This window comes from Crassostrea angulata, chromosome 4 (genome assembly GCF_025612915.1).
Source record: "Crassostrea angulata isolate pt1a10 chromosome 4, ASM2561291v2, whole genome shotgun sequence".
In the NCBI taxonomy this organism is placed as follows: domain Eukaryota; kingdom Metazoa; phylum Mollusca; class Bivalvia; order Ostreida; family Ostreidae; genus Magallana; species Magallana angulata.
Window position 1 is genome coordinate 33,081,467 of NC_069114.1, and position 264,414 is coordinate 33,345,880.

General features: G+C 33.7%; 18 protein-coding genes, 2 long non-coding RNA genes and 2 pseudogenes across 63 annotated transcripts; 13 read left to right on the forward strand and 9 right to left on the reverse strand.

Moving 5' to 3' along the window:
• Positions 1-9,742: 9,742 nt before the first annotated feature.
• On the forward strand, positions 9,743-13,048 carry LOC128180853 (uncharacterized; annotated as a pseudogene).
• A 434-nt stretch (positions 13,049-13,482) lies between these two features.
• LOC128180848 (uncharacterized) lies at positions 13,483-16,750 on the reverse strand. Its single transcript, XM_052849007.1, has 7 exons — positions 16,694-16,750; positions 16,397-16,504; positions 15,797-15,934; positions 15,365-15,447; positions 15,070-15,168; positions 14,676-14,788; positions 13,483-14,361 (listed from the first exon to the last, which is right to left on the reverse strand). The coding sequence occupies exons 2-7, from the start codon at positions 16,477-16,479 to the stop codon at positions 13,483-13,485; spliced, it is 1,395 nt and encodes a 464-aa protein (XP_052704967.1). The 5' UTR covers positions 16,480-16,504; positions 16,694-16,750.
• Positions 16,751-16,831: 81 nt separating this feature from the next.
• Positions 16,832-20,066, forward strand: LOC128180849 (uncharacterized). 2 transcript variants are annotated; one of them, XM_052849008.1, is made up of 5 exons: positions 16,832-16,979; positions 17,254-17,342; positions 17,905-17,991; positions 18,443-18,886; positions 19,381-20,066. In XM_052849008.1, the coding sequence occupies exons 1-5, from the start codon at positions 16,963-16,965 to the stop codon at positions 20,064-20,066; spliced, it is 1,323 nt and encodes a 440-aa protein (XP_052704968.1). In that variant the 5' UTR covers positions 16,832-16,962. The 2 variants fall into 2 exon arrangements, with proteins under 2 accessions (XP_052704968.1, XP_052704969.1); XM_052849009.1 differs by having other exon boundaries at positions 18,443-18,874.
• Positions 20,067-20,522: 456 nt separating this feature from the next.
• Positions 20,523-22,142, reverse strand: LOC128180852 (uncharacterized). Its single transcript, XM_052849015.1, has 2 exons — positions 21,937-22,142; positions 20,523-21,542 (listed from the first exon to the last, which is right to left on the reverse strand). Exons 1-2 carry the CDS (start codon positions 22,053-22,055, stop codon positions 20,528-20,530), a joined length of 1,134 nt encoding a protein of 377 aa, XP_052704975.1. The 5' UTR covers positions 22,056-22,142; the 3' UTR covers positions 20,523-20,527.
• A 341-nt stretch (positions 22,143-22,483) lies between these two features.
• LOC128180850 (uncharacterized) lies at positions 22,484-25,051 on the forward strand. Of its 3 annotated transcripts, none has more exons than XM_052849010.1 (4): positions 22,497-23,076; positions 23,296-23,548; positions 23,820-24,012; positions 24,178-25,051. In XM_052849010.1, the coding sequence occupies exons 1-4, from the start codon at positions 22,875-22,877 to the stop codon at positions 24,805-24,807; spliced, it is 1,278 nt and encodes a 425-aa protein (XP_052704970.1). In that variant the 5' UTR covers positions 22,497-22,874; the 3' UTR covers positions 24,808-25,051. The 3 variants fall into 3 exon arrangements, with proteins under 3 accessions (XP_052704972.1, XP_052704970.1, XP_052704971.1); XM_052849011.1 differs by having other exon boundaries at positions 22,500-23,076; positions 23,292-23,548; XM_052849012.1 differs by having other exon boundaries at positions 22,484-23,076; positions 23,820-24,307.
• Positions 25,052-25,168: 117 nt separating this feature from the next.
• Positions 25,169-29,243, reverse strand: LOC128180851 (uncharacterized; annotated as a pseudogene).
• A 196-nt stretch (positions 29,244-29,439) lies between these two features.
• On the forward strand, positions 29,440-42,646 carry LOC128181519 (uncharacterized). The gene is made up of 7 exons (XM_052849945.1): positions 29,440-30,174; positions 31,106-31,162; positions 31,584-31,816; positions 39,788-40,403; positions 40,589-40,711; positions 41,007-42,385; positions 42,523-42,646. Exons 1-6 carry the CDS (start codon positions 29,836-29,838, stop codon positions 42,354-42,356), a joined length of 2,718 nt encoding a protein of 905 aa, XP_052705905.1. The 5' UTR covers positions 29,440-29,835; the 3' UTR covers positions 42,357-42,385; positions 42,523-42,646.
• On the forward strand, positions 35,155-39,769 carry LOC128181518 (serine/threonine-protein kinase PRP4 homolog). Its single transcript, XM_052849944.1, has 9 exons — positions 35,155-35,270; positions 35,527-35,722; positions 35,881-35,997; positions 36,096-36,149; positions 36,262-37,239; positions 37,361-37,530; positions 38,404-38,468; positions 38,597-38,691; positions 39,186-39,769. Exons 2-9 carry the CDS (start codon positions 35,527-35,529, stop codon positions 39,302-39,304), a joined length of 1,794 nt encoding a protein of 597 aa, XP_052705904.1. The 5' UTR covers positions 35,155-35,270; the 3' UTR covers positions 39,305-39,769.
• Positions 42,647-60,142: 17,496 nt separating the features above from the next.
• Positions 60,143-61,193, forward strand: LOC128180019 (uncharacterized). Its single transcript, XM_052847791.1, has one exon. The coding sequence runs from the start codon at positions 60,168-60,170 to the stop codon at positions 61,191-61,193; it is 1,026 nt and encodes a 341-aa protein (XP_052703751.1). The 5' UTR covers positions 60,143-60,167.
• Positions 61,194-61,258: 65 nt separating this feature from the next.
• Positions 61,259-64,744, forward strand: LOC128180018 (uncharacterized). Its single transcript, XM_052847790.1, has 2 exons — positions 61,259-62,585; positions 63,026-64,744. The coding sequence occupies exons 1-2, from the start codon at positions 61,616-61,618 to the stop codon at positions 64,036-64,038; spliced, it is 1,983 nt and encodes a 660-aa protein (XP_052703750.1). The 5' UTR covers positions 61,259-61,615; the 3' UTR covers positions 64,039-64,744.
• Positions 64,745-68,005: 3,261 nt separating this feature from the next.
• On the reverse strand, positions 68,006-90,358 carry LOC128180012 (centrosomal protein of 295 kDa-like). Of its 21 annotated transcripts, none has more exons than XM_052847760.1 (26): positions 89,577-90,178; positions 87,275-87,384; positions 86,718-86,813; positions 86,001-86,105; positions 85,622-85,761; positions 85,392-85,489; positions 85,136-85,233; positions 84,731-84,871; positions 84,344-84,427; positions 84,120-84,219; positions 83,463-83,663; positions 83,116-83,253; positions 82,799-82,953; positions 82,523-82,605; positions 82,144-82,182; positions 80,130-81,571; positions 79,899-80,035; positions 79,462-79,798; positions 77,704-79,298; positions 77,273-77,498; positions 75,782-76,378; positions 75,435-75,549; positions 72,421-72,523; positions 72,154-72,174; positions 70,487-70,512; positions 68,006-69,108 (listed from the first exon to the last, which is right to left on the reverse strand). In XM_052847760.1, the coding sequence occupies exons 1-26, from the start codon at positions 89,662-89,664 to the stop codon at positions 69,090-69,092; spliced, it is 6,294 nt and encodes a 2,097-aa protein (XP_052703720.1). In that variant the 5' UTR covers positions 89,665-90,178; the 3' UTR covers positions 68,006-69,089. The 21 variants fall into 21 exon arrangements, with proteins under 21 accessions (XP_052703720.1, XP_052703728.1, XP_052703729.1 ...); XM_052847768.1 differs by lacking the exon at positions 72,154-72,174 and adding an exon at positions 71,209-71,222 and having other exon boundaries at positions 72,421-72,547; XM_052847769.1 differs by lacking the exon at positions 72,154-72,174 and adding an exon at positions 71,202-71,222 and having other exon boundaries at positions 72,421-72,547.
• A 353-nt stretch (positions 90,359-90,711) lies between these two features.
• Positions 90,712-92,702, forward strand: LOC128180021 (uncharacterized). The gene is made up of 3 exons (XR_008243173.1): positions 90,712-90,851; positions 90,964-91,033; positions 91,338-92,702. It is a non-coding gene; the product is annotated as an uncharacterized LOC128180021 (long non-coding RNA).
• Positions 92,703-93,001: 299 nt separating this feature from the next.
• On the reverse strand, positions 93,002-96,866 carry LOC128180020 (COMM domain-containing protein 2-like). Its single transcript, XM_052847792.1, has 5 exons — positions 96,732-96,866; positions 95,521-95,598; positions 94,707-94,789; positions 93,843-94,016; positions 93,002-93,487 (listed from the first exon to the last, which is right to left on the reverse strand). The coding sequence occupies exons 1-5, from the start codon at positions 96,796-96,798 to the stop codon at positions 93,290-93,292; spliced, it is 600 nt and encodes a 199-aa protein (XP_052703752.1). The 5' UTR covers positions 96,799-96,866; the 3' UTR covers positions 93,002-93,289.
• On the forward strand, positions 96,849-113,413 carry LOC128180013 (centrosomal protein of 63 kDa-like). 7 transcript variants are annotated; one of them, XM_052847780.1, is made up of 18 exons: positions 96,849-96,961; positions 100,815-100,932; positions 103,616-103,805; positions 104,480-104,497; positions 105,536-105,631; positions 105,760-105,903; positions 106,726-106,839; positions 107,402-107,536; positions 108,092-108,211; positions 108,378-108,523; positions 108,646-108,732; positions 108,860-108,971; positions 109,136-109,396; positions 109,967-110,122; positions 110,988-111,130; positions 111,414-111,574; positions 111,877-112,058; positions 112,274-113,413. In XM_052847780.1, exons 2-18 carry the CDS (start codon positions 100,886-100,888, stop codon positions 112,421-112,423), a joined length of 2,262 nt encoding a protein of 753 aa, XP_052703740.1. In that variant the 5' UTR covers positions 96,849-96,961; positions 100,815-100,885; the 3' UTR covers positions 112,424-113,413. The 7 variants fall into 7 exon arrangements, with proteins under 7 accessions (XP_052703740.1, XP_052703734.1, XP_052703735.1 ...); XM_052847774.1 differs by lacking the exon at positions 96,849-96,961 and adding an exon at positions 99,732-100,476; XM_052847777.1 differs by lacking the exon at positions 96,849-96,961 and adding an exon at positions 99,735-100,362.
• On the reverse strand, positions 113,104-127,409 carry LOC128180016 (glutamate-rich protein 6-like). Of its 9 annotated transcripts, none has more exons than XM_052847782.1 (18): positions 127,354-127,409; positions 126,892-127,099; positions 126,391-126,523; positions 125,892-126,046; positions 124,706-124,753; positions 124,230-124,354; positions 123,556-123,642; positions 122,051-122,412; positions 121,565-121,638; positions 120,450-120,509; positions 119,040-119,075; positions 117,933-118,118; positions 117,160-117,317; positions 116,836-116,912; positions 116,417-116,569; positions 115,742-115,970; positions 115,313-115,392; positions 113,104-115,212 (listed from the first exon to the last, which is right to left on the reverse strand). In XM_052847782.1, the coding sequence occupies exons 2-18, from the start codon at positions 127,067-127,069 to the stop codon at positions 115,023-115,025; spliced, it is 2,331 nt and encodes a 776-aa protein (XP_052703742.1). In that variant the 5' UTR covers positions 127,070-127,099; positions 127,354-127,409; the 3' UTR covers positions 113,104-115,022. The 9 variants fall into 9 exon arrangements, with proteins under 9 accessions (XP_052703742.1, XP_052703741.1, XP_052703743.1 ...); XM_052847781.1 differs by lacking the exon at positions 124,706-124,753 and adding an exon at positions 125,255-125,314; XM_052847783.1 differs by lacking the exon at positions 124,706-124,753.
• A 2,060-nt stretch (positions 127,410-129,469) lies between these two features.
• On the reverse strand, positions 129,470-170,950 carry LOC128180010 (fibrillin-1-like). Of its 4 annotated transcripts, none has more exons than XM_052847748.1 (94): positions 170,927-170,950; positions 168,787-168,899; positions 168,192-168,259; positions 167,887-167,934; positions 166,227-166,441; positions 165,816-165,931; positions 165,582-165,649; positions 165,186-165,439; positions 164,784-164,902; positions 164,580-164,647; positions 163,977-164,347; positions 163,623-163,735; positions 163,458-163,525; positions 163,026-163,300; positions 162,661-162,773; positions 162,474-162,541; positions 162,082-162,350; positions 161,696-161,812; positions 161,330-161,443; positions 161,115-161,231; positions 160,873-160,989; positions 160,641-160,754; positions 160,319-160,438; positions 160,060-160,173; positions 159,424-159,660; positions 159,104-159,217; positions 158,301-158,417; positions 157,818-157,934; positions 157,617-157,730; positions 157,293-157,406; positions 157,011-157,124; positions 156,480-156,593; positions 156,111-156,230; positions 155,653-155,769; positions 155,129-155,242; positions 154,162-154,278; positions 153,817-153,936; positions 153,582-153,701; positions 152,979-153,209; positions 152,568-152,684; positions 152,236-152,355; positions 151,758-151,874; positions 151,316-151,429; positions 150,946-151,062; positions 150,644-150,757; positions 150,348-150,461; positions 149,902-150,015; positions 149,615-149,734; positions 149,296-149,412; positions 148,741-148,854; positions 148,422-148,535; positions 148,057-148,173; positions 147,571-147,690; positions 147,265-147,375; positions 147,008-147,127; positions 146,743-146,862; positions 146,512-146,625; positions 146,250-146,363; positions 145,921-146,034; positions 145,723-145,836; positions 145,508-145,624; positions 145,055-145,168; positions 144,759-144,872; positions 144,531-144,644; positions 144,286-144,399; positions 144,030-144,149; positions 143,621-143,848; positions 143,262-143,375; positions 143,038-143,151; positions 142,821-142,934; positions 142,561-142,677; positions 142,101-142,334; positions 141,874-141,990; positions 141,627-141,743; positions 141,293-141,406; positions 140,859-140,972; positions 140,509-140,625; positions 140,285-140,401; positions 139,763-139,876; positions 139,398-139,513; positions 139,194-139,264; positions 138,800-139,079; positions 138,546-138,616; positions 137,966-138,248; positions 137,542-137,612; positions 137,269-137,453; positions 136,718-136,830; positions 136,426-136,493; positions 136,087-136,322; positions 135,327-135,439; positions 134,977-135,047; positions 134,532-134,791; positions 131,782-131,829; positions 129,470-129,953 (listed from the first exon to the last, which is right to left on the reverse strand). In XM_052847748.1, the coding sequence occupies exons 2-94, from the start codon at positions 168,880-168,882 to the stop codon at positions 129,691-129,693; spliced, it is 12,231 nt and encodes a 4,076-aa protein (XP_052703708.1). In that variant the 5' UTR covers positions 168,883-168,899; positions 170,927-170,950; the 3' UTR covers positions 129,470-129,690. The 4 variants fall into 4 exon arrangements, with proteins under 4 accessions (XP_052703708.1, XP_052703707.1, XP_052703709.1 ...); XM_052847747.1 differs by lacking the exon at positions 170,927-170,950 and adding an exon at positions 170,749-170,858; XM_052847749.1 differs by lacking the exons at positions 131,782-131,829; positions 170,927-170,950 and adding an exon at positions 170,749-170,858.
• Positions 170,951-179,450: 8,500 nt separating this feature from the next.
• LOC128182441 (uncharacterized) lies at positions 179,451-181,733 on the reverse strand. 2 transcript variants are annotated; one of them, XR_008243420.1, is made up of 5 exons: positions 181,568-181,733; positions 180,662-180,856; positions 180,262-180,436; positions 179,940-180,155; positions 179,451-179,526 (listed from the first exon to the last, which is right to left on the reverse strand). It is a non-coding gene; the product is annotated as an uncharacterized LOC128182441 (long non-coding RNA). The 2 variants fall into 2 exon arrangements; XR_008243419.1 differs by having other exon boundaries at positions 179,460-179,565.
• Positions 181,734-184,138: 2,405 nt separating this feature from the next.
• LOC128179334 (uncharacterized) lies at positions 184,139-186,590 on the forward strand. Its single transcript, XM_052846732.1, has 7 exons — positions 184,139-184,283; positions 184,442-184,654; positions 184,736-184,906; positions 184,995-185,180; positions 185,269-185,443; positions 185,743-185,954; positions 186,078-186,590. Exons 1-7 carry the CDS (start codon positions 184,238-184,240, stop codon positions 186,416-186,418), a joined length of 1,344 nt encoding a protein of 447 aa, XP_052702692.1. The 5' UTR covers positions 184,139-184,237; the 3' UTR covers positions 186,419-186,590.
• A 7,766-nt stretch (positions 186,591-194,356) lies between these two features.
• LOC128179333 (uncharacterized) lies at positions 194,357-196,591 on the forward strand. The gene is made up of 7 exons (XM_052846731.1): positions 194,357-194,461; positions 194,627-194,830; positions 194,912-195,082; positions 195,168-195,353; positions 195,441-195,624; positions 195,710-195,921; positions 196,038-196,591. The coding sequence occupies exons 1-7, from the start codon at positions 194,416-194,418 to the stop codon at positions 196,481-196,483; spliced, it is 1,449 nt and encodes a 482-aa protein (XP_052702691.1). The 5' UTR covers positions 194,357-194,415; the 3' UTR covers positions 196,484-196,591.
• Positions 196,592-200,224: 3,633 nt separating this feature from the next.
• Positions 200,225-228,287, forward strand: LOC128181276 (protein mono-ADP-ribosyltransferase PARP14-like). Of its 2 annotated transcripts, XM_052849616.1 has the most exons (24): positions 200,225-200,543; positions 202,962-203,107; positions 206,120-206,201; positions 207,299-208,588; positions 208,714-208,893; positions 209,247-209,441; positions 210,677-210,919; positions 211,567-211,803; positions 212,571-214,316; positions 214,515-214,958; positions 215,159-215,286; positions 216,426-216,659; positions 217,020-217,241; positions 217,469-217,553; positions 217,672-217,800; positions 217,918-217,983; positions 219,339-219,518; positions 219,682-219,879; positions 220,581-220,810; positions 221,211-221,589; positions 222,564-222,715; positions 225,436-225,498; positions 226,513-226,684; positions 227,455-228,287. In XM_052849616.1, exons 1-24 carry the CDS (start codon positions 200,366-200,368, stop codon positions 227,733-227,735), a joined length of 7,260 nt encoding a protein of 2,419 aa, XP_052705576.1. In that variant the 5' UTR covers positions 200,225-200,365; the 3' UTR covers positions 227,736-228,287. The 2 variants fall into 2 exon arrangements, with proteins under 2 accessions (XP_052705576.1, XP_052705577.1); XM_052849617.1 differs by lacking the exon at positions 225,436-225,498 and having other exon boundaries at positions 227,455-228,286.
• A 7,501-nt stretch (positions 228,288-235,788) lies between these two features.
• Positions 235,789-242,269, reverse strand: LOC128181277 (relaxin receptor 1-like). Its single transcript, XM_052849618.1, has 8 exons — positions 242,092-242,269; positions 241,553-241,872; positions 241,338-241,419; positions 240,608-240,727; positions 236,845-238,812; positions 236,459-236,595; positions 236,255-236,320; positions 235,789-236,056 (listed from the first exon to the last, which is right to left on the reverse strand). Exons 1-8 carry the CDS (start codon positions 242,267-242,269, stop codon positions 235,997-235,999), a joined length of 2,931 nt encoding a protein of 976 aa, XP_052705578.1. The 3' UTR covers positions 235,789-235,996.
• Positions 242,270-246,155: 3,886 nt separating this feature from the next.
• On the forward strand, positions 246,156-257,281 carry LOC128181279 (protein mono-ADP-ribosyltransferase PARP14-like). Of its 2 annotated transcripts, none has more exons than XM_052849627.1 (11): positions 246,156-246,401; positions 247,898-248,128; positions 248,465-248,722; positions 249,534-249,758; positions 250,385-250,621; positions 251,643-253,382; positions 253,769-254,209; positions 254,389-254,516; positions 254,788-255,021; positions 255,611-255,832; positions 256,094-257,281. In XM_052849627.1, the coding sequence occupies exons 1-11, from the start codon at positions 246,272-246,274 to the stop codon at positions 256,133-256,135; spliced, it is 3,888 nt and encodes a 1,295-aa protein (XP_052705587.1). In that variant the 5' UTR covers positions 246,156-246,271; the 3' UTR covers positions 256,136-257,281. The 2 variants fall into 2 exon arrangements, with proteins under 2 accessions (XP_052705587.1, XP_052705588.1); XM_052849628.1 differs by having other exon boundaries at positions 246,157-246,401; positions 248,477-248,722; positions 256,094-257,280.
• Positions 257,282-264,414: the final 7,133 nt, after the last annotated feature.

Here is a 264,414-nt window from a genome sequence, read left to right on the forward strand (position 1 = left end):
AATGGCGTTTTTGGAATTGTATATATATAAACGATGATTTTTTTTCACACTAGTTTCTTTCTACATTAGGCTTTAATAAAGAAAAAGTAAAATTAATAAGTGTTATTCTTTTCTTTCAGTAATGTTTATTTTCATACACATTTCATATATTAGGTTGTTGGACATGAAAAAAGATAAAGATTGTAGAACATGAAAACAGATAAATATATTGGTCTGGTTTATCAACTTCTAATGTACACGCTTTTTTAAAACTTGAGCCACTTTATGTTTGTTTTAGTCACTGTTTTTTTTCTTTGGAGGTTGATAGTTAGGAGGCGCTCCGTTTGTTTGTTTTTTAACTACATATCCACTGCCGCTCTGTTCTTCGGAACGTTTCATCATTTCCTTATTGTGGATGAAAGATGTTGGAGTTTGAATGTCCTTCAATGCTTGATAAAATTGTCGATATCCGGTAGGAGTTCCTTTTGAATAAGGGGTCAGCGCATGTTTCAGCAAATCGGTGATATGCGAGCCTTCGATGGCGCTGTCTTTGTAAATCAAATTTCCATTGTCTTTCCAAGACAATATGTCACCGCCGTACTGAGTTAAGAATTTAAGCAATCCTTTGGCTTTATTCTGAAATTTAATTGGAATAACGTGTTCCAAGATTTCGAGAACGAGCATCTGAGTGGGAATATCTTTGTCAGTAGGTGCGTCCTTCTCCGTCTCCAAGATTGTCTCCATACTCTTCGGGGGATGATCCTTCCATTGAATCAGTTTTGGGTATTTTTCTTTTGGAACGAGTACTAGTTCTTGAGCCATTTTGAAAAAGATGTAGTGCAGGTTTGATCAGACGAGGTATGATGCTCTGATGCTTTAACAAAAACTTTTTACTTTGAGACTTGTTCACTGTTCTGCTCACAAGGGTACTTATGACATTTTTGTATGGATACAGAGTTTTTATGTACTGCTTAGAGACCGGAATAATCCCCTTGTAAACATTTAACATCACCTCGCACAAAGTCGGCATTTGAGATGGTGTCATGGTCGATAACAGTGCTCGTCGCTGTTTCGTGCTCGTAGTGTATAATAGATCCAGAAAGGACAGAGGCGTTTTAACTACACTACAAATTTATCTTTTCTTCGTCAACTCAAAATGAATACAACAAATATCTTTCCTCACTTAAAATCGCCTTTAATTAAAACTTCTGGTATTATAAACTATTTCAACCCATTTCTAATAATCAATAAACAGGACGACATGAAGGGTGTTTTCTGTTTAAATGTTAACTGCAAGAGGATTTTTTTTTTCATAATCAACATTGATATTATGTAATTAGTATATTTTTTTTCTCATTCTATATTCTAATTAGCAAAAACTATGTAAATAAGGCTCCAAACAAGCAAGTGAGGATGCTTTTCAATAACCTTTTTTATTATGCTTAAACTGTGACTTTTTTTATTATTTTGATGTATACATATATTTAAGGGATAAATCAAAAAAGGTAACAACTTTAAATAAAAAAAGGGGAGGGTTTGTTTTAGCAGCAATAAAATTATATCACTTACTAGGGACACTACAAATTTATCTTTTCTTTTCTTCGTCAACTCAAAATGAATCCAACAAATATCTTTCCTCACTAAAATCGCCTTTAATTAAAACTTCTGGTATTATAAACTATTTCCGCCAAACTCTAATAATTAATAAACAGGACGACATGAAGGGTGTTTTTATATTCAAATATTAACTGCAAGAGGATTTTATTTATTATCAACAGTGTATATTAGTATATATCTGTTTTTTAGCCTATATACTTCAATATTACAGAAAATATGTAGATAGGGCTCCCCACAAGCAAATGAGGATGATATTTAGGACATTTTTTTTTAATTGCTCAAACTGTGACTTTTTTGGTTATTTTGATGCATACATATATTTAAGAGATGAATCAAAAAAGGTAACACTTTAAATAAAAAAAGGGAAGGGTTTGTTTTAGCAGTATATTAGTATAGGACATTTTTTTTAATTGCTCAAACTGTGACTTTTTTGGTTATTTTGCTGCATACATATATTTAAGAGATGAATCAAAAAAGGTAACACTTTAAATAAAAAAAGGGAAGGGTTTGTTTTAGCAGCAATAAAATTATATCACTTACTAGGGACACTACAAATTTATCTTTTCTTTTCTTCGTCAACTCAAAATGAATCCAACAAATATCTTTCCTCACTAAAATCGCCTTTAATTAAAACTTCTGGTATTATAAACTATTTCCGCCAAACTCTAATAATTAATAAACAGGACGACATGAAGGGTGTTTTAATGAGGATGATATTTAGGACATTTTTTTTTAATTGCTCAAACTGTGACTTTTTTGGTTATTTTGATGCATACATATATTTAAGAGATGAATCAAAAAAGGTAACACTTTAAATAAAAAAAGGGAAGGGTTTGTTTTAGCAGTATATTAGTATAGGACATTTTTTGTAATTGCTCAAACTGTGACTTTTTTGGTTATTTTGCTGCATACATATATTTAAGAGATGAATCAAAAAAGGTAACACTTTAAATAAAAAAAGGGAAGGGTTTGTTTTAGCAGCAATAAAATTATATCACTTACTAGGGACACTACAAATTTATCTTTTCTTTTCTTCGTCAACTCAAAATGAATCCAACAAATATCTTTCCTCACTAAAATCGCCTTTAATTAAAACTTCTGGTATTATAAACTATTTCCGCCAAACTCTAATAATTAATAAACAGGACGACATGAAGGGTGTTTTTATATTCAAATATTAACTGCAAGAGGATTTTATTTATTATCAACAGTGTATATTAGTATATATCTGTTTTTTAGCCTATATACTTCAATATTACAGAAAATATGTAGATAGGGCTCCCCACAAGCAAATGAGGATGATATTTAGGACATTTTTTTTAATTGCTCAAACTGTGACTTTTTTGGTTATTTTGATGCATACATATATTTAAGAGATGAATCAAAAAAGGTAACACTTTATTTAGGACATTTTTTTTAATTGCTCAAACTGTGACTTTTTTGGTTATTTTGATGCATACATATATTTAAGAGATGAATCAAAAAAGGTAACACTTTAAATAAAAAAAAGGGAAGGGTTTGTTTTAGCATACATATATTTAAGAGATGAATCAAAAAAGGTAACACTTTAAATAAAAAAAAGGGAAGGGTTTGTTTTAGCAGTATATTAGTATAGGACATTTTTTTTAATTGCTCATTATCAACAGTGTATATTAGTATATATCTGTTTTTTAGCCTATATACTTCAATATTACAGAAAATATGTAGATAGGGCTCCCCACAAGCAAATGAGGATGATATTTAGGACATTTTTTTTAATTGCTCAAACTGTGACTTTTTTGGTTATTTTGATGCATACATAGGTTTGTTTTAGCAGTATATTAGTATAGGACATTTTTTTTAATTGCTCAAACTGTGACTTTTTTGGTTATTTTGCTGCATACATATATATATCTGTTTTTTAGCCTATATACTTCAATATTACAGAAAATATGTAGATAGGGCTCCCCACAAGCAAATGAGGATGATATTTAGGACATTTTTTTTAATTGCTCAAACTGTGACTTTTTTGGTTATTTTGATGCATACATATATTTAAGAGATGAATCAAAAAAGGTAACACTTTAAATAAAAAAAAGGGAAGGGTTTGTTTTAGCAGTATATTAGTATAGGACATTTTTTTTAATTGCTCAAACTGTGACTTTTTTGGTTATTTTGCTGCATACATATTCAAATATTAACTGCAAGAGGATTTTATTTATTATCAACAGTGTATATTAGTATATATCTGTTTTTTAGCCTATATACTTCAATATTACAGAAAATATGTAGATAGGGCTCCCCACAAGCAAATGAGGATGATATTTAGGACATTTTTTTTAATTGCTCAAACTGTGACTTTTTTGGTTATTTTGATGCATACATATATTTAAGAGATGAATCAAAAAAGGTAACGGACATTTTTTTTTAATTGCTCAAACTGTGACTTTTTTGGTTATTTTGATGCATACATATATTTAAGAGATGAATCAAAAAAGGTAACACTTTAAATAAAAAAAAGGGAAGGGTTTGTTTTAGCAGTATATTAGTATAGGACATTTTTTTTAATTGCTCAAACTGTGACTTTTTTGGTTATTTTGCTGCATACATATATTTAAGAGATGAATCAAAAAAGGTAACACTTTAAATAAAAAAAGGGAAGGGTTTGTTTTAGCAGTATATTAGTATATTTCTGTTTTTTAGCCTATATACTTCAATATTACAGAAAATATGTAGATAGGGCATACATATATTTAAGAGATGAATCAAAAAAGGTAACACTTTAAATAAAAAAAAGGGAAGGGTTTGTTTTAGCAGTATATTAGTATAGGACATTTTTTTTAATTGCTCAAACTGTGACTTTTTTGGTTATTTTGCTGCATACATATATTTAAGAGATGAATCAAAAAAGGTAACACTTTAAATAAAAAAAGGGAAGGGTTTGTTTTAGCAGTATATTAGTATATTAGTATAGGACATTTTTTTTAATTGCTCAAACTGTGACTTTTTTGGTTATTTTGCTGCATACATATATTTAAGAGATGAATCAAAAAAGGTAACACTTTAAATAAAAAAAGGGAAGGGTTTGTTTTAGCAGTATATTAGTATATTTCTGTTTTTTAGCCTATATACTTCAATATTACAGAAAATATGTAGATAGGGCTCCCCACAAGCAAATGAGGATGATATTTAGGACATTTTTTTTAATTGCTCAAACTGTGACTTTTTTGGTTATTTTGATGCATTGCTCAAACTGTGACTTTTTTGGTTATTTTGATGCATACATATATTTAAGAGATGAATCAAAAAAGGTAACAGTATATTAGTATATTTCTGTTTTTTAGCCTATATACTTCAATATTACAGAAAATATGTAGATAGGGCTCCCCACAAGCAAATGAGGATGATATTTAGGACATTTTTTTTAATTGCTCAAACTGTGAATCAAAAAAGGTAACACTTTAAATAAAAAAAGGGAAGGGTTTGTTTTAGCAGCAATAAAATTATATCTCTTACTAGAGACACTACAAATTCATCTTTTCTTCGGCAACTCAAAATGAATCCAACAAATATCTTTCCTTACTTAAAATCGCCTTTAATTAAAACTTCTGGTATTAAAAAACTATTTCCGCCCAATTCTAATAATCAATAAATAGGACGATATGAAGGGTGTTTTCTGTTCAAATGTTAACTACAGGAGGATTCTTTTAATTTTCAACAGTGTATAATAGTCTATTTTTTTAAAAGCTTAAATACTTTAATATTACAAAAAATATGTAGATAAGGCTCCCCACAAGCAGAGAGAGATATGCGAGTGAGAAGGGAGAGATTATGAGATTATAGACCTATTTTTGTCAAAAAATAAAAATGATAAAAATATATACCTATACCCGGTACATGTATATGCCACTGATTAAAAAGGTTGTCAGTTACTAGATTCTTTTTGTATTTCTTGTTCTTTCTTCATACTATTGAACAACGGCAGAAAATAACTTTTACCGAGTCCAACATTGAAGTTTGGGAGTTTTTGAAGGAATTCTCTCACCCCTCATTTATGTTAAATAAAGAACACGAGCAAGCTCATGCGTCCACATTACTTGACCATGCTACATATGGGTCATTTTTAAAAAAGTGGATTTTCTCAAGCACCACTTGTTAAAAAACAAAGTACTTAAAGTACTTAAAACCAAATTGGATTTATCATATATTGTATTATGCATATCATGTTGTCAGGACATAACAAAAATCTTCCGGACAAGTAATAAATAACACAAAAGACACATTTTAAATGTTGAGACATCTTATTTACTGAATTCAGCCTACTCAGTCTCAATTTCATAGACAATTGATTTTAATTAGTTATTTTGTACAAAAGATTGTTCCAATTCTTCTTTTTTCGGTGTTTTCAAGTTTTTACAAAACATTTTGTACATTGTATACAAAACATGAATTGTTTTCGTTGTCATCACTCAACCACTTTCGTTCTCATCCCTTTTTTTGGCTCAACAATGCCGGTAATCACATATTGGTCTTCGGCAATAGCGTCGTGTTCCAGTTTTAGGCCCGTTAACTTTTCCTCTTCTTCAAATACATCCTTACATTGAGGAATGCATTCGAGACGATTTTTAAATCCTAATCTGTAAAAAAGATTGGGTCTTCTAAGTTTTCCCCATATTTCCGTCTTTTTATCAGGTTGCTTGGCATGCTTTATTTGTTCTTTAGAATTGCGGATGGTCCTCTTAATGTTGGTTAAACTTAAACAAAAGTCTTTGTTCACCGTACTTTTTGGGAACGCTTTTTCTGTTATCCATTTGATGGTCAAATACTCGAATTCAACATAGGAGAGTAGGGACAAATTGTTGGTAAACATTTTTTTGTTATACATCATTGCCAAGTACGGGGTGTTTGTAAAAGGGTGATAAAATTTATTTTTTCTAATTGTGTTTCCTCTTGATACCGTGTCTAGCGTTAGAAATATTTGGTTTGAAATGGGATGACGTACTCTTCCAATCATCTGTAACATTTCTCCGATGGGAGGGGTGACCCATTCTGCATTTTTGTTCACATTAGAAATCACTCCATAGACGCAATAAAAATGATTGCGAATGTCGATGGAGTGTCCTGCTGATATGGCCGATGTGTAAACGACCACGTCGTACTTTAAGAAATCAGGGATGTTGGAGTTAAAGGTCGAATTGCTCTGAATAGCGAGAACTCTTTTGTTGCTAAACAATTTTACAATGGTGTCGACCCACACCCTTGTAGGAACGGCAACGGCAATTTTTTTCCCCTGATCATGCACGTGGTGCATCATGTTTAATAAAAATGCGTTACCATAGTTCAAGGGGGTCCTTGTATTGTCGTCCGTGACTTCTATGTACTTTCCAAATGTGTATTTATCGTTAAATAGCGGTACGATGACTTTGGATTGGACAGGACCGGCAACTAATTGCAAAGCATTTATGGATTTTTTTTCACCCACTCTTTGAAATTGTTGTAAACTTTCGGGAGAAGACAATCGGACTGGAAAATTACATTCTTCCCCATGTTTCAACATTTCGCACATGCCTCTTGTAAGAATGAGTGTAGAAGTACTAAACATGGCATCCATAATCAAGACTTTAGACCTTAAGCTAGAAACAAATTCCCCAAGAAGGTCTAGAGTTTCAAATGGATCCACGTCCTCCATTTCTAAATTTCCCATAGTGGTCTCGGCTTCGTCAATCACCACGAGGTCGTAATCGTTATCTTTGACCTTGCCAAGTGAATTGATTACGACCACGTGAACGGTTGTTCCTTCTTCATTAAAATAGGTCGTGGGCGAGGTTACTATTTCTACATTATCCTTAACGGATAACCCCTCTTTAATTCTCTTCCTCAGTTCTTCAGCCAGTTTTCTTCTTCCTATCACGTACAATACCTTTGATCCCGATTGTAGTTTTTTTATCAATTGTATTGCATGGTGGGTTTTTCCGGAGCCCATTATACCCGAAATTAATTCAACGACGCTTTTGTTGTTTAGGTCTAAACGCGAAAAGTCTGTGACCTCGTTGAACGTTGGCATTGGTTTGCACAGCATTTCTGGAATGCCTTTTTTCCAAACGGGTTCATACATGTACTCATTGTATACTTCGGTTGGAAAAGAAGACACATCGATGTTCAAACCGATCCTTTTTAAAAACGCCATGTGTTTTGACCGACATATAAGATCAATTTTAGAAACAATGAAATTGTAGTTTCTCTCAGCCTTGTCAGACAGTGAATGGTTCATCCATTGAATGACGCGTTCTTTGGGCGGATCGTAGATGGCTATCACGGCATTTAAGAATCGAAAATACCAATTGAAATTTCGGCGACGTAGCATTTTTCCATCTATTTCGAACCATTGATTTACTTTAAGATTCTCAAAATATTCCATGGTTTCAACGTCTTTTAAACACCGAGCATCGTCTCTGCTCGGTAGCACCGTGTCGATGTAATGCTGTTTTTGCCTTGGCGTAAAAGGGTCCTCCATGTGAATTAATCTTTGAAATTCTTCATCTTTGGGAAGTGTTACCATTACGCATTTACCATTTGTAGCAAATCGACCACAAATAAAAATGGGATCCAGCAAACACTCGTACCCCTCTAATTCCTCTACTATCTCAAACGGAGAACAATCTGCCTCCGGTTTCGTCTGCCCTGGAAGTCTCATCAACCTGTTTTTAGTATAAACAGCGCCGTCATAGGCAAAATTATACATTCTTTTGGACAAAATTTTGTAATCCGATATTTCCTCTATTTTCTCTCCGTCTTCATGCTCTGAAACCCAACTCTTAAATGCTTTCATAAAAGAAGCATGCTCTTCTTTATTTTTAAAAAGAAGAGTTTCGTAAATAACATGGTATGAATGTTTGTATTTAACTTCTTCTAACCCGGTATCATGGTTATTTATTTTCTTTACTCTGGATCCCTTTGTTACGAAAAGATTGGATTTTACATTATAGTGCCAACGTTTAAGAAAGCGGTCAAACAAGTCTAATACGATATAGAGTTTGTCATTATTGTTTGATTCCTTTGGATCGCTCATCCATTCTACGTCAAAATAATGGCGTCTTTTTTCATCTCGCACCACCTCGTAAAAATTTTTATTATCCTTGACTATCATTTCCATCAACTCGTGTTCGTTACATACATGATCTCGCGATCGATGAAAAGAACCACATTGAGCAAATCTATACTGCTTATAAGGTGATGAACTGGAAACGTCCTGTGCAATTCTAACTTGCCCGATATTACATTGATAAGGCCCCATTTTCTTACCTTTGGATAACATTTCAATAAATTTATCCATTTGCCTTTGACAGTCTTCTTCTTTTTTGAAAGGTTTTTCGCTGTTGTATCCATGCATAGACCACTTGCAGATATCTTTAATGTCTTTCATGTCCTTGTTTTTTACTCTCTGAAGGTCGACATTAAACTTTTTTTTCATCCGCTGTTCAAAACTTTGAATCGTTATTACTTTGTGTGTATTGTTGGTCAATGTTAAATATTTACTATCCACGGTAATGTTGACTCGTGTTTTTGTTTTTATCCATTGAATCATTTTATCAAATTGCGATTTAAGTATAAAAACCGCCAAAAACATAACACTTCTTTCACTGTTAATTTTAATTCGCATATTTTTTTAAAATTATATAGGTCAGGCTCTCTACAAGCAAGTGAGGATGATTTTAATTAGTTTTTTCTTTGGTCTAAAACTGTTACTTTTTTATTTGTAAGATTTTAAATTAAAAAAGGGTTTGTTTTAGCAGCAATAAAATTATATCACTTACTAGGGACAGTACAAATTTATCCTTCCTTTTCAACTTGAAATGAATCCAACAAAAATATTTCCTTACTGAAAATCGCCTTTTATTAAATCTTCCGGTAAAATAACCTACTTCCGCCCAACTCTAACAATCAAAAAACAGAATGACATGAAGTGTGTTTTCTGTTCAAATGTTAACAGCAAGAGGATAAAACAACGTTTCTCCCCGTCTTTTATAAACTTTTAGCAATCCTGCTCATGCGCAATAAACCAGCCAATCAGATTATCCAACATTCTATATTTAGAGGTCACGTCATCAAGCTAAGGGTCGGAAAGTCTCGTCATGTGACCCGCGAGATATAACGAGAAAACGTACTTCCGGGCAGTTGCTGCAATAATGGCGCTATCAATAATATACTGGGCTCGATATGTAGATGGTCATACAAAGCTTACTAGGAAGAGCGAGAAAGCCGTGGATAGCGACAGGGTGTTAAAGTTCGTTTTAGACAAAGAATGTCACGTGATATCGGCGGTGGTTCAAGCTTCAATGCGAGACACTTCATACAAAGTTCAGGTATGTACAAAATATTTAGCCGTCTTCATCCCTACATTTAATCAACCAGGGTAAAACTATGCATCGAATTTTTTCTTTAAGTTAACAGTATCGCTTTCTGCGATCAAGAAATGTGCTACATTGTATATTTTTAACCTTAAGTTCGTCATTGTTGCCGTTGTAAATAACCCCTACCCCCACTTTTAGTCTTTAATAGATATATTTGTTTTTAATAATATATATAAGTATTTCCCACTATAAATACAATATGTCAATATATTCATACACGCAAAGTTGCTTCACAGACATTTCATTAATTTTTTACAAAGATATTTCTGGAAAATGAAGATGATGATGCAGGAACAATTATATCATCAACCTGTGAATGCCCTATGGGTCAGTTTCGCTGCCACCATGTAGCTGCTGCACTTCTGTTTGGGTAATCATTACTAATCTATTATCATACACATGTAAATCAGCATTCTTGTGTTAATCATGGTTGTAATAAGTGTTAAATGTATATTGTCAGCTGATTTTTTGCATTCCAGTGTGTATTAAGTTCAGTTTAAAGAATAAATCTATATGATAGCTTATCTAAACATTGGGATTAATGATGATATTTAAGATATAAAAGAGCAAGTAAGACAGATGTGAAGTGCAGCTGGATCAAGCATCCAAAATCGGCACCTCCCAAATCCACAACAACCATGGCGGAAATGTATCCACCCAGGCAACAAGATTATAGGTAAATCACCAGGACACTTATGCAATATATTTTGTTAAAATGTCAGTGCTGGGCAAAATCAGATTTTTATAAACCATAATGATACCATTTCTATAAAATGTGAATTCAGAGCATTAAAAAGAGAGATGACAGATGCCGACAGATCATATTTGTATGATCAGCTAGGTCTTTTGGGTAGATTTACAGGTTTGATCAATAATTATCATTTTATCCCTGTTTGAGGGAAAACTGTTTCCTCTAATTGAGGCCCTTTTATTTTTACGTAAATATTGTATTAATGTTGTGCATGGATATGAATTTATTTTCAAAAAAGCCTTTGTTTCTTTCAGTTTGCATGTGCATGTAACAAAAATTATTGAACTTTTCAAGCTGAACACCTTTTTGTAAATATGAATTAATTGTCCGCCATATTTCTCTTTTACCACTGTTATCCCTACATCCCCTTTAAAAGCTGCAGCTCTCATATCAGTTAAAAGTATATCGCTGAAGAGGTCTCACCCGTGAGGATGTAAATCTTGCTTCGCAATGCTATTTACAAATAGAATTTGCACATATAATATTTAAAGAAATAAATGCATAAAATCCAAAGACCATGAAAGGAACACTAAATGTCGGCCACAAGTTAAAATCAAAGGGTTTATATACCTGTAGATATATACTTGTGTGACTGTGCTTATTTACAGGTGGTGTTCAGCTTTAAGAAACATTCATTAAATGAATATTTCAACAACTGATATGTAAAGAAAATTATCTATGCAGGAAAAATGATCTCGCAACATAATTCATCTTTCTGTTAAATATGGTAAACCTAATGACATATATTCCAATTGACACAAGCATTGTCGAGAAATTTTTTTATCAAGGCAATATCATTTTTTTTTTATATACATAATTGTCACACTTACACCTATATTGATTACACATGTTCATATGAAAACTATGACATCCTTTTGTTGGCCATATGATTTCTTTATTTAATCTTTGCAGCTATGCATTGGATTTTGTCTAAAGAACCTGAATGTGAGGAAATGCCAGCATTACTTATTGAGGACCAGCTTACAAGTGAAGAGTACATGAATGCCCAGTGCAAGTCTTCATATCTGAGGTACTTTTGAAATTATAATAATGGTACTGCTCTCTTTCTCTCTCTCTCTCTCTCTCATCTCTCAATCTATAAATATGTAATAATAAATTTTTTTTCTGGTTCATTGCAATAGGGATAAGCTTGTTATTTCTTCGGAAAATGTCATTAAGACTGCATGGATGACTACAGGTCAACGAGAGAATTCGTTATGGGCAGCTGTTCGCAAGTTACGAATAACTGCATCAAATTTTGGGCAAGTTATCGGAGCTATCAGGAGAAATCGGTAATTCATTGATTTCAACATATATTGATTTCTTAAATAACTATAATCTTTAATCTAAATCTTTTTTATTATAATAAGAAATAATTTAGAATCTTAATTTTATTTTTAGGCTAACTTTATCCTTGAAGAAAAGGTTACTCAGTGCTTACAATCTTGAGAAGAGACCTTCTATTCAGTGGGGACTTACACATGAAAAGGTTGCAATAGATAGCTATTGTAAGCTTTCAGAGGTGTCTGTATTGCAGACAGGTAAACATTTATACTGTCAAACTCAAATCTTGGCATAAAACCTGTTCATCTTCAATGTTCATTTGAATCATTATTATTGATTGAATCATTTTTTTTAATTATGTGATATGAAACTAATTTATGATACAGTTTTTGAAACATTTTATTTTACTTTCAATTAAAGGTATTTGGCTCCATGAATCAGGAGTTCTTGGAGCTTCTCCTGATGGATTTGTCCAGGGTGATCCTAAAACGTGTAATATGAATGTCCACCTTCAAAGTAAACTGACAGCATCACCAGCAATTTTAGAGGTGAAATGTCCGTTTTCAGCAAGAGCGATGTCCATAAAGGATGCTTGTGCAAACTTGAAAGATTTTTTTCTAGGTAGGTTCAGAGATTGATTAGAAAGATTTGCATACAAAACATTATGTTGAGGTTAAAATTAAATACTGTATGTTACCAATAACCCATCCTTAGGTTTGATTGCGTTAATGAAACCTAGTAAATTTTAGCTCTTGTGAGTTTTTCTTTAATAATTTTTCTTAATATTTTAGAGTGCGACTCTGAGGGCACTTTGCGTCTCAAGAGAGCCATGACTATTGGCATCAAGTTCAAGGCCAACTTTATCTAACAGGAACTTCATGTTGTGATTTCGTGGTTTGGACACCAGTCAGTATTGAAGTTATTCGCATTCTTAAAGATGACTCATGGGAATGCCACTTGAAAAACATGATTGAATTTTATTTCAATGTTTTTTTACCCTCTCTTAATTAAAAACTTGGCAGACTGTAATTCAGAAATTTTCTATTTACTGTTTATTTTCCTATTGATACATTAAATTACTCTAGACAAAACAATTCATTTTGTTTAACTGTTTAATTCTGATCAAAGCAAACATCAGCATGTGTCAGTTCACAGTGTGTAAAAGTGGTTAATAACGAAATGACCTTAACTACACATCATCATTCATGTAGTAGTGTACAGCTAAAGTTTAACAAGTGCTACATATATCTACACTCTGCCCCAGATTATTATTTCCAACGCCTGTGTTCATCATTTGACAAGATGGAAGAGGTGTTTCAAAATATTTACATTATAAAATATTTTGAACTTTGAGGCATTAATAAATAAAAAAAATTAAATTTACTATAGGCCTAAGCAAAATGTCAAAGCAAAGATATCTTTGGACATGGTATAAGACATGGTCTGAAGCTCAGAATTACACTAATTAGGAATTTCATATTTATCGGCTATTTCCTTCAGTAGGGGAGATTGCAAATTTACAAGTGCCACACATAATTGAAAAATCTTTGTGGACAAATGTCTGTATTGTGAAGGTATATGGTTTAGAATACAGTAGTTCTTGATTCTTTCAATTGCACGCTCCACGTGAATTCGACTTCTCCCAATCTTGTAACATAACTGTGCTTCTTCCTTTGTAAAATGAGATTTTGATGAAAGGAAAGGTGGTATGTTTAATGTTACACCTGATGGAAGTTTGTCGAAAATGTTAAACCCCTTATCTGCAAGGATCATGTCACCTGGCTTTAACATATCCAAAACTCCACAATGATCGACTATGGCAGCATCAGAGGTGGAACCAGGATAGAGTTCGGAACAATACACAAGTGCCCCGTTTGGTGCTACACAAGTAACAGCCTTTGCTGTATGGCGACTTTTATAGTTGCTATAAGATAAGGACTGGCTGTTCATATTTGAGGGTACATCCTGGGTAATCTCTGTGGCATCCATAGCGATTCTTGCCGAGGAGAACTCCTCGAATGATTTTGGCATTGATCCTTTGCACTTTAACTGGGAAGGTATTCCTACAGTTTTCATCACTCCTTCGAATAGAATTTCATGAAGCGCTGCAACATATGTATTGAAGATATTGGATACTGTAGATTTGCTGGTGTTGAATCTTTCCGCCAAATCTAGATCCCTGAGATTCAGACGCAATTTCATAAGGGTCATAAGGAGTTGGTCACTGGTACTAAATCCTTGTACTGTCCATCCACTGAAATAGTTAAATGGACCCATCCTCTCCAAAACATTGACCAACACATTGAATACCTCGGTGGGAAATGATGTATATAATAGCATCTGTAAATTAAAACATGCATGTCAAATAATTTTATTCATACTATCACTATATTACATGTGATATACTTTTAGTTAGGAATTTTAACCATCTTTTTCAGGTAGAACTAAAAGCTCTATCAGTACATGCAGTATGAAAATGTTATGTTCTACCTGTGAAATCATAGTTATATAGAACAAATTTATCTTTAAGAACTACAATGTATATATATGATTTACAAAATCAACAACTTGATACATTATCTTTTTTCTTTAAAAAAAAACAACATGTATAGAACAGTCAATTTGAATCTGTGGAATACACTCGTGTAACAAACCTTGTCTGGGTCTTGTATTATGTTTCTTATGGTAAAAGGTTGTTTTCTTAATCTTAGAGATTCTAATTCTCTTTGGAGGTCTTTGACTTTTTCTTCCAAATCATTTACACTTTCTGTAATGTTAACAAAAGCTATAAGCAATTTTTTCTTTAAATCTTACTTATGTTGAGAAATGTTTAATAGAGAATATAAGCCTTTGTCTGCAGGCATATAATAGAATAGGTTAATATGCCCATTTCCTCCAAATATAGACATACAGAAAATTGTTATAGAAACTTCATTTTTACTGTAATGTCATATTTTGAGTAATGAAATTTGAAGTTTGCTCATATTTTTCTTTCCCTAATGATTCAAATTATAATTAAGTAATTAATTTATCTAAGAACATGTGTACCCTCTGATGTCTCCGGTAAAGAAACAGCATAGCAGTGATCATGATCAGTGTTGCTGCCTTGCACATCTTTGGACAATGTTTCCACAGGACCTGTTCTATCTGCAAACCAAACAAATTAATTTTATGGTTTTTTTTGTTGTCATTAATGGTTTCATTGTGAAAATGTTTATACTCCATTCTTTATTCACATATATTATTAATTAAGAATATCTCATTTAAAACTTTCGCAAGCAAGACCAAGTATTCTGATGTTTCTGTATGGGAGTAAAGTGTAAGAATATGAAAAACGTATAACCTTCAAAGGAATCTGGAGCATCATTACAGTGTTCATGGTTTGATTTTGCTTTCTCTTCTATTTCTCCTTCAACAAGTCTAAGTCTGTAAAATTGAATGACATACTGTTGCATTTTTTTTTTTTGAAAAATAAAAAAACATTTGCTTCATGTGATTTAAATTGTACCAGTACTTGGAATCGTAAATTATTGTTGATATACATTATTGTGTACAACTTCCTCCCTTTAAGGAGAGAAGGGATATTATTACATGTATAAGTTCATAAGTAAAAATTAAAATTCTCTATCCTACAGCTCAGTGAAATTGTCAAATAAGTAAACACAGAGAGAGATGATTGAGTCAAAAAGTACAAGTCAAGAAGAGTGCTTCCACTGTGTAAAGTAGTACATAAACTTAAACTATACATGGTCAATGTAGAGTTCTAAACATTTACCTTTTTGGCTTAGAATGGTCTGGAAAGCAACCAAGATTTTTGCTATAAGCAAAAATTGTTGGTCCATTTTCCTTTACACCATCCTTAAAATGACAGCTACACAGCCTGTCGTTGGCGGTATAGGCTCTATCTGCTCTCCTGTAAAGACAAGATTAACCATGTTATAACAGAGGATTTTAACATAGGTATAATACAAACTGGACCGCCATCTTTACAAATATTTGGTGGTGGTTTTTTATATTTCTTAACTTTCCTTTTTTTAAAGATTTACTATTTGTTATTTCCTTAAAATTTAAAACAATTCAAAATGCCTATTGCGCCAATCACCCTCATCAACCTAGCTATTCTTCTCTCGCGCACAAACACATCACATGCATCCAACTATATTTAATATTATCACAAAAGAATTATGCTGCAAATTTAACTCAGACTTGGCGATGTAAAGTACAGTTTGAAAGATCTCGTTACAAAACTAAATCCATTAACTTTTCACGTGGAAATGACAGTACAGTGGACTTTAGCATAAACACTGCACCGTGACCTTGAATTACGCTTTTCTTATCTACTTTCAAAATAAAACAGGTGAAATTGCATATTTACCTGCACCTCTGTATCCACTTATTCCTTTCCTTCGGATTTGTTGGAAATCTAAACAAGCTGCACGTCCTTTTCGCCCCTGTCATTAGCTGCAGGACTGTAGCTCCCGGTCTGAAAAAATTCGGATGGACGACCTGGGAGCTACAGTTCCTCCCATAGTAAAAAACTGCAATTTACGGCGCACAAAAAATTGCGCTAGTTTTGGACTTATTAACCTTATTTTCATACAAATTCTGTACAAATCTTTGATCCCAAAAAATTCCTCGGACATTTTTCTACAGATATCGTCACTTCACTTACTTCTGATAGTCTTTTAAACACCATCACCAGCCCTGTAAATTAAAGAGGTGCAAGTTTGTTTACATTTAAAAATGACGACTCTCGATCTCGACGTAAATTAGCATCCTTCTTTTTCCGAGGTCGGTTATCATGAGGCCGGTTCGATTTGCTCTTCTAAATACCGAAGAAGAGTCTTCCGCTTTAAGAAAACGTGTTCGTTTTATCTAAAACTACTTCCGGTAGATCTTCTGCCTCTTCCATCCCGCGAGCAGAAGAGACTGGAAAACAATATGGCGGATGATGGCGGGTAAGTAAAATTATGGAAAGATTTTCAAAAATGTTTATTATTAGTAGTAGTTAATCGGATAAAATTATCAACAATATGTATAAAATATGCATTTGTAATGTCAAAAAGATAATTAACAGATTAATAAAGTATTTTAAGGTAGCAGTTAACCAGTTAACGTGGTTTATAAAAAGGGTTTCAAGTTATGGCATGAGTGGAAAGTACAGCGAATGCGTGTATCGTTTAAATTATTGCTATGTTAATGCATTTGATTTAATGATTTTATTTTTTATAGATTCACGAATGTCAACGTTACTTTGGGGAACGGAAAACTTGTATCTGTCCAAGTATCGCCAGAGTTGTTTGGGCACTTTACCTCATCAGGTTTTTATTCTTTAGCATACAATTAACGTGAACACATTTTTAAACATTACACATGCATGTTTATTATAATACCTTATACCTATAATACTTGTATCTACAGGCACGTAGCATCGTTTTTGAAAGTGGGGGGGGGGGGGGGGCAGACTCATCCAAAAAATCATGACAAGCAAAAAAAAAAAAAAGGGAATTTTTTAAGTTCCCCAAAATCTTCAAATTCCAAATCGGGGGGGGGGGGGGGGGGGGGGGGGGGCTGGTGTAGTATAGCCTTTAACTTCAATTTCACTACTCATTTCCTTATTTTCAAATCAATTTTTTACATACTCCCAAAAAAGTGGGGGTGGGGGGGGGGGGGCCAAAAATTGTTCCTGCGAGAAAAAGTGGGGGGGGGGGGCCTGGCCCCCCCCCCCCCCCCCCCCTGATGCTACGTGCCTGATCTATTATAGATGTAACGTTAATAAACAATTCTCACACTTAGAACTAATTCTACAAATTAAATAGTAATTTAATATTTATTTTTTTATTAAGTTAATTTGCATTCGTAGAATATATATTTTTATAACAGATCCTGATTTAAAACAGTTGGCTAAACAACTCATCATACAAGCAGCTATGGAGAAAGATAGTGAAGCAGAATGTGAAGAATTGCCAGGTATTTTTTCAGACATTATTTCTCCTTAAGTTTATAAAAAGGCATACTATCCTAAAGTCTGTCTCAAGATATTTTGGCCACACATTTTCTAAAATTATTCTATATCAAAATTCTTTAATTTTAATTTTATTTAATATTTTATTTATAAATACCTCTGGATTCAAATGATGTTCATTCAATAGCATGAAAAATCCAAAGATTTTCCCTTTAAATGCCCCCTCTACCTTGTCAGATTTCAATACACAGCTACATGTACAAATTAAAGGTCTACAGGGATTTTGAATTGCAAAAGAGATAAAAATACCCTGATCGTATATCATTGAAAAATTGTGCAAGGTAGTCCGAGTTAAACTTCCAAATGGAGAAAAGGTGTCAACATTTCCCATTATAAATCTCTGTAACAAATCTGTTTTCAGTTTTTTAACTGATTTTTCTCTTGTCATTTTTGTAGACATTCCAACTGTTCCACAGACCCCAGAGAATTCACCGAAGCCTACACCATCAGGCATTTTTACATACGAACAAACTATCTTTTTAATTTCTGCCTACAAGGAGAGAAAAGAAAAGTTCTTATCACCCACTCACAAGAAAAAAGCACTGTGGCTAGAAATCACAGAAGAGTTAAACAAATGTTTTAAAACTGAGTTCACTGTGGCCCAAGTTGAAGGCAGATGGAAAACACAACTTAGTGCGTACAAGAGGCATCAAACCGACCAGGCTAAGTCAGGGAATGAAAGGAAAGAATTTCTGTATGAAGAGGAATTCCAGGATATCTTCAGTGATCGACATGATATAAATCCAAAGTTTGTGGTTTCATCTTTATCCTCAAGCTCAGATAGTGGAAGTTTCACTCAAGATGAGCCCTGCACAAGCTCAAGTTCTGGTGAGCCAGCAGGTATCACAGATCCCCAGCCCAAAAAGAAAAGGAAAATTTCTTCCAGATCTAATTCTTCTCAAGTTATCCATTTTTTGGAAGATTATGTTGAAAATCAAAATAAAAAAAATGAAGAAAATATGAAAAAAATTGAGAAAATGCATGAGGAGAAAATGAAAATATTTAGTGGTTTCCTCTCAGTTTTTAAGAGTATGAAAGATTAAAATATTCATGTCTTCAAATCTCTGTTAAGCATTGAAATGTAGGTCTATGAATTCTGATGTAATGTTTTGATTTGTTTCTGCTTTATATGGTCTTTTTCCATCATGCTGTTTTCAAATATGGTATTTCATATTGTATTGTATCGTATTTCCAAACTTGTTGTATTTTTTAATTGATATTTAGTTATTCACCAGTAACTGACTTTCCATTTCAAGATTTGAAAATTATCTGTAATTTATAGAACTGCTACGTTGGGTGCAACAATTTGATGTGTTTACTATTTTCTTTTACAGGATATGCATATTTATGCCACTTGCCTCCAGAAATAATATGCAAAATATTGACATACATTCCAATTCCAGAGTTGTACCATTCTGTATCTAAAGTTTGCAGTTCCATGAATTGTCTTTTTAAGAGTGGCCTTGTATGGAATTCAATAACTGACTTGAATTTTTTCAATGAAGGAATGAAAGATATATTCACTGTAGAATTTTTGAAACTTTTTGAAAATTGTGTTAACCTTACCATTGATGCAACACTTCTGCAAGATTGTGATTTTTTGGGTAGTTTCAAAAATTTGAAATGTTTGGATATCAGGGGTTCCAAAAACGAAAATATTTGCAATGAAAACATTGTTAAAAATTTATCTAAGTGCAGATCTATGGAGAAACTCTTCATTAGCAGTTTGCCAAACTTGAGTGATGATGGTCTGTTGTCATTATCTAAGGAGATGGGGGGAACACTGAAGTATTTACAAATTCGTAACTCTGCAGAGATCAGGCCAGAAACTTTTCAGGTTTTGATGAAAAATCTAAAGTGTATTAAGGCCATCAGTGTGACTCCTTCTGGAGATTATGAAAAGTGGGCAAAAGTTCTAAATGAAAATGCTGTAAGGTGCAGTTTTGGGCATGAAATTCTTGATTTTGTTCCAAAGCGATATCTTGTATATGACAGAATGTTTTACTCTCTGTTGCCCTAAATGATTGTTAAAAATTCTCTGTGGAAGTTGAAGTGTGATTTAACATGCCCTTTAGTGGGCTTTTTCAGTCGCTGTATGTGAATATGTATGCGAGATTCAAGCGATATTCTTTATTTTTTAAATGCTAATTAAGCCAATATGTGATTTGTTTTCCATAATATTGATCTCAGGTGGTTTTTAAAAAATATATTTATGTTTATAAGCATCAAGAAGATGATTGTTTTGAATAATACATTTATTATATGTTTTTTATATAATAAAACAGTTTTTTACAAGAATAAGATATGCATTGCTTTATTTTAAAAGATGAATACACTTCGGTTTGTTCCATTAATTAATCCAATGTGTGAAAATGATTCAGAAAAAATTTCCAACACAACGTTTCTATACCAAATTTTCATTGCCAAACTGATTTCTTTGACATATATATGGTTAATTTTAAGTACCGGTACATGCAGATTTTAGGTGATAGCCAACTGTCGTGTAAGTAATTGTCTCTTTAACTGTCCTTCTGCATCATTTTCAAACATTGGAATAATTAAAGGAACCTGCTGGGGGTCATTGTCAAAATGCTCATCAAGTTCGTCTTGGTTCAGGATACAAATGTTATGTAGGATGCAAGCTGTTATAATAGCCTTGACAACATAAGAAATGTCATTCATTTCAACAAATTGGAGACGCCGAAATCTGCCTTTCAATATGCCGAATGAATTTTCGATGATTACTCTGGTACTTGATAAAATCTGGTTGAACTTAATTTGATCCCTAGTAAGGTTTCCTCTATTTCTGTATGGAGTAATCAGCCACCGCTTGCACGGATATGCCCCATCACCTAACAAATGGCACTGACCACAAAGAATTGGGCCTCTTTGCCTCAATGGAGAATTTTGAAAAACACGAGCATCATGCACTCGTCCTGGCCATCCACAGAAAATGTCTGTAAATCTTTTATCTCCTCTGCACACTGCTTGAAGAATGACAGAGTGAAATTTTTTCCTATTGAAATAATCATTTGAATGTCCACTAGGGGGTTTTATGCGTATATGTGTAGAGTCGATTGCTCCAATCACACCAGGGAAGTTCTTCTTTATCTCAAATTCATTGTTTACAGTCTGCACATCATTTGGCCAAATCACAAATTTTTGAAGAAAGTATTTTTGGAAAACATCTAACAACCTTCTGTTGTGGGAATGGAATGTCGATTCAGATACATGAAATCGATCTGCAATTGACCGAATTGTTTCTTGTGATCCTATGTACCACAGCATCATCAGTAAATCTTTTTCATGTGAAATTTGAGGTCGTCCAGCAGCTGGTTCTCTTAGTAGTAGTTCTGGAATATGCTGAATATTTTCCAATATAGCTTCGAATGTAGTTTTTGAAACACGAAAGAAGGTCTTGAATGTGTCTAAGGAATATCTTGAAACAACATCTTGCACAAAGCGTTCCACTTTATATCGTTTTCTTTGCTCCTGTCTGAAAACAAAGTTATTAATTAATTAAATTTTAATAAATTCTTGCATATTGATAGATTGTTGAATACCTTCAAATAAATTTTGTAGGAATTAGCAGAAATGTAATTTAACATTAGGTGCTATGATGACAGGCCTTAATAAATTTATGACATAGAAGTACAGGCATGTAGCATCAGGGGAAATCAGTGAAATTTAAGATATAGGTAAACTTGACCCCCCCCCCCCCCCCCCCCTCGGATTAGGATTTTAAGATTTTTGGATGACGATGCCCCCCCCCCCCCCCCCGACTTTCAAAAAATTCAAATCAGATAAAGATAAGGTGATTCATAATATTGTGTATGTTATCTTATTCCTTGTATTTTTTAAATGTAGACTAAAATTACTAAGTCCCTTACATATCACTGCAAGCTGCAAATAGTGTAACAAATGAAAATTCTTCATCTGGCAAGTCAAAGTCTTCATCCTCAGTCATTATAATTACTGCAGCGCTAACTAAACATCGTTTCGACGCCATATTGAATCAGAAGATCACTGTTCGATTTAGCAAGAGAAACCGGAAGTTGAAAGATGACATTTTCCTCTTCTAGGAGGTGCAAATCGAACCGGCCTCATGTTTAAGAGAAGATCTGAGGCAAGTGTAGTGACGATATCAGTAGTAAATTTGCTGAAGAATTTAATGGTACTTATTATTTTTACAGAATTTATATGAAAATAAGGTTAATAAGTCCAAAACTAGCGCAATTTTTTGTGCGCCGTAAATTGCAGTTTTTTACTATGGGAGGCACTGTAGCTCCCAGGTCGTCCATCCGAATTTTTTCCGACCGGGAGCTACAGTCCTGCAGCTACCCTGTCATATGATTGCATCCGAATGCAAAACATAGCGGCATCTCGTCTGCTGCCCGGAAGTTGTAAATCGAAAGTGAAAGTAAACGAGACTTTCCGACCCTGGAGCGTAGTGATTGCATCAAATCGATGCAATTATTCGCCGGAAGCGCGCATTTGCCAGGGGTGAAGCAACTAAAGTTGAATCCGTTAAAATTTATCATTAAATTTATTATTTAATGCATCAAATCGCCTTAAGTTGAATGAAAAGTTGTTTTTTATTGTAATATATTTTTAATTTTTAAGTAATCTTAAGTGTGTATGCGATCGTAAAAAATAGTTCAAATAGATTTGTTTACATTCAGGGTTACTGCTTACTTACGCGCAGACGACAGTGTCACGACAGAGAACATGACCTCTTTTGAAGACTGTGTTGTATTTGCTTCCAAAGCGTTGGGCTTGGACTTTTCTTTGAAAGACAAGCAACTTGAAACACTTCGTGCATTATATAATGGACATGATTGTGTCAGTTATGCCAACTGGATATGGCAAAAGTGTGATTTTCCAGTGTCTTCCATGGCTGTTTCAGTGCAAACGAGGTCTACAATACCCATTAATTACCCTTGTTGTGAGTCCTTTGACGTCATTAATGCAAGACCAAGTGATGACTCTATGTGAAAAAGGAATTAAAGCCTGTTTTTTGAATTGTGAAGGTATGTGATATTGATTGACATTTGTACAGTGTATTAACATTTATTCTGCTAAAAAACATTGTACGACTGAAAGAGTGTTGATTTGTATTTCCTTTCTCTGCAATACAAAGTTAAAACCAGCCAACCCACTGTAGGATTTCCTATTTTAATAAGCAAATTTTGTCTCCAAATTGCTGATTCTGATGTCCAATGAATAAAATTTATAAATCTGTCAGTTAGGTACCCATGGAAGCACTTACAAATTAAGAGGCGAAGAAGAAAACGATTCAGATGATGACCAAGATAAAACGGATGTCCATGCATCATGTTCCACATCCCTAATAGATTTGCAGAGAGGAGCGTACAACATAATCTACGCTCACCCTGAAACTCTGCTTAACAACAAGAATATCTCATCAATGCTGAGATCCAAACTGTACAAGCAGAGAGTCTGTGCTGTTGTGATTGATGAAGTTCATATGATGTCAGAATGGTGTGCATTTATTCATTAAAAAATATTACCTAGCGTTAAGTGCTTGTCTATTGAAATAAATTAATAAAATTTAGATTATATATAATTATTTACAATAATTGTCCATTACATTCTTGCTGGATAAACCGGAAGTAGATTACATATATGACATTAATAAATAATAACAATTATTATCAAGTTTTTAAAGGAATTGACATTTTAAACATTACAATTTATAGGTATGTCATGCAAAGAAAATTTAATTTTCATGTTTACCACAATTTTTTTTTAGGGGAATGTCATTTCGCAAGGCATTCAAGAAGTTGTCCGAGTTGGTATGTATTTTCCCCCTACCAGACACTGTGCATCTTGCTATGACAACAACAGCAACACCAACAGCAATCAAAGAACTTGTAGATGACCTACAGTTCACAGACACTACAACCATCACTGTAAATCCAGACCGTCCTAATATTAAACTTGAGGTACACAATGTGATTATCCTATGTGAGAAAAATTGAAAATATAGACTTTTGTTATTTGAACATTCTGTTATTAAATCTGTCAACAGTACCAATATTCTACATGCAAAGATATACTGTATACAGGGTTGTTTTCTTCCAATGTAATTTTTGTTTTAAATCAAACAGATACAGACACGCCTTCCAAACATCAGAAAATATGAAAAACTGGATGAATTGCTGCACCCCCTAGCCCAGGAGTTGCGCGACTTGCTTACTTGTTTTCCTTTAACTATAGTGTATATTAATCAATTAGAAGCTTTGGGTTATTGTTATCAATACATTGAAGATTTTTTAGGTGAATTTTCATATTTTCCAGTCCATGACCCTATCCCTGAAAACAGGTTATTTGCTCAATTTCATAAAGACTATACAAGTAAAATGAAAGCTCATATAGTTTGTCAATTACGTAAAGAAAATCCTACATTAAGATTAATATTTGCCACTGTTCCTCTTGGAATGGGTTTAAATGCACCTGGCATATCTCGTGTCATTCACTTTCAGCCTCCAACAACCCTTGAGAAATATTTACAAGAGATTGGTAGAGCAGGTCGTAATGGTCAACAAGCCACAGCTATTTTGTATTATAATATGAGTGACATTGCACCGAACAGAAAAGGTCTCTCGGAAGAAATCAGAAAATTTTGCTTAAATAAATGTACATGTTTAAGAAAACATCTGTTGCAATATTTTGGGTTTTCAAATGTTCTTTATTGTGGTTCACCAGAAAATTGTTGCTCTAATTGTCAGAAGAAGTGAATTTGTGTATGCTTTTTTGTTGCTTCCTACTTGTATGAAGTATGGTTCATTTGTATTTAAAAATCTTAATTACTGTATTAAAGCAAATATGACAATATAAAAACTGTATTGCAAATGCAGATATATCCTTTCAATTGGACATTGCCTTTGGGTAGTTGTGTTAAACAGAAAGCAATAAAATGTAGACAGTCTTATTACTGCATGCACTACAGTGTGTGTGAATAAATATGCAATATTATCAAAATTTGTTTTAATTGTTATTGAACCATATACTGCATTCCTGTAAAGAAAAACTCATGTGTGTAGTAAACACAGGTAATTGTAAATATTCAATATTTACATCTGCAATTAGATATATAAATCAAAACAAATCCATTTATTCATCATCATCATCACTTTCTCTGTCGTCAGTGGTAGGAACACCTCGTTTAAGTCTGTCAACAGTGTTCATAACACACATTTCAAAATTTTGTTGATTAAAACTATATGGACTTTTGGACCAGGAGTGTTTTGCCAAGGATTGTTGTTCTTTAAAATGTCTAAGATCTGTTGAACATCTTGGTCACATGGTCGGGCTTTGTGAGTTGTGTGAAAATTCTGTGTCGATGTCATTGCACAAAGGTTGTCGGAAATGCTGTGAATAACTGGTGCCACTTTGGAAATTTTCACAATTCCATTTTCTGTTTTATTTGCACCTAGACCCCGAATCAAATCCTTTAACATTTTAACCTGATTTTCTTTTTCAATATCAGCAGCTTTGTTGTGTCCCGGCCTTCCAGTTGGGTTTATGAAAGATGCTGCCCTAACTTTCAGTGCCATTTTTGGTGTCAATAGAGTTTCAGTTTTCAGAACATAGTCTATGCACTCAGTCATGTACTTGGACAAAGAAGAATGGGAGTAGAAGAGTGGCATCATATATTTCAGGGTATGTTGGTTAGGTATATGTTACCTTCCGAAATTGCATCTTGCAGGGTACAAGAAGCAAAAAACCAGTTGAGAAAGTTTATGGTATAGTTGTGCAGTTCATCAGAAGGTGGTTTAACTTCTTTCTCTGTAACTGGTATTTGTCTGTCTGATAAGTTGAAAGTACATCCATTACGTACTTGATCAGTACTTGCCTTAAGATGGTACAATTCTTCACCGATTGATATTTTGATGGTAATTTGGTTTTCATTTACAGGTGATTCTATCTGACATGGGTTCATATTTCCTGCGCAAACTTGCACTACTAAACTTCTAGGCTGACCATTCTCCTATTAAAATTGAATTTACAATATTAATTAGGTATATAAATACCGGTACCTATTTGTTTTTAAGTGTTATTCATACTACTTAATTTTCATATATACCATACCTCTGTGTCTTGCTGCAATGGTGGAATGAAGGTTTTCCTCAATACACGGTCCATAACAGTATTGAAAATGTCACCTCTTCTCTCCAGATGAAGCATCTTCACATTATCTGGGATGCTATCATGGATTGGCGAATCATGCAGATTCTGCATTCCAAAGAGTTCTATTACCAGGGATAGTAGATAAGCAGTCCCAGCACAATCCACAAATTGCTCATGTGCCTGTTGAATTTTACAAAAATGAAATGCAGTGTGTTTGAACTAGATACTTTTGGTGGGGTAATTAAATATAGAGATTATGTTTATACCTTGAAATGAACTTTAACCTTTCCATTGACATTGCTCCTCTGGATGACCATTTTCAGGTGTGCTAGTGTAGCTTTATCCGTAGCCTTGTTTAGCTTTAAAAACTTTTTGCATAATTTCTATGGAAAAAAATTCCAATAATATATGTAATATATTTTGTATAATTATAATCGTATGTTCAGTACCATGATACAACAACATTTTTAGCTAGAGAGCAAATCAAAGTAATATATCAATCATATTACTTCTAAAAAATCTTGCAGGGTGTGAAATAATTCAATGATGAAGGGATTTAACTGATCAAATCTTTCAACAGCAGTATGTGCACCTTTCCTTAGTGCCCCTCAAGTCGTACCCTGGTAAGCTGATCGCCACCCACTGGGACTTGTAACTTATCAAGTTCACCTCCTATGAAATAAAATAAATGAGTGCTTAAATAATTTTAAAGAACACCTTTAACACTATTGTCTAAATATTTATGATAATATTGCTAGTGTTTAACATTAAACAAAAATTACCTCTACCAGCTTTAGCATAGATTCTGTTAATGTCCTCAACATAACTATCTAGTATGTGAAGACAATCAGAGTAGCATGCCTCGTTTTTTAAAAGAACTGGAAGTATAAATATTTGGGATGCTGTTGACATCTCCTGTTGCAGATTGTGTGGAATATGATCTGGAATAACTTTGTCCATCCACTTAAACTCTGGCATGTGGTACACAATTTTTCTTCCAAGTAGGACTTTAAGGTAATTCTTGAATTGAATATTCTCTGCTGGTGTTGGGATGAAGTTCATATATGATAACTGATTACTGTCGCCCACTGGGGATCTGTCATTCAGGTCTTCTAGTTTAGCTGATACTCGATCTGCAACCCAGTCTGATGCAAAGAAATGGTAGTCCTTGGCCTTGTTGTTCATTCTCACATCATTGGTGTCTACGCGAAGGTCCAAGTTGTCACCATTCAATTTTCCATCAATGCCTAACAAGAAGAAGGAATTTATTTTGTAAGAGCATATAGGCAATACCTGGTAGCTATATGAGGAACTTTTTTTAACCATGCAAAGCAATTGCATTTATAAAGTTTACCTGAGGATATTGTTTGGATTAAGTTTTCTTCAGAATGAGTGGCAAATGAGTCCAGAAGCTGTTGCTTGGAATTGTCAGACAGTGTTATGTGAACTTTATTAAGAACACCAAGAAGCTATAAAAAATTCACCATTATTCTTCAATATAAAAAGTCTCGCACAAACTATATTTATATTAAGTTAATTAAAATTTATTATTATACAAAGGCTGCAAATTAGAGTACCTTGCAGATATAAATAAAAAACTCAGGAGTTTATACCGTTATCAACAACATTAAATAAAAACTCACCTTTTCAAGGAATGTATGTTAATATTGGGATGCATGGTCAATTAAATTCATGCAATGAATTCATGCAAACATTGTCTCGTGCAGTTGCAGAACTGTGTGTTAAAAATTAGTAGTGCTAAAATGATATAGTCAGTCACACAGAGTTATTTTTTTTTCAATACAAATGAAATTCCACACAATAATGATGACAATGAATTATACAGAATATAGATGAGTGGACAACCACCAGTTGAAAATATGATATTGGATTAGATGACAAAACATTACAATATCGAGAACCTGTTATGTAAATAAGTATATTGTATGGCCTTTTTCTCTGTGAACTGCTTACAGAACTGGAGTACAGTATGCTTTGTATCCCATGATCTGATGAATATATCATTTCAGTAGTAAATTGCAAATACAAAAGGTTTCATTTTCACCATTTTGCTTTTTGCAATACAACTGAAATTTAAGAATAAAAATTCTTCAACAAACTAGCTACAATAGAAAATAAGCAAAGTTAACTCTGAAAATAGAAAATGCATTTAACAATCAAATATTTTAGAGATATACATATAACAAGTATATTCTCTTAGAATTGAATATGCATTATTATATACCAGTAGTTTCCACTTTCCAGTCATTTTTTGTAATAATTAAAATTGTATAAAATTTAAATTTTGTGGCTGCATATTCAAATCATAAAATCAATCTAAATTAAAACATGCATATATGCAACTACAGAATTAGGAACAAGATATTTGATAATTTAAATATAAAACTTTTAAATAGTAAGCGAACAAGACAAACTTTAAATACCTATAAGCAACAACTGTTAAATACCTTGTTATCAGCATGATATCTGATAGCTGCTGATGTGAACAGTCGCTGTACAGCTGATATTTTGTTGTTGTTATTGTGCATAAACATCCCATACACTGTAGCAATGGTTGCGATTTTAGATGTTTCTGAAATTTTGTCACCTAATGCTGCATTAAGAATATCGTACAGAAATTCAGTTTGATATCATTTCCTGGACAGCTTCAGTGAAAAGACAGGGGTTAGCGAGGTCCTGGGGTGTGTTTTGACTTAAAACACTTACTCCAGGAATCTTCATTTTCTGCAGAAAATTTTTTACGTGAAGAACATAATGCGAGTAAGTTTCATTGGGAGCCTTTTCAAATATTTTCTTTATTTCCTCTGGGTTTTTCTTTTTATCTTGACTTTCTGTTTTTCTTTTTAATGTATATGCTAGATGATCATGATCAAATTTTGTTATATCTTCTTCTTCATGATCACATGTAAACAGAGATTTTCTTGATTTTGTCTGACCATGTTCATTTCTTAGCCGCAGTTTCTCCACAGATGACACTAACTGTTCCACCACAGACTGGCGCTTTGGTGTACTCACTTGTTTGATCTAGTTTAATACAAAATATGAGTGTCAATTGTTATTCTATATAATTACAACTTAATTAATTTGCACCGGAAACCCCACCAAAAATCTGAGGAATTTAATCGAGTTGTGTTAATTTAGAGTGAAAGATTGTACGTGTCATTTGACAGCATTATACATGAAGAAAAGTTAGATTAGACATATATAAACCACAGGCACCTGACGTCATATATTTTTCTCATAATAAAAATAATACACCGCTTACCTAATAATACACAAGGTACCCATCCCCGCCATCTTGGATTTTTTTAAAACTGTCACATCGCCGTGAATTTTCGCTTATAACTCAGCGGTAACATTTTTCTGCGATCATCTCCGCCGTCCGATCGGTCACTCGATTTATTAGCTTACTGCTGATTCAACCAAAACGGCCCATAACATCGTTTATTAATAAAAATATCTTCTCATTCTGCATCTACTGCTGCTGATTTGCGACAAAAGGCTAAAGGGTGGACGGAAGTTGACATCTGTATGTAAATGGGGATTCCCTTCTTAAATCTGATTGGTTAACAGATACACTTGCGTGACGTTGAAGTATTGCGGGAAAAACAGCCATGTTGAACTACGAACAATCACAGGCCTTAGAATTTATCAAAAGTGGACACAGTTGTGTCGTTTTGGGGCAAGCAGGGACTGGGAAATCATATCTTATAAAAGAAACGCTCAAGAAACTTAATAACAAAAACGTTTCTGTTACTGCAAGCACGGGACTTGCAGCCCGACAGTTCACGGGAGCCACAACTATTCACCATTGGGCTGGACTAATGGATGGGAGATTTGAAAACCAGCATCTTTTGCGTATTATAAGTGAAGAAACTCGAAACAGAATTAAAACGTGTAACGTTTTGATTATCGATGAAATCAGCATGATCAGTCGGAAAGTTTTTGAGCAGGTGCGTGTGATTTTCTTAAAGCTATATACAGATGTTGCAAAAATTCATAAGTGCATTCTGTTAGCGGATGTTAGTATATATCATGCATGGTGTAACTAGAGAATGAATATATCAACCAAACAGCATATATAAGAAACAACATATATTATATTTTTATATAGATATTTAGTTATATATTAAGTTTTATATGTTTATCATGGTTTATTGTTGTTCACTAATTTAATCAAGGGCCCAACCCTCTATTGCATAATGTAAACAAATTATTTATCATTTTCAAAATGCACATAATAGAAAACCACAGGCAACTGACGTTTTATAATTTTCTCATAATAAAAATAAATACCATGTTTCTAATAATACACTGTATCACAGGCACCTGACGTTACACATTTTTCTCATAATAAAAATAAATACCCTATATCTAATAATACACGTGTATTACATGTATTAGATATAGGGTATTTATTTTTATTATGAGAAAAATGTATAACGTCAGGTGCCTGTGCACTGTATGTATGTATTATTAGATACAGGGTATTTTTTTATTATGAGAAAAATATTTAACGTCGGGTACGTGCCTGTGCTTGAACGGGATAGTCTAGGTTCCTTTTGATTTTAATTTTACACAGCCTCATTTCCGGTAATATCAATAATTGTTATAATTTCTGAAATCATGTGAATAAACAAAACATGATTGACTAATTGATACCTAAGGAAAGCCCAGTTACAGTACTTAACTGTTTCACATCAAAATACGGTTTGTGTTTAGATTACTTGAGGCAAGATTCTAATACTGATATTTTGAGCTCAAGCCCACCAAACTATTTTGTTAATATGGTTTATTTTGTTGTATCTTTTATTATTTAGTGCATTTTTCAAGCTACCAAAAAAAAAAAAAATACCTATAAGATTATGCATCTTTTTTTTTCAGCTTGAGTTTATCTGTAGATCAGTTAAAGATCCCAGTCTTTATTTTGGTGGATTGCAGGTTAGTATGGAAATCTTTTAAACATGCAGGCCTACGGGAGCTGGGAGGGCACATTTGTCCAAAAAATATTAGACTGTAGAATTCTTATATCCTAATTTCAATTACACCTCGATAGCATTTTAGCTCATCTTAATTTTGAGTTAAAAATCTTAAACAGCTTCCCAAAGGCCTGAAATTTAATAAGGTTGTAAAAACATTTACATGTACCACATATTACTGGCCTAAGACCAATTCTCACAAAGTTCCATTTCTCACCACAATGTAATTTCATGTGCTGATTAATGCAGTTTCAATGCACTGGCGAGAAATGCTACTATAGATGAGAATTACTCCTGGGTCAGTAGAATTTTTCACTATTTCTTCCCATTGGAGACACAACATTTGAAGCTTCACAATTGAATGAATTTTTTAACTATAATAGGTTGTCTGTGTTGGTGATTTTTTCCAATTACCACCAGTTCCAAATGACATCTACAGGGATCCGGGAGATCACGCATTTGCTTCAGATACATGGAGAAAGACTGTTCCACACATTATTACACTCAAAACTGTTATTCGCCAGAGTGACAAAGACCTGATCTTAGCCATCAATGAATTAGAACGGGGGGTTCCAAGTCATCAAACTAACCAGCTGATGCTTGCACTAGAGAGACCCTTCCCAGCAGGCATACGACGTTGTACCAACGTTGAAAATACGTTGATCATGGTTGACGACGTTGATCAACCAAAATACAACGTTGTGCGACGTTGAAGAAAAAGACGTTATCAACATGACAAATTTTCAACGTTAGTTAGACGTCAGATATTCTGACCAATATCGACCAAATTTCTCATACATATATTTATAAAATTGTATTTTTCATAATTTCGTGTAATTATTGAATTCTGTAATTTGTGGGCATAAAAAGTGAAAAAACATCATCAGTGATGGCAAAAAATCGCACATGTAAAGAATTTACATGTATGCGGAAAGCGCGCGATAGGCATTGATCTTGTAACCCCCCCCCCCCCCCCCCCCAAATATCTACACAGCTTGAAATGATTTAAGTTACTTTATGAATCATTTATATATATAGTGTTAATGAATAAAACTGTTGATAGTGAAATAAATTTAGTTATGGCGAAAGTTAGCGCATGTAAACAAATTATGCGGCAAGGTGCGCGATAGCCATTGATCTATTGCACATCCTCCATATCTGCTCAGCTTGAAAGCGCATGCTGGCCAGACAAGTATTAATTACTGGCGCGAACAAATTACCGCGCCAACTGAAACAAAGAACCAGTGTCCAGCTGGGGATAAGATATCCTAGCTGGGAAGCCATTTTGAACGCCATTCCAAACTTGAGACCGTGAGGAGCAGCATTTATAAATTCTACATCGACCTTTAATACAAGGACATTTTGGATTTCATCCTCTAAAATAGTAAAGTAAGTGTTTCTTTCAATTATATAATGCATGTTGTATGATGTTTTTATTTTTTTCCAAGCTAGAAAAAAATGCTTAACCGCATGGCGCGTGTTTTTGAATTCACCACTAACGAACAGAGAATGCATGTAAAAATTGATCGATCTCTAACTTACATTAGTCTAATAATATCAAAGTATTGTTAGCCTTGAAAATGTCTTTAAGTTTTTGGTGTTTTTTGTGGTGTTTTTATTTTTATTTTTCACCACTAACGTTAGTAATGTTATGTACGATAGTTCACACGTATCACGAATGACTCTTTGGACGAGTTAACTAAGAGAATTTCCGATTTACGTACAAGTTAACAGAAGAGTGAAACTATAAATAGAATTGGGATTTTATTGTTGTCGTTGATCTTTGGTCTCCAACATAACGATGCAAGTTTTAATACTCAATAAGTGTACCCAGGCAACTGATCGAAGCCGTTTTGTAATACAGTATATAGAAAGTAATAATCTTATCTTTTACCTTCGATGGTCTTTAAAGGAAAACAATAAATCCTTTAACACTAACAGTCCATATTCAATTCACAGTATTGAAGACAGTACTTTAGGCCTAGTATATAAGTATTTATATTTGTAATGATTATGATGTTAATATTAACTCAAAGTGATGATATTATTTATAATGGTTAATCAATACAAACAATAGAAACAAAAACTAGCTGCACGTGCATGTATTTTTTTGTTCTATTTAAGACATGGCCTATCTCAGAAACTGGAGACGGTACAATACATTTGTTCATGCGCTTGCACAATCAAGCAGCAGTGAAAATGATGTTGAAAATCAACTGCAGGCAGTTGGGGGCCAGCAGACAACTCCTGAAAGGTACACCTCCTCTGTGCAGTCAGATTCTGGGGAAGATCAGCAACAGCAGCACATTAATGAACCAGCAGATTATGACAGTGATTCTTCCATGTCCGTTGTTTTAACAAGTGATGAAGATAATGAAAATGAGCCTGAGGAATGTTTACCATCACAAATTGCAGAATGGGCTACAAAGTTTAAATGCACTAGATCATGCATTAATCATATACTTGAAATTTTTAGAAAGCAAGGCCACAGAGTACCAAAAGATGCACGTACTTTACTTCAGACACCTCAAAGTATTGATATCATTAGAAAATGTGGTGGCAATTATTATTATTTTGGGCTGCTATCAGGACTTACGAAAACTGTGTCATTACATCCAAATCATTTTGAAGATGAAAACTCAATTAAACTTTCATTTAACATCGATGGAGTACCATTATTTAAGTCTTCCTCGGTACAATTTTGGCCAATCCTATGCAGTGTCAATAGTTTTGAACCATTTATTGTTGCTTTGTTCTGTGGAACAAAGAAACCAGACTCAGTTGAGGAGTATTTGCTGGACTTTGTTGAAGAACTTTGTAATGTTGAAAATACTGGGTTTCAATTGAATGATAAACATTTTGCTGTGATCATTGACTCATTTATTTGTGATGCTCCTGCAAGGTCATTTTTGAAATGTACTAAAGGACACAATGCATACTTTGGATGCGATAGATGCACAATTAAAGGTGTATGGCGTGGACGTGTTGTTTTTGAACAACCAGACGACATGAATATGCCGGAAAAGAGAACTAAAGAAGATTTCAATGAATTGCAGTATACTGATTATCAATTAAAGAGGTCACCTTTAGTTGATATTGGTATCGATTGTATCAAATCGTTTCCGCTTGATTATATGCATCTTGTGTGTCTTGGTGTGATGAAAAGAATTTTGATGTTTTTAAAATCAGGACCACGAGAGTGCAAGCTATCCCATCTGCAAATAGAATTACTTTCGGACAAACTTGTTGCTCTGAATGGGAAAATGCCTCGAGAATTCACAAGACAGCCACGTTCGCTTGAGGTTCTCGATCGATGGAAGGCAACAGAGTACAGGCAATGCATTCTATACACTGGCCCACTTATTTTCCGCAACATAATGCATGACCAAATGTATCAACATTTCCTAGCTCTAACGGTTGCCATGTCAATATTACTTGACTCCAGAGATGCTTCTAGGAATCACTACCTGAATTATGCAAAAGAATTGCTTGAATACTTTGTCAAGAAAGCACCCCAGATATACGGAGAGACATTTACTACCTACAACATTCACTCTCTTGTACACATAAGTGATGATGTTAAAAATTATGGTGTTTCACTAAATGAACTAAGTGCCTTTAGATTTGAAAACTATCTTCAAAAGTTAAAGAAATTTGTGAAGAAAGCACAAAATCCTATTGCTCAAGTTGCTAAACGGTTGTTTGAACTGGAAAGAACTACTGTCAAACCATGGATGAATGTTTCAACAACCTATCTTTCCACAAAAAGAAAAGACAGTTGTTTACTTTTAAAAGATCAGTCGTTTGCATTTTTGCAAGAAAAAAGAGAAAATGGAGAATTGATATGCAAAGTTGTTTCACAACAGAGACTGGAAAATTTATTTATTAATCCATGTGAATCGAAATTAATAAATGTTGCCGTTGTGAAAAACACAACATTGCAGAGGCATGGATGGGAAAAAATAATCAGAAAGCATGACATAGATAGAAAAGTTGCATGTTTGCCTTATGATGGGAAATATGTGCTGTTTCCTTTGCTGCATGGAATTGAAAGGCAATATTAGGATAAGGTTGGTTTTTAGCACTATCAAGTATTGTAAAGAGAGATATATATTGCTAAATTAGTTCTACCGGTAATTGTAATTTCTTTAATACTGAATTGGTGACTTTATAATAAAATATATGTCAGATAATAATTTTTTTTTAAACATTACAACTCAAAGAACTCTTTTCTTGTGACATTGATGACAAAAAACAAACTATGTTATTTATTGAAAAACATAATATGTTTAAGCATTTTGCTTAATTTTGATTTTTTAAATTAAGATGGACAAGAAGTGGGTAAGAGCTGTGTGGAGAGAGGATGAAAAAGAGATGGAGCTTGCCATACCCAGTGTATGGGTTGAAGGAAATCGCATAAGATGGCCAAATACATCAAATGCAAAATCTGCACTCAAAGAATGCAAGAAACCTGCTGACAAATGGCTTTCATTTGATCTGATAAAGATCAAGTTTTCATCAGGTAACTTCTTAATTTATTGATAAGAAACCGAGTAATTTATGTTTGAAGATGTAAAAAATGTAGGGAAGTCAACAAAGTTAACAAAGAATTTTTTGTATACATTTCTCATCAAGTCAATTGTACCTTCTCTTCATGCATTGTTTTTCTTTTAAATAAAGACGACTATCGAGAATGTGAGGACTATGATGAGACGACAGCGGTGGAATCTGAGTGTGACTCAGAACCAGTAATGAAAAGGAAACCAAAAAAGAAGGTCATGAGTGACTTTATTATGGGTGAGCTTGCAATTTATCTACAAACTTGAAGATTCTTTTATTTGTTATTTACTTTGATATTTTGATTAATGAAATATATATAAATTTTGTTTAATTAGATTCTGCTGAAGACAATTCATCAATAAAAACGCAGAAGAAGTTACCTGTAGCAGGTTAGATATTGTTATGCAAATATATATCCAGATATAAAAGAGGACAATTTATTATGGTAATTCCTTATTTTTTTTGGAGCATTTTCCAACAATTTGATATATTATACTTCAGCACCAGTTATGCCGCCAAAACCACCCCAAAAAATCTCTTCTAAAAAAAACCAAGACCAGTCATCACTTCAGTCGTCCAGGTCTCGATCACCTTCATCTTCTACTAGAGATGAAATGGAAACCAGACGTAGCAGGTCTATTACACCAAGCAAGTCCTGGGCTAGTTCAAACAGTCGGGAGAGCTCGATGAATAGGTCGATGTCACCAAGAAGTCCCATTCGCTCAACACAAAGGTCCAGAATTTCAACATCCAGAAGTCCAATTCGCTCAACACAGAGGTCCAGAATTTCAACATCCAGAAGTCCAATTCGCTCAACACAAAGGTCCAGAATTTCAACATCCAGAAGTCCAATTCGCTCAACACAAAGGCCCAGAATTTCAACATCCAGAAGTCCAATTCGCTCAACACAAAGGCCCAGAATTTCAACATCCAGAAGTCCAATTCGCTCAACACAAAGGCCCAGAATTTCAACATCCAGAAGTCCAATTCGCTCAACACAAAGGTCCAGAATTTCAACATCCAGAAGTCCAATTCGCTCAACACAAAGGCCCAGAATTTCAACATCCAGAAGTCCAATTCGCTCAACACAAAGGCCCAGAATTTCAACACCCAGAAGTCCAATTCGCTCAACACAAAGGCCAAGAATTTCAACATCCAGAAGTCCAATTCGCTCAACACAAAGGTCACGAATCTCAAGGTCCAGGAGTCCTGTTCACTCTTTGAACAGCTCAAGATTTTCAAGATCAAAAAGCAGAGACAGGCATCACAATAGGTCAAGGCACTCTATGTCACAAAGCAGTGAAAGGTCAACCCTGAGAAGAGAAAGCCCAAAAAGACTTAACAAAGGATCTGAACATTCCAGGAGCTATGATAGGCCTTGTAGCAGGTTAAGTGTAGAGAGCACCCCAACACTTCCATCTCTTTCTAAGCGAAAGCAGCATCAGTCCTCAACAGACTCCTTTCCCATGACCGAAGAAAGTGAGTACAGTTAGATGCGTTACAAATTTTCAATTCAAGGGACCTTTTATGAGACTAGAATTTTTGCTTATGATGCCTTGGGTGTTAAATGTTTAATACTTAGTTATATTCTGTTTCACAGGATTTCAGAGAAGAGTCCTCTACCTTCTTGTTGAAATAAGAGACCGTCTTAAGAGTCCAGTAACAACAGCTTCAAATACAGAAGACGTTGATCTTGTTACCATAGACTCAGAAGAAGGATTTGAAGCCTTAGACAGAAGACTTGAAAACAAAGACTTTAAAGCCAGCTTTGTAAGTAATTGAAAATAGATGTAAATTGTCATGTTTCGTGTAGAATTATGTTGTATTTTTATATACATACTATACATAATGGGCCTGCCTTATGTGCCACCGGGCAAGAAGAGGTTAGGTGAGGTGAGGTGAATATACATAAACTCTAAATTCTTGATCAAATGAGGGGAATTATTCTTCAAGTTAAATCACAAGAAGTAACCCTCAAAGATTTTCTCTAACAGTCAGGAATTATTACAAAAAAAATTAAACCTTTGGTGCTGGACTCAGGTTTTTTATTCTCTTGATATGACACAAAATGACTGAAATGCAGAATTAAAATTAGAAATTGTGTATAGAATGAATATAATGTTCTCCTTTATTATACATTTGAGCATTGAATCATTATTTTATGAAAGATATTGTATCATAACAATAGCGGTGTGTGCATACAAATTTTCATAAATAACTAATGCGCATTATAAAATTTGTATGCACACACCGCTGCAGTTATGAGACTATATCTTTCAAAAAATAATGATTTAAAGCTTATATTTACATTTTTCTAACTTCTTGCTTTGTCTGCAAATGTGATTTATATGTCAAAATTTCTATTTTATTCTAAGGATAAATTCAAATTAATGGAATGGCCATTGTAACAGCCACAAGCGTGAACTTTGATTCTCGCTTGTGACGTTGCATTTTACAGCGTTCAAAGTTTGTTATGTCACGGTTAAACTCGTCATTTTAACCTTTGAGTTCCGTTTGTGTGTTACGGTCTTATTACTTCAGTATCTTTTCACACACTTTACATGCAAAAAATATTTGGAATGTAAATTTATATATTGCAGTAACACTACAAAGTATGAATGAAAATGAACAATTGCATTTCAGAAATTCTTGCTTCAAAAGATTGGAGGTACAGATGGTACTGACCACATGAAGAAAGCAATGTTAAGGTAAATAAAGAATGATGTTACTGAATAATTAAAGATCATTTATTGAAAAAATCAATGTATGACATTGTATTCAGAGTGATATGAAATACTAAGTATTTGAAGTATGACATATTTCAATTTATTTTCAGAACTATGACAAACTCGTACATGGCTGGTCTAAACATGAAGGGAAAACGGGGAAAGAAAGCTTTTGGTTCCTCCCAACTCTACCTCCTTATAAAAGGTAAAATGTTTTCTGATTTTTACTACTGTCAAATTTCTCATTTGTAGTACATGTAGATTGAAACAATTAAAACATAATTTGATTAGTTGGTGCAGACGCAGAGTACTGTAGATTCCTCATTTTTCATGATTACTTCATTTTGCGATTCAATTATTTAATGCATCAAATTGCTAGAACACATAATTTTTATCATATATATTCATTTACACCTGCCAAAAATTAATAGGGAGATCATAAAATCCGCGAGATGTGCTTTTGGCAATTTTACATGGATATTAATTCCTTGTGTTTAATTAGGAATCTACAGTATACATCTATTTAAAAATGGTGTGTTATCTTTATGGCAATCTTATTGAAATTAGATCCCGTGATCTGCAAGGAAAAAGCCACTGGAGCAGATCAAAGGATCCAATTTTGGTTGAATTGTCTTTATGTAAAGAAAAAAATATATACAGAGGAACATATATTATAAAGCACCTTTATGTCTGTTTCAGAAACTGTATTGACATCTCATACACAGTATACAGAATCAAAATTCAATGAAGATTTGGCTAAATTCCTAAAATATGCCCCGGAGCGTGTGGGAGGAGGTGGAAGAAGGAGAAGAGATTGACTGTTTTTCACGTTCACTTGACCAGAACTAATGATTTTACTCTTTTTCATCTTCTTAAACTAATGTTTATGTGAAAAGCTGGCTACAGATGTGAGCTAGGTTATCCATCAGTGATTTTAAGTGATACTTTCAATTTATTTAACTGTTTCTCTCTTGAATAAATTGATTAATGATATTTGTTCTGGTGTCATGTTGTTCATAAAATAATTTGAGGCAAAATGATTCACTGCAATTAGCGAAAAAAAATCAGTGTTCAAGGTCAAACAGTTGTAGCATTTCAACCAAATATCAACTAAATTTAAACGTTGTAACAACGTCAGAAGACGTTAAATCAACGTTGAAACAACGTCAGATATCAACGTTGAATCAACGTCAAAATTTCAACGTCCATTCAACTTTCATATTCAACCAAAATTCAACGTCATTTCAACGTTGAGGCATGACGTTGTTTCAACGTTGAATCAACGTTGAAATGCCTGCTGGGTTGTCAAGAAACAATCCATGTGTTCTCTTTGGAACAAATTTTGAAGTGGATTGCTTTAACATGACAGAACTACACAAAATGCAAGGAGAATCAACAAGCTACGTTGCCGAAGAAGAAGGCGAACAAAAATATCTCCGCAAGATGAATGCAAATAAGGTTCTTCTTCTTAAAGAAGGTGCTCCAGTAATGCTGATTAGGAACCTTTCTGACACTTTAGTCAATGGTTTACTTGGCACTGTTTTCAAGTTGGAAGATGATGGGCCCACTGTGAAGTTTGAAGACAAAATAATAAAATTAAGAAAAGTGACATTTAGTGTGTATGACCCTTCTCAATGTATTACAGTAGCTGAAAGAAAACAATATCCAATATGTTTGGCTTTTGCCATGACTGTCCATAAATCTCAGGGATTAACTTTGCCCTGTGTTATTGTTGACTGTAAAAACATATTCCAGGCAGGTCAGATAGGTGTTGCTGTTGGACGTTCAACAGACCGTGAAGGACTCTGCATCAAGAACTACGATCCCAAATGCAGCAAGCAGCACCCTCAGGCTGTGAATGATTACTGTGCATCGTCAGGAGCTCCTGCTTTAGAAGATTTATCTTGCTGCCGAAAAGTATGTGCATATCTGTTTAATTATTACATAATTATGTTATCATTCTTTTTTTAGGATGTTTCATGCTTTAATAAACATTAAATGATAGATCGTGAGATTTTTTTTAAAGTATTGAATTGATGTGTCTATAAAGAAATAATGTCAAATTTATAATATGTCTTATTTAATTTTTATTATTTTTACAGGTGTTTGAAGATGACATATTTGAAGAGGAATTCTTTCCTACCTGTGATATATATGTAGCTGAAAATTCTGATGAGTCTGACTTTGATGAAGATGACATTAAAATGATGGAAGAGCTAGAAAGGGTTAGCACAATGCTTTTAATTTTGATTACTTTTCAAATCATGAAATCATTTTAGAATCTGCAATATCAATTTTATACATGAATCATTAATGCTAATATTTTGAACATTTTTTGAATCAATAGACACTAACAATAATTAACAGATATATATGAATGTGAATGGGATTGAAAGAAACTTGTTGCAACTTAAAATTACCACTGCATGATACAGGACATTTTAAATACCATATCCCCCCCCCCCCCCCCCAAGGAAAAATAATTTAGTCAGGCATTTGCATTCCATATATACATTTCAGGTTGAGAGCACAAGCACAAATACAAGTGATGGTCAAGGTCATCAACAGGATACAAGACGTTTGCTCAATGAAATGAGGGCTCCATACCCTTTATCAGACAAACAGAAGGGACTGAATGCTGACATAGATTATATTGAGGGGAAATTCCATCTATTTGTGGATTTTGTGAAAATTTTGTCCCAAAAGATAGAATTAATGAAGAATGAGCATTGTAGTACTTCTCAAACAGTGAAAAATTGGAATTCATTTTATTCGAGCTATCATACCTTTATGCAGTCTCCGGAATACAATGCGTTATGCAAATCTCTTTTTCAAAGTCGAAATGTTAATTACTTACTCTGTGGAAGTATTGCTACAGCTGTTCGAAAGAACATCATTACATCACAGACACCTAAAGAGTCAGACCAGCTCAAAACATCTTGTGATATATGTATATCTGACTTTGCACATGGCAAAATACGTTATGTTGGGGGTCGTGCTGTGGCAAAAGTGAAGTATCATAATACTAACTTGGTGCGAAATGACTTGAGAAATTTTGGGCAAATCTACAACCAACAAGCAAAAGTTAAAGTTTCATTGCTTCAAACCACTATTGTTTCTCAAGCTGATGTTGAATGCTCTAAGTATTCTCGCAGTATAATTGATGTCAAAAGAAAACAAAATTTGTCATGTGGCCTTACAAACATATCAGACAATACATTTGAATTTTTCTTGGAATTAGAGAAAATTCGAATTCCTTTATATAGTGAAGATCAACTTAGGATTCATGGACAGAACATGCTGCAGCATATTCACTCGACAGTACTTAAGAACGAAAAATTGTTCAGTTTATGGACTAGTTTATTTTCTAAACTGCAGACCAGTATGTTTACTTTAGATTCAGATTCAGATGATTGTTCTTTGATAGTGTCTGACATGATAGATGGAGCTTCAGCAATAGTCTGTTTATTTGAAGACATTGTGCAATCCTACTTGAGAGTCACAGACTCCGAATACCGGAAAAAACTTTTAGAAGATATCGGACAAAAGAAATCTATGGAGCTTAGAAAAAAGGTTTTAACAAAAGGAAAAGCTCGAACCTCCACAACAAATACGGACATTTCCATTGATGCTTTGCTTAAAACTACATGTTCAAACAGAGAAGCGTATCATTTAAAACTTAAGGCCGCTTTACTTGAAAATTCAGGAATACTAAATACATTTAAGAAGAAAGAACTGTTAATTTTGGGAAAGTTTTACAACACTAAGCTAAAGCAATCTGACAAGAAGGAAGTTCAGTGTGATATTTTAAGGAATGCTATTTTGAAATCTGAGAAGATGCCAAATCCAGATGTTGAGTTGAGTCTCTGAGGTCCTCAGTTATTGTCAATCTTAGTAAGGTAAACTATGTAATATTCAATTTTACCAAAGCTTCAAATAAGAATAATTAAGATAAATAATGCAACAAATTAATTTATGTATTTAATGAATTTTATCAGTTTTGTTAAGATTTTTATTGGTTTTGTTTTATGTTCAGATTATTGCACAGCTGTTTGAACGGAAGGACTGATCCTCCATGGGTGTTTGATTTCCTTCTTGCAGCATTTGATTTTTTGGAAACTAAATTCTGGCAAAGGGTAATGCTATTTGTTGCAGTACAGTATTGCTGATAATTTGGATTGCTCCCAGCACCGTGATGGAGCCCCCTTTGCTGAGAAAATATATTTTCCACAATATCGCTGTTGATGAATCCAGGGGTAAGTATGTAATTTATATCATTCACAACAATTGTACATAATTTTTGAAATCCATACAGAAGAACCTTTAAGTCTTCTCGTGTTTCATGTGACATCAAGTTTTTTACATCTGAAGTATCTTTTTCCCACTGAAGAAAGAAGAGAAGGGCACTTGAAAGATGTTCAAGGCGTTCATCCTTCAGGTCTGCAATGGGACGTCGATCATGAAATATGGCAATCAAACGACTAGTCTGCTCCAGTAATTTGATGGGCCCATCACAGAGGGAAGCTGCGGAGGAATTTTCACACAAACTTTCCTTGAACTGTTTCATGAGATGCAGCATATCTGAATTGAGACATTCCTCAGCAAGGTGATTTCTCATCTTCTCAGCCTGGTTTGGATGAAGATGTTGAGAGGTAAGTTTTTGATGGATAGAGAGACCATGCTTTTTATCCCAGTCATAGGCATCAATAAATGTTTTCCATGTTGTTACACACCCATCAATCTTTAGAAGTCTTGTGTGCCATTTACATGTACCACTGCTCAGAATATTGTTCCTGATTTTTTTAAACAGGTGTGATGGGTCTGCAATGAAGACTACTGGATGGGCATCACAGAATGGATTAAAGCCAGCCATGTCAGATGATGGTGATGGAAAATGCATATTTATGAAAGATCTGTTGTTAGATGCGCCATCTAAAGAGGTATAAATCACATGGAACCCCCATTGTTCAAGTGCCTGGACTACATCCCAAAACATTGTATATATTTGTGGCGCATTGGCTTGAGTGGTGGGATAGTGGGCAACAAGAAAGCGGAAACCTGTCAGGCCATGAAACATGAATTGAATGACATGGTTTGCCATTTGGTATTTAGAGGACTGCAATTGGTTACCCTCATCTCCCAAATCAGGCATTCCTACAAATTTGCTAGATCCCCCATGACGTTTTATCTGTATGTCTTCTTGTATGGCCATTTCATCCAAAATTAGGCCTCCATAGTAACCTTCATGTGGAATGTTATCATTTTTTGCCTGCATAAACATCCACTGAAGCATGGTGTCATTCACCCCAGGAGTTTGGTAAACAGAGTTTTTATATTTAGATAATGTGTTTACACATGGTAGAATTAACTTTTTACTGAAACATAGTTGTTCATAAGCCCTGGGACTTCTTGTCCAAATAGATAATGCTAACTGCATAATGTCAAAATCCCATTTCCTAGATTTCACACTGCTGACACTTGAATTCATTAGTTGGGATTTTATTAGTGCAAGTTGTCCCTCTACTAAATATGGTGCCACCTGTTTAAGATAGTTCACTATTTCAGTTGGGGTGTTCAGAATACTGTTGATGGCTGAAGATGGTGGAGGAAGAGACGGAGGAGGAGGAGGTGGAAATGGTGGTTTTTCTATGGGCAGTTCTGGTTCATCAGAATCCTTGTGTCGCATACTTTTACAGTGATGACATGTGATGGTTTCCCTTTTAGAATTCAATGGCAACACTTTGATGCACTGTGGAGAGTATGCAGTACAGTTATGGTGAGCATTTGTTTGTAGAATGATGTTCTCTTTATTTTCTTTGGAAGTCAGTTTTGCGTCTACTCCCTCACAGAAGCGAAAAGATTTAAGCAAGCAAAAAAATGAATTGACTTTAAGGGAATTCAGATCAATCTTGTCAAGGTCTTTCAATGTTTTTATTTTATTTCCAACAGATATCTGAATAGACCCATCCTCATGGATCATCACCTCCATCAAGACTTTGAAACCATTGCAAATCAGCGAGGTGTCTCTTCCATAGACAGCTGAGGTGGATGAACTCCGTATTAGGAAAAAATCCTCCGGAATGTACTTTGAAATGCTCTGCAAGTTTGCAGGAATAAGAACACAAGAACGGGTAGCCATTCCCTTGTAAACGTGCAGTCTTTGTGACCAGTTGCCCTTTTGACGTATTCTTTCTTTTTTTACCCCCTTAAATGTACTTGAAACAAGTCGACCAATCAGTATGGCAACATCTTTTTGTTGGCCAAAATGTTTGCGGAAAGTTTCTACTACATCTTCTACTGGTACAAATGAATCTTTATCTTCAATGTAATGCTGATGCAACCTGCATGTTAAAAATTAATGAGGTTACTTATTTTTGTAAAATAGTTTGAAAATAATTGTACTTGTGTCAAAAACTAGTTGTATAGTTGTATATGGAAAAATTAAAGGTGTTCACGCATTGTTACTCTGTACAGCCTTATAATGTCAACAACAAATTAGGAAATTCCATACAGTATCTTTATAATTAAGTACATGTAGTGAAGTGTCAACTAAAACAGAAGGAAATCTTGAAAGAAATTTTTTTTATTTTTCAAAATACCAATCAGCATACGGTAATTGATTTAAAATTTGGGGTATATTGTAGATTTCAAAGAACTATGTTGTACATGTAATATGATCAAAGCTAACATGGCAATATTGATTTGAAATTAAAATTGTGTAATTTTGAATCTTTAACACTTTATTTCATCTAAACAGCAGGCTAATGCTACATGCATATTTATTTAAATCAAATTATTTTGGGAATAGAAATGTACATGCACGTTGTTCAATATACATTTACATTGTTCAATGTACATGTTGTTCAATGTACATTGTTCAGTGTACATGTACATTGTTTAATGTACATTGTTTGGGAAGAAATATTTTGTATCACAGTGACCTTCCAGTATGTTCATGTCGTTTATTGAAAGTTATTAATGGTAACAGCCTGCCATAACACCTAGACAAATTCCCTTATGGTCTCGGTCTCACTTTTTCACACTACCGGCCCCAGGGCCATAAAACTTAGACGAGCTCACTTGATCTGTCTCACTTCTCAACAATATGTTCTTTTTGTAAAAGGTGAGACTTGGATCAGAAGTGAACTCGTCTAAGTTTTATGGCCCAGGAGCCTGGTATATGCTTTTTGTAAAGTTAGACTAGGATCAAAATTGACTTCGACAAAGTTTGTGGCCCAAAAGTTAGGTCCCGGGGCCATAAAACTTAGATGAGCTCACTTTTGATCTTAGTCTTAATTTTCCACTTTAATTACTTGCTTGCTATATAGTCTTTAATGTAAAATGAGCTCTTCAAAGTTTTATGGCCCCCAGGTATATATGCACACTTTCAAAATGTTATAAATGTAATTATTAATAGATCGTATTTATTTTAAAAGATTGTTTTATAGTAAAATCAATGTATGAAATAAAAGTTCATTGGATTAATTAGCTTATATGTGCCAGTTGAATGATATGTGATAAAATGCAGGAATTTATGTGTTGAACAACTCAGCAGGAATTTATGTGTTGAACAACTCAGCAGAAGCCCAAAAATGTTCACCTGGCTTTTCTAATGGTACTTGCATGACTTAACAGGAGTGGGGGGGGGGGGGGTCACAGGCACCTGACGTCATATTTTTTCTCACAATAAAAAAAATCACCGATAACGTCAGGTGCCTGTTGGGTGTGTCTCTAGGTTCTCCACATTTTTGCAATGGGTATTTATATATATATATATATATATATATATATATATATATATATATATATATATATATATATATATATATATATATATATATATATACAATTGCGTTGTTTAGACCCCCCCCCCCAATACCTGGAAAGAAAAAAAGCTAGATCTACTTGAATGCTTATGCTTTTAAATATTTTTGTCCTTAAAATTACAGTCCCTCTCACCCCATTAAACAAGCTTCTACCTAATAAATCATCAAGTGTCCGAGTTGCAACCATTAATACGTAGATTTTGTATGTTTGTGTGTATATGTACGGGCACCTGTCAATTATAAATTATAATTCTCTTATATTACGAGAAAAATAATATCGTCAGACGCCCGTGTGTACTTTGTGTATATAATTACATACAGGAACATGTTATTATAACTCATAATTACCAGTAAAAGTGATCCACTTCCATCGTTTCTTATTTGCACGCAATACAGAATTCAAAAATGACCGCCATTTGAATATGCATAATAGTATTTTATTAGGGAAAAAATGCACCAATCAGAAAAGGGATATCCCAAAAGATGACGCAAAGATGTCAACTTCCGTCCACCCTTTAGCCTTTTGTCGCAAATCAGCAGCAGTAGATGCAGAATGAGGAGATATTTTTATTAATAAACGATGTTATGGGCCGTTTTGGTTGAATCAGCAGTAAGCTAATAAATCGAGTGACCGATCGGACGGCGGAGATGATCGCAGAAAAATGTTACCGCTGAGTTATAAGCGAAAATTCACGGCGATGTGACAGTTTTAAAAAAATCCAAGATGGCGGGGATGGGTACCTTGTGTATTATTAGGTAAGCGGTGTATTATTTTTATTATGAGAAAAATATATGACGTCAGGTGCCTGTGATATAAACATGATAAACAGTAACTTACCTTTTTACTGATGTCAAGATTTGATCAGCTACCTTGTATCTTTTTAAAGATTTTTCTGGCGTTGTTGTTGAAAGCCTTTTTGAACGCTGTAACTTAATTACTTTAATAGCCTGACTTCGTGCCTCTGTCTGAAATGCATCAAATGTTAAGATCTTCTTGTAACAAGGATCACACATAAACACGCTGCGGTGACGGAAATGGCCGAGTAGTTACGATTGTAACACTGATGTGAGGATCACGTGACCTGGTGTAGGTTGCACTACAGTATTAAATTCTACGATATATTCTTACCAAAATTGCACAACTTTACATACAGATTAAATATTCAAAACGAACTTCTGGAAAAAATCCTCTCGACATCTTTTTAAACAACGCTTCATTTGCAATTTTCTAGCAAAATACACACGTGCATCCAGCAGGGCGTGAGACTTTGTTTACCTCGAAGTTACACATGTGCTTGAAAATCAAGCCCGGGCCTTTTCACCCCCCTCCGGAAACAACATGCATCAAAAATTCAAATGACCTCGCATTATTACAAAAAATGGGATAGTTAGACCTTTTACACATTGTTTTTCAGCTCATAAAAAAACCCAGCTCCTGTCGCGTGCGGAAACGCCCCGAATTCAAAGGGAAATTCGGGAATTATTTTGGCTCAGCCATGTTTGAACCTTCAGTGAAATACTGTTATGACATCTGCACACATTATCTATAGTCTGTCCCAAGTAATTGCTTCCATCGCTTTTTGATGATTTTTAATAAAATTACACATACCTGTGAAAGAAATACAGTTGAAATCGTTAAAAGGGAATATATCTAAGATATCTTCATTGAACAATTATCCCTTTCCACTCAGAAAAATTCACAGGAACGAAAACAGATTCCTTACGGAGATTTATAATGGGGAATGTTTACATCTTCTCTCCATTCGGAATACACTCGGAATACATCGCGCAATTTTTTAACGTTATCATCCGGGCTTAATTATGGCTGTTGCAATGCAAAATCTCCGTAGACTTTCAATTTCGGGATGTGTATTGAAACCTGAGACGGTATAGGGGGCGTTTCAAAACAAATAATCTGGACATTTTTTATATTATTGGATGAACGTTGTTTGAGCACAAAGGTATTTACTATTATTGAAATATCAAGCAAAAAGTGGTGGAAGCAAAAACTCGGGACAGAGTATAGCTTATTGCTAGCGCTCTCGAGCGCTAGCAACTACGTTAGTCTTTTTCACTGGAATACGCATGCTCGACTCCATAGTAGGGGATTCTGGGAATACTGTACTACTGTAGATAAACTGTACCATTAGAATTTCGTTTTATCATTTTCACATGAATTTTTGTTTTATTGTGCATGTCAAAAAGTAAAAGTAGCTTACGTCTTATTTTGCAAAGTTATTTTCAATATTATAATAAATAGCTAGCTTTATCTTAAATTTCTTCAAGCTCGGAAAACAACTTCGGATATGTTTTCCGAGCTTGACGGAAAGGCCCGAGAAGATACGATTGCTACAAAACAGTACCAATGGTTCTTGAAAATTTTCACTTCGATATTGAAATTACAATAGATACATAATGATTAAGGCACAGTCAATGAGCTATGCCTCTAGATTCACAGTTCTAAATTGAGACCCCACTCCAGTACAATTCCAGTACACCACTATGCCTTCCTTTTTAATTAATCGATTCAGAAATATAAACCAATGTTTTATAAATCTGCTTCTGTGTTTTATGATGGCTACAGCGCTAGCTCACCAATCTTTTTAAAAGATAAGCTTGTAGACATACTACCCATAGTCCTATGAATGTCAGACATGTCGGCCCAACGACACCTCGGCCCAACGACACTTCGGCCCCAGGACACCTCGGCCCAGACGGGTCGGCCCAAAATTTGAGACACCTCGGCTCACGTAAAAGACATCTCGGTTCAAGCAAAATTGAAATAAAAATATTTGATTTAAATGTTTTTATTTTATTAACATATATATTTTATCAAAATATTACATATCAAAGACGTGTAAAAGAAATTGAATTACTAAAAAAAAAAAATGAGACCATTTAGTTCTAATTGTTAAGCAAACAAGAAAGTAAAATTAAGAAAAAGACGACAATTTCGACAACGACAATGACACTAATATTTAAACAAACAAGAGGATGCAGCACTTTCCTTTGGAGTCGCAAACGCGTGTCACGGGTGACAATGAAGATTTTTAAATTACGAGCAGTTAATTATAAGACGATAAACACCGAAGTCCATATATATCCTTTCAATGATTACCACCCCATATCAGATTTACAAAATCGTCAGAGAAACAACACATCATGACATTTCATTTCATTATTATGTAAAATATTTTTATTGTGTCCACTTACTGGTCAATCTTTGTAGATTTAATAAAATGAAAATATCTAAATACTGCAATCTTTAAATCCTAGATTTAACACTAATATATATTTTAAGTGTGTCATCAATTCCTGAAATTTCCGATCTACAAAATTCACATATTGTATTATTATTGTAGTGTAAAAAGTTAAGTAATAAGATTTCGACAACCTTAAAGTCATCAACTTTCTATTGGCTGTTGACAAAAAAAAAATGAGACGCGTGACCATCCAATGAAACAAATTCACAGAGTTTGATTGACAGGTTTAGTCATACATGTATGCAAGTGTGACCCGATGTCCGAAGTTATGCGCGCTTATTAATGTACATATCGATGTAAATTTAAAAACAATAGAAATTAAATATAATGATCATGTGCGCGTCTTGTACGAACATTTTGATGCTAAATACCATCTGACAATTTTATCACATTTAGCACCAATTCAATATTTCATGTCGTTGGTCATTATCTTCAAAAAAGAGATAGAAAGAAGAAATCAATGAATATATAAAGTAATTATCTGCCCCTATTTTTTTTATATTTATTTTTAGTAGAACCTAAAGTTTCATTGGGCCGAGGTGTCTTTTACACGGGCCGACGTGTCAATAAATTTGGGCCGACCCGTCTGGGCCGAGGTGTCAAACGCCCTTGGCCGAGGTGTCGTTGGGCCGAGATGTCCGTCTACCAGTCCTATGCGTCTCCGCACACAGGTACAAACGAACTCTGGCGGAAGTTTGAGCTTTCTCTCTCTGCAAGACTGGCACTGCCTGTAATATAGAATTTTTATATTATTTTCATATTTGATTGTATATTTATAGCATTCATTGATTTTAAAGGGCTTATTTTTGCTATTTTATTTTTGGGGCGTTCACTTTGTACCCTTATATTACAAATTGTAGCATATCGGCAATAAAACAAGAGTGTCAGTGATAGTATCATGTTTATGTAAAGCACTTTTAATTAATACTCTTTCATTCTAAAGGCTAAAAATCATATTTCACAGTTAATGTCTGTCAATGCAATTTACATGTATGTATGTAAAGAGAACTCGAGAAACGGATAAACCGTCCATGACACTGCACTCGGTGATCTGTTTTGGGTCCCCCGAGACATTTGAATTATGCGTCAGTGGTAATTTTTATCAGCCAATGAGCGTGACCACAAGAGGACCCTTTACGGTGTGACTACTAAATTAAATATGTAAAAAAATTCAATTCACTGCGGGATTCGAACTCGGGATGTATGGATCACAAGCCCGACTCTTTATATACTCGGCTATGGAGTAAGTTACACATTACCGTCGATAAAAACGAATATCGTTTCGATCAGAGGTCATCCATGTTGTGATGAATGTGTTATTCCATTCCAAAGAACAACATTTAACATAGTTGTTTCAGTTCAATTTTTTATCCAATTCATGCTATAATTACGGGCCGCCGGAAGGCGGTCCGTTATTTGATACACATTTAAATATTGTTACTGCGTTTCTGCGGGATAGTTCTTTTTAATAGAATTAATACTATGCATATTTTTTATGAATTAAAAGTAAATTTGCATATAGAAATATGTGATGTACCTTTTAAAAAATATCACAAATTTTTTGTTTTACTCGTAATTGAAAAATACTAGTAGGTCATACTTAATAGATTGTCGTGTTTGGCGCGTTTTTATCGAGACTATAATCTATTCGGAAAACTTCGGAGTTTTTACATTCTTTTCAAAACAATGCATCGGGATCGGTATGCGGTACATACTAAAGACCTAAAATACTAAAGACCTGAATGTCATTAAATTTTTTATAAATGATATATTTGAATTTCTGTGTGCCGTGTCAAATAAAATGACTTTGTGTGTGTATTTATTATACTTCCATGTAAAATGTGGTAGAAAATATCATGAAATGACATCAATTTCAATTATTTACGCAAAAATATGACAGAAATGAAAATTTGAATTGACTGGAAAATTTAAACTAATCAATTTCTATTTTATCATGTGGTCTCTTAAATTCATATAAACTAATGCATTAAGTTTTCATTCAATACGATGCAACAAAAAAAAAAACAAATTGGTTTGAAATACATAATCTCCAAGAGAAAAATGATGAGTTGAACTTTGAATTGTACAAATCAATGTGTTTTCCATTACTTCATACTATGGCAATGATCAAACAATTACCGTTAGAAATGTTTACAGTAACGAACTCGATTCTTTGTGATAATAGTAAAAAGTTAAACTTCAAAACAAGTTGCTGAAATTATATTAAAATTTACCATAAAAATTAGTACAACCAAATTTTATTTTCTATTTTGTGGTGTGTTTTAATGTAAACAACCAATGACTCATACAACAATTATATTTTTTGCGGCCCATTTGACGCTTGCGTCAAGATGATTTCTTGTTTGTAATATGAGAGAAGATTGTACATTCCAAAATAGATATAAGCATTGTGTGAAATGTAGAAAATGTTGAGAGTATCAAGGTAACTATCTTGTCAAGTCGAGATTAATAGAATCATTCATTAATACGAGTGTGGGATAGTGAAATTCCACCGAGGGGACAAGATTCACTGTCTAGAACGAGGCTTTGCCGAGTCCTAGACCGTGAATCTTGGCCCCGAGGTGGAATTTCACTATCCCACACGAGTTTATAATGAATGATTATTTTTCTCGCATTATATTAGCTTAAAAAATGATGTTTGACAACTTTCTGTTATGACGTTCAAAAGATTACTTTCGGTTTATCCCTCCGCGTGCTTCAAATAGTGCAAGTTAAATGAAAGCATACGACAGTTTTTTCAATTAAAATATGAAAAATTGTAATTAATTATGCAACACAATTACTTAATGGATAATATCAATGCACTATTTTGCATTTCCCTACAGCAGACAACGTTTGTTTACGTTTTAAAACGGCGTAGTAATACACAGTGTAAGACAGAAAAATCTCACACTGCTGTCTCACACCGGACAAACCGATCTCACACCGGTGATAATGCGAGAAAACTTAATTTCTAGTTTTTCAATCGAAACCGACTTTTTGTCGGGATAGGTATCTCGATAATTTATCTTGTATATTGACATGTATTCGGGGCATTTGCAATTACTGCCATTCACAAGACAAGTTAGGATAAGTAATTTGGAACTTATTACCAAGGACTCTTTTGATCTACATCGAGGATCATTTATTGAAAATTATAAGGTCGTCCTCAAAATATCTAAATATGCTGATTTTTATTTTTATTTTCCCAATTAATACACTGTATTTTTCGTCATTTCTTCATATTTAGGCCTATAAAGTTGCACTGTCTTAAATACTTTAAACTTCATGGAATTAAAAGTATTGTTTAAGAATTTAAATAATCATCTTTTTACCTTTTGTTCTATTTTGGTGAATTCTACTTTATCTTAAAAAATTTGTTTGTTTTTATAACCAATCAAAACATAATAAAGTTTCCTAGATGTTGTTTTTAAAAGTATTATTTCAATCTGTAATCGTATGATTTAATTTAATTGACATGTAGTATAATATATCAACCTTGCTTCATCAAGGTGTCTAAAGCTCTACAAGTCAGCATATTTATAATTCATGTTAATTGCAGATTCAGATATGAAATTGCAACTGAAGATCAAATATTAAAAAATAATTAACCAGACACTAATTGATGGGCAATTTGGTATATTTCATTTATATGTTCATATATACATTGTTTCACTAGGGCCTTTCTATAAACGACAGGAATTGAATAATGAGTTTCGAAATTGTTATTATACATGTATTATCACGTTTTGTGGAAGGCAGCATTTGCAAATCCAACAAATTTTAGTCAAGATACAAGTTAGTCCATATCGACAATAAAACAAGAGTGTCAGTGACAGTATTATGATTATGTAAAGCAATTTACTCTTTCATTTTAAACGCTAAGAAAATAACTTTCACAGGTAATTTTTGTCAATGGCGTATATTCTATATATTAGGCTAAAAGGCTGCAACCTACACGTCATTTTATCAAGATGTATAAATATATGATTTTCGGCAAAGAAAAGGGTAAAGGCTTTATCTTCGTGTCATAATGGGCCAAGAACTACTTAGTTATCTTGCTATAATTCATGTGCACATATACATTGTGTTTGATTTTGATAATACTATTACGGAGTTTATCTCTAAAAAAAAAAAACAAAGGTTCCTATTGCTAGAATAAAAAGTGATTACTGGACAAAATATTTTGGTTATAATAAAAGTAGTAAACCTTTAATATGGCATATCTTAACTGAAAAGGAATAATACGAAATTGAATGTAGATACACATGATATAAGCAGCATGTAGGCCCTTATAGAGGTGAGGTTTTAGGTGATGACGTAATTATTAGGGTCTCCTATTTTTTAGAAAAGTAAATTTATAGAGGTCGTGTTCTCATTGGTGGACTGGATATAGAGGTGATGACGTAGTTACTATTGAGGTCTTATGGAGGGGGATTATTAAAACAGTAAATTTATAGAGGTCGTGTTCTCAATGGAGGATTGAATATAGAGGTGATGATATAGCTATTTATAGAAAAGGGTCTGTACAGAGCTTGTTTGTTATCGTTATATTTAGAAAGGTATTGTTATAGAGTTCGCATAGAAACATATTCATTATAGAGTTGATTACTATACCAGATAATTAGCATGCGCAAAAAAAAAAAGATTTTTAGTTTATTCATTTCTGTAAAAACAATGATGTGGAAAATTGAATCAAAGTCGTTTGTTTGACAAGTCTGTAAAGGAGATTTTAGAGAAGTGACCCGAAACGGTTACGATTTTGCCGACAGCTGGGGAACTGAAGAAATTTTATTAAAACGTACAGTTATGGCTCAGTGAGCGCCTGATATGAAACACGATGAATGCAAGGCAGAGAGAGTTATCAATGGAAAAAAAGTTCATATTGACAATAATGTTCACACTCTGTTAGTTCCATACGAAGATAGGAAAGGTGAATGGATGAATTATGCCATTGATAGAGCCCATTTAGGAAAAGAGTTCAACAGACAAATAATTTTTTACCGATATTAAATAAAGTTATTAAAGGTCAACTGAACTTAGATAAAATAAAATGTTTATTTTAGTGAAACTTTTCGACTGTAAAATCTGACGCGTATTGATTTGAAATATAAAGTTTACTTTGACTCTTTTTCGAAAAGATGTTTTTCTGTTACATCTATATGAAAGTGTAACCTTTTACTTTGATTTATTTAACGACATACATTTTGCTAAAAAATTATTTTTAAGAAAGTTTTTTGAGGGTTTACAATGATGTGACGGTATAATAGTTGCATATATATTTTTTGGTAAAGAATAGTATATTTGTTGTTGTTTTTGGGAGTTGATTTTATTCAACTCTCCTATGCAGTTACTCTGGCAAACACTTTTTGAAATATTTCGAATACCTTTACATAGTTTGATGAAATCAATTCTATTTTTAAATATTACACTACATGATTCATAAGAGGTTTTCTCGAAATTCTTGTCGGAAAAGTCCGAGAATCCATATTATCAAAATGTGCGTAATTCAAGCCAAGCAATATAACATATCGTCGATAAATATAGTAATCGATAAAATCAACTCCCGTCAGTACTTCAGTACTTTAATTTTTAAATACAAAATCATCTTTCTTTATTACTTTTTAAAGGTTTCATATAAATACTTTGCTTGAAATATCATTAAATAATTTAATTATGGTTGTAACGCGGCATTTGATTGGATAGAAAAATTTAGTTAAATTTGTATAACCTGGTTTGCACGTCACAAGACACGTCACAATGCACCAACGTACTAATTCACTTGACGTTACGTTTGAATTTTGAACAGATTTATATCGTTTTTAAAAGTAAAACGGACTCAATTTGTACAGCAAATTCCAGAAAATTAAATTATAAGGAATGAACTCAATATCTACCCAAGTTATACTCGTATAACCTGGGTTGGAGCAATTTACGCTTTTTTATAATCCGCTTCGCGGATTATAAAGCGTAAATTGCCCCAACCCAGGTTATACGAGTATAACTTGGGTAGACATTGAGTTCATTTCTTAATGACATAAAAATACTTTTAAGTAATTAAAAAGATCAAAATAAGTCTCTACATTATGGAAAATTTTCTATGAACAAACAAATTTTTTTTTTGATAAAAACATTCAACAAATTATAATTGAAAGATTTTTAAAATAAACTTTCGCGGCTATGTTAAGGCTGCCCGATTAATTTCACAGCGATATGTAGAAAGTCACTTGTCTGTACTTCATAAGATATGACGTCATAGTTAACTTTGACGTCACGATCTGCATTCCTTTCGATCGTTCTTAGGGAATGTATCGTAACATAATAAGTGATATTCATAGTGCATAATATAAAACCGCTTCATTCCTTTACATAGACACTGTTATAAATACTAGTGATACTAAATTCAATATCACCGATATGGAGTATTTAAAAAATCAACAGTTTTAAAGCTTCGTAATAGGTAAATAACTATTCATAAACTAATGGTTTTAAGACTCCCCCTGCTACGTGTAATCTAATGAATGGTGATATGTTTAAGAAATGAACTCAATGTCTACCCAAGTTATACTCGTATAACCTGGGTTGGGGCAATTTACGCTTTATAATCCGCGAAGCGGATTATAAAAAAGCGTAAATTGCTCCAACCCAGGTTATACGAGTATAACTTGGGTAGATATTGAGTTCATTCCTTATAATTTAATTTTCTGGAATTTGCTGTACAAATTGAGTCCGTTTTATTTTAAAAATGATATAAATCTGTTCAAAATTCAAACGTAACGTCAAGTGAATTAGTACGTTGGTGCATTGTGACGTGTCTTGTGACGTGCAGACCAGGTTATACAAATTTAACTAAATTTTTCTATCCAATCAAATGCCGCGTTACAACCAGAATTAAATTATATATGCATATAAAAACTTACTTGGCACAAATGAAAGATAAAAACAATCTTAGTAAATTTTAAGTGAAATCGGGAGAGAAAATAAGTACCAATGTGAATCTTGCTGGGGGAAACCTACCGATTGACCCGATTTTGTGTAAATCGAGCCTAAAAGGTAAAAATGTGCTTAATTTCGATGGCGGTGCGAAATGTTTTGACAATATTTCAAATAAACGAAATATTTATATGAAGCCCCAGCAAGAACTGCAAAATACATTACTTATCGAAGGATTTTTCATAAAAATATTTTTGATTTAATGACATTATTCACTTGTGCCGATGCGATTTTTATAGATTATTTACCGTGTTAGAATACACCCGTCACGTGCTTAAGAAAAATATATGACGTCACAAAAATACATAAAATATAGTGTTGGATGTCACTGTTAATTTATGTAATAAAAGTTTAAAGAAACTCGCTCGGTTAAAGTATTTTTCGATAATTAAAATAGTATCATTTTTCGATATATATTTAGCTTCGGACAGCCTTAACATAGCCGCGTTTTTTAATGCCTTTAGTTTTTTTATTCAAGTGTATTGAAAAAATAAAGCGTATGCATATATATGGTAAGTACAACGGTTAGATGCAGTCCATTTGTTGAGATATAGTTCGATACACAAAAACATCAGGATCATCCTGCATTTTAAGAATATGTACAATGTCATTCATTGTATGATTTTAACATTTCATCAATAAATAAAATAGTACATGATAACCACATGTCAAGGCATTTTTTTCTGAATTGGAATTTCATTACAAATCATTTTTTCCGAATTATGATTTAAAATTTTTTTGATTCGTACATCGTAATGGTCAGGCAGTCGACCAAAACTGTCAAAAAATTCCGCTTTTCGAAAGCCATATATCCAGATAACAATCCAGTGGGTCCCCGGGAGATGTGAAGGATCCGTATTACAAACGTAGGCCGAAGGGTAAACGTGGACTCTTTGTGGTAAGGTATCTGGTGAAAATACGCCTCTGACAAAGTTCCTAAGCAGTTTATGTCCCTTAACAATGCATAGGATGTCGGATGAATTCAAACTTAAATTTAGTGTATTTGATGTCCCGTGATTGGTCCACTTCCAAGAGGACCGGAAATTCTGCGTAGGCCAGACAGTTCAAGGTTTCCGTTGTATTGGCAGCAAATTTGACTTCGAGTCGAACGTTTCCTTGTCTCACCAGGTTTATATACTCTTCACCTAGGTCACTAGGGGCCAGGCTAAAAGTGTATATGGCATATCCTTTGCCAAACTGACTTCTTGTTATTTCCAATCCTGCATCTTTGTTCCATTTTTCTGCCGCTTCAAATAAATTGACAAAGATTGTGACGTAATTTTGATTGGTTCCTACGTCGATTTTCATGGGGCGGGTAGGCATGCTTTCCCCGTTCACGTAAAGTGCAATCTCTTCCATAAGGTTCGGGAAGTTGAATGGGTTCTTCTCGTAATGACCATTGACAGCTTTATGAGATATGAAACAGAATGCGGCTTTGGTCGGTAAGGTGTAAGACCAAACGTTCTGCCAGATAAACGATCTAGAACCTTGAGTACAGATGCTCATTTTTACTTCGGTTCTAGTCAGGAGGTATTTAGCCGTGTTGTCTTTCAAGATTTCAGCATGGTTGATCAAAATTCCAATGTCCACCTTAATCATGCATGCTTTAAAGGACACGTCTAGTACGTAACTGCAACTTGTAGCTAAGGGAGACTTCTTTGCTCATCAAGACAAATGCAGCGGGGTTTCTAAACAGTTTCAAGTGTAAATCCACCCCATTGACCAAGTATTTATCAATTCTAAATATATCTTCGTACAATGGACCTTCTAAATCGAATATTTGGCTGTTTTGAGTAAATGCATAGCTGTTGTTAAGGCCCCCATTGGTGCCTCCATATGCGTCCGGATTGTCCATGTCGTCGTCGTCTGGATAGTAAGCTAGGACTGTAACTGGGATTGAAAGACATCACTACCGCTCGTAAGGAGAAGTTTTAGGTAGGCTTTCCAAGCATAGTAGCTAGTATTGAGGGACACAAGTTTTCCGTTCATATAAGTGTTTATCTGAGACCACATGGTTTACAGTGGCAGATTAATGGTCCCCGTTTTCTCCTGTGATGCCAAGGCTGTACCGTCGGTTTTAACAATCTTACATTTTACGTATAAGCGGCTTCTTCTTAAGTCTATGTACTCGTTACCCTGCCCAGGCACCGATATCTCGATCGGAGCGTCCTCCATATCGAAGGAACTTACAGGTCTGCATTCACTAAAATAAATTTTATCCACAGCTAATTGATTGGGTGGAACGGTAAATAGAGCCAATTCTGCTGGAAGTCCAATGTCTGTAATTTTATCGCTTAAAAAAGCCATTCTTATTGATGTTTGACTTTTTTCTCGTCTCGGTTAAAAATACTGTCTCCTGTGTCTCGTTTTCTCTTCAGTCCTTTTTGTGGTGTTTTCTTTTTGAGTGTTGGTTTGGATTTGACGGTACGTTGTCTTATCTGTGTTTTTATAGTCTTCTCTGGTACGTGAGGAATATTTTCTTTGATGGCTTCTTTTATTTCCGCTTTGGCTCTCTCTTTTCTTCGGCCGCCATAGGTGTCACTTGTTTCCCCACTACTTGATCTGTACACTCCTTAGAGGACATGTGTGAGTTGACCGAAATCATGTAAAGTTTTTTGGAAAACATACCTCCTAATCCATCTCCTGTCTGTTTGCCTCTGTATTTACCAGGTCGAAAATGTCAATCAAGCATCTTTTGATAAAATGTTTTCCACACACGTGGGTCTGATACGTAGGTTGAACCCATCATTATATTTCAAACAAGCGTTTTTTCAAGAGTATGGTAACAGTAGCTGTACCTTTCAAATATGAAGCGGGTTGATTATTGACGTCTCTTATATACACTCTCACGTCTTGCAATTCACCCAATCGCAAAGGTACCTCATATGGGTAATTATAAATGATGTTTCCCGATTTTTTTAAGTTCACTATCTCAAGAGAGGTAATTCTCTGTCCCCCACTATAGAATCCTGACATAAATTACTAAAAACGTACAATTCTGGTTGAGTGGATGTTGTGGACAAATTGAATTGTAGTAAAACATGTATGATTAAAATAACAATACCATCATGAAATGTTTTTTTTTTCACAATCTAAAGACATTTGGATTGCAACGTGGACATTGCAAAAAAAACATCTGATTCTGGTGACTTTCATAACACAATGTAATATAACATTTTTTCTGTTGTTAAAAATTATATCATATACTAAATTTAGCCCCTTACATACTTTTTTGCAAAATCATTTTTTTATATATTCTTTCACCATTGTTGTGCAATATCTACTTTCACCATGTTGAACAATATTTTGTTTTCAACATGTTGTGCAATATCAGCGCTTTAAACTTTTTACTTAAAAAACCTCTACCTTTGCAATTTTTTCACCTGGGCTATGCTTGGTTACACTTCAATAACTTAATTTTCTTATTCAATATAGGCAACACAATCCTCTCTGTCTGTTGAATTCTTCTCCTAAAATGGGCTCTATCAATTAATATTTTCCGCGGTACGGAGATTAGCGGAAAATAATTGTCTTGTTGATTCGAGTAGAAAATTGTATCCAATGAAATTCATAGTTACGAGTAACGTGGTGACGAGTGTATGATTGGTGTTCGAATAGCACGAGAAATCAGTTCTAGCCCGTCTTCTTACAAAGACGCATCAATCATGGACGAATACGGGGATGCCGGTATAAGTTCCGAGGTTCAGCAAATAATTAGCTCCGAAGTTAAAAAAGCAGTGGAATCGTCCCAAAATCAAATTTTAAGCAGCATGAAGACTCTGATAGACAGCAATTTCAAGAATTTTCAATCGTCTATGGAAACAACACAGAAGGAACTCTCGTCATCGCAGTTAGCGAAAATAGAGGAGAACATTTTTGGCAGTTATAAGTTTAAACGTCATGGAAACGAAGCGCAGTACCGGGGAAACGCACAGGTCATCACTAAGCTGAGGGAAGCAGACGCCAGTTTGGACAGCGCCAACCTTGGCGTTGAAAACATAAACACCGCCCGGACAAAGATTGGTGAAGGTATTGAACTTTTGAATGAGAGACAGAAATTGATAAAAATAGCTGATTCTAGTCCTTTAGGGTGGAAGGTAGTAGCTGAATACCAAGCTAATCCCATCGCTGACGATTCTGACGATGAAAAAAGAATAAACAAGGCGCAAAATAAAGCAGAGAAAAAGGACAAACAACAAAAGGCACAGCGGAAACCAACAAACGACTATTCAAGGCCACACCCATACAAGAAAGACAACTCTAGGTCACCTACGGTCAAGCCAGGGACGTGCTATCGATGCGGGTTTAAAGGTCACTGGGCGAGAGACTGTAGAAGGAAGCTCAACGATTCGGCAGAGATAAGTATTGTTACATGTAATACATTCAGAAATTCAGATAACAATTCAGTTTCAGAACAAAACTATTCGAATTCACGCCTGTCGACGTCGGTCACGGACGAGTGCACTACTAACAAGGTAAGCCCTGTCGGGCATTTAAATAGCTGTTTATCAAGGTGGGTTGAAACAGGTGTGGACAATTACATTAGAGATATAATTTCTCATGGATATAAAATTCCTTTTAAAACAATTCCAGAAAGTGTCGAAAGTCGAATTAAAAAACAATAGATCCTCATTAGAAAATGTAGAATTTGTTTCGTCAGAAATCGAGTCTTTGTTGGCAAAAAATTTCAGAGGTGAGTACTAAGCCAAGTGTGGTCAATCCGCTTACTGTTGCATATAACAGATCAGGTAAGCCTAGGTTAGTCCTAGACTGTAGACATGTGAATTTTCATTTGCATAAATATAGGTATAGATATGAGGACGCTGAAGTAGCGAGAGACGTGTTTGATATCGGTGATTTTGTTTTCACATTTGATCTTAAGTCAGCATACCATCATATTTCTATATTTGCAGAACACAGGCAGTATCTGGGCTTTAGCTGGAATATCAATGGTCGGCAAAAGTACTATGTATTCAATGTTCTGCCTTTTGGTTTATCTACAGCTGGTTACATTTTTTCAAAAGTTACTAGGCATTTTGTTAAGTACATGAGGTTCAATAATGTCAAAATTGTCATGTATTTGGATGACGGTTTGGGAGGCAGTTCTTCACAGTCGGACGCTTTTAGAGTCAGTTGTTTTGTCAGGGATGAGTTACAAAAGTTTGGATTTTTGTTAGCTCATGAAAAATGTCAGTGGTTTCCGTCTCAAAACGTGAATTGGTTAGGTTTAGAATGGGATTTTCAGAATGGTTTTGTCAGGGTGTCTCGGGAGAGGATAAGTAGGACAATGTCTTTAGTAAATGATATTTTGATCAAATCAAAGCGTTCAAATATGTTTTGTGTTAGACTTATTGCATGTCTGACGGGTCAGATCATAAGTATGAAAGCTGTTTTTGGAAATGTAGTCCGGATTATGACTAGATTTTTATATTTTTGTGTAGAGACGAGGGCTAGTTGGAATAGCAAAGTATTGTTGTCAGAAAATGCAATTCAGGAAGTTTTGTTTTGGTCAGAAAGCATAAAGTCATTGAACTGTAGCGGTGCATTGTTTAGAAACATTGATTTATCAGAAACGAGAGATTTTGAATTATTCAGTGACGCATCAGATGTAGGTTATGGGGGTTATATTAACCCAACAGTTCAGCGTTCAGACAAGAGTTCCTCACAGCAGGGTGGGGATATAGTCCTACAGAAAGACAGAGTTACTGTGTCTGGTTCTTGGAGCCAGAAGGAATGCAATAAGAGTTCTACTTGGCGAAAATTAGAATCAGTTCATAGAATAATAAACACGCATTCAGATGACTTAAAAGGTTTGTCTCTGGTTGTTTACAGTGACAACAAAAATGTGTCTCATATTTTAGAGGTTGGCAGTAAGAAAGAGAATTTGCAATTAATTGCTTCTGATATTTTTCAGTCATGTAGTTACAACAAAATTACATTGATTCCAAAATGGATCCCGAGATCGGAAAATCAAGAAGCTGATTTGATCAGTAGGCAGACTGATAGAGATGATTGGGGTATTAGAATTTCAGTGTACAATTATTTGTGTGAAAAGTATGGTCAGCATGACATTGACGCGTTTGCAACGCATTACAATACAAAGTGTTCAGTATTTTACTCAAAATCTTGGTGTCCTGGTACTAGCGGCATTGACGCATTTAATTTTTCATGGACGGGATCAAATATGTGGCTTGTCCCTCCACCAGTGTTTATTTCAAAAACAATCAAAAAATGTTTGTCAGAAAAAGTGGTAGGGACACTAGTTGTTCCTAGGTGGATTTCAGCTCCTTTTTGGCCTTTGTTACAAAACTGTTCAAGTATTTCAGATTCGTTAGTTTTGCAAAGAACTCATATAATAGAGAAGGGAAGATATAAAAAGGGGGTATTTTGTAATGATCCCCTTCAGTTTGACATGGTCGTTTTCAGATTTAATCATTAGATTATTTTATTTTGACAGACATCGGGATACGACAAAAAATAATTGATGACGTAGCCAGAAGCGGAGCCGGAAATAACGACATTTTGAACGATTTGGCATACAAGATGTCCGACTATATTCTTCAGGGGAAGAGTTTTAACACAACGAAATCTTACCATAGTAGTTTTAAAAGATGGAAAAATTTCATTCAAAAAGAAGGATTTGAGTGTTTACCCGCACAACCTGTTCACGTCGCATTGTATATTACACAATTATTGGATCAAGGTTCATCTTCTCATGTGGTCAATCACGCAATCTATTCTTTAAAGTGGGCTCACGAATTACATGGATTTGCCGATCCTACCAGCAATTCTTATGTCAAGTGTCTACAAGAGGCGGCCAAGCGCATCGCAACTCCCAAAATAACCAGAAAGGACCCTGTCTCATCTGATATATTGATTCGTTTGTGCAATTTATATATCGAATCTACGGATGTGCTGATCGTAAGAGACTTGGCCATGATTTTGTTGAGTTTTGCCGCTTTTTTGCGTTATGACGAATTAAGTAGCCTAAAATGTTGTGACGTAAAATTTGTTGATGATTATTTATGTGTGTACATTAATAAAAGTAAAACTGACCAATACCGGCAAGGAAACGAGGTGTTGGTCGCAAATGGTTCCACAAGTGCTTGTCCTGTGAAAATGTTGCAAAAATATGTTATGTTGGCAGATATTAATTTGTTATCTTCAGAATTTTTATTGAAGCCAGTTTTCAGATCACATGGTATTGCAAAGTTGATATATAAAAACAAAAAGATTAGTTACACTACTGCAAGGGAAAACATTATTTCCAGGCTCAAAGAGGTCAGTTCTGGTTTAAATTTAGGTTTACATTCGCTTCGATCAGGCGGAGCTACAGCTGCAGTCGGTTCAAATGTAAACGAAAGGTGTATTAAAAGACACGGGCGCTGGAAGTGCGATTCTAGTAAGGACATGTATGTTGTAGATCAGTTAGAAAACCGATTGGCAGTTTCCAGAAAATTGGGGTTATGATTATCATAAAGTTTTTCACATTTTGGTTTTGAATTTATTATCAAATGTATGTTATATTTTGTTTTTTCCCTGATTCATTTCGTCGCCTCACCCTAACTTTGGTGTTTTTCTATGCATTCTGGGCTAGTCGGCAAATATATATTTGCTTGTCATTTTTGTAAGAATAGATAAGACTTAATATTTTCCGCGGTACGGAGATTAGCGGAAAATAATTGTCTTGTTGATTCGAGTAGAAAATTGTATCCAATGAAATTCATAGTTACGAGTCACGTGGTGACGAGTGTATGATTGGTGTTCGAATAGCACGAGAAATCAGTTCTAGCCCGTCTTCTTACAAAGACGCATCAAATTTACATCAATAAAAAATTGTTATTTTTTATTTTTTATTATACTATAATTTAGAAGCTTAAAAATTTTCATATTTTTGTTGTAAAGTCCCTGCACTACCCTTGAGACGGCGCGCATTTGCGACTTTGACATGGTTTGGGACACAGGTTTCCAGAGATTTTTCTATTTAATAGTTTTTTATTTCTGTTTTTTTCTGGCCGGTCACGTCGTCGATGAAAGGTTCAAATATTTGTTTAAAAAAGGGTGAGGCAGTGATTTTTTATATTACAGTATATGTACATGATACAATTTTGTATTGTTCAGCTTAAAATAAACTTCCGGCTCCCCCGTATGCATTCTGGGCTAGTCGGCAAATATATATTTGCTTGTCATTTTTGTAAGAATAGATAAGACTGGCATAATTCATCCATTCACCTTTCCTATCTTCGTATGGAACTAACAGAGTGTGAACGTTATCGCTAAACTGAACTTTTTTCATTGATAATTGTGTCTGTCTTGCATTCATCGTGTTTCATATCAGGCGCTCACTGAGGCATAACTCTACGTTTTAATAAAATTTCTTTAGTTTCCCAGCTGTCAGCAAAACATATATCAGCAGCATGTAGGCCCTTATAGGTGTCATAACAGTATTTCACTGAAGGTTCACGTCAAAACATGGCTGAGCCAAAATAATTCCCGAATTTTCCTTTGAATTCGGGGCGGTTCCGCTCGAGACAGGAGCTGATTTTTTCATGAGATGAAAAACAATGTGCAAGAGGTCTAACTATCCCAGTTTTGTAATAATGCGAGGTCATTTGAATTTTTGATGCGCGTTGTTTCTGGAGGGGGGTGAAAAGTCCCAGGCTTGATTTTCAAGCACATGTGTAACTTCGATGTAAACAAAGTCGCACGCCTTGCTGGATGCACGTGTGTATTTTGCTAGAAACTTGTAAATGAAGCGTTGTTTAAAAAGATGTCAAGAGGATTTTTTCCAGAAGTTCGTTTTGAATTTTTAATCTGTATGTAAAGTTGTGCAATTTTGGTAAGAATATATAGTAGAATTTAATACTGTAGTGCAACCTGCATAGAGGTGAGGTTTTAGGTGATGACGTAATTGATAGGGTCTCCTAGAGGGTATTTTAAGAACAGTGCATTTATAGAGGTCGTTTCTGATTGGTTGTTTTAGAGAGGTTGTATTATAGAGGTGATTTTTCATCACTATTTTTAGAAAATTAAAATTTTCAACGGTTTTTAACTCGCATAACCTCACGTTCATTTTGTTAAATTTACTTATAAGTTTGTTATTCAAATCTCGATTATTTTTGAAAGTCGGCCATTGTTAAATAAATTTTTGATATCTTTGATTTCAACGCGATTGATTAAAGTTTACAGAAAAAGTCCTATCTTCATATAAAGTAATGAAACAAATGGCAGATGTTTTTAATTTTGGATATATGAACTCATCAACAATACGCCATATATACCTTTAAATAAATAATTATTTGAATCCGAAATGAATTTTCAGAAGCGAGGCATTAAAAACGTATTACATATATATCAATTTGGAATGATTTTTCAGGAAGAAAGTTTCCATACTGATTTACTAGGTACTATAAAGTTCAAATGCACGCTGTTAAAATTTGTTAATTTTGCCATAAGGTCGACAATTTTAATTTCTGAATCATTGAAACCTAAAATATGTTATCATTAATTTTATCATAATCACATGGCAAATTACAATGTGGCTGTCTTAAAATTCGCAAAATAAAACAAAATTTCTATAAGATGATTTTTTTCTTTTGTGAAACTATGACAAAAATTCAAATAGACTCATTTTTTAAATTTTCAATTTTTCTCGGTGGTGGCCCACCGACCCCCCCCCCCCTTCCCCTCCAACAGGCGACCCCATCCTCCATACCTACCCCCTTTTGCGCTTCGCGTCTCATGTGAATTTCCGATGTACATTAGCCTACACATGTACGCCACTGAATGTATGTATGCAAAGAGAATAAACCGTCTATGATACGTACTGCACTCGGTGATCTGTTTTGCGTTCCCCGAGACATTTGAATTCTGCGTCAGCGATAATCCTTATCAGCCAATGAGCGCGGCCACAAGACCTTTACATTACTGATCACCTGTCTGTTTGTGTTTACAAATTTTTTAAAGGAATTTTCACACCTCTCATTTATGTTAAATAGAGAACACGAGCAAGCTCACGCGCCCACATAATGAATTGCAGGGTACGCATTTTAAAAACACACAAAATAATTTAAGGGGCATAACTCGCAGAAAATAATCACAAAAAATGTCAGCAAATGTATGCACATCTAAACTTTGGTCTATATAAAGTACAAAGTTTGATTAAATTCTAGTTAGTGATTTATATATATACAATAAAGGTTTCTTTGGTGACCCATGCTGGATATGAAGGTAGCGACAATGCAGAAAAATACATATATAACCCGCATTAGCGGGTTTTGTAATTTCACAGGGGCTCGTCGCGAAGTTTTTCAACCTTTTATATCTACCACCTCTATACAATATAACATATTAATAAATAAAATAAGTATATCGTGTATTTTATTGTATAGAGGAGGTAGATATAAAAGGTTGAAAAACTTCGTGACGAGCCGCTGTGCAATGACCGCAATGAATTATCATGAATTGTTACATGAATTATTTAGGAAAGCATTTTATTGTTTATATTTCGTCTTTCTTATAAAAAATTAATGTACTGATCTGATCATCATAAAGTGTAAGTAAAAGTAACTACATGTAGTCCTGTCAGTTTCAATAGATCAATTTCCGTAAGAAATAGAGGGAATCATACTTTGTGGATGTAATAATAAAGAGTTGCATTGAAAAACTGTACCAAGAGTATATTCGATACAAGCTAAGCTAGACTTCTAATTATAAAAAGGGGCAAAATTCCAGGAAAAATATGCACATCTACAAATCATTTCCTAATCAACAACAAATGTTCATAAAATTCTACAAAACTGATTAGAGGAGTTGTGCTGAAGATAAATTCCAATAATATTTCAATTTTAGCCAATATTCTGGATTCAATAAGGGAAAAATCCCTTGAAAAATATTGAAGCAGTTTTAGAGGGGTTGAGCTGAAAAACTAGCTGTTTCCGTACAGTAACTATATCTTTTATGGTTAAAATTCCAAGTTCAAAAGGGGGAAAATTCCTGGAAAAGGATTGGAATAAGATATTCCTGCTAGTATGCATACATACACATCGTGTCTTTATTGCCACAATGTTTCTTGAAATTCTGTGCAGCCATAAAAGAGTTGTGCTGACAAAAAAAACCCCAAAAACTGGACTGACAAACTGATGGAGGATCAAAAACATTATATCTCCCGCACCTTGTTGCATGGGGTATAACAATGGCATTTCAAAAGTCCGTCGCTGAACATTTCAGCTTAATGTAATAAGGTTTGATTGTTCAAGTTGTTTAGATAAATGTATAGTGTGGTAGGAAAGGTAAATTTAACTTCAAATTGATTTATCTTTTTTTTTAAAGTATCAATATTGATTACTGCAATTATTAGTAATGTTTCTTTAAAAAACCCATAACTTAAATTGTTCTTTAATTCTTTCAGAGTATAAAAAATAAAAATAAAAATCAATTGAATATTCAAATTTTAATATTGTCATTACTAATAATTCATATACATATCACAGATAACCACAAACTTCAATACAAATAAAGGATACAGGTAGGTAATATCAAACAAAGGAAACCTGCTGCGTAATTATTCAGTGACAAACTGTCCCCCATCTCTACTACAGAAACTAAAAAATCAATCTAACTCGCCCATATAATCTGGGGGAAGTACTATATGTGCTTCGTACTGTAACTGATTTTTTTTCTTCAACCACAATTTGTTTGGAAAGTGTAATTTTTGATGTACAAATAAGTGTATATACCATTGTAGTCAAAAATGATTGTCCTAAACTGGCAACTAAAAATGCTGTCTGAATTACACTATAAATTTTAATAAATATTTGAAATCTGAGATGATGAATGCCTGATAAATACAAGAAAATTTAATTATTAACTGTTTATACATTTTACCACAAAAATAAATTGTAGACAATGCACATCTACATGTATCTTATTGGTCTTTAAAAATGTATTCCATGCATTGTATTATTACTTCTATCTTTTTTATAACAGGCATTTAATTGTCAACAGATATATAACAATATTTAAACAGTATTTGATAATTAATAAAAAAAAAAGTTACAAAAGAATATATTACAACCAACTTAATAAAATAATTCGTTTAGAACAATTATGCTTATCGATCATACTTTTTTGAATGGTAACATTTTTTCTATTTTTCATTGTTTCTCTATCTTGTGTGCATTAACATGTAAAATCAGAATCTGTTGTTTTCTAAATTAAAATTGAGGTCAAATAATTTTAGTGTAATAAATATAGCTCTAACAATGGTCCTTTAATTTCTAATAAGATGGTTTCAGTACATACATGTGATATGGCATAAACAGGCCATCCAAGCACCTAGCATGTACAAATAAATATTAATTACATTATTTACAATGCTACTGTCATTTGTACATATTTAAAAATAGTAAAACTATGAACAAAATAATCTTTGATCATCTCCGGGCTTTGCACCACTTTCCTTTAAGGATTATGGGATCCTTCTTATTTAGATTGGTGCTTCTTCATCAGTTGCTTTTTCATCATGTTTTCTTGTAGTTTCTGTAAAATTTAATTGACATTTATTACAAACAACTATACTAATAAAATATCAAGCTTTTAAACTTTTGAATTGATTGATATCCTCTTAGTCAGTATTACTAAGCAAATGAAGACCACATGTATATTCCAATGTTAGCATTATGAGACAGCTAAATATATGAAAATATAAAGGTTCCAGAATTTTAAGTACTTGGTAATGACACCAAATATTTTCTATCACCAGTATTCTAACAATTGGCCCAAGGCCACATTGCTCACCTTAGTAACACTTTTTATATCATATAAACTATGAATCCCTGTTGTGTTCAAAACTACACGAGACAATGTAAATTCAAGGCAAGCTTAAAGCAATATGAGCTGCAATTTTCATGTTGAATTTTTTTTTTAAAGAAAATGTGTTTTTCTTCTAAAATGACCAAAAAAATCATGGTTTTAAATATCTGTAAGCTGTATTTTTGAGGGAAAGGCCATTAAGAAGCCTTTATTGGAGCAAAATTGAACTATTGTCGCCCTGTACAAAAATTGATTTGCTATATATTCCTTATAAGAGAAATCTTTCTTCTGACAAAAATTAATGAATTTTTCAAACTTCATTTACCATAAAAGTTTAAGTTACATGCAGACTTATCATACTAGCAGCAGACTTATCATTTCTGCAGCAAAATAAAATTCTAAAAAATACAGCTCATATTGCTTTAATTTAAATGCTTCTTTAGATTCTAAATATCCATAATTTTCTTTTTGCTCTTGATTTTTTTCACCCTCAAATAGCTTTATGACATTGGTCTTGCTTTGGGGACTTCATCATTTGAGGAAGCTTTACTTTGCATTCATGAGTTTAAATTCCAGGCTAGATAAATACAATTTGCCTCTTGAGATCATGATTAATCATATTTTTCTTCTCATACTTGACCTTGTTATCTTCAAATAGCTGTATGACATCGGTATTGGGAAATATTTGCTTTTACTCCATATATCTCTCTTGAAAGTTAAACATGACTATTCAAATGAATAAAAAGCTCCTTGCACAAAGACACTTTGGTTTAGTACTTAAAATTTTTTTTTACATACAACACAGACAACAGACAAATCTTTATCAGAAATCCCACCTGAGCCTTTAGCTCAGGTGAGCTAAAAAGTCACCTTAAACCAACTACTGATAATATGCTCACTGGACACATTTAAAGAATACATGTGTGTATACCAGTTTTTAAAAAAAACCCTTCCGATTATAATTTTTTTGTAATTATAAATAAAGCTTCCTTGAAATTTATGTGTTAATTAGAGTTCAAAAGACTAATTCCCCTCTTAAAATAACCGTTTTTTTCTAGGTTTCCAAACAAAATCGCCACATATTATTTATAAATTCAAAAATCACCTGATGAGCATAGGCAATTTACTGGGCTGAAATGAAAGCTACAATATTAAAATCACATCACCATGCATGCTGGTACATGTACACACATCATGCTTACACAGCATGCATGCTAACCAATGATAACATTTATTACATGAATTGTGAAATGTTGTTCAAAAAAGCTTTATACCATCATGCTTTTCATTCAGATGCCAAAGGTAAAGTTATAAAGTTATATGATTCAATTAGTTAATAATTAAAGCTTACTTTTATATGACTGTATTAATTTTTTCTTTTCTTTTTATCTTAGATACAATAACATAACCTTGAACAGAACCACCAACTTTGAACCAAAAATAATTTCATTGATTTCTTAACGCTTTTTATATTTTTATTTTGAATTTTCAGAAACACATATTAACCGTTTAAATAACTTTTGAAGGCAGCAATGAATGAGAAAAAAATATTGGAAGAATAAGAGCAATTTATTCAATAGTAATATATTTTTGTGCCAAAACTAAAACTGTTCTCTGAACAGAAAAGTTTTGTGAGTTATGTTAACTAGGCACACTGCATAGTTTCCCTGTCCATGACACACATATAAATACACATCTATATAGAGATATACATCCAATATATCTGTTACACCTGTAAAACATCGTACATACAGAGGTGAGAGGTTATCATGCACACATTACACACTGTGAACAATTATAATTAATTGTATATTACTCACTGCACACCTTAGAGTTTAGTCCTGTTTTAAGAAAAAGTCAACCTCATAATTAAATATGGCAGCCAGAGTTATCAGCCTTTTCCTCAACACCTAAACTTCTGTTTTTTCTTTTATGTAAGTTACTTTCTTGTTTTGTGTTTTCATTTTCTTTTACAGTAGAAAGGTCATACAAATAAAAGTAATTTGATGTGCATGTTCACCTGTTTTAAATTTTAACTTAAGAACTATCTCATCTAATGTTAAGTATGGTAAATCATGCATATGGTGCAAGACTATGGTTCATGCATTTATGCAATACATCTTTGCTACAGTCAACATATTATTTATCATACTATTATGCTACCCTAAATAAATGAGCAAATTTGTCCTTTCATTTTATTTTTATGTCTAACCTAATCATGTGTTCCGATTTTTGTTGTTGTCTTTTTTCCCCTCTCGGTAATTTCTCAATAACAATGCTAAGACCTAAATTAGTAAGCCTATTTTTCATGCTTTTAAATACATGTAAATAGCCATGACTTTTGTTTATTGTTTATTGATTAATGAATAAACAAGCATGATTTTGCAGAAGGCAGCCATTGATTAATATCTGTATTATATGTTGATATATTCGTATTTTAATATTGGTACCTACTGCTAGTTTTTGAAGATCAATAATGAAGAGAGAGTGGAAATTATCAGGAGTCTGCAGAATACAAAGTCGCAGCAAATCAAATTCAATCTACTATCATTACGTTTTTACAAATCAAAACGATGACAACCCTATTCAATTTATGTTAGTTTTCCACAAGGAAGATCGTCAATTGGGCATCCCTAGCTGGGGTATGATGGGAAATATGGAAATAATGGCATGCATGACCCCATTGTTTCACAATGTGTAGAAAAAAACTATATCTACATCTCAGGAAGAAGAAATATTGGAAGGAAAAATAGAGATTTCATCCAGTCATACCCTTGTTGCTACCTTACACCCCTATAAAAATCATTTTGGAAAATCAATTCATGATGGGCAATACTGATGCATGATTTTGATGATGTAAATAATGTACTCATGATAATGTACATGTATATGGATGTCAAATATGCAATCACAATGACATAAAATGGAACATTCAACACACAACAAAGGAATGAAAATAAAAACCACCCCAAAAACATGAAGACTAGCGGTATCAATGATTCTAAGATGAGTCCTCTACTGATATTAGTCATTGCTTACCTTTTGGAACTCCTTGACTTTTTCTGTGTGAGTAGAGGATTTCTGTTTGTCTTCCTCTGATTTTGACAACTGGTTCTCTTGGTGGGCAATTCTATTTTGTAACCTAAACAATCGAGGATTGTATGCCCTATGATAATTAATGAAAGAAAGAAAAAACATGAAAACCCCACATGTAAGTGGAAGACAGGAACTCTGGTTCCCACAATGCATCATCTAATCTTCAATGCCATTGGCTGAAGAATATGATCATGTGACATTGTTTAAAACCTCATCTCACCAACATATTGTGCAAATTGTTAAAATCAAGGATCAAAAACATTTAATTTTCTCAACTTTTTTTTAATAAGAATTAATACAGGTATGTGTGTCAAATTCTGAACAGTTAAAGTGCAATTTTTGAATAATTCTTTTTTTAAAAATCACTTTCAAGAGACTGCAGTCACTGTAGTTTGTGAATTCTTGGAAACTTGTGCACACTGCTTTTCAGTAGTGAAAACATTAGTATGTATGAAACAATGTGAATAGGAGCTGTATTAGCCAGAAATTAGATCTACCAGACTGTATTAATTTTGTGATTTGGATTATGTCTGCATGTTTGTAGTGTCTAAATAAGTCATGTAAATGTATTGATGAACTTTCTTTGTACCTAAAATAAACATTTATGCGTTCTAAAACTGAAGAAATAAATTTCAAAATCATGGCAAAGTACTTGCACATCCCATCTGAAGGATAATTTCTCTCTTTAATTATAGAAGAAAATTATTTAGCCATACAATATGCTGCATAATTATGCTATATACAAAAACTCTGTGAATAATAAATAAAAGTTTCAAATAATGCTGAATGTTTACCAATAAAAGTTGATATATTGGTTCTGTACACAATATATGGTAATATACATCAGGCAGTATAGAAATGGCAATATTCATCACTTATGCATGCATAAATATTGGAAATCATTTAAATGTAATGATATTGTAAATGCAAAGAGCTTACTTTATCAAAGATTATGAATACATGTATTAGAATTATAAGCAATTTCAGCAAAATAATATATTACAATATAAAGATGAATATATATGTAGATAAATTGTACATAGTATTACATAATTATTTATCTAGCAATTAATAATCGACATTTCTAGCCATCACCAGTTAATTAATATAGGATGCATTTAGCAATGGAGAAGATGAAATGTCATCTTTGTGAAGTTTAAAGAATGGGTTTTAAAATCCCAAAAAGCATGAAATGTAAATTGAATGTAGAGCCAGACCTTCAGAAAAGAGCATTGAAAGCCAGAAGCAATTGAAGAATATTTTCAGTCTGTGCAGCCAGAAGCCAGCCAGGTTCAGGGAGTTCACACAATAATGACAACAGGCAATACCTTCAAGCCTCCATAACCACACATGAGAGATATGTCATGTACATACAAGAGTATATAAAGAAGTTTGTGTATTCTCATTTTGTTTGTGTAAACATGTATTTGTGAATTACCAGTACTCTTCAAAAGTGTAATTGAATGATTTTTCCAGGATTTTTTTGAAAATTTTTATTTTGAAATTCATAAAATTTCCTTCAACATAGAATTTAGGTTTGAATAGAGCAATATGAAGCTCCAACTGTTAGGCCACTTAAAATTCTTTAAAAAGTGTGTTTCCTTATATTTTCATATTGTGCTACTAGAAAGCAATGTACAAGTATATATAAGAGAAAGATTATTCAATAACTCTTTTTGGTCGAAGATTTATCAATCCTGTTTATCATTTTCCAGATAAGAAAATATTGTTAATTACTATTTAAATGTGAGGAATTAACGTATGCGTAAAATCGCGAGAAGCACATCTTGCGAATTTTAAAATCTTGCTTTTATTTTTTTGACAGATGTAAACTAAATGGAACTATAATAAAAATCTGGCGTTTGCAATTTTACGAACTTGCAATTTGATGGAAAATAAACACTTGCGTAGAATAGGAAATCTACAGTACTTGTCTATCATAATATATCAATATAAACATGTACTGTATTTGCTGTATGGCTGTTTCTAGATGTGGTTTACTGTAACAAGGTGAGTGTAAGGTGATGTTGATACGGCACACAAATTGTGAATTCACACACAGGGTGACTGGTTATGCAGGTGAGATTGTAACAGACATCTTGATTTCACACGAATCGCAGAGAAATAATCAACATTGAAATAGATTTCAAAATTTATAGTACGATTTTTATTCCATGTAGTTTTGAATGTTCAACATCAAGATGTCTGTTTTATACCTTCCACTTACAATACATAACATGCAAACCCCCAAACACTACTTCAGAGAACCCAAAAACATGCCTTCATACTATTGAGATTATTTTTTTGGTAATATCTGACAATATCTAGCATGATTCTAGATTTACCACTTAAAGTTTCTCTATTTTGCTTGTGAAATTTAATAATACTTTTGTTAAATCATCTAAATTCTCCACAGGTAAAAATTATTCAAATTATAAAAGCCTTCTGAAGTAGTGTGTAATACATGTACTAGTTATATTTGGTTGATAACAACAAATACAGATGTATGAGCATGCATTCCAATGATGATCAGTTGTTAATGCATGATACATGTGTATGATACATTATTCTGGGCGTCAATCACCATGATATACATGTAACACATAGCCTCATATCTACAGAACTCAATAATAAAACTTTTAACTCAGTTACCACTACCATTTGAAGCAATCCAACCATTTTATAGCAAAATAAAGTACACTGTCACTTTATTTACATTAAGATGACACATACAAGACAAAAGCATGAATGCTAAACAGAAATTTTTCACATACTGGGAAAATAAGGACATTGTCAACATTTCAAATTTAGAGGGAAAGTGTACTTTATTTTGATTTGACTGTGAACAAACACACTCAGCCAGCCTAGTGATTTGGTTTTTTCGTGAAATTAGCCACCACACATAGATTTAGACAATCGGTTGGTAGGAGTCCACACCTTGGGATCACACTAATTACCTGATGTTGCGCTCATACATCCTGTCCTCTGCACTGTTGGAGGTGACCGGTTTTTGGGAGGAGAAGGATTTAGAGGACGTTGAGGGCAGGTCGCTGGACTTGGTGGGTGGGGGAACTACAAAACAATTCAAAAGTTGATGTCAAAAATGCTTTAAAATCAGACAATATTCAAAACCATCTCATAGTGAACTGTTTTCTGTTATTTGAAGAAAGACTTCTTTTACTTTAATTTCAGTGAAATTTTATACCGGTATTTGCCACTTCAGTCCAATATGCCTAATATATTTTGTAAACACTATCATGAATTCACTTTGATATCACAAATGAAGAATGTTGACATATCAAACCTGTAGATTTGACTCCTCTGCTTTTCTTCCAGGAAGACAGAGTCTTGGACATGCCTGTGCCACCATTCATTGTACCTGTCCCCGGTCTCTGAGGCTTTGGCAGAGGAGTAGGCTTGCTGTCAGATTTCTTCCCCATCAAAGATGAACCCTCCTTCCTAGAACTCAAAAACTGACCTAAACTCATGGGGGCTCCCTTGTTGGTGTCTTTGGCCGATTTGTTCCCTGCTTTCCCTGTCCCCTGATTCCCCCCGCGGGGCTGCAGGGCCCGGTTAAGGCCCGCGGCCTTCTGTACCTTCTGCTTAGCCTCAGTGGCAGTCTTCTCCAAATCTGCCTTCTGCTCCTGGACCTTGGAAATGAGTTGGTCTGAATTCCGGTTTGGTTTTGTTGCCCCTCTCTCCCCCTCCCCCTCAGGCTCTGTTGACCAAGAGACGGGAGGTTTGTTGAACTTTATGTCTTGAGAGCTGCTGAACTTCATAGAGAGGGAGAGGGTAGGGCTCACCAATACTGGGATGGCACGGAAAACATTCTCATCCCCCGCATCCCTCTGTACAGCAGGGACAGGCCGGAATGCGTTGTTGTTTTCATTGGTGCGGGGTACTGCAATCAGAATTACATAAAACTTCTTGATAACAGGTAGAAAATTTTTAATAAGTTCATTTTTGAACTTGCACATGAACACCATATGTAGTTTCTGGTAAATTTCACCGATTCATTTTCTTACGAAATATTTTTCTCAATTTTTTTGGTACAGAATATTTGTAACTTTCAGCATTTTTCAGGATTAAAGCCTCATGAATTTATTTTTTGGCAACCTTACACACTCAAACCAAAAACACACTTTTTCATTTATTTTTTTCTGTGTTAATTAAATAAACTTTGGTGATCTGTCACAAACAACAACATGTAACAAAACTGTATGAATAAGTCAACGATGCCTTTAATTATTAATGCACTAAGTGATGATAATTAATCCATTAAGTGATGTTAAGTTTGCTGTGTGATCCAATGAAAAAAGAGTAGTTAGTGTTCATTTTGACCATTTGAATTCAACCGTTTTTACCTCTGATTCGTCCTATTGAAAAACATTGGTAAATGATTTTTTCTTTACAAAGATCTTGAATATTGAACAAATGCATGTATATAACAAAGCTTGAATTTATTAATGAAATTAATAAATAAGTGTTCCAAAATACATTATAGAGACCCTCCTGTAAAATCAAATAGATTCTCAAGACATCTTGAAATTCTACAGATGTTTGTAGTAGTTTGGTTTTTGCATTCAGCCTGTAGAATAAACAACAAGAGGGTCCGCCACTGTATAAATATATAGTGGCTTACCAATAATCCCCAACTCCAACTCCAAAAATTCTGATTATACATCAAAACATAATTATCATTTTAAATATCAGCTTAATCTCAAAGTGTGGCATAAGGTTGAATTTCTTTTAAAAATCTCATCCTTTAAATAAATATGTCTTTGAGTTTCATCACCTGCTAGATCTTGGAAATAACTGTCATTAACATCTCTGTCAGGTGAGCTTCTCATGCTCTGCTCATGTTGTTCGAAAGACAAGATGGAGTCTCCCCCGCTGGTCCCGTCCGATCGGTGGGTTATCTCCCCTGAGATTTCGTCCCCAGGGTCCTGACCGGTCATGTCGGAGGTCACCGACAGCAAGGTCAGGTCAGGTTCATCAGTGATACCACTTTCCATGGTCAACTGAAAATGTACAATGGATGAAGTAAGGATAGCAGTGTTTAACATTTTCAAAAGAATGGATTTATGGTGACCATTCAAGATCACTATTATTTGAATAACATATACAGAAAATGTACAATAAAAGTGTATTCAACTTAGTTTCATAGTAAAGAATAACTCCTACATATTGTACAATTATCAAATGAACAGAGTATTTCTGATTTACCTGTTGAAAACTGCCATTCTCTCCATAGCTTTGCTGATTGTCCAAACTAAGCCCCATAGAGCTCTCCATTCCCCTGGATTCCTCCTGCGGTCTGACAAAGCTGTCTGGAGCCGACCCAGCCTGACCCTCCGGAGTGGTCAGCATACTAGGGACTCCCCCAGAACTGAGAGGACTCACCTCCTTATTCTTTGTAATAAGCTGTTTATGCTTTGTTATCAGGTCTCTTGATTCCTGTATCAGCTGGTCTAAATTAGCAAACTTTTGAGCAACGTAACTTTCATCCTCCTCATCTTGGCTGGTTGATGACGAGGTGTTTTTGCCCGATTTATCAGAAATGTTATGGGCCACAGGACTATCCACACTGTACTGACTCAAAGAGGAATCAGTCTTAGCATGGACGTCAGGACTTGACTTAAACGAAAACTGGGTCATTGACCCCATTGTTTTGGATGGAGATTCTGTATTCACTGTTATCTGGGTCAAGGAGAGGTCGTCCTTTGAGGACTGGTCTGTGGTAGTCACTGTAAACTGACTGAGAGAGGATTCGTCTGGAAACTTGGAGAGAAAGTTAGAGTCAGATTTGACACTCTGGTCTGAGGTTTGGCTTTCTCCTACCTCCGACAGACGAGAGAGACCCCCACGAGCAGACACTTTGGTGAAAGCTGGGGGATGGACAGGGGACTGGTTTTCCGAATCATCCATTTGGAGAGAAAGAGCTCGGAAATGTCCCTCTGACTGAGGAAACCTGGTCGATCCTGCCTGAATCTCTGTTTCTTCTGGAGAGGTTGTGTATTGAGAGATTTGGGAAAGCCTCTTTGCAGAGAGAGGCTCAGACCTCTGGTTTGGTGTACTCGCATAATCCACTTTACCACTGATGTTGTAGGAGTTGGCTTCTTGTGACATGGAATCCCCTTGACTGCTGTCAGCTACAACTGGAACTCTACTGTGTCCAATGAAGTCAAATTCCCTGGTCCCCAAGAGACTGTTGTCCATCTTCAGATCCATATAACTGCTGGTGCTCTCAGATGTGGAAGCCAGACTTGCTTGATTCGGTTCTCCACTCCTGTCCTGGGGAGAAGTTCTGTAGTTTCTTCCAAGGTCCTGACTACTTGGAGACACCTCCGAGGAGATTGGATACTGGGATAATTCTGACTCAAGTCTCGCTGCAGGAGACAAACCACCACGATCAGATTTATCACTGGTCTCCGAAATAGGGTACTGAGACAGATCCATGTCAGAACCAACCTTGACGAAATCCGGAGAATATTTATCCTGTTTCATGTGAACCACATTATAACTCCTATCCACAGGTGCCTTGTGAGGTGCATTCTCCCCAGCATTACTGTCCAATGATTCTTTCACAGATTTTGAATTTGATTCCAGTGAGGCTCTTTCAGGTTGAAGTTTGTGGAATGTCAAGAGTTCGTCAGCCCAAGATCTTGAACTGCGAAGAGACATATCAGTGCTCTCATTCTGCAAGGTTGATAGACCATGATTCTGTGTTCCAAGGAAGTTCTCTGATTTAGGTGTTGCCATGGAGATGGAACCAGGAGTGGTGGACATTGTAGAAGAAGCATTCAATTCTTCTAGAGGACCTAAAACAAGAAATCTATGAAATACACCTGGTATAATCTGACATTTAAGGTAAAAAAGCAAGATGTAACCATGTAATTTGGTTTATGTTTTGTTTTCAATACATAGAATTGTGTGAAAATTGATGACAAAAGTTTTTTCTCGATGCACTGTACAACTCCTTACCAGTTGATAAAGAATCCGGTGTGTAGTTCATCTGTTGATATGAATCCGTTGAGTCATCCTCCCTCTGACTGTAAAACACATCATTGGTTCTCTGCTTCAGTCTGTCTAAGACCCCTGGGGTGAACTCTGAGGCCCGGGCCATCACCTCCTCCAGGGGTGCTGTTTGGTACCCTGTGTCAGCTGTTGGTCTGTCGGGCTGAGCCTCTATCTGAGGGGGCTGCTGATAGTTCTCAGTGGATGCACGAGACAAGGAGCTCCTCTCTGTGGAGGAAAGACTATGGCGACTGGATGCTGCTAACCCAGAATGTCTAGCACTAGATGGTGAAGTTTCCACTTCCTGTAAAACAAATACAGTTAAGCCACGTGTATTACCTATGACACACATATTAGGATATAATAAAAAGCAATGAAAAAATGCTTCCAATAAATAAACATACTTGGATGGTACTCAGTTCATGTGGCCTGTGATCTCCAAGTATTGTAGTCTTTTTATTTGGAGGCAGTGCCAACTTTTGACTTTGTTTATCAGCCAGTGGTGACTGGTCATCTGATAACTCGTTTTCGGTTAAATCTTCTGAAATTAAAAATTTCAAATTGGTTTAGCTCTATATCATTTTGCCTCAAAACCTCATCATCATGGATAAAAGAAAAACACAAATGATACTTACCCTCTGAGTCCATGTATGGATCTTTTGGCGGTGACAATTGTTGTGATGGCAGCTTTCTCTGAACAACTTGGTGGCGTTGTAGGATCTCCTCCTTTTGCCTTTGTATGGACTCCAACTGTCGCCGCAACTCTAGCTGTCTCTGTTCAAACAAGTCATTTCTTTCCTTTGCAGTGCTTAGTAGAGACAGATCCGACTCAGACATGGTTGATAATCCAGACTTTCTCCCAGGCAATGCTGGACTGCCTCTCTCTGTTGATGAGGACATTGTGGTATCATTCAAGTCTGTGGTGTCATTTGCAGTTGTTGAGCCTGGACTGGGTTGATAAAGTTGAGATATTCCTGGTTTTCCAGGTGTCTCATGGAGTGTGTCATCAGCATCAAATGGAAGGGACTTTCTCACTTTTTTAAACTTATTTTTGCTGCCATCTTCTGCTTTGGTTTCTGTAGGTTGATGCTCTTCAGCAGGTTCTGACAATCTTGTTGAATAGTAAGGATTACTGGCTAACTGGGACAAAAGTGTAGTCATGGCAGCTCTGTTTGGGGATAAAGTTTTAGAGGTAAGTAATTTGGGTTCCCTTTCATTAGCCACTTTAACATCTTCACTGTGACCATTTAGAGGATGAGCGTTATCAACTGGTGACTTGAACTCGAGCTGTGGAAACCTCTGCAGTAATTCTTGTCTCCGCCTCTCGATTTCTGCCCTGGTTTCTGCAAGGACTCGCTTGCTCTGTTCATGCTTAAGCAAGAGCTGTTGTTGGTACTCCTTCACTTTTCTCATTTGCTCTGTCTGTATCTGTGACTGTGTTGGCATTGACATGGAGACTGTTGAAGGAATCGGCAGTGACGGGGTGATAAACATACCCGGGGCCTGTGACCTGGTCATGGCTGACTGACCAGCACTCTGTTGCGGTTGGACGAAGGAAGCAGTTGTAACAGTCACCACAGGAGGAGCTGAGGGGTATGAATAAGGTGGGGCTATCTGAGCACTAGGTAAAGATGAACTTGATGGAATGGTGTACTGAGAGAGAGATGGTGGCTCCACCCAGCTGTGAGAAACAGATGTATTGGAGACATTTGAGCGAATGGACTGCGGAGGTTCTGCCCACATCGGCCCATTCAGAGATGTCTGCCCATTTACCACGGATGGTTTACTTGTTGGTTGAAAGCCTATTGACGATGGGTGTGCTCCATTCAAATACTGTCCATTTTGAACTGACTGAGGTACAGAGGTATAGGATGGTTGTGAGGGACGACTAATCTGGGGGTGCCCACTGCTAGCAGACGGTCCACCCATTTTCTGTTGCTGCTGGTATGTAACTCCATTTGCTGTCACGAATTCTTGATCATTTCCACGAAAAATATTTTCACCCACTGATGTGTTAAGTTGCTGCTGTCTCCTGTTTAACTCCATTAGTTTCATTTCTAACTGTCGTTTTTGTTCCCTAAAAAAACCAGACATGTTTTCAGTACTAGATACTTCTTGTCCATTTATCCAGACTCACTGTGATCATTCATGGTTTATCCCCAATAATTACATGTTTGAGCAAATTCAAAACAAAGCATTTAGCACAAAACTTTAAAAAGTTTTGTTTGCACATTTACAAACAAATTTTAAAATTACATCTTAATACCCCGGTAACTCTTCAGATATGAAACTGCATCATTTTACTAAGTTTAATGCATTTTATCACATTGTATCCTTCATTCCCTTTCCCCCTCTCATCTTAATGTCTAATGTGCTTCACTCTGTATGCAAAATAAAGCAAACAAACCAGAAAGAATTAATTGTACACACATAGATTTATATACAATATTTTTTGCACTACATTTTTTTTTCTACTGCACTTAAAATTCCAAATTTTACTACAGTGTAATTCATAAAACTCCATTGTCATAGTGAACCGTGTAAAATAAGCACAAAAGCTCTGAGATTTATCACACACTGTGTCTAGGGGAATAACATTGCATCTACAAACAAATGAAAGATTGACTTAGTCCTGGACTTTTTACTTACGCTGCCTGTGTACCAATGGCCATTAAATCTAACAGTGGTCTGTGAAAACAAATCCATGTTATCCCACATATTAAGAGTGGCAACTTAAATGTTAATAAAAATCTCTTGCAAAATACATGCTAACTGCATCATGTAATTGACATGCTCAATTGTCATGTTACAAAAATTACAGTATTTTGAAATACAAAATTGATTCTCACGATTTGAATTTCACACCAATACATGTACCGGTATCATGACTGTGATTGTCATTCATGTCAAAAGCAATGCAACTTTGGTGATTTGTTCTATGAAGGTGCTACAATTTACACCTAAAACCTTGAACTAAGCAGTTTTACTTGGTGCTATTTCACAAAGGGATAATATACATTGGACTTACTCAATCTGCCTTTGTTGTTCCAAGATTTCCTCCACTGACCGAGCATTCTGTCCACCAATCACAGGCTCCTCAATTTGTACCTGCTAAAATAAAATACAAAAGCTTGAGATATAAAACAAACTTCACATGATTGTTTGCACTTGATATGTCAGAGCTGAAACTGAAAATTCAAAGTATGTCAAAACATCACACGCATGTATATATACAAGTACATGTTTATCAATGCAGGTGAAAACAATACAGTTGCAGATTATGTGCACAGTTTTTTAGCTTTACCTTTTTTACTGGTTCTCTCTGTCCAGGCTGTCCCTGGGAGTGCTGTCTCAGTGGTTGTCGTGATAACTTTGCTGGTTGAGTGACCTTGACTGGTTCCACATTCTCGATGCCAGGTGAGCCTTGCTCAGAGAGGGAGTATTCAGAAAGAGTGGGTGCTACAACAAAATCATTTAAAGAAATAAAGCAGTCATCGGTATCTAGGTTACATAAATATTCTTATCAGAATCTTCATCATTTATTCATGCAACAAAAAATCTTCGAGATGAACAATGCTTTTGTTACTTCATTTACTTGACAAACATGGAGAAAATAGATACCGATGCTCTTCCCCGGCGATGACTGGCTGGGCTTTGTATCCATGGTTCCTGCCCCTTCTGGAACTTCCTGCATGGACTTGGACATCCATTCCTGTCTCTGACTCTTGATTCGGTCCATGAGCTTCTTAAGAACTTTCTCTGAGAATTTGATAAATTGGATTCAGTCTTCATTAATACAAAATCAATAGATCTACAGACCATTCAAAAAGAACTAATGAAATAATGTCATACCAAATCTTTAACAGAATACTACCTTGCAGCCTTATTATTATCAGATAATCTTAAGGAAGCACCTGTAATTAAGTACCATGCTTACAATACCTGTTGTATCAATTATTGGCTTTTACCTGGCTGCCTCTGTACACTGATGTCGTCCTGTGTTTTCTGTACATTGGAGGTGTCCTTGAGGATGGTGGGAACCCTGGACACTGGGGGGTGATGGAGGGGAGTGTCATCGGTCAGCACCGAGGCCTCCAACGAATCCGTGGCTGTGGGGGTGTCGGGGGGAGGATGGGGATCTAGGGCCAGACTCAGGTCACCCATGTAATCTAGACAAATTACAGACCATTTTTAATTTATATTTCAAGAATTTAATCATTTGGCTTCAACACCATAAATTGAAAACTTCAAACTTAAAGTTGAAATTGAAATAACTTTAAAAATAATTTCACAGATAAAATGAAATAATCATTGTTAGTTTAATCCAAAAGAAGTAACCTAAAAATTTGTTTGAAACATTTATTCAGAGTGTATGGTCTTTGGTCAAATGAACAAAATTGATTAAGCAAGTCTTATAAGACATAGTATAGCAGGGGTTAATTTTTATATGTCCAATTGAAATTCCATAAAAGCTGGTTTCCGATATGCCCATACATATAAGCATGCAGAACAGATACAGAACAGGCCTTGGAACTGTTTAGTATAGGCAAACAAAACAAAAGGAGCAAGGTTAAACAAGATGGTTTTAATTAGAAACATTCAGTACAAACATCTGCTTCTCATACTTGTGTCAGCCATGTACATATCCTCGAAGGCTTCCTCCATGTTTTTCTGACGTTCATCTCGATCTTCCAGTCGTCGATGGGGAGGTTCAAACACTTGTTTCTAAAAATAGCAGAAACCATAATTTCAGATCAACACTCATTCTCAATGACAGTTACATAAAATGAAAACTATTTTCACATAGTTTTTATCTCTGACATGACTGATAATTTGATAGGTTACGTACCGGAATACTGGCCACGACCTTTTGTCTTCGGTCTCTGTCTGCTCTCTGAAGGTCACTGAGGTCATGCAGAATCTGGTTGTAATCCTACATTACAAATAACATATTAAATAACATTAAAAATACAGATAACATACAACTATACAGAATATTTAACTTAGGTCATTAGAAAAAAAAAGAAAATTCATAAAAATAATTTAATGAGTCAGCATTGAATTTGTAAACTGTTATTTTCAATAGATATACCGGTAATCATTTGCCTTTACGTTCTTGTGCATTCTAACTAGGTTTTACAGGTACCTCAATACAGAACTAACTATATATTCACGTCTTCCAGAAAAATTTTAAGCAATTCATAAATGTTGAATATCATTGCTGAATTAAACTTACATGAGATAACAGCTCTTTCTCCAGGGCATTGTTGTGCCTAACTCTGGCCCGGGACAGTCGGTCATTATGTAGACGGACCTTTTCTAGATCCATTTCTCTCGTTCTTATTTCCTCCTCTTCTGCAGCTGTTCGTGCATCACCCTTCAAGTAAGAAAAATAATATATTGAAAAGAAATTTTTAAAGACTTCGTCAGTGACAAAGAATGTAATGGCTTGGTTTTTCCTTTTTGTTGGTCTTAAAAAGAATGGGTTTTCAACAATAAAAATATCTGAAAGGAAATGGGGAAAAAATTGTGTTATGAAGAATAATCAAGGATAAACAAAGTACTGCCTGTGGAATTGGACAAAGAAACACCTGTAGCTGATAGCATCTTGTTCAATAAAGAATAATAATAATAGATCTACCTGTTCTACGGACTTGGCTTTGTCTACTGCATACTCTTCTTTGATGTGATAGTGGGTGGTAGTGAAGTTATCAATGTCTGTCATTTTCACTGGCTTCCCTACAGCATACAATAAAAGAAGAAATTTAATGATCCATTCTTACAGAGACCTTTAAAATGCAGATCGGTTTTGAATTCATACAATTCATAAATTGATGAAGTGATAAACATAAATGTAAATGGCCTTGTGAATTTTAATTGGGATTTAAATGGCTCACTTTCTGGCTGCTGAAGTTCCAGCACTGGATCTTTTGGAGGGGGAGGCAAGGAGGCGATATTCTTAGCCCTCTCCTTTTCTGTTTCTAAAGCTGTTTGCCTATTCAATTAAAAAACAAATTTCAAATCAAACAGTATAATTCATGCATAATAACAGAAAATTGTATGTTTTCTTCAGTGAGTTTGTAGTTTAACCATGCTGTACAAATAGCGTTTCTCTGCCTTTACTTACCTGGCTATGATGTGGTACTTCTGCTCGTACTCCTGGAACATCTGTTCCCGCCGCTGTTTTTCGAGAGCCTGTTTGTATCGACTATCCGCTCTTCTGTTTGACTCCTGCTGCATAAGGTAACGCTCCTCATCCACATCCACCTTTGAAAAAAATATCATTTTTTGGAGTTTACTTCAGGAATAATTACCATATTACTACCCTTTCTTTTTTTTTTCAAATTTATCAAATTATTGATACAAAAGTTTGGTTAAAAAGGTATTTGAGCCACTTTTTAATTTTTTCTCACAGTCATGTAATATTTTAATATGATATGGGTCAGTACTTATAAAGATTAAATAAGTATGATATTCTTTACTGCTTGAATATAACCTTGACCTACCTGTTCACTGGCCTCTCTGTGGCCTTGACCTATACTCCGTAAACTATTTTCATACTGGTTCTCCAAATGTCTTATTTTTTCATCCTTCTCTTTCTCAAGTTCATTCTGAAAATGATTTTGATGTAGATGCAATAATATAGCCCTCTCTAGATATTTATCTTATTAAATAAGTTTTCATCTCCCTCCCCATTCATAAAAAGAATAGGACTATATTATTGCAGCTAAATTTTACCGGAATCACTTAAACATGACTAAAAACAAATATTTTGAAAGTCCAGATGGTGTTCCTCTACCTGTGTATAACCCAGTTAAATTCCATGGACTGAATAAACTGTACAAATAGTATAAGCCGTCATAGAAGTCCAATGAATTATAAATTCTGCACTATCATAGGAATACATTTAATTCCTCAAAGGCAGCATTATGCTGGGTAATCCTTGGGGACTTGTACTCGAGAGAGAATCAATCATTTACATTCAATCTACATCTTATTGAATATGGGTGGGTTTTATCTGGGTACCCTTTAAATAGAGCAGAACCCTCGGACAATGAACAAGTTCAGAGATCTTTTCATTACAACAGATAACAGATTCCCAATTCAGAGAAATAACTGAAAGATTATGCATCAACCCCCTAAAGATGCTAATATCAGCTGAACAATTAACAATTAATATCATTTGAATTGCAGGTATTGTTAACTTTTGTCAGAATCTGTACCTGAAGTGTGGAGGCCAACTTTTGGAGCTGCTTGTTCTTTTCCTGTTTCACAGCTTGTCGAATTCTGGCAGCATTTAGATTGGACTGCTCTCTCACCTGACAATTTTAAATCAAATGTTCCATCATCTTCCAAATGTTTCCATCATTCATTTTCAGTTTCATTGAATAAAATTATCATTATAATGGTAAACCAAAAGCTACTGAAATTTTTTACTACCCTGATTTGATCATAATTGAACTAAAATTTGGACTTAAGACAACCATATGCATGCCTAATTTTTATCTTTTAAATCTTTGAATACCCCAAAAGTAAGACAATTATTGGCAAAAAAATGTATTAAGTCTTAAATTTTAGTTTTCAGATAATTTTTTTTATCACTTTGAACAATTACATGCCTAATTATCGACTTCTTATAATCATTCAAATAACCCCTAACAACGTAAAACATTAGGGTATATATAGAGAAATGTCACAATAAATTTTTAGTTGTAAACAGATCTTTGATAATTAAATTTCCTAGTTATCACTTTTCTATGATGAATATTAGAGTTTTAACCTGTTGAAGCCGAAGGCGTCGTCTTTTTTCCGTCTCCTCCTTGATCAACCGAGCCTCTTCATTGGGGCTCAGTCGAACTCTCCCCTTCTTTGCCTTCATGCTGGTATCTACTTAATACACAATAACAGAACATCATAAAAGAAAATATTTCAAAACTAATAGTCATTAGGTTATTCAATCAATCATGCTATTTTTAACTTGAACTTTATGGACACCTGTCACTGAAATTTTGAGCAAACACACGTGTAATTCACATCAGCTGACACGCACACTCACAACACTCAAGCCATGGGTGTAACAGTTCTAGGTTTGAAGGAGGATTATGAATTTCTGAAACTTTAACATCTTAATATGATAACATACAAACAAAGAAATGTTTATAAAAACAATTGTAAAAAAGATTTATTTGCATAGAATTGTTGGATATTTAAATACATGTTCAGGTCTATCAAAAACATCTCAGGTAAATGAATGTGTAGATGTTCTACTAATTTTTATCAAAAACATGTATATATGAGTCTAATTTAAGAAAGTGTGCCATTACTTAATCCTTTTAACTAGAATAATTCTTACTTTTTCCTGAAAGATTATTTCTTTTTGTCAAATATAAAATAAATTCTTATTAAAATGTAAATTTCAGACCAGGCAGATTAAAACCTTTGCCATGATCTCGCCCTAAGATAGTTTCCCATACATGTTCTTCTTTAACTTAATCTTGCTTGCCACACAAAACGTTTTCAGAGTTTACTTGAAAATGGCACCATGAAAGACAGATCCAGACAGGCCGGGGTTGATGAAAATCACACAATCAGATTATATCAGAGGAAAATAATAGGGAAAAATCATTCACACACATGTCAAAGTTGATCCTACAAAAACGGCTAGAGAAGATGTAATGTATTTGACAATCACCCATAATACACAAATCTCCTGATTAGATATGATTATACAGAATTTAAATCCCAAAAAGAGACTCTAGTACATATGTGAGTGACGATTTAATGTTCACAGTATCAACAATACATTAATTACACAAAGATCCAGCATGAGCAGATCAATTAGCTGCATACATATTCCTGATGTTTAAATTTACTTTCATACAAACAAAAATAGAGAAATTCAAATTCAATCCTTTGTAAAGGTAATTTACTTTCATACTTACAAAAATAAGAAATTCAAATTCAGTCCTTTGTAAAGATAATTTACTTTCATACTTACAAAAATAAGAAATTCAAATTCAATCCTTTGTAAAGGTACATTGTATTTAGACAGCGATAAATGGGGAATAAAGCAAACTAAACTGAGCATGTAAAATTTTCATTCCTGCTAGTCTACATGCACATTGTGTGCAAAACATGCACCTAATTGCTTTTAAAATCAATTGACATGCAGAATGCATTCAGAAAAGGGTTTTTTCACAAGAAAGTACATGCATTTTTGTGCAAATATCAAATAGGGTTCTAGATGTTTGACTTTGTGTTCTAATACACAAATTGGTTCTCATTTTGTTTTCTTCAAAATTATGCACTTAAACTTTACAAGCATTCAAATACAATGTATTAATGAATTCTATATACCTGTTTCGTAGCAATATAATTATATTACATACCTTGCACCAGCTTAGACCCCATCTATATCTTAATTTGAAATTAGCTTAGTAATATGCTATTAAGAATACACATATTATTGGTGAATATCTTTCGCTAATATCAATTGTACGGTATACAGAAAATTAACAAAATATTCACTGGTTCATCCCATGCAAAATGACTTCCTTAATTTGAAAGAAGATTGTCTAAATATTAAAAAAATATATTAAAAAGTTTTCTTATTCTTTTTCATTAAGTGACAAAAGTGACTGAGCTCAACTCCCATTAGAGTGATGTGGTAAATGGAGATCTTAAAAGTGTTGCAGTATATGTGGATAGTTTTCTTCTTTTTTTTTTAAATACCAGTTGCTAAAAAATGTTTCAATATGTCTCTCCTACATACACTCAATATCCCATCAATGTTATTCCAATTTTCTTTTTAATTTGCTACAGATATTAAAAAAATATTATAACTTACATTTGGGGGGAAAAACCCATAAAACATTTAGTGTGTTACCATTAGAGTTGGCCTTAATTAATACAGAAATTGTACAGTTATCAGAAATGGTAAACATTGGAATAGGGTGCTTTGAATTCTGTACAGAGAGTAAAAAATATGATTTGGATGAATCATCTAAAGGGTATGCATCACTAGGTGGGGTTTGCATATGATCACTCAGAAACCCATACCACCATATTGTAAATATACATACTCAATGAATAATCATCGTCACAGCCATGCTCAATAAATCCAGCTATCACATGATTTTTTACAAATCGTTTACAGAAAGGTGAGGCCATTGAAACCTGTGATCAGAAGTGTTTGATCATTGCTTCATCACAAATCACAGCTATAAGGAGTCACAGTATTAAATCCAGATTTTGCATGACAACATACGCAGCCATCATGGAATGTCAATTTCCAGCTTTCTAATTTTTCATTTCCAAAAGTGTGCAATTAAATTTCTTAGTACGGTTTAGTTACCCACAATAATACATAACATAATAGTTAATTCAGAATAATTTGTTCACCCTAGGCATACAACAATTTGACATAATTCCATTTAGCTGAACTGATTAGTGTCAATACTTATTCATTCTGAACCACTGTATGTCAGACTATGTGAATATTTTCGCGATCCATTTTGGAATTGGATAACGCTTATTTTTCAAAAGGTATTCAAAACGTCACGCTACATTAATATTCTATTGTCATGTTGAATTCAGTAGAATAAACAAGCATGTTCTTGTGTTTTGTCTGTGTGACACTTATAATATACATCAAACAAATCTAACTCTTTACAAATCTGTCGTGAAAATGAGAAAAAAATTATCAATGTTATCATGCAATAATATACCTGCATTGCTGCAAACACAGTGCTACATGATATGCAATTTGAAGCCTGGGAGTAAATCAAATGTTTTCCCCGATACCGCTTTCCACAGACAAGTCTGGACACAGACGTAAACAAATATTTGAAACTCGTGCTTCCGGTTGCATAAACTATGTCTAAATAACGAAAAGAGGGCTTCATAAAAAATACTAATTGAATAAAAAAGGGATTTTTTTTATCTCCTTATACACAATTTAATGAACAGAAACAGAATATTCCTTACTAAAATGATCAGTTAAATGTATAATTTTTTTTAAACATTGATTTCAAATAATGAATAGTTGTTTGAATATTGGATTTTAGCAAAATTACTTTTTAAAAATATAAATATAAATTTTTTGAGGACATCCAGTTTTTATTGTTAAAATAATTAAAAGAGATATACCAGGAAAAATTTCATTTTTTCCATATATACCAAGAACTTTTCATTCGATTTCCTCCAAATAGCCAAACCTTAAGTTTTGTTATTTAGAAAATGAAAGTAGAAAACGTGTCAAAGAGTTTGATGAGGTGACATCCGACGTAATTTGCATTTTTGTTAATTTATATCGTGCCGTGACATTGTACGCATTTAGCTCAGTACGTGGCAAAGAGGTAATGTGGTGTTTTAAACGTGTTTATTAATTATTTTATTAAGAAATGAACACTATATTTAGAATAATGATTATTTCACGCTGATCTACACTAATATTTTTTCAATCAACAGATTAACAGGCACACTTGTGCAAAAAAATTCAAGACATCATATTTCGGAGATTATTTTCAATCGATCACAGGTAATTGAGTATAATTTCGTTATCTCTAAAAGTTACAATTCAAGATGGACCGAAATATTGCATATTGTACTGAAATATAGTTTTAATATGAAGCTAATTTATATAATCGATCAAAGTGGAAAAATATTTTTTGATTTTGAAAAAAAAAATTGGGCCAGCACCTTTAAAAGAAATTGTGTAATTGTTCTTCTATTTGACACTATCTTACAATTAATATTAATGCATGTACGTAGAATTGATTGAAAATGAATAAATTTTGCTCTTATTCAATATCTTTCTTTAAATGGTATTTTGTTACCAACAGATTACAGTCTCCTTTTAGCAATGCGACAATTAAAAGGAAAAGTGAAGGAAAACAGAAAAGAGAAAAGGGAAAGAAAGATGGAAAACAAAAGAAACCATGACAATGTCCTAAAGATTTGTCTTCCAGTGTTTGGGGTGATCATAGCCATAATTGTGGCATATGTTTATGTTTCTACAAGACCAAAAGGATAATTTCATCATTATTCAATTTAAGAAATATGGAGTATTTGAAAAGGAGAAGACTTTTTAAAATTATATTCTTTTAGATAGAGCAAATACAATGTATTAAGAACAAATTTCATTGTAAATTTTTTTATCTTTCAATTGGTTTACTGGTAAATATTGTTGTATGATTTGTATGAAAAATGCTAAGGTGCTGCAAATCTTCTAGGTATTAACATTTATCAGGTGCCTTTTAGTATTAGAATCTTTCAGCATATTGTCATTATTGTGTTATCCTATACTACAGCAACAGTTGAAAATTTTCATAAATTATTATTATATGTTCGTCTTCCACCCAGTACAATACATTTCAGCTGCAGTATTTTTTAAAAGTTTGCTCAATGACAGGTTGTTTTGGTTCTTTTTTTTTTAATCGTTTTTGATTTACCTGTACTTTTTATTGGCCAGTTTCTCCAACATATGTTTTTTTTTTATTTAGTGTAAAACACACCATGACAAAGCAATAAGTCTGTTTATTTTATAGTAGAAAACAGTAATGTGCATTTGTTTTACTATATAGGTACTTAATAGGTTCTATGATAATTGTAATATGACACATATCATTTGCATGCCAGGTACATTTATGTAACTTAGGAATGCCCAATTTCTGACATTATGAATCTCTTATTATTCATGTACCAGGGTACATACTATTAGTACATTGTTTAAATACAATACCTGTATACATGTAGTACAATTCTTTAACAACGAAGGGTCTTCTGATCAAAGAATTTGGAACAAATATGATGATCAATGCTCATGAAACAAGATGAGATTACAACTATATATTCAAAATGTATTTATTCCAGTTATTGCAATATAGAGTAAGATGTTTATATTTATGTTTAAAATAGCTATATAAATATATATTTTGTTTACCTGGTACTTGTTTGTGGGAATGGGCTGTCTTGTCTACAGTTACTGTGCATTGAATCTTGTTGTGATGTTTGAAAATTTTATCGTTTTTTATTTTATTCATTAATGTTCATTTATTAATTATTGTTCTAAATCAATAAAGTTAAAATTACATCAAATATTTGAATGCTGTTCTCTTTGAAAGTGTAGCTAGAAAATCGAGCACATGCACCATACACTTTTCTACTTTTGCATCAATTCACAGCATAGTTTATTGCATATTACCGGTTGTGATTTTCTAGTGCATAATTATAATAAAGATTTTTATGCAAGCAGGTTAATCCTCTGATACCCTTTTCTTTGAACGCACTCAGAATTGATATTTTAATGTATTGTCAGAACTATCACATTGGGGTAAATTGACCTATACATCCTGTGCTGCTTGTATTTTTACTTTGTACATGATTCTTCTCATTATTTGCCCTGTGCAAAAGTTGCATGTGACTAGGGTAGGGATGAATTTCCTACAGTCCTCATACATGTATAGCAGACTGTTTCTATTGGTATTTTGCTACAAATTCTCATTGCTCTACAGAGGCATTTTCCTTTTTTATTGAAGTTCAACATTGGCAACATGATAAAAATAGACAAAATATTCATATTTGTCTGTAACATACAATACACATGTAAGTATATTGCATTCTGTACAGTTCATTTGAATTTTCCTGAGCTATATGCATGTAAGTATGGTAAAGTATGCATATCAAGTCAATGTCGACAACTTGAGGAGACCACAAATATTATAATATCTAGAATACCATGTCCATTCAAGTTGTGAAATGTTAATATTATGGTATAATATGGTGCAAGCAACAGTCATTTGATATTCCGAACTATTCTTCTGCAATATGGTGACTTCATTTCTTGAAGAGCTTCATCTAGAACCTTGGTTAAGTGAAGTAAGTTCACGGGGTCAGTCTGTAAGATTGTAGTATCCTTGACCCCAGAGTCCTCCGTGTGGAGTTTAAACAAAACGGTTGGAGTTGTCTGCCTTCTTAGAGACCTGCTGGCAAGCTATGAAGAAAAGAGGTCAAACATTGTCAGGATATATTGCCCTTTGACAATATATTCATTGCATTACAAGCATTCTAATACAATGGATTAAAGTTTTTGTAGATTGTCAAATTAAAAAAAAACATTGTTGCAAGGTGAATTTGTGGATTTTAGTCTACCAGTATGTATTATATATACCGGTAAATATAAAGACAGCTTGTCATAATTTGTTGAGGATGTTTATTCAATGGTTAAGGGTATAACAACAAAATCCATGAAGAATTATACATGAAGAAAATTAAGTCCAAATGGGACGAGAATAATTCTTTAATTACAAGTGAAAATAACTTCACTGAGGAATACATCATCATATTACCTGAACATCAAACCGCCACTCCAAGTTATGATAATGAGGGAGATCCATTGTCATCTCAGATAAAATGGTTCTGATTTCTTGCCTATTCTGTAGATATATCTCAAGCAGGGTTTGTCTAGTGTCCTCATCAAATCCGAGGGTCATAATGGAGTCTTGGAAATCAATCTCATTCAGCTGTATAAACCAATTAAATCAAAGAGATACTGTGGTTTCATCAAAATTTGTTGAATACCAATTTTGTTGATTTCGTTAATTGTTAAGTTTATCCTTGAAATTCAATATTCATTGAACTGCAATTTCCACTAATATTTTGTATTGATAGGTTTATTGGCCACGAATTTACGTATCCTTGAAACTGTGATTTTCACTTTATCCACGAAAATTGATACCCTTGAATATTAATGAAACCACAGTACATGTTCAAGTTTATGGATTCTATCATTTAAAACTGTTTACTGGAAAACAGACCAGTTAGTGATCTGAGCTCAATCAGTTTCCATGAACATAATATCTGGAAATCAAATCCATGTCAGCACCAAAATTATCCTTAAATTTTTGCTCTCAGAGATGCCCAAAAGGTCTTAATTATTCCAATACCCAATGTACAAGTCATATCTACCAAGGGGAATAAATCTTGTCTGAATGTCACATTCCCTCAGTATCAATAAAAGTTTTGTTTAAAACCATCCAATTTGAAAAGTCACCACCGGTGATACTTCATTGCATCAAATGAAAGAGGGAAAAGATTCGACAGACTACTCTGGTATTAATTTAATCAGGTCCAGTTACACTTGCAGATTTTACAAAATTTTCCCAGACCTCCCTTCTTTTAATCAGTAAACTCTGTGGGTACTAAGTACTAACCATCAGTTTGGAGCTCTCTGTCAACAGGTACATTAGTCCCTCTACACCATGGTGAACTGTATCTACATCCACATTCAACTTCTCTGAAAAAAAAGAAAAAAACATAATTGAACAATTTACCTGGTAACCATTCAATCACTGGGCTTGATGAATAAGTTTATAGTCAATATATATTATTTAACAAAACAAAATATACAGTATTTTCCATGATTTATGGATATCCTAAGGCTGTCTTAAATTTGGCATAAATCAACAAATAAATAACGGTAAACTATATTTACAATGTTATACATCACTTAAAAATGTGAACAATGAGAATTTTCATACACATGATTAAAATGACGAATGTCTTTTAGTGTAATTCAAATTACAAAATTAACATAAATCAGACAGCCTCAGTGAGTGTTTAAATTACATGATAAAAGAACCAAAAAGTTTTCCATTCCTAGTAAAGAGAGCTTTTTCAGTTGCTTAGGGTAAAATTATATCAGAGGGAATGATGATTCGTAAAAAAAAAAAAAGGTTTATTTTTTCCAATTGAATTTCATTTTCTCTGAAACTTCAGCATATGGATACAAACATTATAATAAACAAAGAGTTAGACAATGTTTGTCATAATATTCAGTCCCTGTGTATATAAGGCACAAAGTTACAAAATATGGGATAAAATTTTTTAACTGCTACATGTATTCACAAGTTTTAATTTGCAATACAATCCGTTTGTCCACAATGGTAACTTGGATAATTATGATCCATCTTTTGGATATATCTGTATTTATCAATTTGTTTTCATATTTTCTGAATTCTAACTTACGTGCTGCTCCTTGGAATATTTTTGGATTGGTCCCTTTTCTAATAAATTCCATGCTAATCCTGCAGAACTCTTTGACAACTGAAAAAATTCAAACATGTAAAAGATGGTGAAAAGACAATTTTTTTATCTCAACCAAAACTCTTTCCCAGGACCTCTTGCATAGTTGTTTATCATACCAGCACTCTAACTACTAAGATACTAAAACCTAAGGTGTATTTGCGATGGGGCCACTTAGACCTTCCCACTTTCACCTATAGGGCAAAGATGCGAGAGTGCAAAGGTGCCAAGGCAAAAGTGAGAAGTTGCAAAGACAAAGGCACAAAGTGAATACATGTATGTGAAGGTAAAAGTGCGAAAGGCAAAGGATTGCATGAAATCAAATTTGCACTCTCGCCTTTGCAACTTCACACTTTCGCCTTCACCTTTTTTTACTGCATTCAGCAAGTCTCAGTAAATTGCATACAATTTGATGCAGGCAACGTACTAGCCCAAGGTTTGGTAATTAATTTCAGAGGTGATGATTTGCGCTTAGGTCCAAACACGTTTCACTTCCGTTTTGCCAGAGTAACCTCATAGGAGAGTTGATTAAAATCAAGTCCCAAAAAGGCAAATTACCGTAAGGTGAAAGTGCAAAGGTGAGAGAGTTGTGAAGTTGTGAAGGCAAAGAAGTGATAGTAGTATCGCTCCTTTGCCTTTGCAACTTCACACTTTCGCCTTTGCATCTTCCCGCTTCGCCATCACATCTTTTCACATTCGCTCCTTCACACTTTCGCCATCACATCTTTTCACATTCGCTCCTTCACACTTTCACCTCTGCAACCTTGCATCTTTGTCCATAAGGAAAAAGTGAAAAGGTCCAAGTGGCCCTAACACAACACCATAAGTTACATTTTCAACGACTTATCATATCAAAAGGTTAATCTGAGTTGCTACTACAGTATACTCATGTGCAGTATGTACTGTTATCACTTGTACTTTTCAGTGATGACAGATGAGTATTTCAAAGTTAGGAACAATGAGAGGGCAATAGACCTAGGTATGATCAGACCTGCAGACCTGATTCTGATGACTGTTTTAATGATTCGATGCACACTGTATTTTGAGACATACAATAGATACATTGTTGTATTTAATCGGAGGTAATTTTCTCTTAATGTCACATTGCCATCTTACATAAAAGACTTAAGAGTTTAAACAGTACATAAACTTACCATCTGGACTGACTTGTGTGAGGAACGACAAGTGTTCCTTGTGCTGATCTTCAAACATCAACAACATTGTTACAACTTTCACTTTGACTTACGACACGCCCACAAGAATTACGATTGTCGTAAAAATCCGGAAACGTTCCAGTTTCTGTTTGTCAACGAAGTGTATACAAAAAGAAGAGGGAATTTAAACTCCACGCATCTTTTCCTGTCGGCTACACTACTTTTGTATGGTACGTGACCTTTTTAAGTTAGAACAATTTGCTATTTTCAATGCACTCTACATTCCAAACATTTTTTAAAGCCATGAACATATGTTCGCTGACAAGCATACATAACCAAAAACAGGTAAAAACTTGTCTATTTAACAACATCAATAAAAGTATCATTTTTCACAAAATAACACATAATTTATGTGAACATTGGCTGAAACACTATGATAAGACAAAGTAAGAATTTATATTTTTCTTTCATGTGAAGTACTGTCCTATGTTTTTATTATTTCAAGAATTTCCCAGTTTCAGGGTTTTCTGTACCATGTGCAGTTTTACCTGTATTCATTTTGACATATATGCATAAACTCTTTTTATTTGTTTAATGGTAGAAATCTTGAGATTTTTTCACGAAAAGCCTCTAAAATCAGCGACATTCGTCAAGACTGAAATTAAACTGATGTCTTGTCCGACGCTTTTCTCTGTTCCAAGATATGTATGCAGCACATTTTCTTAAATTAATCAAATTGTTCCAAGATTTCTTTTTTTTAACCCCCCCCCCCCCTCCTCCAGCTCGTCAATGTCTGGTTTTCAATACAATAAAAAATAATAAGTCTACAGGGATTTTGCATTGCTACAGACATGAAAGTACCCTGGATGATAACGTTGAAAAATGAAATTGTGCAAGGTACTCCAAGTGACTTCCTAATGGAGAAAAGATGTCATCATTTCCTTTTATAAATCTCTGTAAGAAATCTGTTTTTGTTCCAAATGGAAAATGATATTGTGTCAATGAAGATATATATATCATCAATATTTTCTGTTTCATCAATTTCAATTGCACTTCTTTCACATGCATGTGTATTTTCATTAAAAATTGTTCAAATGTGCTGCATATATACCGGTATATTTAGACAGACTATAGTAAGAATTTTTCAGTTTCACTGACAATCTCTCTTAAACAAATCTCTCTGTGATTAGAAAATTAATGTCTCCTCTATTTCATGAGGTAACAGGATGATGAAAGGGATTTTGCATTTCATCTTTTCAGATCTTGGACCATAAAAAACATGACACTTCTCAGATACTAAACAGTTCACTTATTACACTGAATCTATAGCTTATATATTGAAAATCAAGTTCCCACATCAGGTACTGTGTATCAAGGATAAATTATTAAATGAATTACAATGTATTGTGATGAAACAGATTATATTACTATACAAGTTTACGTAGACAAAAAAAGTAGTAAGTGATAAAGATAACTATGTATACAAACATTTAACAAATTATATAAATTTTCTTAGTGCAAAGTGTCATACAAGGAGAGAGTTACCACTCTTGGATTTTATCGAATTCTGAAATTGTTTTTCGGATACTGTGAAGAAAAGAGACTTGATTTAAAATTCTGTAATAAAAACTGCATACCATTACTGTTTATATCATGTGTGTATAATGATTAATCAAGATACTCAGTAAGAAAAATGCATGAATTCATATTCAGAATACAAACACATTACAATACATGTTTAAAGTTGTTATTTTAATGTATTTTTTCTTTCATTACTCAAAGATGATGCGAAGTGTTTCCTAGTACATGTACCGGTATATACATAAAAAAAGACTTTAAAACCTTTAATTAAATGTCAGCAAATGTACCCAGTTCCACCTACTATTCAAAAATATTCAAATAGAAAATATCTTTTAACAAGTTATTTTATATTTTTAATCAATGTCTTTAAGGTGGTATGGGACATCTGTCGATATTAATGTGGATTAAAGTACTATATAATTGAAAAACTATCACTGGTTTAGAATTTTCAAATTTTACAATATTTAACCAAAAAATAGCTATTAAAAATATTTGAAAAGGTAAAAATTGTAAAACCCCCAGCGGGATTCGAACTCATGACTTACAGGTTCATATATAGTAAACCCTCTAACCCACTGCGCTACGGAGTTAGGTGACCATTTTTGGAAAGAAACTACTTATATAATTACACTTTATTTTTTTGTTTATTTCGATAAACAATACGTCACAACATGGAAGTGTCCCATACCACCTTAATGTGTTTGGATAGGTTTATTACATATTTCAAAAACATGAGTGTGCATGTATACAGGTAAATGTAAAGTGAGTTGATCAAGCAGATACCAGGTACCTTTAAGTTAATTGTAATGGCATTTCTTTGCCAGGCTTTTCATCTGTTTTTAAATTAATGATATCAAAATCAATACAAAATATTTTCCCTTTATATATACATGTATTTAGATAGAAGAAGTTGTGCAAATACCTTTAAAAAAAAAAAAACATAAGTCTTGGCCTGAAAAAAATTACATTTGTTTATCATTGTTTATTATCTACTGGTATTCAAAATATCAATGTGCACGCAATTCAGAAATGATGTTTTTAGCTATAGATCTTGTTGACTGTAAGGCAAAGAAGGATCAAGACCTAATTAACACTCATAGACAGTCATAGTTATATTCTGACAGCTATTAAAGATTTAATATTGAATTTATAAAAAAAAAAGATACCAGGCCTTGATCAGAAAAATTAAACATGAAAGATTATTGTCATACATTTATGTTGAATATGAAGGACATTTAAATAACATACAGTAAATTAGCAAACATGTGATTAATGGATTCCGAAATAAAATCTTGTATAAAGAAACACATGTATAGTATATTCCTCTTGTAGGTTAGGTAATTTAGCTTATAAACTAGGTACTAGCTAATTGTGAATATATACCGGTACACGTATCTTTTCCCAATATGACTGCTATAGTTATAATTTGATACTGGTATTTACTAGCTGTACCTTGGTTTTAAGTTATGTGAAGTTATTGCTAGTATCTGCTGTTGATATTCATAACTTGACTGCACTGCCTTGTAATACTTCAGTTGTTGTGTGCATATATTGATTTGTGGCAAGAATTAAAGATTTGTCAGTACATGTCTAAGGTATGGAATGACATTATCAGAAACATACATGTATCCGCTTACATGTACCTAAACTAACAACCACCTCTTGTTTCCAAGTTTACAATTTTTTTATTCAATCATTTGAATTAAGTTTTAATTGCATTGTACCAGTATTCCTCTATTCAATTTGCTCGAGAAGTTGGACATTTAATTCACTAGGCCAGTCGAAGGGTGTTTTTTTTTCTTCTTAATACAAAGGTTTATTTCTCATAAGCAAAGATGTTCTTTAAACACGGTAGCCATTCTTTAGACCTGGTAGCCCGAGCATAAGTTATTTGTTGTATTCTCCAAGTCAAGCTCTTTGTGTGTAACAATCCGTCAATTTCCTTGTTGACATTTGGAACAGAGAGTGGTAAATCTCCAGGATTGGATTAAGGGTAGAGGGTCACTTCTGAACAACTGTCGTGAAATATCTTATCTGTGCCAATTGTCATGTAAGTGTGTAATCTTGTTTTCTCCCATAAATTATTGAAGTTCTCACTTCATGTTTGAATTCAAGGTAAAGATTCAAGATAGAAAGTGTAATATATCTGAGAATTCATACCAAGGTATACCAATTTTTGTGTTTATTTTGCATTCACAGGTAACAACTCTGAAGGAATGTAAATTGGTCAATTTTGATGTTCCCTTATTTTTAAGGGGATTTAATATCTTTTTAGAAACCATATATGTAGACATGTATGTTCATATTTTACCGGTATTGCTATATTTCCTTTGAAGTTGTAATGCAAGAGTTTTTGTTTTTCTCATTATTTGTTTATATCCTTTGGATATACCTCATCAAATTCAAGATTTTTGCAGTCAGGCTGAACTGTTAATAAATAGAAGTGTTGTATAACCTATAAGTTATTGCTGTATTATGATGCTACTTTCGGTTATTTTACAGAGTACAGGGAGTTGATTAAAGGCCTCCTTGTGGATTCTGATCTACTTCCTCAAGTTCCTAATGACCCCAGGATGGACAGAATCACAAACCTGTGGGTGGATCTACAAAGAGATAACAGGTAAGCCCGCTCAGAACCTTGCCATCCCCATCCCAATCAACCCTCTCCTTGCAGTTATATTATCAATGTTTATAATATTTTGTGTCATATCATATATCTTTGAAACAAAGTAGCAAACTATTTCCTTGCAACAGGAGCTGGTTATTCATTGTTGTTATTAACTTCTCTTAGTTTACCCGGTAATAAAGATAAATTCTGATGTCACAGTGATCATGTAAAATCTTAACTAAGTTAAAAACCTGTGTTAAAGCTGCATCTTGTTTTATTGTGAATTTTAATTAGCTCATTTGCATTAAAACACTCATATGTATCCTTATCTCACCTGCATATTTAGGGTAATTAAATGAATCGTTTAAAAAATTCTTGAATCATTGTAATCTTTAATAGACTTTCATAGTTGCATGCTTAAACAATGTTCTGAAGTACAACAAAAATAAGGGTAGGCTGTGCAATATCATCAAAAAATTACTGTTATAGGAGCCAAAGTTTAATATATAATTTAGAAATGTTTTAATTAACATTTTTTAATTATAACTTTTATTTTAAAATTTTAAACTTCAGTGAATTTAAATAAAAGAAGTATTAAGCATCTGTAAATTTTATGCATATTAAAAATCATTACACCTGTATTAGAAACTCATATGATCAAATAGCATTTAAGAAGGCCAATGTTTTATTTGACCACGAAATCGCAATGTATAAAATATGTAGGCTGAGCACGAATTTTGATATGCTGTGCAGTAATCTTCTTATTTCTTTTAATACTTTGAAATTTAAGTTACTAGAGTTAAAAAAAATCTTTTATTAAGGGCAGCATGACATTAAATGAACATTCTTTGATTTAATTGTAAGATGTGAATTACTTTCCTAAATACTGCTTTATAGTCCCCAAGGGGCTATAATTGGATTTTATTTTGAAATTCCAGTCTTTTTCTGTAGCACTTTTATGTACCACCTGCACTGTAAGTGATATAGCTATTTGATTAATTTTAGGAGGCATCTTTTTGTAGAATAGTTTCCTCTCAGATGTGATTGCATTAAAAAATGTCTGAGATTGATGAGTAAGTACGCAATGAGTGTGAATTGCTAAAATCACTTGCATTTCAATGCAACAGCATTTATTTTATGAAACACATAACCCAGTGTGCTGAGGGCAAAGGTTATTATTGCAGAGTGCTAGTTTAGCACATCAGTGGATGTTTTAGCACATTTTGTTTTGGGACAAAGAAAATGTAGTGCTTTTTATGACTATATGTTATCTAAATGAGAGAGAGAGAAAGAGAAAAAGAGAGAGATATTTAGTGCTCTAAGAGAGAGAGAGAGAGTGCGTATAATGTGATTCACTTTTCAAACATTTGATTGCAATATTTAATGCACTACCAGTGAATTGTCAGTGCATAAATTTTTTTTATTTCAAGTTCTTCACAAACACTTTAAAGTCCCTGTCACTGACTTTCAGAAATAACTCAAGTGCATGATCTCCCCTCGTTAAAAGCTACATAAGAATTCTATATTGATTCACTCTTTGTGATTTGTATCTACGGGAAAAATCAATTGTCTCTTAACATTTTAAACTATAGCAAGTGTCTTTGAGGGAATAAATTGGATTTGTCTTAGGAACTTTAAAAGAGGATCTTTGATAGGGCACAGAAGTATGGATTTTTGGTGAGATCTGACTTGACATGTCTTTGCCGTAGAAACTGTCAGAGTTTGCGTGATTTTTATCTCTTGTCAGCAGAGTATGGAAGAACTGTTTAAATACGCCATGAATAAAAGGTGAGGTCCTCAAAATGATCAGTTATACACCTACTGTATTTCATTGATTCTATTATCAATTCATCTGAGATGTTTAATTAGCTCCGAGGTATTTGCGGGTAGATTGCTAAGCCACTCGGAGCTGTTGAGTGATATGTGTACATAGGGATCTGTTAGGTTCGAACGGCAATAGCTGATGTACACATATAAGAGTTGTACAGAGTGGTACCCCGGGGGCACTTGCCTCTGCTTTACTGAGACCTCGTAAGTACACATTTTTCACAGAAATGGACTGATTTCACCTGAATTTCTGGTTCCAAAGTTTTACCAGGGATAGTGTTCTAAATGGATATTTTGATATTTTCAGCTAGCTTTTGCCAGGCTTTAAGACATGGATTTGTGATTTAAAGTAGCCAAGCTTATTTTTTGCATATATTTGTATAAAATCATATATATTTCGTGAAAGTTAAAAATTATTTATAGATTGCAGTTTGTCATATAATGCAACAGAAATGAATACATCTATTGAATAGTGAAATAAAATGTACCAGTAATTTCATACTAACATTTTTTTCTCAAATTGTTACCATAAAATCTTGTAAAATAAGCTTCTAAGCTCTTCCAAGGACATTTACCAGCAGTTCTGCAGTGTAGGATGCTAGTATAGCTATAAACTATATTGTAGATTCCTAATTAAACAGAGGAATTAATTTCCAAGTAAAATGGCAAGAAGCAACCCAACCAGATTATAAAACCTTACTTTTATTTTTCAGACAATTTTGAACCATAGGAAATTATACCATAAAGTTGGTGATCACGATTTTATATTCTTACGATTTGATACAAAACAGCGGAATCGCAGAATTAAGAACTCACGTGAAATAAGTAATTCACAGTACTGAACATGTTGAAATGGTGGATGTTACAGGTTACCAAAGGGGGTGTTAACAGCAAGCTGTGAGGCGGAGCTCCAGGAGTTGATGAAACAGATTGACATCATGATGGCCACCAAGAAGAAGGACTGGGAGCACCAGATCCAGAGTCTGCAGAGCAAGGTGGAGCTCAGGGACAAGGAGAGCCTGCTGCAAAAGTCCACCATTGACCAGAAGCACAAAGAGGTAGGACCCCTCGGACATTGGCTACATTGGTAGCTTTTAGAATATGCTTGAAATGCTTATTAGATGCGAGAAGTGATAGAGGAGTTATTATATGAAGAGTTAATTGTTGACTATTTTCAAGTGCTTTAATGCTAGCAATTCTGAGTGTTCTTCTCCATTTAGGGTTTTATTTATTGTCTTGAAGATTTTTGGGTTTAATAGATGAAAAAAATCTATGAGCTGCAGGACAGGCAGCAAGAGTTGAAACCATTAATTTTGTTTTTATTTCCAGTTCACTCTTAATAAATATATTAAAGATTTTCCCATGAGACACTTCTCAAATTGTTTATGTACAGATGTCAGATGTATATCATGTGTAGTTTACTGGTATCTAAGACTGTGAGCAAAATTTTGTGTATCGCAAACTACACTGTCATTCAACATACAAATAATGTTGTCAGCAGTTATTTTGAACTTATTCAAGCACTTGGTTGGAAGACATCCATTCTTATGGATTTTAAAGACCCCAATCTGTGTAAATCTGCGTAATCTCACTGACAAAGAAATGTATTGCCCCTTGTTAGAAGTCCAGAATAAAATTAAGCCAAGGATTAATCCAGGCAAGATACATCTTTGGTGATTATTGTGGTCAGATAAGCCTTTGGTCAGTGGCTGTATATTGCTGAATATTTCAGATAATTCCAACCTCTCTGGTGAGATCTGGGTGTTTGGCTTTAATAATCTTGAATGTGTAGATTTTCTGTGTTCTATGTGAACTTTTATTAAGTACTTTTATCCTTCATACTTTGGTTGTCATTGAGAAGTTTTGCTAAAACATTAATACATGGGCAGTACTAAAAACCAGAGCAAGGGATACATTTACCACCCACCCCCACCCCCATCTTTATAAGCATACCAATTCCTTAGTCTTAAATTTACGCTATCTTGCAAAAGTGATAATGCCTGTTTGAAAATAGAATCAAAATTTGTTTAAATTCATAAACAATTGATATTTTTGTAGAATAAAAAACTGTTTATTTTTTTTCTTATCTTTTTCAACAATATTCTTTTTAAGCAAATGCAATTTAATTTTAATCTTATCAGAAATCAATTGACATCAGCATAAACTATTAAAGCCCTAGTTAGTGGCTAATCGGCTTTTAACGTCGGGGCAAACACAGACAAAAAATCATTGAACAGATTTTGATTAGCTAGGGTATTATCGTATGCAAAACTTGTAATCACATGTGTCTGTGAGAAAGGTCTTTCTGAGACGGCAAGGTATTGTGTCATATTTTATTCTCATTTTGAAGAGCTGTCCATTTTTACCCTCAATTAAATTAATGTCAGACTCTGCAGAGTGGGTGGGTAGCTTCTGTTATCTCAACCAGGGAATTTATAAAAAAAAAAAAAAAAAAAAAAAGTAGTGACACTTTGGGACAAATGAAGTGCATGCATGTCAACTGTCTTTGTGTATGAAGTGATTTAAAAAAAAAAAATTATTTATTTAGCATTTTTAAAGAATTGAAGCATCTCTACAATTTTAACCCTATAGTAAGGTTGCTCAGCACTAATTTTGGGATCTGTTTTACTGTGCAATAATAGTTGAATGTATGGAATTAATTTAGTCCCCTTAAAGTTCAATGAGATTTGTGAAAGTGAAGCTTAGAATTTTATGAATTTGCTCCCTACCGTAATTTCATTTTTGCCAGTGTTCTTTCTGATATAAAAAAAAATATTTGTGTTTACAGATTGGTCACCTCAGACTTCAAGTGGAGACAATGGAGAAATCCCACCGGGAATTAGTGACTTGTTATGAGCAGCAATTAACAAACCTTAAAAGTGAGGTAAGAAGATGCCCCTTTCATCTTTTAGTGTAATTCAATTTTATTCTGATTTTCTAAAATTTGGTTCGATTTGATTTCAAATCCGGTTTCTAATCTTTAAATGTAAATTGTGATATTTTTTTTCACAGGTCCAAAAGGTAAAGAGAGATTATGAGAGGCTTAGCAAAAAACATGTAAAACAGATAAAGGAACATCAGAGAGAAAAAGACAAAAGTCACACGGACCTTCACGAGAGTTCATCTGAGATAGGGCGCCTCAACAACAAACTTCTGGTATGTACATAAAACTGAAATAGCTAGGGTACCTCAATGGTTGTACATTAGTCTGAGATAAGGCACCTCAACAATATATTACTGGTTTATGCATAAATCTGAGATAGGAAACTAAGATAAGGCACCTCTACAACACTTTACTACACTTTACTGGTTCTATATTTTCTATTCAAAAAAATAAATTATTGGGCCGCAAAAATAAATCACAGTTATGTACATAAAAATGAGAAATGGTGCTAAGCAAAATGCTATAGAAAATATATATGTACAAAAACTGAGATGGGTAATCAACAAAAAATAATAACTGGTACATGTATTTTGATAAAACTGAGATGTAGATCAACAATGTTATTTGGAATTGGAGTGACACAACAACTGCTATGCATAGGATTACTCAACAAACAATTACGGATTTGATTTGTTCGTAAAACTGAGATAAGGTGACTCGTTCAACAAAAACTTACCTGTCTAAGCCTGTACATGTACATTTAACTGATATGTGGTGCAAAGTTAATACATGAAGTGATGATTTTTGGAATTTCTTCAGTTGCAGTGTCTTTTTCATGATAGGCGTGATATATACCATTGGTTTGATTGATTTGGGTTTGAATCCTCAATAAATTATTATGAAAGATAAGGGAAATCTTGAGTATACAAATAACACGTTATACAAGTATCAGATACTATACCTGAACAAGAATGAGTTAAAAACTGTGATAAATCAAAAGTTGTGAATAGAAACTCCCATATCAATTCAACATTGACGTTCATTTATTTGTTTAGAACAAAAGTAAAGCTAACATTCTGTAACTTGTACGACAGGAATATCGGCAGAAAGCCAAAGACTGGGAATTACAGCGAAGGACATTCCAGAAACAGATCGAGGCTTTGGACTCGCAGAAGAAGGCTCTCTCAGAAAAATGTGAATTTATTCAGGTAATAGACAATATTTGTATATATAACCATATACATGTACTCTCATTCAACATCTCATGCAATCTTGTTAAAATTTGTTTTCACATCTTGCTACCTGAATTTGCTGGTATTATTGATTTAACATTGCAAAATTACAATGTGTATGGCAATTGCATTTTATATATCTAAATCCTAACTGAAGCAAAGACTTTACTTGGATTGAAATAATATACATTTGTCATATCAATCAGCTAATAACATAATGCACTAAGAATTTTAAGAGTAACATGTAAATAACTTTGAATATTGAGAAAATTTTGTTGATCAAATAAAATTCAATTACCATTGATATGGTATTACTGAAAAATTATACTTTTATGGTTTTATTATGAAAATAAATACATGTCAGTTGTTAACTTTATCTGAATCTCATAAACTGTAATAATTTATGTACTGCATGCACAGTAGTTTCTCTAGTTACTTAATCTGTATGCCTGCAACACAATCATGTACATTGTATTGCACGACTGAGAACTAAGTTTCACGGCCATTTTATTTATCCCTCACGGTATCATCTTCACAGAGCCAGTCTCAAACCTACCAATCTCAACTTGATCGCAGAAAACAGATGCTGGACTCAACCGAGTTGAGTCTAAAAAATCAAATATCTCAGTTGGAGGGCCAACTTGAGCGGACTAACGACACACTAACCTCACAGGTATACATGTACTTAATGATCTACGTATGCGTGCAGTGAACTTAATTACTGTAATCAAAACTCTCCATTTCCCTTGAATATACATGTACTGGAATTCAGAATGATTTTTTTCTCAGCACATTTGGTTTATTCATTTTTATTTACTGGTTGCAGGTATAATAAGCTATGTGAAATAACGATTTTTACAGAGTGTAACTACCGGTACAAATTTTCGATAAATTGTTTGCATTTTAGAGTAGTACCTGGAAAAATTATGATACAAATATGTATACAAATTTTGTAATAACTTTTTTCATGTTAACTTACTTTATATATTAAGTCCAGTCTATTAAGAATAATATTTTAATCTCTGATTGTACATTAAATTGCCAAATCACAAGCATTTTCAAGCTTACAGATGTGGATATATTGAATGGTATTGACACTCAGGTGGAAGACCTCACAGTGAAATCATACAAACTCTGCAGTTTCTTGCATCAAGCACAGATGCACTATCTAACTGTATATACACTGTAGGAATGTATATGTTAAATAAAAATAATATATTTTATCCAGGAAACAAAGGTTGAAAAGTTGAAGTCTTCCCTTGATGATGCCATGAGCGCTCACAAAAAAGCAATGGATGATAATGAGAAACTTTTGAATGACCTTAAGAAGGCCAACAATACAATCCGCGTAAGTTCACGACAGGCACTGCCATTTTGATACTTTTATTAATAATTTATTATGATTGATATTCGTAAACCAGACCAGTGTTCTGTATTCACCTGAAATTGCTATAGCTATACATGTATTGGTAGGTTTTACATTTACTGATATTAGCTTTCGTTTTCTAACTCAGAAATATGAGGAGGAGAAGGGAGAGTTGGAGACAGAATTGAATGCTAAGGAGGACCTGCTGAGGGCTCTAGATGAGGACAAAAGTATCCACAGTGAAAGTATGACAAAGATGGAGCAGACACTTGCGGAGAAAGACGAGATTATCAAGTGAGTTAACCCCCTTGCCAAAACCATCATCCATCTGTGTATTAAATCACTGCTTTCTTGTGAGTGGATAAAAGAGATTTTAAATTTTGATGTAATGATATTTACCGGTAATACATTTGCAGATCTTTGAGTGACATAAGACACAAGGAGGAGAGTGATCAGATACGACTGATGAGAGAATCAATGGAGGATGCAAGGGAGGAATCAAGGTACGAGAAATATGGCATGGTCAATGAATGTAGTGAAATTTTAAATGAATTTTTATTAATTTCAACAGAGGAAATAGTAAATGGAATGTTACTTGATATCAATGTTTGTGCCTTTAATGTTGTGTAGGATGTGTAGGAAAAATGAGAAGGAGTTAAAAGAGGAGTTGTCTAGTTTAAAGTCCCATCTCCAGCGAGCAGTGGAGGACTGTGAAAGGCTGTCCGATCAACTGGAACAAAAGGTGAGGTCAACCAAATCCAACAAGTTAATTTGTAGATGTATTCATTTATTGGCATTAACATGCAGTAATAATGCATATACATGTTTATGGGGTGGATTCCAATGCAGATATAAAGTTTGATATTTCAGAACTGGTTTTAAAATTATTTCTTTTGTCTATACCAGAAAAATGAGCTGTCCAAATTAGAAAATGGAGAATTGAAGAGAGTGAAAGCAGAAGTCAATAAACTGCGGGAGCTGCAGCTCTCCCAGAAAGATTCCTATGAATCAGAAGTCCAGGGGCTGAAGGTAGAGATTTCACGCTTGACCAAGGATCTGCATGATCGCACTAAAACCATGTCTGATCTGAGTGAGGAATCTGGCCAGATGGAGGCTCAGCTCAGAAATGAAGTGGAGGCCCAAGAAAGAAGACAGGCAGAGCTACAGGTCTGTTCTAAAGTTGGCACTGTTTGGGCTGGTTTTTTCATTGCAATCATGCACCCACACATTTCATCACCAGCACTCAAAATGCAATATATATTTTTTCCATTTCTTTAGTCGTATTTCCTAGGATTTTCATTTTGCATAAATTCTTACTGTCCCTCATCTATTGATTAGTTTCACTAAGTTGAATCTCATGATTTTAGAAAATTTAGAGAAATTATTGAGCTATATATATTTATGTATGTTAGTATAGAAGAGCCAAAAACATTTTAGGCTAGAGAAATTATCACAGCACTTTTAAGAAAATTCACTTTACAGTAAAACATGGTTTGTACAAAATGTTATTAATTAGAAAAAAAAAGATTTGTTCCAAGAAATTACTGTAATGTTACAAAATAATTTTGTCCTACACGTGTTTTACTGTGTATCACAATCATCACCATATCTCCATCACCAGTAACACATTATCATCCCGCATGGTGGCTTCTCTCCTTGATACTAACTCCCTTAACCTGTGGCTGTTTGAACGCTCCTAACTCTGTTTTGTTGTTCAACTTTGTTCCCCTTAACTAGGTTGCAAATGCACAGATTGAAGCACTAAGACTAGAAAACCGTCACTTGCGTCAGACGATTTTACAGCAAGCCAAAAATGACTCTGACCAGGACAAGATTCAGGAGCATCTGAAGGCTGTACAAAATGCCTATACCACCACCATAACTAAACTGGAGGTAAACTGCACGAGGAGAGGAATGGAAATGTTTATGAAAAATATATACTGAGTTGGGGAATTCCTATAGGAGTTTATAGCTTATTTCATTAATTTAAAAGTTATTTTTATTTCATTTTTTGTAATACCCGGTAGTAGTATTTTTCTTTATTTTTATTTTTCATTGATCTCTTTTTACTTTTATTTTCATATCATTTTCATTTTCAATACATTTTTTGTTGTTGTTTTTTTTTTTTTATTTTAGATTATTTCGAATTGAAATTGATTGCTGAAAAGAATACACTTAATTTATTCAGAATATTATGAATTATAATTTATGCTAAATTAATTTGTTAATTAAATTATATAAATTGTTTATTTCATAATTTATAATATCAGCAAGATTAAAAAATTGTTGAAATTTAATGCCATCTAAGATTTAAAATAAAAAATCAGTGTCCAGTGTTACTCATTAAGTTACTCACAAATATCAGAGTTGATGGCTATATTTTTCTCTCTTTTTTTAATTTGTGAGATGACTAAGAGTTATTACATTAACCGGTAACAGTAATGGTAAACTCTTTGTAAACTCTTGAAAATCAATCAAAATCTGAATTTGAAGCTATTCCTTGTATTTTGATGAATACTAGTTTGTTTTGCTTTCAGCTGATCAGAAACTTATCTGTCATACAGATGCACTATATAGCTATAATAATAATTTTTTGAATATTATTACAAATATTTGCAAGATAATTGATTTAATGATATCAAATGAACATTAAATGTTTTAATTTGTGAAAATGGTTGCATATTTTGTTGAAAGTAAAGATATTTCATACTTTTTTCCCATAATATTTAATAGTACATGTACTCTGATAAAATTACAGCAAGAGAACCGTCAGTTGCGAGACGACCTGTCATGTCTGCGAGAGGAAATGAATGAAATGGAGGAGAAATTTGAAGAACAATTACGACTGGCTCTCAGAGACTCAGAAATGTCCGCCCAGAATATGAAGTCCAAAGACGATAGGTCAGTGTGTCAGTAAAGTAGATTGTACATGTACATATGTATGTGCCAAACTCTGCGCATTATTTAATTCAGGTCTTATACCAGATGTCAATTCATTGTAGATTTCCAATCATTACTTAGTGTCAGCAAGAATTTTTTTATAACAAACATTGTTACATACCAACCAAGTTCATAAATGAGACATATTTGCAAATTTAAATATTGAAAAGAAAATATGCCAAATAAAACCCAAAGAAATAAAATTTGTACACAGTAATCACAGTATGATGATTTTGTCTTTCAGGAGGCTCCAGAGGGCGGGGGAGGAGTCCCAGCGTAAGTTTCATGCCCTACAGGAGAGACTGGACTCCACGGTCCAGCGGTACGAGGAGGAGATCAGCTACTTACGCAGTCAGAAGACGCGCCTCGAGGAGCAGCTCGACATGGAGAGGAACAGCAACTACAGTACGTTGGGAATTATGGCGTGTATGTTTAACAGTAGTCAAGAAGAGTTCTAATGTTGTAATTCATGAGCACATTAGGTATAGACCTGATATTGTGACAGATTGTCGCCATGAATCATATTATCCCAAGTCAATAACAAAATAAAGATGTCACAAATAAAAGTTGGTTTAAGGTATTGTGGAGGACTTCAATGTCAAAAGAAAGTGGAAACTTATCCTACCAAAGATATTGCCTTTAATTTAGATACATATACATGTATCTGTATTTTGAATGGTTTTATATGTTCTTGCTTGCTGTTCCAGGCCAGCCAGTGAATGGAATGGACCATTACGATGTTGAGATTGGAGGAACGAGGGCTAATGGGGATGGAGAAGTTCATCATGAAGCAGACAACAGTTTTGAGACAGTCCTCAGTAGTCAGGCCATGTCTATCTCGGAGAGTGTCAATGACTACGGAATTCATGAGGAGTATAATAATGTAGAGGTAACAGATCTGTTTGCATTTTTCATAAACTGCAATCATATTTGCTCAATCCATTTGAATCGATCTATATTCTTTGTGTGATTAAGAAAAAATGCCCAAATTAAGCTAGTAATTAAGTTGGTTTAGGTTGATAACGCATCTTAAATTCAAGAGAAACTGAGTTTGGATTCATCATGTTTGTGATTGTTATATGTATTTATGAATACATCTTTCAGGACTCGCACTCGAGAAATTCTGTATCAGAAAGATTTTTAGCTGCAGAAAATCAGAGAGCTAGAGAACTAGAAAGACTCATAGACTCGCACATAGAACAGCTGAAAATAGGAACAGAAGCAACACTGCGTAAATATAACGTCAAGAGATGATGCCAAGTCCCCTTGTGATGTAACTTATTCCTGTGTTCAGTCCACTTGATGAGAACAGGGTGATTTTCTGCAGCCAAGCAAGAAATTTCTGTGATATATAAATCGTACAATGTGCAATTTAGATATGCTATCAAAAGGTATCTGAGGAGCTGAGGACTTAATGTCTCAGGTGTGAATAGAATGCAGTTTTTGTTCAGCATGAGCACTCATTTAGCTGAAAATGTGTCCTTTGATATTACAGCAAATGAGACAAGCTGAAAGTGACTACCGATTCTCCTTGTTTATAAGAACATTATCATTGGATGTGTTAACGTTTGTATACGCACACAATAGGACTGTGATATTTGCAGAGGGTTGTACAAGTTTGTACATTGTATTGATTTTACATAACAATTATTTATTTAATTATATGATGTACTAATGTTGTGTAAAGTGAGATTATGAAATTGAATTTTTTTCTGATAGTTGTCAAATGAAGTATGTATTAATATAAAAAGTACATTTTCAATTATCATTATTCAGTCTGTCAATCAAATTTCATATCTAATAGGCTTTATATTGCTAAATACATAAGAGTATATTCTAACTTATGAAAATGATGACACTGTAATGGTATTTATCATTACATTATATACACTGTATTTAATTTGAATCCCTGATATTGTTTTTTTTTCTACATGTACTTGTTTCTTGCACTACTGCACATTGTTATTTCTTTTGTTGACGTTTTTATCGCACATGTTAAACAAACACTATTACATGTTCCTGTATTACACGTCTTGTTATAACTGCATGTACCAGTGATTTATAGAACTTTTTCTGCTGCCACTTGAGGGATAGATACCAACTTGTATCTTCAGCATGAAACTTCAATGAATTTTAGAGCACCCTCAGAAGTAAAAGTTAGACAGTTTTAACTTCCATCAATATAATGAAATGTTCTATACTTCAAGATTATATTGTAAATAAATTATTTTTTTTTAAACTGATCATTTGTGGTTTGTTTTTTTGATTAATTTTGTTTCAAATTACTTGTGTGCAATTATTCTTCTTTTTTTTTTTCCATGATGCCAACATGTGATGATATTAGCAAGATAGATCTGTGATTTTGTAAATGTTGTCTTCTTCTACATATCAGTAGTACTAGCTCTCTCAAATGGCCATTTCCAAGTTCTGAAAGATAGCCTTATTAAATTTAATACCCCATGCATATTATCACTTTATGAGCATAATTCATTGAAATCTTATCAAAATTTGCTGTTACCCATTAGTAATAAGTCTAATGACTTACTCCATAATAGATAATACACAAGAGATATAAAGAGAAGCAAGAATGACTGGATTTTTTATGGTCTGTGCTCTAGGACTAAGAACATAATTGAAGCCAGTTGTGACAATGTTCTTATACACTATAAATGCTGATATGTGCTAAAATTGGACAAAACTATGAAAATCATGATCAGTGTACCGGTACGCAAAGACCATGATCTGTACAGCTTGCTTATTACAGTAATAACATGAAAAAGACAAAAAAGGATTTCAACGACTTTAATCATGTTTATACATTAAATTTTGATATGCAAAAAAACACTTCTTAACCAAATAAACTAAATATATATCCATAAAAAGAATAAGCTCTTTTCAATAACTTGTACTAAGAATTTATAAACATTCTCCAGACATAATAAAGCACAACCAGCATTAGCAATATAATACGGTGTGTAATATTTGATCAGCTCCATAAATGTATTTATCCAAAAATATATTTGTCTACGTAAAACTAATTCAGCAGTATATTCCACAAAGATAATGCAAGGTGTTCAGCAGTAGGTATGTGCATAGTGTAATACATGAATCCTAAATCAGCCATTTATTGATGTAAAGTACATGTATTAAAATAATAATCATTGTGACAAATACCAAATCCCTACTATGTGTAGAATGATATGTGACCTGTATTTTTAACAACAACAAAGGGAGTAGACATACTAGTATTCAAAGACCATTCACACCATCTTTCCGGAAGCCTTTCAGACCAAAAAAAAAAATAAAACGGGAACAATAGATATGAAGGGTAACAAATAACAAACCATAAATATATGTCAATATCACAGAGGAGAACTACATCCATATACAGATGTGTACAAACAAAATGTGCAAAATATCGGAAAAAAATATCTATTGATGTATGATCACGGATTGAAGAAAAAAGACAAAAAAAGCATATGTGACTAGGAGACGAAATCTATGTTGAGCTACATGTACAAGCGTAAAACGTGAACAGCACAAAAGCACAGTGAACTATAGGCTGACTAATTTGAAGAAAAAAACTACAATTAATTGCTGCAGAGTACATAAAAGCAGCAAGATTTGGCAGCGTGTGTGCTTCAGTCTATGTATAAGTACCAATGTATACATATAACTATATTGCCATTCAAACTTGCAAAGAATATAAAAATATGTTCTACACAAAACACTTATTCCACCAGACTTGATATACAGAGATAAAATCACTTCTTCAATTCCAAAACTTATATCCTTACAATCCATTTATAACACAAATGAACACAGATATGGAATACAATGAAATGCACAGCCTTTAACTAAGGGCAGGGATTGGAGCCTGCTTGGTCTTCTTTGCTTCTTGTGATGCTATCTGATTGGCTCTCTCTTGCCTCAGGCGTTCAGTCTTCAGGGCTTTTGAGGTCACATGAAGGGGAGGTAATATTTTGTCTATCTTGGGAGACTTGGGAAATTTCAACAATGTGGCTACTTTGTCAAGCATTTTCCTTAAAGAAATAGATATTGATTTTTTAATTAATTATCTTTCATACTATATTTACCGGTTCAATAAATGAAATTAAGCTTGCAGCATAGTCTTCAACTTACTCTACTCTGATTTTCTGCTCCTCCAAATACAAATGGTTTTCATCAATTTCTTTTGGTGGAATCTTTTCAACATGGTTTAGCTGCAAACATAATACATGGTAAAACTTCATACATTTAGTTAGTACCAGTTCATCCTATTTCTACTCATATTCAAACATTTATTAAGGATATCTATATCAATCAATATACTGTGGAATCATTTTTATTTGTGGGGGCAAAGTTCATGGGTAGCGAAAAATTTTCTGGTTCGTGGGAACATAATTTCGTTGGTAGTGTAATATGGATAACTTAAATAAATATTAAACAAATGATTGTGTATAGGTTCGTGGGGATATAAATTCGTAGGTAAGGTTTACCCACGAAAGCCATGAACATTGGTCCCCCATGAACAATGATGATTCCACAGTATGTAAATCCATCAAGTCCCACCTTGAGCCTTGACCCCACATTGAATCTCTTTCCTCTGTCTCCACAACTGAAGTCCAGGACCATTCTCTCCTGGGAGAGGATCCTGACCCCGATGTATTGATTCAGACTGAAGTGGATTGGTTGGAATGGAGGGGCGTGTACATGAGTGACCTGATCCTTCCATAACCACTTCCTCCTCTTGGCTCCAGAGTCGTCCAGCTCAATCCCTCCCAACTGGTCCATGCACAGTCTGTAAGAGCCAAGAGTTTTATAATTTATCTTAAAATTGAAAATAAATGAGTTGCAATGGCAATACAAATGCATGGAGCTTTTAGAATTGCATGTCTTATCAAGTAATTGTACATACTGTTATATAACATTTTTTAATAAGTTTTCTCGTTATTTCACAAATGAGATAATTTTATAACTATGCCTTGAAAACTACAGCTTTTATTTTTAAACTCCCAGTCTATCTACCAGGTTCAATAAAATTAGACTTCTATATAAACAGCATAAATATTCATTAGGGATGAAATTTCATAATTTCATTTTTTAAACACTAATCAAAATGAATTAATAGTTATAAATGAGCCATGAAAAAGAAATCTCATGTAGCAACATTTTTTTTCTTAAAGCACAAAAATTGGTGATAGATAAAATAACTATCTTTTATAAATGACTGATGTTATGAGTTACCTGACTACTCCATTAGGGTGATAACAAGAAGCGTATCCGTTGGGTTCAAACACTGCCAGTACACTGGACTTCTCCATCTCTGCGTGTACCACATAATTAAACTGTCCTATCTGTACAGAGCTGATAGCAATGGCCAGACTACCTGATGGGTAACTTGAAGCAGTAAAGGAAAGATTTAAAACCTGTACTGAAGAATTTAATTTCAACACTATTTTTGGTAGGCTTTTTACTTTACACTTTACTTGCAATGAATTATAAAAGTATTAAAGAGAATTGTATGTACAGATTTTAATTGACATGCATATTAAGCATATACTTATCATTTAGAATAGATGTACATGTAATTCTGTTGTAAATTTATATTAAAACTTTCAACAGCAAGCTAGATGACAGAATAATTCATGTAAAGAAAAGGATACAATATATTTCCTGTTCCATCTGGGAACATAGTCAGGAACTTCTGTCCACTTTCATAAAACTTCTCCACCAATCCCAGCTGAAAAAAATGACAAGTATAAAAAATGTTTTCATTTTCACCCCCAAAATAATATAGCAATACTGTACAGTAGATTCTTATAAAATCCCGAGAAGCATTCCTTGCATATGTTCATTTTTATACAGCTGTGAACTATGCGACATTCTAACAAAATTTCAGTGTTTTCATTTTTATAATTTCACAATTTGACACAAGCATTACAAACTGGAACATGTAAGCTACAATAAATCTCTGCCCCAATTCTTACCCTTCCGCTCCTGATGAGGTCAATGTTGAGGGGCTCCGGTATGAAGGCGTCGTCCCCTTCGTCTGCAGTGAGGGGACTGGGGGGCCTGACTGTCCATCCCTCCTCCAGACATTTCTGGGAGGAGAGCTGGTAGTTTATTGTTTTCATCTTCTGGGCAACTACAAGGTCACAGACAATATGGTTTTAGAGAGAGAATATAATTACATGTATCTGACAAAAGAGCACAGCAAATCAACTTAAACATAAATGAAATATAAAGCAATGTATGATTGATCTGAACAAAACAAACCTTTGACTGTATCTTATAATTATACAAATGTGTTCTGGTATATGTACTATGAGACATTCATCACATGCAATCTACCAGTAACCATTAAATGATACATGGATATTAATTCATGCTAGGGTGCGTGACACACGCTGTGTGTTAAGATATGTGTAAAGCTATATGTATAACTTAGCACACCTTATAAGCATTTGGTTTAATGCTTTCAATGACGTGTATTATTGACAACTACATGTAATATGTGAGCACAATCCCATGTTGTTCCTTGATATACATCCTCCTGACACATGTACATACCAGTATATAGATTCAAGCCAATTCATGAGTAAGTTTTAAGTACTTTGTAACAACATATTCCGTCCATTAGACTCAAGATACAGCTGTTTTGTAATTGTAAAGAATTAGCTCTACAAGTAAGAACTATCCATATATATATAGACAACAAGTATAATATAGCCACTCCTCCGCTCCACTGAGCTTATTCTACCTGCCAGCCCTGACCGACTTTCGGGATTTCGGAGTTCTGCGTAGGTCAGTATTTTTTCCGACTTTTCCGCCTGTCGGCTAGCACCAGAATGAGGTGCCGACAGAATAAAACTGCTTGTGGACCTAGATTTATGGAAGCTTAACCCAGATTTGGTGGGAGTTTTACCAGGTGAATCAAAAGTTTCATCTGTAGTAGACAAATAAATCACATGCAATGTTTCTAATGAATTTCTTTTAAACTTTGTATATTACAGACTTTGTTACTCAAAAAATTAAATTATTATTTTGCCTTTATTTATTATTCGACTTGAAAATTGAAATTTGAATTAAGAGTATTTATGTTGATCAATTACAATATTATTCCTAGCTCTTTCTGATAAGCAAGGGGCAGTGGAATCTGGTTATACGAGTATTTAAAAGCATTTTGCTAAGTAAAATTAAATCCTTTTCAGCAGAATATTAATGTAAAACTTTTAACATTTATGATCTGCTCTTTGAAAATGGTGAATTACAATCTTACATTTTTTTCCAAGTTGTATCTAGACAAATTGTTAACTTCACATTTCACAATATTTCCGTTTAAGCAACAAAGGACAGAGACACGCAAGGGGGAATAATCCAGTTGTTCCGTGCCAACACAGGACAAGACTATAACGCTACAACTTTCTTAATGATAAACTCTCTCTTCTCATCAAGCAACTCTTGTGTTCCTTTGATGAAACTTTGTGACACACTAAATCTATGTTAGGCGTATGTGTAGAATATTGTGTTTTCTACAATGAATATATAATCATCTAATAAAATCACACACACACACACACATCTAAAGGGAAATAACGCTGAAATTGCACTGCTCTTTAACAAGCTAACACACATTTGAATTTAGTAACCCTTTTCCATACATTTTTACTAGCTAGCTTAATGTCTGCAAGCTCCCTTACCAAGCTTGTCAGCAAAAAAAAAGAAGCATTCTTAAAGGGAAGAACTCTGTACATTTCATAGTTTATCACACACATCAAACACTGGGGTAAGTTGCTACGGTACTGTGAGGATTAGGGGTAATATATCTTTGTCAAGCTAAATAGATAATATCAAAATGACCAAGAACCTATGTTCGGTAAAGGCGGCGGTGGGGATTGGCTGTCTGTAAGTGTCAAAAAATTATATTATGATATAAAATACAATCCTAAGAGAATAATTTTTTGTATGACTTGCAATGTAGAGGCGTGTTCAACAGAGCGAGCGCTCGTAAGCGTTGCCAAAATTCCCTATACCCGCAACACAAATTTTGGCGAGTGCTCACAAGCGCTTGCTCTGTTGAACTCACATCAGGTTTCATTAAAGCATTGATGGAAATGATAAATGTAAAGTTTGGTAAATTGTTGATGAGTCAACGGTTAGAAATTATGTATTATACAATATCATGCACTTTGTAAAATACCCACTTCAAGTCAGTTTGGGGGATTCTGCAAAATTAATGATAAAAATGCTCTACACGTATTTCTGAAGTTCTGAAAAAAAGCATGATCTTGCAATGTCATATTAAAGGGAATGAATTTTCTATGATAATGTCACGCATATAATTGTTTATCGTCCATATTTGTATCAATATGTGTACAATTCAATATATGTACATGTATATGGGTTGACATACTGTAAAAACATCAGTTGTAGGCTACTAGTATTGAGCTGTTATTACATATATACTCAATAGATGATTTATTGAAAGTTAAATGCCTAAAAGTACGGTACATGTATTGATTAGTTGCTAGTATGAACTACACGTTGATTGAAGTTTTCTATTTACTAGCATACCTATATCCCCATAGACATTGTGGAATGCATCCCATTGGTATTTTTGGCGACTTCTAAATGCTGGGAATGTCAAAACAGGCAGAAAGACAGAGAGCCAAAGACAGGCAGAGAGATGAAAAAAGAAAGACATGAATTCATCAAGAAAAGAGAAAAAGAGATGATAAAGAAATATAAGAATACATGTATATTGAAAGATTTGTTAGTATGAATTACATTAATATTGAATGTTCTCCAGTTATACTGTGGTTTCATCAATATTCATTGAATTCTAATTTTCGTGGATTTCGTAATAAAGTTGATCCACCAAATTAAGTGTTCAATGAAGTACAATTTCTATTCACATTTTGTATTGATAGGGTCATTGGCCACGGATTTACGTATCCTTGAAACTGTGATTTCACTTTATCCACGAAAATTGATACCCTTGAATATTAATGAAACCACAGTAATGAATGATTTGACAGTTAAGTCAAAGTGATTATAAATTTTGAATAGACATAGTATAGAATTTGAATAGGTAGTATCATTCTGCATAAGTAAACAAGTATTAGTATGAAAGAGCTCTGATATGCGGCCTGAAAATTCAATGTACATGTACAAGGACTGAAGCATGCTGAATGACTCTATTCAGTTTGGTGCTATTTTTTTTCTTCGTGATTGGAATTAGGGTAAAGGTCATAAGGGTCATTTGAGAGGCACCTACCCAGATCTTTGTACATATTCTGTGCATTCAGGCCTTGTCTTCGAAAATTTGGTCTAACAGCTAAACCACACACAAAATAACGCCAGGTTATACAATCATTGAAATCTGTGCCATTTCTGAGGCCAAAAATAATGAATATAACTGCACCAGGTATGCATCCATATTGAACTTAATGCTGTATGTGATAAATATTTAGGCCATTTCATCACAATGACTTGGGAAATAATGATTTACATTTTTTTCATATTATATAAATAGTGCCTGTTTGGGAGGGTAACAGTTGAAATTGACACCCCGAGAAAACCATTGTCAACCGACGCGAAACGGAGGTTGGCAATGGTTTTCGAGGGGTGTCAACTTCAACTGTTATCCTCCCAAACAGGCACTATTTATTTTATTATACTGAATGTCTTAATTTTAGAGAATTTTTTACTACTTTTATATAGAAATGACATGAATTCTACGGCGAACCGTACGCGCATGATTTACGCGCATGTAACAATTCGTTGTGTTACCCGTTGCTAAGAGTGTTGCTAATGCTGAGGGTAATAGAACGGATTATCAACTGCTTCTTAACCAATCAGATTTCAGTATTTAACATGAAAGTATAATAATTACATTTGTTTACATTTGTTCACATTATTTGTAGCCTCAGATGATCAAAAATTTGTATGGAAACCAAACTTTTGTGAATTGTCATTTTATAATTTTATATTAATTAGTAAATTTAAAGATTATTACAGTAATGTATACAAACTACAGAACTTCCCAAAAGTTTGATTCTCCAATGGTTATATGATCAAAGTTTAGAAAAATTAACACAGTAAGCAATTAATAAAACTGGTTTATGGAATAAATTTAAAAAAAGTAAAATAAGAGCTGAAAATATTTATTAATATAAAGATGGATGTTAAAATCATTAGAAAGGATATTTTCACTGTTAATCAAAGTGAAAGGAATAAAAAGGGGGGTCCAAATAAACCCATAAATACAAGTTACAGGTAAAAACAACAAATGTTCAGTAGCCCTATATATACCATAAGTACATTGCTTCAATGTAGAGCAACAAGCAGCTTCTATAAATAATGTGGTGGTAAGGGGGGTGTTTAACTTACAAGAATAGAAATTGGACTGTTGCTGGAACCCAGAAGCCTCTTGTTGTTTCCTCTGCATTTCTTTTTCTCTCATCCTACAAAAAACATTTACCAGTACATTAATTTAATCATTTCATCCAAACAAGAAAATAATACATGTAAGATAGTTTGCTTCTGTATAAGTAAAGGCATATTTTCTCAAGTCTTTACCTCTCTCTCTATATATATAACACATGAGTTTTCACAAAGTTTCAGTTAGTTTTAATAACAGATAAATCAAACCAAATGTCTTTAATTTTCTCTTTTCATATCAAGTTTTGGTATTTTATTGTTACAGGCAAATTAATTCAATACTTTGACAAGAAGCCTACTCAATGTTGCTGATCAGTGACTTGTAACTATACAAATTAACACAAGTATCAGTACAAAAACTTGATCTTGTTGTAAGTCAGTAATGCCTTCAGTTGGGAGAAGTCACACTTTTCCTACCATGTTTCTCCAAGTTACCTCTGCAGGGCTCTTTCTTTAGCCACCTTCCTATCCTCCTTGGAGCTTCCGTAGTGCGGATGGCTGGAGATGCTGATTTTCTTGGTTGCGTTCAGGTGCTGAGTCTCCATCGCCTGGGCCTGTTCAGTGGTGTACTCCACAAACTCACGGTACTCATTACAGCAGTACAGCTGATCCGGAGGGACCGTCTGCTGCTGCTCAAGAGTCGGCCATGGCTGGACAGCATGGCCGCAGAACTCGCATGTGCCCCCAAACATACCGTGAATGCGACCCTGCTCGTCTGTTTCTGCTTCGTCTTCATCTTGAGCACGCTCAGATGGCTCACTGACCTCGATTTCCTTCTTTTCTGACTCTCTGTTGTACTAATAAATATATACAAATATGAACTGACAACGCACAAAAATTGCAATAAATATATACTTTTACATGTATATAAAAACGTGAATATACCATACATGTAATATGTTTGCACAAAATAACGGTAAAAGTATATATTAAAAAAGACATTTTCTATTTAAAACTTAATATTTGATATGTGATTTCTAGATAAAACCATGATGATATCATATTATAGACAAACGTGCCAGATTTATGCTACCCAAGAACTCCAAATTGAAAATTTAAGCATGCAATATGCCATGCTTTTTATAAATCTAAGATAAAAGAATAATTATTTTTCTAAATCATAAATAGCAAATGAAAACAAAAATGTCAAAGGAAAATAAATTGTCCCCAACATAAAATTCAATGTGGTATAAAAAATTTGATATTGCAAATTTGTGCCAGCATTAGAAATAGTTTACCTGTCCTCATGAACTCATAGCTGTTAAAAAAGACAGTATGACCTCTAGCAAAGTTCAAACAAAGCCTACCTTTCTACTGAATGTCTAAAGCAAGATATGAAAGGTCACAACAGTATTGTTAATTAAGATTCTGGAATACAAGACATGTTTTGTTATATATCACATTGCAGTTGTGCATATTGATTTACAGGTACGACATCTTTTGCCTCGTGCAAGGTACAAGAACATTTGTAAATGGAGTTTGCATTTGCATTAAATTAAAAGCATTTTCAGAAAAAACATGTATTCAGAAACGAAAATGTATACTAAATAAATTTAAAAACAAATTTAAAGATTGATTTGAAGCATGTTAGTAAAAAAAATCGTCACATATACACAAAAAGCTTTTTTTTTCATTTTGTGTAATGCAGTAATTAAATTAATTTTATCAATTACCGGTATATCTATCTTAATTCGTTAGCATGCCGTTTATTTTTACAGTCAGTTCGATAATTAGTATTTTATGAGCTGAAGGTTTGTTGTTAAATGTTTCTATGAATCTCGATCCAAAACAGTAGCTGCAATGTTAGTACATGTACCGGTTAACAAGTTGTTTAGTTAACAGAAACACCAACACCTCTGACTATTAGGGTTATTAATCTCTACTCTAATAATGCCACACCCTGAAACACTAAAGCTCTAGGCAAGCCACAACCATGTTACCTGCAGGATTTGCGGTGGACCGATGCTAGGCATGAAAGTGCGATCATCCTGCACTTTCCTCCCTGTATATTCCTCTTCATCTGAACTCTTTATCACAACAATAATACTCATTTCATATTTGCTTTTCATATTTGACTTTTCTTAAAACATCAAATACTCCTGGGACCTTCTTGGAGTTGAACTTATAATTGTACATGTTAAAAGTAATCTACATTTACAAAAGACTTCGAAATATCGCATGAATTTTAAAATGTTTATTTATCAATAAGCGTTTTTTAGTCCTCACTCCAATTTGTGTTTTCTGCATTTGTATCAAAATCAGATAAAATGAATCATTTTTCATACACGATGTACTTCTTACTTGTTCTCATACCATTCTGGTATACAAGAATCTTTTATCGGTTTACAAATTACAAAATACAATTTCTGATTGCAACTTGCTTCAGTATTTGATTGGTAAAAATATCAAATCATAGACTACGCTTTTTACACATTCATGTAAAAACTAATTTGCCTATGTCCCAATGACAATGACTTGAATGTTATAAATAGCAAACTGTTCAAATTCAGTTAATTTTTGTAAAACTTTGATAGTTTTTACTTCATTTCATTTCTTAAATAAATTTTGTTTATCTTAAAGAGCATGAAATTACCGAAACTGTGTGAATTCTTACCGTATCGGAGTCACTGCTCAGCTCCAGCATAGGAACACCAAACTCGTCATTGATTGGATAGGGGGAGGGGCCAGAGGGCTCTTCCTGAACAACGGGGATGTCAGTTTTAGAATCCTCTTTTTTACCTGCACAGGACATAAAGATATTGAATTCAAGCGTTCAATGTCAGTTTCCTCCCTTGTGTATTAGATAAAGTTTTATTGTATTAAATTCTTCTCATTAGGCAGGGACAACTATTAAAGGAATCTTTGGGAATTTTGTTTTTCCTTGGTAATTAATTTAGACAAGAATAATTTAATTCAAAACAAGGTAAGAAATCTTTGATTGTTTAAAATTATTTTCATTATCTCTTCAAGGCAGTTACTGAATGTTGTTAGAAAAAATATCACATCAAATATGTGTTGTAAGTGATGAATGGCAGAGCTCTTTGCAATGGTTTGGGAGAGTAGAAAAGTTGAGACTTGTTACAGGTTTACCTGACTTAGGAGAGAGGAGGTCATCTTCTTCGTGCAGAGATTGCAAACCTGAAAGATGTGAAGAAGTGAGGGAAAAGTGCTCCTACTACACAACACACCAGTGTAAATTAGATCCACCCCACAAAAGGTACAATCATTCAATGGCTTCAAAAGTTCACCACACACCATTATTTTGTGTACTCAGCTATCAGTGTTTTATAACAAATAAACTTATATCATTTACATGCTAATCTATTTACATTCATACCACCAGAATTGTCATTAAATCTATCACATGAATAAACTTAGCATAACTTAAGAAAGATTTACTTCATTTTTTTTCCTGAAATTATGTGTAACAAGAACTTGCTTTTTTACAAACCAAATACATGTACATGTATTTATTTAACTCCTCCTTTTGATTAAAAAATACCATAGATCTGACGTAATTAAATGTATTTTTTAAAAACTTTGAAGTTCATGCAGAGTGCATTATTATGATCACTTGTGTTTGCATGATTATTCTGTGTGACTTTGTCACTTCACAATTTGATGTGATCAAAAATAAACCTTTGGAGTCGGATTTAGTCGGAGTGGAACAAGAGTCTTTCTTTTGTTTATTATCCTTCTCTGTAACATTGTTCCAGTCAATGAAAATTAATACTGTATACAGGGAAATATTTCCCTCCGTTTTATTTTCGCCCCTTTCGCCCTGTTGTCAGAGGGCGAATTTAAGACTGGACAAACTTCACATTACAAATAATATCTCTGTTTGCAATTGTAAAAGGGCGAAAATTACATGGGATGAAAATAACCCTGTATACAGTATGTTACATATGTTTCTTTGATAGATTTATAGCTTCTTTTAAATAAAAAACTGAAATAAAAAAATCCAGCATGACTTATTTACTAGTTTTTGTATATAATATATATTTCTTTCTGAAAACGCATATAAAATGTCTTATCCAAGTACATGTGGTTATATTTGAAAACTTTTCTATTTAAAAGAGATAATGTGACTGCATGATGCCTATCTTTACTTATTTTATTTTAGAGAATGCAGACACATGCAATGAGTTCATATGAATAAAAATCAATGTTCCATTTCTTCAATAATTACTAAAAAGAGAGATGTAAAGTCTATATTCCCAGTGTTAAAAGCCTTGACCTAAGAGTGTTGGAAATCCAATTAGTTTTTTCGACTTACTATCTCTCGGCCCCAGAAGACGAGCCTTTCCAGACTTTTCCGCCTCTTCTAACCAATCCCAGTCAGTCTGAGTATTTTCTGTGATAAAAGTGACTTCACGGCCATCATAAGTTTTCTTTTTCATAACCTCTGTCTTTCTGGATCTAGACTTTCTTCTGTTTATATTAAAAAAATCAATAAATGTAAAGTTCAATAAAAACATATTGTACTTTCAATTGTTTTGTGTTTATAATCATAAAAATTACATTTATTGTGTTTTATTAACCTTATATCAACTGGCATCAATTTGCATGAATTTAGAAGATTTCAGATTCAAGAATACGTGTATATAGTTTTAAGATAAATTTGATCATCATGGTTTTACTTAAAATGAAAATTGTTAATTTGTCACTTCCAATTACAGAATACTTAGTGGATAAAGTCATTAAGAAAATGCCTGAATATTGGATTGTGATGAATATTGATGAAAAACATTAGATTATAATGCAATGATAATTACCCAGTAGGTGTTCCGTCTCCAGAACTTTTTTCGGTCCCTGACTCAGGTTCTGATGGAGCCTCCCTACGGAACCCTCTTAGCACAGCTGGTCTAGATTTTCCACTTCCTTGTTTCTGTCTGGCTGTTGAAGAGGCTGTGTAGTAGATAAAAAAAAACAAAATGTTAAACTAACTAAAAAGGGAAAAGCCAGAATTTTATTCTAGCTTTTACACAAATATATAATGGATCCTTATGCAGGTAATAGCCCTAAGTTTACACACCTTTACTTAGTATACCATAGTAAATCCAAGGCGGACTTTCAAGTTTTATATATTCTCTACCACTAGCTGGAATTTTTAACTTTTTAAGCAAACGTCTTTCTAACATTACAAGGAATTTGTTCAAGGCCTTTCATTTTTACCAAAAATTATGACATCACAATGGTAGTGTCACGTTAAACTCTACATTGTGACGTCATTGCGTTTGATGTACTGTGACATCATAAACGACCGACAAACTTGCCATTTGAAGCAGTGGACCGTTCATCCTCGTCTTTGGAGTTGATTTGTTCGTCCTCGGTTTCTGAGTCAGAGTTCGGGAGTTCAATTTCCTCGTTATCCCCGCCGCCGCCTATCGGAGGAAGAGGTTTCTTCAGGGGGAAGCGGGATTCGGAAGCGTTGTCATCCGATAAAATCTCCATGCTATTTCATGTGTACCAATCCCAGAATGTCTACATAAAGTTTCAAATTCATTTGTCATTTTCATGATAACGTGGTGTCATTTAATAGTTGTGAAACGGTGATTCATGTCGTTCAGCAATCAAAAATTAAGTAATTTACAAGCATGGGATTGTTGCAATTATAATTTCGGTCGTATAATTTTCTCATCTCGCTTTTAATAATGTTATATTTATATCTGTAACGTTATTTTGTTATGTTTTGTTTTTATAAGCAATTTAAAAGGTGTGAAACGAGGTTTATTTACCATATCATTCCCCCTTGTCCTCCATCTTAGTTTACAAAGTGGTTGATAACGACGATCACATGACAGAAATAGACAAAAATTATTGGCTACCTGAAATTTATTAAATCGTTCCATTAAAACTCGCTTTAAAAGGGTGCACTTGCTACACTACACATTTTTTTTTTTACAAGTAATCCAAAAAGCTTTCCTGACTAAACAAAATTATTCAATGGAAGCATGCATGGATCTTTTAAGAAATTAATTTTAATTTTCGCTGCTGATCATAAATTCATAAACGGAACGTTTATTATTTAAGATTTTTCTTTGATCTAGTGCATGTACACCACTTGAAATTAACTAATTTCATTTTCTTTTAGGAGTGTACATGTGTGTATCATTCAAATGATTGCATGTAAGCTTGAAAGTGAAAGATACAACAATCAAATTTTAAATTGTTTTAATTGTTATATTAAGAAATATTAAGGAAATAGAAATAAGGAAAGGATACATTCGAGTATGTATTATCTTCAATCGAAAAATCTTGACAAGCAATAAAAAGAGGGGGGAGGGTGAATTCTCAAAATCATGAAGGCAAATCCTTTTCATTGTAACTTCAATTCAATTAAAATCCCTTATTAGCAGTCATATATTACATGCTCCCACAAAAAGTGGAGGGTAGGGGGCACCCATGACATTTCCTTTTTTTTTTAATAAGTCAAGTTAAGAAAAGAGTCTACTGCGAAAAAAGTGAGGGAGGTAGCCCACCCACGCCTGATGCTGGGTGCCTGTGATGGGTAGAAACGGTGTGCTCTGGAGTATTCTTACGATCCCCATTTAAACTAGTCAACTAATCGGCGAGCAAAAATTATGTATGAGAATCTTGGATATGAATTATTCCTAGTTAATATATATCAGTATCATTTAATATTTATTCGTTTTATGAAATATTGGCGCATCTGATTGGTCGAAAAATTTCTTTGATACCTGCATTAATGAAAATTTTAAAAATGTATTTATCATATTACATACTAATACTACAACAAAATCTGATCTGAAGTTTCTATACAAGTTCATTTCGTCATTAAGCAGATTGATCCTAATTTAATGCACAGTAGTACACGTTGATATAGAGCGTCAAACATGGATCAAAAAGTAAAATAAAAACTCCATTTACTTTTGATTAAAGATCCAATTAAGTTCATGAAAACCATAAAGAGATCAGTTTTTTTAAAATGTAATTTATCGGTCAAACTTGCGAAATGAATGACTTTTCAAAAGTGCAACATAGAACTTTTTTTTTGTAAATTTGTTAGCTAGTAAATCATACTATGAGAATTTTTGTTAGAAAGCTGAAAAACACGTGATTTTTTTTAATTCAAAATTTCAAATGTAAGTGTTAGTATTTCGGGATACGCGTTGATTGTAATGTGCACAACATTTTTATAAAAACTTACTATATTATTTTAGTTGTTGCAAGCGTTGGTTGTTATGGGATAAAACACCTGGATAAGTCGGACAACCCCAGTATATATACATGATTGTATTTTTAAAATTCAAAATTAAAGGTTTGAATAAATTCAAATCATTAGCATGAATACATGACGGCATTATTCATTGCTAAATGATGCACGACAAATATATACGAAACATATGTGAAGGTTACGATTTAAATCTCCATGGTAGTGTTGATCACATGCATGTGTAGTTGTAACATATTTCTATGGATTTTTTTAATAGGACACGCATCCCCCCCCCCCTCCTTATTGTCCCTCTTTGTCTCAGATGGTCGTATATATCCCATTTCGTAAAGAATACGATTCTTGAAAATAAGAAATAAGAAAATAAACCCTCCAAACTACTTTTCATTCAATTAATTAAGTGTCGTAATTATTATCAATCTAATTATCTTATCGATAAAATCCGCTCCTCTGCAACAGTGGTTATCTAACTAAAATAAATATTATTTAATTAACATCAGATGCTTGTTTCCCCGACTTTGAATAACTTTAATCTAGTACCTGTATAAACAGTATTGCAAAGTTTACAAATGGATGAACAATCAAATAAAATCTGATCAGAAAAGCTTAATACCTAAAATTTTAGATAAGGTGAACAAAAAAGGAAAGAACGCTTTTTTAATACATTTCATGTACAATTTTATTTTTCAAATCAATTTCTACAATCTGTGCAAGAATTGGCAATATTTTAGAGACAAATTCAATGATCAGAGAAGAATATGTCTTGGTATTCAAATTGAATAAGTACATAACACTTACAGCAATATCTAAATAAACTCTCAAACTCTCTCTCTCTCTCTCTCTCTCTCTCTCTCTCTCTCTCTCTCTCTCTCTCTCAGCACTAAGACACACAAGCAACAGATCCATCGTTATTATCACAGATACGCCTGGTCCAGGAAAACACAGTATTTCCAGCACACTGAAATTTATAGGTCGTGCCAAAGGAGCAGACATAGAATGACCGACAATCCCCGGGGACAGGGAGGTACTCGTTATGCCTGTTTGGTTTACAGGGGTCCGTGGGGTCCTGTGTTGTGGGGGAGGGGCTGGTGGTGGTGGTCATTGGGGTAGTTGTTGGCGTTAATGGACTGGTTGGTAGGAAGGCTGAAATACCAAACATTATATTCATTATAAATGCAGCAAGGGGCGAAACTGCCAATACAACTCTAATAGTTCAAATCGAGATAAAAATTGTTTATTTAAAAAAAGAAGAAGGTACATTACCAATCTTTATTGTCAAATGTGGATAAATATACACAAAATAAGACAATATAAGCTCTGTTAAAAGGGATCTAATGGACCCGTAACGTTTCTATATCAGGGCTAAATCGAAAGGGTCATTCCTGGTACCACAAGTAACCAGTGAACTATAGATAAACAGTACTTTTGCATGTCATTGGAAATGTTTCCCCCCAAACGTTTCTCAGCACAGACCTAACAAGGCCATCAGAGCCATTTTAATAACAGCTTGGACTTTCGGTGGGATGTAACCTTCTTTGATTTGCTAGGAGGAACTCATCAGACTGTTAGAAACAAAAAATGTCTTCCAGGCTTTATTGTATGAAAATGACACTGTTTCAACTGAAATATAAAGTCCTGGGCTGCGTTCATGATCGTAGCAGTTAGCCTAGCCGCTAGGTTGAACATATGTAGATATCTAGGTCTATTGAACGGACCGCTAGGTCTCAGATTTGAAATACTTAACTAAAGACTAATTAAATCGACATAATTTGTTTATTTCAAGCGGAAATATACATGTTAAAATTCATAATAACTAAAAGGATGAACAAAATATCACTAAATAAATAGGTTTCATGTTTGTCACAAAGTGGTAACTAAGGTGGCCATCTTGAATTTGATGCTGAGCATAAAATATTTAGGCTACGAATATCTACGTAGTGGCTAGGCTAGCTTATCGTTCAACTACGTAGCCATACGTAGCAGCTACAATCTTGAACGCAGCCCTGGACAAAGCTTGACAAGGGTCACTGCGTTCAATAGCATATCTTTTCTATTAGCCAATGACTAGTCAGTTAACCACGAGTGGACTCCACCTACACCAAATTGTGGAGTTTGACAAGTACTGCCTTAATTTCAAGCTTTTGTTAAAACAGCTCTATCAACTTAATGATCAAACATTCTTTCAACTTGATGAAAACAATTGTCGTTTATCAAAGATCAGTATGTGAAAGGGTACCAGTAAATGCTCATGTTTTGCAATGTTTGGACAGGGGAATAACTCAATTCGATCTTTCTTTTTTCCAATTTAAAATTAAGTTATTCCCCTTTTTCAAAATAGCAATTTAATAATTGGTGCAGCATTGATACTATGCGAAGGTGCCTTACAAATTAATTAATTTTGTCCATATCAAAAAAACTCTTACTTAATAAATGTGCAAGTTGTAATCATATTTAAAAAAATTAAAACAAAAATGTTTTGTTGGCCCACAAAGGTAAAATTGTTATAGACACTGTAATTCACATTATCCTGCGGGTAAAATCATCATTTTCTGAAATTATGACAACCTTTATTACCTATTTGAAACAAGAAATAATTTCTTTTTCATTTTAAATACCTTTATCATTCCACGTTTAGTTTGAACAATATCTATTAGGATCTTACATTTACTATTTTATAAAAGTACATGTGTGTGGAATTTTTTGTACAAAGTAATGAGAGAAAAACTTGAATTTTGATATATACATTAATATGCACACAAAATAACAGAAGATTGATTTCATAATCATCATGATCAATTAATAAAACCTTTTTACCAAAAAAATGTTTAAAAAACTATATCATTTTCTATTAAGCAAATTTGCATTAAAAACAACAGCAGAATTAGACTAATTTCTACAAACTCCCACAGAAAGCAAACGAAGCACTGAATCTACACTCTAGACATAAAGAAAAACAGATAATGCTTGTCACCTGAGAAATCCACAAAGATTCCAGGGAATAGTTCTATGCCTTTGTTTTCTAAAAATTAAATGTTCAACATAATTCATTTTAGCTAGCTTATCAACTGGTAAAAATGTATATATAAATTTATCGGCCATGACAAGTTTCCTGATTTATTCACTAGCATGGAAACTTATAATACACATATAAGATCAACTTCTGGTAAAATCAAAGAGCAGGAAATAAGCAAAAGTCTCATGGTACATATATAACAGGTTTATTTCAATTAGTCAGTACTAAGTGAAGCTTACTTTAAGTCTTAAAATAAATATCTATGCTTTAATTTGTGAATATATCACTTTACAATTACTTTTTAGCTTGTGCTGGTTATGATCTTTTCATTAATTGTGCAATCATGTTTATTATATCCTTTTTTGCATTGTCCAATATGTCTTTTAGACAAACCCTCTTTCCCCAGCCAATCACAGACATATATACTATGTAGTATTATGCATTACTTTCATTTGTTTAACTAATAGACAGTCTTCAATTAACAACACTTTTTTTATTGAAATGTATCATACAAATATTTAATTAGTATAAAAGTAATTCAAACATGAAATCATTTACAGCAAGGATAAACGACAATTTCTTCCTCCTATAATATCAAAGCAGTGCACATATATCAAACAATGGGTCAATGATGAACCATCAACTGGCATCCCAGACTGAGTGCTCCCTTGTGAATATCTATATACATGTGAAGAGTAAACTAAACACAGGAGGAATCGACCACACAATCGCCTTTAGAGACGCTGAACGAGTGTTTACTGGGACACTGCAGCTCCATGGGTTGGCTTCCCAAACAGACGTAGAATTTACCACATTTCACAGGGTCTCCATAAAATTGCTCATAATATGACGTAACACCCTGGCACATTTCTGGAATGGTAGAAAAGCCCATCAAGAAAAAGGCGTGACCGTTGCAGGTCACGTACTGTATCTTGCAGAAGTTTGTTATTCCAGGCAATGTAAAGTTATGTCATATAAGCAACCATAAATAAACCCAAATTTCAGTGTGTCAATGTGTGTTGATGATATTGATATGATGTTGTGAAAATAAAAGATTAGTAATCATTCAAATTAAGCAATACCTTTCCAGTAATTGTAAACAAAAGAATCTTTGATAAAACTTAACATGAAGTTAATTAAAGATTATGTATCTTCTGTTTAATATAACTGTTATGGTACAATGGGAATAGTTCGTAAGTAAAAATCATTTGAGTGCATAAATATTTTGTGGTTATGATGCAGAAGTTATGTGTTCTTAATGGGTATAAGCTTCTTCATATGTTCTTTACTCTAACTTTAAGTCTGAGTAACTGGTAATTACATGTAATATACATTTTTTTGAAATATTCATATACATGAATCCATTGTAGTACATGTTTCAGTGCCAGTCTTTCCAGATGTTGATCAATACCTCTCGAATACAGTGATAAATTCAATTATTAAATAATCTTTATTTTCATTATTGGTACATTTATGTACAATGTTAACCTTCAAACTCAGATAGTGTCCAAATATCTCAATGGTTTTCAACCTCAAAACATTCTCAGTTCTGTCTCATCACAGCTAAATGCATGTTGGATCTTCTACACAGCTTTTCGTTCGCAAGTCAAAACGTAATTTCTTTGGACTCCTCGGACAACTGATCCTGGTTGGGTTTTCCTTCATACACACTATGAACTCCCAACAGTTTTCTGTGCTGCGAAACTCTTCTCCCTGGGTCCGTACCCCTTCACAAAGCTCTGCAACCAGAACAGAACAGCTTCATTTCCATCCATTTCTTGATATCTTGCATGCTGCCTTCTGGCATGTATATATATCCTTTGGATAATACTGGCATCAACAATGATCCATGCTTTACATTCCAAAAGGTCAGATCCATTCTTCAATTCCCAGTACATAAACTACGGCATTCAGTCCAACTTCCCAGGATAGCAAGATGCTATCTATTTTCAACAATTTTTTCCATGCTCCAATTTCCAAGAGGTCAGATCCGTCATCTTCAACACCCCAGTATACATAAAACTACGGCATTCAATCCAACTTTCCAGGATAACAAAATGTGGTCGTATTCATTCCATTAACATGCCATACAATCAAACACTAAGATCTATGTCTCTTCAAAATACAACTGATATAAAACTACCAGTATAAAGGACCGTGTGACATTCATATTGATCATTCAGACCATATCCCAAAAGACTTTGGAGAGGTATTTTGTTTATTTTTGTTATTTTGTGACTCATGCTATTTTCAAATTAGTGAAATACCTGGTACCAGTTCATTCAAAGGAAAGAAGAACAAATGCATAATAGTCAATCGCCAATTTTAACCAAACAAAACCAAAGGTCCTGATGGAGTTTAGAACTCAGTACAGGCAAATATGAGTACAGGCTCATATTAATGAAATGTTTTAGTTTAAGAGTATTGATATACAATTACATGTATATATTTTATATTCTACATGCACATGATATGAGGTTTCAAAAATGCACCCATTGTTATTTTAAAATACATAATCAATTCAAAGAAAATACATCAATAAAATTCATCATTCTGTGCTTAAAAGTTTATTTATTGTAAAAATAATAATTGTTTAAATTAAAAGTACTCTATCGGTAATTCATTTTTTAAAAATTGGTTTGATAACTCAGTAATATCTAGAATTAATAGATTTGCCTCGACTGATAATAAAGCATGCTATGACTTACTGTCGGGCCTGACAGAGGTCACACCTGCCCCCATATTGCCGATGGGAAGGGCCGTGGTGACCACAGCTACGGTGGCCTGTTCTATGGCCAGGGACTGTTCATACACCGCCAGGGGACCCACCACAATGGAGATCTGACCATTCACTGTGGTTCGTGGTGCGATCTCAATCAGAATACCAAAGATGTATTCCTGCAATGTCTCGTCTTGTTGTCCCTTAAACTGCAGCACAAAATTGATTTTCTCTCTTGATCCATCTGTCCTGAAAACAGAAGTACATGTAGTACCATAATTTATTTTTACTGAGCATACTTGTATTTAAAAGAGACAAACAAAATGAGAAAAATATTAAGCTACACTTTAAAAGAGAAGTTAGAGTTGTTTCTGCTGTATGTTTCTCCATGAATATTTAATCAATATCCATTGTGAAAATAATATGAAACTTACGTGATAGATGCCACTTCACATTTTTCATAAATATCTCTGAATCTATCTCTTCCTATGTACAGGTTTGTCAGCTGAAACAAAATAAACACCAGTCAATTGTTACTACATCATGCAATTCAATACGGAGAGATCTGATATTGACATTTTCACCTCAGTTGGTATAACCTTAATAATGGGAAAACATAAATACAATACAAATCTACTTTTAATTAGTGTTGAAGAATAGAAAAGCAGTTTGATATCAAAGTACCTATAAATATATATCGATACAAAGTTGGAAAAAATTTTATGTAATTATTTACAAATCTCTCAAAATCGACAGGAAGTAAATATAAATAATCGGTACTTACATATTGACAGAAAGGATCTGCGATGGCCTTAAAGGCGGCTGACTGGGGATTAGCCAGGTCTGGAGTCCAGGTCAGATTCAGCAGTACGAAGGAGGCATTGATGATTGTATTCACTAGAAACGAACGTCAGACAACATCAAGAATTGATACTCCACCATAATATGATACACAAGTCATGTTTGTTAAAATAACACTATTGTCCCAAAAAGTAGTCACATTAAGGATAATTTGATGATGAATCTAAGCTTGAACACTTTTCATTTTCCTTTGACCTAACATGAGTATTCTATGAATTGGAAGTTAAAAAGGTTAAAGTTGAATCCAAACCAAAAGTCCTAACGACAGGAATGGGCTAAAATTCCAAACCTGTTCAATGACTCTCAGACTTTACACAGTGCTAAAACTTAACTGTTAGTATATGAGTTTTCTTTTTTGCTTCTATCATGGTAAATTTTCAACAAAATGATGACACCTCGATACAAGTCAAACAAAACAATTATACTGTAAATTTCTTATTAAACGCAAGGAATTAATTTTGATGTAAAATCGCGAGAACCAGTCCTTGCAGATTTTAAAATATCATTCTTATTTTTCAGACAGTTTTAAGCTATATGAAATAAAAACAAAAATTTGGTGCTCGCAATTTTAAATTCTTGCAATTTGACGCAAAACAGCGGAATCAGGGAATTAAGTACTCCCTTAAAATAAGGAATTTTCAGTATCTGGGAGTAGTGCATGGTCAATGAATTCTAAGGCGTACCTGGACTCTCTGTGGTTTGGACAAAGTTCTGGATCAGGTAGTCAGAGATGTTGATGGGGAAGTTCTCCATCCCCCCTCCCAGGTACACCAGCTGCTGGCCGATGAACATCATGTCCTTGTTCTCCACGTTGAAGTGGTCCGCCTGCTTACTGATGGTGTCCTGGATCAGGCCCATCTGAACTTCCTCTGTCCCATTGAATATCACATTGAAGGTCAAGGTGTGCACAGGTGTGTCTCTGATAAAATAAGAAAAATCCATTACGATGTGTACAACGTATTAAATTTTGTAGTTTTTTTTTTCCATTTATGGTACACATGGGCTTGATGCTTGGAACTTACCCTATCTTTGTAAAGAAACATCTATAGTATCTATCTGAAAGCTTGCTATTTTTGAAGAAATTATCAATCTGAAAATAGATTTTGCATTCTTGTAAATCAAACCCTTTTATTATACATACAAAAGGATACTAGTAATTAATTTTTTTAACTATGTCATGAACATGTCTTGAGAGTAATCTGTTAACAATAGTTAAAAGTTCTGATAGAGATATTAAAACAGCAAACAAAATATATACACAACATTAGCATATTGACCTTATTTTGGATATCTATTCTATACGAGATTACTTACATCACCACAGAACAGATTTTCAAAGTCCTTGTAAAGAACAGAGTTGGGATCCCCATATTGTGGATTGTAAGAGAACTCATGAATGAAGTAAGTCATGTTGGATAGCCAGGCATCTGAAGCAAAAACACATTTCTTTTTCATACAGAGATTTACAACTTTTATGACAATACAAGTAAAATAGTTTGTTAAATAATTGTTCATAAAAGTACAATATAACAAATAGCAATCATTAGCAAATTCGTTTTTTAGAAATTGATAGGATTTGGCTGTGAAAAATTAAATGACCACACCCTCATACATGTACTGTAAAAGTGGTTATTTACGCTGGTGGTTAACTACGCATTTTTTATGGTCAAACAATACGCATAGGTATTAAATACGTGGATGCATGATTTACCACACAAGTTGTGGGTTTTTTTTATCATACATGTACGCTTGGTGGTATTTTGCGTGGTTTAAGCTTACCATGTTACTTGAGTAAATTTCCCCCATGCGTAAATGACCACTTTTACAGTATGTATGATCTACATCAAACAGTGGCCGGTACTGACCGTGCAGTATGTACTCCCAGCTGTCATAGAACACCAGCAGATCTCCCACCAGGTGTCCCAGGTTGTTCATGTACCTAAACCGCGGGGCGTCCTCAAATATAATGCCAGCCACGATGTCCTTGTACTCTCCTATGTTTACCAGGCCTCCAAACTGCAGGTCTATTGATATGGTGGTAGGATTGTTGCTGAAATTAGGTTTATGAATACTTCATAAAAACGTATCTGAAACATTACTACAGTTGATGCATCAGTTTGGATATTTGCTTTACTTACCCAAACTGGACAACTTCACATCCTTCGTAGGTAGGGAGAATCCTTTTGTGTGACCTCATTAACTGGTCAATCTGTGAAGATGAAAAAAAATCCCACCAAATTTAATTGTTATACATTTAATCAATTGTATAATAAGGTATTTATTTATCTGATGTTTGATGAGACAAGAAATAAAGTCAAACGTCATTATATCAATAAGACCAAAAAAATATTTGAGATATCCAAGGATATGAAAAATCATTGTTAAAATACATAAAGAAATAGTGGTATGGACTTCCAGCTCATTTCAACAAGATTTCTATATTTGATATGTCAAACTAAACGGCAATGTAAATAATGCATACAAATAATGCATACATGTACTTATTCACACAAAAAATAGACACACCAATATTTGGCTGAATAACCCTGTAAAATATCTTACATCTTCACAGAAGAGGCGGGCATGTTGTCTGTATCTGGCTGAGTTCTTGTCCATCAGATCGCTGGTGTAGGTCAGATTGAGGACGCGGAAGGTCAACGGTACAGTGGTGTAGTCTGTGTAATACTCAGAGAATATCAGGAACTGGCCCAGCAGGTAGCCCAGGAAGTTCTTGTACCTCTGGAGGGGCTGTTCCTTCATCAGCTGGAAGAACTTCTGTTGTAAGGCCGGAGTGAAGTGGGTTCCCTCAAAGGTCAGGTCAAAGTACACCCTGGCAGGGTTATTCCTACAAACCAATCATTTAAATAATAAATCAAGAAAACTCTAGTAATCATAATGCTTTCAAATCAGAGTATGCCCTGGCAAATTTATTCTTGGAAACAACAAATTTGAATCAGAAAACCCACAGAAATCTTACATGTAGTAATTATAGTGGCGTCAAATCAAAGTACACCCTGGTAGGGTTATTCGTAGAAACAATTAAACAATATTAATCATTGATCTGAGAACATACTATTAAGTATTAAGCACAGTATGTAATCCCTGCACAAGGTAAAAGTAGTATAGTAAAAAATCTGCTTACCCGTATTGTTTTACTTCACATCCTACTATTTTTGGAAGGTCAATTCCTGAGGTTTGGGCAATCCTCTCCAACTGCAAAGAGGAACCAGTCATCAAAAATTCAGATGTAATTTTTCTTTGCATTTTAAGTAAAAAAAAAAATGGTAAAAAGATTATCAATCTTAATTGTGAAGTTTGATTAGAGGAAGCATTGTAAAATCTCAGTCAACAATTTCATTGATAACTTTAATCTCTAAACATCTCTACAACCCTTACATCTCTACATAAGTCTGCGGAGTACTGTTGAAACAGGAAGGAGTTGGGATTCAGCAGTTCATCTGACCAGGTCAGGTTCAAGATCTGCAAGTCCAGTGGCAGCTTGGTCGTGGCATAGTCATTGATGTGGATGAAGATGTCACCGATGACCACCCCCTCCGAGTCCTTGTAGTAGTAATGGGGAAGGTCCTTGTACACTATGTCCAGAATCTGCTTCTCTGTGAGTGAGGGCTGATCACCAGTGAAGACCAGTTCCCAGAACAATGCAGTTGGGTTGTCTCTGTACAAATGTAATTTTTCAATGATTCCTTACTGTTAAGTTGTACTGAAAACTCATATGAACGCATCACATGTGTCAACAATTTTTTTCACAGCAAAAGCAGAAAAATCTTACTCAAAAGCCACCACTCTGCATTCTTTGTAATCAGCAAAGGCATTGGGGTACCTTCTGACAATTTTGTCAATCTGCAAGATATAAGATGTATTTACATTGCTTATTTACATTTTCATTAGATGTCATTAGTAAGGATTTTGAATATGGTAAGAAAAATGTTTTCGCTTGAATGCATTATACAAGAGTTCTATTCTATGTACTTACATCAGCACAGAACAAATCAGCATGAGACCTGAACTCATAGGTTCTGTTGTCCAGCAAACCTGGGGTGAAGGTCAAGTTTCTAGCAATGGATCGGAATTTGAATCCAGTTATTACAGCTGAAAATAATGGGGTAAATTAGTTTGTTTAATTTCAACACATAAATGAATGCAGAATACTTTGAAACTTTGTGAATCGATTTGAATATACATATACCTCAATTAAAATTGTCAAAATCTTTTTTGGGGGGAAAAGTTCTTAATACACGTAGGTCCACAATGGATTTTAAATTTAAATGAAATACAAAGTAAATGTCCATCATTCTGATATAATTCAGTTTCAAAAGGTAATCATGGACTCCCTCTTACCAGTCTCACACAGAGGGCCAGTGAAGTCTGGAGGACAGATACAGGTGAAGGATCCCTGATTGTTGATGCACTGGGCCCCATTCTTACAAGGTCGGTCATAACACTCATTGATGTCTATCAAAACAATCAGTATGCTTCTTTTAAAAAGTCTTAACATTGACTGATTTTAAAGAAAATCAAGTCAAACATAACAACAACACTCTTGCTCTACAAACAATAGCTGCTTAATAAAAGAGAAAATGAGATATACTGTGGTTTCATCAATATTCGTTGAATACTAACTTTCGTGGATTTCGTTGTTTAGTTGATCCACGAAATTAAATGTTCATTGAAGTGCAATTTTTATTAACATTTTGTATTGATAGGGTCATTGGCCATGAATTTATGTATCCTTGAAACTTTATCCACGAAAATTGATGCCCTTGAATATTAATGAAACCACAGTACATGTAAATTATTGGAATGAATCAATTAAATAAATTTCATTCATATCTGCATAAAAGCCAGTTTGTTTGCACATACCAATTTCACAGTTGGTTCCGGTCCAGCCGGGTGGACAGATACATTTATAAGAGCCCGGAGTATTGACACACTCCGCTCCGTTCTGACAGGGCCGAATAACCAGACACTCGTTGATTTCTACAACAATTTACTCATATATGAACAAAAACTTTGTAATTTGTGATAATTCATTAATACCAAGCAGATCAGAAATGGTTAGTGTGATGGTGCCATTGATGTTGTACCTGTATCACAGTCTTTGCCCGTCCATCCCGGGGCACAGCTACAGGAGTAAGACCCAAAACTGTCGTAACACGTGGCCCCGTTCTTACAGGGTCGATACAGAACACATTCATTGATGTCTGAAAGTCAAACCTCACAATGTACAAGAAAATCAAAGACTTTGACAATTGTGTAAAAATTTGACACCTGAAATATTTCAGTATAACTATGCGATTCATATCTAGAAACATTAGGCCTTTTATTGATATGGCAATAACATTTACTTTAATGCGATGCGGTTGTGTCTATGAAACTAATCGACAACTTTTTCTGGCCTAACCATAGTGAAGAAAAACCCATTCTCTATACTTACTGCTCTCACACCTCTCCCCTGTGAATCCGGGAGGACATGTGCACTTAAAGCTTCCTACCAGGTTCTCACAGGTGGCTCCATTCAGACACGGGTTGTTCAGACATTCATCAGTGTCTGCAGATGTATAATAAAGCTTATATGTATGTGTTTGAAAATTATCATAAGATATTAGATTTCAAAATTATGAAGTAAATTTATTGACATCTAAGTAATAAAAATTATGAATTTAAACATTTGAGTATTGGAGCGAAGAGCTGTTAATATTTACATTACTAAATTGTGAAAACTAAATTCATAATTTACATTTACTCAATAAATTATCCTATTATTTTCTTTCAATGAATATAACATTTACTGATATTTTGCAATGGTTTTAAAACTCCAGCAGTAGTTCAAAACACAACCGAGTACAGTTAATTGAGAGCGTGTCTTACCGTTATCACAGTTCCTGCCTGACCGCCCAGGGGGACATTGACAGATGTAGGACCCCACCGTATCAATACAGGTGCCCCCAAACTTACAGGGGTTACTCTTACACTCATCATGATCTGTAAACAACAAACGTACACAAATCACAAACTCTATTTATAATCACTGTCATTAACCTTCAATATACATTTTGTATTGAACTGATTTTAGAGAATTGTTACTATGTACTAATACATGTACTGGTATATGTTGTCATATTGTATTTAAACATATGATAATCAAATCTGCTTAAACACATGGTTATGTACATGTATCTGTACAGAGAGTTCATATACTCACTATATTGACAGAGGTTTCCCTCAAAGCCAGGTTTACATCTACAGATGTAGGAGCCAGGGGTATTCTCACAAATAGCATCATTCAGGCAGGGATTGTTTACCAAACACTCATTGATGTCTGGAAAAGAATGGTCACATTGTGATCTTAAACTACAGTTATAAAATCAGACTTTGAAGTTTAAATTCCATACAACAATCATTCATTGTGGATTATCTAATTCATAATTTGATAGTGCACATGATCGTACCTATGTGACAGTATTTCCCCTCCCATCCGACCTGACATTGACAAGTGAAGGAGCCCTGAGTATTGATACACAGCGCATTGTTCTGACACAGGGTCGAATTCAAACACTCATTCTTATCTACAAAAAGGTCAATGAAGTCAATTCACAAATACATTGATCTTAAGAGCATGAATTCCTCTTCATTAGTTTATCAACCAACTCTACCTCAATGGCACAGGGTCTCTCACCTTGTTCGCACATATTCCCTTGCCAGCCAGGTGGGCACGTGCAGGTAAATCCTCCAGGTGTGTTGACACAGGTAGCACCATTCTTACAGACCTGCATCTTACACTCGTCCACATCAATGGTACAGTTGGCCCCCTCCCACTGCTCTGTGCAGCGACATGTGTAGCCACCGAGGGTGTTGATACAGAAGCCACCGTTCTGACAGATGCCCACAAACTCTATACACTCGTTGATATCTGAAAACATCACATTGATAATGTGATAGTGAAACACAAAATAATATTTTAAAACTCAAAATTTTATATAAAATGTATGTGTAAGAAAGTTAATGCAAGTATAAACCTATTTCAATGATAAACTGTTAAACAATTTTGGCATGCGGAAAAAACAATGACCTCAAGTACTTACAGACTGTTAAATATATATATAGATATAACAGACATCTTAAAAAAGATAACTTACCCATTGTGCAGTATTCTCCAGTAAATCCTGGGGGACATTTACATTGATATCCACCATTAATGTTAATACATGTTCCTCCATTCAGACAGGCATTGGGGTTCAAGCACTCATTCTTGTCTAAAAATATAAGCAGAGTTCTTCATGACAAAAGAAAAGTCCATGAAGACAGCCAGAAATCCTAGACCATAATTCTAAGAGTCCTGTATCACAGACATTCACGTACTGAAGTAATTGTATTAAATTTATACTGTGTGCTTTACCTTTGTCACAGAGGGTGCCTTCCCACTGGGGTGGACAAATACACTGGAATGACCCTGGGGTGTCTATACACCTTGCTCCGTGTTGACATGGGTTGGACAAACACTCATTGATGTCTAAAAAACAAGGATGTTAAATAAATTAAAGTCAATGTGCATGAATAATAATAATTTGATTGATCAAACAGAGAGAAAGAGAGAACAGAGAGAGATGGTATACCTCCTGTACAGAGGGTTCCAGTATACCCCTCTGGACAGATGCATTCAAAACTTCCATCCAGATTTTTACAGGTACCTCCATTTCGACAAGGCAACTGCATGCATTCATTAAAATCTGCAAAAACAAATATCACCTCATAAAGAACTTTATCTAATATTACTGTTTGATTCCTGCCTACTTGTTAATCTTTCCTCATTTCTACATGATACTAGTGGGAGCATTACCGATATCACAGAGTGGTCCCATCCAGCCCTCCGGACACTGACAGGAGAAGGAGCCCGGGCTGTTAATACAGCGACCTCCATGGAGACAAGGGTTCATCAGGCACTCGTTGATATCTGTAACATCATCACCACATGATAAATTAATTTTCATTCAAACATTCAAATTAATTTGTACAATACATTATTATTGCATAATACACACCATACAGATTCTTTACACGTACAGTTCAAGTATAAAGGTCATACACCCTAAGTTTATATATGTTCATTTTCATGTAAAACTGCTCCCCTTTGAATGATTATGATAAATTATAACTCAATAATAAGGCTTATCTATACATCTGATCAAGTCCACTGACCTATATCACAAAGCGGTCCCTCCCAGCCCAGCAGACATTGACACACAAAGCTGCCCAGGGTGTTCTGACAGGAAGCCCCGTTTTTGCAGAGGAACATGGGACACTCATTGACATCTTCACTACAGGTTGGTCCTGTCCATCCAGGCGGACAGCGACAGATAAACGAACCGTCCGTGTTAATACAGGTACCATTGTTCATACACGGGTTCAACAGACACTCGTTCACATCTGTATGAGAATACAAAAACATATCAATACATTCTATTACAAGAATTCCAATTTTAACATTACCATTAGAATTACATAAACATACACCTATTTTCCATTACAAAGTACAGGTACATAAATGTACTTGATTGTCATTACTACTTATTGTACCATATACTGTCTACCTAATCCCTGTACAGACCTATACGACAGCCATGGCCGGTCCATCCCGCTGGACAATTACAGGTGAAGTTTCCAGCCAGATTAATGCACTGACCCCCGTGCTCACAGACGCTGTACGCCAGGGCACACTCATTCACATCTACAATAGAGAATAACAAATAGGATGCTAAATTCACTTTTGTAGAAGGTTTTTAATTACCGGTACATATATTAATCAAATATAACATTCACTTATGATGACAGAGAGCAGCTATGTTAACATTTTGGGCTCTGACCTATCTGACAGTTTTCTCCCTGCCAGTACTGAGTACACTTGCAGCTGTAGGATCCATCTGTGTTTATACATGTTCCTCCATTTTGGCATGGATTTCTTTCACATTCATTTGTGTCTGCAAAGGCAAAGTTAAGATACAGTATGAATTTATATATACAACAAATTATAAAAAAAATTATTTCTCATAAACAAAAAGAAGCTTTGACACCTCCTTTTTTGTATTTTAAAAAAAAGGCATAGCAATACCATTTCTGCAGTCTTTGCCCATTCGTCCTGGTTTGCACTGACAAACATATGAGCCGGGTGTGTTGATACAGGTACCCCCATACAGACAAGGATTCAGGTTACACTCATCCACATCTGTAACAAAAAATATAAAATATATTGAAAAACAATGTGTAAGTCTATAATTCATTTTTTCACTCCCAATTTTCAGATACCTGTCATATGTGTACTTCTTTGGCACAACCTTACCATCAGAACATAAGGGGCCCTGCCATCCATAGCTACATTCACAGTAGTAAGAACCGTGTGTGTTTCTACAAGTTCCGTTGTTCTGACATGGATTCTGTTCACATTCATTTCGATCTATTGCATTAAAAAAAAAATTATTTAACAATCCGTGAAATTAGAAAAGAAAAAATGTCAATGCTTTCAGATCACAGAATGTACATCATAGATGGAAAACAGATATGGCTGTTCATTTACATATATTACAGTACAGCTGTACTTACACAACAGTTTGACAATTTGAAGATTGGTAAAATTACCTAAATCACAGGTAGGTCCAGTGAATCCTGGGGGACATATACACCGGTAGGAGCCGTCGTTGTTGACACAGGTACCCCCGTGTTTACAGGGGAAGTACATGCACTCATCCTTGTCTGTCAAACACAACAACACAAATCATCAACATCTCACCCATTCTCATCTCTCAGGAAAAGTTTTTAGTACAAATAAGGTACTCTTTGTGGCAAATCTCCCAACATCAATAAAACTACTTGTACATGTACCTATCCTCACACATCATTAAATCACTTCAGTTTTGGTGAATTAGTTCATGATTTCTTTGAATTAAGACATAATATTATATTTCTGCTTTTTTAATCCTATTAAATATTAATCTTTCGTGTCAAAATGCTAAATTATCAATAAATCACACTATGCTGCATCTAGCTGAAAATCTTGTTTAAAAGTTCTGATAATCCATCTAGAACCCCTACCCCTGTTGCAGTCTTTGCCGATCCATCCCTCCGGACACTCACACCTGTATCCACCCATCAAGTTAATGCATTTACCACCGTGTAAGCAGGGAGAGAGAGTCAGGCACTCATTAATATCTGTAACAGTCACATTTCAAAGTGAATCTTTTCAGTCCAAAGACAATAATATAACAGTCAAAGGTGAGAATTCAAGAGAAATGTGACAATGTAGTTACCTTTTTCACAATATTTTCCTTCGAATCCCTCTCTGCACACACATCGATACGACCCATCCAGGTTCTGACAAGTGGCATTATTCTGACACTGGATCATGCGACATTCGTCCATGTCTAAAACATAGAAATATACCAATGAAAATTTAATGTTATTTCCATTTATTCCATCTCATTTATTAAAGTTAGTGGTAACCTTACCTAATTCACAGTTTTTGCCTGTGTACTGCTCTGGGCATTCACAGACATAGGAGCCATTGGTGTTCCTACATACCCCACCATGAATACAAGGGTTTCTGAGACATTCATTCACATCTAGAAGTAAAGGAAAAAAAGATTTAAAATGTTTAGAAAGAAAATTCCTATTCCTACAGAATATATATGGATATTTGAAGCAATTACTGGTAAAGAACTAATTGTTGTTTCATGTTACATGAGTGTATGTAAAAATAAATATGATTTCTAAAATATGTGTAATAATATGATAATATTTCATGTCTACTGAATGTTCTCGTTAGAGAAAATCTTACCATCTTTACATATCTCCCCAGTCCAGCCCTGGGTACATGTGCACCTAAATGATCCAATTGTGTCCCTGCAGGATCCACCATGAAGACATGGGTAGTTCAGACACTCATTTTTGTCTGTGAAGATATAAAATATACAATGTACAAATTAACAACTGAACAGCATTTCTTAAAAAAAAGAGAATCTGGAGAGTAACTCAACCAAAGTAACTGTATTGCTGACATTCACACCCTGCTGTATTGATTATCCAGTACTAATACTTACTTCTTTCACATCTGTTGCCGGTCCATCCTGGGGTACACTCACACAGATAGCCCCCCTCTGTGTTGATACACTTCCCATTGTTCAGGCAGGGACTGCTGTCACATTCATTGGTGTCTGAAGAACAGAACAAGATTCAGTTATTCCTTAAGGTTCAATACCACTACACTGCATACAACAGACAAATCTAATAGCAATATAGATCATAGGAAGGTAAATTTGTGATGGGCTTACCATTGTTACACTGGGGTCCACCCCATCCTTTAGCACATAAACATTCGTAGGTTCCATATAGATCAAAACAGGTGCCTCCATTAAAGCAAGGGTTGATATCTGCTTTACATTCATTGACATCTGCAGGACAAAAAAAAGAAGACAATTTAGAAAAAAAAACAATTTTTGTGAACAAGTGGGGAAAGCTAAGATTTGCTACATGACAAGTACCAGCATATGGAAAACATATCTAAATGATTGGAACAGAAAGAGAATTAAAACCTACTCTCTGTGCAGTGTTTTCCAGTGAATCCAGGTGGGCAAATACATTCATAGTTCTCTCCCAGGTAATTACAAGTACCTCCATTCTGACAGATATCAGGATTCTCCGTGCAAATATTCACAGCTAAAACAAAATCAAACATCATGTTTAACAAAATATATGTAAATAATGAGACATAATAAAAAACAGGAGAAGAGTTCTACATGTATTTACAATTGTCTACAAATGTCACATTAGATGAAGTAGGACTCAGTACTTACGAGTGTCACAGTATTCTCCCTTCCAGAGATCGGTACATTTACAGAAATAAATCCCGTTCCTGGAGATACACTGCCCATTGTTCAGGCAGGGCGTGTGTAAACAAGACTGCTCTGTAACACAAAGACACCACAATGGATCAACAATATGTACATGTACTACAGGATCCATCTTAATTTCTATCTTTTATCAAATACATATAAGTCAAACTGTCATTCATAATCATTTCTTTGTAGATATATTAATCTCAAATGTTTTTTCTATGAGATATACATGTAATAAGTGTTTATGCACCAGCTGTTACTGACCGATATCACAGTGCTCTCCCTTGAATCCTGGTAGACAGGTACAGTTGTATCCCCCAGCGAAATCCAGACAGGTGGCTCCATTCTTACACACATCCACCATCTCTACACACTCATTCTTATCTGTCAAAATGGATTAAAATACATGTAGTATCAATGACCATATCAAAGGCAATGCTTTTAAGAATCAAGTCATGTTTTAGAACACATCCAATGTACATGAATTTCAACAAGTATAATGTATCACACATTAAACACAATTGACATGTACATATGCATGTTTATAAATACATGAAGTACATTAATAGCATAATGCCCGTCAAGTGTATAAATAGTACATACATGTTCTGTACATTGATAGCATACTGCCCAAATGACTGAATGCTTATAGGCCTAATTGCCACTTGCTAGTCTTACAGAATACTGAATTCATTGTGCATATACATGTTATAAGTAATTTCATTTAAACAGGACCAATAAGCAGCTTACTCTCAGCACAGTGTGGTCCCTTCCAGCCCGGCTCACAGTCACAGAGGTCGTAGCCCGGCATACTGATGCAGTCCCCGTGTCCCGAACAAAAGTTAACATCCATACAGTACAGGATGTCTGAAACATACACGTACATACATACACACACCAGATCCAATATACAATGTATATTAAGACAAAATACATCAATTAATATACCACTTACTTATTCAATACTATCGAACTTCCTTTTGAGATTTGTTTTTAAATTTTATGTTTTGTTTTTTTTAAAGAATTTTGTCCAATGTATACAAGTGAACAGAAGTTATCATTTATTCAAACTACTGTTAACAAATCTAGTTAAAATGTTATCTGAGTTCTATTACCAATGGCACAGGTTGGGCCCTTCCATCCCTCAATACAGCGACATTCGTAACCTCCAGGGGTGTTGATACAACTGGAGCCATGTAAACAAGGGAAATTCAAACACTCATCCGTATCTGCAAAGTGAATCAAAAACTTTTGTGGTTCATCTTCAGCATTTCACAAATAACAAATCTTTTCATATCAAAATTGGAATTTTGATGATTTCATTTTATCATTACTTTAATTTAGACTGTATCAGGTAATTTTATCAAAATAGATAAGTCAAAATGAAAGAGAAAGACATGAATAGAAAGTAAACAAGAGTGCAGTGTGACTGACCATTGGCACAGTTCAGGCCTGTCCATCCTTCTTTACAATTACAGGTGTATCCTCCAGGTGTGTTAATGCATTCAGCTCCATTCACACATGGGTTACTTAGACATTCATTGATATCTATAAAGCACAACAAAGCAATCATTTTGTAGGGCAGAAATCAGAGAGAGAGAGAGAGAGAGATACATGTATATCTAATGTCCATCATACAAGTACAAAAATAAGCTAGAATCTTTGCATAAAGCACTGTTTGGCAAAAATTTTAAAAAATCATTGAATGCTCTTGTGAAAATGTACATGTAGCAGGTAATTGAAATCTTTCCAGCCATTATAATAAAGGCAAAGAAAATAAAAATTATTCCAATTTCATGTTAGATTCCTGTTAATCCTACTTTACTATAGACACAAGTTAGTTTTTCCAGAAAACACTGGATAATTGCCATACCTATAACAGCTGCTATGAAAAGGTAAATCAAAAGCAATGTAAAAAAAATAACCAGAAGTTGTGAATAAAACCTCATAATTTTTATCACTCTTTTTATTTTTAAAACGATTTCCTACCCTTGCTACAGAGAGGTCCCTCGAATCCTGGAGGACATCTACATTTGTAGGAGCCTTCAGTGTTGATACAAGTTGCACCGTTTGAACACAGATTAATGTCCATACACTCGTTGATATCTGAGAAAAAAATAATAAAGAAAATATCAATCATTCGAATAACAAATTAATAAATAATTTCACAGCATATAATCATAACTTTTGTGAATAAAAAGGACCTTCCAGTGTAATCTAAAAAATATTATGCATTTAAATCAGTAATTTCTTGGCACATTTTAATTCATTACTAAACAATGGACTGATTTTTTTCCTTTGTGTTTACCTATTCCACAGTTCTTGCCCCTCCATCCCAGGGGACAGTCACACTTGTAAGACCCCTCAGTGTTGAAGCAGGTACCACCATTTCTACATATTCCAGGAAACTGCAGGCATTCATTGGTGTCTATAAAAAAGAACAATTTATCACTGTGGCAATTGTACTCAAACACCTCTCAATGCTAAGCAAGGAAAACAAGCTAAAATATTCCTTTCCTTTATAAAACTAAAACAGTTATTGACATTGCAACTATCCTCAATTTAAAATCTAATTAAAAATTGAGTAAACTTTACCATTATCACACAAATGGCCCAGGAATCCCTCAGGGCAGACACAAGAGAATGACCCCACAGTATTGTAACAAGTGGCTCCATTCAAGCAAGGGTTCCTCTTACATTCATCTTCATCTGTAGGTATCAAATATTAATATACCGGTCAATATATGTAAACACTCAAGGCCATGCTCTTGTATCATTAACTAGAAATTGGTCAATTAAAGACCTTTTGATATTTCTGCTTAATTCTGCATATTACTGTTCCTGTATAACACATAGTGCAGTCTTAAACTTACACCTCAGCAATCAAACCATCTGTTATGGTCATATACCTGGGGAATGTTCTTTTGAATCAAACTATTATTGACAATAAAAAATTATTTTCATTGAGAGAACTTATTTAAACAATACATGACATGTAAGTGGCCATTTGACCAACAAGTATGTATTTATTGTGGCCCTACCTATTTCACAGTTGTGGCCGGTCCAGCCCACAGGACATCTACACTGGTACGAGCCCTGGATGTTAATGCAAGTACCTCCATTAGCACAGGAGAATTGCAGACACTCATTGAAATCTGAAATAGGTCGAAAAAATGTAGTTACATATACTCTCCATGAACTTTGTTTGTAATGACGAAACTTCAAAGATTTTCTAAATATTTGAAAAAACATGTACATGAATTCTGTAAAGTTAAAACATATTAAAATAAGTTAAAATAAAACTTAATGTATATATTTTATCAATAATAAAACTCACCATCCAGACAATAGGGTCCTGTCCATCCCACTGGACATCTGCAGTAGTATGAGCCGTACGAGTTGATACAACTTCCATTGTTGAAGCAAGGGTTCCTCAGGCACTCATCAATGTCTGAAGGATGATAATCATCTTATACACTGTACATTTCATAAATATATTAGATATCATAAATCAAAATTGTAAGGAAAAATAACAGAATAAGAGAAAAATTACTTTTTTTTGTTCTTCAAAAAATGACACCACATTAACCATACATTAAAGCAAACCTTGCAATAAGAGATGATGTGCAGGTTACCTACCCACTTCACAGTTTGCACCAGTCCATCCATCTTTACACATACAGGTGTATCCTCCATTGATGTTCAGACAGGTGCCCCCATGTTTGCAGGGAGAAAACAGTACACACTCATCTACATCTGTTTAAACATGTAAATAATCATATTAATTAAATGTTAATCATTTCTTGTTCATGTCAAAAGTGAAGCACTGGAATGAAATACCATGTATCAAATTTGCAACAGGTCTAATGTTTCAATGCTACACTAAAAAATTCAAGTCTTTGTAAAATCAGCCTCTGGAATTCAGAGTCTGAAATTGTATACTACATCCCCCTTCATATATGTACATTGTACGGTACTTCTATCTGTGTCAGAAGTGACCTTCACTTACCATCCAAGCAGTTATGTCCAGTCCGCTCCTTTGGACAGGTACACATGTATGATCCTCGGGTGTTCAGGCAGGTACCATTGTACATGCAGGGATTCCGGAGACATTCATCCACATCTAATATTATAACATGTAATTTGTGTATCCATTCATCAAATATTCAATGCATCATTTTTCATTTCAAAAATTTAAATTTTGTAGAAAAGAATATTTTGGATTTTTATTGAAAGCATCTATGACTTTTGTTAAAAATATCTCCCCTGTTATAATAAAAAAAATTAAAAAAATAATATTTTCAAATTGATACTTTGTAATTGAAATGATCTCTATGACTTTCTTAAGTAAATCTAAATGTATGTACAGTGTATTATTTTATGGTGTACCAGTACACAGATCAAGGACCATTATTTTTATACACACACAAGCAGCCCGTGGTGTGACCTACCTGTGGTACAGTCAGGGTCTGTCCAGCCCTCCTTACACTGACACAGGTAAGAGCCGTCAATGTTCTGACAGGTGCCCCCATTCCTACACGGCTTCATCGTGATACACTCGTTTACATCTACAGTTCAATAGAGAGAGAAGAAAACTTAAGTGGTACTAAATTTGGTTCTGTATGCTATATCTCTTTTAAAAATTGTTTGATCAATGTGTTTTGCATTAATTGCTTCATTGTGATACACTTGTTCTACAGTTCAACAAGAAAAAAAACCATGAGCGGTACTAAATGTGGCACTGTATGCTATCTCCATATCAAGCATCATATGGTTAATGTGTATTGATAAAAAAAATTAAGTGTCAAATAAATTATTTGATTACAATATTTTACATAATTATACATGTACATTCTAAAATGCTGGTAAGACTGATTTGGGCATCTAAAATTTCAATTGTAAATGATATGTTCATAGAAAGTCCCTAACCTATTTCACAGTTCCTTCCGGTCCAGCCAATGGGGCACTGACAGGTGTAGCCCCCCTGGATGTTGATACAGGTGCCCCCATGGAGACATGGAGGGAAGCTGCCCATACACTCATCCACATCTAACAAACACAGAATTAGATATATAATAATTCATTACTTGCAACTTATGAAATAAACAACAGTATGTGCAATTTACATATAACATTAACAAGTTTTTATATGTTTATTACTTTTGTCCTCTTTATTATAAATGAATTTTTTGCCGTAAAACAGATTTTCATAATTTCTTAATTATGACAAATGATGATAATAATTTCATAATTTCACTGACCTGTTTCACATCTTTCACCTGTCCATTGAGGAGGGCAAGTACACCTGAATGAACCCATTGTATTGAAACAACTGCCTCCATGTAAACATGGGCTGGCTACCATGCATTCGTTGATGTCTGTAATTCACTTATCAAATTGAGTTGGTGTTTCCATCATATAAAGGTTCAGCAAAATTAATAACTTTTATATGACAGTTGATTCTATATCTGTATTGGTTTTTTTTAATGAGTTACATTAGTACAAGCATGATGAGTATACCTGGTAACTTATTTTGTCACACAACTTGCCACAAATTAAAATACCTCTAATTCTATATATGCATATTTATATTTAACAAGGTTTAATTATATGCAAATTTATACTTTACAACTGAGGTTTTTATCTGTATGTCTGTCTCACTATGTCCTGACCTAATTCACAGTTGCGTCCCTTCCATCCCTCCTTACAGCGACACCTATAGGAGCCGTGGGTGTTGACACAGGTGCCCTCATGCTGGCACGGATTGGACAGCTCACACTCGTTGGCGTCGTTCTGACAGTACTCGCCAGTGTAGGCTTGAGAGCACTCACAGCGGAAGCCATCCTCCAGATCTATACACCGTCCATTGTTCATACAGGGCATTGTCAGACACTCTTGGATATCTGAAGGAAAAGTAAAATCAAAATCATTATGTAATCCAAGAAATGGATACTTCAAACCAACTTTATATACATGTAAGAAAATAAATGTGACAACAATGTCATTGCAATAATGATTGCAGCAAATAAGTATTTTTCTAACTTAAATATCTGTAAAAAATCATATTTTAAACTCAACTGCAAAAATTAGTTACAGTGAACCAGCACTGTTAAATAGCAAAAAGAAATACTGAAAATAAATGTTGGCAATCTGGTGATACTGTGAATCTAGGGATAGTTGCTGTTTAGCGTTTTCTTGACGTTTTGAAGCTATTAAATAAATGTCACACCAGCAAAAGATCAAGTTAGTCAATCATTATGAATAACCATACTTACTGATTTCACAGTAGTCACCTCCCCTGTATGGTGGACAGATGCAGTAGTAAGAGCCATCAATGTTGTTACAAGTTCCACCAAACTGACAGGGGCTGACCAAAGTCTCACATTCATTGATGTCTGCAGAAACAAAAAACATCAGATCAATGTACAGGTCTTATTCGATATTTCTTTATCAACGTTCATATTAAATCAAGAGTACAGGTCTTTCACTTGCTGATGATGCATAACTTACCAATATCACAATGAACACCTTTCCATCCTTTTGGACAGATACAATTGAAGGTTCCGTTGCGATTGTCACATGTGGCACCATTCATGCAAGGATTTCTGTCCTTTGCACACTCATTATAATCTACAACATATGTAAGTCATTTGTACTCTAAGAGGTAAATTACCAAAATTATCAATGCTGCTTCTTAAAAAAAAATCAACTTAAAACACAGAAAATTTAAATCAATGAAAATCATGTTCTGAGATTCTGCCCAGAAAAATTTACCAGGAATTAATAAATACAATGTGTTTCAGCAAATTTTAAGAATATTAATTGCTTTCCATCTAAATATTCTCCTTTGAATACCTATGTGACAATGTTGGCCAGTCCATCCTTCTTTACAAGAGCAGGCATAAGAACCGACTTTGTTGATGCATTCTCCACCGTTATGACAGATGGTTAGGTTCAGACACTCATTCACATCTAAAAAAATAAAATTAACCCACGAAATAAAAAAAAAACACTGAGAAGTAAATTTCTAATTGAGACATATCCAGAACTCTTTCCCCCTGATGCCATCATATGACACATTTGTCATTTCTAGTCCCCTACCGGTTTCACCGGAGGGGACTATAGCTTTCCTCTGCGTCCGTCAGTCCGTCTGTCTGTCTGTCCCACTTCAGTTTTCCACGCTTTTTTCTTTATGCGTTTGAGGAATGACATGAAATTTGCTGAACAGCTTCAAAATGTCAAACTACAGATCAAGTTTACATTTTTGTAGCGTCTGGTTGACATATTTTCGAGAAAATTAATTTTTTATATTCCAATTTTTAATGATCGGGTTCGGTGTGTATTGAATAAACGAGGAAAGTATGTAGTCAGTAATAATATTGTGCATTACTTGGACCATTCCTTTTATTGTTTCTAACAAACAAATAAGTTCTATAAAATAGTTTCAAGCATTGTGTTGTTAATTTAATCGACAGGCCTAGGGTTTTTTGTATAATCACAATCGGGTTCGTTATCGGGTTGGTCTGTTGATTCGGGGTACAGAAGACGGTAAGAATGATATTCTGCATAATGCATTGTTTTCACAAATTTCTACAAACCGGTAGGGGACGTGTATTGCTTATGCAATACTCTCAGAATGCTTGTTTGATAAGGTTTACCTAGTTTACCCTTGAAGCTTTTTTGACTGTTTCAGTGTTTGAAGAAATACTTAGAAGGTTTTCTAAAAACATATTACCGGTAATTTTACTACAATAACTAGTATTGTTAAAAATGACAAATGATAGACTGTTGCAATTGAGAAGTATTACACAAAAAACCATACCAAAGTCACAGATAGGACCAGTCCATTGGGGAGGACATGTGCACTTGAAGGATCCGACTGTGTTCACACAAGTGCCCTTGTTTCGACATGGATATCCCTTACACTCATTGTCATCTGTAAAAAAATTTATATGGATAAAATACTGTACTGTAGATAGACAATTTCAGATGACCATTATTTTCATCAAGTTATACTCAAGACCTCCGCATTAACCATATCCAAAAGTTCCCCAAATGATTCCTGCTGCAGTAGGTATAAAAACTCATTATCCTTACCTCAATGAGAACAATTGATATTCTCAATTATTTTTAGATTTCAGATAAATTTTAATCACATAAAGAAACAGTGGTTGGAACTTCAAATTACTGTCACTACAACACTGAGGTATCCACGGTATAGAAGAAATTCATCTCTACATCGTCCTATTTCAGTGAAAACAAAAACATATGGAGAAAACATTTAATATCCATGTTTACAGTGTGACCTTGTTGTAGTTATGGTATGTGGGGTTGGTATGGACTCACCATCAGTACAGTTGATCCCTGTCCATCCGGGAGTACACAGACATTTGTAGGAACCGTCCGTGTTAATACACTGGGCTCCATTACCGCAAGGGTTGGCCAACAAACACTCATCAATGTCTGGAAATTTAGTAATAACAGGTCTTTTAGAGTTTAGGCTCATAATTTTTTGGTATTGTAGACTTGACTAGAAAAATTCAATAACCAGTTCAACTACTTTGTTTCTTGGATTTTTAAGAGAGAAGACACTGTGCATTAAATGATATGTTGCACAGTAAATGCATGTAATTGGATAAGGATCATATTAACCCAAGAAACATCTATATCTATAACAAAAGACATTTCAAAAGATTTAACTCAGTATTACATGAAAAACATATCATGTTTACATCAATCACATAAAATCTTATTTAGATTATTACCTTCCGTATCAGGTATGTAACAAATTGATACATTCTTACCTATGACACAGGTGGGTCCAGATCGACCTGGGGGACACACACATTTAAACGACCCGATAGTATTGGTGCATACTCCTCCAAACATACACACCGCCCTCTCAAATAGACACTCATCCACATCTACAACAAAATAAAAGAGAACATTTAACAAAACATCAAAATACAAATGTATCATTTTTAAAGTACACGTACTATATAATACTAATTATAGTAACAGATATGTCAGAAATTTATTTACAGTATCAAGAGATCACTTTTTTTAATCAAATGAATATACTGTAACTCAAAACATGCCAACATTTAATCAATTTTTACATTGATATTTATTACAACTACAGTACTTTGAAAGCAAAAGAGGTTGATAGATACCCTGAGTACAGTTGGTGCCTGTCCAGCCAGTCTTACAGCTACAGTAGTAGGATCCGGGTGTGTTGAAACATGTCCCTCCATTCTCACAGGGGTTGTTCAGACATTCGTTGTGTTCTTAAAAATTAGAAATGAGGAAGAAACCAGTTAAAAAATATCTTATCCCAGATTTATAATCATTATGTCTGGGTTGGAAACTCTCTAAAACTATCAGCTGGCTCAAAGATATCAGTGTTTTTCAAAGTATGGCAGTTTTAAGCAATGCTTATGCATCATTATAGATTTTTGTGCTCATAAAAATCCACAATTTTTGGATATGCAAGATAAATGGTGGTAAAAAAAAAAGGTGATTATACAATATTGTATATAGGCGAGACCACATGACTGTTACTCTGATTTTTATCCCAACAAGGACGAAAAGTTTGGGCCAAATATCCAACCCTTAATAAGTTTTTATAATGCTGATATAAAATATAATTTACATGTATGCATATATTTGTATTTTTGTTAATTCAGGAATATTGTGTCACTGACCCTTTTCACAATGTGGACCTGAGAATCCTCTTGGACAAATACATTCGTAGTTTCCAGGAAGATTAACACAAGTTCCTCCATTTTCACAAGGCCTATTGATACACTCATCAACATCTGGAAAAAATTATAAAATGAGTGAATCTTTTTTAATCGGTATCGAGTTGTGGGAAACTCTTTATCATTTCCAAGTTTCCATATTTGTCTGAAATCTGAAAATGTTTCACTTTCAATCTGATCATTTTGTCTACGCAGTTATGGACATAGATACTTTTTGTGTGTTACCTATTCTACATCTGGGTCCTGTCCAGCCTTTAGGACATTTACAGAGGTAAGATCCTAGAGTATTAGTACAGGTTCCGTCATTTTCACAAGGGAAGTTCAGGCATTCATTTTGATCTGGAACATAAAAACATCATCCACTGTCAGACAATTAGTACAAGGAGTTCACAACCATATAATAATTATCAAATAGTATTGAAAGAAAATGTTTGTCCATGAAATTTGGGTTTTAGTTAAAAAAAACAAAACCAACCATTGCAATATATCAAACACTACGTAGGAAGAAACAGGAGTGCAAGTATAGACCGTTAAAAAAAGAAACCTCACCTCGTTCACAAATATTTCCCTCCCATCCCGTGTTGCACTGACAGACAAACGAACCAGGTGTGTTCAAACAGGTAGCGTTATTCAAACAAGATCTGTGTAAACATTCATCTATATCTGCAAAAAGAAAAAACAATCACTTCAGGAATCATATACTCATATTACATTGTTCATAAGATCAATGTTTTTTTCAATATGACTTACCAGATTCACATTCTCTTCCATCCCACCCTGGCAAACATTTACACGTGAATCGGCCAACATTGTTCATCATCTCACAGACTCCACCGTTCAGGCAAGGACTGTTGATACACCAGTCATCTATGTAAAGAGATTATTTCAGAAGCTGTAAACTTCACAAATGGAAGGACACAAATTAGATTTATTAATCTATTGATCACCTTCAAATGACTTTAGTTCAAGTTCATGACACACTTTCAAATGAAGGGCAATTTCTGTTCATAAAATGTGTTTTTATATTGTTATGGACCCTTCCCACACCCCAAAAATTTTTTTGGGCAAGAAACAGTAACAAATTTTCCCTAACACCTAACTTGACAATCAATTGTCAATTTCAATTGCAGTCCATCTATTCTATGATATATAATATATTAACCATAGTATTAAATTATATATGCCATCAAAGGTGAATACTTTATTAAAAGTATTATAATCATTCAGAGTTACCAATAATGGTACAGTCCATTCCTGACCATCCGTCCACACAAATACAGCTGTAACTGCCCCTAGTGTTCACACAAGATCCACCATTTTTACATGGTGAAGTAAGGCATTCATCTGGGTCTTCAGAAAATAGATATACATTGAATACTATATTATATAGTTTCAAAATAAAAAAATCTGAGAAGCACTTGCATTTTTCACAAGATAATATTCAATGCCATGTAATCATAACGTACAGCCAACCAAATCAATCTAAATTTGCTTTTTTTTTGAATTTGTTTATTATGATTTACATAATAAATGATACAATCTGTTTTAAATACATGTCATACAGATGTAAAAGCGGCTTTTAACATATTGAAAAACACGCATTTTACACATGCTATAAATGTCCAAGAGTTTGTGAACAACCTTCATTTGTGAAAATTTATCAAAAATACACACTTTTTAAATATGTATAAAATACTGTTTATCCAGTATTTTTTGCGATGATCTAATTTTTGCTTTTTTTTCGCGATCTCTTTTAAATCGCAAATAATTGAAGTTATTGCCTATATCATTTTCAATAAGGAAGTTTTTTAATCGCAAAAAATTATTGATGCAAATTAAAAATGTTACTGATTTTACCCATTTTCGCAAATTTTGTGATATGCGGAAAAAACCACAGATAATTGGTAACTACTTTCTCGCAGAAAATTGTGTGTGGTTGATTGACTATCAACCATCCAATCACAAAAAAACTCCCTTTTAAACAATATTTGGTTTACAGTACTCTAGTGAACAAGAGCTGAGGATATAATCCCTACCCTCATTGCAGCGAGGACCGGTCCAGCCCTGGGGACAGCTACAGTAGAAGGACCCGAATGTCTCCATACAGGTGGCTCCATTCAAACAGGGGTTACTGGCACACTCAAACTCATCTATAGAATAAAGTTGCAAGCATTCATTAATATTAGACAGATACCACATTACTAATTGTAGATATTGCAGGAGTACATTCATTTTTAATAAAATGCAAAACTTTGTTATCATATTATCAACTTTACATAATAAAAGAAAATCAAAATCATACATGAATTTCAGTAGATTAACATTGCTCTTCAAAGATGTAAAAGTATAACCTCACCTCCTTCGCAGTGCTTCCCCTGGAATCCAGATAAGCATTCACACCTGTAGCCGCCCTGCATCTCGATACAAGTGGAGTTGTGTTTACAGGGCTTAAGGAGACTACACTCGGGGATGTCCTGGTCGCAGTGGCTCCCGGTCCATCCCGGGTTACAGATACAGCGGTAGGAGCCCATGGTGTCTATACACTCCCCGTGCCCTGTGCAGGGCAAGTCCATGGTCAAACACTCATTGATGTCTGCAAGTTAAAAATACTCCGTGGTAAAAGACTTATTATTGCCAGAGACTGTAATACATGTACATCCAACATTACAGATATAAAAACTATGATCATTCCTCCAATGCTATCTGCAGTAATTACATGATTTTACTTACATATGATAACATATAAAAGTCTATATGCATAAGTTCTTTCACATGTTATGAGGTTCATATGAAAAAGTGCAATTGATATATATCTGAATTTTTAAGCTGCATGATCCAAATAGTTACTATATTTCTATCTACATGCACAGTATTTATGAATGTTTGTTCAAATTTAATCTCATTCTTTTTTTAAAGATCAGTCACAAAGAATGATAAAGTGTAAAACATTTGGTCTGTATTACACTGATACTATAGCTGCATAAGTACTTACTGATATCACAGTTCTGCCCAGTGTACCCCGGGGGACATTCACACTTATAGGATCCCTCCAGCTCAATACATCCCAGCGAATTCTTGCAGGGATTATTCTGACATTCTTTTACATCTGTCAAATGAAAAATCCTTGTAGTTTTATTTCTATTAATTTGTGTATTAAGAGGAAAAATATTAGAGCATGAACTAAAGTTTTGTTTTACCTTAGATTTTCATGTATCTAATCAAAAATAGACAGAAATAATCTGACTTCTCACCTATAGTGCAGTTATCACCGGTCCATCCAATGGGACAGGTACAGATGTATCCACCCATCAGATTACGGCAGGTGCCCCCGTTAGAACACACGTTACCATACTCCACACATTCATGGATATCTAAGGAGAGAAAGGAAGACATCAGGGTTAGGGGGCACATACAAAAATACAGATCCATAACTAATTTCTAACTTTTGACTTATAGTAATAATTGTCAAGAAAACATCAATGCATGAATCATTTTCCCACTGCTATGAATAATATAGTTAAAATATCAAATCAAGCCTCTAAAAGATCGCATCATAGCATTTGATTTACTGACCTCTTTCACAGTACTTTCCAGTCCACCCTGTGGGACAGAGGCATCGGTATGACCCTGGAGTGTTCAGACAGGTGCCTCCATGTTGGCAAACATTATTTACACATTCATCAACATCTACAAAATAATACAAAATAAAATAAATACCCCGGTAATGAAATTCCACTGGTTCTACAAATATATACTATATAGACTAGTATGAATGGTAGCGGTATATATGTAGTAAATGGTTTACCCGTCTCGCACAGTGTTCCTGTCCAGCCCTGGGCACAGCTGCAGTAGAAGGAGCCAGGCCTGTTAAAGCAGGTGCCCCCATTCTGACAAATATTTTCCTGCACACACTCATTAATATCTATAAAAAACAAAAGACAAAACACACATAAATTAAAAACGATTACCAGATATTCTTTTAAAATTATCTACATACACACGGTACGTTTTAAATAGGAATTACATTTCAAATCTATGTTTACTTACCATGTTCACAGTTTTTGCCGGTTCTGCCCTCTACACACATACAAAAGTAGGAGCCAGGGGTGTCAACACAGGTACCACCGTACAGACAGATGTTCTGTACATCACACTCATTTTTATCTGTAACAAAAAAGTACCGAAACCAAAAATTAAAAAACAAATAACCCCAAAATTATGCAGTTTGGCAAAAATTCCAACTTTAAGAGGAGGGTACTGACTGATTTCACACTGGACTCCTTCCCAGCCCTGATCACATTTACAGTAGTAGCTCCCTATGGTGTCCACACACGTCCCACCATTCATACACATGTTCATGTTGCATTCATTGATATCTGAAAGAAAAGCAAGGTAAATTTTATGGTTTGTGTTTGGGTTTTTTTTTTTACATTAAACTTACATGTAATTGTATGTACATGTATTGGTAGTTGCATCATTCTGACAGGTGCAGAGCTTTTTTATTTTTACTGCTTTATATAGACATAAAATAAAGAAGTTAAGTTTGATTATTGATAAATGATATACACTGTGCAAACCACAATACTGGTACACTGTACATGGACTCTGGTAGATATTGTTATACTTACTGACTTCACAGTTCTGACCAGAGTACCCTGGGGGACACACACAGATGTACCAGCCAGATATTGACTTCAGACAGGTGCCTCCATGTTGACAGGGGTACCTCATACAGTGATCAATTTCTATAATGGATGAATATTTCTGGTCAGACCATAGTTTTACATGTTTACACATGCATAATATACATGTATAAAAAAAACAACATATGTAATTGATTTGCCCCCCCCCCCCTCCTTTCAAGAATTTATAAGAAAACTTTACTTACGCCGCAGCATCCCAATAAATCTAGTAACCAATATCACAGAAAGTAGAATTCTTTTTTATCTTTCATATAAATGTATTTCTTGACTTTTCTCAAAACTACTTTAATTAATAACATTGAGTGCCATACCAAATGAAGGCCCCACAGGCAGTGTGGGGGTGGATGGGTGGATCGGGTGGTAGGTGTGTTCCATTTCGTGGGTCCAGTTAGCAGGCTTCATCTCAATAGTACAGCTTCCTTTCTCCAAGAACAGCTTTCCTACATCCACATACGTTTTGGCACCGATTTTCTTGTTTTGAGACTTCGACTCTAGGGTGTTAACAGCATTGGTCTGTAGACCACTCGTCATGGTATGGGCAAAGTAAAGGCCAAACTGTACCTTCCTGGGGGTGACATATCTGGTGATAGAAGATGGTAAAATATGTACACTGTTTTATGTAAATTGTGCATAAAATAGAGACATGTGTACCAGTACATTTAGTATTAAACATTACATGTTGAAGCATTCTGATCTTTCTTACTTGAAGTCCTTAATGTAACACTCAAGAAAATGGGGATCTAAAACACTGTCTGTAAAACTCTTCTTGACCTGAAAAAATAAATGAACTGATTAATTAATAGCCTTTACTAATTTTTTTTTTAAGCTGTACATTGAATAGATAAATAAATTTTACTGAAAGATCAGACCTAATGAATAGCATCACTTACGTCTTTGCAGAAGAGATCCTGCTGTTGTTTGAACAGGTAATGGGCCCTGTCAGAGAACTCGATGGGGATACTCTGATTGTACAAGTCACAGGTAAAACGTACTTCTGTCGCAGCTGCAGCACAAAAATGAAAACCATTCAAAGTTCTCAATCACAGATGTTTAGAACAATCTTTACAGTTAAATTTCTTCTAGCATCCCAAAACTTTTCTATTTTAGGAATTTACAACAATCAAGAACAAAATATAATATCAATTCCTTTTCATAAATAACAAGCAATTCTCTTCTTTTTTAAGAATTTACAACAATGGGAACAATCAAACTTTGACATTAATTCCTTTTTTCATAAAGAGCAAGGAATTCTTACAATACATAATTTTCCCTGGTCCCTGGGTGGCTGGGAAGTCGATGGTTCCTGTGTGGGCGATATCAGTGGCTGTGTGCATGGTGTAGTTTGTGACCCTCATGTCGATGTGGTACCGATTCCAGATCAAGTTCAGGTCCCCTACATCCACCAACTCAAAGCCGTCCTTCAGACGATGAGGGGCCATGTCCTTCAGTATGTGAGTGATATTCTCTGTCACGTAGGAACCCATTGGTGTGTTAAAGAGGAGATGGAATTTCACATTGGATGGGAAATGCCTGTAAGAAATAAATAAATTAAACGCGTTTTTTGATAACTTGAAAATGATTTCAAATGTCTGTAAGAAATAAATTATACATGTTTTTCCCAACTTAAACAAAAATTGGTTTCCATCTTCACTCTAGAGGTACAGTTGTGTAATATTTTGAAACTTACGTAAATTCATCAATTTTACAGTCCTGTAAAAACTTGCCAATGGATGTCCTTTCCACATAGCGACGAAGCTGCAAGAATATGCCAAATACACATGTTAAAAATAACCTTTATAAATGAAGAACAAAACCTATGATTTAGTATGTATCATTTTTAAAATACACTTACATCATCACAGAAATTAGCCTGCAAGCTTGCAAACTTTGGCGAGTTTCTGTTTGTAAGATCTGAGGTATACTGGAAGTCATAGAGTCCTGTAGTAATGTTGGCATAAGTGGAATCTGAAAAAGAAAATATGTTGCAAATCTAAAGATAAAAAAAAAACTTTTTTCTTCTTTGGAATTTCATCAGTAAAAGTTTTGTGAATATCTGTAATACATCATCACATTGTTGATTCAGCCAATCCATGATGAAAACAATGCATTGGGATTGTTTTGCTAAAAATTGATGCAACAAATAAGGTGTGAATTTACCTGAATAATTTCTAAAAATTTATAATTTATAATCAAAGCAATCTCTTACCATAGAGCACATAGACAGTAGATGATCCGTGAATGTGGGAGGGATAGAGCGTGAGCCCCGGGGTTGATGCAAACACGTTAGAGGTGATGATGTCCAGGGAGCTGTGTAGAGAGGAGGGCAGGAACAGCGTGGACGGCATGATGGTGACTGCCGTACTCCAGACCACGTCAAAACCGGTCTTATCCAGAATGACAAGGTCGTGACCCACCAGGTACGTGTACAGTTTGGTCAGAGCCTGGAGGTCAGTCTGTATGAACTCGGGGGTGCGGGTCCGGATCAGGCCCTTAAAGTGCTCTGGGGAGAAGACTGAGGGGTGACGGAAACGCAGCTTGAACTTGGCCTTTGTGTAGGATTGTCCAGGATCCGGGGCCCTGGAAATAAATTACGGTATTCATGTGTATAAAGTAATAAACAAATGAAATTATATAATTAAAATCATTCTTGTCACAGTTAATTCATGTACATGTACTGGTATAATAAACATCATTATTATTCAAATAGTCATTGATGGAAACTAATAAGCAGGAATGAGAACAGGTATATGTACTACCATAAATGTCACTAAACTAAATACCTCAAGTGATTATCAATATATGTACTTACATGTAATCAAACATTTTGCAGTCAATGAAGGAGTGCTTTAGTGAAGATGACATGTATATTTTCTCAATCTACACAAAAAAAAAATTAACAACTTCAAAATTAAATAATCATTTCATAAATTACACAATACCATAGGAAATGTTAAAAGTAACAGAAAGCAATTGACTTACAACAGAATTCAATTTGACATTCATGAAAACTTACATCTTTACAGAATGCATGAGCATGTCTGATAAACAGAGCAGAGTTCCCATCCTCCAGTCGAGGGTCGTAAGTTAAATTGTATAAATAAACTGTAATGTCTGCAATCACAACTTGTTCTCCTGAAAAGATACATAATTATGATTTACTATCGACATTTTAACATACCGGTACACTGCAAAGCCTGAACTTTTTAAAATTAATGTCAATAAAATCGAGATTGACTGAAAAAGCATTAAACCCACTGTAGTTACATATAGATTAGAAAATATTTTTTGAGCTTCATCACACAGATGCATAATTTTTAATTAAAGGTAAGATTCCATTCAGGTTTATTTGATCATATCAAATACAAAGAAGGTTTCATCATAAAAAATAATGCTGCAAGAGTTGGTATAGACAGACCTGTGGATGGGGGTACAGTCTTGGTCGGCTGTATGGTAGTTGTTTCTCCCAGATTCAGTGTTATATTCAGGACATCTATCGTGGTGCCTCCCAGCGGTTCAATCAGAAGGTTACCTATCATTCTTAGTTCCTTATGCTCTGAGTCAATAACTCTTTTAGCATTGTCTATAACTATCTGTAAAATGTCACTCCTCATGTTGTTGTAAGCTTTTCCTTTGAATCTTAAATGCACTACAACTGTTCTTGGATCTTTTCTGTAAAGAAAGGAAAAAAAACAGAGGCTAGTTATACACATTGTTATGTAAAAAATATCAATACATTACAAAATGTTAATAGTGTAAATGTGAAAATGTAAATATAATGTTTATAAATAGATATGCTGGTACATGTACTTACCCAAAAGCTCTAACTTGGCAGTCATAATATCTCTCCCTCAAAGGGCTTAATCGAAAAATTTTATCGAGCTAAAAATATAAAAGTTGTGAATTAGACATGCTACTTTTCATTAAAATAATGGTAATATTTCACTATTTAGCAAAATAAATATGCAGGTTTAAATACATCATTAGGATTGACAACCTCTCATGGTCCTAATGACATTTGAATTATAAACCTTCAGTAAATTCTTACATCTCTACAGAAGGGGACAGCGTAGGAGTTGAAGGCGAGGGAGGTGTTGTGGTAGAGGTCACTGGTCCAGTCCGTCAGGTTATAAACACTCACTGATAAATTGGTCAGTGTTGCATCTACAATGGAATCAAAGTACTAAAAGTACAGACAGCACAAACCCTGTGTGTTCACATTTCATAAATTACCATCTGGTACATTTCAGTCACAAAGATTAGTTTAAGGGGCCCTACATGTTCACAGGAGAAATTTGCCAAGTATGTATAGGTGTTAGTCAACAAATATTCATTGTAAGGTAAAACATGCCAGTGATTGCAAAGCTTGAAGAAAAAGGCACCCTAAACTGAAGTTAAAAAAAAACCGCTGCTTTATACTTAGCCTTATAAGAATGTGTATGTTTGTGTGCTATTGTACCTATGATTTCAATATCTGGTCCCCGAGTTGGGAGTACAGGTGGATTTAGGATCTTATTGATATCCACAATAAAGTCCCTAAACTTGAAATATCTCAGACCATCCTTGTCCTCATAGGTAGAGTGTGCCCTCAGTATCTTCTCTATCTCCTCCCTAGTGATCTGACCATTGAACACAAGGTCAAAGAAAACCTGCGCTCTCTTTCCTTTGCTGGAGCTATAAATATATATCAAGAAGAGATGCTTTGATTATGTGGAGTTAAATAGCTTTCACTTCCTGAAATGAAGTGTTCAGTGACAGTTAAGTATGAAAATCATTTCTTTAACGAATCATTTCCACCACTCCTATATTTTAAAAATGAAAATAATTAGATTCTACAATTTTGACTAAATTTTGTAACAATGGCATGGTCATCTGATTTCATTTTACTTTGATAATCTAATACTTGTTTTCTTGAATCTTCAAGTTCAAGTAACCAATTTATCTTTCCATGTCTACCAAGGGTCAATGCACAACAAGCACTTTTATGGGCTTTTTAAAAAAAACATTGTAAAGCCCTCAAAAAGGTGAATGCACACAATTAATCATTGAGCCAGATATTATCACCATAATTTTGGAAACTAAAAGCTACATGTACTGGTATGGATTTTCTTCATGCAATCATCAAACTTGAGAACATCTAATATCATTTATTTCTGTTGAAGTTATTTTCAAGATTTTCCCCGACCTTATAAACATTGTTGATGTAATACCATAACATAGTCCACAAAAGGTAAAACCCGGTCAGCAGCCACAGAACACAGAAGAAACAGCTTTATCTTATGCTTGCTATTAGGCACTAAACCCAAAATAACATGAGCCTCCTCAAGTGAAAAACAGATAAAGCAATTAATTATTGTATTGTCCATCATTGTGATCTTAGCACCATCAGGTGATGTGTTAAGACATGTCCATAACAGGAACTCTTGTCTTCTAACACCATCAGCTGTCACAGTGGGTATTGTTGCCACTGCTTGATCACTGATCTACAAACCTGACAAACAGCCATCACTGAACTTAAAAGTGAATGCTACATGCCATCATGTCAGAACTGAATGTTGGAACCACAGTATTACATTATAAAAAGGAAAAAACAACCTCCCCCTTCTGATATCAACAGGCATTTTTTTTAATATTGAATGAAAAAAGTTTCTGACAATTTGCTAAAATTGTATGGAAAAATCAAAGGACTTTTCTTGCCCTAAAAACTTATTCAATTTGGACACATCAAAAATACATTAAATGATTTTATCTGTAAGTATCATTTGGATACAATTTACAGTAGAAAGAAATAGATTTGATAATTAACAGAAAAATGTTCAGATCAATTTTGTTTCCAAGGATTGAATCTTTCTAACATGTGAGTAGCCTAGTAATGGGAATGGAATGTTAATGACAATATCTTTATTGTATCAGTATACACTATACTTTATAAAGATGATCTATGACTGCACTTAAATCCATTCTAATATCAAAGTATATAATAAACCTGCTAAATGCAGAAAACATTTTCAAAGAAAATAACATTACTGAAGTTTATTAAGGACAAATCATTACTCATCCAGAATAGCCAAATAATAAAAAATTTACCAAAATTTAAAAAAAAAAAAAAATTTGCTTACACTAGTCCTCCTGAGCACTTGCATGTGATGGGAGATCCCGCTGTTGCTCTAAGGAAAAGAAAGAGATTAGAAATGCATACAATTTATCAATTACAATTTTTGTTTTGTATGACCATACATTCAAATTTAAAATATATAATAATTAGAGGTAGATCTAATTTTAAACAATCATTTTAAATTAATGAACTATTCTTTATTACAATTCTTACAACAGATTGTTTTTATCAACTCTAAATAAATTCTCAAATTAAAGTGTGAATAAAAATGACAGTGAATCTCTCCTCCCACATTAAGATATTGCTCACTTGATTTCTCTGACAGCGCATTCTTTGTATTTGCCAGCTAATGGACTGTCTCTTAGATAGCTGTCAATCTGCACAAATAAATTTTTGAAAACTCAAAGAGAGAAGCTAAGCTGAAATGACATGGTACACAGGGGGAAATGGTACACTAGTTTTATAACAGACATCTTACATTATTCTTTATTATCTACAAATGCAAGTGATTTATCATGTAGGTACCGCTTCCAGGATACATTTTCTTTACACTATTCTTTTGATCTCCTATTCTTAAATCAACTTTGACATATGTCCACAACAAACAGTATGAGAGAGGTTGATCATTCATAGTTATTTTCAATTCAATTTTTTTCTATTCTTTATAATTAAGATAAGATAACGCAATATTTACAACGCACACACATTTAATGAATTCTAACATCCCAACATAAATCTAAACCCTAAAGTCATATGATACTTTTATTGATCGATTGAGTTAAATGTATTCAGGGAAACAGCTTGCTGTTTGAATTTAGACACAACAGTCAACTTTCTTCATTATGATTAATTTTGAAAAGTTTTGATTAAATGGATTGTTTCATTGAAGTAATAATTTAGTTACCTCTGTACATAGAGGAAGTGCCAGAGCCTTTGCTTCTGCTGATGACAAGTTTCTCATGGCTTCATTATACTCCCTGTTAAGAATCGGCATGTTCATCCTGGCTTTATACAAATCTAAAAATATAAGGTAACAGAATTTAAGTATTTCGCATTCATCTATAAAAAAGGAGAGATGCAAAAAAAAGCAAAACATATACAATAATGTAAATATTTCATTTGAATATACATATTTAAGTAGTACATTTAATGGGTATAGTAATAACTTGTAAAATTAGAATAGCTGGCATATACTACGTAATGCAATAGCTAGTCCAATATTTTCTCTGTAACTCTGTATAGGGAATTTCTATCATGATGCCTACTGGTATTTGTGTTATATAATACTCTTTGGTTTACTTTTTATACTGATTTCAAAACCTGAACAAATGGAGTTAGTGCATTTAATGCATCACACTTACTGGATTGGAATTTAAAATTGTAAAAAAGAACAAAGAAAATTTCAAAATAAACATGCAACCTTACTGACTTGACTTTAGAAGAGGTTTCAAAGCAAATATTTTGTCATTTATTACCTTTATGTTCAAATAAAAACTTTTTTCAAAACATTAAACACGGACATCTAAAATATCTTGAATGCTTTCCTAAACATGCCTTGTAAAATCGATCGACATAAATGTTCAAGTTAACCAGATCCAATAAATGTCATCACATTCAATTCACCAGTTCATATCAGGTCATACTGAAATATCCTGAAGGTATAAATAAACTATTTATCTAACAGTTAGGTGTACCTTTATAGACATGATGGTAAATAAGTGATTTGATACAGTAAACTTATTTGATTAAGTCAATTCGATGCAATCCATGAAGATGCATGTAGAACATAAAGATGTTTAAATAACTAAACACTTATCAATACTTCAAACAAAGAATAAAGAAGATGGGGGAATAAGATGGCGCAAATGCCAATTCGGTGTAGTAGTGAAATACAATTTTGAATTTATTTTTTCCCAATTAAATCTATTCAAATATATTATAATACAAGTTTGCAAAAGCACAATTTTTAACTATATTCAGTTTTAATATATTTAACAAAAGATAAGAAAAAAAATATTGCCTGAAATTTTGGTGGTATCGAACCCATAACATAAAAACCCTAGATATATATATAAAGATTAGCATATGTCAGGTACTCTAACCACTGAGACATTTCAGACACATCAAAGTAGGCTGTTTAAAAATTACGTGTGACTTTGACCACAAATTTATGGACTTGTATTATATTTTCAAAACGTTCAATTGTTTGGGCACAAATTATATTTTTAATATATAGTGTGTCATCTCTCCACATTTTTGTTGATTAAAATCGGTTTGTTTTCCAATAGACCTAATTCAGACTATGAGAAAAATACGGAGCACAGACCCACTCTATAAAAGGAAATGCCTTGAAGTTCTAAAAAATGACAGTATTTGCAGGTTTTGATACGTATATGCCTGTTTGAGTCGACATATTCCAAGTATTAAACATATTTTTAGGATAAAAATCAATGATATATTAAATATATATTGTTTTAAATGATTTTTTAAAAAAGTATCAGATTTATTTATATTTTAATTTTGCAGTAGCTTGTCCGACCGTGTATGGGCATTTTACACGCCTTATCCACCCATCTTCTTTAAGATAAGTGGTGTTCAAAGTAATTGTTGTAAAATTGTGTTTAGTGTTTACCCGACTTTCATGACTATATATCACTATATTGATATGCATCCCCATCATAAGTGATTTGTAAAGGAAAGGTTTATAACCTATATACGAAAAAATCAATTTGATTTTTGTAGAATACATACAATACTTTTTTTCTTTACAAATTAAGATGGGGAGTACCAGCTGTACCTCCTTCCACGTCGACTCAACTGAGGTTGTAATCAGAAGATCTCGGTTTTTAAGAAAATTTAAGACTACCTATTTGTATTTAAAGTGTTTCTGAATGAAAACCATCTCCAAAAACACACAGAATCTGTAACTGTTCAACATCTTCATGATCATGTCGTTTGCTATTCCTCGGTTGAAGTTTGGCGCCATATTGCGCGTGGAAAAGAGAAAACTAAATACGAACAATATAATTCCGACAAAAACTTACCATGGTTATACAGCCCAGGATCTGCAAAGAAATTTTGAGAGAGTTAGAACTTGTTCAAAGTATTTGAATATTACATAGATTTTGTTTAAATAATCTAAATTTCAATATAAAAAATCTAAAATTACGGAAATTCAAAACCGACACAGTTTTCTTCCATAACGAAAAAATAACTGTAGGCTACTGAGCATACAAAAATAATAGATTTAATTTAATATTCTATATATGTCATTTCAATGAAAACATAGGAGAAATATAACAAACCAAATAAATTCTGAAAACAACTTTCCTTTTGATTGGTGTATTTTTGGTAAAAGAAAAAAATCTTGTTTTCATCAAATAAATGAATACTTAAATATCTTTTACAGAATTATTGGATTGATATTATTGATTTCCGTACCCCCCACCCCCCCCCCCCCCCCCCCTTCCGAAAAAAGCAAACAAAAACCTGCTCAACTCCTTCACGTGTATTAAGATTGCTTGATATTTACATTTACAGATATAAAAGAAGTACATATATCAATGATATACTTACTCTCCATCAGCAGAAAGTAAATTAATAATCCGATTCCGAAAGCGATTAACAATGCACCGATCAACAACAGCAGAACGAGACCGAGTCGCTTCTGCTTCATTCTCTCCTCGGATTTAATGGATTTCCGGCTGTTTATTGTGGAATCACTGCCCGATTGTCCGTGAATAAATTGTGTATTCCCGCCCCCTAGTTTCCCGTCTGGATCCTCCCCATGTCTGTGGGAGGAGTGGTGGTGGCGGTGGTGATGCTCCCTTCTGTGTAGTGAATTATAGTCGTTCTTGTTACCCCCACCCCGGTATGATGGATACTGAAATAGTTTGAATGAAATTATTACAGATGTAATTTGCTTCTCAAGTTTGGATTTTTAGAGAAAAGTTGCGTAATTGAAAGGCAAAGAAAAAAAAAAGGAAAAAAAAACAGGTGCAAGATCAAAGAACGGACGTTTTATTTTTCTGTAAACAATTTTGAAAAGTCGTAAAACTAATCACATTTAATGGTCAGATCTTAATACATTCTAAACATCTAATTAGAAGGAATTTTTCAATGGTGCAAAATGCAATTCAAATACTACTTCTCTAGAAGTGAAATAAGGTAAAATTTTAACACACAGAATTATCAAAATGATGTCGATAATCACGTATACATGAATTACGTATACAGTCAATTAAATAAAGGATCACAAAAATCACAATATGTAAAATCCAAAATATCTCAGAAAAATCACACAGAAAATAAACAACTGGGGCTCAAATTTTAAATCCCAAGTAAGAGACCTTTTTCAGTTGAAATCGCAAACTGATCTAGTAAAACAAAGCCGTCCCGATAAAATGCACATATATAATTTAGTGAATTTTAATTTTCTTACTTCACGAACCATAATGTCTAATACCACAATAGACTTGGTTCCCCTTGTTGTTTATCCGAGGTAACACATTGCAAATCAGAAGATGTTATCTTGACTTTAAAGTTTTATATCCGCACAGATAACATAGAAAGGTTATGAAACAGCGCTTCTCCCTGCAGCAGCTCATACGTTTAACGCTCTTTATACGACCGATTACCACTTTATCCAACTAAATCTGCAGCCTAATTTTTCATTACGACCCGGGGAAAGGCGTCAACAATAACCAGGGGGTAATGAAGACATTTTGCGTATATATTAATCGTACGTATATAGGTAAAAAGGAGATCGTGACCATGATGCACAGACACAAGTTTGCATCCTGCAGTGTTTCCGGCTATTCAATGCATGCCAAACATTTTACGAATTAAATTTATACAGTTTTTACGCATTAAACTAATCAATTTGGAGCCGACGTTTCATACCTTCTAGGGAGAGGGGTGTGTTAGTAGTAAAGACCTTAAATACACATGTTAAGGCTATTGATGTATGATAGTTTATAAATGTGTGGTAAAATATAATGTATATTTGTAGAAATGCAAATGTAGCTAAGGTATTCATTATTTTATACTTCAAATTTGTTATCCCCAATAATTTGTTGTGTTACTAGTAGGTATTCCATGAATTTAAAATTGAATATTGGAAAATTTACCAGTTTTAATTGAGTGGGGAAAATGAATGCATATACACATTTATATCTATATCAGATGTGTTCTGATTTTGTTATGTATAGACCAATACATTTCATTGATGACTATTTTAAATATTTAATCGTACATTTGCTGACAATTCGTGCCTTATTGGATTTCATCACTCGCGACCGTATTTGATCAATCAAAATACTCAAATAATGATTCCTTATTCCATAAATATAGCTGCACCGGTATGTCGAGATGGATCACCGAGTGTAGTGTACTTTTAAATAAAGTTTGCTGTCGTGCATTGTAATCGAATGACAATTGAAACAATTTTACAATTAATTGCCGAGTGGAGTGATTTCTAAAGAAACACAAGTAGATGATCAGGCACGTAACATCGTTTTTGAAAGGGGGGGGGGGGGGCAGACTCATCCCAAAAACCTTGACAACCCCCCCCCCCCCCCCCCCCCCAAAAAAAAAAGGAAATTTGTAATTTCCCAAAATCTTCAAAATATTCAAGAACCTAATGGGGGGGGGGGGGGGGGGAGGGGGCTGGCGTAGTATATAATTTCAATTTCACTCCGAATTTCTTATTTTCATATCAATTTTTTACATACTCCCAAGAAAAGGGAGGGGGGCAACTCCATGATAATTCAATTTTTTATATGTAAATTTTAAAAAATTAGTTGCTGCGGGAAAAAGTGGGGGGGGGGGGGCAGGCCCACCTTACCCTCCCTGATGCTACGTGCCTGATGATATTGTAGCCCATTAATTCTTCGTGCATTTATCCAAATGCTACCAATCTTGTTTTATGCAACCAAGCCAACAATATATTTTTTAACCACATTTTGTTACGACAACCCCCACCCCCCCACCCTCCCACCATTTTCTCTACTCAGGCAAATGTTCGAAAAGCTTTTCCGGTATTTGTTTGTGCATATATCAATGGCAATGGGCAAAAAAGATATGGATGATGAAATAACATTACTTTGATGCTGCTAGTAGTACCAAAATTTCTTTACTTTTTAATGAAGTTTTGTAATCAACAAATGAGTGACCAAAGTCCCCCAAAAAACCTTAAATATAATATAAGTAACAATTTTTGTCCTCTCTCACGAAAATTAACACAATGGTGCATATATAGAGCCATAACTATGCATTTTATCAAAAGGATATTTATTTTAAAAAATTAATGGAGTTAAAACAGTTTCCTGCCATGATATATGCATCACCATTGACAGGACAGGAAGGGTACAGCGAGTAAGGTAATCGTGGCTGCTTTATATTACTACTAACCCAACCGTCCCAAAACGTCCGTAACAACTGGCATGTGTATGTCACGATAAACGCTCAATTGATGTAAAAAAAAAATCGGTTTTGAAATTCTGCATGTTTTTTCGTGGTTTTTTTTTTGGGGGGGGGGGGGATAAAGATGGAATAAATGTTGACCACATTACAAAATAAGCAAAACCTCAATTTACGTCATGGCGTGGCTCCAAACATCAAAAGCACGACCAGACAAGTCAACAGAATTGTTTTTCAGAAAAGAAAACGTGTTAATGTTTTCCCCTAATGCCCTGTTTCTGCGAGAAAATTTGATCATTGTCTACTTTGTAACTCGTCTTTTCACAAAGACAGAATTGGTGCATACGCCCTCTTTCTCTGATGACCTGTCCAATATTTAGTATATGACCAGGAGAGAACATATATACATGTAGACATATTGCCTGCTGTTTGATTCAATTTAATGTAATTATATTTTGAATGAAATACTTCCTAAATTAATTCAGTATATTTGATACCATATGGTCCTTTCATGTCCATAATGGTTATAAAACCTTTATAACAAACAACAATGGATAAGATTGCAAAAAGAATAACTGAAATAAAACAACATTAATTGTTGGATAGAATGGGCAACGAAATAAATATTTGCTTATTAATATGCCATTTCTTCTTTCAGAGAATCTGTACCAGGAATACCTTCTTTATTCAAAGTCATGCGGTCAGTTAAAGGAAAAACACACCTGTCCAAAGGTGTGACAAACCTAGGTCCACAAGATGATGAGACTGTCAAATTTATGCTGTGACAAAAGCAGCGAAGCCTGCCTTGATGTAAGAGCAACCCAAATTTATGACACAATAATGGACGAGCACTCGCGAAACGTATGGACAAAAACGACAATAGCTGCAGCTCACAGAGAGCCTACCTACCCCCGGGGGGAGACAGATCATCAGAAATGTCACCGGGATGGGCGTAGTTACCGTGGGCTTGCCATTGCAGACACATGAGTGTTACTTAAATTATAAAACAATTGGATGGCCACCAAACATGTTAATATATGTGTCTGTTAATTATTTATTATTTCATTAATCTAAAACAATTTTTACTGATAGCTCAATAGGATTGGGCAACAGTCTGTATTTACTAACCATCTCCCAAATACAAAGTCTAGTTGAAATCGTACTTGTACAAGATGATTTTCATAAAATATAGTACAATACATGTATCACATAATGTATAGGTATCTTGATAACTGGGATTGTGTACATGAAATAGAAGGAAAATCAAATGATAAGTTTTCTTATTCACCGTGAAGCAGTTTTATTCAAAACATTTATATAATTTTGTTGTTCTTGTATTTCATGCACGTATTTCATGTATGTACATTAATATGTGTATACGTATCAAATTGGGAACAAAATTCCAGGGTCTTGAAATGCAGTCGTAGAAAGGGGATATTATATTGGTGTTTTGGGGTGGTTTTTTTTTACAATTCTGTCAAACGTTTTAATTTGACATGAAGTTGATTAGTTTCCTATCATCTTAAACTTATCATCTTAAACTTTAAAAGAGAACAACAATAATAAAACTCGTTTTCAGAACAGAAAAGTCACATCAAATGTTAATAGACTTCAAACAATTTAAAAAAAAACTGACACAGGAGTAAAACTGTAGTAAACAATACTGGAATCCTTTTAATGTGGCTAAAGGTGTTGTACGCCACTTCCCCTTCATTTCTAACAACTTCCTAAAAATTTTAACGATATTTGAACTTGCATAAATCCCTTGTTATTCATACACTTCGTAGAACAAGAATTTATGAACATGATACAAGACTTTTAACAAAGAGACAAACTCGGCTTTTCTTCTGCTCAAATCACAACGACCCCCCCCCCCCCCTTTTTTTTTTTTTACCCTGTAAGGAAGCGCGTCAATGAAGTTAAAACAATGTCTTGAAACACAGATGATTTTGTTTCTAAATTTAAAGAGTAGCTGTCAGTCAAATTGGACACGAAGAGCCGATGTAAGTTGGACATTTTTAATGGGAGTTACAATGAACATTCCCTGATCTGCACTTACAAACTTGTTGCTGGAAATCATATAATACCCATAAAAATGACATGAGGTTACCGGCAAGATGCTTTTTCTTGATCTGCCTGACGGTTTTATGAGATAAGAAGGGTTACTTTATTAATTTTGCGATAAATGGTATTTAGCACTTGATTTTATTGAAACTGACAATGTGTGACTATAACAACTGATAATATCATGGTTTATTTAATTCATTTTTCTAGAACCAACAATGCGCAGATTAATTAAGGCATTGAAATTCCATTATCATAAGTGTCTAATGTTTATTTGAAGTTCAAACTTAAATAATATAAACACACATTATTTTATAAAAAAAATTCTTTTCGATTTTAAAATTACAATGGCGCTTTAAAATCTATTGATTCTAATTAACTACATATGTTTCAATTACGACTTAGGTACTAACGTTGCGATAATCTTACCGAGTCGTGATAAGGTCGTGCAATGGTATCCTCCCGCAAATGTTCTATCCAATCTGGTCTTCGATCCCTTTCCAGTGTCATTTTCACTTCACAAGTAAGCCACAAATCAACAAAATTATTCTTATATTAAAAAATTTTTTTTGCTACATATAAACACAAATAGAACTACATATCCACAAAATCAACATCGTACAATGGAAGCTGACCAAATAATTGAATAACTGGTTAATAATAATGTTTCTTAATCAGAAGGTTTTCTTCCAAACATACACTTGAATACTGAGTTGGAATCCTTCTCTATTGATACTGTTATTGTCTTGATAAACAAACAAGATTTAGGGCCAGACAACAGTCATTATTTTACACGTCATGCAAAATGATGCATTTCAGATCCACCAACTCTCACTTTCAGTGTTCTTTTATCTGAAGTTGACCCTTAGGGGGTCATCCACGGCCTGTGTTCCTTAGCATCGCATGTTCACTCATCCATGGAGCAGGGGTCTGTGATAAACGTTGGCCCGGGGGGCGGGCGGAACTAACGCAACATGACCGGATCAGTGGTGTTACAAGGCGCTTGTTCAGGAGCAAGCAAACTGGTTGACAAGTTTTTATGTACCGTAAACTTTGTTTCACTGTATTTAACGCTGGGGAACAATTAAAGCAACAGTGAGGCTGTTAATTTTGAGATTTTTGTCCAGCTTTTTGTTTACTTTTAAAGAAAAACCTTAATTTCATGAAATTGTACTTTCTATATTAGGGTCATTAATATGATCATCTTTTATAGTTTTAAATTATGAATTTGTATTTATCGCTTATTTTTATTTTGTTCTGTTATATATAAAATTCTTCAGCGTGGGGGCTACAGAAATGAATCATAAAAAGTATGCTTTCTTTGTTCGGACTTCAGATTAATTTTTAAGATACATCATACCTACAGCTGTAATCTTCCCATGTCAATTTTACACCTGTAAACAAAAAACTCCATGTGGCCTCGTTTGTCAAATTTCTAGGCTTGTCATACAACTTCGTTGGATGTAGATCATTGTCAAACGACAGGAGCACATGTTGAGTGCATGGAGAGTTAGAAAAAACAAAACAAAACAAATCATCGTACGTGCCTTTATCATCCAGAAGAAAAAGTGATTGAGAGAATACAGAAATGGAATGAATAAAAATAGAGGAGTTCAAAATGTATTGTGAAGAAATCTAATTTTGTAATCCTTAATTGATGACGATAGGTGTTAACTAAATGAAGTAGAAAGAAAATGGGAATACCAACGTAGGACAATAATGTCCTGTAATCTGACTGCTTTGATTATTGCAGCTACATGTAGTTATCATTTAAAACATATAATAGAAAGAAAGTATCGAAACTTTACCAACTAAAGGAAAAAAATACTTGTGGATAAATCAAATGACAATAAATATCAATTCTTTTTTTTTTTATACACACTGGGGGGGGGGGGGGGGTCCAAAACCGATTTTCTTATTTGATCAGCAATTTTTTTTTATACGTAAATTATATATTTTTTAAACGGGGGGGGGGGGGGGGCTCTATGATAAGTCAATTTTATATATGTAAGTTTAAGAAAAATGTCTGCTGCAAGAAAAGAGGAAATAAACTGTAATAAACATTATGTTAAAATCGTTATTATTCAACAACATTGTAAAAACTGAGATAAATTGTATTTAAATACATGTAAATAAACAATCTTAAAAATTATGAATTATGAAAATTTACAAGAAAAAATAGGCATGTTTATATTTTATTTTGCATTCAAATTCATTTACGTTACGTTCATACTGATCTATCATAATTCATTATTTGATCAAATGCTGCGCGCTCGCCCCAACGGTCGCACCGTAAAACATATTAAATATTTGTTTTGTAAAAGATATTCATGAACAAATTGTTTAAGATAAGACAACATTATCCCCCCCCAAAAAAAATCAAAAAAAATCATGAGATCTTTCAAATATTTATAAATCACCGGAAGGGGCATAACTACCGGTATTAAAAATATGTATTTAGCCAGCAAGGTAACCTAGATCCGCACAAAGTAAATTCTTCTATCAACATTTAGAGTTTTATAAAATGTTGCTTAAAGGATATTAGATAATAAATGATGTTTCATAATTCAATATTTTCGAAAATTAATATCTCTAGAAATGACGGAGTGCGATGGTAAAAGAGAGATTACTCTTGCTTGTAAGAGAACGTACTAATTAAAACTTTTGAAAAATGTGATAAAACCGAAATACATATACAAGTATAATAGATGCGTATTCTCCCCATAAAACTAAACAGCAGTTTTTGTTTTGTATTCAATTCCCCCTGTCCTTTCTGACATTTTTATTCCTAAACAAAGCCTGCGACATGATTTAACTTATTTCTGTCGAGCATATCTCAATAATCTTATTTCTTGGATACTTTATATAAAATATGTAATACTTTGGCAGAATATATAAGAAATATAAGTCAAATTTCAAAAACACCTGCAGAAATACTGCTTGGGTCCAGCACCTTCATTTAATCAAGACCAAAACTGACAAAAAAATGACACAAGTAAAACAGCTTAATAAATATTACCCAATTTATTCTATATCATTCAATAACATACATTAAACAAACAAGGTTGAACCTTTAATATTAGTCTTCAAAGCCAATTATGGAGATGGGGCATCCTCATGTCACTTTCGCCATCATCTGTGCCCGGGAATTTTTTGAGTTCTACAAAGATCGATTTCATATACTGGATCTTGCTAGTTGCTACAATGAAAAAAAAAACCACCACACACACAAGGAAATATACAAATAAAATGGTTATAACTTTGGCTTGCAAAGAATATACAATTAACATAACAATAATCTTAACTCGATTTTCCGTCGCATGTTAGGACTAAAAGCTAACAAATGACCATGCGCGGATCTAGAGGGGGGAGGGGGTGCCCCCCCCTGCAAAATTAAAACTTCTTAAAATTACATTAGAAAATTACCAAAAATATGCCACAGACCCCCCCCCCCCCTCCGGCAAACACAATTAAGCGTCGGACCCCCCCCCCCCCCCCTTTTTAAATTTTTTTTGGATCCGCGCATGATGATCGTTTGTGTGGTGCGCATTCGGTAAATACCAGAATACTTACAGAGAAACTTGCTTAAGAACGTCTCTAATTGATCCATGTATCCTGTGGATATTTGCATCTCCACCTGCGTGAACTCTTCCACTGCCTTTTTGGTGTAGGTACTGTAGAGTTGGAGGATTTCGTTAATAACGGTAACGGGGTGCAGAGGTCGTGTATTTCCCAAGGAATCCCGTCAACCAGCCCTTTGCCTTAGCCAAATGCTTCATCATGGAAACCCTGTATGAAGAATTGGATCGTCAAAATCCTTCTGAACAAAATCGAGTTTAAACTGAAAAGCAACAATAATCATTATACGAAAATGTCATAAATAAATACACTATACTTTTCTTTGAAACTTTTGGCGATTTCTCCGTGAAATGCCCACATGGTACTAGGGGAGGACAAGTGAATCAAAGCCGTTCTCCTGCATCATACTTTTCTCGTCAAATGGAACAGCTCACTTTGCCTCGCCCGCTTGAGTCAGAAAAAACGCAGTTGCTCAAAAAAGTCCTGTAAACCTATAACATCATTAAACTTTGATTTCAGCACAGACAAAATTATCAATCTCCATACAATTCCAATATAACTGTAAACATACTTGTCAGAATATGAAATACTAAAGAAAAAATTGGCACAAGCTTCGAATATCCAGAATCGCCTTTCGTACACCGAAGAGAATTTGTTGATATAAATAGATCTATTTAAACATGCATTACGATTACTTTAAAATAAGAATGAACGACCTTCAAACTGGAAATATCTGATGAAATCCATCATATCGCGGAACAACCGATCGTGGGCAGTCTTCACAACTACTAGTATGTTGGCGAATGAGTCAAGGTCGGAGGGGGGCATGTAGTCTTCCAAAATCTGTCGTAACCTGGTAAGCATCATTTGATCATCAGTGGTCATTCTCTGGTCGTAGTTTTTCAAAATGTCTGAAAGACAAAAGATAACGGAATCATTATACATTATATATTTACATCCACTATGTATAATTTCCTCTTTTTCTTACGGAAAAATATAATCAATTCATAGCTCTATAGAAACAGCCCAACTGAAATTTACACGCCCCATTTATCGATTGGTCGAAATCTACAGCGGCTGAAAGTGTCAGGGCTGAAATTGACACGCCCTGTTTATCGACTGGTCACGGACTGCACGAAATAATCATGATGATGCCAGACTCAAAGTCTCACAAGAGACGATTTGGCTGTTTCTTTTACCTAACGTACTTATGTACATTAACAGTAATTTAGTGACTTTTACTAACTTTTCATAATCAATTTATTAATTAGTTAAAGAAAGATGTTAACATAAACAATAAAATGCTTTCTTTGATAATTCATGCGGGTTATGAAGGTAGCGATCATTGCAGGTTATGTATTTTTCCTGCAATGTCGCTACCTTCATATCCCGAATGAATCACCAAAGAAAGCATTTTATTGTTTATATAATAATATCATATAGTACAGGGCACAATTTTATTACTAAAAGAAATATTTTAACACCAGGCGCGTCTGTGATACATAATTGAACGTATGTATTTTTTATAATACTAATGTTCTGTCTGCGGGACGTACATGTATTAATTTTCAGTATGGCTACTTGTAAATGCATCCACTTCGTTGTTTACAGTTTACACTTACAGAAAATGATCTGGTTGAGTTTCGCTGTGGCACACTTGAAGTTGGCCTTTAGGATCTCGCCAGTTGTGTTGACAAAGGCCCGTTCCCTGAACGCCATGGGGTCCGAGGTTTTGCTTGTATACCATCCATTCAACTATGTTATAAGTTGAGCCTGTGTCAATGGCATATCCACTGTAACAAAACACTTAAAATAAATACCATTTCACATCCATAAGTTATTAAAATCCTTTATGTTCAACTTTCCACCTAATCCAAACAGAGAATGCTGTTTCATCATCTTACTTTCATCATCTTACCTGTGAAGTCTCCGCTTGGAATGCCAGTGTAGTATGGTTCTATCATTTTGTCAAAAAATATGGAAGAGTTTCCCTTTGGTGGGGATCTCCGACTCCTCAGAAATGCTCGACCTTGCTGGCATGGAAAAGGAAACTGTCAAACGAGAAAATATATCTACAATTTTTTCTCCCAATAAATTACATTTTTTTTTAAATGATAGATACAGATAAGCATACTCATGATAGGTAGATACTAACATTATTTAAACATGCGGCCAATAATGTCACTTGACGTATGAGTTACATTTGATGAACATTTTCACAAAAAAACCAATAGATAAAAATATGTAAAATCTACCAACATCCCCCCCCCCTCCAAAAAAAAAAAACCATACACAAGACCAAAATCATGTGTTCGAATTGCAAGTCATGTGTTTACACTTCTTTCTAACAAACGTCCATTATTACAATAATTCGAATTAACACAATTGCAAGTCATGTGTTTACACTTCTTTCTAACAAACGTCCATTATTACAATAATTCGAATTATCACAATCATACACTTCTTGAAAAAAAACTGCCAATAAAACTACTATAAGTTTCAGAGACTCCATTCTGGTATACTTGTTTGCACCGTCCTCTTGAGTACCACGGACCCTCCCGCTCTTGGTTTAATTAACTTTTAGATTATTAGGCGCCTCATCATTAGAAAACAATTTTATTTATAAATTCCTTGACGGAATGTTTATTGATACTCAACACCAGTTGATGTGCCTTTTTATAGGAAGCGACAATCTTCTTCGATAAACATTTGATTTCGTAGATCGATTTGTGCTACAAGCATTCTGTAGGTCAATTTGGCATAGAAAACTAACAAAAGTGAAGAATAAGTAGATATATATACATTTTTCGCCGGGCTCTGCAGAAAGCAGAGTCCTGGCTGTAGGCAGGCAAATCGCCAATGTTACTATGAATAGCACAACTTCAAAAGTAAACAAAAAACCAAACAGCGTCAAAGTAAAAGCTTCCGCTATACCAAATAGTTACACAAGTTACACAAAGAGCCACGTTTTGTAAAAAAGTGTTGGCATTTTGTTTTTTTTTTTTAATTTCGAGAGAATTGTCCATCTTTTTAGTTTTCTTGTTAATAACGTGTTTTTAAAACAAGACGATACATACAATGCGCATGAATTTCAATGAACTACTTTACTGCGCGTTGAGGAAATGGGAATTGAATATATAACGCTTGCTGCAAATTTCAAGGCAGGAACTGTTGAAATTTTGTATACTAGACAGACATATTTTTGTTTATAGCCGCTTACAAAATTTGGTCGCTCTCTGACGCTTTGCCGACATTAAAAGCATGAGAGAGAGAGAGAGAGAGAGAGAGAGAGAGAGAAAGAGAGAGAGAGATTTTCAGTCTTTCCTACACAATATGCAGAAAGGCACACCAAAAGAGCCTGGCTATCAGTTTTTCAGTACTTTGATACTGGTATGAAAAAAGAAAATGCATGCATAATGATAACTGCAATATCAGAGGGTACATATTTGGATTTTGTTATTGAAACAAGTGCCCGTGTACAATAATACGCCAGGAATATCACTTAAAAAAGATTAATTCCCGTAAAAATAGTATAAAAATCAATCTAATCTGATTCATTGTATGAAATCTTCATCCCCAAAATTAACAAGATACGTGTAACTTCTTGCATTTTGGCCATTTTAATTAGGCGGATAACTTCCGATCTAGATTATTAACAAACTCAGACTTTAAAAACTCAAAATAACTACAGTGAGCACAAAGAAATCAGTATGACTGATTAACGTAAACTAAATTAATGTAACTATACAAAATAACCGAGTAAGTATTCTTCCAAAATTGTTATATATATCCATTTTTTATTGTATCAGTCGGGAACAAGGTTTATTTTTTAAAAAATTATGCCAAAAAATCCCCTTTATTTAACTGGATTTTGAATCTATTAGATTAAATAACATAACAAATTTGAACCAAACAATGTCACTTGTTGTGAGCAATCGCTATCAAATGGTTGTTTACGAGTACTACGTCATTAGCGGCAATCAGTGTCACGTGTTCGATCGAACACGCAGCAAGCATTCCGATTGGTCAGTACTGACAACGGCTATTAAAAGTCCTGTATTTGATATGCAAAACTGCATTCATCTTATCGAAATCGAATAACCAATCGATGAGTAAAATGGTAATCAATGTATGAAATAATTTTAGCACGCCCGGAGAATTGACACGCTGCTAGCGTCAGCTTATTTCAACCGACCAATCGCAAAAGAGCACCGATATGGGTAGAAGGTACTTAAACCAAGAGCGGTGAAGTCCGTGGAATTCGAGAAGGTTGTGCGTAATAGAACGTCAAAATGGAGTGTCTAAAGTTCGTCGTGGTTTTACTTGCAGTTTTCCATGGTAAGTCTGAACATTTTTTATGATTAAACGACAATTTTAACTAAGTCTTGAATTATTAGTTCTTCATTCGAACACGTTTACAATTTTCTAAAAGCTAAAACTTATTATAATTTTATTACAACTCTTACGGTGCCTGTGAATATTGTCTGCATGTTCAGGTTCGCTCTCAAGACCTCGAGATGATGAGTTTCGTGCTGTTGTCGAGGATCTTAGGAGAATTGTTGAGAGAAAAATGAAAGACATGGAGGGTAAACCATCCCCACCCGGTCCCAGCGGAACCATAAGCCCACCTGGACCCTTAATGCCCAAGAAAATGCTTCTGTCATTTATAGATAACTACTATGGAGACTTTCCTGCCGGAAACTACTCTTGTAAGTATTAGATTTATGTTTGAAAAAATGTCTACCTCGAACTTTTTAATTGAATGCCTTATATTTATTTCACCATTGTAGGGGACATGCCAATGGACACGAACAGATTGGCCGATTTCTACACCTGGTTTAAAAATGCAAACATCCCGAGCACACCTATGTTTCAAAGTCCTGTATTCTCGAAAATGGCCACAAAATGTTTGGATTCGTATTTCCAATGTGCCGCAATGAAGATTAACCAGATGGTTTTCTGTAAGTGCTTTAGTATCTTGTTAAATCTTTCATGAAACTCGTGTAGTCAGTAAAGAAATTGCTAATTTTCAGTTCCATTCATTTTCAGATGTCTTAAAAGAGCAAGAGACTGCCATGACCGCTGAAAAAGATAAGACAATGTATACTGAAATACGACGCATTCTTGAGGCCGAGTTGACTGACCCTTCAGCCATCACCAAGGAAATCGTAACTAAGAGTCACGCGCATACCTATGACACCATTATGAACAAGATCGAACAGTTCCAACTGAACGGTATTGTTATTGTATAGCTTCTTACACTTTTACTTGTACAAAAGGGTGCAAAGTAAAATGTTGAAACATTCATATTGCTGAATTTCAGAGATGGCTAAATTCATGCAGAATATGAGAATGTCCATGATGAAAGCAGTAAGAAAAGGCTGGACTGTTGATGAATTAATCCAAAAGTTGATGGAGACCAGCGACATCTACAGATGTCCTGATGTAGATGACTTATGGGAGTTCCACAAACAGATTTCGGTTTATTTCCAAAGAAGGTAAGCTTACATGTTTTTAAGAAGGCTGAATGGCCGGGAACATTTTTAGACTATATTTATCTCCGTTAGATGAAGAGCTCTATATGAAGAAATCGGAAAATGTTCAAATTTCAACGCTAAACTATTTGAATTTCTCCTTTTAAAGAATAGTTTCTAACCCAATATATTTTAAATATTTTATAATTTAAGGTAAATCTGAGGGTTGATTTGTTGACCACTCAACGCATGGTTGTTTTTTTAAACTCGGTTTTGCAAAACATTTTTAAAAAATCATTTCCGTAATACTTTGATATTGACAGATTTTCCAAAACCACGCCCTTCGTCGAGGCAGAAGCTTGGTTGGCCAATTTTCTCCGTGAGCACGTGAAAGACCCTGCCACTGTCGTCCAGGGAATCCTTGGGGTTTACCGGGGTTACATCACCGGGGCTGTAGGGGTTTTCCAACAAGTAGAGAAGCACATGACCTCAGGAAATACGGATGATATCCTACGATTTGTTTCACGGTTCCTAAGTGAGTATATGTAGTTGAATAATTTCATTTATCATAGATTACAAGATTAAGCGTGTTCAAAAATTAACATTTTAAAAATCTTGATATGAATTATTTAAGTGTTACCTTTTCCATTACTAACAGGCAAAGAGCAACTCTCGTACTTGGAATCCATCTTACGCGATTTGAACGATTCCGATGAAAATGACGGGGATGATGACATGGACGATACAGGTTCTCACGATGATGATTCAACTCCGGAAGTTACAGGGTCCCCCGATAACGATTTATACCCAGGAGGTACAGGTTCCGCCGATGCTGATTCGGAAAATACGATCACTGGATATGAACAAGACGAAAATGATGCACCGAAACGAGGATATTTGAAAAGTTCGTATGAGGAAGATGATGACGAAGAGGATGAAGAGGACGAAGATGAAGAGGACGAGTCTAGCGAAGGTGCATATCAGGAAAATGACGATTGAATGTGAAACTCATCATGTGAAAGTATCGAAACTTCGACTTTTTAAGAAATCGTATGATGATAATTATGACGATTCTTGTTAAGTTGATAATTCAACAAAAAGTGCTTACAAAGATAATGAGGACGACATCCGATATTTATCCTATAGTAAACACGTATTGCCTTAACTCATACCTGGTTTTGTTATATTTTATTGTTATATTAGTTATGTTGGGAAATAAAATATGAAAATTTACAAATTTGTTTTATTTAAAAAGTACTAGCTGCAATAATGTAGCCCTCCCCGATTTTTTATATCTGATGTTTACTGGAGAGGGCTACAATTCCATAGGATCTCCGTAATGGTGCAAAATTAAATTTTTAATGCGACTGACTTCGGTCTGAAAAGATCGATTTTATATTTGACTTCCTTTAGATAAAATGATTTTTTAATTCAGGTTGAACAAACTAACCGTATATAAATCAAAGCCAGATAAAACACATCAGCATGTTTACCAGTCGTCTTTCTCACAGGGGCTTGGTTGTTGGATAATGAATTTCCTAATTATTTGTTCCCGAAGAAAAAAATGATTAAAATTGGTAATCTAATGTGTATTTCTGTGTATTGCATAAATAAATTCACTGAAATCCCCGTTTCAGTCATGTTAAAAAAGTGTATTCAATGTACATTAAAAAAAGTAAAGGGACGACACTCGCCATCTTGGATTTATAGGGGGTCCTCGTTTCAAGCTATGTTTTAAACAAGTTCTTCCATTTCTCCAACGATTTCTGACGAGATCTAGGTTGGAAAATATTCAACTGACTTATTCCTATCGTCTGACTACATCTGTACGCTGCATAATAAACACATCGTTCCAAAATGTACTAGATACTCGCCAAACTTATCGAAAGCAACGGAAGTTGATGCAACCTCTCCATGTAATCACTGAGGAGATCCGAAAGCATTGGATAATCCAAGAGGATAACTTTTCGCGGAATTTTTGCTCTCTCTAGATTTATCTTACATTTTCGGAACATCTCAGTGATTATATGGAGAATTTACGTCACTCAAAAGTAAACTTCCGTTGCTTTCGATAAGTTTGGCAAGTATCTAGTACATTTCGGAACGATGTGTTTATTATGCAGCGTACAGATGTAGTCAGACGATAGGAATAAGTCAGTTGAATATTTTCCAACCTAGATCTCGTCAGAAATCGTTGGAGAAATGGAAGAACTTGTTTAAAACATAGCTTGAAACGAGGACCCCCTATAAATCCAAGATGGCGAGTGTCGTCCCTTTACTTTTTTTTAATGTACATTGAATACACTTTTTTAACATGACTGAAACGGGGGATTTCAGTGAATTTATTTATTGCAATACACAGAAATACACATTAGATTACCAATTTTAATCATTTTTTTCTTCGGGAACAAATACTTAGGAAATTCACTATCCAACAACCAAGCCCCTGTGGTCTTTCTAAGCAGCCATGAAAGTTCTCGCGTGATTTTATGGGATTTACGCTTGGAGTTTTGATGGGCTTGAGAACGTGAATGTCACTGTAAATAATTTATCTAACCTCGTTCTATCACTAAAACATCATCTAAGGAACTGGTATGTAATGAAAAATTCATATTTACCGCGTTAATTATGTTTAAAATAGGGGAATTCCTATATTCAGTTCAAGATCCGCTCCTAAATTCTCATTGGCTGTCTCAAAATAAAACCGGTCAAGGTCAGTAAACATGGCGGACAAATTCAACTTGCGTTGTTGACATACACGAAAAATAACCGATATATGGACTATACCTGATATTTTTGGATTAATTTATGCCATAGACATCTACAATATTTGAGTTCAGGTAAAAAATGCAGATGTTATCGTCATTTATATACGATTTGAGACGAAATCGTTGCGGGAGTGAATCACTCCCGCACTTGCACCATTACGGAGATCCTATGGAGTTGTAGCCCTCTCCCCAAAAAAAAAAAAAAAAAAAAAAAAAAAAAATCGGGAGAGGGCTACATTATTGCAGCTAAAAAAGTACCGGACAGTCATTACCAAATAAAACAGTATATCTATCTCCGTCATAAGAAGAGTTTTGTACTAAGATATACAGTTTTAAGGTTCTTCACTTCACCGAGACTTATACTTTTTAAGACACTACGTATGGCGATTTAAATGTTTTGTTAAACTGATTGTATTAATCGATTCAGATTTATATCGTAATAGCTCAGTGGTTAAAGTATCAGGCGTGTGAACCGCAGGTCATGAGTTCGAAACCGCCTTGTGCTTTTGTTCATGTTTACTGAATGAAATTTTTGAAAATATCATTTTTCATCTAAAATTGCACATTTTTTCGCCTATATGACACATACGTATACCTCTTATCCATCATGCTATCTTTCATAATCAAGTAATTTTCTGCTGATTTGAGACTGAACCTTAAAAAACCCTGGTATTCGAATCTTAATGCTTAGATATACAGTCATGTAATATATTATTTTTCACTAAATTTATAGCAAATGATCTATCTAAAACAGTAAGGTGGATATGATGGGTAATTTGTTGACCAACCTGTCTCTTCATGTTCATTACGATGGAATGCTACACCAAAATTTTATTTTATGGATCGTTAGAGAATCATTTCTGTAGCAACATTACGTTGTTCATAGAAGGATATATGCCCTTAAAAATTTTATACGAATTTTTTTGTATTTTTTTTTACGAAAAAGTAGAAAATCTATTTTGGTTGCAAGTAACGCACTGTAGAGTTAAAATTTAATGTGAATAAACTTATAATATAACTATCTAAGAAATAATGTACAGTAATGTCAATATAAGACGTTTTATTTTTTTTATAAAAAAAATATTTATGAAAATAAAAAACTTCTTTTGATAATGTTTTTCAAATCTATGGATAAAATTTTCTAAAGAAATGTGTTCTCTGGAAAGGAAATGTAAGGCAATAATTTTTAAAAAAGAAATTGAATCAAATTGGCGAAATTTTAGAGATATTGCAAATTTTATTTCGTAAACTGAAGTAAGGTATAATGATGTATACTTCCGCGTTTCCTCGATTCGCAAGCCCTTTAAAGTTATCGGGATCGAGATCCAAATATTATTAAAACTTCCTTCTTCCGCTGGCTTCGCTCTCGAGCAGACGTACTTTTTTCAGACGATGTATAAAATCGGATTTAATCGACTTGTTTTATCGAAAGTTTTCGATTTTTTTTGCGGTTCAATACATATTGCAAATTTTCAAAATTGAGCCACACCCGATCGAAATTGAACTGATCTCGACTTGAATGACAGAAAATTTAAATATATAACAATTTCACCCAAAAACTAGGATGTTTGGTTGTAATATGGATTGAAAATTAGAAGAACAATTATAAATTCAACTGATTTCTTGTCTGCACATGAAGAGATATTGTTCATTTTCAATTTTTTGCAATTTAGATCGGGATCAGTTTGTTTCTAATCGGGATCGGCCAAATTTTGAAAATTAGCAATATTTCTAAAATTTCGTCAATTTTGTTCAATTTCTTGATAAAAAGTGATTGTCTTGAATTTTTTTTTATACAAGACACGTTTATTTAAAAGATTTTATCCATAGGTTTGAAAAATATGAACAAAAGATATATATGTATTTTTATTTACATAATAATTTTTTATTACAAAATTTAAAACATCTTGTTGACATTACTTGTCATGGTTTATTAGATATCTAGATTATGTATTTATTCATATCAAATTTTAAACTTTAAAGTGCGCTACTTGCAACCAAAATTGATTTTCTACTTTTTCTTAAAAATACAAAAAAAAAAATCGTGTAAAAAATTAAGGGCATATATCCTTCTTTGAACAACGCGGTCGTGCTTCAGAAATGATACTCTAACGATCCATAAAATAAAATTTTGGTGTAGCATTCCACCTTAATCGGTATGACCCTAACTAATTCATATTTAAGATAGTTTGTAAAATTTTGAAAGATGTACCAACGAGTGTTCGCATCATCATATTTACAAATTCACCTATATTTCCACTATACACTTTAAACATTTTGAATGAGATCCAAGAAGAAAACATCCGTATTTCATACAATTTAATACATGTACCTTGTGGAATTACTTTTCAAATGTACCTTGTGGAATTACTTTTCAAACCACTATAATGACATTTTTTGTGTGGCATTCAGAATTTGGAGTTCTATTCGCTTTACGCTATTCACTATTCGAATATCGAATAAAATTATGTTGTCGCTTTTCAAATTACCGTATAAAATATGCCAATTAATGTAAATTAAAATTCCGTATAAACTTCCTTTTTTAATCGAAGGAAACAGTAATATAGTAAAAAATATTGTAACTCGCCTGCCCCATGCCTTTCACGTGACATATATTTCGGTAAGGATGTTCGATGTGATTTTTTATGCCATTTACCTTTAATTGTGAGGAAACATCATTGTAAGTTGTATTACCAACAGATTTCATTTCTTATCGCTAAGGTTCCCCCTAACTGATAAGAATTTGGCGATAAAAAAAGTCATGTAAATAAATATAAAAACGAGTCATCCGATCTGTTTTAATTCCCTCATATACATGTCGTCTATTGTAGCAAGGCCCACCTAATCTATTCATGTTTATTCATTTGAAGGACATCGTCACACACCAGTACGAAATGCACAGTTACAGGGTGTACAAACACATCGGTAATGCGTCAATCATTGACAATAAAACACGATCCAAGCCATCAACTTTAATTAGGATGTATCATATTTATTCACCCTTGTTTTAAAATTCTCAAATGCACGATCATGCAATTTCTACAATTTATTGTATAAAAAGGGACCATTTTCTTATTTATTGACAGCCCACGATTGTAAACTCACTAATGTAATCTACCGTTATATTTATAGATGTTACAAAAATGGATCTTTTATACATCCGTGGATAAAATGGATAAAATATGTAATGCTATACTCAACTCATGAGGCTTGTCTTACATATGGAAAATTCAAAATATATGTAGTTATATCTGGCTTTTGTCAATTGTTAAAGAAATATTACAAAATCAATTTGTATAAGATTTTAAAAGTAGAGTAGATAACTCATCAAAATGTATTAATTATAGAATTTTTAAAACAAATTTGAATTTAGAAAAATACTCGTAGCTTTAATCTACAGATCTACGGCTCACGTTTACAAAATTACGAACATCGATTCCCAATAGAAAATAGGTTGATGGCACAATATTGATAAAAATCTAAGAAAATGTACAATATGTGACTCTAATAGCATTGGTAATGAATTTCATTATATTTTAGAATGTAAACATTTTGTAAACGATAGAAAAATGATTTTGTTCAAGAGATACTATGAAAACCCAAATGTAATGAAATTTAACGAGCTTATGAATACTTATAATGTAGAAAAACTAAAAGAAAAAAAATGCCATGATTTATCAAGAAAATTTTCAAAGTCTGTTCATCCAAATACAAAATTAAACAACGTACTGCATTGTAAACTCACCTTCTTTTTTTTTTTATATCTTTATTACTTCTACTGTTCATGTGATCCTTGACTGTTTCTTTTGTGTACATTTGTTTATATATTTTTTTAATCTTAAATACCAGTGAACTGGTCTTGAGTGAATAAAGAATTGAAATAGGTAACCATCTTTCACCTAATAAAGAATCCTCTATCAGAACACTGCGATTTCGCCCCTTCTTAAACACCGAAATTTACCCTTTCAAACAAAAATATTGTAATATTTAAGCTCCAAGCATTGTCTGTATGGAAAAATTTTAAAACATTTTTGTCAGGGAGACTTTTATTATAAACATAAGATCAATTAATTAAAAAAAATTGTCTACTTCTGTGCAAAATTCGCTGTTACAGCTATGCATAGGTCGTTGCATCTTCGCTAGCCAAGGGTTTTCGGTCCACTTTGCTCCGCGAGCAAAGTGGACCGAAAACCCTTGGCTAGCGAAGATGAGGTCGTTGTATCATTTGTATAAGAAGGCGGTGCTTCAATGAAGCGTGCGAATAGTATGTATGAGTATATAATAGCGTGTTTGATGTGTTTACTACATTTAGACCGCGGAACATTAACTGGCAAGATTGGAAATATACAGCTTGCGTCAATTTCACCTGTAACAGCCAAAACATTTGAAACAAATGGGCGTGGAAAAATTGAAGCGGACGTCTGAGAAAACATTGGATTGAAACTGTATTTTATTGAAAGTGCAATTTCAATCCACCTGGACAGCGTTTCTAACTTGCTATATAATTTAAGCGATCGAAAAAAATTCTTTTAAGTATCAGCAAAACAATTGAAAAACATTTTATTCCATCAAAAAGCTTTATTTAACATGTATATAGCAAGTTAGAAATGCCGAGGTGGATTGAAAATACATTTCCTATAACTACTTGTACAGTTTCAATCCAATTTTTTCTCAGACGTCCGTGTCAATTTGTTCCCGCCCATTTCAAATGTTTTGACTGCAACAAGTGAAATTGACGTACGCTGTATATTTCCAATTCCGCGGTCTAATGTTTCCCAGACGCCTGTGTCCATTTGTCCCCCGCCTATTTCAAATGTTTTGACTATAATAATATATAGAAAATCGTCAATTTTATTCTTTTGCTAATTTAAATTTAGTTTACAGTTGCGTTTACAACATAAATAAAATAATAAAAATAAGATACATGTGTCATTATTACGAAAGTTCAAGTGACCATTCACATATTATCTGCTGTCATATCATCTTTTTATTAATCCGTTGATGCGTCAATGCATTTTTTAAAAGTCTGTTTTGGAATTAAATTGACCAGGCTTTGTTTACGAGTTGCGTTCTTCTTCTTCATAATCAAAGATTTGTAGTTTATTTCCAATCATTGTGCAATCATTAGTCAAATTGACATATTGTGCTTCAATGGAAATAGCATTAAGGTTACTAGAATTTCGCCCAAAAAAGGAAGACAGTACTCTATGAAAAGCTAATTTCAATTCTCCACTTTATTGCGTAATACATTTACCCATGTGGGTTGAATTTCAGAAGCCCCAATATTTAAAAAAAAAAATGCAAATGGCATATTGTATGTAACCAATAAACACAAAAAATTTACTCCAAATGTTACACCGACGTGACTACTTGATTTATAAATTCCTGTGGTCAACTGAATTTATGTTCGTCACCTTCTATCACATTGTTTTAAAAGTACATTTTGATATATACGAAAGAAAGGTTGTAATTTTATCGATTAACATATAATGTTGTGATACAAGGTGTTACAAGAGAGAGAGAGAGAGAGAGAGAGAGAGAGAGAGAGAGAGTTTTCAGCACCATACATTATCAATTATGATTAATATCTATGGATTTTTAATCATGCTCTAGCGATAGTACTTTTATGTTTAGATTCTATTTTAGTAACAATCACGTGTTGTGGGGCCAGTAGAGAGGATATCTATCTGTATTGATTATTTCCTGACAAAGCACAGTCAACAATTTCAAACATTCAGAAACATGAAAACATATTTTAAAACAAAATAGTATACTAGTAATATTTTTCTACTTTTTTTACTTTGTTTGCATAATTAGCAGCGAACAAACATATTGCAAAGGAAAGAAAATATAGCCCCCCCACGCCCCCTCCCCCCCCCAATGTTCCTTGACATTGAAAAAAACTTTGAGGGGTTCCCCGAAGGGAGGTGTGCAGTGCTATTTAAAAATCATATCATAAAGTTCAGGATTTTCTTAATTATTCCAATTTTACATCTATAAGATATTTGATAGTCTGTTACTGTCAAATTTCACATTGAAAAAAAAAATGTTTATTTATACACACATAACAGTTTAAAAAACTCTCTGGGTCCCCTAAGGTCTAAAAAGTATTCGTCAGCTTATTCACCCAACCAATCGTAAAACGGCGCCAACAAGGGTAGAAGGTATATAAACCAAGAGCGGGTGAGTCCGTGATACTCGAGAAGACGGAGCTGAGCAGACGACAGAATGGAGTCTCTGAAAGTCCTCGTGGTGCTACTCGCAGTTTTTCATGGTGAGTCTAAAAATTTATTTTTGATTATTGAACGCCAAATCCAACTAAAGCCACGAGTTAGGAGAAAAGTATTCGAACACGTTCACAGTGTTCTAAGTATAACTTATTTCAATTTGAATTTTTTTTTTTACTAATATCATGGTGCCTGTTAACTTTTGTTTATAGGCTCTCTCTCAAGACCTCAAGATGACGATGAGCTTCGTGCTGTTGTCGAGAATCTCAGGAGACTTGTTGAGAGAAAAATGAACGACATGGGGGATAAACCATCACCACCCGGCCCCAGCGTGCCTGGGCCCCGTAGGCCTAAGAAAATGCTCATGACGTTCATAGATAACTACTATGGAGACTTTCCTGGTGGAAACTACACGTGTAGGTATATTGGATTTATGGGAATAAAGGTTCGCAAGAAATTTTGTATTTGAGTAACGGGCAATTATTTCGCCATTGTAGGGGGCACACCAGTAGACATGAACAGCTTAGTCGATATCTACACCTGGTTTAAGAACGCCGACATATCGAGCACACCTATGTTTCAAAGCCCTGCATTCTCGAAAATGCTCACAAAATTCCTGGATTCTTATTTCCGATGTGCCGCAATGAAGATTAACCAGATGGCTTTCTGTAAGCAATTCAGTTATTATATTTTTAATCAAACCTGAGAAGTCAATTGATGAAATGGCTCGCTTTTATTTGCATTGATTTTCAGATATTTTACAAGAACAAGAGACTGCAATGGCCGCTGAAAAAGATAACACAATGTATACCGAAATACGACGCATTCTTGAGGCCGAGTTGACTGACCCTTCAGCCATCACCATGGAAATCGTAAAGAAGAGTTTTGCGCATACCTACGACACCATTATGCTCAAGGTCAAACATTTCCAGATGAGAGGTATATATAGGGTTTTAAAATTGATGTATTGATTTATTGATAAGCGATTTCTAAAAATGTTGAACATCCATCTTTATTGAAATTCAGGAATGGGTAAAATCTTTCGGAAAATGAGAATGTTTATGAAGAAAGCAGTAAGAAAAGGTTGGACCGTCGAAGAGTTGAAATCAAACTTCCTGAAATTGATGGAGACTGCAGACTTCTACAAATGCCCCGATGAAGGTGATTTACGGGAGTACCACAAAAAGATTTCAGTTTATTTCCAAAGAAGGTGAGCTTATATAAAACCAATCCATTATTAAACCCTTTTTAAACTCTGTAATGTTATATGTAAATCATTACCGATATATTGACAGATTTTCTAAAAGAAAACCCTTCGCCAAGGCAGAAGCTTGGTTGACCAATTTTCTCCGTGAGCACGTGAAAGACCCTGCCACTGTCGTCCAGGGAATTCTTGGGGTATATCGTGGTTACGTCACTGCAGCTGTGGGGGTGTTCCAAGAAGTAGAGAAACATATGATCACTGGGGATGCGGAAGATATTTTGAACTTTGTGTCGCAGTTCCTCAGTAAGTATAATTAAGGTAATATGTATAATTACGTAGTGTATTCTGAAGTGTGTCGTGCATATTTGTTAAAATTATAAATATTTTCATTAAAAATGCATTTTGCAATTTTTTTATAGCGGAAGACCAGCTGTCATACTTGAAAGCCATTTTCCGAGATTTAGGCGGTTCCGATGAAAACGACGATGATGACTTCGAAGGCTCGGGCTCCCCGGATGATGATGATGATTTATATCCAGGAGGCACAGGTTCCCCCGACGATTTATATCCTGGAGGTACAGGTTCCCCCGACGATTTATATCCAGGAGGCACGGGTTCCCCCGACGATTTATATCCTGGAGGTACGGGTTCCCCCGACGATTTATATCCTGGAGGTACAGGTTCCCCCGACGATTTATATCCAGGAGGCACAGGTTCCCCCGACGATTTATTTCCAGGAGGCACAGGTTCCCCCGACGATTTATATCCAGGAGGCACGGGTTCCGTAGATTATTTACCGAAACGAACAATTTTGAAGGAAGACGGTGTTTTCAGTGAGGACGACGATAAGTTTAGTGAAAATTAAAATTGAATGTGAAATTGGTCATTTAAAATAAGTAAACGCCAAACACATCAACTTGTTTCCGTTATTTTCTTTGTTGGTTATGTTTGAAATAAACTATGAAAATCGGAAGTTTTATTTTTTATTTCTGGTTGTAGTATGTACAATTTGTACATTGAAAATATGTATGGGGACATTTTCCCGAAGAAAACGCCAGTTTGTTTTGTAAAGGTAAAGTTAATTATAGGAAGATGTGTTAAAAGATCATTTCATTCATATACTATAGTTACAAATGGTGTCGGAGCAGGGCCACAATTTGCAATATTGTCTTTTTCCAAATTATATGTCGTTGTCAGTTGATCAGTACAATATCATTTTCATCGTCAAAAGGCAACACTAGTTGCACACCGTGGTATGTCAAAGCCGACAAGCATTTATACCGCTCTTTCCGACGACAGTCATATTACCTTACACTTCGCTACAAAACCGCTATAAAAGCATTCATGTACAATATATTATTCGCCCAACACGTTATATTAAACGCAAAGAAACAAAGCCTCGTTTAAAACAAAACGTATAATCGGTACATTGTACACGAATATTAAAAGGGACACCTTACAAAACGGACGGAAATTGCACTCGTATTCAATAATCCTCATTACAGCGCGGCCCGCTGCCTTCTGTTAGAACCATTTTAACAAGACCTTGGACTTTCGGTAGGATGTAACTATTTTTTTTCTTGCGTCAAAACAAGTTGAATATGACGCTGGTTTCAAGTGAAACATATACACAAAATAAGTATTCTTAGCTCAAAAGCCAGACAAATCTTGTTTATTTCATAGAGCCATTGCTAAGTGGCCAGCAATGAAATAGACAGGCCTGTATCACAATGCTGTTTGACAAAACTACCAAAACTCCAAGCTCCTGTTAAAATGGTTCTAAATCATACCAGCATAAGAGACGAATTAAAAATTGATAGGAGTCGAGAAAAAACATCTAAAATGATCACATGTTACCTTCCTACATATCACACAGACCAAATATGCCAATTTGAAAAGAGACCGCGGGTCAATAAAATGCAGAAATAGTCACACCCTCTGCACGTGTTCGATGTGTACGTGAAGTAAGACAATGTACTGCTTCTGGGTAAGATAGATCTAAATGAAACAATATGACTGTTCCTGCAACGTGATGTAGACGTTTTAAGAATTGAGAATTTTTCTAAGAATATATCCTTCTTTTTTTGAATGATTGCAGTTTTCATTTTTTTTCAAACATATTACTACATAGTTTAGGTCATGCATTTAGCTGTTTAGAAGGCCATGTCATCTGAATGCATGGATCGGAAAGCAACGATCGAAATTAATTTCCTGTTGCATTATACTCGAATCGACGATGGATTGATGTTTTACGTATACAATAGGTTTGGTTTAAAGTAGATCAAATGACTATTGAAATAAACTTTTAATCTGCGAGTATCTATTAACTGCAGACTACTGTATGCGTAAATCACAGGCAATGGGACAAAGTTACCTACATCCTGATTTTTTGAACGGAATTCTGATGCATAAAAACACCCAATTATGAATGATTTGTAACATTTTATTTTGGATTTATTTTATCTATAATGTAACCTCTATGTGTCTAAATTAGTTTTTTTTTTTATTTGAAAGTGACACCGTAATCTAAATTCCCACACCAGCTGACCAGTAAGTATATGAACAGACCTGTTATTTTTAAAATTAATAATATTTATTCATCCAGTTTATAATGAAATAAATTAATTTGTATTATAAAATTTATTACGAAATGTGGCATAGCATTTTTCAAACTCTGTTTTGGCATTTTAGAAAATTACACTTAAAAAATTTACATCTGAATGTTATTAGTCCATTATATATAGTTTGATTTCGTTTCTTTTTATAAAATAGATATATTTTTCTTAAGTCACTTTACAAGAAATCGTTTTTAAAAATACTACATTGAATAAATGCACGACACATTTATATAAGTGTATTTCATATGTATTATTATCTTTCTCGACTTTACAGCATGCATGTCACCTGAACAGGTGAATGGATCATAGGTATATGTTACATGTATCACCGCCTGCGTCCCTTTTATCATGTTTATCATTTCATTCCTCAGGTTGAACACGCTGATCAAATCACAGGTGCTTGTGGACTGGACCGTGCTCTACGACCCCCCCCCCTTTCTATTTAATTTTTTTCCCTTTCTTTTATCAATTATCGTTAACAACCCCTTATATATGTCTCCAGCTGAAAAATAAAAGAAATATCACGACTCGGTAGCATTTTATAATCACACTCGTCTCTTTATATAATTATATATAGGCCTATATAACGTTATCACGGTAGGGGAAACGAGTGTGATTATAAAATGCTACCGAGTCGTGATATTTCTTTTATTTTTCGACTGGAGACATATGGGCCTATAAGGGGTTGTTAACGATAATTAATAAAAGAAATAAAAACATTTTTTGAAAAAAAAAATAGTAAGGGGGTAGTGCACGGTCCAGTCCACAAGCACCTGTGGATCTAGCTGCAGATCTGTAGCTCTCTGGTTGAAAAAATTCGGATAGACAAACCAGAGAGCTACAGTTCCAAGCGTTGTAAAAACCTCCGATTTACGCCGCCGTTTTTGTGTCGCTCGCTTCGGGAATTATATCCGACTTTAAAAGCATTCAACCGCCTAAAAAATTGGATTTATTAATTAAACATATAGTTTACCCTAACTCTGCTAACTTTGTTTTCCTTTCAATGGTTCACAACGGCCATCCTTCGCCTTGGAATGTCATCGTTTTAAAAAACTCGCCGTATGACAACCATGTTTACCTAGTAGCGAGATCTCGGGTGCGTCGATTTACCCAAATGGACCCAAATGAACCCAAATGAACCCAAATGGCGATTTAAGTGGAAAACAATTATAATAAAATCCTCATAATTTAGGGAAATTTGGAAAAAATTATTAAAATTATTTTAAAAAGTTGTTTTATTTTTATATAATATATATATTTATATTATTTGAATATAATTACATACATTATATACTTTTACAAATCGAGATAAAATGCTCATCTTTATTTTTCAAAAACAATTTTTAAAGATATACTGAAATAATTTTAATTATTGTTTTGGACCTTCGGCTTTTATTTTTCCAAATTTCCCTAAATTATGAGGATTTTATTATAATTGTTTTCCACTTTAATCGCCATTTGGGTTCATTTGGGTCCATTTGGGTAAATCGACGCAACCGAGATCTCGCTACTAGGTAAACATGGTTGTCATACGGCGAGTTTTTTAAAACGATGACATTCTAAGGCGAAGGATGGCCGTTGTGAACCATTGAAAGGAAAACAAAGTTAGCAGAGTTAGAGTAAACTATATGTTTAATTAATAAATCCAATTTTTAGGCGGTTGAATGCTTTTAAAGTCGGATATAATTCCCGAAGCGAGCGACACAAAAACGGCGGCGTAAATCGGAGGTTTTTACAACGCTTGGAACTGTAGCTCTCTGGTTTGTCTATCCGAATTTTTTCAACCAGAGAGCTACAGATCTGCAGCTACTGTGGATCAAATAACATGTTATTTATGTCACTGACGCTGATATATAATATTAATCACACATATCTAATCAAATAGCTTTAAAGCATACAGCAATCTTTTGTAAACAAAACGTATCATATGCCTGGGTGTAAACGTTTGTGTACCTGTAAGTAAAACTGGATCCGCCAGTGAAACGATGTTGGATCGAGCAAAAACCGAAAGTAGAATCGAGGAAATTTCCATGAAGAATATAACGAAAGAAGGAGGAAAACTTTCTGACATTTTGTATCATCATGGTTTTCGTTAAAATACATTTATTACCGACATCAAATGGTAGAAAATGAGCACCCGAGAATCTTTGTCAAGAAGATGTATTCTTCTCAAACAAGTGCCAGACGACATCGATGAAGAATGTATACGCAGGCGGATTCACGGCGTAGAGAAGTCCCACCGATATAACGAATTTAGTCTTGAACCCTGTGAAGTAAGATGGATCGTTTTACTGGCAAACATTGAATGTAAGTTAACTCCATAGATTAGAAATAATGAAATGATTCTGCCATTTATTTTACATTACTGACTCATACATGCCAACTTTTGAAAATCTCCATGGGGGATTTTACGCGCGACGACATTTTCCAAGAAGAAAATTTCGCGGCATTTTGTCGTGCAATTGCTTTGTATACTATAAACAATTGAACTCTTAGAAATTCATCTGTTTCTTTATCTTATAATTTATCATTATACTAATGTGTTTATCAAACAATCTCCTCTTTCAAATGAAATCATAAATAAAGTACATAACTTTATTTTCATATATTAAATCAATCTTTATTAAATCAATCTTAAAATCTCAACAAACAATAAATAGTATGGTATAGCTGTTCAAATAGCACTAAATTCTGCAACGCAGTTGGCAAACAGGACCTCTGCTCTTGTGACATCTACAAAATAAAATGAATAATTAATTAAATTAGATATTAAAAAGCATTTATGGGTCAAGTTGCTATAAAAAGGGAAAGAAAGTATTTATAATTGTTTCCTGGCTTAAAATTCTTTACTGTAAAGATATTATATAAGCTTATTAAAAAAATTTAGTTACCTTCATCCTATTTTGATTTTACAAAGAAGTTGGTAGCAGCATGTGGCTTGATGGATGGCTGTTTTCGTGTTCTTTGTAACATCATTCATTCCACCATGGTCTACCCTAAAATCCCTCAAAATAAAAAAAATTGTTACTTGTCTCATAAAGTTTAACATATCTATTCTTCTTGTAGATAATCTATTAGCTGTAAATCTCTCCTTGTGTCATGTGTACACAATAGAATGTACCCTGTCAATAAATATATTCAGTTGTACTATATATAAGCTAAACATACCTATTGCACGGCAATATACATGGTTGTCATCCAATTACGATCCCGATAGTCATCCCGAAAATCGGGATGAAAGTTTCGTTTTCTTTGGTGGTGTAACCCCATTCTTGTCGAAGTTTGTGTAAAAAGTGTGGCATTTTGCTATCCATCCCGATACTTCCCGATTAATTACTATTAAAAAATCGGGATAGTTGGCATGTATGCTGACTCGTATCTTCATCAGGCTCTTTTAAAGTTTGCTAATGTAACGGGACGAGAAAAATAATTTAACGGACCAGACCGTGATTTTAGAAACAGAGCTATTCTCTTTTGAGAAGTGGACAGGCATAGCCTACATCCAATGTGGGCTATGCCTGTCCACTTCTCAAAAGAGAATACCAACTGAGCTATCTGCGCCAGTAGGCCTTTATTCGAATTGGTCTGATCGTCACTTGCATTCATCCCTCTTAAACATGTTTAATGATTTTCCCCTTCAAAGATCACCCCAGGTGTTTCCCCTGCCACGAGTTCACCAGCTGTCAGTTCCAGGGGTTGGTCATGGCACCGAATGTAACTGGATGAGAGAAATAATGACGAACCAGTTCGGGATTCTAACCTGGGCCCTTTGAGTCCGCAGTCAGGTGCTCTATCAATTGAGCTATCTGATGCTGGTGTTGGGGGTGGGATGTTGGGTGGCTTTGATCCACAACAGGCACACCTACCTGTAAATTTATGGGCCCATGCATTAACGCAAAACAATGCAAAACATGACTGCATGACTTGATCTTTTTACCAAATGCCCACTATAAACATGCCGGTGACACTTTGACGTGGACTTCGATCTTGTTGACATACTTTATACTTAATACTTTTTTATGGACCAGTCCTTTGTTATCAGTAAGAACAGTGTATATTTAACATAACATCGATTTGTAACCCTAAAAAATGTTCAGTTAATACTAGGTATCTTATCCCTCCCTCTTCTTTTTCTTATTAAAAGAGAGGTATAAGCATTTGAACGTGTACGTCTATGGGTACATGTGGAGCTACATGTATGCTTATTATATATACACCAAAATTTTGGGTATATTTAATAAACTGTATATGTAAGCAAACTTGTAAAATAATTACGGTAGATTTAATATTTTCGACATGTTCAGTTTACTCTCACTATTTATGAAATAATTCTAAGAATCTGATGAAACCAAAAGTGCAGTCACCCTCAATTTATCGTTTGCTTTACATAAAACAATGTTTGATGAACTCAGTGTCTATATTTTTATTTTAAAAACTTTTCACCTCTGTGTACTTTTAATTCTACACATTTGTACAACTTAAGATTTACGCATTATGCAGAAATTATGACGTAATACGCAAAATATTAAGGGATTCCCCTAATTAAACGCACAGGTTCAAATGCCTAAGCTCTCTAATGTTGCCTGCATCCAAAACCAAGTTGAATCATTATTGAAATAATGTTGTAATGCTCAACAAATTTGTCTTTATTTATTAAAAAATATTGTGTTTTCTCTTAATATACAATCTAACCCTTTTAATGCTTCATGATATTTTCTATTTTAGCTGCAGAGAGATTAATCAGAGATTCCCAGGTCCCTGTGTTGAGTTGCAGTGGAACAGAATGTAATCTCCGTGTTGGACCTTGTCCAGAATGCATCATTCCTGATGATTGGTTGGAACCTTTGACCCCAGAGAGGATAAGTATGAACGTAAGTTCATGTAGAGGATTATCATTACCATCATAGAACTGCAGGTTGGTCATAAATTTTATATGGATTAATACTTAAGTAGGCCATTTAAGGACAAAATTAAGGTTACGTCTCACTGCTTCATCAGGAAAAATGCTGCCACATTGTTTTATTCATCTTATTGCTATACTAAAATGGGGAATAACTCAGTTTTTAAATTTTAGTTAAAATAAAAAAATTGACATTATCCCTGTTGCAAATCTTGCAATGGAATTTGAAAAAAGAAAAAGTACCTATTTGTTGCATTACATTTGAAATTTTTGCCCCGTGAAACGAAAGGTTATTTTTTTTGCCTTACTCTAGAAAGGCAATAAATTTATGATTAAATCTCTAAAACCATATTCTGTTGCTTCTATTTGATGAAACCTATTGAAAAAATGGTTTGTACAAGAATTGGATTGCAAAAAGGCTCCTGAAAGGTTAATGACAACTTTAATGCCCCAGTCACACATTCACAGATCAACTCCACGGTTCTACTACGGAATATTTTCCACGGTTGACACCGGAAAATCAAATAATCGTTAATGCCCCAGTCACACATTCACAGATCAACTCCTAGGTTCTACTAGGGAATATTTTCCACGGTTGACACCGGAAAATCTAATGATACGGAGTTAGTACGGATGCACTACGGAATGGATACAAATTGATACATACGAATTACTACGTATTTATACGGAGTTAAAACGGAATTCTAAGTTCTAAAACGGTTTAGTAAGTTTTTGTAAGGAAGTACTATGGTGGTTTCATCCGTAGTGCAATTTTGAACATGTTCAAAAATTGTCACAGCTATACAAGTCTTGCTACGTTTGGATACGATAACAGACAAAAAAACGACGGGTCAATACATATCGCCACGAATGATTCCGGATCACTTCCGTACCTAATCTGGCATTTAATCCTTGAATGTGTGACTGGGGCATAAAACAGAATCAATAATGCATATATGTATATATATGACCATTAGGCATAAAACTAAAGCCTATAACCAAATTATTTCAAGTTCCTTCCTTGACTGGCCAAAGTCATCAAAAACAGGAAGCCATTGTTCTTCAGCTCATTGTCGTGAGTTGAAGAATTAAAAGTGGATCAAACAGGTTTTTCGTTACATTGGAAATTAAAATCCTTCCCTGTTTTTGGTCAAAATGTTACAGCTACATGTAGCGGACAAGCTATATGTCAGATTTGTCACTAAAACAGTAATATACATCAGGTAACATGTAAATCAATATTTTTCTTATATGGTGAACTCAAAAAAAGCATTATGAGAAAACATTTTGTTGTGGTAACTAATGTAGATTCCTTATTTTACATGAGCACTTAATTCCGTGATTCAGCCATATTACGTACAGAAATTTGTGAGAAGATAAAACTGGGAACGCCAAATTTTTATTATAGTATTATAGCATGTGTTTAGGGAAAATTGATAATCTGTGAAATGGGAGGTGGTTTTGGGGCTATTTTAAAACTGTTTCATGAAACCCAAAAGTTTCTATCATTATAAGGAAAAAAATAATATCATTATTTATAAAGAAGTTAACTATTTTTAGAAGTTGTTTAAATTTATTAGTCAAGTATGAAGTGGCCGTATAGTGCATTAATTTAAATAAAATTCAAAATTACTGATATAATTGTAGTGATTTTGGCAATTTTAAATTGTTTGTTATATTAAATTTTGTTTTGTTTTGTTTTTTTATACATATTTTTACATAGTATGGTAATTATGGTAATGTTTTGGGAGTTTATTAAATTTAACAAGCTTATCAAAGAAAATCATAGTCCTATGGGATCAATTTTCTGATATGGAGTTCCATTGTACCATAGGAGAAAGTGAGGAAAATTTGAAACAACTAATTTCATCTGTCAAGACTCTTATAAAAAAGATATTCAAAGTTTTATCAACAGAAGAGCATTGCTTGGCTACCAGTATTTCCATTTACTGCAAAGGGAGCTGGGTTATTGTTATTTTGTTGGTTTTTCTTTAAAACAATTAAATAAATAAAAATATCATCAGATACATAAATTTGTAAATGTGTTACTATTATACATATGTATTTACAGTGAAATTCTGACAATTTTGATGTACTAGTAATTTTTCTTTGTTAACTAATTTTTTTTTTTACAATTCTAGCATTTTTTAATTTGTATGTGTTCCAAACCTTTACTATTCAATTCAATTATTTGTCCAATTTGAAATTAGCCTTGCGGGGGTATTAGTCCCATTAGGACAGTTCTAGTTTTATTTTGTTACATTTATCTGAAAAATGAAAGCAAGATTTTAAAATCCGAGAGTTGTGCTTCTCTCAATTTAATGCGGATAATATTTCCTCGCATTTATTTGGAATGAAATAGGATAGAAGAAATATTGAAAACATATGGCTGTACCAGGAATCAGACCATATTGCAACTCTAGTCAGGTGCTCTACCAACTGAGCTACCCAGGCCAGTATCCACGGTCCATATAGCCCCAACTACTACATTACTCCCTCACTAAATGATCTTCGCCCTCGAAGAAGATCACCCCAGGTTCTTCCCCTGGCAGGAGTTGAGTTGACCTGTCAGTTTCAGGGGCAGGTCTCGGCACCAAATGTAATAGGAAAAGGGAATATTGAAAACATATGTCTGGACCGGGAATCGAACCCGTGACCTGTGTAACTCTAGTCAGGTGCTCTACCAACTGAGCTACCCAGGTCGATATCCACAGTCCATATAGCCCCAACTACTACAGAAATCTACAGTATTCATCTGTTCAAAAATGTATTTGCATGTACCGGTACATGTAGTCTAAACATGATAGCTCAGTCTTTATGTGGGACTAAAAAAAAAATGAAAAAGAAACAGTGGTTTGGACTTCATATTCATTTAGACATATCCATGGTATTAGAGGCATAGATTGATTTTTTTAAAAGATACAAAAGTTTGTATTTAACTGTATGATATAGTGTAATACGTTTACTTTTTTTTTGTCTTCAGTTTCCCGATGACCAGATGCTGGACAGCATAGGAATGAGAAGTGTAAGAGAGAGAGAACAAGAGAATAATGCTCCAAAAACAGGTCAGTTACCGTGTACTGTGGTTTCATCAATATTCGTTGAATACCAATTTTCGTGGATTTCGTTGTTAAATTGATCTATGAAATTAAATGTCCATTGAAGTGCAATTTCTTTTAACATTTTGTATTGATAGGGTCACTGGCCACGAATTTTCGTATCCTCGCGATCGAAACTATGATTTTCCCTATATCCACGAAAATTGATACCTTCGTTTGAATATTAATGAAACCACAGTATATATGCATTTTGTGCTCCTCAGTATTATCAAGGATAGAATAGAAGGGATGGTATTTTATTTTTGTTGTAATTATGGTTGATGGTATAATCTTTAAATGAGTTTTCTGACTAATTTTTAGTTAGAAATTCCAAAATATGATGCTGTTATGTTACTAACAACATAGGAATGATATTTTGTGAAGAATTTCTGTATCCAATTCATACTTAAAGTACAAGAGGATAAGGAGAATAGTGTGCCATTTATGTTCAAGTTCAGCGTTGTCAAAAGGCAGAAAAGAATTTCAGGGAATGTAGGGTAGTTAAGTAATTTTCTTACTCAACATACCGGTATGTTTGTTCCGCTGACACTTTTCGCATTAATATTGAAAATTCATTATTTTTAAACTACTTGGTACTTTTGCTGGAACTTGGTATGTTTTTCCAATTGCAAGAATAACAGGCACATCTACGTCTTTTGTCTCATATCTTATCACTTTATTTCTCAAAACTGATTTTAAGTGCCATTATTACAAAAGCATTAGCAAATCTGATATTATAAATAACTTTCTTCCTGAACAGATTACTGAAAAATAATAATTTATTTTTGGATGAATTGGACTGTACTGTATTGCTGCTAGGTATTTTTGTCTGAAATTGATCAGTTATTATGTTTACGAAAATGGTGTTTTAATTCATGGCTACTTCATGTACAGGATTTTTCCAATGCTTCCTTGTTTTCTGCTAGTCGAGCTAGATGCATGGTGACACATCTCTCTGTCATAGTGTGTTTATTTTTAGACCACTATACTACCGGTACTCTTTACTTAAACAAACTTTATTATAACTAGATCTTGTGTATTTTTAGTCGATTTTTTTTTTATAGATGTTTTTAAGAGAGTGGAAGAAAAGGAAGAAGAGGAAGAAAACCAGGACACGTATGTCCCGAAGTTTGTCATTCCTGCTATTTCCTCGCCATACAGTGGTCCAAATTACATGGCAGACTCTAACGATTCCCGTCCATACTCCAGTATCAAGTCACAGCTTTCTGAGGAAAAGGATGAGGCTAATCATGATTCCAACCCTGGTGTTACTAAGTCAGAAGATTTTGACTCAGATCCAGAGAAAGTTCCAACGATGGTAAATGTTTCAAGTAGGAAAAATGGTGATGACGAAGACCCTTATGCGACTATTGATGATGTGAATTTGAAATCATTCGTGAAAGAAGATCATGACACGCCCCCATCTTTGCCTGAACGGCCAGGCAAAACTGAAAGTAAGGATGAGTTTTCTTCAACTTACTTGGAACCAGTTTCTTTTAGTAAAAATGGTGCTAAGGAAACAGAAAGTGCTTCAGATGAATATCAAAGCAACAATCCCTGGAATGGGGGTGACCATCCTGACAAACTTCAGTGTGCTCAGCCACAGATATTGAGCAATACAAATGCAGAAGTAAATGCTTCAACATACATTGAGCCTTTAAAAAGGAATTCCAGTGCCAACGAAAGTAATAAGCAGGTACCATTGAGTTTACCATCAAAACCGCATAAAGAAAACCATTTTCAACCTTACGAAAATGCATCTATTGGTTCCAATATGAAGGTTCCCACTTCTTTAGAAGAAAATTCTAACACAGGATGTCAAACTACCACAAATACTGCAAAGCTTTATCCTGTAATTGGTGAGGATTGCAATAAAATACCCCAGACATTGGTTAACGAAGCCTACAAGAGTCAAGGGGCCATACCAAAGGTTACAAGAGGAAATACACATCCTGGAAGTGTAGGGAAAGATGTTGATGCACTGTATCAGAACCATGAGATGATCAAAAGACCTGATCCCTCTCCTTCTGTCCCAGAAACTGGGCAAAATAGACCTGATAGAATGCCTGCGGGCTTCAGTGGAGCAACACCAGCACCAGGCAATTTTGTTGACCAGACAGAGGCTAGGTTCGTGCCTCAGAATGGACCAGTACCACCATTTTTTCCAAATTTTATGATGGCTCCTCTCAATCCTCAAAATCAGCAAATTCCAATGCCTAATTTCATGGATCCAAAGTATCAACAGCAGCAAAACATTCAAAGTTTTCCAAGGACACCGTATCCTGGCTTTCCTGTGCCATTTTTCCCGTTTGGCCAACTACCAAATCAAGGGAATAATATTCCACAAACTGGAGGTAATTTTACAAGATTGCATGTAATTCAATCTCATTTATTTGGTATCTATAGACTAAAATAAACTTTTCAAGAAGCCTATTTACAAGAACTTTGGTCTCAAAAATTAAATACACTTGTTTTACAGAGATAATTCCAATGCCTGAACCACAATTTCCTGTAGTTCCTAAAGAGGCCGAGGGGGAAATCCCCGTGGCTAAAACGGAGGAGATGGAATCTGAAACCAAGAATACAAACCTGTTAGCATCACCACAAAGAAGGAAGAAGAAACAAAGCGTGACCCCTAAACAGGAAGATCAGATTGATGGTAAGATGCTGTTAGTTTTGATGACTAGAATTTAATGATTCTGTGATTTTGGTTCATTTCATTGAAGGATGATTTTATGATTTAGTTATGAAGTTCAATTCTTTCTAATAAATGTGAATCAATATTCGTAATATTCTTTTATTTTTAATATCTCAAAAGAAAATCAAATAATATTTATAATACATTGTAGAAAACTAATCTAAGCTCAGGATCTTTGTGTGTTATTTGTGTGAATAAAAAAAAAAGTAAAAAGGAGGCATGAAAATTTATTTAGTTTTGTGTTTTTTGGTGAGTTTATTGAAGTGCATCAAGCAATAATACTTCTTACTTTGGATCTGTTTGTATACATGCAGATAAACCCACAGGGTCAGAGGGAACATTTGACACTATCAGAGTGAGGCTGAAACAACCATTGACACAAGACACCCTGGAAAACTACTTTGAGAACAAACGGAAGTCAGGGGGAGGAGACATTGATTCCTTAACAATCATCAAAGGCACAGAAATGGAAGTTGAAGAAGTTCTCATCACATTTTCAGAGTCTAAAGGTATATGCTAGTAAAAATATAACTTGGTTTCATTATTATGTAATTTAAAGGTTACCTGCATGAAGAAATATTTGCAACAACTTTGTGGAATAAAGAAGTAAATAAGAAACATCTATCCCCCACATAGAGCCCCATATGTATAAAAGCAACATGCAGGTATTTTAAAATATCAATAAAGATATGGAAAGGGGACTAACCCTATTTTCTTTATTGTTAAGTAAGGGGGGGGGGGGGGTATTCCTCTTTTTAATATTTTAATATTTGGAATAGATTTACCCAGTGTGGGATCATTTGACTTGATGTGGCGGTGTTTGGGAAGCTAAACATTATTTTATTGGCCTTACTGTGAATTTGCTCTATATTTGTGTATGTTCAAAAGTACAGTACTGTTTTATCCTCTCTGTAACAAAATGCTTCTCAAATCTGTACCATGAACCAAAACTGAATGCATGATATTAATGACAATCAAAATATCACCTTTATAGATACATGTAATTCTTAAGAATTTTTAAAGTATGCAGTTGTAGCAGGTCAGTGCCCTATAGGTTTTTATCAGTACTTCGCATTGTGTTAATTTTTGTTTTGAGACTGAATTTGACCTCTACATTACGAATAAACTTTACTAATTTATAAATAAGGTATGAAAACGACTTTACTCTCAATTTAGATAAACCAGATATAATAAACCAAACTCAAAGTAAATGATTACCAAGATAAACAACCCTTTATAGATTTATTACAACAAAATAAGAACAAACAAGTGTATATCTTAAAATCCCCCAACCCTAAAACCTAACTTTAACAGGGACCTCAAATAGACAGACAAGACGGGGACTCTGGAGAAATTTAGCTAGCGAATCCAGCTGTCTCCTCCGTCAAATAAGGACTTACACGACTTTATATATGGAAAAGAGAACAAAGACAACTGTCATTAACATTATTGGCTATCGTATAAAGTGGGCGTTACCAAAGTAATAGAATAAATCACATCGGGATTGGAATACTACCGGTACTACATGTACTACTAATAAATATAAACAAAATCCCAATCTACCACACAGTTTTTAGAATTGGAAGAATATAGATACATGTAGTTTAATGATTGATTTGTGAGACATTTTTTCTAACTCATCAATAAAGATGGTTAATGAAATATGATGTCTGATGAAATGATCGTTTAATCTATTAATGACTTAAGTACCTCAAATTCAATGTACTGCATTTTCTCGTCACAGATGCCATGAATTGTCTTCAGCAACAACACATAATAGATAAAAAGATCCTAAATGTGCAGAAGTATGACCCAAATGATCCAAGTCTGTGGGAAATGGACAAGGCTCTAGTTACAGGTTTGAACCCTGTAACTACAGAGGACACGCTGATGAATTTTCTGGAGCCTGCAGCTGGTGTGGAACTAAAAGATCTGGTGAGAGGGGCACAAGAAGATGTAGCCATAGTGGTGTTTGCAGAGAAACCAGGTATGTAAGAAGGAATATTAGCCCAAAGCTGAACAACGCTCATTAATAAGCACTGTGTGTCATATATTTCTCTTTAATCACCACTATTTCTACAACCCCAATATAAGCTGCAGGCCTCTTAAAGGTTTAAAGTATTTCATTGTAGAGTTCTCACCTCTTGCCTCGCCATGTTACGGTACTTGGTCGCAATGAAATTATCAATTATTTCACACTTTTTTAAAGATAGGCCAATGCATTAATTACAAACAGAATATGCACATAAATAAGAAATAAATGCATAAAATCCAAAGGCCATGAAAGGAATACAGGTTCAACATGTTGGCCACGAGTGTCAGGTGTGCAATAGGGGGTAACAAAATTGAAGGGTTTATAAGGCCTTGGTGACGGTGCCTATTTACAAATGATGCATGTCTATCTTTAATGTCACAACCATTGGACATTGCATCAGAACCAAATGAAAAAAGAGAAAAACTTTTATTTTGGTTTTTGATTTTGACCCTCACTATTTTATGCAAGAATAGAGTTTGATGCTTTGCCATATATAAGATTATTTGTGTAAATAATTTGAAATTTAAGTACTTTAAGATCCAGGCATTTCTAGATAAGTACTACTTGATGTGTTTGAATTTTTTATTTTTTTTGGTTAGATTTTGCAAAAATGTCAAAGAGGTGCAAGGAGAAAAAACTAGAAGGCAACACCTTATTTGTACAGATGGTGGAGAAATGTCAAACTATTTATGTCAAAGGGATTGACAAGTGCATTACCTATGACCTAGTAGAGAATTTTTTCTGTAACAAGAGGAAAAGTGGAGGTGGAGATGTAGAGAAGGTGGATTACCATCCAGAAGATGGTTACTGTATTGTGTACTTTGAAAATCCATCAGGTAAGGTTATTATGTGCTTATTCATCCTGTTACCCCCTTTCCGTTCAGTATGAGAAAACTTAAGGGCATTTGAAGGAGTGGCAGGCTTGGCATATTTTTACATTCCAATTTCAAGAATGGAAGAAATCATTATTACTTACTCAACAAATTCAAATTCATTAAAGAAAATTACAGGACTATGCATAATATGTTAAAAACATTCTGTAGTTGCTGATATTTGAGTTTGTGCTCAATGAAGAACATCTTTCTGTACATGCATAAAAGTTGTTGATACTTTTATCATTATGATAATGAAAAATATATCTATTTTAAGCAAAGCTTGTTTATGAATAAGTCTTGAGAAAATAAAGTTTTACTTCCTTTAACTATGAAGATTCTTCATGTCCTGTTCTAAAAAACAGAGTATTTTGCATGTATGTATTGGTATAAGGGATGGTCAAAAGAAAACTTCCTTATAACCACAAGTACTTTATGACTGAGTTCCTTGAAAGCAAATTACTGTACATAAACAAGCATACATTTTGAAGTTTAAAGGTATATATGCCATTTTTACGCTGTTTTTGATATGCTGGAAACCATACTCAAACTTTGTGATGATCTGTATTAAAAAAAAACCGATTGTGATGAATTCACAAGGTTATTTATGGGAATTAATCTTCACACTGACAAAGTTTATGTCAGGTTTACAATATACCAAAAATAGCGTTAAAAACGGCATATATACCTTTAATTATAGAAACATGAATACCAGATATTTTTTTTTTCAGATGCAAAAAATGCTGCAGCAAAAGAAAAGTTTACTATTAATGATAGAGAGATACAAGCACAGATGTACTTTCCTTGCCTGGGCTTGCCAGAACAACCAATGAATTGGGAAGACATGCCCTATGTCTCTTACAAAGGCAATGAATATATTGTCAAGTTTGTCAAAAACCTCCCAAAAGAATGTAGCCAGATTGAAGAGGCTTTACAAAAGAAGTTTGTCAAGGTAGAGTGGCCAAAATCAAAGTCAGATTTCACTGTCAATTTACAATGTACAGTTACAAAAGATGTGAAGAATGCAAAGGAAATTCTGAAAAGCTGGAAAGAAGAAGCAGAGGTAGAGATGGATAGACATATGAATAAATATGTTTGTCAAAAGCATTCTACAGTACCAGAGGCATGGCAAGCACTTCTGGCTCAGTTGAAAACATTGACCATTGATCAACCAGACAGAGTGGCAGTCCTTTTGGACAAGAAAAAACACACAGTTATAGTAGCTGGCTATGAGGAAAATACTGAGGCCCTTACCCGGATAATCCTAAATCTTATCAAGACAGAGGAATCAAAAATTCAAAATCAAACAGAGAAAATAATGAAAAACATACCTTTAGATTTTCATAAGTGCCAGCAACTTTGGAAAACTCATTTTGGGAAGAAATTGGCGAATGATTTTCCAGATCTTGATTTTCAAGTTGAAATCAACAAAAAAGAGGTGAATTTGACTGGAAAGCCAACAGAAGTCAATGAGGCTCTGATCAAGATGCATGAATATCTGATGAATACAAAGTCAAAGTCTTTGAACATTTCAAAAGAACGTTATGAAATTTTTATGAAGAAAGAAGTGAAAGAAGGTTTTATTGCAGAAATGAAAGCTAAAGGCAACAAGGCAGTTTGGAATGTGACAGAAGACAAAGTTGAAATGACATCGTCAAATTCGAAAATGGCTGATGAAGCATTGGAGATCTTCAAGGAGTTTATTCCAGAGAAAAAAATTCAAATGAAAGACCTTGTAAAAGTTTTGACTATGCATGACTGGCAAGCTTGTGTAAAGGAACTAAGAGACAAACATAATGAAAAACTGAACATTTCTTCTTCAAGCTCTGAAGTTTGTGTTACTGCTACTAAAGATATTTTTGAAAATGTATGCAAGCAGATAGAACATGTTATGAAAATCTGTTCTGAGAAATGCCGCATTGATCACAGAGTTGTGAAATTGTCCCAGCAACAATTTAGCTACATAAAATATTTTGGACAAAATAAAATTGGACAAATCGCAAATGCATGTAATTCAAAAGAGTTGGAAATAAAACAAAACCAATCGGACTGTTCAATAGAAATTACAGGCAATGATGAAGATGTAAAAAAAGCCTATGAAAGTTTGATGAGATTTATTAAACACCTTCGTGAAGATTCTTGCAGCATAAACAAACCTGGAGCTAAGGTGTTCTTTAACTCAAGTAAAGGTCGAGAAGCGATGAAGAAAGCTGGAAAAGACACATCCTGCATCATTTTGAATAAAGAGGGAATACGACACATTAAAGAAAATAGGGAGAATGGATCATTTAGAGGCAATAGAAGAACATTCTATAGTTTGCCTATAAAAATTGCTGAATGTGAGCTGCAGTTTTGTGATAAGAAGTTTATTGTAATGAAGGGAGATGTTACAAAATTGAAAGTTGATGTACTTGTGAATGCTGCAAATGGAGAGTTAGATCATTGTGGAGGTTTAGCCTTGGCAATATCTAAAGCAGGTGAGATAAAATTAAATACCTGTATTTACATTTGTTATAATTGGTTTATGTAACTTTTAAATAATTCTAATTTCTTTTGGACATTTATTTGTATGAAATAATGATCTTAGTTTTGCAGTATTTGTATGACTATTTGACGTATGACTTAAGTGAATCTGTCAGGAAGGTACAGAATATTAATAGCTAATCTTTTTACAGGAGGAAAGTCTATTCAAGAGGAAAGTAATACATACATTGCGTCCAATAAGATTGTTCCAGATGGTGAGGCGATACCTGCTCAACCAGGTGAACTCCCATGTAAACGGCTGCTCCATGCCGTGGGGCCAAGATGGCGTGATGGAAGTCACAAAGAGGAACAATTGCTCAAAAAAGCCATATTTAAATGCTTGGAATTGACAGATAAATATAAGCATTCTTCCATAGCTATCCCTGCATTAAGTGCTGGAATTTTTGGATATCCAGTGGCAAAATCAGTGAAGGTCATTCTGGATACTATTGAATCATACATCAAGACTGTACCCTCCTCTTCAATCAAAGAAGTTTACTTCTGTGATGTGGATGACACCATTGTCAAGGAATTTGTCATATGTCTTAAGAAAAAGTTTGGACTGGAAGTGAAGGAGTTTAGTGGAGATGAACACGGTTTGTTGTTTAGTGACTTTCTTGCCAGCTGTACCAAATGATTTTTTTTCTCCAAATTTTAACACATTTTTAACATAATATTTGTCTTTATCTCTGATTTTTAACATTTGAACAATTTTATTTACAACTTATATAATATGAAAGGATAGTTTAAAGAGAGTATTACAAATCTTAAGATTTTGAGGCATGATTTATTTTAGTCCAAAAATCACCAGTTGAGAACGCAGGTTCTGATTCAGAAGAAGAGAAGCCCAGAAGAAGCTGGTCTAGGTCTGAGAAGCCTATCTGTGAGATAAAGGTTATCAGTGGTGAACTGGCAAAAATGAAGGTAATGCTAAATTTATGAGTGTGCTTGGAAAATATCCTTATTTTGGTGTTACTAAGCATATTACATTAGGTAAATATCTGAGCTCAGAGAAATGCCTCATAATACTTATCTTTATCTTTGATATAATATTTTACCAATCAGATGCCTTGAAAAATAAGATATATTTGTGACATACAATGTCAGGAGTAATGACAAAATTTCTAGACGTGAATTTGACCTCTGACCTTCAATAAAGACATTAACCGGAGGCCTGTTCAACAGAGCGAGCGCTTGCGAGCGCTCGCCAAAATTCCCTATACCCGCAACACAAATTTTGGCAAGCGATCGCAAGCGCTCGCTCTGTTGAACTCGCCTCGGTTAACAACATTGACTCTGACCTTGACCTATTGTGACTAAAAATAAACTATGTTCTGACAGACAGTTAGTCAGAAAGAATAAAAAAAAAATTAGTAATACACAGAGAAAGAGACTTAATTACCAGAAGCAGTATATTGGTTATCCCAATCTTTAAGCTCTGCATTAAAATAACCTCACTCAAGGAGGCTGGGTGGTCAACAAATTAACCCTCATATTCCGCTTACATTTTGAATTATGATATTTTTGGCTATAAACTTTTATTCAAGGTAAGACATGATATATCTCCCATTATTTTCTGTTGTTTCCTATCTCTGCAATGTGAAGATTTTTACTGCATAATTCCAAAGCTATATTTCCAAAAATATATGATATTTTTCTATTTGGATATATAGTTTTGATTGAAAATATATACTATGACTTTATAAATGAGAATTTGATTGCATTTTGCATGCTATTAAAAGAAAAATTCAAAACATATGAACTCCAAAAATAATCTGGTAAATAATACACCCAGACACCCTGAATTTTTGGGCATGATCAGGTTTATAAATGCAAATATAGGAGAAACAATATATCGAGGAAAATGATCTACAACTTAAGAATGTCACATGTGTCCTTAAAAAAGAAAAAAACCCAAATATTTTAGTTTTTAATTTTTCTTATATCTTTATACATGTGTACATAGCTCTTTGTGTATAGGAGATAAATAAAACCTAAAAATGGCCATCCAGCCTCCTTAAAGCATTGCTGTAATGTATTCCGACAAGTTGTTTCATTAACAGGTTGATGTGATTGTGAGTTCCACTGACAAATCATTAAACCTCACTCTTGGTGCTACATCCAAGAGTCTGCTCAGGGCAGGGGGTGAGTCTCTGCAAGAAGAATGTACAATGAAGTACAAACATGGTGTTCAACCAGGAGAAGTAGCCATGACCAAGGGAGGTAATCTCTCTTGTAGGCAAGTGTATCACGGAGCAGTAAAGAAGTGGGATTACAACAGAGGAGATGCACTCAGTGTTAGTATAACGACATGGGTTAAGTGTTTATGGGTGGGCGAGGGAATATCCATTGCATTGTTTTAGGCCCAAAGAATGAGCTGAGTCAGACACTTTTTTTTTTTAATAATTATGGAAAATAGAATCTATAATTACTCTTTGATTTACAATTTGAAGTATTAACATGTTTAAAAGGCTAAATCAGTGCATAAATCCCCAAACTTGCATTATAAAATTTGATTAAATTGTAACTAATTGTAAGCAAACAGATGAAGTCACATATTTATCCTATTTTTGCAAAATCTGTGACCCGCAGAAAAACCTGTGTGACTATAGTATACACAATACATCTACTATTTTCTACTTTTTTCAACCTTATAGAGGTTCACTGAATTTGTTAATAATTGCTTGCGAACGGCGGACAAGAATTGGATGAGTTCCATGGCATTCCCAGCACTAGGGACAGGAAGACTGGGTTATCCCCCTGATCTTGCTGCAAAGACAATGCTCAAATGTTGTAGAGATTTCCTACGTCAGAATAGTTCAACTTTATTGAAAGAGATTATCTTTGTTGTCTATCATGAAGATAAAGATACTCTCCAGGTAAGTCATGTTTTTCCAAACTGTGTACTACATTAAAACATGCTAATAACAAAGTTCAATTGAATTTTTATTAGTTGTTAAATTTATAATTTATATGTTTCAAGACAATACCAGGAATAAAACTGACTTTGCTGTAACTGTGAATCCATTAAATGTGTGTTTGCTGTACCTGTGCTTTTCTGTAGTTGCATTTTATTACATAATAATGTCATTTTGTATATATGTAGACATTTCAATCTGTAATGAGTTCAGAGGATGTGAGTAGAGGAACAGAGACGTCAAGGTCCAGTTACCCACAGAGGCGGAGTACAGGTGGGTTAACCACACTCAATCACCTTCTTAAAAAATCAAAATTAAGAAAAATGATATTTCTTGACATTGATTATGACTTGTCATACAGAGCATTGTTTTTTCTGGCTGTTGCTTTTAGATCATGGTCGCAGAGATAAGAGTTTCAAGCTGAATAAACTTAATGTCGAGATTCGTCAAGGGGACATAACCCAGGAGAGATCTGATGTTGTAGTCAACAGTGTTACTGAGAGTTTGGACTTATCTAAAGGTATGCATTTTTATTCATTGATGATGACCACTGTATACACTGTAGCTTTTACCACTATTGCTGTTTCGTTTGTTTTAGGGTATCATTCAGTGAGCTAATTCAAAGCTTCATTTTCAGGTGCAGCCTCCAAGGCTATCCTAAAAGCAGCAGGAGACAATATTCAGACTGAGTGTAGAAGAGGAGGCAAGTCCTTCATTTAAACTGACAAACTTTAAAGGGGAAGGAAACTAAAAATATGTTGTACAATAAATCAATTAATTATCATCTACTATAATTGTAAATCGTATTTATTTTCATTAAAAACCCCGGAACAATGAAAGAAAAATCAAGAAAATCAATCGCTTAATTTAAATTTCCCGCCGCCATGGGGGCTGCCATTGAACTTTAATGTATGACGTCACACCATCTTATCCGGTTTGTCTTATCAACATAACATCATGACAAGTTCTGGAAAATTTGAAACAATATTGATTTGAGACCGTTCTTTTACCTTTGCAAACTACAAACTAACGTCAAATGGAGCATGTTTGTTGAAATCTAAAAGCGGAGGTTAGTGTCGGAAAAATCTCAGAGAAATGTGGAATTGTCAACAGATGCCAAGTATCATAGAAAATGTCTGCCGTCGTTATTTCGACATGGTAATTCGGACTTTAAAGAATGAATTTTAAACATCGCGATTACAATTATTATAATAATAACATTTATTCAGTTAGCGAAGAACTTGACTAGGAATAAAAAATTTAATCGAGGTCGTTTTCAACTTTGAATGATAGCAGCTGTCATTTACTTATGAAAATGCATATATTTATGCATACAATGATACATGTATTTATTCTTTAGATTGACGTGTGAACTCAAACATTATCAATTTTGTTTAGTCGATTATTTGAGTAACAGAAAGGCATAAACCAGCATTAATTATATTCAGAGCACTGTGTACATTCATTTGTATATGTAAACCAAACCGGAATAGATGGTGTGACGTCAAAATAATTAATTTTTTTGGTTTTAAATACAAAAGAGTTCTACATCATGTCAGCCTCCAGTAAATAGGATTTCTCCTACTTCAAACGTTCATTAAAGCTTAATTACGTATTTTATTTTCAAAACAGCATGACCACATGTGATTATTTACACCACTTTATTAAAATAAATAAATTATGTTTTTGACTTTCCTTTCCCTTTAAAAAAAGGCATCATTTTCCCATGCATGATTTTCTAAACTCTAAACCATTATATATTAAGTTTATATATCGTTAATATGGAAAACGAAAAGATTTTAGGCCAAAACAAATAATCTCAAGTTAAACTGAATATTGAACTGTAGCTCTATGGCCTTTCAATCCAAAAAAGCTAAAGACTTGCAGCTTTGCACATAATTTGCAACATAATCAAAATAAATCTAAAATCTTTGTTTAACCCTCCATTTTCAAAATGAGTTGGACTCTATTCATCTATTCCTTTTTGAAATGAGTTGGACCCACTTTCTTCATGACTGAATGATAAGCATAAGTCAAAGATTCCTGTGTCTGTTGTAGGAATGTCCTTGGCAGCAGATGATTTTATTGTGACATCAGGAGGAAGAATGTCGTGTAAGCACATCATTCATGTGAAGGCTCAGAAATCTGCCGACGGGTGGGAGAACATGGTGAACAAAGCTCTGGCTCATGCTGACAAGATAGGGAGTCGATCCATATCCTTCCCAGCTCTAGGAACAGGTAGGGAGAGAGAGAGAGAGAGAAAGAGAGAGAGAGAGAGAGAGAGAGAGAGAGAGAGAGAGAGAGAGAATAACCCTATTGCCCTAGTGTATGAAGGAGTACTATAAATATCAGAACAATCATACTAATATTTTGCTCATATCAGTATGTTGATTACTTGTAGGAATGAGAAACACTGATTCTGCAGAAATTGCAAAGGCCATGTTTACGGCCATGAGGAAATTCCAGCCAAGCAGTCTAGAGACAGTGAGAGTGATCATATTCCAGAAAGACATGGTCTCCATTTTTCTCTCTACGTTAAAGTCAATTCCTCAGGGGATCTTCACTCAAGCTAAGGACTTCTTTAAAGGAAAGTTCAATGGTAAAGCTCCTTGAATACAGATTCAGTGTATGAAAGAAATGTCAGTCTCCTTTAATATCTCATAAGCGATTAAATAAATGCTCGATTGTTTGGATTTTCATAAAGACTGTGCATATTTGCTAATGCATGCATCCATGCATCAAAAGTTTTTTTGTTACCAGATCTGCATGGAGATCAGCATCTCAGTTCTTTTTCAACTTTGTGGCATACAGTATATCCATTCTTTCATTAACATATCACAAAATTTGTTGATATAGTTTAAATCTGTAGCCTTTCAAGTATTTGCAAAAGTAATTTTTTGCAATTTAAAAAACTTATATTACTAACAATACCAGGCAAAATTATTAATTTGTATTTTATGTGATGTCAAAGTTATTGAGAAAAAGGAGAAAATTGGATTGTCACAAAAATATTGGTATACAGTATTGAATGCGTTTTTGGCATACTTGTGTAGTGATTTAATAGTGATAAAATTATGTACAATTTATTTTATAATGATCATATTTTGGGGGAAAAATTGTAAACACAAATTCAGGAATTACCAAAAGATTAGGAGACAAAAAATCATGACAAGCATCTTTGCTTAATGGTGATCATTTGAGTGCATTTAATAAGTATTTTGAAAATTCAATTAAATGATGTCAAATGTGTAAAATACAAAGTTGCCAATGTTAAAGTTTGTGGATTTTTATTAATGTTAGATGTAGTTTATGGGGATGATGATGCCAGCAGAGAACGACCTCAATACCAGCGACATCAGAGTGGTAACCGTGGTAGCAGGGGTCACATGCAACAACCAGTGGAGGAAAATGTCACATTCCTGATTCTGTCTAACTCGGAGGAAAACATCAGAAAAGCTAAAAAGAGTCTGGATGAGGTGTACAAGTGTTATGACATTGATGCTTCAAAGCAAAAATTGAATGACAGACAGGTAAGATTGAATTTATTATTTCATTTCTCTATATTTAACAAAGCAGTAGGCTTTTAACTTTAGGAATGTTCATTTTAAGGGGTTAAAATTTGATCTTTCTATAAATAATCAAATATTTTGTATATAAAGGTTTGAGAATTCACAATTCCATTATTGTTATTGTATACACATGTATATTTGTTCTAAACCCATAGTCATCCTGTATATCCTCATTTACAATGATTTCATATGATCAAATTTACAGAAGGGTATGTTTTAATTTTATTTTGAGAAGGATGGGGGATTTACCATATTTTTGCTCTAATCGTGAATATACAGTAGCACACAATGAGCTTAAAAATGAGTGAAGGAGAAAACTAAATGTTTCAGGGATTGTATGAAATGAGTTTTGGTTTTGCAGATAGATGCAATTAAAAGGATTGCAAAGGGAATCGACTGCCTTTGTACAGAAAGTAAAATTCTGTTAATGGGGCCTGCAAATGAAGTCAATGAGGCCACTGTAGACATTCTTAAATACCTGCATGAAGTGAAAGACAAAGAAAAAGCCCAGGCAATCCAGATGTATGTCAAATGGCAATATGAAATTTCACCTGAAAAATGGATGACTTTTAGAGATGAAATCAACATGGAGATAGAAACAGCTTACAAGGAAAAGAAAATTACTTGTGTTGTAAAAGATAGAACAAACACAGAATATATCATTGATTTTAAAAAAATGGAGGAATATGAGAAAAGCAACTATAGGAAAAAATACAAGATAAGAAGAATGGACAAGGCAGGTAGGCATTCCCTTGTTTGGACATACATATATTCAAATACATCTTCCAAATACATCTTCCGGAGTCAAGAGTTTCTGATCCATTCCGCTCTACATAAACCCTTGACTGAATAGGTTGAGTTTGACAGGGTTAGAAACATCGCATGCTGGTTGGTGTCATCTAAGTTTGCATGATCTAATAAGAAACGGTTAAAGAATGATATAATTTGTGCATTGATCAATGTTGAGCCATTGTCAAATAATTTTGAGACAGACCACAGGTGCTTGAGGACAGGGATCGGTCACACCTCTCCATTCCCAAGTATCTAGATCCCCCAAACTTTACTCATTTTTTTCACTAAATTTTATGACACATTTTTAAACTAATGTATACATTTATTGTTTAAAATTACTTAAAACAAATATTTTGAAAAAAATCATTTCCCCGCTATATAATACAACAAGGTTGCTAGGTCTGCCAGCCGAAAGGTACAGCCAATGAATATTTGTTAATGTACTATCAAACTACCGGTACATTTACTTGTAAAAACGGTGACCTCAAGTCATAGTCCTAAAATTCCCTTCACTAAATATCTGCATGTCATGCCCATGTAAATACATTTATTTGATAAATTGGGTCAATTTTCAAGTTTTTTGAACCAATACATCTTAAGCCATTGGAAGTGGGGCTGTCACTAGATGGGTCAATCGTTAACCCACATATGTTTTGTCTTTTTGGTCAAGGGATTATGTAGAGTGGAGCGGATCAGAAACCCTTAACATTGGAAGATAATTTTAATGTGATGATCATGCATTGTTTATAGAGCGATATTCCTCAGATAATTAGTTTTAGGTCAATGAGAGATGTTGGACAATAAAAAAGATGGAAATGATATCTAAAAATTTGCTGAACTTAATTATAATAAATTTTTATTATATAACTCTTCAAATTCAGTGTTTGACTTACTAGTATGTAGATTATGCTATAATGTATAGGTGGGACATCTGTTGGTTTGCCTGTCAAATGGGCTCACATGAAGAGTGATCAGACAATGGTGGAGGTCAAGCTATCACCACATGACAAGGAATACAAGGATGTACTGGCTCGGTTCAGTGCCACCAGCGGTGGTTCTGTTTCAATATCAGAGGTAAAAGTTACATGAATATTGATTATTCATTGAATGGCTATGCATAGTATAAAACAACACGTAAGGCATATGTTTTACTGCAGAACTATTGTGCAGTTGACCATACTGTGTTTGTTAAAATTCCTGTATACAAGAAAATTGACCAAACTCTTGTGGACAGGAGGTTGTCCAAGAAGGAATGCAAAGTACATTAAATAACCAATGATTATATATAAGAAAAGTCTTGAATTTTTAGCTCACCGAGACTGAGTCAGAGGGGGAGGGATCTTATGCAATACCCCCGGCGTCAGTGTCCAGACCTGGTTAAGGTTTGTGGAGCAGGTGCCTTTTGATAGCCATTTCTAAGTTACTACTGGTCCTTACTTCACCAAACTTGCATGGATGTTGCATCTTATGATACTTATGCACCTGACAGGTTTGAATACTAAATCTGAGCCATAGGTTTTGGATGCTGGAGGAGGTTAAGGTTTTTGGAGCTGGTTGAAGTTTTTAGAGCAGGTGCCTCTGGTGATTATATCTTAGTGAATATTTGCCCTGACTTCACTAAACTTGCATGGATGTTGCATCTTATGATACTTAGCACTCAAAGACAGGCTTGAATGCTGAATCTGAGCCATATATGTTTTGGATGCTGAATGAGGTTAAGGTTTTTGGAGCTGGTTGAACTTTTTAGAGCAGGTGCCTTTTGATAGACTCACCTTTCTTATTATTGCTTCTATCTTTATCCAATTTGAATAGATTCTGCAGCTTGTGAATCTAATGCACTCCACAGGCACAGGATACTGAATCAGAGGCATAAGTTTCAGATGCTGGAGGGGGTGTATTTTATTTGGAACATGTCACATGTTTAATAGATAATAGTACTATTTCAAACTTGCATGGTTGATTTAGCTATAAAATTAATTAATTGCAGAGGTAGCTTCAGATAGAGAGCTTGATCTCCATTATCAAGGATGCTAAAAAACTCCTACCTCACTCAAACTTGCTTGATATATGTATTTGTTGTCAAATGATATTTCATGATTCATATGAGAAAGTATTGATATTATATGATTCACTGTTGCATTATATGATACAATATTATACTATATAATATTATATTGTAAAATATTTTATGATACGATACAATGTTGTATTAAACTTTTTGTATATTATGGTAAGATACTGTATTATATGATAATGTTATATATCATATATAAGTAATGATAAAATATTATGTTACAATATTGTGATTTATTGTCTGATATGATATTGTATCATGTGATACTATATTGAAACATATGTAATGTTATGATATTGTATTGTGTGATAAAATACAATTAAGTATAACAGGATACAATACCATTTCATAATTTATGATACAATATCATATCTTTATACAGTTGTTTCATATGTTACAACATTAAATTGTATCACTATATATTCAATATTATATTGTACCATATGATAATATACAATGTTGTATCAAATTATATTCATTTGTATCAAATGTTACAATATCATATGATACAGTATCATTATTTAAAAACAGTATCATAATATGTTATATAGTATAATATCTTATGTTACAATATTGTAATGTATTATGTGATATGATATTGTATCATTTGATAATGTATTAAATCATAAATAATGTTATGATAATGTAATGTGGGATCAAATACAATAAAGTATAACAGTATACAATACTGTATCATAATTTATGATTTAATGTCAGATCTTGATACATTAGTTTCATATGTTACAATATTATATTGTATCATTATATATTCAATATTATATTGTTTCAGTTGATAAATCATTTGACACAATAATGTATATTATCATAGGGTGCAATATTGTTTCTTATATTAGTGAATAGATAAACATTGTATCTTGCAATGCCATATGAAATGAACATATTATTTTCAAACAATTTATTAACCTATGATTTATGATATTGTGTCAAACCACACTACAGTATCCAGTATCCATGAGTATCCAAGATCATGAGCTATGAATTTTATATGATAAGACTCATAAAGGTGATGCCTCATCTCGGTGAACTTTGTAATTTGTGAATACCTATGTTTTTTTTTTTTTTTACAAGGATGAGCAGTGTAAACCATTGGCCTATTTTTACATACTTGCAAAATTTCCTATATGTTGTGGGAGACTTGCAAAAACCCAATTCCTACATTATAAATCACATACTATTAAAAGGGTACTTTTAAGCAAACTTTTTTGTGCCTACAGAGTATCTCTTGAGTACCTTAAATAGAGGTATACAAAACAGACATTACCTCAACTGAACATTGTGGTTATAAGATATATTCTCATGCACATCTTTAAGGCATGCTGATATTAACACTAAAATTAGTGTTTCTTATTATGATATGACTTTATGAAGTTAACTCATAATCCCATTTTGGCAAATAAACTGCAACTGGCATTTATTAAATGCAAATTCAGTGTATCTTATTTACTACCAAACCACACGAGATGCCTTAGTTTACTTTGTTTGTCTGACACTTTTGGTTTTTAGTTGCAATTCAAAGCTCTGGGGACATATATATTATTTAAAAAGAAATGCTCTAGCTATTGAAACATAAAATCAGTACACATTGGTGTCAGTGAGATCTAAATAATCCAGATTAAAAAGGTAAAAATAAAAAAAGATTTATACCAGATGTTTTTGATTTTTTTTTTGAAATTTGTATTGAAAATTTATTACAATGTAGAAAATAGTTCGGAAGCTAAAGACACAGATGTCTGCCTCTTATGAGGTGAAAAAAATTGTAGAGGTTTGATTTCTTTTACAGATTACAAATTCAAAGTCCCAATAGAGGTCTAATTAAAACTGTTGAAGATATTATTTAAAGAAACTAATAAAAGATAAATCATGAAAGATAAAAAGTTATAAGGACAAAATGAAAACATCATTACAATTCTTACTGCAATATAAAACATCTAAATAGATAAAAGGAAATATTATGATATAAAAAGGGGTTACCGGTATTGTATGGCTTTTGAACGTTGTTGTTTTTATCTGATATTGTTACTTTACTAACTGGAAAGAGAAAGATTTTTAAAAAGTTAATATTAATAAATAAATTGTAATTTTCTTGCATTGGCATATAAATATTAATGGTGAAATTGACAACTTCCAAAGCTGCAATATCGTAATCATGAATTTATATAATGTAATTTTTTTTTTTCAACATTTAATTTGACCTCCTTGGCTTTCATAACATTTAAAATCAGCATGCTAAGTGCATGCCCTATGAATGAGAAGGAAATGAAAATTAATCATAAAAATCATCCTACAGGAATGCATTTTTCCGAATTCTAGCAATCTGTGTTAATATTAGAATGAGCATTTGATATGAATTGTCCTGAACTGAAATTTATAAATGTGACTTCTCATAGTGAAGTTGTTTTCAAACCATTATATTATTTTGTAGAATTTAAAAAAAATTTATCATGACTTGAGACTAAATACTTTATGCAAGAACATATGTGCTGGTTAATTAATGAAGGATACAATTTTGTAATCAATTTTCCATCTGAAGTCCATTAACAATTTTTCCATTAATCAATTTCTCAATTCATTTCTTACTCGAGATAAGAGATGACAAGACATACAAGAATGAACAATTCAACTTATGAATTATGAATTTTCATAACAGTACATGTATTTGAAAATATGTAGGACAATCTGGTACACTATGATGAAAATATCGTTTTTCGCAATTATTAATTTTTAATGATTATAATTCCTATTTAATATCATTCTGATGCGGTGTGATGGTAATTAGATAAGAAGAGTTCAGAATCCATCCCTGTATCAACAATATGCTGCCAAAAGGAAAGAAATTAGCATTAGGAATAAAAGGGACCCTGAGAAATGGCTGTGGCATGGAACATACCCCGAAACAGTGGATAAGATTATAAACAATGGATTCAACAGAAGTTACTGTGGCAAACATGGTAATTTTTGCTCTATTTACTATTATGATGTTATCCAAATACTTTACCTGTACATACAAGTGTCTTTTCTGTTTTATACCTTGACACTGATTTGTTGTCATTTACCCTATATTGATGTAACTCTGTACAGTGTTTATAATCAACAAGGATCCAATTTTTATATCGAGCACAATTCAAGATACATATTCTCATTTCCTCTTGGTATCCAATAAAAACGGTTGTTTTTTAAAATCTTTGTGTAATATATTCGATTGACAAACGAGATTAGTATTACATATGTAGTTATTTATAAACATTTTGTAATCCGTCCATCGTCTGTAAACATGAGCTTAGTTAAATGCTTGAAAGCCATATTTCATAGATATCTTTTTTATTTAGTATTTTAAATAATGCAAGGGGATAATTAATTCGCGTAAAACAATGAAGTTTTCAAAGTTTTGCTTACATCTAAAAATGAGAGCTAATTATATGTTCTGGAAAATGATGCAATTAAATTTTCAAACCTACAATATTGATGCTAATGTTGCTATCATGGCCATTTAAAAAAACTAGCATCTTTGGAATGTTTAAGAGTAAATATGCCAGTAGAAAACTTTTGTCAGCGTCCCGATTTCCAATTTCTGGGAGTGATAAATAAATACTTGATACGAGATAAAACAACAAAAAATATTTCAATTTATTATACCTGGCATAATTGCTTTTATGACCGAACTAGCTATTCATCAATGTATATTTATTTATAATTTTTTTGTTTTACTTTACTGTTTAAGGGACGTCTTATGGAGCCGGTGTTTATTTTGCTGTGAATGCTTCATATTCACTCGGTTATTGCGGCGGAGATTCCAGAGGACGTAAGCACATGTTCTCAGTCCAAGTAGCCACTGGAGATGCTTGTCAGGGGAGTGGAAGTTTGCATGTTTTGCCACCGAAACCAGGGGCTGGAGGTCATGTGACATACGACTCAGCAACAGACAACCCTTCCAATCCCGGGATGTTTGTGATATTTCACGACAGCCAAGCCTATCCAGCATATCATATCATATTCCAATGATATAGAAGCATTCCAAAAATCTAGTGCTGTTTGTTTTAAGGCAAATGTGCTGTTTAAGACTGTGGCTGTGATACATCTTGCTAAAATTACTACATATTAAGGAATGTATAATGTTTGTACCTGTATGGTGCCTTGCATGTTTGTTTTTCTATAAAAAATTTTGAATCTGTAAATTATAAATATTTGTATATTATTTATTGTGACTTTTTGATAATTGTATTTGATTTCAATGATATTTACATTTTCCAATTTCTTTGCCTGTGATAACACTACGTATCGATTTTGTACTATATAACCCATGACTACAAATAACGCCAAATTGAGGCGTCAGCGGGTTTGCTTATTTATATTTAAATATTTAATTTGACACCGTTCCTTGTTTCTGTCTACATGAACGTGCTGATCATAGATCACTTTATGTTGTTTACTATTTTATTCAGAAGTATTATTATATTTATATTATTATTAATGTATATTACTATATATATTTATATTATATTTTGAATATCAAAAATTTGACACAGCAGATTACAGTTATTATTTGTACATGTTTGTATGAAAAGAATTGATGACAGTTTTTAGCTCACCTGAGCTGAAAGCTCAAGTGAGCTATTCTGATCACATTTTGTCCGTCGTCCGTCTGTCCGTCCGTCTGTCTGTCCGTCTGTCCGTCTGTCCGTCTGTAAACTTTTTACATTTTGAACTTCTTCTCTAAAACCGCTTATCCAATTTCAACCAAATTTGGCACAAAGCATCCTTATGGGAGGGCGAATATAAATTGCAGAAATAAAAGTCCGATCTGTATTCAAAGCGGAGAAAACCTTGAAACTGTAGAAAAAGGGGGGTGCATTTTTAAAAATCTTCTTCTCAAGAACTAATTAGTTCAATTCAACGTAGTTTAGCATAAATTATCCTTATGGGAAGGAAAATATAAATTGCAAAAATTAAGTGCTAATTCTGATTCAAATCTGAGTTATTACGAAAATAATAATAAAGGAAATGCGTGTTTCAATCAGTTTAATAGCTTCGGGCTCGGCATACGGTAAGAATTACCTACGGTAAAATGGGTAGGCAAGACTTGGTCTGAGCAAAACAAAAGATTGGCAGGTATTAATCTGCCAATCTCATTAAAATTTCGGGATATTTGATGGACCAGTATATTTGTATTCGCTGTAAATATTGCTGCAAAATAATGCGTATTTGGAATTGACGATTGCCGATCTGCCCCGGCTTTTATTTTGCCACGGCCCGAGTTTTCATACCCATTTTACCAAGACTCTTATTCCATACTTCTAAAACGAGGTTCTTTGTTTAAAGCAGCCATGACATTATACGAAAAAGGGTCGATCTGACTATGATGAATTTACTTGCTATGCAACCGTTCGCGTATGAAGGGAAATTTTTGAAACATGAAAAATATATTGGTGCCGATTTTGTGAAGTAAATTAAGGCTAAATATTTCAATGCGTTGACAGTTTTCACACATGACGTTGGTGTTAGCTTGTTCTGATTTTCGTTTCGTTTTCATTATTTATGCTTTGTAACCTGGGAACTTTAGTCTGTATTTCGTGGTTTTTACGTTTAAAATAAAACAGAGACTACGGTAAATCAAACAGTTAACAGTTTACCTGCGCAAATTAAGAAAAATCTGATGTAGGGGTACTGAAGTACAATTCATTCTATCGGTAAGTCGGCATTATCTTTTGCGTAATGGTAGATTAATGCAATAGGTTTTGTTGAGATGCTCGGCATTTTCTCGAGTTTATTCAGTTTAAATAGAGTTTGATATCGCTGACGGAAATATGTAGGTATATACATGTATATATATGATTCATTTCGAAAAAATAAATTGTGTTCTTGATTTGTTATATATGTAGTGCATGTTTCTTGTGTTTATTTGTTACCATACAATGTCTATTTACTAACCATATTTGAGTGTTAAGTTTCGAATCATAAGCAAGATACAGAGATTTGCTCACAATTCTATGTTTGTACACATATCTTAAAAGCTAAAGATTAAAAAAGTAAAAAAATTGTCAATATTTATTACGAAAATTTTCAAAGTCTGTACTTCCAGAAACCAACTAATTGAATTGTAAACTTAACCTTTTTAGCTCACCTGAGGGTGGGGCCACAATGGGGGGGGGGGTCGAAGTTTAACAAATGAATATATAGAGTAAATCTTTAAAAATCTTCTTCTCAGAAACTAATCGGCCAGGAAAGCTGAAACTTGTGTGGAAGCATCCTCAGGTAGTGTAGATTCAAAGTTGTGAAAATCATGACCCCCGGGGGAAGGTTGGGGCCACAATGGGGGATCGAAGTTTAACATAGGAATATATACAGTAAATCTTTAAAAATCTTCTTCTCAGAAACTAATCGGCCAGGAAAGCTGAGACTTGTGTGGAAGCATCCTCAGGTAGTGTAGAATCAAAGTTGTGAAAATCATGACCCCCGGGGGTAGGGTGGGGCCACAATGGGGGATCAAAGTTTTACATAGGAATATATACAGTAAATCTTTAAAAATCTTCTTCTCAGAAACTAATCAGCCAGGAAAGCTGACATTTGTGTGGATGCATCCTCAGGTAGTGTAAATTCAAAGTTGTGAAAATCATGACCCCCGAGGGTAGGGTGGGGCCACAATGGGGGATCGAAGTTTAACATAGGAATATATACAGTAAATCTTTAAAAATCTTCTTCTCAGAAACTAATCCGCCGGCAATGCTGGAACTTGTGTGGAAGCATCCTCAGGTAGTGTAGATTCAAAGTTGTGAAAATAATAACCCCTGGGGGTAGGTTGGGGCCACAATGGGGGGTCGAAGTATAACATATGATTATATAGAGTAAATCTTTAAAAATCTTCTTCTCAGAAACCAGCCGGGAAAGCTGAAACTTGTGTGGAAGCATCCTCAGGTAGTGTAGATTCAAATTTGTGAAAATCATGACCCCTGGGGGTAGGTTTGGGCCACAATGGGAGGTCGATGTTTTACATTGGAATAAACAGAGTAAATCTTTAAAAATCTTCTTCTCAGAAACTAATCAGCCAGGAAAGCTGAAACTTGTGTGAAAGCATCCTCGGGTAGTGTAGATTCAGAGTTGTGAAAATAATGATCCCCAGGGGTAGGGTGGGGCCACAATGGGGGGGGGGGGGGGTCAAAGTTTAACATAGGAATATATAGGGTAAATCTTTAAAAATCTTCTCAGAAACTAATCAGCCAGATGATTCTTTATAATTGTTAAGACTTTGGCCCCAGGACAATTTTTTGGCCTCACGAGAAGGTTCAGAGTTTGATGTACGTTTATATCCCATATATAAACTATTGTTAGGGATCTTTTTGAGAACTGCAATACTCAACATATGATATGACTATAAAATCATCCTGTTAGAAAAGGGACTAATGATTATAAACATAAGAATATCCAGGGGAAAATGGATTTTATTTATACAGGATCTACATGTATTATTGTACATTGTCCAGATAGTTTGTATTATGACTCCATTGAGCTGATTTTATCATAACTATTGTTCCTCAGGTGAGCGATGTGGCCCATGGGCCTCTTGTTTATGCTTTTGAAAATATTTTTGCCTTCCTTTGAAATTTTTTTATGACGCCAACAAGCAGTACACACTTTTATTGTCCCCCGCCGCAACGCGGAGCGGGGACATAGAAATGCCGGGCGTCCGTCCGTGTGTCCGTGCGTCCGTCCGTCACACTTTTTTGTAAGCGCTCTCATGCCTACAAATTTTGACGGATTTTCATTAAATTTACACCAAATGTTTATACCACTATTACCTAGGACAAGTTCGAAAATCAGCATTGGTCGATTCTTTTTGTTGGAGTAATGAGACTTTGACCACAATAATGACTCCGTTTTATCAAAAAATTGACCTTGTAAGCGCTCTCATGCCTACAAATTTTGACGGATTTTCATTAAATTTATACCAAATGTTTATACTACTAATACCTTGGACAAGTTCGAAAATCAGCATTGGTCGATCCTTTTTGTTGGAGTAATGAGACTTTGACCACAATAATGACTCCGTTTTATCAAAAAATTGACCTTGTAAGCGCTCTCATGCCTACAAATTTTGACGGATTTTCATTAAATTTATACCAAATGTTTATACCACTATTACCTTAGTCAAGTTCGAAAATCAGCCTTGGTCGATACTTTTTGTTGGAGTTATGGGACTTTGACCACAATAATGACTCCGTTTTATCCAAAAATTGACCTTGTAAGCGCTCTCATGCCTACAAATTTTGACGGATTTTCATTAAATTTATACCAAATGATTATATTACTAATACTTTGGTCAAGTTCGAAAATCAGCATTGGTCGATACTTTTTGTTGGAGTTATGGGACTTTGACCACAATAAAGACTCCGTTTTATCCAAAAATTGACCTTGTAAGCGCTCTCATGCCTACAAATTTTGACGGATTTTCATTAAATTTATTCCAAATGTTTATACCACTAATACAATGTACCTTGGTCAAGTTCCTTAATCAGCCTTGGTCGATAGACTCGATACTAGTATACTGCTTGACCGGCGGGGGACCCAGGAATTCTATTCTTGTGTTATATTATTATTTATAAGTAAATATTTAATGATTCTTGGGAGATAATTTACCGTAAACATGTATAAAGGTCTTTAATTGTGCGCCCATACGAAGTGGATAAAAAAGAATGGAAAAATACAGATGAGTTAAGTTTGTGTCAATATATATACTTATCAGTAGCCCTTTTCACAAAAAAAAACTTACGATTAACTTTTATCGTAAGTGAAAACTTAAGTTTTTATTCATTTTCACAAAACATCTTATGAGATTCTTACGTGTAAAATTTGTCGTAACTTTACGATAGCACATACCCTCTCGTAAGCATTTCAAAACTGTAAATAATAATCGTATTATGTAAAATAGACAAGAAAAACAGCTAAATTTAATGTCTTTTACGGCAAATTTTTCTCGTAAGATTTTCCTACGTCACACTAAACACACATTGTGATTGTGAGGTCATATTTTGATTTCTACTACACCACATTAATTTCACTCGATGTAAGTGGTATATAATTTTAGTTTAGCATCTTTTTTATGAGAATGTTGGTTAATTTATATGGTTCTCCTGTTTTATATGAATTATTAAGTGAATTCAAATCGTTGCTAGGGAAAGGATAACTCGTAAGTAAATTCTTAAGTGAAACCTGTTACGAATGCGTTCGTGAAAAGCACTCAAGATTTATCGTAAGATATTCTTAAGTTGAAATCTTACGCAAAACCTTAAGATTTTTTGTGAAAAGGGCTACTGATCCTTTCATGAACTATATTTCCTTAAACAATGTGTATAAATGATTTTAAAATCAATGTGATGGGCAATTTTTGTTGAAGATAATTTTCCATATATCTATGAAAAACTATATATATTGATAGGAATAAAATTATTTTACAATGTTCAGATAAAAATCTGAAATATGAAAACAAAGGCAATAAACATTGTAAACATGTCCATGTATATATTGAAAAGTTACTTACTGTGGTTTCATTAATATTCAAGGGTATCAATTTTCGTGGATAAAGTGAAAATCACAGTTTCAAGGATACGTAAATTCGTGGCCAATGACCCTAGCAATACAAATTGTTAGTAGAAAATGCACTTCAACGAACATTTAAATTCATGGTTATACTTAAAAACGAAATCCACGAAATTTGGTATTCAACGAATATTGAAGAAACCACAGTAAAAGAGGAAAAAAAATTGTTACACGATGTGTGATTTTGTTCATGGATGATGAAAAAGTTATGTATTATTACTTATTAGGTTTGTTACTGACTATTTACAGAAAGAACTATATATGATTTTAGTCAAATTTGGCCCCCAAAATTCGCTATTTTTAAAATGATTCAGGTACATTAATTTGTTGTGTTATTTTATAAAAGAGTTGACATGAAATATGTTTTCACCTATTTATTTGATTTATATGCACTCACTGGCAGTATATGACGTCAGAAGTGACGCTATTTTTATAATTCAATCAAAATCAACCAAAAACTGACTTTTTTCTTATCTTTTTCCGAATGGGAAATATAGAGCGACTCTTTGAACAAGAACGAACTTTTTGTCACTTATAAGTATTGGAGAGATACATCTTTGGTGAAAATATTTTGTTTGTTCAAGTAGTCGCTCAATGTTTCCTTAAAGAAAAACTGCCTCAAAACAAGCCATTTTATGCTAAAAATGAGAAAATGGCGGGGAAAGATAAACTTGATGTCATATTTTTAAATTGTGGGCACTAAAATCAAAATGAAAATTATGAAAAAACTTCAAATGTATATCTGTACAAATAAAACAAAGAATTACAGTAAAATGACAATGTTCATTTTAGGGGGCCATTTTAGGCTCAAACCATATATAGTCCTTTGTGGGGTCAGTAAAGTCCATAGAAGTCGAGGACCTAAAGTTTGATATGCAAACAACCAAAGATAATATATAACAATTAAATTCTTAGCTTATTTTTCTAATGTGTTACCTTACTCGACAGTCGTCAGTGCAAACCTGGACTGGATGCCATTGTAGGATCGTAATATTACGTCACGGGTAAAGGGGGGGTCACTCTTAAAATTATGGGCTTAAAAATTAAAGGTATGGTTGAACGTTTGTGTAAAAAATCAGCTAAAATAATGTTACGTCCGCCATATAAATTTTGACGGTCGCCGTGTAAAGAAATTTATAAGGCAATCACGTGACACGATTCACCCAATGACGTCAAGAAATTCTAGTCCGAGGCAAAACAAATATATATATATATATATATATATATATATATATATATATATATATATATATATATATGATAACTATATTTGATAAAATACATATGAACAGTTGAACACAATTTATACATTATATGATAAGTATCTTGTTCAAACTTAAAATTTGTTTTCGGATATTACCGGTTTACCAGGTAATATATCTATATATAAACAACATTTATGCCTTCGAAAATATTTTTGCCTTCCTTTGAATTTTTTTATAACGCCAACAAGCAGTACACCCATTATTTTATATTATTATTTATAAATAAATACTTAGTCATTCTTGGGAAATAATTTTGCGCCCATACGAAGTGGATAAAAAAGAATGGAAAAATACAGATTTGTTAAGTTTGTGTCAATATATATACCGGTACTTATCTGAGCCTTTCATGAAATGTATTTCCCTAAAAAATGTGTATAAATGATTTTAAAATCAATGTGATGGGCAATTTTTATTGTAGACAATTTTCCATTTATCTATAAAAAAAACTATTCATATCAATGGAAATGAAATATGACAATATCAGATAAAAATCGTACGAAAACAAAGACAATAAACATTGTAAACATGTCCATGTATATATTAAAAAAATTACTTAAAAGAAGAAAAAAATTGTTACACGATGTGTGATTTTGTTCATGGATGATGAAAAAGTTATGTATTATTACTTATTAGGTTTGTTATTGACTATTTACAGAAATTTGTGTGGTCAGTAAAGTCTATAGAAGTCGAGGACCTAAAGTTTGATATGCAAACAACCAAAGATAATATATAACAATTAAATTCGTAGCTTATTTTTCTAATGTGTTGCCTTCCTCATCAGTTATCAGTGCAAACCTGGACTGGATACCATTGTAGGATCGTAATATTACGTCAGGGGTAAAATGGGGGGGGGGGGGGGGTCACTCTAAATATTTTGGGGCTTAAGAATTAAAGGTATGGTTGAACGTTTGTGTAATAAATCAGCTAAAATAACGTTACGACCGCCATGTTGCTGTATACATTTTGTTGGTCGCAGTGTAAAGAAATTTATATGGCAATCGCCTGACGCAATTCATCCAGTGACGTCGAGACATTTTTGTCCGAGGCAAAACAAATGTAAATATATGATACATAAATTTAATAAAAATACATATGTAATTTTCTGAACAGTTGAACACAAATTATACAGTTGTGTGTTAAGAATCTTGTTCAGACTTAAAATTTGTTTTCGGATATTACCGGTTTACCGGGTAATATACAGTAAAACACGGTTATAACGAAGCACCAGGGACGGGCGATTTTGCTTCGTTATAAGCGTAATTCGTTATATCCATCAAGTTTACAACATGTAATATAGTCACCGGGAATGAAAATCACTTCGCTGTAAGCGTCAATTCATTATAAGCGTGTTCGCTATAACCGTGTTCTACTGTATCTTTATATAAACAACAAAACATCTTCGTGGATTTACTTGACCAAGGTTTCGATGGACTGAACTGACTGTTGTCTTGTGGCGGGAAGAGATGACTGGATAGAAAATAGATAAAAGTATTATAAAAACATTTTCAAAACGCTTATTGAATTTCCTATTGTTGGAAATTACCAAGTAATATGCAGTGGCGTCAAAAGCAAATTCAAATTGGGGAAGGGGCTAGACTGATCTTGACAAGCAAAAAAAAGGTCAATTTAATATCGCTTTGCAATTGAAAATTATCATAGTATTACCCGATTTATCTCCCCTGATCTTTTCTCTTCTTTTGTTTTGGAATAGCTTAGTCTATTGGATAAGCTCTGCAAAAGATTCGTACAGTCAGATAAATGCAGTGCTAAAATATCTTGCCTAGTGTATGTTATTTACAAAATTATACAATGGAAAATGACACATTAATAATCTAAAAAGAACTAGAACATGCATTTGTAAATAGTTACATTTTTTCGCCTTCGTCGCATCATGGCGGAGAAAGTGTAGATAATGGGGTTCAGCGCAGAGTTAATAGGGAGGACTACGACGATCACCCAGGCATAAACCTTGGACGTGACGTCAATGCCCATAAATGTTAGGAAACCTAATTTAAGCAATTTAATTTAGTACATTCAAATAAATGAACTTTTTGTGAAAATGCAAGACATCTTTAGAAATAATTGAAGGCAGAACTATGAATATTTTTTCGATGGCATACAAATTGAATTTAAAGGTCATCGCATATTTCTCATCGAATTTGGATGGTAATATTAATTCTTGTGTGAAACGATTTATCAACTTACAGTCTTGTAACCCCCCTCTCCCAGATAATATATGTATTATGTTTCCTTACCGATTACTCCCATTGGAATCCAGCAGAACATGTCTGTTACTGCGACTGCGATAAGGGTTTTTGCAAGATTAATCTCTCTGTTATTCTGTGTTTTGTGATGCGAGTTAACTTCTTTCCCCATTCGAACAACATCAGCAAATATGACAAACTGTCCCAGTAGAATACCAATGAAAAATACAAAATTGGCTCCAACAAATATTATCATAGAATATTCCCAACCGGGTTTGCGGAGAACGGACAACGGTAATGAGATGCATATCCCAGAACTAGAATAGTAACCATCGAAGTAATCGTGTCCAAACAACGGCGTCAAAGCCAGAAGAAGAGAAACGAACCACACCAAGATGGAAATAAGTCTGGCTATACAGGTGTTGGTTTTGAATTCTGAGAAAGGGAAACGGATAATGAATATTCTGTCAATCGTTATACAGAGTACAAAGAGGGCAGAAGCCTCACTGGAGATAGTAGCCAAAACTCCTGCAAAAGTACAGGCAGCACTGTTTCTCCACGATTCGTCCTCAATGCCGTAACGACCACTGAAGGTTAGATTGGCACCAGCTATGATGTACAAATACACTCCCATTAGAAAATCTGCGAGTCCCAAATTCAAAGAATAGATAGCAAAAGACGTTACTACTTTTGGTTTCAACACCAAAACTCTATACAACGGACCTATTACATTACCAAACACCGCTAAGAAAGCAATGTACCATATGATAATGCTGAGAATAGGGGTGTCAATCAAATTTTGACAAGAAGAGATTTCGTTTACTGGAGCGGAGCATTGAATCTTGCTGACAGCTTTTGGTTGAGCACAGCAAAATGTGTAAGAATCTACCTGGAGATACTCTACATTAATGAGACCATCGAACATACCTTCAACCACTTTTAAATTATTATTATTATGAAGGTAAAGATATTTGAGATTCGTTAGACGAAGGAAATGGTTGCGACTTAAGTCCTTAAGTTTGTTGTCTGATAGGTCAAGATATACCAGTTTTGATAGAACAGAGAATGCCTTTTCATGTATAAATTGTAACCCGTTATTCCTAAGTTTCAGATATAAAATAGAAGGGAGATCACCAAAATCATTTTTGTCAATACAACAAATGTTATTATCGGAAAGATCCAAGTATTGCAATTGACTATCGGATGCGCTGAAATCGGATGAAAAATTCACTGTACTTATTTGATTACTTTGTAAATGCAAGATTTTAGTGTAATAATTAAAACGCCAAGTCTTCAATCTATTATAACTGAGATCCAAAGTAATTGCATTGTGATAAAACGATGGCTGTCTATCCAGATCACAATAACTGAAGTTTAAAACAACGCACTCAAATAGATGGAACGTGTATGGGAAGGTTAAAGTATTGTAGATTTTCACGTTGACACTGTACAGAATTGCCGGTATGGTAGAGACAATCGAACTTGCATCCACGTAAAGTTCAAACGTATGCTCTGATTTAGACGATAATTTAATTTCAACAAACGTGCTTTGAATTAAACGAACCGATCGAAGGTAATCTTTTGTGTCGTCAATGACCACTGTTTCAATATTACTTTGCCTGATTTCTAGAGTTTCTATCAACACCTCTTGATTTATAGTTAATGTCATCATTTTACAGTTGTTCACCGTAAGGTGTTTAAGATTTGAAAAACCGTTGTCGAACGTTACATGAGACTCTCGATAATCATGCAGGACTAATGAAGTGGCAAACGTCGGAGCATCGTGAGAGGAACAGTAAAATGACAGCCCTGAACAATTACAATTAGCTGGACAGACGATTGAACATTTGTTTGACGAGTTCAGTGCGCAGTATTTCCCATCATCACAGAGATTCATTCGAGGGACATAAACTGTTCCTCCCTCTACATCACTTTTATACATATCTGCAGTTATGTAATTGGAAACTGTGTTTGTAGAACTGCTGTTTTGATTGCAAAGGGTTGATTTTGTTGTAAAATCTGAAATTTTACAAAAACAACTATATTAATTTAAACTCAGGGGAATGATTTAAAACCAAATCCTGTATAAAAAATTACGCTGCCATAATAAATATTGTTGTATAACAATTTAATATAAAATAATAAAAATTCTAAAGAGAGCTGTACAGTCATGACCATTTTAGGACTGTTCTTTCTATTAATTAAGGTTTCTCCACCCTTGATGTTTTTATGGTTAAATCCGTGAAATATTGGTTTAAATTTGAAGATTAATATGTTAACATTCAAACTGAGCTTAAATATTGGTATGTTGCAAATATTTTGTTCATGCTGTAGGAGCTAACACAGGTACACTATCAAGGCAATTATAGCGACGACTGCTTTCCAATCAAACATTGTATTTTTTTTAAAACTGATTTCGGTATAATTTATTAAGCAATTTTTTAAATAAATTAATCGCAATCTTTTATTTTATGTATTTTAACATTTATAGGCCATTTTAACTTGCCAGTATAAAAGCCATCACATTTAGAGTGAATTTTGATACAATTTTTCAACCATGAATAAGTACAGTTTAGCAACATAAAACGTCTATAACTTTTGAAATAATGGTGCAAACTCACTGAAAATGGGTACAATTATAACTGATTGTATATTCTATCGAAATCTGCGAAGAAATGTTTACCTTGCCAGGTGAAGAATAATGAATTGTAGTCTCTTTCAACTATTTTTAAGTACGGTTTTATCAGTTTTTCATTAAATTCAGCGATTTCAACTTAAACTACCCTCTATAAAGTGTTATACATTAGTGTAATTTCACTTTTCATAGCTTAAGATGTGTAAAACTCAAGTTAAATTAAGAAATATTGGCAAAATCATACATCACATAACTCTAATATTATAACCGATAACGATAAAATATTCTGGAATGCTCCTATTGACGTCATGCGACAATCGAAAGACCTTAAAAGAGGTCTGAATAAAATTATAGAAAGACATTATGAGCAAAATGAGCTGTATTATTTAGAATTTTATTTTGCTGCAAAAACCTGCTTAAACGATAAGTCTGAATAAAGCTTAAACTTTTATAATAAATAATACTTGAAAAAACATTATTTTTTGTCAGAAGAAAGATTTCCTTTCTAAAGAATATATAGCAGATCCATTCTTAGTACAGGACGAAAATAATTCAATTTTGCTCCATTTAAGGCTTCTTAACGGCCTTTCCCACAAAAATATGGCAAACAGAAATTTAATAACAATGATTTATTTTGTCATTTTCGTAAAAAAAATTCAACACTAAAATTGCAGGTCATATTGCTTTAAATTTGTAAATTTAAATCATTTAAATTTTTTCTTTACTTATTAAAAATTTATAGATTGCGTATTCTTAATTTGTCAAATTGAAAAAGTCAAACATTGAGTTTTAGGCATGAGACAGAGTTTAAAACTTTTGTAAACAAAGCTCGAACCTGATATTGGTTACATGTGTACGTGTTGTAATGGTTTAGGTTTTTAATCAAATGTTGCTTTTTCTGTTTATAATTATACTTATTGAATTTGTTTATCTTGTTTGCCACGAATCATTTTATCAATAAATGGTAATTCCATACTTTACATTATTTAAAAAAAATATTCTCGAGCTCTGTTTACATAACAATAGATTCTTACTTCAAAATTTCTCTTATATTGTGACTTCTAACATTCAAATTTTGCTCAGTCATTTAAAATGCAGAATTAAACCATTTCGTATATAAAAAATAAAATTTCGATATAAAATCGTGTTTTAGTCCTCTTAAAACGAAACTGTGTTTACCACAAAATTGTTCATCCTCTCCACCTAAACAGTCAGCTTCGAAGTCGCAAAGTTTGGATAACGGAATACACTCAATTTCTTGATTTTTATCACAGCGGAACTCGTCACTTGCACAGTCATCTAAGCAAACCAAAATTTTCTTAAACTCATGATATGAAAAAAAATAACCTAATTGTGTACAACCTTGTAGTTAAGATTAAACTAAAGATTAACATAAAATCAGATCATCAAATAAAAAAACGTAATAGGTACTAGCACTGATTCATCAAATGCTATATTTTTATCGATATTGTATTAGTTACACGTCTCAGGTAAAGAAAAATTGTATTTGCACTGTAGTCATAACCGTTTATTTCGTATAAAATATTTGGCTAATTGTCCTGATACAAGATTTTTCACCAATTACAAATTCTCAAATATAACACACAACTTTACCATTAATTGTGGTTTCCAATATTCATTTTGTCAATAGAGGTAATATTTGTTTATTTCTTCAATAGAGGTCTTAAATCGCATATTCCGCTAATTATATTTGATATACCAAACGATTTACCTGTTAAAGTCCTAAGATTTAATTTTTTCAGTTCAACACATATTTAGTCATAATTTTTTTTTCTATCCACACTACTTTCATTATAGTCTTAAACCGTACATATCGGCATTTAAATTTCTTTTCACTGCATACATCGATTTTATCAATTATTGTTCTTTTACCAACTTCAGTTCTTACCACATACTCCGTCACTGATAGAAATGTTGTACACAAACGTTAGCCCAGTCGTGAATTCATCATACATTGCTCGGAAAACAATCTTGAAAGCATAAGAAGATATAATTGGTTCAAAAATTCTCTGTTGACAATAATATTAATTGTGATTTTGCTTTTGTGACAAAGAAAGTAAAGGATATTTTTATTATTTAAATATTATATTAAAATAGATGAACCTTGAAATCGACACCCAATGGCAAAATGGACGAAGATCTGCTGAATTTAACCGCTGGTGACGATGAGTGTGCTTTGAGTATATGGCGTAGATCGTAAGGTTCAAAATAGTCCGTGATGTAAGCGACCACAAGCGTGGCTCCCCCTAGTACAAGATGGCTGTAGTGGAGACAGCGATGATGCAGAGCGAGTGGAATTTTCACACTAACAATATCACTGACAGGCTGCTGTATCTCAGAACGAGGCAATGACGTGGTGGCTAGAACGTAAATATCTTCATACTCACGAATCGTTTTGATAACGTCCTCAGAAAATCCAACATCTGTAGGAATTTAAAACAATATTATAAAATTAGTATAATAATTGGTAGGTTTCTAATATTTTTGTTGACAAGTTTTTGAGTATGGATTGAACTAAATAGCGTTTAATTTGATTAAATATATTCACATCGGTTAATTGATTACATCATTAAAGGTCCAAGTAGCAATGTTTCATCGTTTTTCATTAGAGAAAGGCTTTCACATACATAACAATGGTTTACCAATATAGTTAATAGATCGAATTTGTCTTGGAGTCCATGTGTCACCGTCTTGGAAACGAGTCTTTAAGATACAATCGATAAGCTTGCCATTTCTACCACAGATCAGGATATATCTGCTCAGATAAACTTCCGACGCATGCCCTGTCCACCCACAGTTATCTTTAGCGAAGTCACACATATCTAACAATAATGAAATACAATAATCGCTGTAAAAATCAATTTTTTAACAATAAGTTTTGAACCAGACTTGTGAAGCAAACTCGTCGATACTGAACTTCACCATAACTGTTAATGTTCTCCAACTGTTATTAGATATTCCTTTGAGAAAGAAATTTTAAAGCAAGTTGTTTTTGAACCACATCATAGCACCTCGAAAGTTTTTTTTTTACATTGCTTAATACATTTACTGGTTATTCTACTTACATGTATTTTGCATTTCGCCAAAAACATAAAAGTCATGCATATGCTATAGTTTATTAGAGACAACTTAACTATTGTCAAAAGATACTTGAAACGCTTTCCCTCCAAATACTGCAAATGTATTGGACAGGAGCAATTTTTATAAGATATGCTTCAGAGGAAAATAATCAAACAACAAGGAAGTTGAGCACAAAACAGTATAATTTGCCCCGGTCTTCTTAAAACAGGAATAACAGCTGTACTTATATCACAGACAAGTGGGAATATCTTAAACATCAAATATCGAATTGTTGAATTAAGTTCCTCATCACCAGGTCGTGTTTTCAGTACAAGAGCGGCAGGGGCTAAGTTCTTTTATTTTATGTGGTGTCTCTTTCCTGTAGGTGACGATTGGCTTTGATGCGAACATCTTTTGCAAATATTGAACTTATTTTGTATTGATTAGAACTGCAGAACAGAAATATTGCCTTGATTGCTCGAATATAAATACATTTTCCTGGTTGTTTCTGATTGATCCTTTATAAAAGAAATTCATGTAAACATCTTCCGAGTTCCGACTTTCTTGGAATCAAATTTTTGTCACGAATATTTTATATATTTCTTAATTTAATGATATATTGATTATGTTCTAGGTCGTTTGAATTTAAAAACTAGTTTCCTGTATATGCATTTTTTTCGCAGTTTACAAAATTTGCCAAAAATAGGGAATATGCGGATTTTTTTAAAAATATTTGTATCAGTCTTTTTTGCGATTCAAAAACAATTCTTATATCAATCAATTAACGTTATATCTTTGTCTATTGAATAATTTGCTATGTTAAAGTGATTGCAAAAAAAAGAGCGATAATTACCGTAGAATTCTTCTTCATTTCTTTCTTTGGCGAAAATTACCGTTTATTTTCTTCAAAAACTTACTTTTTCATTTCATAATACTCGGTTTACTATGTAGTAAAATATGTGTACTTTAAATAGCTTGTATCTGGCCCAGGGGCCATAAAACTTAGACGAGCTCACTTTTGATCTCAGTCTCACTTTTCCACTATATATTCCTTTTGTAAAAGTGAGACTGAGATCAAAAGTGAGCTCGTCTAACTTTTATGGCCCCGGGGCCAGATCAGTGCGATTATTTCACTATATTTAAACTCTTTGTTTTTATAAAACTTTCCAGTTGCGTATGATTTCATTCATCTAAAGTGCATATTATTTTGTATTATCATAAGGTTCACAAAAAATATTTTGTAAAGATTTTGAAATCTTTTGGTTGATATCATTTCTTAACTCTATTCCAACTTTACCAGCCATTCTTTGCCCTTATTTTGCAAATCTTAAAATCTGACTTAACCAGAAAACTTATTAACGGAAATGTTGTACATATTTACACCTCTCAGTAATTTTAAAGCATTTTTAATACTTTCCATTCACTTCACTCAGTTTGATAACATCCATTTTTAACAAGATCAACAAGATTGACGTTACCTATCAGTTTTAAAATTAGTCACTCGGTTATTTCAGCAATTTACAGTTTTCTTTGGTGGTTCACGTGGGTAAGTTTTATATGCAATGCTCACCAAGTTCATGTTCAGTAATAACCACTCAAGATAGAACTTTTTTCTATTTGTGCTACCATCTAACATCTCTCCTTCAATCTTAAATCGAGCATTTATTTCACTTAATGCAAGTAACTTCTTTAACATTATATGAAAATAATATCATACACATAATTAACCTTTTTCTTGACGATCATTACACTCTGATTATATTTTTTAATAAATCACAATAGCACAGGTTAACACAAATGCAGTTGATTGGAAACAAAAAAATTAAAAAAGAAGATTGATTTTTTGATTTTTCTTACAAAACATCATCCAAACATTGAGGAGAAAAGGGTGACGATCTTAAATTCTGTGTGAGAAAATGTCATTAGAAAAGGAATCCATCGTGCAAACATTTATAAAGGTTTTTATTGATCACACGAACCACCGAAAATAAAAGGAAACACATTTTTAGTTTTTATGCAAATTACAAATACTAGAAGTCAGATTAGTTAACGCTGAGTACCTTATTAACGATGAACGTTTGATGAGGCTAATGATTAAATATCTACTTCACAATTATTTTCGGAAACACATGTAAATAAGAAAATCTTTGGATAATACAAGAAAATACCAATTGTATATAATGGTTTTCGTCAATTCCGGACAAAACAATGATCACTGTATAAAACATCAATATATATTACATGTACTATAGTTTCTACTGTCAGATATATACATGTTCTTAAACTCACTGAAGAAAATATTACAATAGCATTTTTACACTTCATTTTTTATTAACTTTTAAATGGTATATTTTGAAGCAAAACAAGATATAAAAAATGTCAAAATACATTTTTCAATTTTTAAATTATGATAAATATCAAAGGTAACAGTAAATGTCCAAACTCACCAAAATGGTTCTTGTAATCAACATCTTCAAGACTATCTGGGGCCATACAGTTCAACAGCACAGGGAAAAAGTTCATAAAGTAACCATAAATATTAATCGCCATTACAATCTAATGAACGTTTGTATAATGCCAAATAACTTTGTGGATGTTAGGTATTTAAGGGTTGGAGAGTTAAACAGATCAATAAATGTCCTCTTAATACAGCTTTATTGTTTGCGATATAACACCAGTATTTGCTAAATAGGCATGTTTTTCTCGTACGTGTCGGTAATAAAAAAAGAAGAACATATATTGGAATGATTTTGAGACTTTTTTAACAGGTGATAAACAATATAAACTAATTCAAACAATTGCATTTGCAACGATTTTAAATGCTTTGAGCAAAACATTAATCAAGATATAACAACTGCATAACACATTGGATTAGGGTCGATCATTTTCTTTCATAAATTTTTCAGCAAAATGCCTAAATACCATTTTTTGTGAGAAAATAAAATTAAAAAAAAAAGCCACAGTGCATATCTCATATGACTGAGATCCAACTTCAGCACGGCAATATCTGAGGTTTGGTAAAGTTTTGTTTTTTTTTTGCACCTCAAGCATTGCCCACTTTAAAGAAAACAATGTCATTAGATTCTGGTCTGTAGCTTCCGGTCTAAACAAGATTCGAATGGACGACCTGGACGTCCCGTCTACAAATTGTCACCTTTACTATCATGTGTAGGATATTTGTCATAAAAATAACAATTACCTCTAAAATGAAAAAAAGAATTGATATATTATTTTGCTTTTATTTATTTATGCATCAAATATTGAGGAATGTAAAAATTTAGCATTTGCTATGAATTTGATTTAAATTTTCCAAAGGTAATCCAGCATTTTTACATTTTATCCTAAATGTGTACGCGTCATGCATCATACTGTTTTCGAAATCGAAAGCAGAAACCCAATTTCCAGGAAAGACGAAAGAAATTGAAAAAGAGTCGGACATTTTGTAATCGTTATGTTTTTGCCTATTTTATATATTAATTCCCAGCGTTAAATGGTAGGTGGAAATGAGAATATAATATTCTTTATCAAAACGATGTTCTGGGCCTCGCGAAAGGAAATCAGACAATTTCTTGGCATATTCAGGAGGTAGGTTTATTGAATTTGCATACTAGAAACTAGTATTTCAACAAATAATTTCACATTTAATCACATTATAATACTTACATTTATTAGGTATGTACTATTTCATAAAAAAATATTGTAATTATAGTTCTTAATTGACAAGCCAAAAATCAAAGCATTCGAGTTAAACGACACTCACGTATGAGTGCACGCAAACTAATTGATGTCTGTCTGTGCTTTTTGTACATGTGTTGTATTTTCGTAGTTTATTTCTTGATCGGTCAAAACGAAAGCAACAAGAAATTTGTAGTTTCAATGGTATTATTCACAGGTATGATTTCCTTTTGTGTGGTGAGTTCTTATTTCATTCTGATAATTCACGCATTTTTTAAATCACTTAAAAATGAGTAAGATTTAGAGACAGATGTAAATATTTTAAAAACAATGAGATGGTGACTCATGCGGGATATGAAGGCATAGAGACATTTCTGAAAAATGCATAACCCGCGTCCTAGATTTTAAAAGCCTCAGTCGCGTTGGCGGATATTTTAAGAAAAAGGAGACTCAATAACGTATTGTACATAAAAGGAATATGTATGTGAACGCAATGTTTTATACCTCAATCTGCACACACCGTAAACTTCAATATATGACACATTGAAATAATTTTTAATAAAAAAAAAAGAGTTCTTCACCCCTCGTGCTTATTATTCTAGTACCGAAATACATTTGCGTTCTGCATTTTCTAAAATCAAGTCAACAATCTTTGAGTCACCGAACAATACCGTTACATGTGCATAGCTTTGTTGATAAATCGCATGTACTTATTAAGAGTTTCCCCCTTGCTTTCTTAATGAATTGCTCGTGCATTCATTTGTTTTTATGAAAACTAGCAAATGCACCCAAATCATTTTACTTCGTTTTATTCTCCTGCATTTATATGTTCATTTTGCATTTCGGTATTAATCCTTTAAAGATATAATAATACTACTGTAATATTCAGAATGCGTTTGTCATTTAGCCCTGGTGCCTGATGCAAATGACTAAAATTGCTTCGTGATAAATGTTTTCAACTTTACCTTTATTACTTGAGTTAATATATAAATGACACAGACATCTCATTTGTTTGTATACTGCGGCTACTAATTATATAACGTCATACTCAGATTTTCATGTTTTTTTTTAGAAATGATACTTAGAAAAAGAAGTTAAAATGGTGAAATTTTGACGACCTTATGGCGCAACATTAATGTTCAATCATTTTATGTCAAATGCATGTGTAAATTTTTGACCTGAAAGGTACATGTTCACGATTTGATATGCAAATTAGTGTTCTGCTTTTAATATCTAATATGCTGCATTTCTGGTTATTTGTTATTGTAAGGAAAAATTTAAATGTCAGTTGTCCCGTTTACGTAAGAATCATAGCTCACAATTTTTTGCTCTTAAACAAAACCAGTTTCCTGTGATATATATTAAAAAGTTTGTAAAGTCATGCTTTTCCCATGCTATTCTGTTCTGAGTATTAATAAAAAATATATCGTTTACTCATTAATTTTTTTAAAACAGAGTTTTACAAGTTATACATTTCAAATTAAAAAAATGAAGAAAAAAAGCCCCCAGCTCTCCAATAAAGTTGTAAACAGGACTCTTTAGGGTCTTTCGTAAAAAAGCAGAAAGAACATACGGGTAAATGTACTGGTTGTATGCAAATGATGTTGTCCAAAAATTCCTTTATCCCTCAGTTCACAATATATACATTTCAAAACATTAATATCAGTCAAATGTTACTGAATCAAAGCCACATCACTGTGTAATTTACTTCAGATACGTATGAGAAAATGGAAGAACTAGAACATGAGAAAGACCATTACAAGTACGTCTCAAAGTTATTACATTCTACTGTCTCCTCTCTGTGCAGTCATCAAAAAACCATGGCAGTCTCTGATTCAGATTTATATACAAGCAATGAATCAAGAAACGAAGCTCAAGTCTGCGATGGAAAGTCGTTTTTTTCAAGGTCTGAAAGCACACCATTTGCAAAAGAAGAAATCAGGGGTAAGGAAATAAATAAATTTGTTTTCTCAATAATGTAAGTCTTTAATAATGAAAGCTCGTTGCAATTCACCGTAATTGGGGTTTTGAAAACCATCAATGAACATCTAGAGGGAAACGCTCAGTTGTTAAAGAACAATACATGTATGTGGAACAGTGTATGGAACACGTGACTTATGAAACATCAAAATCATCCCATGAAACGATGAATAGACAAAGTATCTTTTAAAAATCCAAATAAATTATAAGATATATTCTTTGACTCAATGTTACTACAAGCATTATTTTGTGTGATATTATCAATATTAAACATCACATTCCTTATGCTTAATTTTTCAGATTTGTTTTTAGATAATAGCGAAAAAGTGGAAAAACTAAAAGAGAAAGATGATCAAGACATATACGTTCCCAAGTTCTTTATTCCTCCAATTTCAAATCTTTCCATCGGCCATGCTGTAGACAAAGAGTATGCAAACGTTGAATCAGTTAATGAAGCACAAGTTTGTGTTGGAGAGTCGTTCCTTTCAAAGCCAGAATGTCTTGACTCTGAATCAAAAGTAATGGGGAGTATGGAAATTGAAAGATCTATTGCATCAGGTAAAAATCCGAAGCTGACAAGGGTGCTTTCAAAATGTATTTTTACTTTTGAAAGTAATATAGTTCTTCTTATATTCAATTGTTATTTTACATAAACATTATCTTAGCCAACGAGCATGATCATATCTAATTTTTGCAACTAGTGCATATAGTTGTTCAACAAATCAACTCCGCTTAATCACAAAATAATTGCTTTAACAATTTCTGGTCCTCAGTAGTGTCCGATAACTCTGAATGCGGGTTTTTTTTTATTCGTTCTATAAGTCTGTCTTATACAAAGATAAGTGTAATTGATCGTCTAGTGTTAGTAACATTAAATTTTCTACGAAATACTTGACTTAATGAGTCCACGGATTTCTACATTAGCAAAAGTTAGGTAAATGGGTTCGAGCTAGTGATGTAACGATGTATTTTTTTTTATTTGATCTCAACTTGTACCATTATCCATTGAATGCAAATTTGCAATAACTTTGTAAAACGCGTAGATATCACGATTAAATTTCTTATTTTTTCATTTCATTAAGTTTGAAGGATAAATTACATTTGGAAGACGAAAAAATATTTTGAGGCTAAGGATCGGAGAACCTTAATGATATCGATAGTATTTAGAAAGGCTAAATATTTACAGTAATTTGAAACACCTTTATTTCACTATCATGTAGGTAAAAAATTAAAAACTTTGAATTTTATGTTAATAAGCTGTTTAGTTGAAAAAAAAAATCACAATTCAACTGGTATGGATTATTACAAATGAAATTTGTCATAACATTTGCTAATTGAAATTGTATTGGATTTCATTTTAATGTTGTAGCCGGTGTATCTAATAGATTGATCCATTCTATGGATGTTCAGAAGTATGACCACAATGATTTAAGTCTATGGGAAATGGACAAAGCCTTAGTAACAGGATTTCACCCTATAACAACACAAGAAACGCTGATAAATTTTATTGCGCCTGCGGCTGGTGTGGAAATAATATATCTGGTCAGAGGGGTACAAAGAGATGCAGCCATATTGGTGTTTGCTGATAAACCAGGTACGAGGAATTAGGGAAACATCTTTATCAAATTAAAATAATAAATTTGATTTAGATATTAAGGTTTGTTATTGTCATTTTTTCATCTTGCAACCAATAGATTTTATCTGATACGATTAAATGTAGTGACGATTTATCTTGATTGATTCGAACCCTTACTATTTTTAGATAGTGATTGAAAAAAAAATCTATTTTTACAAATGCATCTGAATGCATCACAAATCAAGAAACACTAAAAAAGTAACAACATTACACCATTGTTGTATTGCATGTGCATTTAAACATAAAAATATGAAACGGAATTTACATATGATTCCTCTTTTTTTCGTTCTTTCTACATTTTAAAACTAGAATCAAGTACATGTTTATGCTTGAAAATAATAGAGGTAACCAGATTTACATCACACAAACATAAAACATTACAAGAAGATGAAAAAAGTTGTGTAATATCAGTGAAATACCGACGAATGTATGAATATATTTTGCTATTTAAAAACAAAAACAAGCAGTATCAACCAACAATGAAATCAATATGAACAAATTGATATAATTATTATTAATAAAATTTTGAAATTTTAAATAAACAGTAACACGTTTATTTTGGTAATTTTCCTTTTTATTTTTAGATTTCGTAAAAATGTCTAAACAATGCAAGGAAAGAACAATTGGAGGTTACACTTTATTCGCACAGATGGTGGAGAAATGTCGAACTATTTTTGTCAAGGGGATTGACAGGAGCATTACCTATGACCTAGTAGAGAATTTTTTCTGTAACAAGAGGAAAAGTGGAGGTGGAGATGTGGAAAAGGTGAATTACCATCCAGAAGATGGTTACTGTATTGTCTACTTTGAAAATCCATCAGGTAATGATGTTATAAAATTATTCAGTTAGTATAAGAAACTTTGAGATGCAGAACGGGCGACAGATTTATACATTCAAAGTAAAAAAAGGGAGTCATATGTATTCATCTATTTTTTTCAAATTAAATTTACACAAGAATAATAAATCAAAAATAGTTATCATTCACATATGAACCGACTAACTAAGTCTTTAATCATGTGATATGTGCTAATTTGTTATATTTATTAAGTTATTTTGTAGTTTTTTTTTGACAGACGTATTGACGACAATATGAAACTTTTAGCATTGCATTAACAAATTCTTTTTTAAAATCTGATTTACCAAGACTTAGTCTTTTTCAACCCTCTCTTTCGCGATATAGAATACATGATTGAGCCTCAGATTTGAGTTATCTTTTCGCTGGGTGTAAATCATCCTTCTGTACATATAGGATAATTGTTAATACTATAACTATTATAGTGACGAAAAATAAATGTTAAGTAATGTGTTCGGGACTTGTATTTTAACCTCTTTTATTGAATTCCAGTCCTATCGTTAACAGAAAAGTTTGAATATAAGTCGCACGATATTCCATTATAACAAATGAACAAAATCCCATGTAATGAAGGTTTCATGCTTTAATTTTAGATGATAATAAATTTTATAAACTATAACGAAGTCGACCTGCTCAAATAAATTCACCCAAACTATTAAGTCATTTAGTTCAAATAAGTTATTAGAAAACAGACTTTAAACCAAGAAAATCATTGATTATACACAAGTCTTAAATGATAATGTACGAATGAAAGAAACTTTACGGTTATCTACGGAGTAATGTCACCTTTTCTTACGAATTGTAAATTTCAAATTACCTAAAAACAAATGTTTGTAATCCCGAGATAAAAGGAACTATAAAGAGATATTACTTCCTTAGGACCAAGATTCTTCACGTCTGCGTTCCATGAAAACAAGTTATACTCTACACATATATGGCATAATTTAATCAATAATTGGGAATCAAACATGAGAGAATTGTTTTTCAGATGCAAGAAATGTTGCAGCACAAGAAAAGTTTACAATTGATAAGAAAGAAGTACAAGCAGAGATGTTTTATCCCTGTCTTGGTTTGTCAGAAAAACCAACAAATTGGGAAGGCATGCCATGTGTCTCATATGAAAGCAATGTATATGTCATTAAGTTTGTTCAAACCTGTTTGCCGGCAAGTAGCCAAATAAATGAAGCTTTACAAAAAAAGTTTGTCAGGATAAAATGGCCAAAATCAAAGTCAGACTTCATTGTCAAGCTACAGTGCACAGTTGCCCTAGATGTGGAAAATGCAAAAGAAATTCTGAAAAAGTGGAAAGAAGAAGCGATGGCTGAGATGGATAGACATATGAAACAATTTGTATATCAACTGCATTCTATTTTACCCCAGGCATGGTCATCATTTCTAGCTCGGTTTAAAGCAGTAAATATCGATGATCAAGTCAAAGTGACCGTAGATTTTGAAAAGAAAAATCACAGAGCTATAGTAACTGGCTATGAAGAAAATTCCGAAGCCCTTACCCGGACAATTCTAGATCTAATCAAAACAGAGGAGTCTAAAATTAAAAATCAATCACAGAGAATAATGAAAAACATACACTTGGACTTTCATAAATGCCAGAAACTACAGAAAGCTCAGTTTGGGAAGAAATTAGAGAATAATTTTCTAGATATTTATTTTAGAATTAATATCAACAAAAAAGAGGTGAATTTATCTGGAAAGCCTACAAGAGTCAATAAGGCTGTGATAAAGATGCATGAATATCTGATGAATACAAAATCAAAGTCGTTAATAATTTCAAAAGGACGTTATAAAATCATGAAGGAAGTAAAAGAGCTTTTTATTGCAGAAATGAAAGCTAAAGGCAACAAGGCAGTTTGGAATATGACAGAAGACAAAGTTGAAATGACATCATCGAATTCGAAAATGGCTGATGAAGCCTTGGAGATTTTTAAGGAATTTATTCCAGAGGAAAGAATTCAAATGAAAGACCTTGTTAAAGTTTTGACCTGGCATGACTGGCAAACCTGTGTAAAGGAACTAAAAGACAAACACAATGAGAAGCTGAACATTTCTTCTTCAAGCTCTGAAGTGTGTGTTACTGCTACTAAAGATATTTTTAAAAATGTATGCAAGCAGATAGAACATGTTATGAAAATCTGTTCTGAGAAATACCGCATTGATCACAGAGTTGTGAAATTGTCTAAGCAACAGTTCAGACAATTGCAATATTTTGGACAAAATAAAATTTCACAAATCACAAATGCTAGTACTTCAAAAGAATTAAAAATAAAACAAAATCAATCAAACTGTTCCATAGAAATCTCAGGCAACAATGAAGAAGTTAAAATTGCTTATGAAAAGTTGATGAAATTCATTACAACCCTTCTTGAACATAGTTTCAGCATAACGGAACCTAGAGCTGACGTGTTCTATAATTCAGAAAAAGGGCGAGAGGCTATGAAGACAGTTGAAAGAGAAGAGTTATGTATCAGTTCAAATAAAGAAGAATTGCAGTATATTAAAGAATTGAACGAAGTTGAGTCATTTAAAGGTATGAGAAGAACATCGCATTACCTACCTATAATAATTGCTGAATGTGAGTTGCAGTGTTATGATCAGAAATTTTATGTGATGAAGGGTGATGTTACAAAATTGAAAGTTGACGTTATTGTTAGTGCTGCAAATGGAGACTTGGATCATTGTGGAGGTTTAGCCTTGGCAATATCTAGAGCAGGTCAGAAAAAGTTAATTATCTTCATTTCTTATAATTGGCTAATGTGACTTACTGTACATGTAGATTCCTTATTTTACGCAAGTCCTTTATTCAGCGATTCAGCCATTTCCCATCCAATCGCGAGGATATAAAATGTAATTTAAATATGTCCGGAAATTAAAAGCGAGACTTTAAAATTCGCGAGATATTCCAGTCCCGATTTTACGAGGGTATTATTTCCTTGCGTTTTGATAGGAATCTACAGTAATCATTTCAATTTCCTTTGAACATGTATTTTTGCGAAATAAAAATTTCTTTTTATTTTGTATGTATATTTTGTGTGACCTGAGTGAATCTGTCATGAATGCACATACATGTATAATGAAGAGTTAACTCATTTTTATTAGGAGGAAAATCTATTCAAGAGGATAGTAGGACATACATTATGTCATATGGCACTGTTCCAGATGGTGAAGCGATACCTGCTCAACCAGGTGAACTCCCCTGTAAAATGCTGATCCATGCCGTGGGACCAAAATGGAGTGGTGGAAGTCGTGACGAGGAGTATTTGCTAAAAGATGCCATATTTAGATGCTTGGAATTGACGGACAAATATAAATTTTCTTCAGTAGCTATCCCTGCATTAAGTGCTGGATATTTCGGATGTCCTGCGGAAAAATCAGCGATGACCATTTTGCGTGCTATCGAATTATACATGAAGAATGTATTTTCCTCAATCAAAGATATCTACTTTTGTGATGTGGATGATATCATTGTCAAGGAGTTTGTCAAATGTCTTAAGAAGAAATTCGGACTTAAAGCAAAGGAACTCAATGGCGTCGAGCATGGTTTGCCTTTTAATAATTTTCTTAACAGCTTTACTAAATTTTAAGCAAATTATTTCTTTACAAAATTGAATTTAACGCAACTATATTTTTGATATTTATATGCATGATAAAAAATTATAATTCAAATAAAACCTTATATATGCATATTAAGATTATATGCCATGATTTACTTTAATTAGTACAACAGTCACCAGTTCAGTACGCATACTCTGATTTAGAAGAAGAGACGCCAAGAAGAATCAGGTCTAAGTCTGATTATTTAAATTGTGAGATCAAGGTTATCAGTGGCAATCTAGCAAAAATGAGGGTAATATTATATTTTTGGTAATATGCTTGAGAAATGTCAATTTTTGTTATATTGAACAAAAAACTTTAGGTAGAAAAATTCCTTCTGATACTTGTCTTTATCATTTATGCTATGTTAAAACAAACAATCCCATGGCATGAAAAATAAGATGTTTGTTACATATTATGTAAGGAATAATAACAAAATTATAAATTAGCAAATTTTACTCCTGGCCTCTAAGCATGGGTTCACCTCTCAACAGCATTGACCTCTGGCTTTACTTTTGTGACAGTTTGATGTGATTGTGAGCTCCACTGACAAATCATTAAACCTCTCTCGTGGTGCTACATCCAAGAGTCTACTCAGGGCAGGGGGTGAGTCTCTGCAAGAAGAATGTACAATGAAGTACAAACATGGCATTCAACCAGGAGAAGTAGCCATGATCAAGGGAGGTAATCTCCATTGTAGGCAAGTGTATTATGGAGCTATTAAGAAGTGGGATCGCTACCAAGGAGATGCACTCAATGTGAGTTTATGGCATATGTAGTGAATGCTGGTGTGCGAATGATTATCCGTTGCATAATGCTGTAGGCCTAAAGCAAGGAATGTCATAACAATTTATTTTAAAAACTATGAAAAAGCATATGCACAGAATCTAGAATTATTCTGAACTATTAACAATTACATTTAAATCAGTGCATGTCTCCACGAAACCCCAAAAGTTGTATTCTAAAAATTACTAATGCGATCAGAGAGGTGTTTTTCGTTTTATATGTATTGTTAATCCGGTGATTTTTGAAATGCTATTTCTTTTGCTTTTGTTACGAACACTTTCACATCATATTTTTCTCAGTATACTTTGCTACTTAAAACAAAATCTTGCGCAAATAAAATATGTTACATATTTCCTTCGTTTACGCAATCCATTACGCAAATATTTACCAATAATAACTAAATCAATTTTATTAATATATATATATATACATATATATATATATATATATATATATATATATATATATATATATATATATATATATCTACTAGTTGTCTACGTCTTTTATCTATTTGAATTTACATGTAATTTAAGTGAGTTATTTTTGTCAACTTTGTAGAAGTTCGCTGAATTTGTTGATAACTGCCTGCAATTGGCTCACAATAATTGGATGAATTCCATGGCATTCCCAGCTTTAGGGACAGGAAGACTAGGTTATCCCCCTGCTCTTGCTGCAAAGACCATGTTTAAATGTTGTAGATATTTCCTACGTCACAATAGTTTAACTACATTGAAAGATATTTCTATTGTTGTCTATCATGAAGATATAGAGACTTTTCAGGTAATTTTTTCAAACTATGTATCACATTAACTCATTCTTAAACAAAGTTCAAGGGGTTGTTTTAAATGTAACTTTTAAAGTGTACAATATGTTTTAGGACTACAAGAGAAATGATTATTAATTTACTGTAAATGTGAATCCATGATAGGTGTTGTTGTTTTAAATGATATACTGTTGTTACTTTTTTTTACACTTTAAGTTTATAATAATAGAATCTTTAGCTATAATTCCTAAATGTATTTTTGTTTTGATTTCATGTAGATATTTCGATCTGTACTGAGATCAGAAGATATGAAAACATAAAGTTAAACATCAGTTACCATAGAGACGGAGTATAGGCGTGTTAACCACACATTAGGATTACATTTATTAAGGACTGCAAAAATTCTTCTATTATGATTGTTATACTACCAACTGTATATTGTCGTCTCACTATATTGGTGCTATCGTTCACTTTGAAATAAATGTAGGTCAAGGACGTACTTTTCATGGTAGCTACCTCTAAATGTTTATCGAAAAATTTGTCGAAACTTTCTACAATCACCAATATGTGAAGTTTTTACAAATTATAAAATGATTTGGTGTGTGTCTATAAATGTATTGTATGTATATGAAAAATGAGGTAAACATTATCTCTGCAGCTAAAAGCTTGATTGTGATATAAAAGATTGGTAATTACTACACCTTTGTGAATGTATCATGACTATTCAATTCAATTTTCCCCCTATATTCTACTTCGTTATGTATGTGTTCATATTGCTACTGATAGGAGCATATTTTTTAAATTTTTGTACATTTATACATCTAATACTATGCATTTCAATAAGTTGTTTTAATAATATAATAATAATCCAAACACTTATTTTCGTAATAAATTTGATTAAATACATATACATTAAAACTCGCATTTTCTTTTCTGGGAACAATTATTATTAGATGTATGGAAAATCGGTTATGTGCAATAAAGGGTAATTTTTCAATTTTTTGTGATGCTATTTCAAAAAATGTTGGTAAATTGTTTACATAGAATTCATTTAAGACAAATTCAGGGTTGACAAATGGATTATAGATACTGTTGACACAAAAAAAACCCCGGTTTGCCGTCACATTGAAAGCTTTTCTGTTGTTTCATTTTGTTATTGATATTAATATATATCTGAAAAGATTAACAATATTTTTATGAGAAATTGTACAAACATACGCTTTTTTTAAAGATGTTGTTCAAATCAGTTCAAGTAGTTATCAATAAGTTAATATTGAATTTCAAAGTACATATATTTCAAACGCCTAAAGTGCAAGCCATTCTGTGTGACGTCATAGATGACAACTGCTGAGATCGAGTGTATATAGATAGTATGGCATACTGTGAAAACTATCAGCATAAATCCATTAGGAAAACACATTGCTTATCATTTTTTTATCCCCATTAACTCAAATAGAATGTAAATACAGGAAGCTAGTTTACCATTTATTCTTATTGACCTTTTGTTCCTTTTGTTAAGTCTGATAAAAGCACTAGTATTTTTGGACACCGTGCATGAAAGGCATTATACATGTATATTGATACACTCAGGTACGAGGCCACAACTTAGCTATGTTATTACTACACCTGTCTGATAAAACAAATAATAGATTTACACCTGCTTATCAAAGCAATGGGTCTCTAATTACCTAAGGGCTGCACATGTTTGATAAACATTGGCTTAATCAAGATTAAATTGATAATTAAAATACATAGCTCTCTCGAAATTGTTTGGTCACTTATTTATTAGTAATATCCCTCAGTGTTTATTGATAATTCTGTAGGTAAACAAATTTGATAAAAACAACATTGATTATGCATTACAAATCTCAAATTATTAAAATAGATAAGACAATACCGTATATACCTTTTCTGTTTAAGACCATCTTTACGGTAACTGTATTTCTTATGTTTTCATGTAGAAACAAATGAGCTTATCACTTTCTCGTTGTCAAAAGTAAAAGTAACGATAAAAGCAGGCAATTTTAAAATATACTGTACCGTATGTGACGCTCAAATATCTTTGAAATTACTTTTTAATTAATCCAAATTAAAGTAATGTATAAGAGATAAATAAAACAAAAATGTGTCATATATATATATATATTCATAATGTGTCAAGTTTCGTGGGATCAATTTGTAAAATTTTTCAATGAAATCTACCTATGTACTGTAAGTGTGTCATTCAGAGATGTATGTTGAGATTAAGAAATGATTTATTATTTTTAAAATCAAGATAAAGGATTGAAAATTTTTTTTCCAATGAGAATGTACTTGAATTTTTGTCTTCATAGGACACAAATCAATTTTGACATTCATTTTGACTGTAAATCGTTTGATCATCTTGTTTACAGTATTAAACAAATATCAAAGAAATGTCATCTATGAAGTCACACGACCACGTGACATCTAATCTGTAAAACAGACCATCCGTCATATTTAAGACAATTCTTGACAGAACCGAGTACTTTAAAGGACACCCCATGTTTTTTTCTTATTATGATTGAAATACATTCATTGAAGAATGAAAATAAAATTGGAATTGTAATACATGTAAAACACTTCAATAATTTGTACTCTGTTGAAATATATTGTCTGACATGATAAACTGATAGAGGTAAAATAATTCAGGACAATGCCTCAACGGGAGATGATTATTACGTTACTACAAATTCAATAAACTGAACTGACTGCCTTCTGGTTCCGAGGATAGACGAGTGTGACGAGAATCAAATATTTTTGAAAACATTATTATCCTATAAAAATAGAATTTTAGAATAAATTTCGAATTGTATTTTTCCAATCAGTTATGCATTTGTGTTGTGTTTATGTATTAGCGTATAGATATGCTTAAGACTAATTTTATCCGATACATCTCTCTGAGTACTTTTATTTTTTTTGTATTGCAATTGGATATCTGAAAATGTTACATACAGTCGTAAAATATTGTTACACATATATATTAATAGAAACAATGCTGATCAAAGAGATTTTTATTAGAATCAAATACTTATCTAGGTTTCATCGACGTAAAAGGAAAAATGAAAATTTGAGGGAACCTTTGATAATAATAACATTGTGTCGCCTTTGACGCAATGTGGCGGCGAAGGTGTAAATGATATGGTCCAGCGCTGATTTAATGCAGCTAGAGGACAACGACGATCACCAAGATAAACCTTAGACGTGACGTCAATGCCCATAAATGTAAAAAAAAAAATCATAAGGATCAACATGGTTTTATATACCCCCGAAGAAGTATATGGCTTATAAAAGACAAGGCACTTGGGAGATAATTAAATCTGGAATTTTACAAAGAAAAATGAAATAAATTTATTCAAGTTGATTGATAGATATGATTTTTAAGATTTCTTAAAATATTTTATGCATATTGATAATTTCTGTTAAGTTCGCGAGAGTTATCTTTCCTGCGGTATTGTCAAAGTTATACAGCATCTTCATATATGGACACAAAATCAACGTCGCCGGATGTTACCAATGAATTCATTCCGCGGTAAAATCTTGGGAGCGTCATTTTAATAGCGTGGGTTCTCACTTTCTTTCAGGATGCCGATAGCTAAGCATTGAAAATTTTGAAAGCGATCTATAAACCACCTCCACCCCTCCACCTTCCTTTTTCATGAACATGTATATAAAAACGAAAAATTCTTGTGTATTTTCTGTTTTCTTTATTAAGCAGGGCGCTTTCAGACCACAAGGATTAAGTTTTGCATAAATTATCTAATCAATCACATCATTGATTACATCAGTAATGGGAGTTATGGATTATTTTAGTTGTAAAATATTATGGCATAAAGAATGAAATATTCATAATTTTATGATTATTTTATGAACTTACTAATCATTGTTATATTATCATCTATTGTCATTTTCCTGATTATTTCAAACCAAATTTGGTTAAACAAAATACCGGTAAAGTCACAAAAGTGGCAGAGTGCAACATACCTATTTGTTATGTGATGTTTTACTGTACAAAGATGAAGGGCTCAGGTGGTTCAATTTCGAGCAGATAGAGGTTAATTATTTCATGAGCAAGAAATAATGCTATATGCAGTTATGGTCTATTTTGAAAATTATCAATTATGGATAAATAATGTTATTACATATTCTGTATGAATATAATGCTGTTGTGATAAGCATTTTATTATAAAGGTTCATCGCTTTCATTCATTCGTCATATTTAGAACACAACCGCGTATACCAAAAAACCTGTCATCGTCATCTCCACCAAAACAATCGGTTAACACTCGTCTCGATGTTCATCTAAGCAAAACTTGTCATTTGCAAATTCATTTAAAATGTAAAACAAACAATTTCGTAATCTCATTATAATAAAAAGGAAAAAAAATGTCGTGTACAACTTCGAATCTCTTTGTAATTTTCTTCAACAAGATATACTAGTTCAGTAGCATTGGCTTAATAAAACTTGTATTTTATCATTAATGATAGAGTAGCTTGTCTACGCCAAGAAAAAAAATCAACAACGGTTACTGATAATGATAACTTAATTTTACTTATTACGTCATTTTAATATTGCCATATGTCAATTTCAGTCCTTTATTCATATGTACGGTAAATTGTCACCCTTAAACGGCATATCTTTCCTATATAAGCCTTAACTGCATATTCTTAAATAAAATACAAAAATATTTCCATTAATAGTTTTCCTTTAATTCCGTCAAAGATATCGCTCCTACAGATTATTTGGTTGATGGTTTATAACATCATGTTTTTTTTTAGTTAATAACCACGTTTAAGTGCATTTTTATGATATGCTGTGAAATTATTAAAATTCATGGTGGCTTAATTTTCATGGGAATCTCGAAATCTCGATAAATGTTAAAGACAAACGTTGGCCAGTAGTAGTTTTGCTATACAACGCTTATGCACAATCTTGAAAGTAAGTAAATATAGCATTGTTTAGGAAGTTATGTAATGGCATTAATTAATACCAGTATTAAAGTTGTACATATCTGATATAGTGAGTAAAAGATTGTTTCTAAAAATCTTTATAAAAAATGCACTTTTAAAAATAAGGAACCTTAAATTCCACACCATAAGTGTTAGAACGACCGAAGATCTGCTAAATTTATCCGCCGATGAAATGAGTGTGTTTTGAGTATGTAACGTAGATCGTAGGGTTCAAAATGATCCGTGATGTAAGCAGCAACTAACTTGGCTTCCCCTCGTAAAAGTTGGCTGTTGTGAAAGAAAACACCGATGCGATGGTGCAAAGCAGATTTTCTCGTCTATTGATACTAATCACATTACCTTGAATCCCAGAAAGAGCCAATGGCGTCGTGACCAAAAATTAAAAATAACAACAATTTACAACGGTTAAATTTAAGAATGTGTTCAAACTTAACAAAATTACATCTTGTTCATTTCATGCAACAATAATTGCGTGAAATCAGCTAACACTTTTTCATGGGTGCACTAAAATAACGATATTTCTAACATGCGGGCCCATTTGATTATTTACGGTGGTCAGTCATTTTAAGAGAGGTCAAGATGAAACATTTCACATGTAATTTATTTTTTATTGAGGTTATTAATACATTTTTTCAGTCTGCAATAGCGTTTATGCACTACACTTGATGATAACGTCAAATCGGTCAAGCCGTAATATTTGCCTAATACAGGGTTACAGATATGTATGGTATGTCGATATTTAGAATATGTTACATTTATTAAAAATGTAATAAATAATATGATCATTAATATAATCATTATTGATATGATATATTTGAAATATGTAAGGACAGAAATCAAACGGCACCCATACATTCTGAAAAGGTCATTGCGATTGTTCTTACAACGACCCATTTTTTTTTATTCTGGCGATCATTTCACTTTGATGATATTAAATACAATTTAAATTGTATACACCGATTTTACTTATTAAAACTTGGTCAAGATACAAGTTGAGTTTAAACTAAATTGTTAATGTGTCTTCTTTCCCTGGCGTATCATAGATCATGTGGGTGACGGAGTTAGGTTCATAAGTTATGATAGCACGTTTGATAAACATTGTATTCAGAGGGCTTATTTGAATAATAATAAAAATATTTTTGCACATAATTTTATAAATTATAACGTTTTAGGTTATTTTTAGTGGCTGCAAATGATAAAAACCGCAAAAAATAATTTACAGAGAAACGTGGAATGTTTTCTGCTTATGGTGACGGAGTTTGGGTACTCGGGGATAATTAGCACTGGTCCTTTTTGTACAGGAAGAACAGCTGTACTTGTGTGTATGTCACGGACATATGGGAATATCTTTAAAATCAGCATCGCATCCTCATGACCCGTTTGTATTTTCAGTACAAGGAAGCAACAAGGGACAAGTTCTTGCTTGTTATGTGGTGCCTTTTCCCGCAGGTGGTGCCTGGCTTTAAGGCAAAAATAATTTGAAAATATCGTACTGCTATTGTACTGTCTTTGTAAAATAAAAACAAAAAAATATGTCTGTGTTGATTTGGGGATAAATGCACAAGCCAGCTCTGAATGTTTCTGTTTGACTCTCCAGTGGAAATGTTGCGTATAGAAAGGATAAATTCTGACTTCTTTTGAATTTAGTTCTTCCGTTCAAAAATATGTTCTAAGTCTTTTCAACTTTAGTAATGCTCAATTTTTTTGGGAATTGAAAAATTGGTTTCCTAACAAAATACTACTCTGCTTTGAAATAGAGAAACAGGTTTTGTTTATAATAATTACGTTGGGGTTTCCTTTTTAAAAGTTCCTATTGTATTGAATTGCAAAACGAAGCTAAGTGTATCTGACTTTGTATTTTTGTTATATTGATAATGAATATATAAGTATTTCCAAAACCCTCTGTTAGAAAATTTTCATCGATTTTAACTCGATATCCACTCATTGTTTTAGCCTTCTTGAGATCCTGGCAAGACAGTTATTCTTTATTCATGTATACTTTACATTCTGTAAAAAATACCAGTTGTTTCATGAGTATCTGTTGTCTTTGTTTCGCGCGATAAACTTTTTAAAACATAAAGTTATTTGATGTTGAAATAAATTTTGAGCGTTTTTGTCAATTTTGTTTACTTTTAAAACGACAAAAAAGTACCAAAGTGTACTTGTTCTAGATGATTTGAACTAAGTTAAAAATAAAAGTACGACTGATTATTAGAACATCCACCAGAGGAGACAGAACTATTTGTAAAGATGGAAAAACCATAGATAGTTCGTGTCAAACACATTTGACGTGACCTTTTATTTCATTCTCGATTATTCATCAATTTTACCAATTAAATGTTTTGTTTGTGATTCATGTTAGAATAAAGGAAGCAGGTAGTGCATAAATAAAAACACCCATATATCGTCACTTTATTAAATCTATACTAGTAGTTACCACAACAAGGAATTTCATTGTATATGTTACGTATTTCTGAAACCTTTTTCATTATCGAATGAAAGGTAGCAAAGGTACGTTTCACGATTCATTTTTTAAATCGTTGCATTATGCAAATGACCAATTTCTTCAAATTAAGATCAACTAACTCTTTAGTAGTATTTAGAAGCTCGTGTCATTCATATAAAGTTAACATTAAAAGTATAGTAAGAAAAGACAATAACACATACATGCATTGCGTATTCATTAAATTTGCAAAAAAGGCAACTTGTGAACATTACAGGGCCAAATGATGTGTTATATTTCACGCGACACCTGCATCAGCCTCAACTTATTTCAACGTTAAAATCAACGCAAAACCAACCGTCTTTAGTACTGAAATGCAATTTCAAGATTTTTAATAGCATTTTCTTGATATCACCACTTCACTTTAAACGAAAGTAATAGCAAATATAATTAAAAAAATTCACTGTTAGGATTCAAATAGCAATGTCTTTGCGGCTTGGTTAATGAATATAAAGTTGTTCGACGCCCGAAAAAATTAGAACTATCAGGAATTTACACAACTGTTTAATTATTATGGGAAATACATGACTAAAATGATATTTAAAGAAAATTGTGTACTTGACTTACGTGCACATATCACCATGCAACTAACATAGACCTGTCGAGAGTAAAATCAGCAAACACTGTTATCATAGTATCCGCAGCCTAAAAGCATAAGTGATATGCTTGAGGTTGCTGAAAACAAATAATTCTATTTTTGATTAACATGTCATCATTTTAATCAGTAAAATTTTAAACTTTGTAAAAAATCCTTATAAAAATAAAAACATTATAGTTTTGAGATTTTGAGAACTATAAAAAAATACAATTAAAGGAGTAAAGTCTTAAATTTACCATAACTGACCTAGTGATCAACACCATCAATAATATATGTGTACATACTGTTCAAGAACACAGGGATAAAGTTATTTGACTAACCATAATTACTAATCGCCATTACGAATCAAAATGAAAATGGAAACCAGAAATAAATTCCAACAATATCTAAAATTTTATAGACACAATGTATGAAAAATATAAAAGGGTTGCCGCCGGAATTAACATTATGTTCAAGTTTTCTGTTTCCATACGTTAGCTTTTCAAAATAAAGATGGAACTGTGAAGTAC

Bases quoted from the DNA above. Each gene is read 5' to 3' on its own strand.
- LOC128180848 (XM_052849007.1), bottom strand. From the start codon at position 16,479: ATGACAGGGGCGAAAAGGACGTGCAGCTTGTTTAGATTTCCAACAAAT. The intron at 15,448-15,796 runs GTAAATGTTTAG...TCAATTTTACAG, and splicing joins GACCATTCTAAGCCAAAAAG to ACTTAGACTTGTTGAAGGAG. The intron at 14,789-15,069 runs GTACACATGTTC...TTAACATTACAG, and splicing joins TTTACCGGAGACATCAGAGG to AAAGTGTAAATGATTTGGAA.
- LOC128180849 (XM_052849008.1), top strand. The intron at 17,343-17,904 runs GTTTTTATTCTT...TTTTTATAACAG, and splicing joins TGGGCACTTTACCTCATCAG to ATCCTGATTTAAAACAGTTG. The intron at 17,992-18,442 runs GTATTTTTTCAG...TCATTTTTGTAG, and splicing joins AGAATGTGAAGAATTGCCAG to ACATTCCAACTGTTCCACAG.
- LOC128180852 (XM_052849015.1), bottom strand. From the start codon at position 22,055: ATGGCGTCGAAACGATGTTTAGTTAGCGCTGCAGTAATTATAATGACT. The intron at 21,543-21,936 runs GTAAGGGACTTA...CTTTGTTTTCAG, and splicing joins TTTGCAGCTTGCAGTGATAT to ACAGGAGCAAAGAAAACGAT.
- LOC128180850 (XM_052849010.1), top strand. From the start codon at position 22,875: ATGGACATGATTGTGTCAGTTATGCCAACTGGATATGGCAAAAGTGTG. The intron at 23,549-23,819 runs GTGTGCATTTAT...ATTTTTTTTTAG, and splicing joins GTTCATATGATGTCAGAATG to GGGAATGTCATTTCGCAAGG. The intron at 24,013-24,177 runs GTACACAATGTG...TAAATCAAACAG, and splicing joins GTCCTAATATTAAACTTGAG to ATACAGACACGCCTTCCAAA.
- LOC128181519 (XM_052849945.1), top strand. From the start codon at position 29,836: ATGTTGAACTACGAACAATCACAGGCCTTAGAATTTATCAAAAGTGGA. The intron at 31,163-31,583 runs GTTAGTATGGAA...TAACTATAATAG, and splicing joins TTTATTTTGGTGGATTGCAG to GTTGTCTGTGTTGGTGATTT. The intron at 31,817-39,787 runs CTTCCCAGCAGG...AATGCCTGCTGG, and splicing joins ATGCTTGCACTAGAGAGACC to GTTGTCAAGAAACAATCCAT.
- LOC128181518 (XM_052849944.1), top strand. From the start codon at position 35,527: ATGGACAAGAAGTGGGTAAGAGCTGTGTGGAGAGAGGATGAAAAAGAG. The intron at 35,998-36,095 runs GTGAGCTTGCAA...TTGTTTAATTAG, and splicing joins CATGAGTGACTTTATTATGG to ATTCTGCTGAAGACAATTCA. The intron at 37,240-37,360 runs GTGAGTACAGTT...TCTGTTTCACAG, and splicing joins CTTTCCCATGACCGAAGAAA to GATTTCAGAGAAGAGTCCTC.
- LOC128180019 (XM_052847791.1), top strand. From the start codon at position 60,168: ATGATTGGTGTTCGAATAGCACGAGAAATCAGTTCTAGCCCGTCTTCT.
- LOC128180018 (XM_052847790.1), top strand. From the start codon at position 61,616: ATGAGGTTCAATAATGTCAAAATTGTCATGTATTTGGATGACGGTTTG. The intron at 62,586-63,025 runs GTATTAGAATTT...TTATTTTGACAG, and splicing joins GACTGATAGAGATGATTGGG to ACATCGGGATACGACAAAAA.
- LOC128180012 (XM_052847751.1), bottom strand. From the start codon at position 89,664: ATGGCCTCACCTTTCTGTAAACGATTTGTAAAAAATCATGTGATAGCT. The intron at 82,606-82,798 runs GTAAAGCTAAAA...ATTTTATTTTAG, and splicing joins AGAGAGAACCAGTAAAAAAG to CAGGTACAAATTGAGGAGCC. The intron at 72,548-75,434 runs GTAATTAGTGTG...TAATTATCATAG, and splicing joins ATGTATGAGCGCAACATCAG to GGCATACAATCCTCGATTGT.
- LOC128180020 (XM_052847792.1), bottom strand. From the start codon at position 96,798: ATGTTGTTGATGTTTGAAGATCAGCACAAGGAACACTTGTCGTTCCTC. The intron at 94,790-95,520 runs GTAAGTTAGAAT...CTTTTTTTTCAG, and splicing joins AATATTCCAAGGAGCAGCAC to AGAAGTTGAATGTGGATGTA. The intron at 93,488-93,842 runs GTAATATGATGA...TTTTCTTCATAG, and splicing joins AGTGGCGGTTTGATGTTCAG to CTTGCCAGCAGGTCTCTAAG.
- LOC128180013 (XM_052847774.1), top strand. From the start codon at position 100,413: ATGTTTGAATTCAAGGTAAAGATTCAAGATAGAAAGTGTAATATATCT. The intron at 100,933-103,615 runs GTAAGCCCGCTC...TGGATGTTACAG, and splicing joins GATCTACAAAGAGATAACAG to GTTACCAAAGGGGGTGTTAA. The intron at 108,733-108,859 runs GTACGAGAAATA...AATGTTGTGTAG, and splicing joins GATGCAAGGGAGGAATCAAG to GATGTGTAGGAAAAATGAGA.
- LOC128180016 (XM_052847781.1), bottom strand. From the start codon at position 127,069: ATGGAGATTTTATCGGATGACAACGCTTCCGAATCCCGCTTCCCCCTG. The intron at 116,570-116,835 runs GTATCCTTTTCT...TACTGCTTCAAG, and splicing joins GATGGAACAGGAAATATATT to TTACCCATCAGGTAGTCTGG. The intron at 115,213-115,312 runs GTAAGTTGAAGA...TATTTCTTTAAG, and splicing joins GAGCAGAAAATCAGAGTAGA to GAAAATGCTTGACAAAGTAG.
- LOC128180010 (XM_052847748.1), bottom strand. From the start codon at position 168,882: ATGAACATGCCGATTCTTAACAGGGAGTATAATGAAGCCATGAGAAAC. The intron at 154,279-155,128 runs GTATGGTTTTTT...TTATTTTTTTAG, and splicing joins TGGTCCTATCTGTGACTTTG to ATGTGAATGAGTGTCTGAAC. The intron at 146,863-147,007 runs GTAGGTTTTAAT...TTTGTCCTGCAG, and splicing joins TGGAAAACACTGCACAGAGA to ATGTCAATGAATGTAAAGCA.
- LOC128179334 (XM_052846732.1), top strand. From the start codon at position 184,238: ATGGAGTGTCTAAAGTTCGTCGTGGTTTTACTTGCAGTTTTCCATG. The intron at 184,907-184,994 runs GTAAGTGCTTTA...ATTCATTTTCAG, and splicing joins GATTAACCAGATGGTTTTCT to ATGTCTTAAAAGAGCAAGAG. The intron at 185,444-185,742 runs GTAAGCTTACAT...TGATATTGACAG, and splicing joins TCGGTTTATTTCCAAAGAAG to ATTTTCCAAAACCACGCCCT.
- LOC128179333 (XM_052846731.1), top strand. From the start codon at position 194,416: ATGGAGTCTCTGAAAGTCCTCGTGGTGCTACTCGCAGTTTTTCATG. The intron at 194,831-194,911 runs GTAGGTATATTG...TCGCCATTGTAG, and splicing joins TCCTGGTGGAAACTACACGT to GGGGCACACCAGTAGACATG. The intron at 195,354-195,440 runs GTATATATAGGG...ATTGAAATTCAG, and splicing joins CAAACATTTCCAGATGAGAG to GAATGGGTAAAATCTTTCGG.
- LOC128181276 (XM_052849616.1), top strand. From the start codon at position 200,366: ATGAGCACCCGAGAATCTTTGTCAAGAAGATGTATTCTTCTCAAACAA. The intron at 211,804-212,570 runs GTAAGGTTATTA...TTTTTTTTTCAG, and splicing joins GTACTTTGAAAATCCATCAG to ATGCAAAAAATGCTGCAGCA. The intron at 217,554-217,671 runs GTGGGTTAACCA...TGTTGCTTTTAG, and splicing joins CCCACAGAGGCGGAGTACAG to ATCATGGTCGCAGAGATAAG.
- LOC128181277 (XM_052849618.1), bottom strand. From the start codon at position 242,269: ATGTGTGACTTCGCTAAAGATAACTGTGGGTGGACAGGGCATGCGTCG. The intron at 241,873-242,091 runs GTAAACCATTGT...AAATTCCTACAG, and splicing joins TCGATCTATTAACTATATTG to ATGTTGGATTTTCTGAGGAC. The intron at 236,057-236,254 runs GTAATACTATGA...TTTTCTATCCAG, and splicing joins GATCAGGGGAGATAAATCGG to TCATCTCTTCCCGCCACAAG.
- LOC128181279 (XM_052849627.1), top strand. From the start codon at position 246,272: ATGAGTGCACGCAAACTAATTGATGTCTGTCTGTGCTTTTTGTACATG. The intron at 246,402-247,897 runs GTATGATTTCCT...AATTTACTTCAG, and splicing joins TTCAATGGTATTATTCACAG to ATACGTATGAGAAAATGGAA. The intron at 248,129-248,464 runs GTAAGGAAATAA...TTAATTTTTCAG, and splicing joins TGCAAAAGAAGAAATCAGGG to ATTTGTTTTTAGATAATAGC.